This window comes from Aotus nancymaae, unplaced genomic scaffold (genome assembly GCF_030222135.1).
Source record: "Aotus nancymaae isolate 86718 unplaced genomic scaffold, 86718_ANA_hifiasm-v0.15.2.pri h1tg000012l, whole genome shotgun sequence".
Lineage (NCBI taxonomy): Eukaryota > Metazoa > Chordata > Mammalia > Primates > Aotidae > Aotus > Aotus nancymaae.
Genome location: NW_026988423.1, coordinates 883,316 through 1,140,470, shown reverse-complemented (window position 1 = coordinate 1,140,470; position 257,155 = coordinate 883,316). Strand labels below are relative to the sequence as shown.

The 257,155-nt window shown below is 37.4% G+C and overlaps 3 protein-coding genes and 1 long non-coding RNA gene across 14 annotated transcripts; 3 read left to right on the top strand and 1 right to left on the bottom strand.

Moving 5' to 3' along the window:
- Positions 1-34,048: 34,048 nt before the first annotated feature.
- Positions 34,049-119,327, top strand: MTMR2 (myotubularin related protein 2). Of its 7 annotated transcripts, none has more exons than XM_012454763.2 (16): positions 34,232-34,259; positions 44,037-44,107; positions 73,595-73,700; positions 89,735-89,810; positions 93,053-93,147; positions 93,317-93,427; positions 96,430-96,531; positions 97,740-97,823; positions 103,155-103,304; positions 104,044-104,232; positions 106,328-106,513; positions 109,077-109,283; positions 111,898-111,990; positions 115,391-115,504; positions 117,271-117,447; positions 118,136-119,327. In XM_012454763.2, the coding sequence occupies exons 4-16, from the start codon at positions 89,765-89,767 to the stop codon at positions 118,295-118,297; spliced, it is 1,716 nt and encodes a 571-aa protein (XP_012310186.1). In that variant the 5' UTR covers positions 34,232-34,259; positions 44,037-44,107; positions 73,595-73,700; positions 89,735-89,764; the 3' UTR covers positions 118,298-119,327. The 7 variants fall into 7 exon arrangements, with proteins under 7 accessions (XP_012310175.1, XP_012310186.1, XP_064231417.1 ...); XM_064375347.1 differs by lacking the exon at positions 34,232-34,259 and adding an exon at positions 40,975-40,990; XM_012454752.2 differs by lacking the exon at positions 44,037-44,107 and having other exon boundaries at positions 34,049-34,259.
- On the bottom strand, positions 116,534-163,292 carry CEP57 (centrosomal protein 57). Of its 4 annotated transcripts, XR_010342386.1 has the most exons (12): positions 163,049-163,292; positions 154,026-154,182; positions 146,829-147,008; positions 146,349-146,470; positions 136,827-136,943; positions 136,122-136,199; positions 132,753-132,860; positions 132,211-132,288; positions 126,535-126,776; positions 125,522-125,666; positions 120,582-122,503; positions 116,534-117,006 (listed from the first exon to the last, which is right to left on the bottom strand). XR_010342386.1 is itself a non-coding variant. In XM_012454799.3 (11 exons), the coding sequence occupies exons 1-11, from the start codon at positions 163,091-163,093 to the stop codon at positions 122,279-122,281; spliced, it is 1,497 nt and encodes a 498-aa protein (XP_012310222.1). In that variant the 5' UTR covers positions 163,094-163,292; the 3' UTR covers positions 118,252-122,278. The 4 variants fall into 4 exon arrangements, 3 of the variants coding, with proteins under 3 accessions (XP_012310235.1, XP_012310230.1, XP_012310222.1); XM_012454799.3 differs by lacking the exon at positions 116,534-117,006 and having other exon boundaries at positions 118,252-122,503; XM_012454807.3 differs by lacking the exons at positions 116,534-117,006; positions 132,753-132,860 and having other exon boundaries at positions 117,336-122,503.
- A 352-nt stretch (positions 163,293-163,644) lies between these two features.
- Positions 163,645-184,710, top strand: FAM76B (family with sequence similarity 76 member B). Of its 2 annotated transcripts, none has more exons than XM_012454729.3 (10): positions 163,645-164,386; positions 165,202-165,266; positions 166,131-166,185; positions 167,230-167,385; positions 169,922-170,118; positions 173,462-173,509; positions 173,703-173,783; positions 174,438-174,570; positions 177,410-177,511; positions 182,029-184,710. In XM_012454729.3, the coding sequence occupies exons 1-10, from the start codon at positions 163,880-163,882 to the stop codon at positions 182,116-182,118; spliced, it is 1,434 nt and encodes a 477-aa protein (XP_012310152.2). In that variant the 5' UTR covers positions 163,645-163,879; the 3' UTR covers positions 182,119-184,710. The 2 variants fall into 2 exon arrangements, with proteins under 2 accessions (XP_012310152.2, XP_012310144.2); XM_012454721.3 differs by having other exon boundaries at positions 163,646-164,386; positions 174,435-174,570.
- A 14,398-nt stretch (positions 184,711-199,108) lies between these two features.
- LOC105718912 (uncharacterized) lies at positions 199,109-218,257 on the top strand. Its single transcript, XR_001107861.3, has 3 exons — positions 199,109-200,042; positions 216,332-216,475; positions 217,823-218,257. It is a non-coding gene; the product is annotated as an uncharacterized LOC105718912 (long non-coding RNA).
- The last annotated feature ends 38,898 nt before the right edge of the window (positions 218,258-257,155 follow it).

Genomic DNA, 257,155 nt, shown 5'->3' with positions numbered 1-257,155 from the left:
CATCATAATAATACATCGTGAACTGAGATAATTATTCACAATGAAGTCCCATTTTAGATATTTACTTTTCTGGTTATCCATGGCTACATAACAAAATCACCCTAAAATTTAGTTGTGTAAAACAACTATTTATTATGCTTACATTTTTTTTTCTTTTGAGACAGAGTCTTGCTCTTTCCCCCAGGCTGGTGTACAGTGGTGCAATCATGGCTCACTGTGTCCTCAACCTCTCAGGCTCAAACAAGCCTCCCAGCTCAGCCTTCCAGGTAGCTGGGAACCATGGGCACACACCACCACACTTGGCTAATTTTTTAATTTTTATTTTTGTAGAGACAAAGTCTCCTGTGTTGCCCAGGTTGGTTTCAAACTTCTGAGCTCAAGAGATACTCCCATCTCAGCCTTCCAAAATGCTGGGATTACAGTCATGAGCTGCCATAGCCACACAGCCACTCACATATTCTGAATGAGACACAGATGGTATAATTTTTCTCTGCTGTAGGACATCTGGAGCCTCAGTTGGATAATTTAAGTTTGATGGAGACTTGACGGCTGAGGACCTGAAACGTGAATGCTAGCTCACTCACATGTCTGGTGGTTGAAAGTGGATATTGGCTAGGACTTCAGCTGATTGATGTTGGCTGTTAGCTGGAACGTCTACATATGACTTCTCCAAGTGACCTGATATTCTTCATGACACGGTCACTGTGTTCCGAGAGTGACTATTGCTGTGTCTAGAGAGAGAGAGACTGATAAAAGCCATATCTTTTATAACCTAACCTCAGAAAACACAAAATATCACTTCTTTTAGTCATGGGCCAACCTAGATTCAAGGGTAGAGAACATCAGTCCCATCTCTTGATGGAGATTTATCAACCTCATGTTGTAAGAAGTGGAATAACTTATATTTGTGTGGTGACTTTTTGAAAATATAATCTGTCATATTTACCACTGTAATCCAAATTTTTGTGATTGGTTTTTAAGTTTTATTTTATTTCTATAAATGTATAGGGAACCAGTATAATTCTGTTACATGAATATATTACATAGTGGCAAAGACAGGGCTTTTAGTGTATTCATCACTGGAATAATAACGTATGTTGTACTTGATATAATTTTGCTGTGTCCCCACTCAGATCTCATCATGTAGCTCCCATAATTTCCATGTGTTGTGAGAGGGACCCAGTGGGCAATGATTGAATCATGAGGGTGGGTCTTTCCCGTGCTATTCTCGTGATTGTGAATGGGTCTCAAAAGATAGATCTAATGAATTTCACAAAACGGAAGTTTCTGCTTTTTTTGCTGGTTTCTTCCCATCTTCATGAATTTATCTACCTCTGGTCTTTGAAGTTGGTAACTTTTGAATGGGGTCTCTGAGTGGATGTCATTTTTGTTGATGTTGAAGCTATTTCTTTCTGTTTTTTAGTTTTCCTTCTAACAGTCAGACCCCTCTGCTGCAGGACTGCTGGTGGTCCACTCCAGACCCTGCTTGCCTGGAATCACCCGCAGGGGCTGCAGAACAGCAAGGATTGCTGCCTGTTCCTTCCTCTGGTAGCTTTCTCCCAGAAGGGTACCCACCAGATGTTAGCCACAGCTCTCCTGTATGAGGTGTCTCTTAGGTTATATGGGGCTCAGTCTGTCCCTTTTCAGAGCTCAGGTGCTGTGCTGGGAGCTCTGTTGCTCCCTTCAGAGCTGCTTGGCAGAGACGTTTAAGTCTGCTGAAGTGGGACTTACATTCTCCCCTTTTCCCAGGTGCTCTGACCTGGGAAGGTGGGCTTTGTTTATAAGTCCCTGACAGGCTGCTGCCTTTTTTCAGAGGTGCCGCGCCCAGCAAGGAGGGAGTCTAGTCACAGTCTGTCTGCAGAGGCATTGCCAAGCTGCCTCAGCCTCTGCCTAGCTGCTGTGTAAACTTCCTTGTGATTTTGTTTACACAGGCAAGGTTAGAACTGCCTCGGTAATGGTGGATACCCCTCCATCCACCAAGCATAACCTTCCTGGGTCGAGATCAAACTGCTGTGCTGGCTGTGAAAACCAGAATGCCTCTTCTCCTCCAAGGGATCACAACTCCTTACCAGCAAGGGAACAAAACTGGATGGAGAATGAGTTCAATGAATTGACAGAAGCAGACTTCAGAAGGTGGGTAATAACAAACTCCTCTGAATTAAAGGAGCATGTTCTAACCCAAGGCAAAGAAAATAAGAACCTTGAAAAAAGGTTGGACAAAATGCTAATTACAATAACCAGCTTACAATAAATTACAATAACGACTTGATGGAACTGAAAAACACAGCACAGGAACTCTGTGAAGCATATACAAGTCTCAATAGGTGAATCAACCAAGCAGAAGAAAGGATATCAGAGATTGAAGATCAACTCAATGAAATAAATTGAGGAGGCAAGATTAGAGAAAGAAAGTGAAAAGAAATGAAGAAAGCCTCCAAGAAATATAGGATTATATGAAAAGACCAAATCTACATTTGATAGGTGTACATGAATGTGATGGAGAGAATGAATCCAAGCTGGAAAACACTCTTCAGGATATTATCCAGGAGAACTTCCCCAACCTAGCAAGGCAGGCCAACATTCAAGTCCAGGAAATACAGAGAACACTACGAAGATATTCCTCAAGAAGAGCAACTCCAAGGCACATAATTGTCAGATTCACCAGGGTTGAAATGAAGGAAAAAATGCTAAGGGCAGTCAGAAAGAAACGTTGGGTTACCCACAAAGGGAAGCCCACCAGACTCACAGCAGATCTCTCAGCAGAAACCCTACAAGCCAGAAGAGACTGGGGACCAATATTCAACGTCCTTAAAGAAAAGATCTTTCAACCTAGAATTTCATATCCAGCCAAACTAAGCTTCATAAGCGAAGGAGAAACAAAATCCTTTACAGACTAGCAATTGCTGAGAGAATTCATCACCACCAGGCCTGCCTTACAAAAGCTCCTGAAAGAAGCACTAAACATGGAAAGGATCAACGAGTACCAGCCACTGTAAAAACATACCAAATGGTAAACAGCATGGACACAATGAAGAAATTGCATCAACTAACAGGCAAAACAACCAGCTAGTAACAAAATGGCAGGATCAAATTCACACATAAAATATTAACCTTAAATGCAAATGAGCTAAATGCCCCAATCAAAAGACACAGACTGGCAAATTGGGTAAAGGGTCCAGATCCATCAGTGTGCTGTATTCAGGAGACCCATCTCATGTGCAAAGACACACATAGGCTCAAAATAAAGGAATGGGGAAAGATTTGCCAAGCAAATGGAGAACAAAAAAAAAGCAGGGGTTGCAATTCTAGTCTCTGATAAAATAGACTTTAAACCAACAAAGATCAAGAGAGACGAAGAGGAGCATTACATAATGGTAAAGGGATCAATGCAACAAGAAGAGCTAACGCTTCTAAATATATATGCACTCAATACAGGAGCACTCAAATTCATAAATTAAGTTCTTAATGACCCACAAAAAGACTTAGACTCCCACACAATAATAGTGGGAGACTTTAACACTCCACTGTCAATATTAGATTGATCAATGAGACAGAAAATTTAACAAGGATATCAAGGACTTGAATGCAGATCTGAACCAAGCAGACCTAACAGACATCTACGCACCTCTCCACCACAAATCCATAGAATATACTTTCTTCTCAGATCACACTTACTCTAAAATTGACCACATAATTCCAAGTAAATCACTCCTCAGCAAATGCAAAAGAATGGAAGTCATAACAACCAGTCTCAGACCACAGTACAATCAAATTAGAACTCAGGATGAAGAAACTCACTCAAAACTGCACTACTACATGGAAACTGAACAAGCTGCTCCTGAATGACTACTGGATAAATAATGAAATGAAGGTGGAAATAAAGATGCTCTTTGAAACCAATGAGAATGAAGACACGACATACAAGAATCTCTGGGACACATTTGAAGCAGTGGCTAGAGGGAAATTTATAGCACTAAATGCTCACATGAGAAGCGAGGAAATATCTAAAATTGACACCCTGTCATCACAATTAAAAGAACAAGAGGAACAAGATAAAGCAAATTCAAAAGCTAGCAGAAGACAAGAAATAACTAAGATCAGAGCAGAATTGAAGGAAAATAACTAAGATAAGAGCAGATCTGCAGGAGATAGAGACACAAAAAATCCTTCAAAAAAAAGTCAATGAATCCAGGAGCTGGTTTTTTGAAAAGATCAACAAAATAGATAGACCACTAGCCAGACTAATAAAAATGAAGAGAGAGAAGAATCGAATAGATGCAATTAAAAATGATAAAGGAGATATTACCACCAATTCCACAGAAATACAAACTATGATCAGAGATTACTACAAACACCTCTATGCACATAAACCAGTAAATCTAGAAGAAATGGATAAATTCCTGGACACTTACACCCTCCCAAGACTAAACCAGGAAGAAGTTGAATTCCTGAATAGACCAATAACAAGGTCTGAAGTTGAGGCAGCAATTATAGCCCACCAACCAAAAAAAGTCTAGGACCAGATGGGTTTACAGCCAAATTCTACCAGACATACAAAGAGGAGCTGGTACCATTCCTTCTGAAACTATTCCAAACAATACAAAAAGAGAGAATCCTCTCTAACTTATTTCATGAGACCAACATCTTCCTAATACCAAAACCTGGCAGAGACACAACTAAAAAAGAAAATTTCAGGCCAATATTTGTGATGAACATTGATGCAAAAACCTTCAATAAAATACTGGCAAATTGAATACAACAACATATCAAAAAGCTTATCCATCATGATCAAGTAGGCTTCATCCCACAGATGCAAGGCTGGTTTAATATACTTAAATCTTTAAAATGTAATCTATCACATAAACAGAGCCAAAGATAAAAACCACATGATTATCTCAATAGATGCAGAAAAAGCCTTCAACAAAATTCAACAGTCCTTTATGCTACAAACTCTCAATAAACTAGGTATCGATGGAACATATCTCAAAATAATAAAAGCTATTTATGACAAATCCACAGCCAATATCACACTGAGTGGGCAAAAACTGGAAGCATTCCTTTTGAAAACTGGCACTAGACAAGAGTGCCCTCTATCACCACTCCTATTCAACATAGTCTTGGAAGTTCTGGCCAGAGCAATCAGGCAAGAAAAAGAAATAAAGGGTATTCAAATAGGAAAAGAGGAAGTCAAATTGTTTGTATTTCTAGATGTATATTTAGAAGACCCCATTGTCTCCCCAAAATCTCCTTAAGATGATAAGCAACTTCAGCAAAGTCTCAGGATACAAAATCAATGTGTAAAAATCACAAGCATTCTTTTACACCAGTAACAGACAAACAGAGAGCCAAATCATGAGCAAACTCCCATTCACAATTACTACAAAGAGAATAAAATACCTAGGAATACAACTAACAAATGATGTAAAGGACCTCTTCAAGGAGAACTACAAATCACTACTCAAGGAAATAAGAGAGGACACAAACAGATGGAAAAAAATTCCATGCTCATGGATAGGAAGAATCAGTACCATGAAAATGGCCATACCATCCAAAGTAATTTATAGATTCAGTGCTATCCCCATGAAGCTACCATTGACCATCTTCACAGAACTGGGAAAAACCACCTTAAATTTCATATGGAACCCAAAAAGAGCCTGCATAGCCAAGACAGTCCTAAGCAAAAAAAAAAAAAAAAAAACCAACCAACCAAACAAACAAATAAACAAAAAAGCTGTAGGCATCATGCTACCTGACTTCAAACTATACTACAAAGCTACAGTAATCAAAACAACATGTACTGGTACCCAAACAGAGATACAGACCAATGGAACAGAACAGAGGCCTCGGAAGCAATGCCACACATCTACAACCATCTGATCTTTGACAAACCTGACAAAAACAAGCAATGGGCAAAGGAGTCTCTGTTTAATAAATAGTATTGGGAAAACTGGCTAGCCATATGCAGAAAGCTGAAACTGGATCCCTTCCTTACACCTTATATAAAAATTAACCCCAGTTGGATTAAAGATTTAAACATAAAACCTAATGCTATAAAATCCCTAGAAGAAAACCTAGGCAATACCATTCAGGACATAGGCATAGGCAAGGACTTCATGACCAAAACACCAAAAGCAATGGCAATGAAAGCCAAAATGGACAAATGGGATCTAATTAAACTTAAGAGCTTCTGCACAGCAAAAGAAACAATCATTAGAGTGAACCAGCAACCAACAGAATGGGAAAAAGTTTTTGCAATCTACCCATCTGACAAAGGGCTAATATCCAGAATCTATAAAGATCTTGAACAGATTTACAAGAAAAAAAAAACAACCCCATCAAAAAGCAGGCAAAGGACATGAACAGACACTTTTCAAAAAAAAGACATTTATGCAGCCAACAAGCATATGAAAAAATGCTCATCATCACTGGTCATTAGAGAAATGCAAATCAAAACCACATTGAGATATCATCTTACGCCAGTTTGAATGGCGATCATTAAAAAATCTGGAGACAACAGATGCTGGAGAGGATGTGGAAAAATAGGAAAACTTTTACACTGTTGGTGGGAGTGTAAATTAGTTCATCCATTGTGGAAGACAGTGTGGTGATTCCTCAAGGATCTAGAAATAGAAATACCATTTGACCCAGCAATCCCATTATTGGGTATATACCCAAAGGATTATAAATTATTCTATTATAAAGACACATGCACACACATGTTCATTGCAGCACTGCTTACAATAGCAAAGACTTGGAACCAACCCAAATGCCCATCAATGATAGACTGGATAAAGAAAATGTGGCACATATACACCATGGAATACTATGCAGCCATAAAAAACAATGAGTTCCTGTCCTTTGCAGGGACATGGATGAAGCTGAAAACCATAATTCTCAATAAACTGACACAAGAACAGAAAACCAGGCACCACGTTTTCACTCATAAGTGGATGTTGAACAATGAGAACACATGGACACAGGGAGCGGAACATCACACACCAGGGCCTGTTGGAGGGTGGGAGGTTTAGGGGAAGGATAGCAGGGGGTGAGGGCATTGGGGAGGGATAACATTAGGAGAAATACCTAATGTAGGTGATGGGGTGATGGATGCAGCAAACCACCATGGCATGTGTGTACCTATGTAACAATCCTGCACAATCTGCACATGGACCTCAGAACTTAAAGTATAATAATAACAAAAAAGATGATTGATCTAAAGATGGAAACAACAACAACAACAAAAACTGGGAGTTTCTCTGCACAAGCTTTTTTCTTTTTTCTTTTTTTGGCCTGCTGCCATCCGTATATGATGTGCTTTGCCCCTCCTTGCCTTCTGCCATGATCATGAGGCCTTTCCAGCCATGTGGAAGTGTAAGTCCAATTAAATATTTCTTTTGTAAACGGCCCAGACTCAGCTATGTCTTTATCGGCAACATGAAAATAGACTAATACAGTAAATTGGTACCAGTAGAGTAGGCACTGGCTGAAAAGATACCCAAAAATGTGGAAGCGACTTTGGAACTGGATAACAGGCAGAGATTGGAACAGTTTGGAGGGCTCAAAGGAAGACCAGAAAATATGAGAAGTTTGGAACTTCGTAGAGATTTGTCGAATGGCTTTGACAAAAATGTTGATAGTGAGATGAACAATAAGCTCTAGGCTGAAGTGGTCTGAGATGGAGATGAGGAACTTGTTGCGAACTGGAGTAAAGGTGACTGTTGTTATGTGTTTGCCCTAGGGATTTGTGAAACATTGAACTTGAGAGAGATGATTTAAGGTATCTGGAGGAAGAAATTTCTAAGCAGTAAAGCATTCAAGATGTGACTTGGGTGCTGTTAAAGGCGTTAAGTTTTATTAGAAAAGTAGAGCATAAAAGCTCAGAAAATGTGTAGCCTGACAACTGTCTACATAAGAAAATCACCTTCGCAAGAACCAAAAACCAGAAAGGAAACCTGGACCAAACTCAAATGATGCCTGCCCAGGAAGGGAGCATTTAAACAGCCCCAGCCAGAAGGGAATAGCCCACCCAGTGGTCAGAACTTGAGTCTCTGTAAAATCAGTGCTCCTTCTCCTCTCAAGGAAGTCTCTGCATTCACTTCTAAAAATTGAATCTCACAGACTTTTATAGTAGCCACATATATCTAGCCTTTCTGGGAACTGTCCTAGAGAATGGCAAATTCTCTTTCTGTTCTTTATTCTGGTAAAATGCCCTCCCCATCTCTTTTCCATAGGTCTTTAAAAAACAAAACTGCCTTCCTAAACCTTTGAATGAGTTTTAACTTTGTATCTTCCATTCACTCTGCACCTCACTGCCACCCAGTCTCTAATCAGGAGGGTTATCTTAAAATAAAGGTATGCGGAGATTTGAAACAGAGTTCTAGTTGATTACATGCTTTATTTTGTTCATCTTGAGGATGCTTGTCAAAGCAAAATTTGGGAAAAAATATTGTTTTTCAGAAGAAAAACGAAGCACTCTAAGTATACAAGTAACAAAAGTACTTTTGTATTTTACTTCTCTGCAATTGCCACATTTGAACATTATTATTGACTTTTTTCCTTTGAGGGAATGCTGCAATGAATTGAATGATCAAAAAACTTTTCAGTTGGAAAAAAAAATGTTTAGCCATTTATGGTGTTATTTTGAGCCTGACAATGTGATAGAAAAGAAAATCCCATTTTTCTTGGAGAAATTCAAGCTGGCTGCAGAAATTTGCATAAGTAACAAGGAGCCAAATGTTAATCACCAAGACAATGGTGAAAATGTCTCCAGGGTATGTCAGAGGTCTTCAAAGCAACCTCTTCCATCACAGGTACAGAGACCTAGGAGAAAAAAAGTGCTTCTGTGGCTGGGCTCAGGTTCCCCATGCTGTGTGCAGCCTAGGGACTTGGTGACCTGCATCCCAGCTGCTCCAGCTGTGGCTGAAAGGGACCAATACACAGCTCAGCCTGTGGCTTCAGAGGCTGCAAGCCTCAAGACTTAGAAATTTTCATGTGGTCTTGAGCCTGTGAGTGCACAGAAGTCAAGAATTGGGGTTTGGGAACATCCACCTAGATTTCAGAAGATGTATGGAAATGCCTGGATCCAGGCAGAAGTTTGCTGCAGAGGTGGAGTCCTCATGGAGAATGTCTGCTAGGACAGTGTGGAAGGGAAAGGTGGGGCAGAGTCCCCACAGAGTCCCTATTGGAGCACTGCCTAGAGGAACTGTGAGAAGAGGGGCCACCATTCTCCAGATGCCAGAATGGTAGATCCACTGACAGCTTACATCATGCATCTGGAAAAGCCCCAAACACTCAGTGCCAGCCTGTGAAGGCAGCCAGGAGGGAGGCTGTACCCTGCAAAGCCACAGGGGTGGAACTGCCCAAGACTATGGGAACCCACCTCTTGCACCAGCATGACCTGGGTGTGAGACATGAATCAAAGGAGACCATTTTGGAGCTTTAAGATTTGACTGCCCCGCTGGATTTCAGACTTGCATGGGGCCTGGAGCCCCTTTGTTTTAGCCAATTTCTCCCATTTGGAATGGCTGTATTTACCCAATGCCTGCACCCCTATTGTATCTATGACGTAATTAACTTGTTTTTGATTTTGAACTTGGACTTTTGAGTAATGCTGAAATGAGTTGAGACTTTGGGGGATTGTTGTGTTGGGAAGGCATGATTGGTTTTGAAATGCGATTATAGGACATTTAGGAGGGGCCAGGGGTGGAGTAATATCATTTGGCTCTGCGTCCCCACCCAAATCTCATCTTGTAGCTCCATAATTCCCACATGTTGTGGGAGGGACCTGGTGGGACATGATTGACTCATAGGGCAGGTCTTTCCCATGCTGTTCTCATGATAGTGAATGGGTCTCATGAAATCTGATGGTTTTAAAAAATGGGAGTTTCTTCTTCTTACAAGTTCTTTTCTTTTTTTTTTTTTTTTTTGCCTGCTGCCATCCACATAAGATGTGACTTGCTCATCTTGCCTTCCACCATGATTATGAGGCCTCCCTAGCCATGTGGAACTGTAAGTCCAATTAAGCTTCTTTCTTTTGTGAATTGCCCAGTCTCAGGTATATTTTTATCAGCAATGTAAGAATTAACCAATAGAGTACTCATTAAGTAATCTCTCATTTTGCATACCCCTCCCATTCTCTTGCCCTTCTGAGTTGCCATTATCTAGTATTCTACACTCTATGTCCATGTGTACACATTATTTAGCTGCTCCCACTTATAAGAGAGAACATGTAATTTATTTGGCTGATTTTGTAAAATATATTTACAGATTCACTGGCCCTTGAAATATACAGGTTCACGACTACATTTTTACTGCAGTTCTGTTTAGCCATTTATGGTGTTATTTTGAGCTATTCTATCATCTTTTACTTTGTACTCAAAATAATATTAAACAACATTCAGATGATACTTTAGTTTCTGCTCTGTGCTAGTGAGATCTATTTTGTTTTTCACTTTGCTTGTAAGGAGACATTACCTGAATTTCAGTTCTATACCAATTTATGGTCGGCGTCAGGCTGTTTGGTCAAATGTTGAAGTGAATAGAAGAAATATTATTGGAGGACTGGTGACAAGGAAGGTTGTAGATGGACATCTTGGAATGGACCCAGAGTGTGAGAAATTTGTGTTGTATGTGAATGCACACTTAGTTACCCATGAGAGAGGAGGCTCTCAATAATCTGACAACAATATGTCCTATTTTGTGGATGTTAGTGGGTCTCTTTTCTCAGCCACCCCAGTACTTGCTCAATGAGCTTATAAACAACCTGGCCATGGTGGCAAGAATTGAGCTAAAGATAGATGGAAAATTATGTCCTTTCTTTCAGCAAAGCTGAATCTTCATCTCTAAATGCCTAATCTGCCAGTAACAAAAGCTGATGCTGAGTTCAATATGGTAGCATACCTTGGAAGGAGCATCCAGTCACCTAGTAATAGATTGACTATATTAATCTCCACTATTATTAAGTGGGCAATGATTTGTCCTCACAGGAAAAGACACTTATCCAGACACTTATTTGACACTTATTCTTCTCTGCCTGCCACGCCTTGCCCAGCACCAACTTCTTTGGAATTACTAAATGTCTGTTCACTGCCATGGCATCCCACATAACACTGAATTTGAACAAGGAACTCATTTTACAGTTAAAGCGAGACAATGAAAAATGTCTACTGGATTCACTGGTTTTACCATGTGCCCTATTGCCCAGAAGAAACTGGTATTACAAGAATCATAAATATTATAATCAAGACTGAGTTATGACACTGGCCAGGGGACTATATGTTATGATGTTAATGTTTTTCCTTGTAGAATACAACACATCCCCTGAGACAGCTTCTAATATATGATGCTCTTTCTCCCATAGACATACGTGCATCTATAACTCAAGGAAGGTGTAGAAGTGAGAGTGGGTTCACTCACTATTATGCTGAATTACCTATTTGCAAATTGTTTGTTCCTTCTCTGCTGGATTACAGGTTTAATACCCAAGGAATGGAAAATTTCATTAGGGAAAACAACAGTAATCTCACAAAAGCAGAAGTTAAGAATTTCATCAGTTCATTTTGAGATCCCAGTATTGCTGAATTAATATGTAAAAAACAAGTTACTGAATCAATAAGTGATTGATCCTGATTATCAAAAAGATATGGGGTGCTGCTAAATAATGAAGACAAGAAAAAACATTTAAAATCTAGGGGCCCTTCCTGAAGTGCTTCTTTGAACTATTTATTAATCCTTTCTCACTCTGCTATAAAGAAATACCTGAGACTAGGCAATATATAAAGAAAAAGGGTTTAATTGACTCACACTTACTTCTCATGGCTGGGGAGGCTCAGGAAAATTACAATCATGGCAGAAGGCAAAGTGGAAGACACCTTCTTCACAGGGTGGCAGGAAGAAGTGAGTGCAAGCAGGGGAAATGCCATACACTTATAAAACCATCAGATCTTGTGAGAACCTACTCACTATCACAAGAACAGCATGGGGGAAACTATCTCCTTGATTCAATCACTTTCCACTGGGTCAATTTTGTGACATGTGGGGATTATGGGGATTATAATTTGAAATGAGATTTGGGTGGGGACAAAACCAACCCATATCATTCCACCCCTGGTCTTTCACAAATCTCATGTCTTCACATTTCAAAACACAATCATGTCTTCCCAACAGTCCCCCAAAGTCTTAACTCATTCCAGCATTGACCCAAAAGTCCAAGTCCAAAGTCTCATCTGAGACAAGGCAAGTCCCTTTTGCCTAGGAGCCAGTAAAATCAAAAGCAAGTTAGTTACTTCCAAGATACAATGGGGATACAAGTATTGGGTAAATGTGCCCATTTCAAAAGGAAGAAATTGGCCAAAACAAATGGGCTACAGACTCCATGCAGGTCCAAAATCCAACATGGCAATCATTAAATCTTAAAGCTCCTAAATAATCTCCTTTGACACCACATGTCACATCCAGGTCATGCTGATGCAAAGAGTGGGCTCCCATGGTCTTAGGCAGCTCTGCCCCTGTGGCTTTGCAGGATACAGACCCCCCTCCCAGCTGCTGTCATGGACTGGTGTTGAGTGCCTGTAGCTTTTCCAGGTTCATGGTGCAAGCTGTCAGTGGATCTACTATTCTGGGGTCTGGAGGACAGTGGCCCTCTTTTCACAGCTCTAGTAGGCAGCACCCCAGTGGGGACTCTGTATGGGGGCTCTGACCCCACATTTCCCCTCCACAATGCCCTACCAGAGGTTCTCCATAAGGGCAATGCCTCTGCAGAAAAATTCTGTGTGGACATCCAGGGCATTTCCATACATCTGAAATCTAGGCAGAAGTTCCCAAACCTCAATTATTGACTTCTGTGCATCCACAGGCTCAACACCACATGAAAGCCACCAAGGTTTGGAGCTTGCACCCTCTGAAGCAATGTTCTGAGCTGTACATTGACCCCTTTTAGTCATGGCTGGGAAGCAGGGCACCAAGTCCTGAGACTGCACAAAGCAGCAAGGCCCTGGGCCCAGCCCACGAAATCACTTTTTCCTCCTAGACCTCCAGGCCTGTGATAAAAGGGCCTTCCTTGAAGACCTCTGACATGCCCTGGAGACATTTTCACCATTGTCTTGGCAATTAACATTTGGCTTCTCATTCCTTATGCAAATTTCTGTAGCCAGCTTGAACTTCTCCTCAGAAAATGGTTTTTTTTTTTTCTGTCACATCATCAGACTGCAAATTTTTAAAACTTTTATGCTTTGCTTCTCATTTAAACATAAGTTCCAATTTCAAACTATCTCTTTGTGATTTCATAAAACTGAATGGTTTTAAGAACACCCAAGTCTTGAATGCTTTGCTGCTTAGAGATTTCTTCTGTGAGATATCCTAAATCATCTCTCTCAAGTTAAAGTTTCACAGAGCTCTAGGACAGGAGCAAAATGCTGCCAGTCACTTTGCTACAGCATAGCAAGAGTCACCTTTATTTCTGTTCCCAACAAGTTCCTTATCTCCATCTGAGACCACCACAGCCTGGACTTCATTCTCCATATCATGATCAGCATTTAATAAGCCACTGATTTGTTGAACAACGTGTTGAACAAAGTCATTCAACAAATCTCTAGGAAGTTTTAAGCTTTCCCACATATTCATGTCTCCTTCTGAACCCTCCAAACTGTTCCAACCTCTGCCTGACATTGGAATAATTTACTATTCTAAAGTTGCTTTTACATTTTTAGGTATCTTTATGGCAGCACCCCACATTCTGTGGTACCAATTTACTGTATTAGTCCATTCTCTCACTGCTATAAAGAAATATCTGAGACTGGGTAATTTATAAATAAAAGAGGTTTAATTAACTCACAGTTCTGCATGGGTGGGGAGGCCTCAGAAAACTTACAATCATGGCAGAAAGTGAAGCAAAAGCAGGGAACTTCTTCACAGGGCAGCAGGAAGGAGAAGTGAGTGCAAGCATGGAAAATGTCAGACACTTATAAAACCATCAGATTTCATGTGGACTCACTCACTATCATGAGAACACCATGGGGGAAACTGCCACCATGATCCACTCACTTCCCACCAGGTCCCTCCCATGACATGTGGGGATTATGAGATTACAATTAAAGATGAGATTTGGGTGGGGCCACAGCCAAAGCATATCAAACTGCTATGTCCAATGATAAAAGACAATGGAACATTACAGCAACACAATACAGGCAGGAATCCTAATATGTTCATATCTTTCAGCAACCAAAATTTAGATTATCCAAAAAGGCAAAGAGCAGCAACTAGCTGAGGTAATAAAGGAGGATAAAGTGGACAAGATAGGAGTTTTGGAAGAAAGAATTATAAGTAACAATCAATGTCTTGGTGATAAACTGCAAAAATAAGGCCTATATTTTCTTCTTTGTACTGTTATGTCTATGCTTTCCTCATTCATTTATCTCTCTTCTCTCTATTGTTTTATATAGTATGACTGATTGATTTTATTATTCAATCATATTAATATTAGTTTTCAATGCCATAGTATCCTTGGCCTACAGGATATTATGTTAGGGTTGTGATTTAATTAGAAAAGGAGTAAACATCATTCAGAGATAGATACAGACACTGATGACATTTTGGGTTTCTTCTTTTATAGAAACGTGTTTTTATCTCAATAATGACTAGTTTCATTATGACTGGAAGCATACATTGTTGTGATTATTACATAGAAGTTTAAGTATCAGTACAATGGTGTTTATGACAGTGAAATAGCCAGGCTGGGTGTGATGACTCATGCCTGTAATCCCAGCCCTTTGGGAGGCCAAGGCAGGCAGATTACAAGGTCAAGAGATCAAGACCATCCTGGCCAACACGAGGAAACCCTGTCTCTACTAAAAATACAAATAATTAGCTGGGCGTGGTGGCACACACCTGTAGTCCCAGCTACTCAGGAGGCTGAGGCAGGAGGATCACTTGAACCTGAGAGGTGGAGGTTGCAGTGAGCCAAGATTGTGCCACTGCATTCCAGCCTGGTGATAGAGTGAGGCTCTGTCTCAAAAAAAAAGAAAAAAGAAAGTGAAAAAGCCAAAGGGATGAATTGTAGTGGAGGGTTTCCTGAAACTGGAGAGGTGGGAAAGCTACAAAATACATTTTTCAGACATCCTTAGATATAAAATTGTGAATATAACATCAGTTCTATTAATTAGATGCATTGTAAAGGGAAGTGGTGGTCATGCTTTTAATTCTTGTGGATATATTCCCAGAAGTGAGATTGCTGGATCATATGGCAGATTCTATTTTTACTTGTTGTATTAATCAAATTTACCATCTTAACCATTTTAAAGTATACAGTACAGTAGTGTTAACTATGTGTGCCTGTGAAAGCTGTCAGAATCAAAATGGAGTCACCCTGAAAAACAGAGCTGAGGAAGGCCATGAATATATCCACAAGAATTAAAAGCATGGCCACCACTTCCCTGTACAATAATGATCCAGACATTGCTCACCTATATTCGGCTCCTCTCTAATTGACCAGGACTTTGTCATAGGCCACACCTACTGCAAGAGAAGCTTGAAATACAATGTGTAGGTAAGTTTCTATATTTGTTTTCTATTGTTGTATAATAAATGAACACAACCTTAGCAGCCTAACACACATTTATTATCTCATAATTGCTGTGGATCATGAGTCTTGGCAAGATTTGTATGCATGATAAAATTATCACAAAAGACTGTAAAAGCTACAAACATGCACAAAGGACATCCCAATCTTGCACAAAAAATACTTCTGTGAAAACATCTGCTCAGCAATTGCCTGTCCAAACTCAGAACGATGTTGTTGTTGATCTTTGTAGCCAAAGATGTTATCTCAAAATAATTATGTAATCTTCCTCATCTTTTCTTCTTCTTCTTCTTTTTTTTTTTTGAGACAGAGTCTTTCTCCATTACCTAGGCTAGAGTGCAGTGGTGAAATCTTGTCTCACTGCAACTTCTGCCTCTCTGGTTCAAATGATTCTCATGTCTCAGCCTTCCCAGTAGCTGGTATTATAGGCATGTGCCACTACGCCCAGCTATTTTTTGTATTTTTAGTAGAAATGGGTTTTCGCCACATTGGCCAGTCTGGTCTCAAACTCCTGGCCTCAAGTGATCCAACTGCCTCAGCCTCCCAAAGTGCTGGGATTACAGACAAGAGCCACTTCTCCTGGCCTCTCCATATTTTTTCTTTAAAAGGCTTTGTCTTTCTTTCCCTCCTTGAATATGTACATAGTTTACTGTGGCATGCTTAGTCTCATTGCACTGCCCTATTCCCAAGTAAATATTATTTCCGTTTAGAGAGTTTCTCTTTGTTATTTAGGCTGCCACATCTTATTGTGCAATGTCTCTAGAACTTTTTCATCTTGTAAAACTAAAACTCTATACCCATTGAACATCAACTCCCCTTTTGCCCTTCTCCCAGCCCCTGGTAAACACCATTCTATTTTCTGGGGTTTTGTTGTTTGTTTGTTTGAGACAGTCTTGCTCTGTCTCCAGGCTGGAGTGCACTGGCAAGGTCTAGGCTCACTGCAACCTCCGCCTCCTGGGTTCAAGCAATTCTTTTGCCTCAGCCTCCCTGGTAGCTGGGACTGCAGATGTGTGCTACCATGCCTGGCTAATTTTTGTATTTTTAGTAGAGACAGGGTTTTACCCTGTTGGCCAGGATGGTCTCAATCTCTTGACCTCATGATCTGCCTGCCTTAGCCTCCCAAAGTACTAGGATTACAGGTGTGAGCTACTAGGCCTGGCCTTTTTTTTTTTTTCTTCTTTTTCTATGAGACAGAGTCTTGCTCTGTCACCCAGGCTGGAGTGCAGTGGCAACATCTGTGTCACTGCAACCTCTGCCTCCCCAGTTCAAGGGATTCTCATGTCTCACTCTCCTGAGTAGCTGGGATTACAGGTGCACATCACCATGCCCGGCTAATTTTTGTATTTTTAGTAGTGACAGGGTTTCACCATGTTGGCCAGGCTGGTCACGATCTATTTTCTGTTTCTAAGAGTTTGATTATTTGAGATACTTATGTAAGTAGAATCACACAACATTGTTGTATGTGCGTGACTCGCTTATTTAACTTCGTATAATGTCATCCGGGTTGTCCCAAATGGCAGGATTACCTCCTTTATAAAGGCCGAATTAAATATTCCACTGTATGTATGTAGCACATTTTGTTTGCCATTCATCCGCCAGTGGCTGTGATGCTCTCCCCTCTGTCTATGGTGCACAGCGCTGCTATTAACATGGGCGTGCTGTCAGTTCTTTTGGATACATACCCAGAAGGGAGACTGCTTGATCATATAGTTGTTCTATTTTTAATTTTTTTAAGAAACTCCCTACTGTTTTCAATACCAGTTTCACTGTTTTACAATTCCACTAACAATGCACAAAGGGATTATAATTTTTTCCGTGTACTCACCAACACTTGTACTTTCTTGGACTTTTTTTTCTTTATAGTGGCCATCCTAATGGGTGTAAGATGATATCTCATTGCAGTTGTACTTTGTAATTCTATGATAATTAGCTATATTGAACATCTTTTCGTATGCTTCTTGGCCATTCATATATCATCTTTTTTTATTCTTGAGAAAGAGTCTCGCTGTATCGCCCCAGCTGGAGTGCAGTGGCATGATCTCAGCTCACTGCAACCTCTGCCTCTCAGGTTCAAGCAATTCTGTCTCAGACTCTCATGTAGCTGGGATAACAGGCTCCAGCCACCACACCCAGCTAATTTTTGTATTTTGGGTAGAGGTGGGGTTTCACTATGTTGACCAGGCTGGTCTTGAACTTCTGGCCTCAGGTGATCCACCTGCCTTGGCCTCTCAAAGTGCTGGGATTACAGGCATAAGCCATTGTGCCTGGCCCATTTGTATATCATCTTTGGAGAAATGTATAATCAAGCTGCCCATTTTTTAACTGGGTTGTTTGTTTTTTGGTTATTGAGTCATATGAATTCTTTATGTATTCTAAATATTAACTTCTTATCAGGTATATAATTTGCAAATATTTTCTTCTATTGGGTATGTTGATTTTTCACTCTGTTTTTTGTGTCCTTTGACGCACAAAAGGTTTTAAGTTTGATTTGTCTCTTTTTGCTTTTGTTGCCTGTGCTTTTGTTGTTATATGCGAGAAATCTTTGTCAAATATAATGTCATAATGCTTTTCCTCTGTTTTTTTTTTCCTAGTTAAGAGTCCAACTTCTTCTTCTTCTTTTTTTTTAATCTGGTTATCCAATTTTCCCAACACCATTTGTTCTTTCCCTGTTGAGTGGTCTCAGCACCCTTGTTGAAAATTATTTCACCATATACACAAGTTATTTCTGGACTGTCTATTCTATTCCATTAGTCTACATGTCTATCTTTTAACAGCACCGTTCTGTTTTGATTGCTGTAGCTATGTAATATGTTTTGAAAACAGGAAGTGTGGGTCTTCCAACTGTTTTTTTTTTTTAATTGTTATGGCTATTCTGGATCGCTTGAGATTTCATCAATATTATGGTGAATATTTCTATTCCTGTGAAAAATGCTCTTGGATTTTGATAGGCATTGCTCTGAATCTATAGGTCACTTTGGGTAATATGAACATCTTAATGATATTAAGTATTCCAAAGCATGATCACAAATGTCCTTCTCTTTATTTGTGTCTGCTTTAATATCTTTCAACATTGGTTTGTTTTCAGTATACAAATGTTTGATTTCCTTGGCTAATTAATTCCTAAATATTTTATTCTTTTTGGTAGTGTTGTAAAGGGAATTGTTTTCCTAATTTCCTTTTCAGATTGTTCATTGCCCATGTAGAGAAATGCAAAACGTTTTTGTCTGTTTCGTCATGCAGCTTTGCTAATTTCACTTATTAGTTCTAACAGTTCTTTGTTGTTTTGTTTTGTTTCCTTGGGTTGTTTTGTTTGTTTGTTTTCTTGAGATGGAGTTTTGCTCTTGTTGCCCAGGCTGGAGTGCAATGGTGTGATCTCGGCTCACCGCAACCTCTGCCTTCCGGGTTCAAGCAGTTCTCCTGCCTCAGCCTCCCAAGTAGCTGGGATTACAGGCATGCACCACCATGCCTAGCTAATTTTTTGTATTTTTAGTAAAGACGGGGTTTCTCCATGTTGGTCAGGCTGGTCTTGAACTACTGACTTAAGGTGATCCACCCACCTCAGCCTCCCAAAATGCTGGGATTACAGGCATGAGCCACCACACCCAGCCTGTTTGTTTGTCTTTTGAGATGGAGTGTCACTCCATTACTGAGGCTTGAGTGCAGTGGTGCAATATCAGCTTACTGCAGCCTCTGCCTCCCAGGTTCAAGCAATTTTCTTGCCTCATCCTCCCAAGTAGCTGGAATTATAGATGTGTACAACCACACCTGGCTAATTTTTGTATTTTTACTAGAGATGAGGTTTCACCATGTTGCCCAGGCTGGTCTCAAACTTCTGACTTTAAATGATCCACCCATGTAGGAAATAAGATAAAATAAAAGGTTCCTCTTCAAAGCTTTCTTATTAGTTCATTACAAATAGTTTCCTCAAAGGTTAATTTATTTGAAAGCTTTTGCTAATAATCTTAAAGTAGCTGTTAGTCATAATGAAGAAATAAGTGTATCCAGTGTTCTTAGTTTGTACACTTTAGCCTAGCTAGATATTTGCCCTGACATTCCTGGACAAGCCCAGGCATGGCTTATTTCCCTTCCTTATTTGGAAATGTTATTGCTTCTCTAAGCATTCCTCAAGTTACTTCCTCTTTCCTTTGTTCTCCTGTACCTTTACCTCTTTAGGAAAATTTTGTTAGCCAACTGGGTGCAGCCTGGACTGTGAAGTCCAGTTTCAGCCAGTGGAATCAGGAGACAGCAGTAGGGCAGATGCATTCGATATAAATGGCCCTGCCTCCTTTGTTCAGGGTCCTCTCATGGCAAGATGGCAAACAGGAGCACCCTTTCTGCAGAAAGCAAAGTTGCCTTGCTGAGAAAATTAAATTTATATTTGAGTGCTACTTCTTTTGTGGCACTGAAAATTCATATATAACAACTTGGGGCTTGTCCAGGATTGCCATTTCCCTCTGGGATGGTTTCTGGTCCTCTCTCATGAGTAGACATCACACTGCCTCTTTGCAGTGGCCTTGGGGGTAGAGAGCAGGGTCCCACTGGTGCGAGGAATAAACCCAGATTCTCAGCAACAAAGTGGAAAGAGATTACAAACCACAGCGATGAGGGGCCTCAGCCAGGCAACCTTGTGCCTGAGCCGAGGTAGGAAACGTTGCAAAGGGGCAACTGTTGCCCCTTCCTTGGTGGTCAGCTTCTGGAGGGTGGAGTGTGAATGCCAGTGAATGTGGTGTTGTTTGTGTGAATGGTGACAAGTCCTACTGCTGAGGAGCGACCAAGGAGGACAAATGAGAAGAGCGTAAGGGACCCTCAGAAGGGGGAAGGAAGGAAACAGGGCAACCTCCCAGGACAGCAAAGGCAAAAAATTCCTAACTTGAGTTCAGTCTTCTGTAACCTTGTTTTTACAATGCAATAGGCAAGGGATTCCCAGCTTGGGGTGTTGAGCCTTCCATAAACAGAATAGGCAAGAGATTCACAGCTTGGTGGGTGGGGAGGCGGTAGTGGTTGGGCCTTCTGAAAACAAACAAACAAAAAATGGAATAGGAGTGATATTTCCAGCTTGAGGTGTTGAGTCTTCCTTAACAAATGATAAAGTATTGCTGATTTATGTGGACTCAAAAACTGATCCTCAAGCCTGCAGTTGTCTGCCCAAAATTTGGGTCAGATGAGGATTAGGTCTGTCAACTCTTAACGTATGTCAACAACAAATGCCCTGTCTCATAAGAAGAAATAGACTGTGCTGTCTGTTGGTGGCAGGGGTCAGTTCTCCTCTACCCATTAAGAGGAGAAGGAAAACAATAAGAGTAGAATAAAGTCAGGAGCAGTCTCACTTAAAAAGGGTGGAGCTTTTACCTGTGAGCAATCTACATGAAAATGGGACCCATTAGACCATCTTCCCTCCTATCTGACTCCAGCTCCTGCTCCTTCCATCCTCAGGACACTGCCTCCTCCTCCCCAAGCCGCAGCTGCTGTCCCAAACCCAACCCAGAATTCCCTACTCCCCCGTATCACTGAGGCTTTTGGGAGCTAGCATCTCAAAGGCCTGATCACTGCCAGCTGGAGTCTTCTTCCTTGAAGAAAGGGCTCCGACGGGAGATAGAGTAATGCAAAAGATATATTCAAAGTTTTCCTTTCCCCTATTCTTCCAAGGAATCAGTTTCAGCTTCAAAGCTTTTTTTTTTTTTCCTCTAAAGCAGATACCTCGAGGAGGAGGCACAGTTAGTTTTGTGAAGTCTCAAGGAGGAGGTGCGGTTGGTTTGGGGAATGCTCCCTTAACTGCTTCTAAGGTCCGGAGTCTAAAGAGAGAAGTTAAGCCATTATTAGATGACCCTGATGGGGTAGCAGAACAGATTGATCAGTTTTTAGGCCCCCAGTTACATACTTAGACTGAGTTAATGTCCATTCTAAGTATTCTCTTTTCAAGGGAAGAAACAGTAGATGTAGAGAGCCAGAGAGAGACAGAGTCAGAAAGAGAGAGAAACAGAAAGTCAGAGAGAGAGAGAGAGAGAAAGACAAAGAGAGAGAAAGAGACAGAGTCAAAGAGAGAGAAAAAGAGGCAAAGAGAGAAGGAGGGACAAAGTAGATTAGGAGGAAGAGAAAGAAATATTAAGAAAGTTATAAGAATTCACCTTTAGTAAGGAAAGTTATAGAACAAAGTTAGAAAGTTAAGATTGTCTGTGATAGTTGTGAAAAATGTTATAAAAAGAAATTTATGCAAGAAATGTATAATTTTTGTTTTGAAAGTTTAAGCAAGTTTTGAAATGTTCATTGTAAAAGAAATTCTGTGTGTAAACATATTAGCTAAAGTTAAAGAGGTGTCCAGTTTTTCCATAACCTGGACATTCAAATCAAAGCACAACAGGTTTTTTTTTAAGCACTAACCTACTCTTTAACAAAGATTCTAAAAGGTCTCTTAGCACAGGCCCACTCCTAGAAATCCAGTACACCAGCACCAGCCCGGAGACCACTCTATCTTGTGCTGCTGACCACCAAGACTGCCATTCATACAGCAGAAAAGAGATGGCCACATCACATCCGAGTCAAGAAAACGCCATCACCGCTAGAATCACGGTCTACTGTTCCAGGATCTGACCCTACCAAGTTAAAGCTAAGAAAACTTATCTTTCTACCTTTTCTTTTTCTTTTCTTCCCTTTAACTACTCCTATCTTGTTATTAATATGATTAGATCTGGCTCACCTCAAGTTGTTGCTTTTGATATCTGTTTAGTTATGCCTTGTAAAGATTTGCATAAGCAAGGACAGCTTGCTGCTTCAGAAGGATGTCTCTGTCCCTCTTAGACTTCCTCAGATTAGGAAGACATAATGAGTCCCTCTAAGGATACTAGTAATCCAAGGAATACTAGCTGTATTAATTGGTAGGAATCAGACTTTTGTCCCTCTAAAACAGAATCTCTATGTTCTGCTTAGTCTAATGTCATATGGAACACTAATGGTTAAGGTAGACTGCTTCCACAAGTCTTTGTCAATCCTTAAAATTATATATCCATTTGACCAAAGGAATTACTCCTTTTAGCTGTCAATATAACCAGTGTAATCTTATAAAGCTTACTATTGTTATTGCAGCATCTGAAAACTCTTCTCTTTCATTAAGTCATGTTTATGGTATAAGAGTCGACATTTCAGGAAAGGATCCTAAAGAAATTATTGAAATATACTTTATTGCTCCTTCAACCTCCTAATAGCTTATTTCCCTTCCTTATTTGGAAATGTTCTTGCTTCTCTAAGCATTCCTCAAGTTACTTTCTCTTTTCCTTTGCTCTCCTCTGCCTTTACCTCTTTAGGACAGTTTTGTTAGCCAACTGGGGACAGCCTAGACTGTGAAGTCCAGTTCCAGCCAGTGGAATCAGGACAGAGCAGTATGGCAGATGTGTTAAGGTATAAATGGCCCTGCCTCCTTTGTTCAGGGTCCTCTCATGGCAAGATGGCAAACAGGAGCACCCTTTCTGCAGAAGTAAAGTTGCCTTGCTGAGAAAATTAAATTTATATTTGAGTGCTACTTCTTTTGTGGCACTGAAAATTCACATATGACAACCCAGCTTGGCCTCACAAAGTGCTGGGATTACAGCCATGAGCCACTGTGCCCAGCTGTTGTTGTTGTTTTGTTGTTTTTTGAGACGGGGTCTCTCACTCTGTTGCCCAGGTTGGAATGCAGTGGCACATAATAGCTCACTGCAGCTTCAACCTCCTTGGCTCAAGTGATCTTCCCATTTCAGCCTCCTGAGTAGCTGGAAGCACTAGTGTGCACCACCATGCCTGTTGAATTTTTGGATTTTTTGTAGAGATGGGGGTCTCACCTTGTTGCTCAGGCTATTCTTGAATTCTCATACTCAAGCAGTCTTCCCAACTCAATCTCACAAAGTGCTGAGATTACATGTGTGAGCCACCATGCTTGGCCCTAACAGTTTTATTGTGGAATTTTTAGTGTTTTTACATATAAAATAATGTCACATGGAAAAAGAATAATTTTGCTTCTTCCCTTCCAATTTTAATAACATTTATTTATTCTTCTTGCCTAATTGCTCTAGCTAGTACTTCTGATACTATATTAAATAGAAGTGACGAGAGCAGGCATCATTGCCTTGCTTCTGTTCTTAGAGGATAAGCTTCAAGTCTTTCACCACTAAGTATGATGCTAAATATGGGCTTTTCATAAATGGCCTTCATTATCTTGGTGTAGTTTCCTTCTATTCCTAGTTTGTGGGTGTTTTTTATAATGGAGGGCATTGACTCTTGCCACATGCTTTTTCTGCAATGTATTACATTGATTTTCTTTCTGTTTATTTTTTTATTTTTTTTTGGAGACAGAGTCTTATTCTGTCGCCCAGGTTGGGGTGTAGTGGCATGATCTCAGCTCACTGCAACCTTCACCTCCTGGGTTCAAGCAATTCTCCTGTCTCAGCCTCCCGAGTAGCTGGGATTACAAGCATGAGCCACCACGCCCAGCTGATTTTTTTTTTTTTTTTTTTTTTTTTTTTTTTGTATTTTTAGTAGGGAGAGAGTTTCACCATGTTGGCCAGACTGGTCTTGAACTCCTGACCTCGTGATCTGCCCATCTCTGCCTCCCAAAGTGCTGGGATTACAGGCGTGAGCCACCCTGCCCAGCCTACCTTGATTTTCATATGTTAAACCAGCCTTGCATTCAAGGAATAAACTCCCCTTGATTATGAAGTATAATAATCCTTTGAATGTGTTCTTGAATGTGGTTTGCTGGAATTTTGTTAAGATTTTTGCAACCACGTTTATCAGAAAATGTGGTTCACCAGGTCTGTAGTTTTTGTGTGGTGCCTTTGTCTGGCTTTGGTTTCAGGGTAACAATGCTGGCATCACAGAATGAGCTTGGAGGTGCTCTTCTCTTCAACTATTTTGGAAGCGTTTCAGACTTAGTGTTAATTTTTCTTGAAATGTTTGATAGAATTCACCAGTGAAGCCATCTGATTTTGTGCTTTTCTTTGTTGGAGGGGGGTCTTTGATTATTTATTCAGTCTCTTCACTCATCAATTATGTATTCAGATTTTCTATTTCTTCATGATTCACTCTTGGTAGGTTGGTGTTTCTAGGAACTTATTAATTTCTTCTAGGTTATCCAATTTTTTGGCTTAAAATTGTTCATAGTATTCTCTTATCCTTTTTATTTCTTTGGTATTACTTTTAATGTCTCCTCTTTCATCTCTGATTTTAGTTGAGTCTTCTATGTTCTTAATCCTTGTGCTATTGATTTCTAGTTTTATTCTCTTGTTATTGGAAAAGATACTTATTATTGGAAAATCATACAGATACTGTATGATTTCTATATTCTTTAATTTTTTAAGACTTGTACTGTGACCTAACATATGGTCTATCCTGGAGAACGCTCCATGTGCACTTGAGAAGAACACATTTTGCTGTCATTTAGTGGAGGGTTCTATGTCTGTCTGTTAGGTCATTTGATCTATACTGTTGTTCAAGTCTTACATTTCCTTATTGACCTTCTCTCTTGTTGTTCTATCCATTATTGAAAGGGAATTGTTAAAGTGCCCTACTATTATTGTGGTGCTGTCTATGTCTCCCTTCAATTCTGTCCAATTCTGCTTCAAATATTTAGGATCTCTGAGGCTTAGTATGTAAATATTTATAGTTGTTATATCTTCTTGCTGAATTGACCCTTTTATTATTGTGTAACAGGTCTCTTCATCTTTTATAACAGTTTTTGGTGTAGTCTATTTCACCTAGGACTAGTATAGGCACCCCGATCTCTTTTGATTACCATTTGCATGAAATATCTTTTTTGCATCCTTTCACTCTCAGACTATGAATGTAGTCTTAAAGTAAGTCTCTTCTAGATGATACATACTTGTATCTTGTTCTTTTAATCCATTCACCCAATCTATGTCTTTGATTGGCGAGTTTAATTCATTTACATTTAAAGTGATTACTGATCGGGAAGGACTTACCATTGCCATTTTGTTGTCTTCTGTGTTTTGTAGCCTTTTTTCCCTCCTTTCCTCTTTTAACGCCTACCTTTATGTTTCATTGATTTTTTTTTTTGTAGTTATATGCTTTGATGTCTTCTTCTCTTTTTCTGTATGTTCTATAGATATTTTATTTATGAAAACTATTACAATTACATAAAACGTATTTAAATGATAGCATTCTATTTTAAATGACAATAACCTCAATCATATACCAAAACTCTACTTCTTTCTAGCTCCACTCCACCCCCACTTTATGTTACTCATGTCACATTACATCTTTATATATTGTAAACCCATTAACATAGATTTATAGTTCTTAAAATGTCTTTGTTATTTAAATTCTATGCATCAAAAATATAGTGGGACAGGTTACTATATTTGTTCGTATATGTACCATTATGGAAAAAGTTATGTTTTCATATGGCTTTGTGTTGCTGTCTACAATCTTTTCATTTCAACTTGAAGGACTCTTGTTAGCATTTCTTGTAGATAAGTTTTAGAGGTAATGAATTCTCTCAGTGTTTATTTATCTGAGAAAGTCTAAATTTCTCCTTAATCTTTGAAGAATGGTGTGGCCAAACACAGTATTCTTCTTTGACAATATTTTTCCTCAGCACTTTGAACATATCATCTCATACATTTATGGCCTGTAAAGTTTCTGCTGGAAAATCTGATAATCTTATAGACGCTCCTTTATGTGACAAATTGTTTTCCCTTCCTGTTTTCAAGATTCTCTCTTTGTCTTTGATTTTAGACAATTTGAGTATACTGTGGTTGCGGTGATTCTTATTGAATTTATCCTAGTTGAAGTTCATTGAGTTTCTTGAATATTAATGTTCATTGTTTCTTTTGATGTGGGAAGTTTTCAGCCAATATTTCTTCAAATAAGCTCCTTGCCTCTTTCTCTCCCTTTTCACCTTCTTTAATTTCCATAATGCATATATTGATCTACTTGATAGGGTCCCGTAATTCCCTTAGGCTCTTGAGATAGTTTGGATACGTGCCCCCCGTCTAAAAATAATGGTGAAATTTAATTCACAGTGTCAGAGGTGGGGCCTGGTGGGAGGGGTTTGGGTCATGGGGGCAGATCCCTCATGGTTTGGTACTATCCTTGTGACAGTGAATAAGTTCTCATGAAATCTGATTGCTTGAAAGTGTAGGCACCTCCCCCTACTCTCCCTCTTGCTCCCATTTTTGTTATATGAGACCCCTGCTCCAGCTTCACCTTCTGCCACAAGCAAAAGCTCCCTGAGGTCTCCCCTGAAGCGAAGCAGATGTGGACAATATGATTCCTGCACAGCCTGCAGAACTGTGAGCCAATTAAACCTTTTTTCTTTATAAACTACCCAGTCTCAGATCTCTCTTTACAGGAACGCAACAACAGCCTGATGCAGCTTTCTTTACTTTTCTTCCTTTTTTTCTTTTAGTTTTTCTGACTCAATGGTTTCAAGTGACCTGTCTTCAAGTTCAATAATTATTTCTTCTGCCTGATCAAGCTTGCTGTTGAATTCCTCTAATGAATTTTCAGTTGTTTTTTCAGCTCAAGAATTTTTTTCCTTTTTAAAATAGCTTCTATCACTTTGTTGATATTCACATTTTGTTAATTCATTGTTTTTGTGATTCATCTATTGATATTCTGTATTAGCTCATTGAGCCCCTTTATTTTTTTCAATTTTATTTATTTATTTTTTTGAGATGGCGTTTCACTCTCATTGCCCAGTCTGAAGTGCAATGGTGCTATCTTGGCTCACTGCAACCTCTGCCTCCTGGGTTCAAGTGATTCTCCTGCTTCAGCCTCCCAAGTAGCTGGAATTACAGGCAGAGGCCACAACACCTGGCTAATTTTTTTGTATCTAGTAGAGACAGGGTTTTACCATGTTGGTCAGGCTGGTCTCAAACTCCTGACCTCAGGTGATCCACCTATCTTGGCCTCCCAAAGTGCTTGGATTACAGGTGTGAGCCACTGCACCCGGCCTCATTGAGCATCTTATAACAGTTATTGTAAATTCTTTTTCAGGCAGCTCATAAATCTGAATTTCTTTAGAGCTTGTTTCTGGAGTTGTATTTATTTCTTTGGTTGGGCTATGTTTTATACCTTCTTTTTATGATTTGTAACTTTTTTGATGGGATTTAGAAGAAACAACTGTCTCTTTCAGTCTTTGTATATTAGTTTTGTGCAAGAGAAGACCTTTACTAATCAGCTGGGCTGGAAGTTCTAGGACCTTTAACATCTTTTCTCATCTCCTGCTTCTTTTGGTGTCTGCCTGTAGAAATGCAGCTATAACATGCTGCTCACCTCTATTACAGGCTCCAAGCTCTGGCATCAATACCATCAGTGCTCAGAGTCAGGCAAGACCAAAACCAGCCCCAGAAAGGCCAAAACATTTTCTTTAAAAGTCCCCTTTTGTGCTTTCACCCACAGGAAGAAGCCCTAATAAAGGGTATGGAGTGTTCCCCCCACCCACTGCTCCACGATACGCCTTCTAGGGAAAGGATGATGAACAGGTATGCCAAATGCTATGAATTTTTCTACCCTTTCTCTGGAATCCTCTCTTGGTTTAACCTGCTTTAACTTCTCAACTGATCTCTAAAATTTTCACACAAGTTTTCTTGGCTGTACTTTTTTTTTTTTTTTTTTTTTGAGACAGGGTCTCATTCTGTCACCCAGGATGGAGTGCAGTGGCATAATCACAGCTCACTGCAGCCTTGACCTCCTGGGCTCAAGTAATCCTGCTTTCACAGCCTCCCAAGTAGCTGGAACTACAGGCCTATGCCACCACACCCAGCTAGTTTTTTGTATATTTTGTAGAGATGGGATTTTATCATGTTGCCCAGGCTGGACTCAAACTCTTGGGCTTAAGTGATCCACCCATCTTAGCCTCCCAAATGCTGGGATTACAGGAGTGAGCCATTGTGCCCAGTTTGTACATTGTTTTTAAGTCAACATCTGTGTGGGAAAAGAAGAGCCTGCATCTTCCAAGTCTGGCCTCTTGTTGACATCACCCTATTTTAAGTAATATTTCATTTAGAATTTCACTGGTGTTTATATATGTTCACAAAGGAAAGGCCTATGTGAAACAGACCTTATAAAACAGACTCAGCAGCTTTCTTTTTCTGTTTCCAAATAATTCATAATCTGCTAAGACTTGATCCATAAAAATATTTGAGGGAGACGTTTTTATTATTTTTTAAACTTTTTTTTTCTATTTATTATTTAGCAAATTTTGGCATGTTTCTCTTTCAAAACATTATTTATTTATTTAAGATTGTAAACGTTTGGTGTAAAGATGTCCATAAAATGATTCTATTTTAATTATTTCTTCTTAGTCATTCAATGTGTTTATCATTTTCATTTTATCTCTTTTTTTTCAAGTTGATACATAAGATTTGTACATATCTATAGGGCACATGTGATATTTTGCTGCATGCATAGAATGTGTAATGACCAAGTCAGAGTAGTTAGGGAATCCATCACCTTGAGTATTTACCATTTCTATGTGTTGAGAATATTTCAGGTCCTCTGCTCTATTTTTTGCTTTTTTGAGATGAAGTCTCATTCTGTCATCCAGGCTGGAGTGCAGTGGTACAATCTCAGCTCACTGCAACTGCCTCCTGGGTTCAAGCGATTCTCCTGCCTTAACCTCCCAAGTAGCTGGAATTACAGGTGCTTGCCACCACATCTGGAGACGGGGTTTCACTGTGTTGGCCAGGCTGGTCTCAAAGTCCTGACCTCAAGTGATCCACCTGCCCTTGCACTCCCAAAGTGCTGAAATTGTATGAGCCACTGCACCTGGTCTGTAAGTTATTTCTTCTCTCTAACTGTATGTTTGTACTCAGTAACCAACTTCTCTTTATCCTTCCTCTACACAGCCTTCCTAGCCCCTGGTGTCCATCATTCTACTCTCTACTTCCATGAGATTGACTTTTTGAGCTCCCGTATATGAGAGATGTTGAACATGTGATTTTTGTCTTTCTGGGCCTAGCTTATTTCACTTAACATAATGACCTGTAATTCTATTTATGTTGCTTCAAATGACATGATTTCATTCTTTTTTATGGCAGAATGGTATTTCATTGCATATATATATTTTCTTTATTCATTTGACCATTGATGGTCATGTAGGTTGGTTCCATATCTTTATTACTGTGAATAGTGCTGCAAAATAAACATGGGGTGCAGGTATCTTTTTGATAACTAATTTATTTTCCTTTGAATAAACACCCAGGAGTGGGTAATGGTGGATCATATGGTAGCTCTATTTTTAGTTTTTTTTTTTTTTTTTTTCAGAAATCTCCAGACTATTTTCCATACTGGCTGTACTAATCTACATTCCCACCAACAGAGTATAAGAATTCCCTTTTCTTCACATCCTCACCAGCATCTGTTTTTTATCTATTTGATAACAGTCATTCTGACTGGGGTAAGATGGTATCTCACTGTGGTTTTGACTTATAGTGTCCTGATGATTAGTGATATTGAGCATTTTTTCATATACCTTTTGGCTATTCTTGTGTCTTCCTTTGAGAAATGTCTGTTTATGTCCTTTGCCTCTTTTTTTTTTTTTTTTTTTTGAGAGGGAGTCTCACTGTCTCCCAGGCCAAAGTGCAGTGGGGCACTCTAGGCGCACTGTGACCGCAGCCTCCCAGGTTCAAGGATTCTCCTGCCTCAGCCTCCCGAAGCTGGGATTACAGGCACCTGTCACCATGCCCAGCTAATTTGTTTGTTTGTTTGTATTTTTGGTAGAGGTAGGATTTTGCCATGTTGGCCAGGCTGGTCTCGAACTCCTGGCCTTAGGTAATCCGCCCACCACTGCTTCCCAAAGTGCTGGGATTACAGTCATGAGCCCCTTTGCATTTTTTTTTTTTTTTTTGACAGAGTCTTACTCTGTTGTCCAGGCTGGAATGCAGTGTGCAATCTTGGGTCACTGCAACCTCTGCCTCCTGGGTGCAAGACATTCTCCTGCCTCAGCCTCCCAAGTAGCTGGAATTACAGGCACGTGCCACCACGCCCACCTAAGTTTTTTATTTTTTAGTTGAGATAGGGTTTTACCATTTTGGCCAGGCTGGTCTGAAACTCCTGACCTCAAGTGATCTGCCCACCTCAGCCTCCCAAAGTGCCAGGATTACAGGTATGAGCCACTGCGCCCAGCCTGCCTATTTTTTAATGGGATTGTTTGTTTTTATACTGTTCAGATTTTTTAGTTCATTATATATTCTAAGTATTATTCTTTTGTCAGATAGTTTGCAGATGTTCTCTGCCATTCAACAAGCGGTCTCTTCACTTGTTGTTTCCCTTACGGTGAAGAAGCTTTTTACTTTAATGTAGTCCCACTCATCTATTTGTGTTTTTGTTACCTGTGCTTTTGATGTTTTAGCTGTAAAACATTGCCTAATGCCCTGAAGTATTTCCCTAATATTTTATTGTAGTTATTTTACAGCTTTAGGTGTTACATTTTAGTCTTTAATCCATCTTAAGTTGATTTGTGTATGTGGTAAGATACAGGGGTCCAGTTTTATTCTTCTGAATGTGGATATGCAATATTCCTAGCACAATTTATTAAAGAGATTATCCTTCCCCCAGTGTAAGGATAATCTTGATGTCTCTCCAAAATCAGTTGGCTGTAAACGCATGTATTTATTTCTGGATGCTCTCTAATGTTCCTTTGGTATGTGTGTTTGTTTTTATACCAATACCCTGCTGTAGGTATAGCCTTATATTTATTTATATTTTGAAGTCAGATAGTCTGATGCCTCCAGCTTTGTTCTTCTTGCTCAGGATTGCTTTTGCTATTCAATTCAGGCTGTTTTTTAGTTTGATGTGAATTTTAGAATTTTTCTTCTTTTTTTGTGAAAAAGGACATTGATATTTTCATAGACATTGCATTGAATTTGTAGATTGCTTTGTGTAGAATGGTCATTTTAATAATGTTAATTGTTCTGTTCCATGACCATGAAATGTCTTTCCATTTGTTTGCATCTTGTTCAATTTCCTTCATCAGAGTTTTATAGTTTTCTTTGAGGAGGTCTTTCATTTCCTTGGTTAAACTTATTCTTGTGTGTGTTTTTTTTTTTTTTTTTTTTTTTTGTAGTATTTGTAAATGGGATTGCTTTCTTGATTTTTTTTTTTTTTTTTGGCCATTTCATTATTGATGTGTAGAAATGCAACTAAGTTTGGATGTTGATTTTGTATTCTGCAGCTTCATTATCAGATCTCAACAGTTTTTTGGTGTAGCATCCACACAGGAACTGTTATCAGTCTATGATGAGACAAAGGCAATATGAGAATAAATGTTTAGGAAGTTTTATGAAACGTTCATGGAGTAGTGTCTGTTAAATAAACAATTTGGCCTTGTATTTTGCATAACTTTTTCTTAAATTTAATTTTCCTAGTACAGTTATTTCTTAGTATCTTCAGGTTATTGGTTTCAGGACCCCCAACAATAGCAAAATCTAAGGATGCTCAAGTCCCTTATATAAAAAGGCACAGTATCCACAAAGAACCTATGTATATCCTCCTGTATACTTTAAATCGACTCTAGATTACTTATAACATCTAATACAATGTAAATGTTATATAGTTGTTACACCGTATTGTTTTCTATTTGTTTTATTTTTATTGTTGATTTTTACAATTTAAAAAAATTTTTCAATCTGTGGTTGGTTGAATCTGAGGACATGGAACCCATGGGTATAAAGGGCCGACTGTGATTAATTTTTCTTATATTTTAAAAAGGTATTTGTTGGTGATGGTTTAGAAATTAAAAACAAAACACTGTTCATTCCTGCAGATAGTTTGAGAAAAAACAGCCCAGATTACAAATTGAAAATTAATAACTTTTGGTAAGGTCTCGAGTTAATCATTTTTTTCATTTTTCTTTTCACTTAGAGTTCATTAATTAATTAGAGTTCACTAATTAATTTTCAGCTGATATTCTTTGCTTGTGTTTTCATTCTGAGAAGTTACCATTTTACCAGCCAGGTTAGAAGTAAAACAGTAAGTTCAGTGGAAAAATGACTAATAATAGATCTAATTACTGAGACCATACTGTGCAACCAACCCTGTACAGAAGAAAACAACCTATTATACAGGTATTTTTATTCCCATTTTAGAGATGAGAAACAACTTAACCACAAGCATACATCAAATGTAGTGAGAGAAGCAGGATTCCGACGCAGGTTTGTCTGGTTCCAAAGTCTCTACACTTTTAACTACACTGTTCTTTATTAATCACTAGGTAGAACCATACACACATTGTTACATCATGGAGGAGGTTCCGAGGGTTCTATTAACACAATGCTAGGAATGAACTGTGTAGAAGAAAGTACATGGGTCTCCCATTCAAGGGGTCATCAGTCTTCACCATACTCAGGAAATCTAAGTAGGTGACAGTGAGTCAGCATTTTGGAAGGCAGGTAGAGATGAAGAAATAAGGAAATTCTTCTATGAGTCATTACAGATATTTAAGTTTGTTAAAAAATGTTTCTGACTATCGACTCCCTTTGCCTACAGAGTACAGTTAACGTCTCTTAAAAATTATGGAAATAAAAACAATCAGTGGCTGTCAGTCCTTGCCAAACTGAAAAAGGGAACAGAACGGCTAAGCCTTTTGTGCTTAAACACATACTCATTCATCAGTAACTACTCTGGCTTACACTGAGCACGACTAAGCTAGCTTGTTCTTCTGGGGAATGTACTGGCAAGTTAACATTGCACTGCGACTATAAGGTTTCTTCAAAGACATCAGTTGTACACTGTAAATTAAATCTAACTTAAATTAATATAATTTTATTTATCCTAGCAAAGAAATTTTTTCTTTTAAGGATCATCTGATTTTTTTTTTAAAGGAATAAACTTTGCATAATTTTACACCCCATACATGAGATGATTGGGATTCAATTTCAGTCAGAAAAACTCCTTTAAGGTGTTCTTATGGCCTTCCTGTAACACAAAAATCCTAGCAGAAGGATTTCCCCTTTACCTAGTTCCTTTTCTCTTACCACAGTTCTATCCCTCCACACTCCCTTACTGCTGGGCAGGGAAAAATCGGTAAAAGTTTGCCTTCTACTTGGGTAGAATATCCAATGTCACCGCATCCTGTAGTGTATAATTCTTTTTGTCTGTTTATCAGTTTCCTCCCCATTCTCCTTCCATACCTCTTTCCCTCACTTTTCTCTCATTATCCCGTTCCCATGTTTTCCCTCATCTCCACATTCCTGTCTCAATCATCCTCCTGGCCTCAGGTCTTTATCTCTTCCATGCCTAATGTTCCCTCATTCCTCTTACACCTAGGATTTCTCCTCCTTCTCCAGCGGTCTGGTCCCCATCCCTCCCGCTTCGCCAGACGCTCTCACTCTGGAAGCCCCCGCCTCCCTTCCTCCAGGCCCAGAGGTCGCGCGGCCGGACCCCGCGAGCACTGCGCGTCGGGAAGGCGTCTGAGCCGCGCAGCGGGGTCTTCCCGCTCCCCCGCAGCCTCCAGGCGCGGTGCACTCTGGGGGAACATGGCCGCTTCCGGTCTCCTTCCCGGGCTGGCGCTGGCTTGACTGCGGACCCTGCCCGAAGCACTCCGCCCTCTGCTTCTCCCTCCCTGCAGCCGCGAAGACCGCTTCGGCCTTCTCCTCCGCTGTCCCTGCCGCGCCATGGAGAAGAGCTCGAGCTGCGAGAGTCTTGGCTCCCAGCCGGCGGCGGCTCGGCCGCCCAGCGTGGACTCCTTGTCCAGGTAACCGGGACGCCCAGGGCCCCGCCCAGCGGCCGAAGGGGATGGAGAGGGGCCGGGGACCCGCTGGACGTTGCCCCAACTCGCGGATTGTGGTTCCTGAAGGCTGCGCCGGAATTCCTTCCCCGGGCCTTGGGAACCACTTCTGCCTCCCTCTCTGGAGCGTGGAGGCTGAGGAAAAGGAGGTTAAACTCGCTGCTTCTCTATAGGTTCCTCTACCTTTCATATTCCGATCTCGTGTTCTCCCCGATGAAGGTGGCCTCTGTTAATTACTTTCTCCTCTCATTCCCTCTCAGTCTTTTTTTAGACAGCGCCCCCCGTTCTTTCCCCCTCATTTCCTGCCTTTCTGTATCACTTCTTCCAAAACTATCCTTCAATCTCTCTTCTTCCACCCTTTCTTATGTCTTTGGTTTTTGGGTTCTTGCTCAACCCTTTTCTCTCTTTCATGGCTTCACTTTCTTAATTTCTTTCACCCTTATCTCCACACTCTGATTTTCTTCTCGCCTCTCCTTTTGCTTAAATATGTAAATAAAAGTGTCTCCTGTGCTTCTCTTTTCTAGATCTTCCAGCTGAAAGTCAGTATCAAGGAATCTGAGTGGTTATCATCCCTAGTGATAGGTTTAAGAAAACAAAATAAGTGGTAGTTTTCTTCCTTCTTGGGCTACTGGTTCTCCAGGTTGTCATTTCTCTTGTAACAGATGGGAATTGTATTCTGGAATTTTGAGGAGGACTTTATGCAGCTTTGCAGAGAGCTTCCATGAATATTAACTAGACGTGTTTGGGATGCAGTCTTTTTCTTTGATTTTAAAATAATGATTTAAAATTTTACTAAGAAATAATGTAAGACCCGTGTTTTGCTTTTTATGCAGCCACGATGCAATCTGGTTCTTTTCCACTGAAAAATAGTCTAATTGTTATTAGAGTTAGTCGATAACTGCTGTGTGAAAACACAATTTTCATTTTCTCCTCGAATCAATTGAGGTGGCTCCACTATAATTCATTTTGGATTCTGCTAAATATGGGTAGTTATTGCCTTTTTTCCCCTATTGTTGTTCAGTACCTCACTGGGGAATCACTGTCTGATCCCATCATTCTAAATCTCTAACTGCATCCATAGGTTCCTGCCCAGTCCTTTTTCAGTCCTTAACAAGCACACTGTAACTGTTAGCTTAAAGTTTTTTTCCTCCCAGGCTATAAGCTATTATACTTGAGGGCAAGGGCCATATCTTAATCATCTTCATATCTCCAGCACTTAACATAGTCTCAGCATGTGATAGTTGTAAACTGAATTATCCAGGAGAGGAAGATTTCTCTTTGCAGTTTGATTATATATATTGCACGTGTGAATCAAGTATTTTTTGAATTCTATATTTATTGCTTTGAAATTTAGAAAGCTGAGGATTAACATGTTCAGTTGTAAAATTATTCATTCTGAAAACAGGTTGGAAAATTCTAATTTTATGGGAAAATTACAAATGACAGCTATGCCTCAGAATAGATAAGAGGCAACCAGTACCCTCATCCAAGGCAGAGGAGTTAGAACCACAAGAGGCAGCCTACTGTTAGAAGGAGGTACTGGAAGTTAGGAAGTTCCCATGCTGAAGTCTCTTGCTGAGCTAGCTCTTTGGCCTTTATCATTTAACCTTTTTAGTCTACAGTTTTCTCATCTTTTAAAACAAGAGGCTTGATTTAGAAAATCTGTAAGGTCCCTTTGAACTCTAAAATTGTTATTTTTTAATTTTAATGACAGCACTTATTAAGATAAATGCATTCTTATTAATTTTAAAGATAATTCCTTTGCAAATAACTTTGGTTTGGATTTTTGCAATTACACTAAATTATTATTACAAATGAATATACCTAAAGGTGCCACTTTCGCATACTTACTTCCTAAAAAAGAAAACCCAGCAAGTTTAAGGTTTATATATGTATATTAACTTCTTCATAAAAAATTATGTTACTCACATGAATTTGAGAAAATTAAGTATTCCTTGAAAGAATTGTGATTATAGTAGATTAGCTTCATCCTCTCTAGACAAAAATACAAGTGCGACTCCTATTTTCCATAACAGAATGCCAGCTTTCATTACTCTCCTCTGGAAGGTAGAAAATAACATTTACTTAATGTCAACTGTATGGAAGTTTCCCTGCTAAATTCTATATATCTCTTATTTCATTAATCATCATACCTGTTTGTGGCACTTTCTTTAATCAATATTATGTAATAGATACATTATAGACACTAGTTAGAAAGCTTAATTTTACACTTAATCCAAACTTCATTGCAGGTGATTTTAATGCATTGCCAGTGTGGACTACCATGGTCTCATAGCTATGTTAAGTGTCTGTCTAGTTGTTTAAGTTATTTTGTTTCATTAGCCTTCGACAAAGCAAAGTTATTGCAGTTTGGCCTATAGCGTCTCAGTCTTTGCAGAAATGATGCCCTTAAATTGTAGTTTATTTTTATGCTTGCTGTTTTTATACAGAGGCCTAATTGAGAAACTGCCTTGTGAATTTGTTTTGATGTCTCTGGCAAAATAATAGTTAATTATATTGCAAAATGTGTCACAGAATGTCTTTCACACATAGATTGACATAAATTTCTGCTGAGTTTAGCTACAAGGAAAATTGTTTATGGAAATAATTATGTATGCTCCTTGTTTGTTAGTAAATGGTAACTGCATAACTGCGTCTTTCTCTGTAACTTTCTCTGTAGCTTAGTAAAACATTTTAGTCAAATTTATATCTGAAGGTGGTAATACACTTATCTCTAATTTCTTTAAGTACTTTTATTATTACATGAACTCAAGTTAAATATTATGTGTTATGTTTAAATGTATTGATTAGATGTCTTAAGCCCTTCTAGGGAGTAGGAAGAATAATACAGTAATCCATGTGGTTGCCCATTGTTTTTTGAAAATGGCATAGTTGGCTGGGCACCGTGTCACATGCCTGTAATCTCAGCACTTTGGGAGTCCAGGGTGGGAGGATCATTTGAGCCCAGGAGTTTGAGACCAGCCTGGGCAACATAGTGAGACCCCATCTCTAAAAAAGAAAAAGTTTTTTAAATAAAAGTATTTAAAAAAATGAAGGCCTGGCGTGGTGGCTCACGCCTATAATCCCAGCACTTTGGGAGGCTGAGGCAGGTGGATCACGAGGTCAAGAGATCGAGACCATCCTCGTCAACATGGTGAAACCCCGTCTCTACTAAAAATACAAAAATTAGCTGGGCATGGAGGCGTGCACCTGTAGTCCCAGCTACTCGGGAGGCTGAGGCAGGAGAATTGGTTGAACCCAGGAGGCAGAGGTTGCGGTGAGCCGAGATTGTGCCATTGCACTCCAGCCTGAGTAACAAGAGCGAAACTCCGTCTCAAAAAAAAAAAAAAAAAATGAAAATGACATACTCATTGAAGTTGGATGAAAGGCCTGTTGTGCAATCTGTAGTTCACACTAAACATATGAGTCTTATTAAGTATCTGTAGTCGTTTCAGAGTTGCTCTTGTTTCCAGTTGCGCCTTCTAGGTCATCATAGGCCTAATGGCTTTGCCCACAAAAGAGCAATTTCATTCTTCATATGATATACAGAGAGTAACTTCCTAATCAGCTATAGTTACGTCATTCCTGCATCTTTAAAAAACAAAAAAGTAATTATTAACTGGGCGTGGTGTGCGCCTGTAATCCTAGCTACTCGGGAGGTACAGTAATCACTTGAACCTGGGAGGCAGAGGTTGTTGCAGTGAGCTGAGGTCACGCTACTGCACTCCAACCTGGGCAACAGAGTGAGGCTCTGTCTCAAAAATAGAGAAAAAGAATTGTCTTTGGTGAGTCCTGCTTAATATTGCCATACTTTAGTAAAGTGTTCGGCAACTCTTGTATATCTTGCTGTTGGCCATTCTTCATGCATGTCTATCCCCACAGAAAGAGGGCTTTATGGAAAAATTCACTTCAGCATCCTGATAATCTACCTATATTCTGTAATTTTATTCTTGTTGGGTGTGCTCTGATTCTTGATATAAGTGTGACTTTATAGAATATAGATAAAATAATACTGTAGGTCAGATGTGATAAGAGTAGGCCTGAGCCTCAGGACTGTAATGAGTTACACAGCAGAATTTGACATTATATTGGTAATAATTTGCCATCTTAGTCTGGTTTTCCATTTTTCAGTTTATACACTGTTATAAAGTGTACTGCTTTAGTGAGTTTCTTTGATTACTTTGTATTGTGCATAATCAAATGGTAAGATACCTAGTGCCAAATAGGTGCCCAGTGAACAACTAAATAAAAGAATGTTGACAAAACGTTCACCACTGGTCTTATTTGTTGTTCCCATTCAAAGGATTAAAAAGGATTTCTTCTGTTGAATTTGGCCTGAACACTTGGAATTTCAGGTCTAAGCTAAAGTTATTTTTATGGGAGACTCTGGACATCTTGAGCTGATTTTACTGGCTGCGTTATCTGTTCTGTGTCCAGTCCTAAACATAGTGAGATTATTACATCCTCTGCACCTACCTATTTATCCATCTGCTACTCTTGATTACTTTAGACCCTTTTGCTCTACCTTAGGTTATTGTTTTATTTAATGTGTATTCCTGTCATCCTTTATGTTCCCTCAGGCTTTAGTTATTCTGGGTACCATACTTGTTTATCCCAGATTATTTTGGTTTTATCAGTTTCTAGTATATAATTTCGTTAGCATTGATGAGCATTTTATAGTTACATTTAAATTCCATTAAAAAAAAATCAAAGGGGAGGTACACGTACTCAAAGTAGTTCTCAACTAATTGCATTTCTAAATTGCATGCCTGCCTTAAAATTATCATCATTTGAAAACAGCAATTCCTGGATTTCTGTTTCCATGGATTTTGATTATACTTACAGCCTGAAGAAGTAGAAGAGTTTTGTAGATTTCTAAAACATATTTTGTTGCAAGGTCTCATCTTGAGTTTTAGCCTCAAGGTCACTTAAGAGTCACGTGTTGGAGACCAGCTGCAGTGGCTAACTCCTGTAATTCTAGCACTTTGGGAGGCTGAGGCTGGAGGATCGCTTGAGCCCAGGAGTTCCAGACCAGCCTGGGTCACATGGCAGAACACTGTCTCTACAAAAAATAAAAAGTTAGCTGGGCATGGTAGTGCGTGCCTGTAGTCCCATAGTCCCAGCTACTTGGGAGGCTGGTATAAGAGGATCACCTGAACCTGGGAATGTTGAGGCTGCAGTGGGTCATGATGGTGCCACTGTACTATGGCCTGGGCAAGACAGTGAGACCCTGTTTCAAAAAAATAAAAAGTGATATGTTGTTTTTCTAGTAGTGGTGATGGATTTGTGTACAATCACACGTTTTTACCCATTCCCTTTGTCATTCTTGGCATGTCTTCTCAGACAGCTGGCAAGATTAGAGGTAGAAATTATAGCTGTAGAACAGAGTAAAGCTACCAGGTTGAACCTATAATCTTGGCATTATTAGTAGCACCTTGCATCAAACATTGAACATGTTAGACTAAAAATGACTTACTTTGGATTCCATTATTTAAAAACCCTCAAAGATCTAAGTTCTTTTAGATAAGAAACAATATTACTCTGAAATAATTAGTAATTGTCTAGCTTTTCAGAAAGGACATGTTTAAAGAATGCAAGTTGATACTGAACCTGAGATGGGGTCCTGTATATATTTTTCCTTATGCTATTATCAATAGTTTTCTATTAGTGTAGATCAGTAGTTCCCAAAGTTTTGTCTCCAGGCCAGTAGCATCAGTGTCTCTTCAGAATTCGTTAAAAATGCAAATTATTGGGCCCTACCTTGAACCTAATTGAATTAAAACTTTAGGAGTTGAGCCCAGCTGTTAATGTTTTAGGGATCTTTCCAGGTGATCCTGATGGACACTAAAATTTGAGAACCACTGCCTTGGATCTTTTGCTAATTGGTGCTTTTTATAATGCAATCGACATTAGTTAAAACTAAGTTAAGGTCTGCGTTAGAGCTACTGTAAAGCTATTACTTGAGAGCATTTTTGTAAAAATGTTAACTAAAGTAGTACAAGGTAAAAGTCATCTCCTGTAGATTTATTAGATTTGATTTGTAGGCCATTTCCTAAGGCATTTTTCTTTCTCAGCCATAGGTAATACAAAACAAGAATATGTGTTTTAGGCTTTTTCTTAAAAATAGATTGTTAGTGAGAAAGATTAGTGGAAACAAGCATTTAACAAAGGTACAGTTGACCCTCGAATCACATGGGTGTGAACTGTTTGGATCTACTTTTATGTGGATTTTCTTCTGCCTCTGCCACCCCTGACACAGCAAGACCAACCTCTCTCCTCTTCCTCCTCAGCCTGTGCAACACAATGAAGATAACAAACTTTATGATGACCCACTTCCACTTACAGGGTGGTAAATATATTTTCTCTTCCTTATGATTGTCTTAATAACATTTTTTTCATTGTTAGAATACAGTATATTGGCGTGCAGCCTGAAATATGTTTTGATAGACTATTTGTGTTATCAGGGAAGCTTCCAGTCAACAGTAGTCTATCAGTAGTTAACTTTGGGGAATAGTCTGGAGAGTCAAAATTACATGCGGATTTTCAACTGCAATGAAGGTCAGCACCCCAACTCCTGTGTTGTTCAAGGGTCAACTGTATTATAAAGAAGTAATTCCAGGAGGCCATCACCTGAACTGGTGAAGCTTGGGTTATGCCCAAGGGAAGGAGATAACCTGGATACAGATGACCAGAAAGCAGTAAGTTTATTTTGGAAAGCCACTAAGTTAATGCAGTTGTATTCAAAATCACCAGAGCCAAAGACTGCATGTGATTCAGGATTTGAGTAATGGAAATTCTCCAGATTTCAGTGTGAAATATTTTTCCTTTGTAAGGAAGATGGTTTTGTTTTTGTAATGTACTTGCTATCTTTGTGTCTACTGTATGATTTAGTTAAATCCGTGGATAATAATTAAACACTCTTAGCGGCAATAGTCAAGGATAGGAAATTATTTTATAAACCTGCTTTCCACAGGAAGTCAGGTTAAAAACGGAACTGTATAAAAAGATAAGGTTGGTAGAAGATTATTAAAAGGGACTGTGGAAGATGCCTTCTTGAAAATAATAATTTCAATTCCCTTTCCTGTAGCTTTATTACACAAAACTAATTGTGCCTGACCCTCCTAATATGTTTTTATATATGTACGAATGTTGTCATTAATATAAACTGTTCATAAGCTTTATAATTCTTCCCTTCCCCAAGTACGTAGGACCTATGGCAGTAATCACTGGTGAAGATTCATTCTTTCGAAGACTCTTACTTTGTATGAATAACTCTTGGGCTCTTTAAATATTTTTAGTCTTAAATAAGAGCAGATGCTATGTATTAAATCTATTAAAAATTAGCTGTAAAATATGTTTTACAATATATACTTAAAAATATAAACACTGTTGTTTGGAAAATTTTTTTTCATTACACTTTAGGTTTAACAGAGCATAACAGGAAATCCAAACTGACAGTGGCTTAATACAAGAGGTATTAATTTTTTTTTCCCACATAAAAGCCTGGAGATAGTTAATACATATCTGATATGGTGGATCTGAAATATCAAGAACCCAGATTCTCTTACATTCCAGGGTTATCTCATGAACCAAAATTGTTGTTGGAACTCTGGCTATTATATCTTCCGGAAGAAGGGAAGAAGAAAAGCATACTCTCTCTCTTTAAAGGATACTTTTTGGCAGTCACATGTCTTTTTTTTTTTTAAGTTTACATCCACTTGGCTAGAAGATGGTCCCATGGCCATACGTAGGTACAAGAAAGGCTGGGATAGGCAGTCTCTTCCGTGAGGCCTTTGTGATGAGCTAAATTTGGAGGTCTGTCACTAAGGTATAGGAGAGAATGGGTATTGGAGACATAGCGGCTTTTCCCATTGTACACACAAATGTATTGTTTAAAAGAAAGCTATTTTCCACTTAAAGTCTGCGATACTTCACTTATGCCAGAGACACTTCTTAGAGTTGCAAATGCAATGACCAAAATAGAAAACACTGAAAGAGAGGAGGTAATATATTATTGCAGACCCAGAAAGAGAACTATATCTTGGAGCACTCTGAACTCTTAAGTTTAGCTTTCTATTTTTTTGTGTCTTGTCTTGGATCAGATTTTTATAATCCTAATCTAGAACCGTAAAATCAAATGATACTTTTAATAATTGCAAGATCATTAAGTGATGGAGAAATAGAAATCAAATGAATTATTGCTCTGCTATTTCATATTTCACTTGAAGAGCTCAAGGAATTACATGGTAAAGTAGTAGTGGTGATGAGATTGATGGCCTACTCTGCTTACTTCCAGTTGGACGTTTAAGCCATGTATTCATCTATTTTATCCTCTTCTAGAATATTGCATCAGGTTCTACTTAGGTATTTTCTCTCATTTCAGTTGTAAGGATGTGGTTTCCATAAGGGAAATAAATAAAGCTGAACCATTTTAGTTTATGAATGCTTTTGCCAATATTCAGTTTGTTTTTTATATCCTTCACTGAAACATTTTATTAAAAATCCAGAGATATCTTACATATTCTTTTTTCATCTAACTTAAATATTAATATTTTAAGCATATAATTGCAAACATAAGGAGTTTAATAATTTGGAATTGAATAGAAGCGGGTATGTATATAAGTCTCCTCTGGATTGCTAAAACATTTTTTCATCAGGCTCAGAGGATTTAATAGGCAATAAGTCAGAAATATATCCATTTCACTTCTCGGCAGAATTGTTTTACTGACAGCAGCAAACGAGCAGTTGTTGAGGTAGGGAGGAGGCCTTGTCTAGAAGTTATTCATTAGCAAAAGGGAAAATAACTGGCTGATGGTGAGCTGGTGATTACAAGTCTTAATATTCTTCAGCTGAGCCAAGAAACCCGGTAAAGTTCAAAAATAAAATTTTGTATGGTACAGATGTTCTCTGTTACCAGTATAAGATAACATTCTTCTGTTATAACCCAAAGCATTGCCTCAAAATAGAAACACCTGAGACAAGCCTTGCTTTCCTGGTGGTAGACAAAGTAATAGATTAACAGTATTAATATTAAACACAATAATAATATAAATAGCACAACATTTGTTGCATGCTTACTATGTGCTGGGCATGGTGCTCCATTTCTTCTATGCATTTTCTCATATAATCCTCATAACTGTATAGAGAGTGTTAATGTTTTCATTTTACAGAGAAGGAAACTGAAGATTAAAGAGGGCACCTTGATATTTGAATTCAAATCTGTTTCACTTCAGGTTCTGTGTGCTATAAAGAACACACATGCCTGAAGATCTGGTGCCTCAGGTCCAGACTAAAGCTTTGTAGTTAGACGGCAGTCCCAGGGTAGATTGATTGGGTGGTAGTGATGAGGACATGAGTTTCCTCGACCTGCTGTTTTGCTAGAGAAGGATAAAAATACACTGTACATTCACCAAGTGAGAGTGTTTGTATTTGGAGAGAATTTTCTTTACCTTTGAATGTTTTTTTCCTTATGACAGAAAATAGGATTTTTTTTCTTTGCCTGATGTTTAAGAGGATAGTATCATTTCATTCATTGCCTGATGATTAAGAGGGTAGTATTGGTAGTATCATTTCATTCAAAAGAACAGTTTTACATTTTGAAGATCATATAAAATATGAATCAAGTAATTGCCAAAGCCTCCTCCCCACCACTCCCTTCCCTACAGGCTTTGCACAATGATTTAGAATACTTCAGGGTTCCTTCAATTTCTGAATTCCCCTAAGTTCCTTTGTGTTTGTTTACAGTTAATGTGTTAAGAGCCATTGACATTTGAAGATCATCAGAAGTGAAGATAAAACATCTCAAAAATTATAATGTAAGTGAATGGGAAAATGCAGATTAAAAAAATGGACAAAAGTTAATATTGCCAACAATATTTCTGGATTATATATTGTCACAAATGAAATTTGCATGTATGAGTAACCAGTCACTTCAGACTTCAGTTCCAATTCCAAGTCCCTGTCCTTAAAATTCTGTGTTATCTTCTACTTGGGGAAAATAGCCACTACGTTTTAGTCATCCAGTATCCAGTAATTTTCCATTAGAATTCTTTTGACATCCATATTCTGTTACCTTCCTTTTTCCTTCTTAGCACTTTGCAGTTTGACTTGAGAAGAGGATAAGTGTTCATGTTATATGCAAAATGTAATAGATACTGAGGTCTTTGCTTTCCAGCTGTTGATGTGTGTTGTGTATATTATTCAAGTATAATTTTACTACTGTTTTGTGTGTTTCTTGGCCAAAAATATGACCAGTTAGCTAGCTGCCTTCCTTCCCTTTCTCTCTTCTTTCTTTACTTGTTCCCTCCTCTTTTCCTTCCTTTTTCTTTCTTTCTATAAATAATTGTTTAACATCTATACCCTGCACACTGTGCTACATTCTCAATTCCTAAAAGCTTGGTGCTGAAAGAAATCATATCATCTTTTTATACTCTTAGAGGCATTAGGGATCATCCAATTAGTGTTTTTCAAGTGTTGCTGTGGACCACCTGTGTATTTCAGTTAACTGCGAACTTGGTGAACTTTTAACTTCCTAGTTTACAACATGGACATTCTGAATCACTAAGGGTGACGTTAGAAGTCTGCATTTAAAAATTGGAGAACCACCGATCCATATGCTTTTGGATTCTAGTCTAGTTCCAAAACTTTTCAGATGTGGAAATAGATCTAGAGAACTCTAATAATTTACCCAAAAGCACAGTAAATGTCAGAGGGCCAGGAAAGGTGGTGGTTTCCTCTAAGTTCACAGAGCTATTTAGTGTCAGAGATGATCTCCTAATTCCCAGTTCTAGACTTTACCATATAGTATCATGATTTATTTGCAGGGCCATATAGTTCCACTGTATTTCATGTCTATAGAACCCTCCGCTTATAGTATATATAAGATTATAACCAATCCTTCACTGTTCCTGAAAAAAAAAAACAACTAAGAGGGCATATGGGTTATGTAAATGAAAAACATACTGTTTCTTCATTTTTAGTCAGATATGTGACTGAGTCCAGTTTTGAAATCGTTGGATGATAGACTTGGTGAAGGAAAGAAAAAACTTTTTTTATATCCATGATATTATTCCTACCTGGATTTAAGTTTTATGCTTACAAAAAGGAGGATCTGATTTTTTTTTATAATGAAATAGTAGGTACAAGTTTTATAGTGTTTTGCAAATAGTAGGTGCTTGATAAGCTATACTATGAGCAGTTTACTGTTAAAAGTTTTATTTCTTTGGATTCTGTGTAGTACACTAGTTAGGAGTGATTTTATTTGCTTTGTACAGAATCTGATGCTTTATATACCAAGCCAGAAACTTTAAAAAATTGAAATAATTTTATTATATCTATAATACTATATAGTTGATATTCACAATATCTCTGAGGGACTGACATTTACAAAGTATTTTTGAACTATAAGAGTTTGAATTAATTTTAGTATTGTGTATATTTTATATTGTATTGTGTATAGTGTATTGATAGTTACTGATTTGTAACTTTATATTAGTAAATCTAGTTATCTTAATTTTGGAAATACTCCTTAATTCTCAAATTATTAGAAAGTTTAATGATGCAATGCCATCATTCTTTTTTTTTAATAATTTGAGATACATTTTAATTATACGATTTTTTTAAAAGTCATTTTAAAATAGCCCATTGATTTCTAATAAATTTATTGTATTCTACAATTATACATTTTCTTTCCATTAAAAAATTTTGTTCTTTTCATAACATGGAATCAAAATTGTATATATAAATAGCTCTAAAAAGGAACCTTATCTATTATATGGTTTTCTAGTTTATGATTTCTAACAACTGATCTGGTAAATAGGGAAGAGTATTCAAAATTAGGGACAGATGCCCTTGGCAGGCATGGATCACTGAGTAGTATCAACATTTTGATTTTTAGCTTAACCTTTCTGGACTACAAAGAGAAAGACGTTGAACGTTCTGCCTTTCCTACTGAGTGTTTAACTTAGTAACTGAAAAAAAAAACCCACCTGTGTTAACTTCACTTAGATGACTTTGAAGTTTGTGCAGAAAAATTGCATCCCATTACTTTGAAAGGGTACTGAAAGATTAAGTGTGTAATAATCAGTTTTGCTTGTCTTGGAAAAACAAAATATATCTATCTAGAGAGCAAAAATAATGGATTTATGACTTTCTAATTTTAATAATAAACTCAGGTTTGCAAGGTGGGGTGAGAAAATTACATGAGAAATCATTTTTCAAGTATAAATTTCCATGTTTTCTATACTGGTCCAAGTAAAAGTGTTTGTTGAGCAAGTATTTAGGGAATAAATACCTCCTCTCAGTGTTTCTGCTTATATACTTCAGTTTGGGATCAAAGAGTTTATTTCAGAGCTCTAATAATCTGAGAAGTTTTCAGTTTAGTTTGATTCTTCTCTCAGTTAAGTGATATTTAAAGAACTTTTTCCCTCTAGGCTACTTACAGATCTGTATGTTTTAATTTGAGCTATCATCTTAGTTTGAATCGGAGGTTTTTGAACAGATTCTGAAAAGCTCCTTAAACGGGATGCTTCGGCTCTGGGACTGGTGCTGGAACTCAAGGTCCTTGCTGCCCTCCAGTCCTCAACCCTGTCTCCCAGGGACACATTCCTTTTCAGCAGATTACTTTGGCTTTCACCTGTTTGTTTATTTAAATTTCCCAATAAGTTCTTTGAAGAAGCAGTACTCTGGAGAAAAATATATATGTAAACTATTTTCTATACAAACTGGTTGTTCATAGTTTCTGCTGCATTGTTAAATCATATGCCTGTGTTTTAGTTTGGGAAATGTAACTGATAGACCTGGAAATAAATTGATAACTGTTTCCAGGGTCACATGTACCTTAGAACCTTGGAATTTTCCAAACTAAGTGCCAACATGCACCAGTTGGAAGGCTGTCCCAGAGCTCAAATCCCCTTTGTTTCTCTGAAGAATACATGTCTCTCATTTCTGTCAATCAGATGCCGTGATGATCATTTATATTATCTTTTTTATCTTATGAATTGGTTAAGACGAATGCAGGGTTCTGGCATAACATTTTTAAACATAATTAAAAATTGTAAATTAATTTGTTTTGTGGGGGTTGTTTTTCTGTTTTGGGGATCCTGCAAATATTCTGACAGTAAATCTTTTGTGTCTCAAATGCTTTATACACACTGCAGGCATTTTATTTTATTTTTTTTAATAAAATCTTCAACAGAATGACTAATAGAGCATGAACAGTGCTTATGACACTGTAGTGCATTGTGTAAGTATTGAGAGCAAAATTTGCATTCCTAGAAAAGCTTGTTCACAGTCAGAATATAGAAGGCATTCTTTAACGTTCTTGGGCAAACATGCTGTGTATGTGCTCAGAACGTTACTTACAAGAAAATAACTTTTTAAAAAGAATCTTTTCTTTCTACGGAACATTGAAGAAAAGTTGAATTGGCAGTGACAGTGAAACAGTTTAAGGCAAGTGGTTTAGATCTTATTGTAATGGACTATGGTCAGTAGAAATGCAGCCTCTCCTAAATCGTCTAGAGGCATTTGTTTACTGGGATATATGAAAAGATAGATTATTTATAAATTTCTAGCTTGCTTTCACTTTAAAGTATATACTATTGGTATGTTTATCTGCATCTTTAATTTTCAGAAATACTTTTTCACTTTTACAAGAAATGTTTTTGTTGAATTATAAATATTAGATTCTGTTCATTATTGTGAAGTACCTTCAGGTGTTGGTGTGATTGACGATAAAGTAATGATAATTCCATTAACTGTCTAGCAAACCAGTGGAGCCAGAAAGGGTCAATACTTTTCTTTCTAACAGTTCCATTGAAAAATACTGGTGGTGAAATTGGTTTTGTGATTGAAGTTTTGTGTCTGGCTTCTGATTGAATATATAAAAAATCATGCAGGGTGTGTGTGTGTGTGTGTGTGTTTATATATATATATAAGAGTATAACCATAATATATAAATATATATATATATATATTTCTCCCCAATATTTGTGTTATGTGATTCATCACTTAACTAAAACTTTTAAGTTTAAAAGTGTGTATATTCAATTTTCCTAGTGCACATGAAAACATTTTACAATATAGAGCTGAATGAAAAGTACTTATAGGGCCTGATGGTTTGCTTAATTTTAATTTAATTAATGGATGCCTTCTTAAAAGTAGACCTCCTGTTCTGTTCTTGTATTTCCACAATGCTCAATTTATTGAACACTTTCTACCTGTTCAGTATTTAACACTAAGAACTTTCTATAGATCTTGCTTTTTGATCCTTATTACAATCTTGTATCATTATCAGTTTATAAATTAAGAGAGAACTCTATCCACAGTATTTAGTACATTGATAGTATCAGTAAATGTTTGTGGAATGGAGGGGAGGTTAAAAAAAATAATAATAAAGGTGATTTAGGAAGTTCCTGCTCTGGAGAGGGCAGGAGAGAAGATAGCTGAGGCCTTTAGTTGGAGGTGGAAGACCTCAGTCTCTGTCCTTCCAAGGAAGCTTGAGGTGTGGAATATTTGGATGTGATAATTGATCCCCTGCTATCTGGAGACAGATTTTTCTGCCTTTGTAGCATTAAAAGGGATTTTTGTAAGTCCAGAGTTTGGTCAAATTATACTTCCGTAGTAGGTACCAAAATTCATTTGTTTACACATAATCTTCTTTGTAACTAAAAACAAAATCTAAATGAAACAACAGCAAGAAAATAAACAAGAGTGCTTTGTCTTATTTATTGATTCTATGTTGAAAAGCATGTAGAGAGTAATTCCTTTTCCCCCACCAATAATTAGTTTGTATTACTCTGTTCACCTAAATGCTACACTTCTTTGAAATAGTAGAATTTTTGAGACCTAAAGAGTGAAACATTGTTTTTAAGCATAGGGTAACCAAGAAGAATAACCCTTTGTTATAATAACAGCAGAGAAGTAAATGTGTGGGAGTGACTAAGAATCAGATGATGGGATTACTGTTTTGATCTTGTGGTGGAAAGATACCTCTCTGGCTCAGATGGTGGCAGGGCTTTTAGAAAACCAAGGCAGACAGTGCTGCACTGTGTTATTCTGTTACTATAAACCTGAGTCTTATTATTTCATGTGCATGCATGAATGTATATATTTCAGAGCGCTGGTTATACTCTGATAAGTTTTGTTGTTTTTGAGAAAATATTTTCTTTATCACCACTTCATTAATTTCTAAGGATTGTGTTTTGTTTATACATATCTTTTGACATAGCATATACAACTTACTTAGATAAAGATGTTAATCTCTTGAGGGAAGGTATGATTGTTTTTGTTATAAGGTACATTTAATTCTCCATTATTTTTAATCTTATTAATTCAGGTTATCCTGAAAGTAATTAATATTTATTTATGGCTTAGATATTTGAGCCTTGTGCGTTTTTTTTTTTTTTTTTGGTACCTCTATTAAATAATTCACAGGAACAGAAGGGAATAGTGATTGTAATTTAATTTCTTAATGCTGGTTAATGGTTTGGGCAGAAGTGTTCTTGCTAATTGGGAATGAGGAAAAGATTTTTATTATGTGGCTGTGTGAGAGGCCTTTCTATGTGGAAAGTTTGTGCAGTATAATTAAATGATGTTGAAAGGCAAGACTCTTAATCACATTTTCAAATGGGACAGTAGTTTGTATGTATAAGTGTATGTATGTATGGGGTAAGGGAAGACTTGGGGGTATTTTGGCTATCAAGAGATAAAGCGACATTAAAAATGGTAAGCTATACTTTAGCAATTGTTTCTAGTATTTAGAACTGCGATTCTTCACTCATCTGGGATTGTAGAATTTTGTGTTTGTGCTCTGAGTCGTAGAATCTTAGATTTGAACTTTGAGACCATCTTGTATAGTTATTCCACCTCTCAAGTCTTCCTTATGGCCTTTGAATGTCGTCATTTCTTCTCTGCTCAAAACTTCCTGCTCCATTTTGGAGACCATTCTCATGATGACAGAGGTCTCATAGGACATAAGAAATGAATATGTATGTAGCCTATCAATTAAATGAAATATGGATACATAGCTGTGTTTCTTAGTTAAGCGTACATTGTGAAAAATCTGTATTTGGCAGGAGAGGGAGGTGGCCTTATAGTGATTTTAAAAGTATATTTGGACCATGAACCATGTATCTTTATATATCATCTTTTCATTTTTGTGAACAAATTCTATCCAATTAGGCTTTTGTCAAAAATAAAATTATGTGGGTTTTTTTGTTGACATTTTGTGATTTTTCCACAAGTCTTTAATTCTTTCTAGTGATTTAATATTTTAAAATATTTCTTTATTTAACATTTGTTCCCTATAAATCATTTATCTCCTTATTGTATTTATTTTTAAACTTTTAGTTTCAGGAGTACATGTGCAGGTGTGTTATGTAGGTACATTTTGTGTCATGGGTGTTTGGTGTACAGATTATTTCATCACACAGGTACTCGGTAGGTAGCTTGTTGATACCCTCTTTGTACCCTCAAGTAGGCTCCAGTGTCTGTTGTTTCCTTCTTTAAATATACGTTGAGTTCCATGTGTACTCAGTGTCTAGCTTCTACTTATAAGTAAGATCATGTGATATTTGGTTTTCTGTTCCTGCATTAGTTCGCTTAGGATAATGAACTCTCCAGCTCCATCCCTGTTGCTGCAAAGGACATGGTCTTGTTCTTTCTTATGTGTGGTATTCCATGGTGTGTATGTACCACATTTTCTTTATTCAGTCTACTGTTGGTAAGTATCTAGGTTGATTCCATGTCTTTTCTATTGTGAATAGTCCTGTGAAGACTATACATGTGCATGTGTCTTTATGGTAGAATGATTTATATTCCTTTGGGTATATACCCAGTATGGGATTGCTATGTCGAATGATAGTTCTGTTTAAAGTTCTTTGAGAAATTGACACATTGCTTTTACAGTGGCTGAACTAATTTACATTCCCACAAGCAGTGTATAAGCATTGCTATTTTTCCACAAGCTCACCAGCATTTGTTATATATTGACTAATAATAGCCATTCTGACTGGTACAGGATGGTGGTATCTCATTGTGGGTTTGATTTGCATTACCCTAGTGATGTTAAGCATTTCTTCATATGCGCTTGTTGGCTGTGTGTATATATATTTTTAAATGGTGTCTAATCATGTCCTTTGCCTACTTTTTTTTTTCTTTTTTGAGACAGAGTCTTGCTCTGTCATGCAGGCTGGAGTGCAGTGGCATGATCTCGGCTAACTGCAACCTCCGCCTCCCAGGTTCAAGCAATTCTCGTGCCTCAGCCTCCCTAGTTGCTGGGACTACTGGCAAGTGCCATCATGCCCAGCTAATTTTTGTATTTTTAGTAGAGACGGAGTTTCACCATGTTGGCCAGGCAGGTCTCGAACTCCTGACCTCAGGTGATCCACCTGCCTCCGCCTCCCAAAGTGCTGGGATTACAGGCATGATCCACTGTGTCTGGTCCTTTTCTTACTTTTTAATGGAGTTGTTGTTTTTTTGCTTAATTTGTTGAAGTTCCTTATACATGTTGGATACTGGACCTTTGTCAGATAGATAGTTTACAAGTATTTTCTCCCATTTTGTAGGTTGATATGTTTTGTGTGTGTGTGTGTGTGTGTGTGTGAGAGAGAGAGAGAGAGAGTGTGTGTGAGTGTGCTGTGCAGAAGCTCTTTAGTTTAAGTAGGCCCCATTTGTCAATTTTTGTTTATGTTGCAATTGCTTTTGATGTCTTCATCGTGAAATCTTTTCCAGGGCCTGTGACCAGAATAGTGTTTCCTAGGTTTTCTTGAAGCATTTTAATAGTTCTAGGTTTTACATTTAAGTCTTTAATTCATCTTGAGATGATTTTTATATGTGGTATAAGGAAGGGTTCCAGTTTCAATCTGCATATGGGTAGCCAATTATCCCAGCACCATTAATTGAATAGAATCTTTTCCTCATGCTAGCATTTGTCAACTTTGTTAAAGATCATATGATTGTATGTAGGAGGGCAGCATTATTTCTGGGCTCTCTATTTTGTACCATTGGTCTGTGTGTCTGTTTATGTATCAGTGCCATGCTGCTTTAGTTACTGTAGCCTTGTAGTATAGTTTGAAGTTGGGCAATGTGATATCTCCAGACTTGTTCTTTCTATTTAGAATTGCTGTGAGTATTTGGGTTTCTTTTTGGTTCCAGATGAATTTTAAAATAGTTTTTTTCTAATTTTGTGAAGAAAATCATTGGTAATTTGGTAGGAATAGCATTGAATCTGTAAATTGCTTAGGGCAGTATAGTCATTTTAACAATGTTGATTCTTCCTATCTGTGAACATAGAGTGTGTTTCAATTTGTTTGCAGCACCTTTGATTTCTTTCAGCAGTGTTTTGTAATTCTCATTGTAGAGATCTGTCACCTTCCTGGTTACCTGTATTCCTAGGTATTTTATTTTATTTTTGTATAGGTATTATGAATGGGATTGCACTCTTGATTTGGCACTCAGCTTGGATTTTGTTTGTGTATAGAAATACTACTGACATTTGTACATTGATTTTTGTATCCTGAAACTTTGCTGAAGTTGTTTATCAGATCTAGTAGCTTTTGGGCAGAGACTGTTGGGTTTGCTAAGTATAAAATACATCAACTGCAAACAGAGATGGTTTGACTTCCTCTCTTTTTATTTGGATGCTTTTTATTTCTTTCCCTTGCCTGTTTGCTCTTGCTAGGACTTACTGTGTTATGTTGAATACGAGTGGTGAGAGTGGGCATTCTTGTCTTTTTCTGTTTCTTAAGGGGAATATTTCTAGCTTTTACACATTCAATGTGATATCGGCTATAGCTTTTATTATTTTGAGGTATGTTCCTTCAATTCTTAGTTTGTTGAGGGTTTTTAACATGAAGGGATGTTGAATTTTATTGAAAGCCTTTTCTGCATCTATTGAGATGATCATATAGTTTTTATTTTCAGTTCTGTTTGTGTAATGTATCACAATGAACTGATTTGTGCACAGCCTTGCGTCCCAGGGAGAAAGCCTACTTGATCATTGTGGATTAGGTTTTTGTTGCACTGCTTGATTCGATTTGCTAGTATTTTGTTGAGGACTTTTGCAGCTGTGTTCATCAGGGATATTTGTCTGAAATTTTCTTTTTTTGTTGTCTTTCTGCCAGGTTTTTGTATCACAGTGATGCTGGCCTCAAAGTGAGTTAAGGATTGTTTCCTCTTCCTTTTCTGGTGGGGGATACTTTTCATAGGAATGGTACCAGCTCTTTTTTATGCATCTAGTAGAATTTGTCTGTTGCCTGTGAATCCATATGGTCCTGGGCTTTTTCTTGTTGGTAGGCTTTTTATTACTGATTCAATTTTGGAACTTGGAATTAGTCTCTTCAGGTTTTCAGTTTCTGGTTCAGTCTTGGGAGGTTGTATGTTTCCGGGAATTTTTGTTTGTGTCTAAGAGGAGGTATTCATAGTAGTCACTGAGGGTTTTTTGTATTTCTTTGGGGTTGGTGGTAATGTCCCCTTTGTCATTTCTGATTGTATTTGAAGCTTCTCTGTTTTTATTAGTCTAGCTAGTGGTCTATCTATATTAATTATTCTTTCAAAGAACCAACTTCTGCTTTCATTGATCTTTTGTATGTTTTTTGTGTGTCTCAGTGTCATTCAGTTCAGCCCTGATTTTGATTATTCTGCCAGCTTTGGGGTTGGTTTGCTCTTGGTTGTCTAGTTCCTCTGGGTGTGATGTTAGGTGGTCAATTTGAGTTCTTTCTCATTTTTCAATGTGGTGGTTTAGTGCTGTAAAAACTCTTAACAGTGCTTTAGCTGTCTCAGAAATTCTAGTATGTTGTTTCTTTGTTCTCATTAGCTTTAAAGAATTTCTTGATTTCTGTTTCAATTTCATTGTTTATTCAGGAGCAGGTTCTTAAATTACCATGTAATTGTATGATTTCGAGTGATTGTCTTACTATTGATTTCTATTTTTATTGCATTGTGATCCAAGAGTATGGTTGGTATGAATTTGGTTTCTTTGAATTTGTCGAGTATTGTTTTATGGCTGATTGTGTTGTAGATTTTAGAGTATGTGCCATGTGCATATGAGAAGAAAGTTTTTGGGTGGAGAGTTCTGTAGATGTATGCTAGGTCCATTTGATCAAGTGTTGAGTTAAGGTCTTGAATATCTTTGTCAGTTTCTTGCCTCAGTGATCTAATATTGCCAGTGAGGTATTGAAGTCTCTCACTATTACTGCGTGGTTATCTAAGTCTCTTTGTAGGTCTCTAAGAACTTGTTTTATGAACCTAGATGAGCTCCTGTGTTCGGTGCGTATATATTTAGAATAGTTAAGTCTTCTTGTTGATTTGAACCCTTTACCATAATATAATGCCCTTCTTTGTCTCTTTTGATCATTGTTGGTTTAAAGTTTGTTTTGTTTGTTAGTTTTTGAGACGGAGTCTCCCTCTGTTGCCTAGGCTGGAGTGCAGTGGCACCATCTCGGCTCACTGTAGCCTTCTCCTCCGCCTCCTGGGTTCAAGCAATTCTCGTGCCTCAGCCTCCTGAATAGTAAGATTACAGGCGTGCACCACCACACCTGGCTGACTTTTGTATTTTTAGTGGAGACAGTGTTTCATCATGTTGGCCAGGCTGGTGTCAAACTCCTGGCTTCAAGTGATCCACCTGCCTCAGCCTCTCATAGTGCTGATATTACAGGTGAAACCACTGTGCCTGGCCAAGTCTGTTTTGTCTGAAATTAGAATAGCAAGCCATAGTTTTGTTTTGTTTTTTAATTTTCCATTTGCTTGGTAGGTTTTTCTCTATCCCTTTACTTTAAGCCTATATATTATCCCCGTACATTAGTACGAATAGATCTGGCCTACTATTTTTATTGCTGTTGTTTTTAATATAGTGGATATGTTGTAAATGCTAATCTCTAAAAGAGTTCTGATTTTACTTTAGAAAGATTTCTGGGTAAACAAGTATTTGTTGAGTCTGTATATTTTACCAAACTAGAAAACATAAATTTGCTTGAAAACATTAGCAAAGAACCAGTTTTAAATAGCTATGAATTAAAGATGAACGTGCTGAGGGAGGTGTATATCCAAAAGGAGTTGGAATAATCTGGAAAGTTTTCCTGCAAAAATTACTGTTGTTTCTTAGCCCCATACATATTTTGTTTTTGCTCCAAATTTGCATCTTATGCATTTTAACAGTAACTTCATTTATTTCATTTTAGCACTATTGTCAATTACAGGATGCTGGTCCCCTTCATCCAACCTGCATTTTTGTTTTTAAGCAATGTTATGTGTTGTGGGGTGTGTGTGTGTGTGTGTGTGTGTGTGTGTGTGTGTGTAAGAATATTACAGTTTAGACAGCATTTTCACATCAGAGAACTATGAGGCTGGATGAGATTATTAAGGAGAGGAGGAGTACATAGAGAAGATAAGTTCACGGACTGAGAGAGTTTAGGGACTCTCTAGTGTTACCAGGTTGAAGAGGTGAGAAGGAATCATTACAGGAGACCTGAGAGGATTGGCTAGGGAATAGGAGAAAAACCATAAGAGTATAATGTTCTGGAAGTCAAGTGTAGAAAGTGTTTCAAGGAGGAAGATGTGATCAACTATGCTAAATGCTGCTGATAGACGAGGAGGAAGTATTAACAGGTTTAGCAAACTGGAGATTATTGATAACCTTGACAGTAGCATTTTTGTTGGTGTGATGGAGGCAAAGGCCTGACTGAAGTGGGTTTAGGAGAAAACGAGAAGTGAGGAATTGGAAGCACTGCATATATGTTACTAAAAAGGGGTCCTGATCCAGACCCAAAGAGAGCAGCCCTTATGGTTATTTCTTGATTATCTACTAAACAAGAGGTGGGGCGTTTGTAAACTGTCATGGTGCTGGTGGGAGTGTAGCAGTAAGGACAAGCAAAGGTCTTGTCTTATCTTGGTTTTGGTGGGATTTGGCCGGCTTCTTTACTGCATGCTGTTTTATCAGCAAGGTCTTTAAGACCTGTGTCTTGTGCTGACCTCCTATCTCATCCTGTGACTCAGAATGCTTTAACCTCCTGGGAATGCAGTCCAGCAGGTCTCAGCCTTATTTTACTTACCCTTATTCAAGATGGAGTTGCTCTGGTTCAAACATCTCTGACATATAATCATTTCTTTTTTTTGAGACGGAGTCTTGGTCTGTTGCTCAGGCTGGAGTGCAATGGCGCTATCACAGCTTACTGCAACCTCCACCTCCTGGGTTCAAGCAATTCTCCTGCCTCAGCCTCCCGAGTAGCTGGGATTATAGGAGCACGCTGCCATACCCGGCTAATTTTTTTATTTTTAGTAGAAATGAGGTTTCACCATGTTGGCCAGGGTGGTCTTGATCTCCTGACCTCGTGATCTGCCCCTCTTGGCCTCCTAAAGTGCTGGGATTACAGGCGTGAGCAACCGTGCCCAGCCATAGACATCTCTTTCAGTGAGTTTTGCTATAAAGAAGCTCAGAGAAATAAAGCACTATCTGGAGGGATTAAGATGAGAGAAATAATTTGTTTCTATGCTGATTAGAAAGATTGAGTAGAGAGGGAAAACTTTATGATGCAGTAACTGTAGGAAGAATTGCTGGAGAGATTTTCTTGTGTAAACAAGAGGAGATAGAGTTTAGTGAGGGGTTTTTAGTTGGCAGTATGGATGATTTCTCTGTAGTAAGAGAAAGCAAGGCAGAATATGTGTACACAGATGCACACAGGTTGTATTTGGAGAACTAGTGGAAAATCTGTATTTGCTTCTGTATTTTTGAGTGAAACAGGAAGTCAGATCATCTAGGAAATTCAGGGTGGAGACGGTGATAGAGGGTGAAGAAAGCAAAGAATATATGAAATAGTTATCTAGATAATGAGAGAGTGAATGAACTAGAGAAATGTGTGATATCCGGGCAGTATTAAGGGTCTAGTTGAGGTAAGTGGCCATGAATTCAAAGTGAGTCCATGCTCTGTAGTGGTGTGTTTTTCTCTAGACTCATTCAACTGTGTGGGTACAGGTCTGGAATAGCCAGAAAGTTGGCTTTAACCAGTTTCCGTGTTGCCATTTAAGTACTATAAAGTAAGCAAAAGCAAGGGAATGATTGTAATAACAGGCATGGAATTTTAAAAGCCGGGAAAAGCAAGAAGTGAGGACATGAAATAGATACAATGGAGGGTAGTAGAAACACTGGAGGTTTTGGTGAATTCAACAATTTTAGGTGTTGGTGGGGGTACTAGAGAAAATGAACTGGTGATCTGAGAGTAGAGTGTTTGAAATTTAAATTAGGGAATGATTGCAGTTAATTGGTAATTCCTGTCCTGAGGGTATGATCATTGAGGTGAATGACTGAGGTAGAATGGAAGATAAGATCATTGCAGAAGAGGAGTTCAAGGAACTGAATAGCCAAGGTGTTTAAATGCTCAGTTATGTGAAATTGGAATCAGTAAGAATTACAGCAGTTGGTAGTACTAGAAAGAATGATGGCGCGCCTGAAGCTAAAGCCTTAGGGAGTGAGAGGGAGTGACTTAGAGACAGATAAATGACCTCAGCAAGAGGGTGGTACATGCGGTACTGATGGCGTGAGGTTGAATACTTGGGGTTTTGAGAGACAGAGAGGTGGAAGAATCTGAAAGTGGCAGTGAGGGAAGAGGCCCAGTTTCCAGGCCTAGTGGTGGGAGAGGAGTGTAGGAGAGAAGGTAAAAAGGCTTATTTTTCTGTTTGAGAAGGCTGTTGGGGAAGTGTCCTCAGGTAAAAACTAGCCTTTAGTAAGCATAAAAGGTAAAAAGAACATTTCAGAAGAGCTAAAGGTCATTTTGCTGATGATTAACCTTAAAATCCGGAAACACAGGAATAGGGAGTGAATGGGAGGTAGAGGCAGAAGGGGGTTAGAATCTGGTAGTTCTGACTACTTGTGAGAACCGTTGAAAATAGAGATAAGGGGTATAATGATGTTAGCCCTTTCAGTTTTAAACATGGACTGTGGTAAGACTGTCCATGTTAAAACACAAATGATGTTGAAGGGAGGGAAGGGTAATATTGTACAAGGGACTCTCACAGTCTGGGGACTCCACTTCACTTTTGCTGAGGGTATTGGAGAGGCTAACAGAAATATGGAAGGATGGTCTTACTTCCTCAGAGCACATGGATTTCCAATACCCTGTTTAAACTCCTGCTGATGGAGGCTAGAGGATAGGGAAATGAGTTGGCCTGTCTGGAGCACAAGGAGCTAAATAAATAACCAATTATATGAGGTATATATTTCATTGACATTTTACATATAAAGAAACTGAGATTCAGAGTTGCAGAACACCCTGCCCGTGGTCTTACAGCTGCTAAGTAGTGGGGTAAAAGGCAAGCAGTCTTAACCAGGGGATGAGGAGTCAAGGAACAGTCAATTCTCCGAGATAATATCATATTGTCATGAACCCTTATCTCCATTTACTATCAGATCTTATTGTGTCACATGGAGAGTGAATTCTAAATGGGGGATTAAATTACTAATCCAGCTTTCTCATGTGGATTGCATTCCTTGTTTCTTGTTCAAAAACTGTAAAAATATTTATGGGAAATAGGCTTAAAGGTAGTTATTGTCTGGTGGTTCATTCTTCATCTGTTTCCAAATCCAGTTAAGCTTTATCTGCTCCAAGGAGCATTCTCTTATTGGTCTCAACTGAACTTCATCATCATGCAGTGAGTTTATATAATAAAAATAAATATTGGGGTGTATGTTTGTGTTCTGTCTCCTCAGTTAGATGATAAGGACTTTGAGGGCATTTCTCCTTTTAGTTCTGTACTCCATATTAGAAGCAATATGAGTTAGTCAAAAGGAGATCCAGTTCTGTATCTGCTTATCTGTCTGTGTCTCTCTCTCTCTCTCTCTCTGGCTGTGCCACTAATCTGATACTATATTCCAAACCATTTGCTTCACTTCTCCGGGCTATACTGTATTTGTAAGTAGGGGAGGGATGGAGTTTCACTAGCATGATCTCAGAGGTTCCTTACATTTTTAATATTCTATGATTTCTTGATTGGCTGTCAGCATAGTTGGCTACTAGTGAAAGGGACAGTTTTTCAAAATGTTTGGTATAATTCTAGGTATTGTACGGCTTAGTGTCATTGAAAGATGTGGGCAGTAGCCAGGCAGAATCAGAGTGAGAAGCAAGGCTGGAAAGAGAGTGTGGGGCCAGTCAGTTGAATGCTTTGACTAGTAGTGGGTATTTGTGAATGTGGGACTGAGAAGATTAAAGATAGAAGCTTGAAAATCATTTGCACAGATGTGATAACTGAAGCTGTGGGAATTCATGATATTTCAGAGAGAAATTAAAAAGAGAGAACAGAGGCAAGGTCAGAGCTTTCAAGAGCATCTATATTTAGGGAGCAACTGGAAGAAAAAAACCTAGAAAAGGAGAGAGTCAAAGCAAAGCTAGCACATCTAATGACAAGGGAAGCTTTTAGAGAGCAAAGAATTTCAAGGGGGAGGTGGTGATGATAGTATCAGATAATGCACAGAGGTTAAGGGAGGTGAGAACTGAGAGGAACAAGGCCCCTGGATTTGTTCCTGAGGTCATTAATGACATCTAGAAAACAGTCAATAGAGTAGTTGAGGGTAGAGTTCAATTTGAGTGTTATTAATAATTCTCACATAGATTCAGGTAATCACTATTGAGTTTCTACTAAATGTCCGGAATTGTGTAAAGTTTATGCATGTGGGTGTGCATGCGCGCGTGCACACACACACGCACACACCCCTCTTCCAAAGTAGAGTGGATGGGGCAGAATGGTGCACATGAGAGAAAGGACTGGCTTTGAACCTGAACAGGGAAATGTTATCTATAATAGGAAGGAGCGGTGCGTTTGGATAGAGTTAAGTGTATTGAAAAAAGGGCAAGAAGTTGAGGCGGTCCATGCCTCCATACCTTAACTTTTTCAATCATCAAATAAGTATTTCTAAAACATTATAGAGACTGTGTTGACATTGTAATTAATTTAACATTTTATTAATTAGTCCAATGGAGTTCTGTTATTTTCCTTGACTGCTTTGTAGTATTAGGTAGTGTTAACTACTTATTTTGAATAGTTCCATTTGCTAAATCTTAAATCTTGTTTTATATCCTGTCTCTGGGCTACATAATTCAATTTTATGGATTTGATTTAGCTGTCACCTAGCTGTAACCTCTCCATAGAATGTTAAAGCTGTATTTCTCCTTGCTTAATGAATAGATCTACTTTGATATTTTGCAGGAACCTCAAGTTCAATGATGTCAAAATATTTTGCACTATTTCCACATACCACATCCTCGTCAAACCCGCTCACTCTTCTATATTTTCTATCTTCGTCGTTATGTGGCCTCATTCTGTTGTCTGTTACAATAACTTATTAACTGACCCGAGTTCCTCTAGAATTTTTCTCCCAGTCGATGCTGCATAACTTTAGCAAAATGTTTCTGCCTATAGAACTGTTTGACACTTCTGCTCAGAAATGTCTGATGGCTTCCCATTGTCCTCAGAATATAATATGAACTTTTAGCATGGTATCTAGGTTTATTCACAGAACATAACTTGAACCTTTCTTGCCTCCACAAAGCCTAGTCACATAGGTTTCCCCAAATGATTTATTTAAGCTGTTCTCTGTCAGGAATGTTTTTACTCTTCTGCTTCACCATCAAATCCTACTAACAGGTCACTGGCCAGCAAATATGACATCTTTCAAGCTTGTATAGCTTTTCCCAGTCATATTTATTCCTTTTCTCCTCTATGCTCCTGCATTTTTTTTAAACCACTCTTATAGCATGCATCACAATCAGATTCCTAGACAGTTAAAAAGGAATCTGCCTCTCCCATGAGGCTATAATTTGGGAGCACATATAGCATTGTTGTATTACATATATATCTTGTTTTTTTTTTTGTTTTTTTTTTTGAGATGGAGTTGCCCAGGCTGGGGTGCAGTGGTGCCATCTCATCTCAGCGCAACCTCCGCCTCCTGGGTTCAAGTGATTCTCCTGCCTCAGCCTCCCAAGTACCTGGGATTACAGGCATGCACCACTACACCCAGCTAATTTTTTGTATTTTTAGTAGAGACAGGGTTTCTTCATGTTGGTCAGGCTGGACTCGAACTCTCGACCTCAGATGATCCGCCAGCCTCAGCCTCCCAAAGTGCTGGGATTACAGGCGAGAGCCATTGCACCCAGCCTTACATATATATTTTTATAGAGCACTCATATAACACTGATAAGCAGTAAATTAACATTGCCTAAAGGAATGAATGAACAAATATATGATCAAGTAAAATCTAAAATACTTTGACCTTGTACCACCTCAGTCTTGAAAAAAATTTCAAGACAGAAATCAGCAGCTCGTGAAATGACCTATTTTCTTCTTTACCGTCTAATAGAAGATCTTCTGATAGTCTTCTAACAGATTTTCCTTCTCTTGTAATCCATTCTTTGACTTATTGTTAAAAGTCTTCCTAGAATCAGGAATTTTCAGAGGTCTCTCAATGCTTACAGAAATATCAATTTATTATTCAACACTTTCTACACTGTAATCCAAACCTACCTTTTTAGGCTTGTCTCTAATTGTGCCTTATAAGTACTCTGTACTCCAACAAAAGTGGTCTGACTCCTCCAGTAACTTTAACATGCCTTGAATTTCCTGCTTTGTCCTTTTTCATGCTGTCCCTTTGGTTAGTGAAATTGTTGAGAGGTGTTGACCCTCTTTTATCTTCTGGCTAACATCAGATACTACCTCTTTCATAAAAGCCTTTCTTGAGCCTCTAAATTAAAACTTCATATGAACTTTTCATATACAGTATTGTTAGGTAGTCTCTCTCCTCGATATTATTGTGGATATATTTTGAAATGTAAGACATTTAAAATAGAATCAATACTTGGCTAAATAGGTATAGTTTCCGGTAAAATCACATAATATAAACAATGCCCAAGGGTCATGTTTATCTCTGTATCTCTAAGGGTTCCTAGATGAGTAGTATCTTGCATATTGTAGGCACTAAAAAAGGCATTGGTTAAACTGAGAAATGGGGGTAACGAAAATAATATGCTGCTGAGGGGAGATGAGCATTTATAGAATCAGAACTAAGAAAAAAACATTTTTAAAAAACCAATCAGTCTATTAGTAATTATAGCAAGATTGATTTCAGGGTATCACTTGATGGTGGCAGAAGCTAGATTCCAGGAGATTAAGCAGTGAGTAGGCATTGAGAAATGAAGCAGTGATGATAGACACTTTGCCGAAATGTGGAAGATGGCTAAACTCTAAGAATGGAATGTAGTCTACAGATTTGAGAAGAGACTTGTCAAGTAAAAACCATATGTGGTATTTGAAAGAAAAATGAGGTTGCTGTCAGAAATACAAGTACCAAGATTACTCCAAGTCAAGCGTTTCCATTTTTTCAAGTTGGAAGAAAAGTACTCCAGGTGAGTCAGGCAGGCCACTGAGCAAATAGCCAGCTCCAGTGTGCCGTGGTCACAGGGTTAGAGTAAGTGTGTGAGTCACAGAACATGAAGACTTGTAAACATAACCTTGCTGAACACCAGCAAGGGTCATATCCTGGAGTCAATTGAGTTTATGTTAGTCTGGTCCAGTTCAGTCTGGTTAAATTATTTATTTAGAAGAGTTACTGAGCTGACTGTGTATGTGTTGTTAGGGTATCTCTCCCCAGAATTATTGTGGATATACTTTGAAATGTAAGACATTTGAAATAGAATCACTACTTAGCTAAATAGGTATAGTTTCTGGTAAAATCACATAATATAAACAATGAAAATATTTAAAGGAATTGTGGCTAACATTTGTTGATGGATGTCATTTCTATTGTAAGTAAGGGTGTTGAATTTGCACAGTGATAGTCCAGAGCTCCTGAAATATATGTAGTTGTTGGATTTAGTTTCCCTTTGACTCTATTATACATAAATATTCTCTTAAAGACTTTATTGTAAGAAACACAACATTGAATTCTATTTAGTCTTTGTATCTTAACTTTATATTTAAGACTGATTACATACTTAAAATATTTAAAATGTTCAAATATGAAGCTATTTTAGCACACATGCATGTGTGCCTGTGTGTGTATATAAAAAGTTTATTTAGTTTATTTAATTTTTTTTTTAGCATTTATCTGCATATTGTATGGATGTTACAAAAGATAGAAGACTCATTTCAGAAGCTCTGGACCACCTTAGAACTAAAAGGGATCATCCGGGCCAAGATTCTTAACCTTTAAGTACCCAACATTATGAGCAATTCAGAAAATAGCTTCATGAGACTTTCAAAGAGGTCTGTGACTACCAAAAAAGTTAAGAACCACTAACAGTCTAATTGGCACTTTTCACAGAGTGACAGTGTATGGGCCAAGGATACCGCTGTTAGCTAGATAGGATTAATCCTAGTTTCTCAATTCCCAACTACGTATTTAACCACCCCAGTGGAAATAGCATAGTCAAAAACCAATTCTCACCAGTTTTTTTTTTTTTTTAAAGATTGTCATTCTTTTAAGCCGACCTCTTAAAATAAATGTTTGTCTCAATATCCTAGGAAGTCTTTTGATGGGAATGGGACATGATACATGGTATACAGAATAATATGTACACAATAACAACTCCAGAAGGAAAACTAGACTTTCCATCCTCCCCTACCCATGTTTCACCCCTTTCCCTTCTTTAACATATTTCTTTTTTTGTTTTGTCTTGTATGCTCTAGTGGTGGCCTCCAGTGAATTTGATTAGAATAAGTCAATCTTCTGATTATTCTCATGCAGTCTTTCATTTCTTAACAAATATTTCCTGAGTGTCTACTTTACACCAGGTGCTATGCTAGCTCCTAGGAATAGAATGTTGAGCAAAACCAATAGGATCCCTTCTCCTTGAAGTTTGATGCCTTAGGAAGCATGGTTGTTAATAAGATAGGCATGGTGTCTTGCATCTATAATTCCAGCTTCTTGGGAGGCTGAGTGGGGAGGATCACTTGAACCCAAGAGTTTGAGGCTGCACTGAGCTATGATTGCACTGTTGCACTCCAGCCTGGGTGACAGAGCAAGACCCTGCTTAAAAAAAAAAAAAAAAAAAAAGACATTAATCAAACATTTGCAAAGATATGTAAAGAAGAGACTGGTGCTAAGTAGAAAGAATGAAAAGCACAGAGTGCTACAAGAGTGGCTATGGGGACACTGGTTTTGTTTGGAACATCTGATTGGATTTTCCCAAGGAGGTGATATTTCAGTTGTGAGGAGTTTGGCAGAACCATGCTCCCTGCAGAGGGCCAGCTAATTTTAGAATCTCAGAGAAGGGTAGTGTGGTTGAACTCGGCAGAGCAAGGGGAGAGAGAGATACACAAGAGGAACTGGAGAAGGCAGCAAGGATTAGATTATGTAGCAACTTGAGGCTGTGGTAAGGTATTGATCTTTATCTTGGGAGCAGTAGGGAGCCATTGAAGGATTTTAAGTAGGGGAATGACATGGGTTGTTTCCACTTTTTGGCTATTGTGACTAATGCTGCTGTAAATATTCATGTACATATTCATGTACATTCATGTGTTTCATAATATATTTTGTTTTTCTCTGGTAAATAAGTACACGTTTGTGTGTGGAAAAATATTTTCATTTCTCTTGGGTTTATTTTTAGGAGTGAAATTGCTAGGTCATAGGGTAATTCTGTGTTTCACCTTTTAAGGAACTACCAGACTGTTTTCCAAAGTGGCTATACCATTTTACATTCCCACAAGCAGCCCATGAGTGTTCCAATTTTTCCACATCTTTGCCACCACCTGCTATTGTCTGTTTCTAAAAAAAGTTTATTATAGACAGTATAGTGTGTGTGAAGTAGTGTCTCATTTTATGCCCCTTGCCTTTTATTAGTCAGGCTTTTAAGCCTGGCATTTAGAATTCATCCTATTATAACCTTTTATCTGTTTAGTTTGCAGAAACTATTTATTTACAAAATATGCCTTGTAGTTTCTCAAGCTTTTATTTTTACTTTTTTTTCCCTTTGCATGTGTGTGATTTCCAAAGCCTTGATCTGATTCATTCATTAATTAAAGGCCCAACCTCAGTTTTTTCTGTTTCCTTCATTAGCACGTGGAACCATCTGAAACAGTTGATATTGGCCATCTGACCTATAAAAATAGCAATTTCAAATGGTTCAGCTTTTTACATTTCTTGACTTCCTCTAGTTGTAATTATTAACCATTTCCTTTGTTGTGTTCTCCCTCCTACTGGCCCTTGTTTGTACCTCTTGTGATATTATTGATACGTTTGTGCGGTATAATGTCTCTTATTGGGGAGAAATTTCAAGGGCAGAGATTATTTCATAATCCAGTGTTTTGTATATAGAAAGGAGTAGTAATTGTTAAAATTTTTTTCAAGGAATATATACACTGCTGTATAATAAATCAACATAAACATAGTGAATCAATGTAAACATCACTATGACTGAATACAAATGCATAGGTTCTTGAAATGACTAAATTCATTAGAAAGAATCAGTAGCATTAACTTGGGACTGGTTTCTTGTGGAAAAAGAAACCTTAATAGGTGTTTTAGGTGGCAAAACCACAGCTGGTCCGAAGGGAAGAGTGTTAGGGAGACTAAATTAAATGACTGTCAAAGTAGAAAGTAAGGGGTTTGATTCTCAGGGCCAGTAGTAAGGGACAGGTTTACCTAGTTGGAGTAAAATGTTAGCTAGAATTAGGAATGGGTGATCATTAGTAGAGATCCTTGTCACTCTGAAAGCTGCGGTTATCAGATTTCATTTGATTCAGAAGCAACTGCGTGCCAGTACAAGTATCTTCATCATGATCAGTACAAGTGCTTGAAAAAAGTTATTCTTGTATATTTTAATATAATTTGTTAGACCTGAGACTGAAATTCCTGAGCAAATCCAGGTAAGAGCTGATTTTGGCCATACTTAGTCAAGTCTCATTGAGCTAGAGAGAGAAGAATTAGACATGAAACTGGGAAAGCAGAGTGATATTCAGGTTTCAAAGAAAGGAAAGGAGGAAGAAAACAACATGAAAATGGTTTCTTGATGGAGATTATCTTATGTAATTGGAGTGTCTGTCAGTGGGAGTAAACAGTTTTGGGAAATGTAATGTAGAAAACAGTAACAGGCAAAAAGAACATTCAATTTCTATTCTTATTTTCTCAGAGAAAAATTATTGATGATATAATCATGTACCCTCTTCCATTGGTACTATCTTCTTTTTAGTCCTTTTCAGAACTTGAACTTTCTTTATATAGAAGAAAAGTAATTTTAAGCAATCAATTTCAAATTGGAGTTCTTTTTCCTCAAAATTTCAAGAGAAACTCTTTTGATAACTTTAATCTTCTATGATAGTTTCACTTTTAAACTGCATTTGCAGTGTCAAGACACATACTTCCATAGTGGGAATTTTTCTTTTCTTTTTTTTTCTTTTCTTTTTTTTGAGATGGAGTCTTGCTCTGTTGCCCGGGCTGGACTGTAGTGGCGCAATCTTGGCTCACTGCAATCTCCGCTTCTCGGATTCAAGTGATTCTCCTGCCTTAGCCTCCTGGGTAGCTGGGATTACAGGCACTGGTCACTACACCCAGCGAATTTTTTGTATTTTTAGTAGAGACGGGGTTTCACCATATTGGCCAGGCTAGTCTTGAACTCCTGACCTCATGATTCGCCCCCCTTGGCCTCCCAAAGTGCTGGGATTACACGGGTGAGTTATCACGTCTGGCCAGTATTTCTTTTTCTAATACTTCTGACATAATGCCATCTAAGAGACATAATTTTTTATTTTGTAAATGTTAGTCCACAAATTATAGTTCTTGCCTTCAAACTTTTGCCATTAAAATTTTATTTATGTAACTAATGTGACTTGAGGAAAATATGTGTGCAGTAACACTCAGTTGTCATAAATAATAATAGCTATATGTGCCACATTTTGTTTTTGAGATGGAGTCTTGCTCTATCACCAGGCTGGAGTGCAGTGGCTCGATCTAGCTTCACTGCAACCTCCACCTCCCAGGTTCAGGTGATTCTCCTGCCTCAGCCTCCCGAGTAGCTGGGACTACAGGCGCTCACAACCACGACCAGCTAATTTTTGTGTTTTTTAGTAGTGACAGGGTTTCACCATGTTGGTTGGGATGGTCTCAGTCTCTTGACCTTGTGATCCGTCCGTCTTGGCCTCCCAAAGTGCTGAGATTGCAGGCATGAGCCACTTCACCCGGCCCACTTATTCTTTTTCCAATGTTTTACATGTTTTGAGAAGGTTGTTTCCTCATAGAAGATTGTAGTAAAGAAAGAATCTTGAAGTAGTAAATAATAACAAAAATATGTTGGGAGAGGAGCTTTTAGGTGAGTAAATGCAGTAAAATGTTACAGGTATTATGATAGAAATATGTACAGTATACAGTAAAGGAAGCAGTAGTTATGTCTACAAGATAGATGGGACAAAGGGCATGGAAGATGATGAAGGACATTAGAGGCAGAGACAATAGGGTTGTCAAAGGCACAGAGGCATGAAATGGCTAGAGAACTTAAGAAATCTGCAAGCCATTCCTAGTGGCTCCAGATGAGTAAGAACTGCAGCTGGATATGTACAACAAGGGCCAGATCTTGGAAAACTGAGTGTTACACTGAGGAGTTTTGGCTTGATTCTGTAGGCAGTGAGGAATCAGTGAAGATTTAAGCAAGGGATTGATATGATCAGATTTGGGTTTTGGAAAGATCACTTTGGTTTCGGTTTGGGATGATACATTGGATGAGTAGGAGAAAAGATACAAGTAATTTGCAGTAGTCCAGAGAAGCGGTATTAGGACGGTAAAAACTAGGATAGAAGATGCACCCCAGGATTGGTAGGGAAGTAGACTGTACAGGACTTTGGATTGATTTGTTATGATAGCTGTGTGTGGGGAAAAGATGGTTATGTCTAAAAAGTCACTTGGGAAATGGGAGAATCATTGAGCACTGTGTTGGTCCTAGGTGATGTTTCTAATCGTAAGTCTTAAGTGGCCCCAGTTTGAAGATTAGATTTACTAGTAGCCAAGAAAGATGGTTATGTTGGTCCATATTTAGGGATTAGCAGGGCAGTTGCGACTAATGGATACGGATATAAGGACACTGATGCTTAAGAAGTGAAGTAGGCAAGGGAGGGCAATGAATCATGAAGGATAATAAAAAATGGAGGGGTTGAGTGTCTGGGTTTCTCAGGTTGAAGATGAGATGTAGGAGAAGTTAAGAAAGTTAAATATTTAGAAAGGGTCAGCATCTGGTCAAAGATTAATTCCTCAATTTTAAGATTATAGTGGCAGGGTAATTCCCAGAAACGAGCAAGTCCAAGCTGTGATGACAAGGTGCTCATTGCTGAAGTGGGCATGTGTATGAGGGATGTGAGAATTGAGGAACTTTGAGCTAGGTTGTTGATAGTTTATGGATAATAGAATTCCCGTAGTGATGGCAGCTTTGGAGTAGAAAGAAATGTTGGAGAAGAAAGTAAGCCAGCTGAAAAAACCCTTAGTGAGTGAGGAGGAACAATTAAAGGTGGGTGGGTGATAGTAACAATGAGGCTGTATATTGAGAAGCCATGAACCTTAGAGGAAGAAGTCTTTTATATGTGAAGATGCAAAAATAATACTCATGTAGAAGCCTGAGAGTTCAGCTGGGAAAATGCTTATTTCATCTTTGGGCTTTGTTAGATGTGGGAAAAGAAAAGAGTCTTTTATTAAAGGCTGCAGGGAAGTGAATTCCTGTGAGGGGAGGTCAGCTGAGGCAGAGGTGAAGAAGATAATCCTGTTGAAGATGTAGGAGAGTTTATTCACTGTGGACTAAAGAGTTCAGATAAAGATGAGGAAGAGAGTTAGTAGTTGAAGAAAGACTTAGAGAAAAGTGGGTATAGGAAACACACGTAATATGGTAATGAACATATGCGACAGAGTTGACTAGAAGTTTTAGCGTTTGGAAGAGAGGCCCAGTTTGACAAGGAATATTTGGATGGACTGGGGTGAAGTGTGTAGGCGTAGGAAATCTGAGGACAAAATGGTATTGGTTACTTACTGAGGTTAGGGACTGCATACTTTGCTCCAAGTTCGAATGCCTTGCCAATTACAAGATTCTTATTCTTTAGCAGTTTGTAATTTACCAAGGAGGTGGCCATGTAACCGAAGTTCTCTAGTCTAATGTGGAAGGTGTTAAGTGTGGTTATAGACAAAGTCTATGAAAGTGTAGAAGACTGAGAGTTCCAACTGGAAGACCTGGGGAAGACTTCTTGGAGAAGCTAGTTTTTTAAACCAGGTCTTAAAGGGTAGGTAGGATGTTATTAAATAGATTGGGGTAAAGGAACATTCAATTTTGGAAGGGCCTGAAGCAAAGCCATGAATTTGGGGAAACACAGAGCTTGTTTGTGGAACAGTTCATAAAAAATAAACAGAGAGAGCTTGACTTCAAGATGAGCAGGGAGAAATGGAAAAAAAGCAGTGGAAATTAGAGTGTGTTATACCAGTAGCTATGGTGACTACAAGCATGCACAGAGCCAGTATGACAAGAAAAAAAACAACTACAGAAAAGAGAACTATGCATCCTGGTGTGCCCATGGCCACCTTCAGTCTGAGTTGCCGCTAACGGCATCGTTTACATTTATACCAGAAGCTTTAACAGGTCTACTGCGTTCCTGTGTGCCTGTGTTCCTGTGTGCCTGTGTGCGTTCTCACTCACCGTCTTGCTCTTTCTCTTGCTCTCTCTCTTTCTCTGTCCCTCTCTCCTGTGCACTCTCTCTCCTTCCCTCCCTCTCTTCTCTCTCTCCTCTCTCTCTCTCTTTCCTGTCCCTCTCTCCTGTGTGCACTCTCTCCTTCCCTCCCTCTCCTCTCTCTCTGTTACTGCTGTAATCACAAGAATCGTACAATGATGTATTCCCACTGCTGTGCCCCTCAGCTCCTCAGTATTTGCCTGGAGAGTAAAACCGTTTGTTGACTGGTTATATAGAAATATACATTAGTGCTTATTCAACTATAACATTGTGGATCATAATATCTACTTATGTTTGTGTGTGTCTGAAAAGAGAAGTTAATAATTAAAGGTTATTTACCACACTTTTGCTTGAAAGACTGATTCTTTGAATCTGAGACTGCAAAGCTTAAGGTGCAGTACCTGGATTTGTTTATTTTATTTCTCTTAGATTTATTTACTTTATAATTTCATGCTAAAGAGCCATTTGGTTTCTTTCTTTCTTTCTTTTTTTTTTTTTTTTGGAGACAGAGTCCCACTCTCTTGCCCAGGCTAGAGTGCAGTGGTGCTATCTCAGCTCATTGCAACCTCTACCTGCCAGGTTCAAATGATTCTCATGCCTCATCCTGTCAAGTAGCTGGTACTACAGGCATGTAACACCACACCTGGCTAATTTTTGTATTTTTGGTAGAGAGGGGGTTTCCATGTTGCCCAGGCTGGTCTCGAACTCCTGAGCTCAAGCCATCCAACCTGTCCTCGGCCTCCCAAAGTGCTGGGATTACAGGCATGAGCTACCGCATCCAGCCAGGGAGCCATTTGGTTTCTTTGTGCTATGTGCTACAATATTCTTTCTGTCAATATTATTTTTCTAGAAAATACACTATTTATAATTTCAAATTATACTTGATTGCCTTTTTCTCTTCTCCCAGAAGGGCATATGCATATAAAATAGCATTATACATTTGAACTTGCCCCAGATAGACTTTATGAGATGTTGATTGCTGTATTGTGTTTGACTGTATGGAACAGACTCTACTGCAGTGATTTAAAAAATTTAAGTTTATTTATTTTAAAAATTTTAATTTTATTTAATATTATTAATTTTTTGAGATGGGCTCTTGCCATGTTGCCGAGGCTGGTCTCAAACTCCTGGGCTCAAGCAATCCTTGTCTCAGCCTTTCGAGCACCTTGGACTACAGGCACACACAGCTGTGCTTAGCCATTGATGTTACATAACAAGAATTCCAGAGGTAGACGATTGCTGGCCCGGTGATGCTACAAGAACGTATGCTCATCCTATGCTTTGGCTCCCTGTCCTCAGCAGGCCTGATGTTGCTAATGTTTGTAAGATGGCTCTTGTATTTCCAAACTTTATATTCTTGTTTCAAGCAAGAGAAATGGGAAAGGATAAAGACTGCCCTGCTGTTTCTGCCCTTACTTTATTAAGAAAATAAAAGGTTTCCATAACCACTAGCAGACTTTCCACTAAATCCCACTGACCAGAATTGACTCACATAGCGAATAGCAAGCCTCTTATCTTCATCAGGGCACAGACTACCCTGATCAAAGTCAGGGAGAAAGGGGAATCTGTTCCAAGTAGGGAGCTAACAATGTCTGTCAAAGTACTGTGCCTAAAGTTTAATTATTTTACCTGTTATTTTAATGCAAATGACATTCAATCAGAATTTAGCTACAAAGAAAAAGGAAAATATTCACGGCCTGTCACTTTTTCTTTCCTTACATCATAAAACTATATAATACAATTTCTTATGCCTGCTTTTTTGTATAATAGCATAGGTTGTTGGAAATACTATGTTGTATTTGCACTGGAGTACCATTTTCCATTCATTTAAATGAAGTGACAGTTTCTTTTTTGGGGAGGTGATTTTCATATTGTATAAGTAGTTTAGTTATTCTTGTTATAGACAGGTTTATAATGCATATATGGAGTTTATTTTAAAGGTAAATGTCACAAACTTAAATATCACAACTCTAATATAAAGTATTTCATCAAAATCTAGTGGAAAAATTTTGACTTCTGGCGTAAGAAAGACTAATATCTTTAGAAAAATCCGTTTTTAAAAATCTGAACTTTAAGACTCCATTCAAAATATTTGACCTTTTTCCACCCTTAATTAATTTTAACTTTCTTTTACTAAGAGGAAATTATATCAATTATTCAGTTGTGGCATACTGTCATAGTTTTTTAAAATTTAACAAACATAATACCTGTTAACAGTGTACACAGGTCCTGAAATAGATTTTGTGGAAAATAAAAAAGAAGTAGATTTGTGCGTGGTAGCCCATGTGTGAAATCTCGACGCTTTGGGAGGCTGAGTGAGAGGGTTGTTTGAGGCCAGGAGTTTGAGGAGAACAGCTTGGATAACATAGACCTCATTTCTTGCCCCCCTTCCCCACCAAAAAAAGGCATAATTTTTGTTCTTGGGACACTAGTTGATGAGACAAAATAAACAATAAAAGATAGTATGTGATCAGGTATAAAAGTTTGGTTGGGCGTGGTGGCTCATGCCTGTAATCAGCACTTTAGGAGGCCGAAGCAGGTAGATCACCTGAGGTCAGTAGTTTGAAACTTGCCTGGCCAACATGGTGAAACCCCGTCTCTACTAAAAATACCAAAAAAATTAAGCCAGATGTGGTGGTGGGCACCTGTAATCCCAGCTACTTGGGAGGCTGAGACAGGAGAATTGCTTGAACCTAGTAGGCGGAGGTTGCAGTGACCCAAGATTGCACCATTGCACGTTAGCCTGGGTGACAAGAGTAAAATTCTGTCTAAAAAAAAAGTTTTATAGGAATTTAAGAAAGTAAAACTGCGATTGATTACTTATAATGGAAGAAGTAGATATTCAACACAGGGTTGTTTGATGTGGTGGGAAGGTACAAAGAAGAGCCTTTCTTTCCATCCTCATCTGCTGTTTTATTCATTCACCCTTGTTCAACTATTTGTAGTGTCTGAGATGTTCTGTTGACTTTGATACTTCCATACTTGCCTTTTGTTTGTTTTTGAAATTTCCTTGTTTGTTGGCCTGATAATCTCCTATCTTTCAAGACTCAGTTTGAATATCATCTCCTCTGTGAAATCTTCCTGAACTTCCTGGCCAGAGTTGGCTGCTTCCTTTTCTTTTCTCCCAAAGATATCTGTATGTGTGTGGGGTGTTTGTGCGTGAGTATATGTGTGTGTATGTGGGTGTATTTAGAGTCATCACATTGCACTGCTTATTTACTTGTCTGTCACAAGCTTTGAGCTTCATGAACATGGGGAGGATATCATATTTATTTCCAAATCACAGTGCCTGGTGTAGTGGTTTTGTACGTTGGCCCACTCAATGAATGTTCTTTGGATGAATGGATAAAAAGAAGGAATGGGGTAGATGAATGGATAAAAAGAAGGAATTAGCGTGGTGTGTCTTCATGAGTATTGGGAGTCTGTCCAGAGGGAACTTAGATCATAAGAATACTTGACCCAGCAGGAATTGTTTATAATTTGTTAAGATTTAGAGATAAGATTGAATAGGCAAAGCAGAACTTAGGTGGTAGTGGAAATTATAATAAATAATGGAGTTATATTAAATACAATGTCTGAAATTGGTCTTTGATGCCCCCATTTTGCCAACATACTGTCCTTTTGTATTTTCGTAGTGCCTCCACTTCTCATTCAGAGAATTCAGTGCACACAAAATCAGCTTCTGTTGTATCATCAGATTCCATTTCAACTTCTGCCGAGAACTTTTCTCCTGATTTGAGGGTATGTATACTATTTTAAATTTCTGATGAAGTACTTTCTGTTAGATATTTGTGGCCAACACTATCAGTATAACTAATTTAGCAGGAGATATTGATGGAGTATTCTCATAGATCCCAGTCTACAAAATATCCCAGAATAGGCCAGCAAATTTGGAATGCTTACTTATTTGTAAAAGAAAAATGTGTAATTTATCTCTGAGGTTGATCACCTCTAAGTTCTTTGCCAAAAGATGATTAATGAATTTTTTTGTGGTATAAAAGATTTTTATGATTATTCATATAACAGCCAATAATAGCTAACATTTATTGAATACATACTGTGTGCCAAGCATTGTTCTAAGTGCTATACATGAATTATCTCCTGTAAAACTCTCACCAATTCTGTCAGCATTCTACAGATGATAATAACTTGTAGAGATTAAGTAATGTGTCCAAGATCTCATAGCTAATAAATTCTATTGCCAGTGTTCCAGCCCATGCAGTCCAGTTCGGGAGCTAAGTCACTTAAACACTGTGTGATAGTTCCACACATCATATTATAGTTTGTAAGTATTCCTCTATTTCTTAAAGGTCTCATTTCTATGAAATTAACCACATTAGAGATACCCTGTAGAACTCTGCATTTCTGGATTCATCTGCTTTTCTGTAACTGCTTGTCCATGAATGATTGAGAAAACAAATTATATATGTAGTGCTAACCCTTTACCCTTACTTCATAATCTTTATTTTTCTAAAAAACACAAAAAAATAAACATTTATATCTCATGGTTCTGGAAGGTGGGAAGTCCAAGATCAGGCATTGGCAAATCCATAATCTGATGAGGGTATGTCTTCTTGTATTCTCACATGATGGACAGCATGTCAGAATCTTTTTATTCCGAACAACTGGCTGCTTTCTCACTGGTTACACTTAGGCAGTTTTAGCTAAAACATTATGCAGTCATTTGCTGTTGAGCATATGTTGAGGATACTTATATCTTTTTCAACCATTTCATTGTCAAAACAACAAGAAGACAACATCTGTAAAATCTTCTGCATATTTCTTATTACCTTTTGTGAAATTTTGTAACATATTAGATGGGGAATATCATAGTTTAAAACATCACTAAAAATTAGAAGGGCTTATCTTCATAATCTGGATATGTATTGTGATAATTATGATGGCTTCATGATATCATTAGGCATTATCTTGAAGCACACAAAGAGCAGGGTTCATTGTTAACAAGAATGGTGATAAATCCACTGTTGCTTCTCAGGTCGTTACTGCTTTAAAATATATGTATGTATCTAATATTTCCTTATTCATTACATTAATAAAAATCCACCAAGGGCCGATGGGCTTCTTAATAATTTTGAAATGTCTTGGCCTAATTTTGGTCAGATTTTATTAGGTACAAGCATCATCAAACAATGACTAACCTCATACTGTGACTGAAAGAATTCATACTAGGAATAAAGGAATGTCGCTTTTGCTACTTGCTTATGCCTATTTGTTATTTTCCACCTGCTGTTTCTTGTCTGAAACATTTTAAACCATTTGTGTCTATTTGTGAATGTTAGTTTAAACTACTTAACTCAACATACATGTGAGGTACAGTACATTACAGGGTGCTGAAAATGGGCAGATGAAGGAGGATTCTCCACTATCAGCTTATCTCTGCATGTAGACCTCCATCATTTCCTCAGGACACCTGAGGAAATAAATAAATATTGAATGACTGGCTTACATTTGGACAAAATGAGGGCTATAGTGCATCTGTTAATCTGTATAGAAAATATTGTAAGGTTTTCTAACTTTTCTTAAACTTTTAATTCTAGAACAGTTTTGGATGCATAGAAAAATTGCAGAGATAATAGAGTTCTTATATACTTCACCTCCAGTTTCACCCATTATAACATCTTACATTAGTATACTACATTTGTTCCACATAATGAACTGATATTGCTAAAGTCCATACTTTATTCAGATATCCTTAGTTTTTACCTAATGTTCTTTTTCAGAATCCCACCCAGCAAGATGCCATATTACATTGAGTAGTTATGTCTCCTTAGGTTTCTCTTGACTGGGACAGTTTCTCAGACTTTTCTTGTTTTTGATGACGATATCAGACTGTATCTTGTTTTTGATGACTTGATGGTATTTTATAGACCATGTGACATTTTACTCATTCAAGTGGTGTTACGTGTTTTGGGTAGGAAGATCACAGAGGTAAAGTGCCATTTTATCACGTTTTATTAAGGGTACATATTATCAACATGATTATCACTGTTGATGTTAACCTTGATCTCTTGGTTGAGGTGATGTTAGTTTTTTTCACTGTAATTATTCCCTGTGCCTCTCACCCACCCAGATGCTGTACTTTTTGGAAAGAAGTTGCTATGTACAACCCACACTTAAGGAGTAGGGGTTATACTTCACCTCCTTGAAGGTGGAACATCTCATAACATTTTTTTTCAATTCTGCGTGGGAGATTTTTCTCCCATTTGTTGATTTGTTTAAGCTTTATTTTATTACGGACTCATGGATATTTGTTTTATACTTTTTGTTACAACCATAACTACTTTATTGATTCCAGCTTCAGATTGAGAGTTCTTTCAGTTAGGTCTTTTGTTCCTTTGCCATACTCTCATCATTGTGCTGTTTTTTGAGCATTTCCTTACTTTCTGGCACGACAAGATGTTCCAGACTCATAATATATGTTTCCTCCCTCAGTTCTAGAATCATCATCTAGTTTTCATAGGAGTCCTGGTTCCTTTTTTTGGAAACCAAGATCTAGCCACTAGGTGTGTTTAGTTATTACTTTTTTACAAAAGAAAAAGTAACAAAGCCTTTTCCTTCTGAAGCAAAAGATCATTTTGCACCTGTACCGTTTGGCGATAATACGATGGGTAGGGTGATTATAAATACATATTTGTTTGGAATAGACCTCTTTATGCCTGTCCCTTCAGGTTAAATGTCAGACATAAATGTCTTCAATTACATGACTATCTTAGCACCAGGTTACAAAAGGAGTCTGTCAAATCTATACATCAATTCTGTTTGCAGGAATTGTTTCAATATATCCCGTTAGTGCCTTACTAATTAGCATCTTTCACAATTTAGGAGGACCCTCAGAGAATTTTCATTTGCTGAATAAGCAGATAGCTATTAAATTAAGAAGATGGTTTTAGGCAACGAAGGTTAACTGTTCTTCCCTAGGACAATGCCTAAATGGGCCGAGAAAAAAAGAAAAGTAATATGGTGTTAAGCTACATGTTACCCAGTTTCCTCATTTTTAAAGGTATCTTTAATTGTTCGATATATCTTTACTTGAATTATAGTCTTCAGCTGCTGGAGGGAGATCAATGAGTAACATTAAATTAAGTGTTAGTATCATTTAAAAATGCAGCCTGATTTCAAATCTATATTGCTTTTAGAAAGAAGGTTGGATGGTAGAAGGCATGTGCTTCTAATAATTAAAAAAAAAAGTCTAGCCTGCTACTGTGATAGGTATTTGTACATGCCTCATCTCTTTTAGCTTTCTCAACAGTCCTGTGGTCGATTTTTTTTTTTTTTTTTTTGCGGGGTGGGGCGGGGCGGGGGTGGGGGGAAGGTTGAGGTGGGAGAAGTGATGTGTTTCTAATAATTAAAAAAAAAAAGTCTAGCCTGCTACTGTGGTAGATATTTGTACATGCCTCATCTCTTTTAGCTTTCTCAACAGTCCTGTGATCCAGTTGTTATTCCCATTTAACAAATGAGAATCCTGACAGTCAGAAAGGGTGAACTAAATCATGTATTTAGTGGCACAGTTGGCTGTTGCCCTTATTTTATCTCAGGTCATTCATACTCTTGTAAGGTACATTTACAAGGAGAGACCCCTCCGATGATTTTGCTGCTAAGCTTTTTAAAATACTAAGTGAGATTTTCTTAATTAATAAGGAATATCTTTTATACATTTTGGGAATGAAAATAGTAGGTTTCAGTATTACTTTCTTAATAAATATTTGAGAAGTGCTTTTCTAGTAACCAGAAAAGGAGAGTTTTATAATAAAATTTGATTTCCTCTCTCAATTTTGTTAATTGATGATGATGATTGCTTTCCATGTGTATACCTTTAGCAACCATAAAATGGTAGTGTTTTAATTATAGGCAAAACTAACTACAGACAGCTATGTGCTGCATTTTGACTATGCTTTGGCTGTTAGGTGTGGATGAAGGGTTTGAATGTAGTGTTTTTGAAAATTATCATTCACAGATGATTTGAAGCTGGTTAACCTCTAGGCTTCCAGTTCTTCACAAAGCCTCATTGCTTATTCATGTCCTGAGCCTTCACATTTTAGAAGCTCCTTTTTAGTAAGAGCTTTTACATAGAAAGTGTAGAGAACATAATACATTGAAACGCTAATCTAGTTTCATTTAAAATATTAAATTGTATAGGTTTTTTGCTATAGGTACTGTAAAATGGCACTTTCTAAATATGAAAGCTTTTTCTATAAGGAATTTGGTATTCAAACAAGATTTGTTGCCTCTGCATCAGTAAAGCAGAATGGAAAATGGGTTGGGGAGATAACTAGTCTAGATATATGTTGAGCTTTGATTTTTCAAGTGGAATTCTATTTGTTTTACTTTTTTGCCTTGTTATCCTTGTTTGTTATGGAAAAAGTCTTATACAGATGTAATCTCGGAAAAATTGGGCACAAATCCTGGCTTTGTAAATTGAATTGTGCTTTTCTAGTGACATAACTGTAGTGTTTTCTCTTTGCTTCATTTGTTCTCCCCCAGAAGTAAAACTTACTTAATTTCAGTTTTAAAATTTATCAAATTCTTTTATATAGAATTTTAAGTAATGCAATTTAAGGAAATAACTCATCTGCAGTTTTTAAAATTAGGCTTCTTTTTACTAGAACATATTTCTGAAGTTTGCCACTTAGTAGAATTAGAACTCAGGGAACTATGTCTGGTTGTTTATTTGCTCACTGGAGAATCAATCCCATAAAATGTAGAATTTTAAAATTCAGATGTACAGCTCTACTTATTTATTGGTTATAATTTGTATAGCACTGGGTTTTAATTAAAGTATGTGCCTCAAATGGTGGTGATTGAAAGATAAAAGTCAAACTGTGCAGTAGTTCCTTTCCTTTGTGAAGCCTGTGGTTTTATACTGTTTGTCCACAATTCAGAATTACATATTAAATAGAATTATGTCTTTTATGTCTTTGTTGTAGAAGTCTTATGTACATGTGTATGAGAAAGGATATATTTTGTTCTTAGCCATCTGTCTTGCCTTGAAATATTTAATAGGCTTAATTCAGGCAAATGTGCTTATCTCTTTAAAATTTGTGTTATGTTATGCATATTTTCTTTATGAATCAAACTTGGATTATTTTTTAGCTAGACTATGTTCATAAATGTGATATTGACATGTACTGAAAATATGCAGATCTATTCAGAACAAGTTAAGGAGTCTCACAGAGCATATGTTAGCAAGTGAGCAGTGTCTATCACATAGTAATTATTTTAATAGAGAAGAAATGATCGTTAGCATTTATTTATGATTAACACCTTCACCTCCATTACCAACAATATCAACTCTTAAGAACCTAGCAATTGAAAAAACCAATCTTAGCCAGATAAAGGATATCCATCAGAACTCTACAATAAGCCTCATCTTTAATGATGAAATACTAGAAATATTTTCATTAAGCTTAGCAACATGATGATTACTATCTCCACTTTTATCCAGCATTATGCTGGAAATCCTAGGCAGTAAAATAAGAAAGAAAAAATAATAAATGATACAAGAAATGAAAGGAATAAATAAAACTATCACCACTTTTATCCAGCATTATGCTGTAAATCCTAGCCAGTAAAATAAGAAAAGAAAAAATAATAAATGATACAAGAAGTGAAAAGAATAAATAAAACTTTCATTATTTGTAGATGATCGTCTGGGAAATCTGAGAAAAATCTATATACAAACTACCAGAACTAATTATATAGCTTGGCACTGTTGCTGGATACAAGATAACATAAAAAAGATCATGCTTCTGTACCTTAGCAAAAATGTTTCGAAAATGTGATTTAAAGAAGATTTCAGTTATAACAGTAACAAAAGTACCTTACTTAGGAATAAGTTAAAATGAGATGTAGAAGAACTTTATAGAAAACTTTATTAAAGAAGCTAAAAGAATATCTAAATAAATGGATGAGTAAATTCAATAGCCTGCAGATGTATAATATTTTCAAATATATCTTAATCGAATATAATTTCAGAAAAATTCAAAAGTTTGTTTTGCAGAACTTGGCACAATTTTAGCTGACTCTAAAAGTTATATGCAAGCGTAAAAGGTCAAGATTAACCAAGAGGAAAAATAAAGTGGGGAGATTCACCCAGTTAGACATAAAGCTAAAGTAAATCAGGATACAAATCAATCAGTCAAGTTTAGGAACTCTGTATATGACAGATGCAGTATAACAAATCAGTGTGAGAAAGAATGAATGAACTATTTGTTTAGCAATGCTAGGGTAGCCATGTTTAAATTTAAAAAAAGTAACAGGTTGGATTTTTAACTCACATAGACCAACTAAATTCATTAGATTGAAAACCTAAAACTGAAAATAAAAACTCCAAAATTTTAGAAGAAAATATATGACAATATTGTTATGATTTATGTTATCAGGAAGAATATTTAAAATAAGACTCTGAAGTATTACCTTTAAAGAGAAGATTATTATTTTTATTGTGCTAAAATGTACTAATTTTATGTGACAAATTCCATATGTGAAGACTGGAAAGACAAATCACATTTTGGGATAGAAGACTTGCAAAGAATATGTGTAATTGATAAAGATTAGTATCCAAATATGCAAAGAACATCTACAAATTAATAAGAGAAAATGCAACCCAATAGCAAGTTGAGAAAGTCTCTGAACAAGAAATTGAAGGAAAAATATATACATAATATTTAATAAATATATTTTAAAATGTTAAACTTCACTATAATCAGGGAATCAGGGATATGTCATTTTTAAAGCAACTGAGAAAAATTATTTCACATTTGTTAGATCAAAAAAATTAACAAGTATGATAATACCAAGTATTGCTGGAGAAGTTGGTCAGTGGGAATTCTCACACAGTGCTGAAACAGCCACAGTAGAGACAAATATAGCAATATCTACAAACGCTCGTTCCTTTTAGCAGTTCCAGTTTTACTCATGTGGAAAGTCCCACATTTATTCCAAGAGACTGGAATAAAGATATTAATTGCACATTATTATCGCTTCTCGGCCTTTTGGCTAAGATCAAGTGTAATTGCACATTATTTGTGAACATGAGAAGTATAAATCATTTGATAATTATTAATAAATTGTGGTATATTCTATGACAGAATGATATCTATCTAGCTAAGTGAGTTTCAATACACTAACTACTATATATTGATTATAGACATATATGCTGTTCGGAAAACACACGAGTAATGTATAGAATAGCTTACAGTTTCCCTCCTGCTTCACCACATCACCAAAGGCCTGTTTACCTCAGTTCTTTTTACATGTCTGATTTCCAACAAAAAATTACAAGGCAAAATTTATACATAAGAATTATAGCTTTCTATTATAAAAATACATAGAAAACATAAGAGAAAGAAAAATTATATTTATAATAATTAAAAATGTAAAATATCTAGGAATAAACTTAAATATGCAGAAAAATATGAAAAACTTTAAAACTCTGCTGAGTGATAAAGATGAATACTTAGACATACCTTGTATTTGAACAGAAAAGCTCAATATTTTTAAGATTTTAATTTTTGCTTATTTTATAAATAATATGGTAAAAATTTGACAATTCTCCAGTTTGTAATGACAAGTCTGGAAACAATACAAATGCCTTTCAGTGGGGAGGATGATTTTAAGAGTATATGTTTACTATTGAATATGTGCAGTATGAAATGAATGGTGGATCTCCATTTGTTTTTCAGGATAGATTCAAAATCCAAGGATAGAACATTGTGAATAATAAATTCCCATTTGTTGACAATAGTAGGTGGAGTGATAGAAGAGGCTGTGGGTACATAAACAGGTGATACTAGTTAAGAGCAGGTTGAATGGAAAGAATGAGACATGTTTGGAAGCTATTGGAATAATTCTAAGTAAAAGTTGCTAAAGGACATGTACTAGGATAATGGCATAATGCTTGGTAAAGAACGAATCTTAAATGTAATGTACACAAAGCTACCTGAACATTGCAGATTATAGGGAGAGAGGAGTCAAAGATGATCCCAGGTTTCAAATGTGGTGACAATACATGGTTCATTTCTCATCTGCCCTCCCTTTCTCTGTATCTTTGCTATTTCTTCTCTTATTAGTGGGGTAATGCTAAAGTTTTCTTCATCCCTTGCTTCCCCCACTCTCTTTCACATCCTCTTTCTTCTTCATGGTTTCAGCTGTCATCTCTTTTTGGATCACTCCCACATTTTTACCTCTGGTTCTGATCTCTTTCTCAGCCTCTGGTTCTTCATATCCCTTGCTTGCTTGGGATACTATCATGTCATGATCATGGTCTTAGTGTAATCAGACATCTGTTTGATTCCAGCTGCTGTTGGGAGATATATGTCACCTTGGAAAAGTACCCTAACTTCTGTAAGGATCAATTACCCCATTTACAAATGGGCATATGAATACTACTTATCTTTCAAGGGTGCTAAGAACACTGAATGAATAATGATCTTCTAAAAACAGTACATAAGCTGGTCTCATTCTCCTTGGTATGAGACAAAATGAAAGTAATTTAGATAATATTATATCTACCTATCTTCTGTTTTATTTGTTTTTGTCAGATAATCTATTATGAACCATCATTTATTGGAAAGGACTGCCTGTAGTATAGCTCAGAAGGACACATCAGAAGGTGTGGGGCTAGTCCTTATTGATGGAAAAGTGGGACTGTATTAGTGGTGTGGGGAATGAAAGGACAACATTTAGAAATAGATTAAATATGAGAGTCAAGGAAGCATTGAATTGTGACTTAGCTCATGTATAGAATAATGTGTTATCCTTTAGAGATACAGGATTTTTTGTAGACGTTTTAGCAGAAAAGTGAAGGAGTTGACATTTATTCCATTGAATGTACCTTGCGTGGTGGTGCATTTGTTACAATTGATGAAACAATATTGATACATTTTTATTTTAATACTAAAATACATAGTTTGCATTAGGGTTCATACTTTGAGGTACACATTCTGTGGGTTTTGACAAAAGTATGATGGTATATATTCATTGTTAATGTATCATGTGGAATAGTTTCAGTGTCCTAAAAATCCCCTTTGCCTCACCTCTTTCTTTTTCCCCTCTCCGTGAACAGACAATCACTGATCTTTTTCTTTGTCCACTTTGTTGCCTTTTCCAGAATGTCATGTAGTTGGAATCATGAAGTGTGCAGCCTTTTCAGATTGGCTCTTTCGCTTAGTAATATGCTTTCAAGATTCCTCAAGTCTTTCCATGGCTTGATAGCTAATTTATTTTTATCATTGAATGATATTCCTTTGTATAATGTACCACAGTTCATTTATCCATTCACCTACTAAAGGTCAGATTGCTTCTAAGTTTTCACAATTATGAAAACTTGGATTTTAAGATGAAAATCTGGAAGTTTTTATTGATATTAGGCACATTAGTTTCTTAGGGCTGCTATAAAAACAGAGTACCACAAACTAGGTGGATTAAAACAACAGAAATTTATTCTTTCATAGTTCTGGAGCCTAGACATTGGAAATCAAGGTGTTAGCAGGGTTGACTCCTGCCAACCAAGAGAGCTTTGAGGGAGAGTCTATTCCATATCTTTCTCACAGCTGCTCGTGAGGGTCAGTCATCTCTGATGTTCCTTGGATTGTAAATGCATCAGTCCAGTCTCTGCTTCCATCTTCATAGAGCATTCTTCCTGTTTCTTCACATTGCTCTCTTCTTGTGAGGATACCAGTCATATTGAATTAGGGGCCCACCCCATGCCAGTATGACCTCATCTTAACTAACTGTATCTGCAACAACCTGTTTCCAAATTAGGTCACATTCTAAGGCACTGGTGCTTAGACTTCAGCAACATTATTTGAGGGCACAGTTCAACCCGTAGCATGAAGTGATGTTTTCTAGACCATTCTTTAGATAGTCATCCTTTTTGTTGTCGTTGAATCATGGATGGTGTTGTAACATTGTCCAGCTTTTGCTAGTTGTGGTTTCAGCTGAAAAGCCAAAGTGTCCTTGAGTGTGTTATAAAAAGAAAGGGCTTCCCTGTGCTTGAACGTGGATGTACTTTCACACGTGTAACCAATGAGATCTATCCCAGATGCCAGTCTGTGGCTCTGCCTTGTTAGATTTTTTGTTTGCATGGTTTATTTGCCTACTTTGTGGTTTGTCAGTCAAGTTGTAGGAAAAAAAAGAATAAAGTATAATTGATATAAACAGTTTTCTTTAGAAGGATTATCCAACAAAAAATAAATTACTAAGAAAATCCTTTTTTTCCTCATCTGGGTTTTAGCACAGTACATAAAAAAAACTGGAGGATAGTTTATAACTATATAGACACATTTTTCCCTTCGGGTGATTATTATTTAGTGTTTTGCAGATTTCAGACAAATTCTTTCCTATTTTTCTACCATCTAACTGTTCCACATGAAAACTGACTCTTAAACTTGCCAACTTCCTGATCCAGTTTATAGTAATTTCCTAATTGTGTGTGTGAGAGAGTGCATTTTTGTGTTTATGTGCCTGTGTGTGTGAAAAAGAGAGAGAGAGAGAGAAGAGAAAGGGAGGGAGTGAAAGAGAAGTTAAAATGACATGGAAAATTACTGGGCAGTTTGAAAATCATTTGATGAAGCAGGCGTGGAAGAAAATCAGGGCTGGGAAGGGAGCAATACCAGACTGTTCAGTAGGAATAAAAAAAAGAATTATAAATTTGAATCTTGTGTTTTTTGTTTTCAAGTAAGATTTTTAATAAGATGATCAGGCTTTTCTTGATAATAAAATGATGAAATATTGTATTAAATGCTATCAAGGAGCACATTTATGGAATCTTACCAGCCAGAGCATCAGAGGCAGGCAGGGTTCTGATGCAGCTGATAGAAAACATGTTGGATAGCCAGTTAGTAACATTATTTTGATTCAGTAAGAGAAAGTGCTAAATGTATCCTTGAGGATTTCTCTAGGAGTGAGTTTTCCTCCCTCAAGTCTGAGGGTTATGTAACTTATTCTCCACTAAAGATATTTACATGTGAAGGCAGAAAAACCTAACGGACCAGACTGGCTTTGCTCTCTTGGTTCCCAACCCCCATTGTTTTTCTTTCTTTTTTAAAAAATGTCTTTAGGTTCTGGGGTACACGTGCAGATCATGCAGGATTGTTGCATAGGTACACACGTGGCAAGGTGGTTTGCTGCCTCCTTCCCCCGCATCATCTATATCTGGCATTTCTCCCCATGTTATCCCTCCCCAACCTCCCTACCCGCCACTGTCCCTCCCTAGTTCCCCTCTACAGACCCCAGTGTGTGACGCTCCCCTCCCTGTGTTCACGTGTTCTCACTGTTCAGCACCCGCCTATGAGTGAGAACATGCGGTGTCCTAACCCCCATTTTAAGAACATAGGTTCCTGGTGTTTTTGAGTTGCTGCTCTTGTTTTGACCTCACTTCATTTATTCATTGAAATCTACTTTTTCTCTTCTTCCATTGCTGACATACCTGAGATGCAATTCTTCTCAAGTAAAATCATCAAGTATTATTCATACAATTGCTTCTATATGTTTTATAAGCCTACGGTCAAAGTTATCACTTTTCCAGTGTATCATATTCCTCTTTATTTCTGCCACCATAGACTATCCAGGATTCTATTTCTTTCCTAGATTACCATCATTTCATCTTCATTCTTTTCAGTTCTGTACCCTCCTTAACCATGCCGTCTGCCCCTATCAAAGGCCTGCAGAGATTTTTTTTTTTTACATGACTGGTCAAATTTAAAATCCTTACCTTCTTCCCAGTACTTTATTATAAAAATCCGTGAACAGAAAGTTTACAAAGGACCCTGCTGTATCCACTATTAGAATTCTGTCATTAACATTTTACCCAACTTCCTTGTTTTTATCTCACATCCATCATCTGTGTATCCATCTATCTATTCATTAGCTTACATCTATCATCTGTGTATCCATCTATCTATTTATCTAGTTACTTTTTGATGCATTTCAAAGTAAATTGCAGACAGTACTTTTCCAGCTAAATATGTCAGCATGCAGATAAATATGATACCTAGTTTTTCTTTTGATGTAAAACTTATATCTATTGAGATACAGAAATCTTGTATACATTCTGTGAGTTTAGAAAACTGCATACAACTATAGAACCCTAATCCCTGTCAGGATAGAGAACTTGTCACCCCAGGTACTTTCATCATGCCCCTTCTCAGCCCACACTGTCATGCTCATCCCCATGGCAACAACTGTTTTGAATTTTTTCCTACTATAGTTTTGTCTGTTGCAGAATTCCATATAAATGGACCCATATGATAGGGACTCTTTTCTGAAGGTGTCTTTAATGTAATGTTTTAAAGTCCTTATTCTTTTTTTGAAACCCTTCACTAGGAAACCCTAAACTTTTACTCCATTTTTATTTCTCAAGCCGTCTCCTTTATTCTCTCAGGTAAACATTAATCTGTTAATTTTCCCAAGTTGTGTCAGACCTGTGGAGTATTGCTGCTTCTTCAGTCCTCATAGGAAATGAAAGAAAGGGAAAAGATTCGCTGCTTTCCTTAGAACAGTTAGATGCTTACTATTCTGTAGCTAAATCTAGGATATTGTAGTTAGGAGTCAGAGAGAGATTGATTTATAGTTCCCTATATAACATGCCTTCTGGAATATTCATCCCTTTGATGAGCATTAGAGAAAGTGTGTCATGTAGGGAATCTCTTGAGCAGAGAAGAAAAGCACCATGTGAATACGCCATTTTGGTAAAAGACAGTGAAAACTTCTGTTGACGCTTCTATTAAGTGAATAATAAGTACAGATGCCCCTTGACCTATGATGGGGTTATAGCCACATAAACCCATTGTAAGTTGAAAATACCATAAGTTGAACCATTGTAAGCCAGGGACTGTCTGTATTTTTTTTCTTCCCATTTTCACAGTATTTTCCAGATCTCTTTATGGTACAGTTACCTTGATTTCATAGTTGCTAACTTTTCAGGTGGGTATCAATATCATGTTAATAATACGAATTTGTTACTAACTCCATACAGATTTTGTTTCTGCTATTACATTTTTAAATGTCCTTGCAGTCATTCTCACTCATTTCTCTTGTCTCATTGTGTCTCTCTCCTTACGGTTTTCTGTTTCTACTCTCTCTCTCTCCCTTCCTCCTTCACTCCCTCCCTTTTTCCTTTTGTTCCTTTGTTTTTCCTTCCTTTCCTTCCTTCCCTCCCTCTTTCCTTTCTTTTACCCTTTCTCTCTCTCTGTCTGTCTGTCTTTCCCTTTCCTTTCTTGCAGGGTCCCACTCCCATTTCCCAGGCTGGAGTGCAGTGGAGTGCATCATGGCTCATTGAAGCCTTGACTTCTGGGGCTCAGAGTAATCCTCTCACCACAGCTTCCCTAGTAGCTGAGACTATAGACCCACGATGTCATGCCTGCCCAACTAATTTTTTGCGTTCTTATTAGAGACAGGGTTTTGCCATGTTGTCCAGACTGGTCTTGAATTGTTGATTTCAAGCAATCCACCTGCCTTGGCCTCCTAGAGTGCTGGGAGCACAGGCATGAGCCACTGCGCTGGGCCTTCTCTTTCTGTTTCTTAGAAAATACAGCTTACTTCCTTTTGATTGTGCCAAGTACCTTATACATGTTTGTACAAATGCCTAGAGAGAATTATTTTCAGAAGATTGCTTTTTTTGTTGTTTTTTAAAGCCTCAGGTTGATATTCTCTTGTCTTTGTAATTCTTTTTTTTTTTTTTTCCCTAGTCTCTTTTCTCTTCTGGTTGATTAAGAATAGATTTGTGTAGAATCTGTTTGTCAGCAAACACAGGATCTAGATTGCCCCTGTCCCTGTTCTGCTCACATGAGTTCTGGCTGGAGCTGCTTTTCCTATCTCCAGTGTAGAATTAGTTGTTTATATACAGCCTTTAGCATATCATCTAGAGCAGCGCTGCTGGACGAGAAAAGATCTCGTATCGCTTCTTTTCATCACCTTGCTCTTTGACAGTCTAGTCAGAGAGAAGATAAGAAAGCCTATGTGTGGTTCTCAAATGTGCTGCTCGCATGAGGTTTCCTGTCTCTTTTCTGACTTTATAAGGATCGCGTCTCCCGTGTTTCTGTGTGCCTTTGCCGGAACTACCCTCCTCTCTTCTATACAGAACATAAATATTTTCCAGGAGTTGCAGGTCCCTTCTGAATGGAGAAATGGAGAAGAAGAGGAAGTCATGTGGAGCAGTGCTGCAGCAGCCATGAGAAGGTGTACATATGCAATGTGGGAACTACTGCCCAGCCTTCTAAGTGACGCATACTTTGTATTTCTGAGTGAGGTGGTAGACTGGGGGAGAAACAAAGCATCTTCCTTTCTATAACCTTGCACATATTTGATTTTTTTCAGTATACACTGATATTTGTTTCGTATCTTTGGGTCTAATTTTGTTGCTTTCATAATTATTAGAATTATTGGCAGATTCTAGCAGACAATCACTTGTTAGTTTGAACTTTTATTATTAACAAGAGACAACACTTATTACATACATCTTATATGTTAACACTGATATAAGTGCCTTAAATGTATTAACCCATTTAATTTTCATAACTTATGTGTGGTACTATAATTGTCACCATTTTATAGATGGGGAAAATGAGGCACAGAGAAATTGAAAACCTTGCCTAAGAGTACCAGGTTAGTGTGTGGTGCAGTCAGCATTTGAACCCAAGAGGTCTGTATTTTTGTTGATGGCAGTTTTTTGCCTTTTTACCCCCGTCTTCATAGGCTGGTGCTCCTTTCCTCCTCTGTCTTCTTTTATGACTACATAAGACTATTTAGGGACTGGCAACTAGAGAGCATTTTTAAAAGATGACCTTTCTGAAGTTCAGATATGGTACATAAAAATATATGTGTGTTACATTATGAAACAAATTGTTAAACTTTCAAAAGAATGAATTTGTTTAGATTGCAAATTTATTGAAAATAAGTTAACTTGTTCTTTGTAGTTCTTAGTTATTGGTCACAGGTGAGCCAGATTGCGGAAGATGGCGGAATTAATGGGGTTGGAGACAGAAATTTACTGTTTGACAGTTAAAGATGTGGGAGGAGGTAAGGAAGGCTTTTGGTAGTTAATGGAGGATATATTTAGCGTGTAACAGTTTGGGTTATATGTGTATATCTTTGTATTCTCTGGGTTGAAACTCCTTTAGAGAACTGTGTTTCTATATCCACATTCTTGGAATACAGTGCAGCATCCTTCACAAGGTACTACCTGGTAACATTTGTTGATCATGATTTTATTTAAACTCTTTTTCAATAAGATTCTTTATCAACATCATTTCAAAATTGTCTAAACATTAAATCTACATAAGAACTTAATTTTGTCTGAGTTTAAATGTACTGTGGCCCTTCAACATGGCTTAATGGAAAGGGAATGGGCTTTGGAATCCATTCAACTGTAGTTCAGATCTACACACTGGCACTTTAACTATGTGATCTTGAACTAATTAGTTACCACTTTCAGCTGCTTTTTCATTATTGTAAAATGAGGATATAATACCTCCCTTAACTTTAGGCTGTCTTAGGATTCGATGCAAAAACATGTAAATTTTTTTGTACAACAAATGTAGACTGCTGTGATATTATTTAAGCACTCAGTAAATGTTTTCTAGAAAAACAGTAACTTCACATATTATACATGCCAACACTACAGTTTGAAAAATTTGATTTAAAATAGTGTCTATGATATGATGTTTTAACTTCAAGAGCAAGCATACTCAGCTGAAATATGAGGGAAAAAGTAGCCTTATGAATAAAAAGTTGTTTTTCTTGTCCTTCCTACCCAGGTCCTGAGGGAGTCTAACAAGTTAGCAGAAATGGAAGAACCACCCTTGCTTCCAGGAGAGAATATTAAAGACATGGGTCCGTAATGGTATTTTTTGCTTAACGTCCTTCTCTGTTCTGACTGTACAGACTGTTCGGTACTCTCAGCATGCAGAGAATAAACTGGCTGTCAGAGACACCTCCTGTCTGGCAGCGCTCTGCCTGCAGCCTTCCCAACATCTTAGTGTGTTTTACAGACCTAGGCCTATAGCCACTGCTAGTGTTTGTGTTTGGACTACTGGGAAACGTGCAAATTGAATTATACTTTGCCTCTTCTCTTGTTTTTTTTTTTTTTTTTTTTTTTTTTACTGTCTTTAAATGTAGGGGGCTTTTTGCTAAAACTGTTACTGAATTCTGTGAAAGAAAGTTCTAGCATTTTGAATTACTATATTCAGATACTGAATTGCCTACATAAAAACATTGACTTGTCACCTTACACAAGTAATTTTTCTTAAAACACATTCTCTTCTGTTTGCCTCCTTTATGTCTTCTCTGAATAAACTCAGGTTAATTTTTGGATGAAATATGTCATCTCCATTGCATCTCTTTGTATGTAGATGCCCTTCTCTGCCCAGCCTAATATTTATAATATGGACTGGAAACTGAAAATGAGCTTCCAAGCTGTTCTTTGTTCCTCACACTTTTGCTTTGTTTCATCCATGTGATAATCTGCAGATATCTGCTCATAAACTCTGAGAAATAAAGTAATATGTTAGAAGAATGAAGTAAATGATTTCTTAGTTAATATAGCTACCATCTTTCATTTTGGTACCAATCATAATTTTTAAAAAGGATTTTAAAAAATACTTAATTTTACTTGGCTAGATGTCATTTCTGTGTGTAAAAATAAATCAAAGCGAGGATCTATACTCTAGAAGGATTATTATTGACTGAATTTAGCTTCCCAGTCTTTAGCATGGTATCTGGCTTTTCTTGCTCTTGACTCTTAACTGAATAACCTCTCAGTCGTTTGCTTTTCCCCACTCAGCCTTATGCATACACTAAGCTCTTACATTTTTTCAGCACTGGCCATTATATAATGACAGTAATTATTATTATTGACTGCTTACTGTCTCAGTCATTCTCAAAGAGTATATTCTTGAGAATAGCATTAACCCCATTTTGTAGATGAGGAAACTAAGGCAGAGAGTGATAATCTAGCTAATAAGGTTATATCTAGCATTGTGACAATTTCTTTTTTCTTATTCTGAACTTAATGCTATAATTGCAGCTCCCATTATGAAATACGGCTTTATTAAAGACCTTCAAGTTACCACTCAGTCTCATTTGTGGGCTCCTCTTTCTTTAATAGCAGCACGCCCTAGGACTTCGTCCTTCACCCACTTCCCTTTTTCCTCCTATATACTATTTTTGGTTGACCATATCTAAATTAGTAACATCACTTGCCATATATTGGCTGACGACTCCAAAATTTGTATCTCCAGTGTGAACCTCTGTCCTAATATAAGTAAACAGATGCCTCTGTCTTAAACACACATCCTTTAATATCCTATAGGAACCTTATACCCAACATCTCCAAAATGGAAATCATCATGTTTAATGCCAAACTTACTCTTTTTTTTTGCTTTCTCTCAGTTGACCTCAATACCAGCTGTCCATTTACTCAAGTCGGAAATCTGGTTATCATACTAAACTGCTCTTTTTTTTTTTCTGGACTCCTAACATCCAGTCAGGTAACTGACCTAGGGGAGTCAGTCTCTAAGGATTTCTTGTATTTATCTTTTCTCCATTTTCATGATCTCTTGAGGAATGACAGATGGTACAGAACAAAGACTAATGATAGCAGTAACATAGGTATAAACCCTTGTATTTTTGTATTGTACTTAGAATTTTAGAAGCACTTTTATGTATATTATCTCATGATTTTAGAATAAAGGGGAAGGTGTTAGCAGAAAAGCACTGGCCTCAGAACAACATTCCTGTGGTGGGATATAGGATAATAAGGCTGATTTTTCTTACATGAGTAAGAAAACTGACTCTAGAAGGAATCCAGAAAATGTCTTTAGTAACCTTGAATAAAGCTTTCCTAGATGAGGTAAAAATTCATAAGGGAAAAAAAATATTTGTACAAAGCAAGTTTGTGTATTTTTATATAATGATAGGTTCATTTAATTCTAAAAGCTTTCCTCTAAATGAAATATGCATTGGAAACAATGATTTTAAAAAGTAGTTTATACTTAAATTGTTCCCAAGGGAACTATTTTGAAGGTTAGAAATGACTGTTAAAAGATCAGTCTCATTTCCGATTCCATACAAAGCAGCCAGTCCTTCAAAGTGTTGAATGAGAACCAAAGTCAGGAGGTTGTAGCACCTTATTAAATATGTTTCATGGCCCCAAGTTTTCCCAGAAGCCCCTTGAAAGGGTCTTAGAAAGCTGTTGCTCCGTGGAATTGCTCCTTACTTCCTTGGAATGATGAAGATACTCCTTTATCTGCTGATTTGCTATAATAATGACATGCTAGTAATTTATAGATATTTTAAGATATAAAAACCATGTACTGGACATTATGAACTGTGGTATTTTAAATAATATTTTGAGATACTGATTCCTAAGGCATCCTGCATAATCAGTTAATGCATACTTTACAAAACATAATGCCATGTAGATTCATTTATTATTTAATAAAACATTACTTGTGATTATTTCTTTACAGAGTCTGTCATTGGTTGGTCATCATTATAATATCCTCTTCTTATACTCTTATCTTTCTAAGAAATTATATTTTAAATGTGTGTCATTTCACATATAAGATTTTCCCATAAGTAATCAGATCAGGAGTTTGTGGAGTAACATATGTTTTGGATATTACATTTTTAGAAGAATGTTGACAAAGTGGACTGTGGGCAACAGGAAGATCAGGAGATTGGTGAGGCTGCATAGAAACTGTAATGAGATGATGGCGGCTGTGCCTTGACATGCGTATTGTTGATACCACCATTGCCAGCACTTTCACCCTTATCTGCTGCAGCTACCCACACCTGTTTTATCTAGCCAAGCTAGTAGCCCCTTTGTTTCCTTACATTCTGTCTCATGGGATGAGAAGTCCTCTACCTCCTCAGCCCATCCCATTTAATTCTGTGTTTCTTCCCCAGATTAGTGCAGGGATGGAAGCTTGGGTTTTAGGATTCTTGGGTCTCTGGAAATCACTGGTTCTGTGATTTTTCAGCATAAATTAGTCTAGGAATCATAACAATTTTATAAGATAGTAGGTTTTAAAGCACACAATGTATAGTGAACTGTGGACTTCTTGCCTTTTCAGCCAAAGATGTAACTTACATATGTCCATTCACTGGTGCTGTACGAGGAACTCTGACTGTCACGAATTATAGGTTATATTTCAAGAGCATGGAACGGGTAAGACTTGGATTAGATTTTTGTGTGTACATGAGTGTGCTGTTTGCAGCTAGTTTTGTTAATTTCTGATCATTTCTAGTTAAAGCATTTCTGATTCAGATTTTGATCAGCTATATGATCGTTCAGTATTAATTGCTCAGTGTTAATTATTTTTTCTTCCTTTCTTTAGGATCCTCCATTTGTTTTAGATGCTTCTCTTGGTGTGATAAGTAGAGTAGAAAAAATTGGTGGTGCTTCCAGTCGAGGTGAAAATTCTTACGGACTAGAAACTGTGTGCAAGGTAAATGTTATGTATGTGATTTTCTTTGGTTTGAAAAGCTTTGTATTAAATAAAACCCCTGTTTTGAAATTGCTTTCCAAAATATGAAGTGGATTTCCAATTAGAAATTTTATTCTAGTATGACATTGACAGAAGAAAACAAAATTTAGCAGTAACAGAAAAGGTGATTCATGAATTAGACTTAATTCTTTTGGGCCCAGTTCAGTCTACATATTTTGATATATTCACAAATTTCATAACATTTTTAATAATGACCATCTTGACTGGACTCAGTGACTCATGCCTGTAATCGTAGCACTTTTGGAGACTGAGGCAGGCAGATCACTGTCAAGAGTTTGAGACTAGTCTGGCCAACGTGATGAAACCCCATCTCTACTAAAAAATATAAAAATTAGCCAGGCATGGTGGCAGGCACTTGTAATCTCAGTTACTGGGGAGGCTAAGGCAGGAGAATTGCTTTAACCTGGGAGATGGAGGTTGTAGTGAGCCAAGATGGTGCCACTGTACTCCATCCTGGGCAACAGAGCAAGGCTCTGTGTTAAAAAATAATAATATTAATAATAATGACTATCTTTAATGCACATAGTACTTACAGGATACCAAATACTTCCACATTCGTTATTTCACTTTGAGCCTTATAAAAATCCTGTGAGGTAGGCACAGTAGACATTATTACTTTTAATTTACAAATTAGCAACATAAGACTCTGAGAAATTCTGCTCCTTTGTAGTGGAAAACTAAATATGATATATTCATCATTACCGATCTTTTCTTTTTCTAGTTCTCATAATTTTTCTACTTCTAAAACAATGGTGGGGAAAAATTGATACTGTAGAGTTTTCCTATGTTCTTATCTATTGGCATTCTTTAAATGCATTGATACTAGAATGAAACGTAGATTGTTACATTTTTACCATTAAGTTATAGATATTTACCACTTCTCCAGGTCACTGTTATTAAGGCCTATTCTATATCACATTGTTCCTTTCTTTTGCTTTTCTGACAGTGCTGAAAGAAACAGCATGTGTATAATTCAAGATACTTTCTTATGCTAATCTTAGAAGTTTTGTGACTCTGGTATTAAAGTTAATGACTTAGTAATTATTTTTGTAGTTTCCTCTTTGCTTTCCTTTTCCGTTTTCTTTTTTCTTTCTCACTCTGTCGCCCAGGCTGAGTGCAGTGGTGTGATCTCAGCTAACTGCAACCTCTGCCTCCTGGGTTCAGGTGATTCTCCTACCTCAGACTCTTGAGTAGCTGGGATTACAGGCACATGCTACCATGTCCGGCTAATTTTTGTGTTTTTGGTAGAGACTGGGTTTCACCATGTTGGCCAGACTGGTCTAGAACTCCTGGCCTCAAGTGATCTACCCACTTCAGCCTCTCAAAGTGCTGGGATTACAGGCGTGAGCCACTGTGCCTGGCCTGTGGTTTTCCATTATAGTTAGAAGGGATCTGTGAGTGTAATCACTGTCAACCATGGGTCAAGCACACTGTTTCTTGATTACTTTTCTATAGTCTAATAGTAAGTAGCACATAGAATGTAAGAGGATGTAAAAAGATAATTTCGAATCTTAATTATTTTAAATACTTTTTTTACAGGGAACAGGATCATTATCAATAAACACAAATATTTATAAGGCCCCTGACGTGGTCCTCTCAGAGAACTCTATGGTTAACAGAATGATTCTGAGTATCTCCTAGTTATAAAGATATTTACTGAGGGAAAACAAGATATCAGGTTAGGTTCCTGCACATGTTTATTTTAAAAGATAGTGAAGCTAGCATTATAGTTTTGGATCAGATTTATAGTGTACTGTTTTACTTATGCATTGTGGGTACATCATAGTGGAGTGGCTTTGTGTGCAGTTCTACAAAATGAGGCATAATAAAGCTATTTTGAATTCTGCCTAGGTTAAAACATTTAAATAAAATGAACAGTCTTAAAATTATTATTTTCTTATAAATTTATTTCTTAAATTTTTTGTAGAGACAAGCTCTTGCTGTATTGCCCAGGCTGGTCTTGAATTTGTAACGATTTAGGTTTCATTCAAGTTATCAATGCATTTAAAGAATGCCAGTAGATAAGAACATAGGAAAAGTCTGCAATATCAGTTTTTCCCCACCAGTTTTAGAAGTAGAAACGCCTCAAGCGTCACTCCTGCCTTGGCCACCCAAAGTGTTGAATTACAGGCATAAGCCACTATGTCTGACCCTTAATATTATCTTAATCCCCACTTTTTTTCTAAGCGCTTTTAGGATATCAGTAAATCGGAACATAAATATTTGCATTCAACCTGAGCATAGACAATTGCTTAGGGACAAATGGAAGGGAACCTTGGTCTTTAGACCTGACTGTAAAAGCCTGGATAATATAAAGCAAACTATTCAGAGTTTATGATCATCAGTAGCTGGTGGAAGAATGTGGTTATGGAGTAAAGGAAGACCTTTAGGCAGGGTTTAGTTCTATTAAGTCTAGTAGCAGGGGACTTAGGAAGAGAAGGTGCAGTGCAAATGAACCCTGGGGAGGGACAGTAGGAAAATAATCACCAGATATAACGGAAATGAAGACACATGTGAAATGTAACAACTACTAATCAGGTTTTATTAATAAGGAAATTTATGACAGAAAATGGGCTTTCACAGGGAAAACATATGCTGATAGTGTCTATCAGTCATGATATTAATCTTCAGATGTAATATGTTTAATCTCCAGTGCCTACATCAAATACTACCTTTACACTGGCCTATTTTGAGTCCATAAACATAGGTAAATTTCCCACCTTCTAAATTCTTCTTTGTAGTAGAGTACCTTGTGTTTCTTTTAATTATTCCCAATAAACCATTATAATTTCCCTGCATCCAGGAGCTGTTGTCTGATTTATTTTTGTATGCCATATTCACATATCTTAACATTTTACAAGATAGTTCCAAGGAACCTTGTTTATTCATTTAAGTAGGTGGTAAACAAACAATTATTAACTTGGATTCTAAATCTTTTCTAGGATATTAGGAATTTACGATTTGCTCATAAACCTGAGGGGCGGACAAGAAGATCCATATTTGAGAATCTAATGAAATATGCATTTCCTGTCTCTAATAACCTGGTAAAGTATTTCCTGCTTTTGGAAAATTTGTGCTATAATTATTGATGTGGTATAGAGAAAGTTGTCTAGGCTATCTAGAATCCCCACATTTACATCCTTGCTTTTATAGTTAATCAGATGTATAGTGTGGGTGTAACCTAGTCTCCTGGATCAATTTCTTTTTTTTTTTTTTTTTTTTTTTTTGAGACGGAGTTTCGCTCTTGATACCCAGGCTGGAGTGCAATGGCGCGATCTCGGCTCACCGCAACCTCCGCCTCCTGGGTTCAGGCAATTCTCCTGCCTCAGCCTCCTGAGTAGCTGGGATTACAGGCACGCACCACCGTGCCCAGCTAATTTTTTGTATTAGTAGAGACGGGGTTTCACCATGTTGACCGGGATGGTCTCGATCTCTTGACCTCGTGATCCACCCGCCTCGGCCTCCCAAAGTGCTGGGATTACAGGCTTGAGCCACCGTGCCCGGCGGATCAATTTCTTTAGGTGTGAAATAAGGAAGCTGGACTAGCTGATTTTCTGAGGTCCATTCCAGCACTAACATTTTATAATTATATGATCTTGCTATTCAGGGTGTTTCCATGATGAAAAGCTATCTGTTGTCTTCATTAGGATTTGAAATCTCCTTTTTAATTGGGAGCCAGTTAAGACTAGCAATTTGGGAGGTAAGAGTAGGCAAACCCTGAGTTCCCATTATGTGCTGTCAACAGTGTTAGACTCCCACGTTTATGTCACTTCACTTCTATGTAGCCTGTGATGATGGATATTATTTATCCCTGTTTTAGCAATGAAAGAAGCATCAGATAAGCAGTTATATCAAGGGCACAGTTAGTAGGAATACAATTGGGAATCAATGTTGGTCTTAAGTTCAATTTTTTTTTTTTTGGCATCATAGTTGTTTTTAAATGTAATGTGTTTCTTTATTTGAAAGTAAACCTACAAAAGCTACCAAAGGTAATATGAAGGAAATATAATGATATGTTAGTATTTGATAAGTTTTGTTGGCAAGTGTCTGTGCTTTTTTGTATGCTTGAAAAATACGTAAAAAAATAAATTTTCAAAATTATAAAACAAAAACCATAATACAAAAAAGGATGTTAATACAAACTATTCTTGCAGATAAATAAATGAAAACTTTGGATATATGGATACATTTCTGATTCATTACCTTTGTGAATATCTTTTTTTAGCTCTTACCTTTGTTTACTTTTTTGTAGCCTCTTTTTGCTTTTGAATATAAAGAAGTATTCCCTGAAAATGGGTGGAAGCTGTATGACCCTCTTTTAGAGTATAGAAGGCAGGTATGTACTTTCTTTTCTTTCAGTTTTAGTATTCTGTATTCTTTTTATTACAAAGAAAACTGGGTGGAACCATGTCTGAAAACTAGTATATCTTGTACCACAGTAATTCACCGCATCAAGAGATTAAAGCAGAATTCAATCTTGAAATCTGTGTTTTAGTGTATCATTCTTCCTATTCTTCCTTCAGTATACCACTTCTCAAAGAGTCTCTATACTGTATTACTTAAGCTCTGCCTAAAATCATCTTTTATTTTTAACTTTCCTCCTGTCCAGTGTGCTTTCTTGAGAATTTAAGACATACCGATTATTTCTTGGTAATCATTAGATTTATCATCTAGAGTATTTTAGAATTCAAATATGAAAATTCTTGAGCTTGTACACTTATATTTAGATTTCAAACATGGCATTTTAATTTTAACATTTCTAATTTATTGTGGTTTTGTTTCACAAAGCCAGATAGAGTAAAGAACCACCACCAGAGAGCTCAGGACACCTAAATGACTTACAGTGGAGTATGTTCCTACACTCGCATGTGGAAAGTGAAGTAGAAATTTCCTCATTCAGTTATACCGTTAATTGGCAAAATATGAGATAAAATACACAACAAATGGGAATCAACTCAAAGCCATAGTTGATAAAAAGAGTATATAAGAAACATGTTAGATTTGTGGTAATTCAAAAATCTAATGTCAGAAGAAGATGACTAAGCAACTAAAAAGTCTAGCAGGCGTCTTCAGAAATTCTAAAAATGAGGACTACTCTTCGGGAATCTGGGAAGACACTGCTATCCCAGGAGTGAGGTAACTGTCTAAAGAAAAGAAATAAATTATTATTGAAAAGAAAGAATAACTGTAACTGAACAATATGCCCATACAGAAAGAGAACTATGAGATTAGGAACTGTGGCAGTAAGAACAGAGCATTGGCTTCTACATTAAATGTTACGGATGCTTTACGGTCTTTGACTTACTAGATGAATTTGTTGGCTTCTTTTTTTTTGCAGAGTGAGAAACTGTCTCTGAGTCAAATAAAAGGTCTAACGTATTTGTAGTTAGAAGCAGTAGTTTTAAGATTTTTTTCTTGGATATATTTTATTACAGAAGAAAATGAAGATGATCTTTTAAAATTAAAGACTAATGATAAAGTATCAGAGTATTCATTTTCCTCCTTTAAAAAAACAGTATTCATTTTCTCCCTTAAAACAAAAAAGGAAGTGGTAATACTTGCATTCTGTACAAAATTCAGAACGTCCTGCAGGGTGTACTGAAAGGTAGGTTTTCCTTCCAGGACAATGCTGTGTACCCCCCAGCCATCCCAGTTCCCCTCCCTTTAGGAAATGATATTATTGGTTTCCTGAGTATTTTTTCAGAGGTTTCACGTCTACAAAGCTTATGTATGTATGTGTGTATATTGTTTATTGTTTATTTTTTTTTATTTTTGACTGGCTCCACTGAGGATTTGAACCAGCAACCTCGCAGTTGCAGGCCTTATACTTTAACTACTGTGCTAACAGGCCACTTTTATTTTTATTTTTTGAGATAGAGTCTCACATTGTTGCCTGGGCTGGAGTGCAATGGCGTGATCTCTACTCACTGCAACCTTTGCCTCCTGGGTTCACATGATTGTCCTGCCTGAGCCTCCTGAGTAGCTGGGATTACAGACACATACCACCACACCTGGCTAAATTTTTGTATTTTTAGTAGAGATAGGTTTCACTATGTTGACCAGACTGGTCTCGAACTTCTGACCTCATAATCTGCCCGCCTTGACCTCCCAAAGTGCTGGAATTACAGGCGTGAGCCACCGTGCCTGGCCCAAGTGTGTATTGTTTTTTTTAAGCATATGGTAGCATACCATGTACACTCTTCTGTGCCTTTCTATTTTCATTAATATACTTTGGTGATTGTACCATCTCTAAACATAGAGATCTTCCTATTTTTTTAAATTGAGATATAACTCACATACCGTAAAATTTACTATTTTAAAGTATACAGTCTGCTTTTTAACATATTCATGAAATTTTGGAATTACCACTACATTCTAATTCTAGGACATTTAGAAGACTTAGTTTTAAATTTTAGCTCTAGTTCTTACTGTCACACTTAGATGTAGGCTCTTGAATGAGTTATTAATGTCACAATGCCTTTATTTTTTACTTGGTGATAGATACTACTTTATGGGATGGTTGAAGGATTAATAACATATAGAAAGGTAGTTGGTAAACTGTAAAAATCTATCCTAATCATGATTATTATATTTGTTACATTGTAAGGCTCTGAAAACAGGTATCATGACTAGCTTTGTCATGTGCCGCCACTAAAAAAATGAAAGCCACATTCATTCAATAGATATATGTATAACAGTGCTGAAAAAGAATTAGACTGTATGTTTTCAAAAATGGGCAGAGGCTGGGCACAGTGGCTTACACCTGTAATTCCAGCACTTTGGGAGGCCGAGGCCAGCAGATTGCTTGAGCCCAAGAGTTTGAGACCAGCCTGGGCAACACAGTGAAACCCCATCTACAAAAATATACAAAAATTAGCCTGGCGTGGTGGTGCATGCCTGAAGTCCTAGCTACTCTGGAGGCTGAGGTGGGAGGTTTGCTTGAGCCCGGGAGGTTGAGGCTGCAGTGAGCTGTCTTCGCACGACAGCAGTCCAGCCTGGGTGAAGAGTGCAAAGACCCTATCTCAAGAAACGAACAAAAAAGATAAGGAGCATGGTCTCCTGCAGAAATACCCAACAAAAGGTACATACATTACTTAACAAACTTGGAAAACAGTCACTTCAGTCAAGGGAAACAGAATTTATCCTTAGAACTGGAATGTAAGTAACTAAGAAAGCCATAATCCTTTCAATTTGGTTGTTTAATAAATTGAACCTGACAAGTGGATACTTTAACTGAAGGGCAGTGATTTTGCTTGGAGAGTAGAAAAATATATACCAAAGATCAATAATTGTCAGTACATTTTTAGTACTGTCTACAAAGAGAGTGTCTGAGGGCTACCCAGTTCCAGTTTTCTGCATGAAAGGCAATTTTAGGTGTGTCAACTTATCTAAGAATGAGGACGACAGTAGCCATTAAGTCAGTGGTTCTTTTACCACCCCGCTACTTACCTGAAGAATGTGACATTCCCCATGGGAACAGTGGTACTCTTGGTAGTGATTTTTCAAGGATATGGAAAGTGGGGTGGGAGAGAGATGGGAGTACCTTTCTGGGTTGGGGGATGGTACATCAGGCTGTCAGATGTATGCTTCTCAAGTGATCTGACCCTCTTTGCTATATATAGACACACACACATAGTATGTGTGTGTATATATATATAATATATAAATAAAAATATATAATATGTAAAAATATATATTATATAATATATATAATGTATATATGTGAAATATATATAATGTATATTATATGTGAAATATATTATACATTATATATAATATGTTATATATATAATGTATATATTATATATTATATATATATTTCACATGCTATAATACATATATATGTTGTTTTATATATATATATTTTATATATATATATATATATATATATATATATATATATATATATATAATTTTTTTTTTTAAGATGGAGTCTTGCTCTGTCACCCAGGCTGGAGTGCAGTGGCTTGATCTTAGCTCATTGCAACCTTCACCTCCTGGGTTCAAAAAATTCTCCTGCCTTAGCCTCCCGAGTAGCTGGGATTACACGCATGTGCCAGCATTCCTGGCTAAGTTTTATATAGTACAAATGGGGTTTCATCCATGTTGACCAGGCTGGTCTTGAACTCCTGATCTCTAGTGACCCGCCTGTCTCAGCCTCCCAGAGTGGTGAGATTACAGGCATGAGCCACCACACCCGGCCAGCACGTGAATATATTTTTTTAAAACCTCTAATTAAGCCTTTTACTTCTGGAAATAAGAAAAAAAGAAAAATCAAGTCATGGGTAAAAATCTGTATAAAGATGAGCAGCCCGATGCAGGGTTTAACTTTCATTTTACGGTTGTCCAGAATATCTGAGGTTGAGGAAAGCAGGAGGGAGGGAGAGGTGTAGACCATAGGAAGCAAATTGGGACCAGGCTAATTATTTGGGGTAAACAGGATGTAAGGTGCCAATGAAGACACAGAACACAGTTAGAGATAAGTGGAAACGCTATTGAGAGTGTTTGCTGGAAGGGAATTTTCTTTCTTAATTTTAACATCCTTTTGGGTGTTTGGCAACAGCTTGAGAAATACTGCTTTAAAGGAGAGTATATTCTGCTCTTTGAGATTTTTACAATTTAGTGAACGAGGATAGTAAATTTTTCTTGAGGAATAATGTATTTTTATATAAAAAGGATAATTTGGAATGTTCATGGAATTTTCTACTACTTCCTAATGTGTAGCTTTGGCTAAATTACATGCTGTGCTATAGTTCCTCTATGTATGAAGTAAAGTTAATGAAACCTGAGTACAATAAAATAGATCTGTATGTTTGGATGTAAAGAGGCTGGCAAAGTGCCTACACACAGTAGATGGTCAATAAAGGTATTTTTCACTTTCAATTCTTTTTCTGTTTGATAAGAATTTTCAGAGATCATAAAATTTAAAACAGATTTTCTTAGGTCTCATCATTTAATATAATAGCTTTATTTTCTATACAGTGAAGGATGGAAAATTTCAGTTGTCTTATTAAGTAATCCTATATGTGGCGTAGTATACTACTTATAAAATAGCAGATATTGAAGAACCACGTGGGAGCTCAATAGTTGATATGTTTTTAAAAAGTTGTTTTAAGTATTTCTGTTACCTGTTGTCACTTTGCCTTCCATTACTCCCTTGCTTTTCTAATATATTTTAGATTAACAACATCCCATTAGTAATATAATGCCTGAGTGAAAAATGTCCTTAAGGTATGTAAGTGATAGCTGTGTATGTACCACTCTGGTGGATACTTGGTGCCTGACCTCTGATATTTCTTTGTATAGATGAATGGCAACAAAGTCAGTCATCCAGTCTAACTGAATGAGACCTTGTTCTCTTTTAATAGGAACATTTGCAGTCTTAACTGTTTCCTTCCTCCCCCTGAATATGATTAGCACAGGCCCACACTCAATTTAGTGAATTAATGTGTTATATTAACATCAAATTGAGTTCCACAAATGAATACATATCCCTACATTAGAATATCTAATCTTAAAAGCCTGGTACCACAGGCAGACAACAGCTGTCCTAACACTTTAAGGGTTGGACGGTAGAGGTCAGAGAGATTGAACAGGATGGCTTCTGTCTTGGTGTCTTTTAATATTTTAGTTAGATAATTTGTCTTATGTTTCATTTCACATGTAGGGAATTCCAAATGAAAGCTGGAGAATAACAAAGATAAATGAACGATATGAACTTTGTGATACATACCCTGCCCTCCTGGTTGTGCCAGCAAATATTCCTGATGAAGAATTAAAGAGAGTAGCATCCTTCAGATCAAGAGGCCGTATCCCAGTAAGAAGTTTTGATGAGCCCTTGCACGTGCTTTTTCACTCAGTGCTGAGATTAATGAGTAGGAGAATGGATTCGAGATACAAACAGCAAATAGCTACAGCAGCAGGTCTTTCATGGGGATATTGGAGATTGATTTATTTAGTAAAGTTAAAACTGGAGGAAAGACTTAAACAGGTTTCTGGAGAGTGTGACATGGGTACTAGATAAATGCACAGAATTGCATGATTCTTTACTGAGAAAGTTTGCTCTGTGTATTAGTCCCTATTTCTTTATCTTATTTGTACATTCTTTGGTCATGGTGATAAATGTTCTTTTATTTTTAAATCCTAGAAAGAACACCTTACAAATTTATGATGAATAATTGGATTTTAGAAAGATGAGCTTAAATAATTTTAGGTACAAAATTCGTATATTCTAAAGACTTTTAGAACTGAGCAGTTTTACTATTAAGTGGTGTTTAATTAGCCCTGTTTTAAAGTATGTTTTTCAGGAGATAACATTTCCCAATAATCAATGACTTTCCTAAATCAATATCTGACTAAAGAATTAGACCAAGTTTTCCACATGCCAGACTTGGCTTGAAAGAAAGGTGATGATTTTTCCTAGCAGCCACAGATATCCTTTCATGGCCAGGCTTTGGATCCAGTTAGAAAACAGAGCGTTATTGAGTACTGTTGTTGAGAATTATAAACAGAGAAGTATATAAAAGGTATGTTACCATTTTTTTTCCCACACTAAGGTTTTATCATGGATTCATCCTGAAAGTCAAGCCACAATCACTCGGTGCAGCCAGCCCATGGTTGGAGTGAGTGGAAAGCGAAGCAAAGAAGATGAAAAATACCTTCAAGCTATCATGGATTCTAATGCCCAGTCTCACAAAATCTTTATATTTGATGCTCGGCCAAGTGTTAATGCTGTTGCCAATAAGGTCAGATGGTCTTTTAGTAATGATGATTATGATTATGGTTTCATGGATTAGCTGAGTTTGGCAGGGCCGCAGTGTAGTAAAAAGAGCTCAGGCTCTACAGTGGTAAAGATGTAGGTTCTAGTCTTCGCTCTGCAACTTGATGGTATGAGTTTAAGTTATTTAATCTTTTAGACCTCAATTTGCTTACTGGTAAAAATGAGAATAATAATAGTTAACAGTGTTGTTTGGGAGCAAAAATCATTTAATAAAAAAATGCATAACTCCATGGCTACTTATGTAATAACTAGGTGTTCAGTTATTCTTAGTTTCCCACTTCTCCAAATTTGACAACTAAGTGAGCTTATGACTGACGGAAGTCCCTGTATAGTACTGCTCTAGGAATAGTGAACTAGTGTTCTCAGTGACTAGTGGTGCCCTCTTCTGACCGCCCTCCACCTGAACACGTTATTTAGACTGAAGAATTGGCAGTTAGCTATAGTTGATTGTTCCAGTAGAATAAATATTAACATTGTGGAAATTGAAATTTTGGTTCAGCCGACAAAATCTATAGAAAGAAGGAAGGAAGGAAGGAGAGAGAAGACATGACAACGTGACTACAGCAGCAGGAACTTACTGAAAAGTGCTCATCTTTTAAAATGTACATTTCAGTGCTTTTAGTATATTCACGAAGTCATACAACCATCACCTCTACCTGATTCTAGGGCATTTTCATTCTGTGTGTTTCTGTGATAGATTCTGTATAGTTGTTACCACTGCTATCTTTCTATAATGTTGCAACAAATTTGAATTGAAAGTCCCTGTCTTATTCCCACTCCTCAGAAGTAATCCTTGTTAACAGGCATCCATTGAAATACTGTTATTTCTATTATTGTGCCAAACGATTTCTCAGACTCTCAGTGTCAGAAAGGAAGCTGAACTTCTGTTCTTTTGGTAATCTGTTGCTGGTTATGAGTTGATAGGTTTTGTTGTTTTAAAAGATATGGGTCATATGATCACTTTATTATTATTTTTTGAGACAGAGTCTTGCTCTGTCACCAAGCTGGAATGCAGTGGCACAATCTTGGCTCACTGCAACCTCCGTCTCCCGGGTTCAAGCGATTCCCCGCTTCAGCCTCCTAAGTAGCTGGGACTACAGGCACATGCTGCCACGCCAGGCTAATTTTTTTTTATATTTTAGTAGAGATGGGGTTTCACCATGACCGGGATGGTCTCGATCTCCTGACCTTGTGATCTGCCCGCCTCAGCGTCCCAAAGTGCTGGGATTACCAGCGTGAGCCACCACGCCTAGCTGATCACTTAATTTTACATAATTACATTTGCCACTCCAGTATTTTTCTATTTTGTTTCTATTAGGGTTCTAAGAAGTATGATTTTATACATGAGTTAGGTTGGAGATAGAATATTTTATTCATGAAATATAAAAAGATTAAGTCCAGAAAAATGAGGTTCTTCTTTCTAGCCATAGCTTATTTTGAACACCAAATATTTCCTCATTTTATTCTGTAGATGTAGATTTAAGTCTTTGAGGACATTGATGATGATAGCATTCTGTGCTTTTATACCTGTTCCGTCTTTTTATTTAAAAAGAATTATGTGGTTAAAAAAGAAGTAGGTCATTTTGATTGCCAATAATTTATTTCTCAGATATGAAGACTAACATGAAGTGAAGAGGCAGGGAGGTGAAGAAGCATAGATGCAACAGACATGTGGGCCCAGCACATGAAACTTACAGTCTGGTAATTTTAACTATGAAGGAAGTCTTCTGTAAGAAATTATGCTTGGGTAGGACTTGAAGTATAGGCAGGGAAAATTTAGTGCTTTACAATGTTTAAATACCTTCATATGTGTTTCACATTTAATTTTAATAATGGCCACATGAGGAAGTCAGAGTTAAGCATATATTCATTTTGTAAAGAAGAAGATGAGATAGCGAGTGGTTGTGCTAAGTAAGTTGTCATGAACTACCCACATTTTCCTGTCGAGTTCTCCTGGTCTCCAGTAATATGTATTATCTTTTATGCTATTGGAAATTTTATGTCACTCGTTTACAGATGTGCCTTCATTTATGATTTCCATGATGTATGCTTTTTTCTAGGCAAAGGGTGGAGGTTATGAAAGTGAAGATGCCTATCAAAATGCTGAACTAGTTTTTCTGGATATCCACAATATTCATGTCATGAGAGAATCATTACGAAAACTTAAGGAGATTGTGTACCCCAACATTGAGGAAACTCACTGGTTGTCTAACTTGGAATCTACTCATTGGCTAGAACATATTAAGGTATGTGTGTGTTACTATATCCCAAAGACTTTCTCTACCCCTTTGTTTATATTAGCTTTTTACTTATAATTGAAATCAACATGAAGATACCGTTCTAAACAATGAAAAATGGGTAAATGCTTTGATAATTGGTACTAACGAATTTTGATGTTTGAATGAATTAGTTTTTGATACTGTGCATTTGCTTCTGTTGTACTTCTTTTGTTCCCTTTTTCCCATCCTATCTGAATTCTAACCATCCTTCAGATTCTACTTCATAGTTCATTTCTTCTATAAAGTCTTCCCAGATTGCATCCTTTTCCATTTTCTCTGAACTCTTTACTCTGACTTTCCATCTAATCAGGTACTAACCGGTACTTTGTTTGCTTTTGTGTTTCAACCAGTGTACTTTATGGAGACCGAGACTGGATAAATCCTATATATATTTTTTGTCCTGAGAGGGGCTAGGGTACTGTGTGAATCGGTACCCAATAAATACTAGTTGCATGATTTGTGAAGTTGAAACCATTCTGATCAGAGAAATGAGGTAGAGTAGTTGCATGAGCCACACTGAGTGCTAAATCTTGTGGAGAGCACGTTAGTGCTAATTTACCTAACATGCTCATTTAATGTTTGAAGCACCAAACTGTTATTTCTGTTAACATAGTTATCATATTTTCAGATACGGTCTATCAGTAACATAACTCACCAAATATATATACTTATGTAACCACATATATAAGTATTATGAGTTAATGGGAAATATAATTTCATGTTAAGAAGGAGGATATTTCTACTCACATTAAAATTTCTAAAGTTCAGACAGAATTGAAGAGAAAACCAAACTGAATAAGAATTTTAATTAGATGATTTTGACTGTTGATTCCCTTTGAAGCTTAGAAGCTTGAAAATCACGAAGTATAAACACTAGTTAATGGCCCATTTATTAAATTAATAAATGTTCATGTGGCCCATTTATTAAATTATGTGATATGTAAATATACAGCCTCGGGCTTGATTTGGAACTAACATAAATGGCTATGTTTGATTCTGAAAACTTCAAATACTTGATTTGCAGGTACAACATGCTCTCTAAAAGGTTGGCTATAACAGAATCAAATTTCCCTAGATGTATAAGACATATAGTTTGGCAAAACTACTTTCTTCTTCTCCAGTCCTTACCATACCAAGAAAGTTTATTCACTCATTCTGTTCTAGTCTCTGCTCAAATCACCTTTCTGAGAGAGGCCTTTCTCAGCTACTTTTTACAAAGTAACAGTTCTACCAGCACTCCCTGTAACTTCTATGGAAACTTTTCACTTATTGCCATCTGATATACTGTGTATTTCCTTGTTTATTTGTGACTGGTGGCCTCACCCAAATAGAAAGTAAACTTGATTAAGCAAGTACTTTGTTCACTGCTATATGGCCCATACCTAGAGCAGTGTCTGTCTAGTAAGGGACTCCATAAATGTTTAACGAATGAATGAACGATTCCTAATCAGGAAAACCCTTCGTGATCAGTCTTAACTAAGCTGATTCTTAACTCTGTATATGTACTTGAATTATAGGTGGAATTTATTTAAAATACTGAATTTAGGATCATTGGAGAATGTGGTGTAGGCAATTCGTGCTTACATGACTCTGATACATGTCAAGATCATCATATTACCCCATTTCCAGGATATGCTTATAACTATGATCAAGGGGAGATTGTCATGTTTCCAAGTGTAATCTGTTTTCTTTCATTCTCATCCATGTATGTAGAATTATACTGTTTTTTAAGTATTACACGATATGGCCATTGCAGAGAAGAATAGGGCTGTATTGTCCTTTTTTTTTTTTTTTATTAAAATACCATACTTTTGTGTGTATGTGTTTTTTGGTTATATCTAATTCTGTTTAGTTTTAACTCAAAATGGATTTCAGAAAAGATTAAGTTATTTTGCAAAGGATTTCTTCATATTTTAAAAAATAAGAGCTGAAGTTATTTTAAATAACAGATTGGCATTAATCTGTGAATTTTCATGCATAGCATTACAGAAAAGTAGCTCACTCTAAAGTTTATACTGTGCTTGCTTTATGCTCTGTGACATAAAAATCTTCAGTCAAAACAATACAATAAATTCTATTGAATATTTTAAAAGAGATCCAGTATTAATGCTTTCAGATACTTATACCAGTTTGGTTAAGTAAGCATTGTTTTAAATCATAAAAAGGCTTAAGTCGCCATATCATTTATTTTTATTTAAATAGATTATGGAATATTTGATGATTCTTAGATCTCTTTAGAATTTTATACTCTTCTAAGAAGAATCTTACACCATGATTTATTTAGCACCCAAAGGTACTTTTCATTTGGTTATTTCATTGGGCAAATTAATAGGAGTCAGCAATTATGAGGTTTTTTATTTTAAAAGCAAAATTTATGTATCTTCTACCATTTAGAAAAATTCTTAGGAAGGGACAAATGTTTTTCCTCATGTTATTGAAATAGTAATTCCTCATAAAACTGTATTAGTAAATTTTGAAAAAAGAAGTATTTAACTTTAAAAACCAATTTATTAAAAAATCTGTTTTCCAGCTTATTCTTGCAGGGGCTCTTAGGATTGCTGACAAAGTAGAGTCAGGGAAGACGTCTGTGGTAGTGCACTGCAGTGACGGCTGGGACCGCACAGCTCAGCTCACTGCCCTTGCCATGCTCATGTTGGATGGATACTATCGAACCATCCGAGGATTTGAAATCCTTGTGGAAAAAGAATGGCTAAGTTTTGGACATCGATTTCAACTAGTAAGTGAAGAACCTTGACTTTTGATGTATTACCTGCATCTCATGCCAAGGCATGTGAAAATAATGCATTTTTAAAAATGAGATCTTCATCTAAAGTTGATCATTTATCTAGCAGGGTAAACGTTTTTGCTTGTTTTGGAAAGCATTAGGATATCCTAACATGACTAGTCTGGAGCCAGAGCTGGCTATTTGCCAGGCATCTGACCAAGTCTTTCCTGTGATCTCTACTGGGAAACGTCAGTGACGACCATGGGTGTTTCTGGCCAGGTATTTTCCTAAATAATTGAAAGACTTTAAGAAGGTATTTACCCAGATGCTCTCTGTAATGTTAAGCTTTAATATACAGTAGTCACCAGAGTATACTAGCAGTGTTTATACAGTTGTCCCTCAGTATATGTGAGGGATTCATTCCCAGACCCCATGAACAGGCCAAAATTCACACATACTTCAGTTTTGAAGTTGGCTCTGAGGGACCATGTAAAGTCAGCCCTCTGTGTATGTGGGTTCTGCATCCTACATGTGGCTGAAACAAATCTGCATGTAAGTGGACCTGTGCAGTTCAAACCATGTTGTTCAAGGGTCAGCTTTAACTTGAAAGGAACAGACATTTAAAGTTAGTCTGCTCTTTTCAACTCGAACTGTTAAATAAAATTGGGCATCTGGGGAGATTATTCAGATGGCTCACATTTTGCACTTCTCTACAAAATGTCCTCGTCATGAAAAGGCCATTTAAAACAAACTCTTACTTCAGAGAATAACGTTCTAAATCATACTGGTTAATATCACCATTGATTTTGTCAGAAAAGCCTTCAAGTATTTTTAAGCTCACTGTGGTGGGCAAAGGTTTTCTAAACATTGAGTTTTCATTGAAAAGCTTGAAATTTTTCATTGACAGCAAATACTGTCAGTTGTTTTCAAGTGATAATTCACATTGTACATTTTCAAAAAAAAAGTCTAACCACAGTGCATGTATTAATTTGTCTTTCAAGTAAAAATGATGAAAAAGTGCTGTCTTCTACCACACTACATGCAGCAGAAGTGAGTTATATATATTTCCTGTTTCATCACACAGGCAATTTAAAAAAGTGTACTCAAGGGATGAGATTTAATAAAACTAGTAATTTTTACTGCCTTGTTAAGTATACTGGCAAAAGATAAATTGACTTTTTTCCTTTCTTTTATTTAACTGTGAGGATCTGGTAGGGTAGAATATGGTGGCTACAAGTGCAGGTTTTTTCTTTTTTCTTTTTTTGAGACGGGAGTCTCATTCCGTTACCCAGGCTGGAGTGCAGTGGCACGATCTTGGCTCAGTACAAGCTCCACCTCCCAGGTTCAAGTGATTCTCCTGCCTCAGCCTCCCGAGTAGCTGGGACTACAGGTGTGTGCCACCACACCTGGCTAATTTTTTGTATTTTTAGTAGAGATGGGGTTTCACTGTGTTAGCCAGGATGGTCTTGAACTCCTGACCTTGTGATCCAGCCACCTTGGCCTCCCAAAGTGTGGTGATTACAGGCGTGAGCCACCGCACCTGGCCAACTACAGTTTTAATAATAAGCACTGCCTTGCTTGATGCCTGCTAAGGCACCAGAATTTTTAACTTTCATAATTTCTGCATCATTCGTGCAAATGCCAACACACTGAAAAAGGTAAATAACGTCTTACTATGAAAATAGTTTTGACTTCACAGCCCTTGAATGTTTGTGGACCACACTTTTAGAATTCCTGCTTTGGGGTAAGGAGCAGGATTCTGTTTCAGTTATCTGAGTCAAAGGTCATCAGAGGAAATAACTGATAAACTAGGTAGATGACTGCCTGCTTGGACGGTCGATGTCAAGCATTTTTAACAGGTTTTCTAAGATGTGTGCTAATACGGTTCCTCCTGATGAAGACACATTAGTGCTCAGACAGGATGGGGTACCCTTCACTTACTGGTCAAGGTATTAACAGAAAATGGTGCCGAGTCCAGTGTACATGGAACTGTTACTTCTCGGAAAGAAATTACAATCTCCAGGACAAAAACCTGACCTTTGAGTTCTGACTGCTTCTGTCTTTCATTATCAACCTTTTAGGATCTGGGTTTCATTTATTAAGCAGAGTAATAATTCGTATTACAAGCACTCATGCAGAGAATATCTGAGCAGCATGCATGTCAAAATGTTAGTAACAGATTTCTGCTTGGCAGGATAACAGGTGATTTCTACTTCCTTTTCAATGCTCAAAAGACTCTCTGAAAATTTTTATGTGTATTAGACAGGGCCTCGCTTTGTCACCTAGGCTGGAGTGCACTGTAGCCTTGCACTTTTGGGCTCAAACCAGCCTCCCACCTTAGCCTTCTGAATAGCTAGGACTACAGATGCACACCACCATGCCTGGCTTTTAAAAATTTTTTGTAGAGATGGGGTCTTGCTATATTGCCCAGACCCATCTCGATTTCTTGGCTTCAAGTGATCCTTCCACCACAGCCTCTGAAAGTGTTGGGATTACAGGTATGAACCACAGCACCCTACTTTGAAATTTTTTAGAATACTGACCAACTGTAATTATTTAAGAAAATTATTTCCATCAAAAAATGAAAAATCCCCCTAAGTTCATATATTTCACCTTTTTGCTTCAGAGAGTTGGCCATGGAGATAAGAACCATGCAGATGCAGACAGATCGCCAGTTTTTCTTCAATTTATTGACTGTGTCTGGCAGATGACAAGACAGGTAACTTATCTGGGCTATCTATTCTTACACATCTCCTTTCAATTTTCCTGTCAGAGTTGGGAGATTTGGTCACTGATTATCCTATAGATCATTAAATGGAAATTCTTGTAAAGTCTCCATGTCCATGTGAGAACTATTATTTATTGTCATGTTATGAGTCAGGTTAAAGGTTGTTATTTGGGGGTATTATTAAACACTTGACAATTTGATTCTATTAGCATTTCATTGAGTAGCATTGATAATAACTCCTGAGAAGTTTCCTAGAAGCCATTTTTATATTGCTGAGTGGAGAAAAATAAGCTAGATAACGCAAGCAAAACAAAATCTTTTAAGTAACTTTAACTGTTGTTTTGTTTCATCTCAATCTGTTCCTTCTGAAAATTTTTAAGGGAAAAATACATAGAAAGTATAACAAGGTAACTACTATATTACATGTAGTTCTTAAAAATGTTTTTAGCATGGGAGAGAACTATTACGACTTTTAGAACTTGTAAAAAATTAACTTGATAATATAAATGAATTTAATATTTTGGAAACAACAGAGGGGACAGAAAACACCTCATTTATCATGGGATCACTTTATTAATGAGGCAAAGGGTCACTGACTTAAAAATATGATTTAATACTAACTCGAGAAAAATGATCTCAAAACCCAGTTGAGTGCAGCTTATTAGGAAGTAAGTTCATTATTTATCCAAGGGTTTATTAGACCCCAAAACAACTGGAAGTCTGAATTGTTTTTACTTAGAATGCCACATGAATTTAAATAAAGTAGAGCAAGTGCTGGTTCTGCTTGGCTTTGGATCATATTTATTTAGGAGCATACTTTTGGCTTCAATAAAATGCTATTTACTTAAATAAAAGAAAATTAATGGTAATCATCAGGGGAAATAATCGTCAATTCTATACTTAATAGTCCCCTGCCTCCATAAGCATTTCTACTTGGGTGAATTATTTAGAAACATGTTGGGTTAAATGAAGCATTTCGTAGATATGACTACAATATGAGACTAGTATTTCAGCATGTATACTGAAAAGGTGTATACAATTCAGTTTTGTTTTATAAATCAGACCTTTGGTGTGTTGTGCAGTAGGAGGAAGGAAAGGTGCTATATACTTAGTTTAACAATGTTTAATACTTTCGTGTATCGTATTTGACTTTTTCCTTTGGGACTGCCTTTGAGACAGTATTTCAGCTACCTAAGTCTCTACCAATCCTTTTTTGAATATATGACCCAAAATCCTAGGACCCCACTTTTGACTATTACCATATTCAGTTTTAAATAACCTTTGATTATTGGCAAAAATTAAATTCACCATCAAAGGAGTAGGAAAGCTCTTTGAAACCTGGTATTTTGTTGATGGTTGTGCGTACTGCTTTCCAAGGTGAGTACCTTGAAGGAAATAATGTGCTTGAATATATTAGTTCTGATATGTTAGGAAAAAACCACATTTACCAAAAAAACCCACATTTACCAGTTACCAGTTTACTCTTGCAAAGAAGAGTACATGATAATCCACAGCCAACCACCCTGAATGTGTCCATCTCATCTGATTTTGGAAGCAAAGCAAGGTTGGGCCCTGTTAGCACTTGGATGGGAGAATACATCCTAATACATTTCTTCCTTAGTAATTTTAATTTTGTTAACTTTTTATATACTCTATATCTAAAAGCAGTTTAACTCTAATTTTGAGCCTGGCACTAAATCAAAGAAAATCAGTTTAAATCTGTATTTTTGATAGAACCTAAAATACTTTATAGCCATCTGTATTTTATACACCTATGTTTTTCTGTATATTTAATTCCCGAACATAAAGCATATTAACTAGTCATAATGTGTGTTAATCATCAGTTTTATAAATACTTGAATACTAGTACAGAGACTTGAATAGCACATTTGTCAAAATAGAACCAATTATGTTATGATAGCCAGATTCTATACCTCTCTTCCTAGTTCCATCCTCATCTCTGTTACCTCAGTCCTGAAATGAGGAAGCAGTTGTTGAAGGGCCTTTTAGATTTTAAGCATGTAAACAAAATAGTTCTCTTCTGCTTATAATTTTAAAAGCAATAGCTGCAGTTAATGCCCTGTTATTTTAGTTTCTTTGTGAGGAAATGCCTACTGATTAAGCTGTCTTCTCATAACTGAGCTAACAGTTTTGCCAAGATGAAAAATTAATCGCAGGCTTAGATCCTTGAGATGCTATTTAATGATTCAGGATGCATTCATATTTGGCTAATAATAAGGCTGTTAAGAGTGTGAACAAATACAGGAGATGGGACTTATTTTTTAAAGGAATAAATGGGATTCGACAAAGTTTCTTACAGTTGGCTTTTTGTTGTGGCAATGCTTGATCATCTTCTGCTTGATCATCTGTTTCATTCAGCTTCACAGACACAAAAATTATTCAAGGCCAGTTAAGTGCCCTTTCTTGTTTAAGAAATCTGTCATGTTACCCTATGTATACTTGCTAAATTTTAGGAAACTTCAAGGCAAAGTTGTTTTCATCCTTACTCCATTTACATGCTGTTTATACTATTTTCCTCCACTATAAAAGAAGGGATCTTTCTAAGAAATGAAAATTTGGAAGCAATGTGTATTTTCACAGTCTGCAATCCAAGTATTTATAGAATTTATCACACACAGCCCTAGACTCTTACATGGAAGCTTCCAAATAATTCTGAAATATTAGATTAGATAAGATGGATTAAACTAAACGTTCTGACTTTCGGGGGTTTGTAATTTTTCATTTGATTAGTCCCCTAAAATTGTGTTACTTGTGTAAAACTAACATCTAGTCAAGTCCCTGGCTTGGGTAAGAGAGTGACTTTTCTTTTTGTTAGGTGCAGCCAAAATAGTAGCTTACAAGGAACTCTGGTTTGATGGGATGGATGGTCCTTGAAAAGTTTAGGTCGGTGCAAAAGTAATTGTCCTTTCAGTGGCAAAAGCTGCAATTACTTTTGCACCAACCTAAATCTGTACTAGGCTGGTTGACTTGTAAGTTATCTGCCTTACTTAAATGTTTACTTAGGGCATTGCTGACATTTTCTGGAGAACATTATTGGCATTTTTTTTTTTTGTAATCCTTAAAAAAGAAAATCAACTATGTTGTTGAAAATTTAGAGTCTTAATGTTTGTGGTCATTTTTGGCAGAGAATGCCTAGAATTGCCTAAGTCAAAATTCAGCCTGCAAGTGTAGGGTTAGCAGATACAGCATATACAGAAACATCATGGTCATAAAGTGATAAAGCAATTTTTGAAAAGAAAACCATACAGATAATGCCATAATGGTTTGGAATAATGTAGATTTGAATGTTTAACTTAAAGGATCTACCCATGACAGGAATGAATATGCTTAAAGAATGTCTTAATTTATGTTTGTGATGTTCAATTTGCAGTTTCCTACCGCGTTTGAATTCAATGAGTATTTTCTCATTACCATTTTGGATCACCTATACAGCTGCTTATTCGGAACATTCCTCTGTAATAGTGAACAACAGAGAGGAAAAGAGGTAAAATATGAAGCATGACTCTCCCCTTACTATCTCTACTATATACTTTTCCTTAAAAGAATGTACTCTGTGCTAGATTTCAACTGAAGTCATTCTTTTGGGTCACACTTTATCTTATGTGCTATAACTGACTGCTTCCTTCCAGATACCTGGACCTGATCTATTCTGAAGTATCTTTGTCACAAGGCTGAAGGTGCTAGTTAGCTGTCTGCTATGAGTTCATGGGTGGGAAGTAGTTTCTGCTAAAGAGAACTGAAGAATGTGAAATCTAAGGAGCACCAGTATACCAATTTTTCTGTGTAGAATGGAAATCCTTCAAAGCAGGTGCAGAAAAATTTAGCAGAAAATGTACATTTGAGTGAATAGGCAGTTCAAATTTCCAAGTATATTCTGAACTTATAAATGAGACATTTTAGGTTAAGCTTTTGAGTTTAACTTGTCAAGTAATACTGTAAAAAAATTCAAACAGTGAAAAGATACTATGTAGAAAGTTAAAAGTTTTTCATTATCCCTTTTTTCCCCATAGGTGTCACTGTTAAGTGGGGTTGGTATTAAGAAGAAATGTTCTAAGAGTTACATTTCAAGTTTGACTTCTCAAAACCCGTCTGTCCCATGTATCAACATCTTAATCATCTTGATTGATGTCTCCCTCTGCATCAACTTTTATTCTAAAAAGTGTGGTTATAAAGTAGTTTATGTTTTATTTTGTAAAGCACAGTAGGAATAAGTGCTTGCACTGAAGCCTAGCTGCTAGGTTCAAGTCTTGGAGCTGTCACTCACTCTGACAGTTCACTTGGGGAAGTCAATGTGTCATGAAGATTGTTAGATAAGCCACACAGAATACCACAAGCACTGCCATGTAGTGTTTCTAGACTTCCTTAAAGGCAGGTATGAAAATTTTAAATTCACCTTATGTCTTCAGTGTGTAGCATGCAATATTTCTATGCATAGCAGTCACTCAGTAACTTAAGGAATGTTCATTAGAAATAGCATAACTAAGTTCCAAAGATAGTTTTGTTTTTGAGAGCTTTGGATAGGAATCAGTGGTGATTTAAAAAAGAACTTTTTAAACTGATAATCTGCATACCATGAAATTTACTTTCATAGTAAATTTTATAGTTTACTGGTTTTTAGTGTACCTGAGTTGTATAGCCATTGCCACATTTTCATTTTAGAAAATTTCTTCACCTCAGAAAACCTGTTAATAGTCACTCCCCATTCATGCCTGCCAAACACTAATGTTTTTTGTCTCTGGATTTGCCTCTGGACATTTCATATAAATGGAATCATTTAATATGTAAACCTTGTGTAATCATTTAATGTGTAAACCTTGCTCCTTTAATGTTTCCAAGGTTCATACATTTTATAGCATGTATTGTTTCTTTTTATGGCTGAATAATATTCCATTGTGTAGATATATTCTACTTACCCCTTCATCAGTTGGATTGACTTTTGGGTTGCTCTCACTTGTTGGCTATTAAGACTGGTGCTGCTTTGAACATCTGTAACAAAGTTTTTATATAGACATATGTCTTCAGTTTTGTTGCACATGTACAGGAGTGGAATTGCTGGGTCACATGTTATGTCTTTGAGGAACTGGAGACTGTTTTCCAGTACCGTCTGATTTTATATAAGTTGGTTTATCACTGAAGTCTCCGTTCCTCTAAAGAGATTTTAATGACTACAAAATACTTCTTTACAAAGTTCATCTAAAGTGTAAATGACTTATGTGGTGGAGAATCTTTACCTATTTTTTCTGCCCACAGAATCTTCCTAAAAGGACTGTGTCACTGTGGTCTTACATAAATAGCCAGCTGGAAGACTTCACTAATCCTCTCTATGGGAGCTATTCCAATCATGTCCTTTATCCAGTAGCCAGCATGCGCCACCTAGAGCTCTGGGTGGGATATTACATAAGGTGGAATCCACGGATGAAACCACAGGTATGTGCTGTGCAATATACAATGGGAGTTTTCATCCATGCAATGCAACTTTGTTTTGTTAAAAGCAGCTAGAAAGATTATCTGTGCATATTTAAAACTTTACCCACCAGAAGGTACAATGGTGTAGTAGAAAATGTACTACACTGGGGCAGGATAATCAGTATACCTGGTTCTTAGGACTGCTTGTATGACATTGGACAAATCACTATCTGTTTCTTCGCATCTTCCCTCCTCTGTCAGGATAACCTCTAGGGGACTTGTTTTAATAAGCTGAAGAAAGTAGCTTTAGTGAAGTTAAAAGCTGAACAAAATTCTGGTGTACTCTAAATATGTTATGGAATATTAACTACTTAGAACTGTTCAAGGCTAAAAACCTACAACTAATTGATAGGGAATCTTCTGACTACTGTTTTTTAATTGTCTTAAATATTTGTTGTATTTGGTAAAGTACCAGTTTCAGGAGCATCTGCACAGTAGGTATTCTCTGGAAGTACTCAGGGGCACTGGGAAAGCCAATGAAAAGAGTAGTGGTGTCCGAAGTCTCTGTATTTAACTTCACTGATAGGTTGGAAAGGAGCCACTGGTTCCAACAGCTGAAAAAGCATACACTGCAACATTTAGGGAATGATTTGACCTTGGCTTTGGGCAGGATTGCCTAGTTGAATGATTCTATGTTTTGCTCTTACAGGAACCTATTCACAACAGATATAAAGAACTTCTTGCTAAACGAGCAGAGCTTCAGAAAAAAGTGGAGGAACTACAGAGAGAGATTTCCAACCGATCAACCTCATCCTCAGAGAGAGCCAGCTCTCCTGCACAGTGTGTCACTCCAGTCCAAACTGTCGTATAAAAGATTGTATAATCAGGGGCATCATTGCTACACACTCTTGATTACACTGGCAGCTCTGAGTAGAAAGTCTTCCAAATTTAGAACCCATCTATGAGAGAAAGTTCACTTTATTTATTTTAAATCTCTCTAGGATGAGTTTAGAACTATAACAGTGCAGGGGGCTTAAGTGAAATAACTCCATATGTAATTGCATGATTATGACACTAATCTTTTAAGTATCCAGAGAATATTAAAATACTTCAGTCCTGGATCCACACTGGGAACAAGTTTCTATTATTAAAAGGAAAATAGTTATAAATCTTGCCATCCGGTAATATTAAAATAAAACCATTTTAGAAATAATACACTCTGGTCACTATGCAGAGGAACAGTTTTCAAACCAATACTGAAATTCTGTGGCATCATATATATTGGGCCTTGATGCCATGACAGATCTGATACAAAATGGGAGGCCTTATAGATAGATAGATATACTTGGGGGAAGATAAAGGGGAGAAAGTAGCCATACAGGAGTTCAGAGAATTCCATGCCCTTCGTATTAGCCCAGTTACCAGAAACATCATGGAAGGTATTTTAAAAACTAATGATTTACTCCACTTTATTTCACTTGTTTGTTTTGTGTGTCTAAACACACAGAAGCAAACTGGCAAGTTTTTAAGAAGAAGTATTTAAAAATCTTACTAGGACTGACTTTTTTTCCTCGTCTGTATAAACAGCTTATGGTGAGAAGTACTATACTATGCTCAAATTTTACATTACATTTTTTCCTTTGCAAATTTTGTAATTCCACTGAATGATTCAGTCTACCAAAGAACATACTGCATGTAAAAGATGTATTACAATCTCAAAGCCAGTAAAAGAAATCTTGCTTCACTGTTCACCTGCTGTAAGTAAGAGTTCGGTGCTGGCAGAAGCATTTGACTCTGATGTCTATTTTACGCTACGTAAGAGCCATATGTAATGTACTGTAACAAAGGAGCTTCTTGTCCCTCGGTCTTTTAATTAAAAGAAATTCCAACTGACTTTTAAATTTTGTTCTTGTCCAAAGTTGCCTGTTCTTTTTTCCCCCAGAAACATTTGGAAATTACTGGAGGAATATGTACCCCAAATGAAAATGTTCAATTTGTACCCCTTTTTCCTTAACCAACACCCATTCAAACAATTAAAATAGACAGCGTTTTCTCACTCACTAATTCACTATACAGGGAGTCTGAACCTTAGCCGCCATGTTGGTCTTGCAATGAGGAACTAGTTTCTATCCGATTTAGCAAAATTGGTACCAGAATGATTTATTTGGTAATTGTGTGAAATAGAAGCTTTTTAACAAGGCATTTAAAGGTTAGCAAATCAGTATTAAAATTAAGTTTTCTACTCCAAACATTTCACAAACACATCTGCCATTTTCCTCATTAAACCCTTATTATCTTAGTCTGACACCACATAAAAGAATGTAGAATGGCTGAAGAGATCAAGAATTTAAAGATTGTAGTCTTAATATACTTGCATCCACTTCAAATTCCTATCAAAAGCCAGTACAACCCTACCACTTCTCTGTTGAGAACCTTCCAGTGGTTCCCCTCACCTTTTGCAGAAGTCCCCAATATGGAGTACATGCACTTGAGCCTTTAAGACATACCACTGGTGTGTGTGGAAAGGGGAATACTAGCACTTTTTTACATATTTACACAAACAAAACTTTAAATATTTGAATTGACAGTTACGTGTTTCATAACTTTAGATGTCTATTGGTTGTGCTGGTGTCTTTTTTTCCCTTTATCATTAGGGTTAAAAATTCAGAGACCAATATGATTAAATTGAAGCTCCTTAGCCGCCTTCGACCTAGTCTCTGCATACCTCAACTGTTACGTACCAATGCTATTCTGTTGTTCACAACGGCCTCATGTAATCTGCAGATTCCTACTTCCCCACTTTTGTTCAGTCTCTCTTGTGCACCTGGAACTGTTCTCCCTTGAGACTACTGCCTGTTTTCTAGAGTTTAGGCATTTCTTCCTCTGGGAAGTTACCTGATTCATGACTGCCTTCTCTGACATCCCCACCTTCCTCTGTGCCCTCACAGCATTGTGTATATGGCTACCACCACTGCAGTTCAACACATTGTATCGGAGTGACAAATTCACATCAACCCCAAGTCTGTAAACATACTTTTCTTATTTGAAATGAACTGCAATAAAGCTCTGTTATAACGTAAGTGGATGAATGACATTCCTCTACTGTAAATTTGCAGATAAGAAAACTGAAGCAGTATTTTGTTTTCACTTCTCACCTGAGAGTACAAAAAACTGGAGTAGTTACATCAGTTTGAATCCTAGTTGAGAAACAGGATGGCCTTTCGCATCATTCAGTCACCCTTCTAATGAGGACTCGGAGCCACTACAATTCAAATGATGGTTATACAGTTTAGTGACCTGAAATTCAAACAAGGAGACAACAGCAGTTTTTAATAGTTGAAGTGGTGGTTAATATATATACTTATCACGTCACCAGAGCACTGCTTCTCACTTTCCTTGTGGCTATGAGCTCATGGTTAATTCAATCAAGTTACAAACCTACTCATTAGAAAACTGGACAAACAAACCCAAGTTTACTGTTTCAGGAGAGTCACAAATAATACCCCAAAATCTATTTAAGGATCCTAAATTAAAACCTGTTACCATAGAAGAGCTTGACATGCCTGGTGCCCAGGAAGCCATGACAATTCATGCTGTATGTCTGGATATAATCTAAGAATTTTAACTCAGTTCTAGGGGAGGCATATAAAAGGAATTCCTCTAATATGCGGCTAACATGTTCATTCGCACTCTTGGATTACCTTATATCATGAGGAAATCTAATATTCTCCAGCTCTGTTTCTATGTAAGCATGAGATTGGCAACGTAAGTCCTAGTTTATTCTCATCATCAATACATTGATGTCCTATTTAGAAATGCATTTTTTCAGAGCTTATCACAAAGCCCTTATTAACAGGCTAAGGAAAGTTTCATTGTTTTCTTTAAAAAGGTGCTTTATTGACTTCAAATTTATAAAAGGTTAACATCTTGACCTAGTTGAAATTATATGAATAGGATAACAATTATGTGCACAGTTCATATTCCACTCATACTGTACTGTAAAAGCAAATAATTCAAAGGATTCTCTGAGTTTAGAGATTAAAAACCACTATGCTTTGAGTGAGTATCATGATTACAGAACAGGTATTATTTAAGAACTGTGAAGGTGATTGCTCACAGCATACCCCTTTCTCTCTCCCACTCTCACTTTATTCCAAAATCTCAATTATTTTGCTGATAATTTGTTTATACTTTCAAAAATCCTTTTATAATTTTTACAGATGTAACTTAAAATTGCTTTTTAAAAAATTAACAATAGATTAAAAAGCAAGTCCACTTAATACTGATAAAAGTCAAATGCCGAAAAGCAAAATTAAAATCCTCTTAAATATAAATTTCTAAATATAGCAAAACTCCACCAATAATAGAAACAAAAAGTATGTTTAATGGTTGCTTTGGAAAGGGGAAGTGGGCACTTCATGCCAGGTAAAGATTTAAAAATGAGACTTTTCAAGCAAGCACTGCCTATGGCATAGTCTCATATTTTGAAAATTTAAACCTAATTTTAATTATAAAGAAATAGTTTTAAAAAATCACACCCACAAGTAAAAAACTGGTAATCTGTTTACAAAGTGCAATATATCAGTACAGCAAACTCATCTCAACAAAACAAGATAATGTGTGGTTTCTCAGGCTTTCTCAACTCCCCTGGTTTCTGTTTAAATGCTTTAACATTGAGTCATGCTGCATACACAAAAAGCCTATGAAATGAAGCCTGGTTCCCTTAAACACTTGCTATAAATTAATTCCAACATAAGTTAGTATGAGACCTGGGAAGTAAAATGTCAGCATCTGATTGATGAGGTAAGGATTATCTGAATAAAATTTATGACCTGGTTATAAGTCAGTAATCTCAAGACAAACTACTGCTTTGTAATGAATTCTGTATGGTTTGCATGTCCTTCAATAACTGAAGGTTTTTTCTGCGTTTTTCTCCAGGTCTCAGTTTGGTAAAATCTTTCTTATTTGTGGTCCCTGTGATTCCAGAAGAACGGCTGCTGCTGTTTCCTTCTTCATCAAGAGTCTTTTTGGTAGCTTTTAACTCCTTCTTCTGCTTCTCTAACTTCTGTTTCTCCAGCTATATCAAATAACCAAGGCAGGAAGGAAAAGGAGAATTTAATGAACGTATTTTTTTTTTTCTGACAACAAAAAGGACAAAAGGGTACCTTCTTTTGGTAACTCTCATGCTAGGTGAAACTGAAATAATACATTCTAGGTTTTTAAGACTTCAAAATCTGCACTAGTCATTTAACACTTAAACATTAATATAAGTAACAAATATATGCTTAAATATATATATAACAATATACAAACATGAGTAAACAGATCAATTCTAGTTGTCCTAAATTAAGGCAATGTTGCCAAAGTACAGAGCAGGGTGACTGAGAAACAAGGAGAGCTAAAGGAAAGACTCATGGAGGAGGCAAAAAATCAGACATGGGAATGAAGAATGGGAAGGATTTTCACAAATTGGGGGAGAGGAGAAAGGCATTCTAGAAACTAGCCTGAGCAGGCAAAGAAGCAAGTTCTAGATGGATGAAGAGATGTAATGGTAATGTACTAATACTATGAAAAGAATTTTACTTTTGTTCCATTATTTTTAGAATAATTTAAAACAGGTGAGCTTTATTTTTACTTTAGCCAAACTGCTGCTGGCATGCTGGTGTTCCAAGCAAGAAAACTGCTTGAACCCAGGAGGCAGAGGTTGCAGTAAGCCAAGATCGTGCCACTGCACTCTAGCCTGGGCGACAGAGGAAGACTGTCTCAAAATAAATTAACAAATAAAGAAAATAAAAGGGATAGAATAGGATGAAATATATTTTGAAGTTAAATTACATTCTATATGTGTATATTCCCAAGCAAAAGCTGTTAATTTCCAGAGAGACCATTAGGAACAGATAGTATCTATTGTTCCTCCATTATTTCTAGAAACTCACAAAATGGATTGTATTTTTCTTTAAGAACAAAATATTAAGGTATAGATGACTGACCAAGGGCTTAATCAAATAAAATGACTAACAGTATCTATCATAAAGCCACACAAACCTTATATTCTCATCTCAAAAATGTTGTGACAGCTTTTTAGTGCTTTAACTATAAGAAAAGTGGCTGATTTTATTAGACTTTAAAACTTTCATCTATGCCGGGTGCAGTGGCTCACACCTGTTATCCCAGCACTTTGGGAGGCCTATGTGGGTGGATCCCAGCTACTTGGGAGGCTGAGGTGGAAGAATTGCTTGAACTCCAGAGATGGAGACTGCAGTAAGCCGAGACTGCACCACTGCACTCCTGACTGGGTGACAGAGCAAGACTTTGTCTCAAAAAAAAGAAGAAAAGAAAAAACTTTCATCTAATCCTTCTGTAGCAAACAGGCATTCAGAACCATTCCACTGATCTTCATAGTGCCGCTCTTTACTGTTTCTAGCCAAAATGAGGCTTCCAATCAAACCGTAAGATTTTATACTGCAGATTCAGATCAGGTATCCCACTTGATAGTTTCACTACCATTAAAACGAAGATAGGGCAGTGATGAAAGTCACTGATAGGCCATTAGCATTTTTATCTTTAAAATGTCTAGCCTAAACCATCTGCTGTGGACCCATAATAAGGCCTGTTGTATATGAAATTATCTAGAATCCAGGTGCAGGTCTTTGCCAGTTAAGTAAGGGAGCACCATGTAAAATGGAGGAGGAGTGGGGTACACTCATTTGCCTCCTCCTCTTTCCTGATTTAACCAGCATTTTTCAACCCTGGGAAAATTTGCAGAATCTAAGTTGATCGTAATGATTTTGAGCTGCAGCGGCTTTAACTCTTACCCTTTGTCTACACAGTTATGGTTTGTGAGTTGGAAAGAAACAACTGTGGGTAGCTCCATGTACATAATTATCTCTTTATTCACAAAATACTAAAATTGATTGTAAATAACACTGTGAATACTTTCTAAATGCTAACATGCAAAACTTGTGGATTAAAATGTATTTTTCAAAGTATATAAAAAAATAAAAACAAGGCCAATTAGTATAAGTAACAAATTAGACCGTTACTCCTTATTCTTACAGGAATAATTTGCTGGTATTTTTTTTTTCATACATTAACTTTGGAAAAAAAAAAAAGCCCAAGTTTTAGAGTTGAAAAGGCCCATTTCATCCCAGCTCTGCCCTTTCCCAGTAAGCTGGTACTTGAGCAGGTTATTTAATTTCACTGAGGATATAAGCATACTTCCCAGAAAATGTGGCCTAGCATCCTCATCTATAATGTGAGAATATACCCACTTCGTAAGCCTTTTGTGAAAATTAAATGAGATGATATACTCAAAGCACTTGGCACTGTGTCTATCATATGGCTACCAATCAACGCCAAACAAACCTGTTCTGCTCTCAGAACTTCTCAGCCTTCTCCATTTCAGTCAGTGAAATCACCATCCTGGCTAACTCCCTCTCCTTCTACATGATACCCAGCAGCAAGTAACCCCAATATTTTTTTTTACTTCCAAAACATACCTCAAATCTGTTTACCTCTGCCCAACTGCAACTACCATCTTGCTGACCACCTCTGATATGTCTATAGCTGGTCTCTGAGCCTATCTGCCTTGATCCCATCACCCTACTCCTAAGTCACCACAGTAATCTCTTAAATACATGAATCATGTTTCTCTCTGAATGAAAATCCTTCAGTGTGATGTTACCACTGCATCTAGTAGATACCACATTGTTGGCTAATATAAAATGATTAGTAACATAAATATATTTCACATATTTAATGTGTGACTTATTCCTTTGGAAATAGAATTTTCCAGGTGCTTTTTAAAAAGACATACTTGGATAAACTCAGAACTGGTGAAAGCTTATTCATAAAGAATACTAAATATAGTCAATATTTGAAAGATGTATCTTAGATGAATATGCTAAGTGACTAAAAGACAGCATCTTCTCTAATCCACTTACCAATTCCTAATGAACAAATGTCTTCAGTAAAGAAGTATCTCCTATAGATATCTATAATACACTTAGTGTCATCAGTTTTAATATTTGAATTAAAGGGTTTTTGTTTTTTTTTCTTAATCATTAGAAACTTGAGTGAAGGAAAACTGAGTTACCTGGGCTTGGTATTTTCGAACTTTAGTTATTTGGCTGGCTTTTGCTTCCATCCTTCCCACTAATGCCTCCAATTCACACTCTAAGTTCTCTTTCAGTTCAACAGTTGGTGACTCCTGGATAAGTTTTGTAAGCTGCTGGTGATCACTACATACAAAGCAGAAGTAGAACGTGGTTAAGTTTTCTGTTTCATGGTCAGGTCTATTACACCTTACTCATTATGGGGTTACTGCTCCATGTGTTTAAAAATGAATCCAGTTTTTGAATAGAGCAACAAATTTTTAATTGAAAATACGAAATAAAAAGTTCAAGAAAGGCACTGGAGGCAAATGCAAGAGTTCTTCATTTCAAAGATAATTCTTTAAATTCATATTTTCCCCAAGAGTACTGTATATGTAAAGCAAAGTCTAGAGATGAATCTTGTTGTTCAAATACTCACATCCTAACTTAGCAGTTAAGTTAAGCTAAAATGAATGTAATGCCAGGAACCCAATGATGAAGTCGTAGTAAACAATAGACCACATATACAACAGTGGTCCCATTAACTAGTATCATAGTTTTACTGTACCAAGATATGTTTATATACACGAATACTTACCATTGTGTTACAAGTGCTTAGAGTATTCAGCAGTAGAGTAACATGCTGTACAGGTTTATAGCCTAGGAGCAACAGGCCATAAGCTTAGTATACTCTTACGTTAGCACAGGGAGAAAATAAATCATCTATGTATTTCTCAGAACACATCTTTGTCATCAGTGATGAATAACTGTATATAAAGTTCTCAAAGAAATAAGACTTTAGTGTAAACACTGGTCTTCAAAACATTTAACAGTATTTAAAAAGAGAGAGATTTTACCCTTATTAGTTGTGTTTGTTAAAGTCTCAGTAACTTGACTGGTATAGGATTGTGCTCAACTATACTTGCTGAACAAAGGAAAGTAAGTTAATAAAGTCAACAAGTTTTAAAAAAATGAGGTTTTAGAGCTACGTTGAATTAAAAAACCAACAACTCACAAGGTCATTTGCCCAAATTCATCCTGTAAAGTCTGTAAGACTTCTGACAACTCCTCATTAATACCGCTGGAGGAGGGAGGTGTGACTGACAACTTCTTACTTTTACCACCTCGTGAAGATACTTGCTTTGCCAAAGGAATACTGCTTACGACTCGATCATTGCACAAAACTTTACTGTGTTGCTTCATTAGATGCAGGACAAGCTGAACGTTGGCTACCACAGCATGGCTAGGACTTGTGGACTAAAGGAAGAAAAATGATGAAAGAAATAATTGAAGCTATATTTTCTACACCACTTTTTATTGCCTAAGCCTAGGTAAAAAGAACTCTCCACCCCACAAAGTACAGTATATAAATCCTAAAAATATTATTCTGATCATGATGTTCTTCTATTTGAAATCCTTTGATATAAATCCACTAACTATGCTTCAGAATGGAAAGTAAGGCCCTACATACACATCGAGCTGCAACCTACATTTTCTAGCCACATGTCCTATCGTCCCCCACTTCTCTCCATTTTATGAACAAACCATATTTGCAGATGACCTTTTTTTTTTTGACATTTATATCATTCTTTAAAACCCAGTTCAAATATGTTATTTTTTAAAGGCTTCCTTAAAACTGACAGGTAATTAATCAGTCCATTCCAGATCACCTATAACACTTTTTACATATCTCTCACATAGCATTTATCATAATACACTGTAATTGCTTTCACATATCTATTTCACCTATGAAACAGTGTACATCCAGGTGGTAGAGACTATTATTCATTTCTCTATCTTGGAATAATAAGAAACACTAAATACATGTCTATCACATGTGTAAGAAAAACCTGATAAACTTCTCAAAAATATTTTTGTTTTAAACACTAAACCAACAATCTCAATGTGCTATTCCACTTTACAAATAGATGGCTGGGCTTACTCGGCTCCATACATATCATTAGACAGCATATTTAAAATGTAGGTTCCTAAGCAGCACACCAAACTTACTGCAGAGTTAGAGTTTGGAAATTTGTGTTTTTAAGTCCTCCAGTTGATTCTGACTAGCCAGATTTGGAACTAGCATTCTAAGCTAAACACATGCTTTCCTTCTAATCTTAGTTTCTATTGTTAGCTAGCAAATTGAATGCAGCAGTATTATATATTGCATCCAAGTGGGGTTTATTACAGCAATGCAAGGCTGGTCTACTATTCAAAAGTCAATGTAACTGCTATTTTGCCTGTAACTTGCAATATGTATTTATTATACTAATTGCCTACAAGTATAATTTCAATATGCAATAATTTAAAACATTCTCTTGTTCTTGTCCTGATTTTTATATATATATATATATTTTATTATTTTTTTTTTTTTGAGACGGAGTTTCGCTCTTGTTACCCAGGCTGGAGTGCAATGGCGCGATCTTGGCTCACCGCAACCTCCGCCTCCTGGGTTCAGGCAATTCTCCTGCCTCAGCCTCCTGAGTAGCTGGGATTACAGGCACGTGCCACCATGCCCAGCTAATTTTTTGTATCTTTAGTAGAGACGGGGTTTCACCATGTTGACCAGGATGGTCTCTATCTCTTGACCTCGTGATCCACCCGCCTCGGCCTCCCAAAGTGCTGGGATTACAGGCGTGAGCCACCGTGATTGTATTTATTAATATGCAGTTAACCCTTGAACAATGGAGGGGTTGGGGCACTGACCACCCATGCAGTCAAAACTCTGCTATAATAAAACTTTTGTTTTCCTTCAACTTTTAAGTTCTGGGGTACATGCACAGATTTGTTACATAGGTAAATGTGTGCTATGGTGGTTTGCTGCACAGATTAACCCATCATCTAGTTATTAACCTCAGCAACCATTAGTTACCCTTCCTGATGCTCTCTCTCCCTGCTGACCAACTCCCCCACCAAAAAGGCCCCAGTGCATGTTGTTCCCACTATTTGTCCATGTGTTCTGATCATTCAGCTCCCACTTACATAACTGAGAATTATAACAAAAGTTTTGAATGCCCTAAAATGTAACTAGTAGCCTGCTGACTAGAAGCATTTACATTATGTTTTATGTATTATAAACTATATTCTAAATATGTTAGAAGAAAATATTAAGAAAATCCTAATGAAGAGAAAGTATATTTACTATTCATCAACTAGATCACCATAAAGGCCTTCATCCCCATTATCTTAACTGTTGAGTAGGCAGAAGAGTAGGCTTGGTCTCACTGTCTCAGGAATGGCAGAGGCAGATGAGGTAGAGAGGGTGAAAGGAGAGGCAGGAGAGGCTGGCACACTCCGTGTAACTTTACAGAAGTACACCAGAATCTGACTTTTCTACCTTTTCATTTCTCTAAAAATGTTTCTGTATGACATCAATTCTTCTTCCACTATTTGCTTTAGTTTCACTGATGTATCATACAAGGGTCTATGTCATAAAAGTCAAAAGCAGGCCGGGTACAGCGCCTCGTGCCTATAATCCCAGCACTTTGGGAGGCCAGCGCGGGTGGATCACCTGAGGTCAGGATTTCGAGACCAGCCTGGCCAACATGGTGAAAGCCCGCCTCTATCAAAGAAATACAAAAATAAGCCAGGTGTGGTGGTGCACACCTATAGTCCCAGCTACTTGGCCGGCTGAGGTGGGAAAATTGCTTGAACCTGGAAGGTGGAGGTTGCAGTGAGCTGAGATCGTGCCATTGCACTCTAGCCTGGGTGACAGAGCGAGACTTCAGTCTCAAAACAAAACAAACAAGAAAACCTCAAAAGCAGTCCTGAATAATTAGAACCCTTCTGCCAGACTGTCTAATGTCAATTTGTTTTCTGACATTACTTCTTCGTTGTCTTCCACTGGTTTGAAAGCACTCATATCCATCCCAGTCGTCTTCTGTTAATTCCTCTGTTGTGGTTTCTATTAACTCTTGAATTTCTCCAAGATTCGTATCTTGAAATCCTTCACCTCCAACGTTTTTGCCGTATCTACAGTTTCTTTCATGATTTCCTTGATTGGCTCTGCCATAAATCCTATGAAATTATGCATATCATGATTTTCTTCAGCAGGAATTATTTCAGGCTTGATGGCTTCCATGGCTTTTTCTATAAAAATGATGGCATCTTCAACTGTGTAATCCCTCCTGACTTTCATAATGTTCTGAGGTTCTCTACCACAGCATTGAGAACCCTTTCTATAGTGTATGTAATGTTCCTTAGAGGCTCCTATGCTCCCTGATTTAGAAGCTGAATTAGAAACATAGTGTTTAGGGGCAAACAAGACTACTTCCATGCCTTTGGTGTTGAACTTCCATGCTCCTGGGTAGTTAGCGGCATTGCCTAGTATTAAAAAGATTTTAAAAGGCAGTCTCTTACCAGCAAATTACTTCCTGACTTCAGGGGCAAAGCATTGATGGATCCAGTTTAGAAAAAAGATTCTCAAAGGGGCATTCTTATTGTAAAACCAAAGACTGGCAGTTGGATATATTTCCCCTTGAAAGCTCAGGGATTAGCAGCTTTACAGATAAGGGCAGTCCTGATTGTAAATCCAACTGTGTTTTCACAAAATAGTAGATTTAGCCTATCTCCTCCTGCCTTAAATCCTGGTGCTTGCATCTCTTCCTTACTTACAAATATCCTTTGTGGCATCATGGTCTTCTAGAATAGGGCACTTCTGTCTGTATTAAAAGTCTGTTCAGGAAGATACCCTTTCTCCTCAATGATTTTCTTAATGGTATCTTGGGACTGATCTGCTGCTTTTTGATCAGCAGAAGGTACTTCTCCTATCTTGACATTTTTAAAGCCAACCCTCTAAAATTATCAAACGATCCTTTGCTGGAATTAAATTCTCCAGCTTTAGATACCTCACCTTCCTTTTAAGTTGTCATATATGAGTTTCCTTTTTCTCAAATCATATTAGCATCTATAAGTATGCCTTTCTTATAGCAATCCTGCGTTCACATCAAAGTAGCATTCTCAATGAGATAAAAAGGTATTTTGTAAAAAGCACAAGGTTTTGGTACCTGCTAGAGTATGTGCAGTTGGCAGTTTCACAAATTTCCTTTTTTTTTTTTTTAAAGAGACAAGATTTTACTCTGTTGCCTAGGCTGGAGTGCAGTGGTGCAATCATAGCTTACTACAGCCTCAAACTCCTGGGCTCAAGTGATCTTCTTCTCTCAGCCCCCTAAGTAGCCGGGACTACGGGTGCACCCTACCATGCCTGGCACTGCTTTTTTTTTTTTTAAACTATGATCCTTCAGCTGGATTCATTTATTTTGAAATGGTGGACAACCACAGCTGCAGACCTCAATCTGCATACAAGCAATGCAACTTTTTCTCGTCATGTCATGACTTTTCTCTGCTTCTTGGGAGCACTTCCACCATCATTCTATGGTATTAATCAAGGTTTACTGTTTTGCATTAAACATGATGGAAAATATACAACTGCCTAGAGAACATTGTTTTAATGCTTATTTAAATATCTACCTATATCTAATCATAAGATTAGCATCACATGGCATTTTAAGTAAATACTTTCAACCCTTGAACTCATCACAATGGCAACACAAGGTAGCTACAAAATTATCAGGGTTGTACAATATGTACTACAGTTAATTTTATACAGTTATGATTTAACAGTGCAACTTTATCTCTGTTTACATTTCTCTGGACTGTGAATGGTGCCATGTGGTCTGTGTCTGTATGCAAATTGTCTTGATAAATTGTAATTTAAAAATAAATTTGTGTATATTTTACGGTAGTAAATGATAAAATGCCCTAGTACTGACAATTTTATGTATCCATGACATACCAACTTTTTCTTAACTTCTGATATTTCTAAGCTACAGTTTGCAAATTTTTTCAAACTGCTGCAAATCTCCAAAAATTTTTCTGATATAATTATTGAAAAAAAGAAAATCAGCTTATAAGTAGACCCACACAGAGTTCAGACTCATGTTGTTCAAGGGTCAACTGTACTTTTTTCCAATGCCTGTCACTGCTAATGTATTCTATTCCCCATGATTTCACTGCAAATTTACTAGGGGCTTAAAAGAAATAAATATAAACAAATATAAAATGCAAAAGAACATTTACTTCCCAAGATGCTAGAATGACCATCTAGTTGGAATCTAAACATAAAACCACCAGCAACACAAATAGCTTATATAGTGTCAACTAACACAGTTTTAGGCATTTCATTCATTATTTGTTGATATATGACAATATATCTTTATACTCAAGTGCTAAAGAAACATAAGATTCAAGTGTATGTATGACTGCTTCTTGGAGAATTAGTCCTAGAAATGATGTGGATGTAAGGACAAGCAGAATGTGCTATATGCTTATTTAAATATCTATATCCAAATATAAATCATCAGGATTGATACTAAAATTCCAATGCTACAAACATGTTATTTCTTATTTCCTTGACCCCTATGTGAAGCGACACCTTCTTCAACTTAGGGTCTCCACTTTTATCACTTTCCTTCCACATAATACTTTATCTATTTTAAGGTACCCTCCCCATCTCTTCCTTGCTTCCTCCATCCCAAAAAAACTCCCTGCATCTCATTTTCACAAAACTACGATCCACACTGGTAAAGGGACAGAAAAATGTTCCTACCATTTACAGACAAACTTGCAGATGCAGGGGTTTAATTCAAGGATCAACACTGTCCAAGAAGGATTGAGAATTTAACCAACTCACCTTCCCAGCTACAAATGGCATATCACCCAAGCATAATCTATAATGTGGTTGTGCACCGAAATAGTTCTTAGAACTTTTCTGAATGAAAAGAAAAGGAAAACAATTTTATTTTATTCACATGATAATAAACACTGACTATACAAGAGTAACTTGAAACTTCAGTTAACTACTGGGCTACTACTTGCCTTATCTATAGCTGGCATTTTGGTCATGACCCAGCTGCTAACAGTACTTATCAAAGTATCCTAGCTAGGAAAGGCTGGGGTGGGGGGAAGCACTTGACAAAGCAACAGTTACACTCTAAGTAGAAAATCAGTACATGTATACATAAAACATTGTAACAGCACAAGATAATGCAATACTAATAATAATGCTACTCTTGTATGGACAGTCAGTATAACTTATCTCCACCTTCTGAATGAAGAAATTGAGAATGAAAGATTTACTCTCCCAAGGTTGTAGTATACCATAGTTTATGGGTGTTCTGACATAAACTATACCAAGTAATCAGCACTTTGCCTGATCTGGTTCTGTTTTCACACCTTTTCTGGTGGTTTTGACTTCTTTTTTTTAATTCTTCTTGCATTGGGAACACGTGGAGTTGCCTTATCTTCAAAGATAAGTCTATTTGTTTCTAGACCAGTCTGCAACTAGGAAAAATGAGAGCCTAAAGTTAATGCTGTAGAAATAAAAGCTATGACTCAAATTTGAGATGTGTCATGTAAAAAGCCTATAAAAATCAATGGTGGTATCTAACTGAAAAACATATTATAGCTGTGTAACTATGTCTTGAGCCAATCTATCAACGTTTGTCAAATATTTTAAATCAATACCAATCTCAACTACTTTGTTATAATTTGTCCTTTCTTCAGCGTGGAACACATTACCCACAGTATTTGTAGTTACTCCATAAATTCTATCAAACGAGTTAAATGCAATGTATCTAACTCCAAACCATTGCTTCAATATTTCCTCTTTTCAAAAATGACATCTACTACGTTGCCAGACACAAAACAGCCGAAGAGCAGAATATATTTCTTCCCTTTTTAAAAAGCCATGCACCTACTGTATAAGAAAAAGGAGGCCGGGCGCGGTGGCTCAAGCCTGTAATCCCAGCACTTTGGGAGGCCAAGGCGGGTGGATCACGAGGTCAAGAGCTCGAGACCATCCCGGTCAACATGGTGAAACCCCGTCTCTACTAAAAATACAAAAAATTAGCTGGGCATGGTGGTGTGTGCCTGTAATCCCAGCTACTCAGGAGGCTGAGGCAGGAGAATTGCCTGAACCCAGGAGGCGGAGGTTGCGGTGAGCCGAGATCGTGCCATTGCACTCCAGCCTGGGTAACAAGAGCGAAACTCCGTCTCAAAAAAAAAAAAAAGAAAAAAAAAAAAGAAAAAGGAACTGAAAACTTATATCCAAAACATCCCAAAACAAAAAACAACTGGAAGCTCTCAGGCAAATATTACGAAGCCCTTTTCTCTAGAAGCTTAGTAAGTATGCTAATTTTAAAATATCCTATCTTCATGGTACAAATTCCATGAGCACTTGCTAAGAATTTCAAAAAAGGACTGCTCTTTACACTAAGCCAACTTTCAACTTTCCTTTTTTTAAAAAACACCTGTCTAGAATGGTGGTTGTTTCAAATCTGCCTATATGTACCAAAACTGTCTGCAGTTGATGAGAACAATTTGGATTGCTAGGCGCCTGTCCAGACCTCATGACTTTGGGCCTTCCAGGCTGAGGAAATTCATATTTTAAAGTATTTTAAAAGTTCCGCAGGAAATTATAATGGAGCTGGAACAAATACTCAGAACCAGTGGATTCCGTAAAAACGAATGCTGAGATTATCACTAATACTTACATGACTGCACGATTTGGGGAAAAAAATCTATTCTGTGAAAAAGGAATATAGGAATCTCTACCCTCAGTAAGCAACTATACACTCCCAATACATCTAACATTGCTTTATACATAGTAAATTGACTAGACATAATTCAAGGAACAAGAAATTACTACTCTAGAAGACTTATGATGTGAATGAGTATAAACAGTATACAAGAATACTTTGAGTATTATCACTTCCAGTTTATTTAGCTCTTCTCAGCAGCTGCCTTATTGTGTGCTACAGTTTTAAAACATTTTAAAGTACTTTGATTATTTTTTACTCTCATGTGATCACCCCAACACCAAGAAGATGTAAAATGTGGAACATTCTTTTTTATATTTTTTTGATACAGAGTTTTCCTTTTGTTGTCCAGGCTGGAGTTTAATGGTGTGATCTCAACTCATTGCAACCTCCACCTTCCAGGTTCAAGTGATTCTCCTGCCTTAGCCTCCCAAGTAGCTAGGATTACAGGCATGCATCACCACACCTGGCTAATTTTGAATTTTTAGTAGAGACAGGGTTTCACCAGGTTGGTCAGGCTGGTCTTCAACTCCTGACCTCAGCAGATCACTCTTTATCAATGGTAAAAATCCAGGCTCTGAATAATTACATAACTTGTCCAACGCTAGAATTGGAACCACCTATCTATCCCTCAATGCTCTTTGAGTACAATAATATTCACCATCAGAACTCAAAATATTTCCTGGTAATATATTACCAGCGACAACTAATTTGGTCCCTATGTGTTGCCTGGTAAATGAAGGAGAAAAATAAATTATTTAAAAAATTCATTAAATAAGGAACTTATTAAATTTTGTATTTCATATATAATGTACTCAACACCACAATGCATACAAAGCACAACCCACGTTTGTTTGTTACAAGTATAGACATGAAGACAGTGAAGTGGCCAACTCTAAAGAGAAAATGGGCAAAGAAAATCTGTTGGTCAAAAATTAAGCCATGTGGCTATATAACTCAGAAAGCACACTGAGGAAAAACAGTAACAATAAATCTGCAAATTGATCAGAAGGTAAAAATATTTGAGAAGGAAATATATCAGGTTTAATAGACAGAAAATAAGTCAATAAATTTAGAGAAGCACTAGAAGAAATAGACAAGGTAACAAAGATGAGATAATGTTTATATTCCTGTAATCACATATACGAAGTGAGCCCAAGACACTGTAGGCCTTTGGTCACAGATTGAACTGCAGAGGCTCTACTTCTTTGGAATCAGGACCTGATTCTTGTGTTCATATGAAAAAAGATACATGCAAATGTCATAAAAATAAAAGACCCTGGAAGGGGCAGGGGAATATCTGGGAGGAATTTGAGCAATTAAGCTCATAAGGAGAGTGTCTTCAGTTAAAAACATGAAAATTTTATTTTACTGAGTCTGTAAGTCAGAGTTACTTCAGTGTCTTGCTATCTATCTCCTAGAAATGCAGTTCTGGTTGGTACACATAAATTCAATGCTTTTGTGAATCCAAACTGCCTCACCTATTCTATCTGATGGCCACTGCATGGGATAAAATCCAAAACAGGGAGAGAGTAGAGGTCATTTTCCTCATGCGATGGCTTCTGTGAACTGGTCTGGGTCACTAGCTACTGGGGCAGCCCACTACCTCAACTTCTGTCCTGCTGTCTTGAGGCCACCAAAGAAAAGAAGTACCTGTAAGTGAGATACTGAAAGGTAGCTTTTAAATATTTCTGAAAGTGGCCATGATAAGAAATTTTACATGATTACATACCTTCTTATGTGTATAGTCGCTGATACTTTTTTTAGTCTGCTATTTTTTAAAATGTTGGAACTCCACAATTACAAACATGCTAAAAAATTGTTCAAATTTTACTGTCTATAAAAATACTTGTACATAATTTTCTGCATTAGTCTACATCTGAAAATTTATATGCTGGACTATTCTAAAACATAAATAATGTAAGATACCCAAATGTAATTGTTTACTTGTACATAAAAAGTGATAAGAAACATGAAGAGCCCACTTTCTCACATTTTAACTTACCTCGGCTGCCTTAGCTTGCATGCGTTTCCTTTCCTGTTCTTCTTCATGGAGTTTTGCTTCTAACTCTTGCATTTTTTTCTAGTGATAAAAATATCAAAAGGAATAATAGTGAAAAATTTTAAGTGTCTGTAAAATTTTATTGTAGCAGCATAGGAACATGTAAATTTTATCCTAGTCAACATAAGGTGGTTAGATCACTGTAATAATGGGGGCTCTGAGCTCCTTTGTGTTCAATTATTTATCATCTCCTCCTTTGTGTTCAATTATTTTGTCCATTTAGCTGGACAAAATTATGAGTAAAATCTATGGCCAAAGAACACAGCACTGTATGAATGTAAATAGGGATATAAAGGCTAAATCTGGAACTTTGTTCTCAGTGGTATTAAATATTAAATATCTCCCAAGTGAAATAATTAAAACTAAAATTAGCTCAGAGAGCAATTTAACTTAAACCAAGTGATGCAAGCCTTAAAAATACTCAAAAACATTTAATTTTTTAACAAACATTTTCATAAAGAATTCCCTCATGCCCATCAAGATTGTAAAATGTGAACATTCTCTCCAAATATATATTTTCTTTTTAAAACTCCAATAGATTACATTTTAAGATCATTTTTAATGCTATAAATATCCAGTGATACAAAATAATTAACATTAAAAAACTACCCTGATACATGTTAACAATAAAAAGATATATGCACTGACTTCTGCAAGGGCCTGCATTGTGGTAAGTTTGTTATACTCCTGTTCAAGAAGATCCAATTTTTCAAGTTGGCTCTGAACATGTGTTTGACCATGTTGTCGTTCTCTTTCTAGGGAAACCTGAAAAACAATATTCAATACAACTTGATAATTTGACAATCAAAAAACAGAAAAACACTGACACATCAGACTATGCTGTTATTTGTCTGGCCTTTCACAGAACTACTTCTAGGAAAATAACATTAAGATGAAACCACAGGGGGCATCAATAAATGACTGATGTAAGTAGATACTACTCTTACCTCAGTTGCCTTAGATTGTAGCTATTTACCCAATATGTAGTTGTATATAGTGATATTATCTTTATGCTCTGGGATAGCAGGGATATATTGGACATCTAGACTGCACACACAGACAACACTTTTAATTTGGTCCTCTTAAGTAAGTGAATCTCTTACTTAGGGTAAAAATTATGGTTTTGAAATCTATTTTTTCATATTTCCTTTGAATTCTATGTAAAATATCCTTTTAGACTTTTTTTTTTCAAGTTTAGAGTCAAAGATTTGTAAAAACTGCCTCTTACATAGGTTATTTTTTTGAGATGGGGGCCTTGCTCTGTCACCCAGGCTGGAGTGCAGTGGCATGACCCTGGCTCACTGCAACTTTTCCATACTGGGTTCAAGCAATTCACCTGCCTCAGCCTCCCTAATAGCTGGGATCACAGGCATCTGCCACCACACCTCGCTAATTTTTGTATTTTTAGTAGAGAAGGGGTTTTACCACATTGGCCAGGATGCTCTGGAACTACTAACCTCAAGTAATCCACCTGTAAACCATTATACTAGGATAAGTTGAAACAGACTAACTCAAGGTCTATTATTGGTAGAAAGTGCCTAAACTTGTAAACTGTGTCATAAGGCTGTAATAATAGGTATCATATTAACAGGAATTTGAATATGACAAATTAATATGAAGCAATAATTTAATCAGGAATTTGTGTCAACTTATTCCATTCTATCTATATCCTAGTAGATATTAACAGCTCTTGACATCTATTATATATAACTAATAGTTGTCTCAGAGATATATATTAGTCAAAACATCTTAAAGTTGTCTTCTTAAACAGACCCCTTTCTCCAGCCCATCCATCACAGAAATGTTAGACAAACACAGCAGCAACAATAATAATATGATTACTGATGTGGTCTGGCTCTGTGTCTTCACCCAAATCTCATCTTGAATTGTAATCCAAATTGTGATCCCCATGTTTTGAGGGAGGGATCTCATGGGAGGTGATTAGATCATGTGGGTGGGTTCCCCCAAGCTGTTCTCGTGATAGAGTTCTCACAAGAGCTGATGGTTTTATAAGGGGTTTTTCTCCACTTTGTTCTGCACTTCTCTCTCTTGCCACCATGTGAAGAAGGACATGTGTGCTTGCCTTTCCACTGTAACTGGAAGTTTCCTGACAGAACTGTGAGTCAATTAAACCTCTTTCTTTTATAAATTACCCAGTCTTGGGTGCTCTTTATAGCAGCGTGAGAATGGACTAATACAATTACACAGCTATTTTGAAAGCAAGAAAGGAAAACCTTCAGATAAAAAAAAAAAGCAAATGAAGGGATACTGAAGTCAAATATCACATAAGGCAATACTGGAATCAGGGTATGTAAAATGTGCAGGAACACAATATAAAACTTTAGGTGATATAAAATCTACAATGATCAACAATATCAAGCCAATATAGTAACATAAATCTGGATCAGAACCAGTGATTTTATTTTATTGACTGATTGATTGATAGACTGTAGAGACCTGGACTCACTCTGTTGCCCTGACTGGTCTCAAACTCCTGTACTCAAGTGATCAGCCTGCCTTAGCCCCGCAAAGGTCTGGGATTACAGGTGTGAGCCACTCTGCCCAGCCAGAACCAGTGAAAACTATAAAGTCTAACCAAAGGGAAATTTACAACTGGCTCATAAGGCTGCTCACACAACTGAGGAATTTATTGTGGAATTTCCACAATATGAAAAATGAGATCACCATATAACTCTTCCTTATTAAAAAAAAGTTCCACTCTCTGGGCAGGGCATCTCTGCAAGAAAGGCAGCAACCCCAGTCAGGGGTTCATAAAACTCCCATCTCCCTAGGACAGAGTACCTGGGGGAAGGGGTGGCTATGGGCGGAGCTTCAGCAGACTTAAATAACACTACCTGCTGGCTCTGAAGAGAGCAGCAGATCTCCCAGCACAGTGCTCAAGCTCTGCTAAGGGACAGACTGCCTGCCTCCTCAAGTGGGTCCCTGACCACGGTGCCTCCTGATGGGAAGACACCTCCCAGCAGGGGTCGACAGACACCTCATTTGGGAGATCTCCAGCTGGCATCTCACGGTGCCTCTCTGAGACGAAGCCTCCAGAGAAGGAACGGGCAGCAAGCTTTGCTGTTCTGCAGCCTCCGCTGGTGATACCCACACAAACAGGGTCTGGAGTGGACCTCTAGCAGGGCTGCAATGAAGGAAAACTAACAAACAGAAAGGAATAGCATCAACATCAACGAAAAGGCCGTCCACTCAGAAACCCCATGCAAAGGTCACCAGCATCAGAGACCAAAGGTAGATAAACCCACGAAGATGAGGAAAATTCCAAAAGGCTGAAAATTCCAAAAACCAGAACCCCTCTTCTCCTCCAAAGGATCACAACTCCTTGCCAGCAAGGGAACAAAGCTGGACGGAGAATGAGTTTGACGAATTGACAGAAGTAGGCTTCAGACAGTAGGTAATAACAAACTCCTCTGAGCTAAAACAGCATGTTTTAATCCAGTGCAAAAAAGCTAAGAACTTGAAAAAAGATTAGAGGAATTGCTGACTAGAATAACCAGTTTAGAGAAGAACATAAATGACCTGACAGAGCTGAAAAATACAGCACAAGAAACTTCGTGAAGCATACACAAGTATCAATAGCTGAATCGATCAAGCAGAAAAAGGATATCGGAGACTGAAGATCAACTTAATGAAATAAAGTGTGAAGATAAGATTAGAGAAAAAAGAAAGAAAAGGAACAAACAGAGCCTCAAAGAAATATGGAACTATGTGAAAAGACCGAACCTCAGACTGGTGTACCTGAAAGTGACAGGGAGAGTGTGGAACCAAACTGGAAAACACTCTTCAAGATATTATCCGGGAGAACTTCCCCAACTTAGCAAGACAGGCCAACATTGAAATTCAGGAAATAAAGAGACCACCACAAAGATATTCCTCGAGAAGAGCAACCCCAAGACATATAATTGTCAGATTCACCAAGATTGAAATGAAGGGAAAAATGTTAAGAGCAGCCAGAAAGGAAGGTCAGGTTACCCACAAAGGGAAGCCCATCAGACTAACAGCAGACCTCTTGGCAGAAACCCTACAAGCCAGAAGAGAGTGGGGGCCAATATTCAACATTCTTAAAGAAAAGAATTTTCAACCCAGAATTTCATATCCAGCCAAACTAAGCTTCATAAGCTAAGGAGAAATAAAATCCTTTACAGACATGCAAATACTGAGAGAGTCTGTTAAGACCAGGCCTGCCTTCCAAGAACCCCTGAAGAAAGCACTAAACATGGAAAGGAACAACTGGTAACAGCCACTGCAAAAAACATACCAAACTGTAAAAACCATCGACACTATGAAGAAACTGCATGAACTAATGGGCAAAATAACCAGCTACCATCATGACAGGATCAAATTCACACACAAAAATATTAATCTTAAATGTAAATGGGCTAAATACCTCAATTAAAAGACACAGACTGGCAAACTGGATAGAGTCAAGACCCATCAGCGTGCTGTATTCAGGACACCCATCTCACATGTGAAGACACAAACAGGCTCAAAATAAAGGGATGGAGGAATATTTATCAAGCAAATGGAAAGCAAACAAAAGAAGGGGTTGCAATCCTAGTCTCTGATAAAACAGACTTTAAACCAACAAAGATCAAAAAAGTCAAAGGGCATTATACAATGGTAAAAGCATCAATGCAACAAGAAGAGCTAACTATCCTAAATGTATATGCACACAATGCAGGAATACCCAGATTCATAAAGCAAGTTCTGAGAGACCTACAAAGAGACTTAAACTCCAACAAAGTAATAGTGGGTGACTTTAACTCCCCATTGTCAATATTAGACCGATCAATGAGACAGAAAATTAACAAGGATATTCAGGACTTGAATTCAGCTCTGGACCAAGCAGACCTAACAGAGATCTACAGAACTCTCCACCCAAAATCAACAAAATATGCATTATTCTGAGCACCACATTGCACTTATTCTAAAATTGACTACATAATTGGAAGCAAAACACTCCTCAGCAAATGCAAAAGAACAGAAATCATAACAGTCTCTCAGACAACAGCACAATCAAACTAGAACTCAGGATTAAGAAATTCACTCAAAACCACACAACTACATAGAAACTGAACAACCTGCTCCTGAATGACTATTGGGCATATAAAGCAGAAATAAGTTTTTTGAAACCAATGAGAACAAATACACAACATACCAGTATCTCTGGGACATAGCCAAAGCAGTGCTTAAAGGAAAATTTATAGCACTAAATGCCCACAGGATAAAGCGGGAAAGATCTAAAATTGACACCCTAACATCACAATTAAAAGAACGAGAGAAGCAAGATTAAATACATTCAAAGGCTAGCAGAAGACAAGAAATACCTAAGATCAAAGCAGAACTGAAGGAGACAGAGACATGAAAAATCATTCAAAAAAGCAAAGAATCCAGGTGCTGGTTTTTTGAAAGATCAACAAAATAGATAGACTGCTAGCCAGAGTAATAATGAAGAAGAAATAATCAAATAGACACAATAAAAAAGATAAAAGGCAATATCACCACTGATCCCACAGAAATGCAAACTACCATCAGAGAATACTATAAACACGTCTATGCAAATAAACTAGAAAATCTAGAAGATATGGATAAATTCCTAGACACATACACCTGCCCAAGACTAAACCAGTTTGAAATCAAAACCTTGAATAGACCAGTAACAAGTTCTGAAATTGAGGCAGTAATCAGTAGCCTACCAACCAAAAAACGTCCAGGACCAGAAGGATTCACAGCCGAATTCTAACCAGAGGTATAAAAACGAGTTGGTACCATTTCTACTGAAACTATTCCACACAAAAGAAAAAGGAGGACTCCTCGCTAACTCATTTTATGAGGTCAGCATTATCCTGATACCAAAACCTTGCAGAGACACAATAAAAAAAGAAAATTTCAGGCCAATATCCCTGATGAACATCGATGCGAAAATCCTCAATAAAATACAGGCAAACCGAATCCAGCAGCACATCAAAAAGCTTATCCACCACCAAGTCAGCTTTATCCCTGGGATGCAAGGCTGGTTCAACATATGCAAATCAGTTAACGTAAACCATCACATAAACAGAACCAATGACAAAAACCACGAGTATCTCAACAGATGCAGAAAAGGCCTCTGATAAAATTCAACACCCCTTCATGCTAAAAACTCTCAATAAACTAGATATTGATGGAATGTATGTCAAAATAATAAGCGCTATTTTTGACAAGCAGCCAACATCATACTGAATGGGAAAATACTGGAAGCATTCCCTTTGAAAACCAGCACAAGACAAGGATGCCCTATCTCACCACTCTTATTCAACATAGTACTGGAAGCTCTGGCCAGGGCAATTAGGCAAGAGAAAGAAATAAAGGGTATTCAGACAGGAAGAAAGGAAGTCAAATTGTTTCTGTCTGCAGATGACACAAATGTATATTTAGAAAACCCCACTGTCTCAGCTCAAAATCTCCTTAAGCTGATAAGCAACTTTAGCAAAGTCTCAGGACACAAAATCAATGCGCAAAAATTACAAGCATTCCTATATACCAGTAATAGACAGAGAGCCAAATCATGAGTGAACTCCCATTCACAATTGCTACAAGGAGAATAAAATACCTAGGAATACAACTTACAAGTGATATAAAGGACCTCTTCAAGGAGAACTACGAACCACTGCTCAAAGAAATAAGAGAGGACACCAACAAATGGAACAACATTCCATGCTCATGGACAGGAAGAACCAATATTGTGAAAATGGTCATACTGCTCAAAGATAGATTCAATGCTATCCCCAGCAAGCTACAATTGACTGTCTTCACATAATTAGAAAAAACTACTTTAAATTTCAGATAGAACCAAAAAAGAGCCCATAAAGTCAACACAATCCTAAGCAAAAAGAACAAAGCTGGAGGCATCATGCCATCTGACTTCAAACTATACTACCAAGCTACAGTAACCAAAACAGCATGGTACTGGCACCAAAACAGATACATAGACCAATGAAACAAAATAGAGGCTTCGGAAAGAACACCACACATCTATAACCATCTGATCTTTGATGAACCTGACAAACAAAAACAAGCAATGGGGAAAGGATTCCCTATTTAATAAATGATGTTGGGAAAACTGGCTAGCCATATGCAGAAAACTGAAACTGGACCCCTTCTTTACACCTTATACACAAACTAACTGAAGATGGATTAAAGACTTAAATATAAGACCTAAAACCATAAAAACCCTAGAAGAAAACCTAGGCAATACCATTCAGGACATAGGCATGGGCAAACACTTCATGACTACAACACCAAAAGCAATGGCAACAAAAGCCAAAATTGACAAATAGGATCTAACTAAAGACCTTCTGCACAGCAAAAGAAACTATCATCACAGTGAATAGACAACCCACAGAATGGGAGAACATTCTTGCACTCTATCCATCTGACAAAGGGCTGATATCCACAATTTACAAGGAACGTAAACACATTCACAGGAAAACAAACAAAAAACCTCATCAAAAAGTAGGCAAAGTATATGAACAGACACTTTTCAAAAGAAGACATTTATGTGGTCAAAAAGATGAAAAAAGCTCATCATCACTGGTCATTAGAGAAATGAAAATCAAAACCACAATGACACACCATCTCACACCAGTTAGAATAGCAATCATTAAAAAGTCAGGAAACAACAGATGCTGGAGAGGACATGGAGAAATAGGAATGCCTTTACACTGTTGGTGGGAGTGTAAATTAGTTCAACCATTGTGGAAGAGAGTATGGCGATTCCTCAAGGATCTAGAACCAGAAATACTGTTTGACCTAGCAATCCCATTAATGGGTATATACCCAAAGAATTATAAATTATTCTACTATAAAGACACATGCACATGTATGTTTATTGAAACCAACCAGTGCCCATCAATGATAGACTAGATAAACAAAATGTGGCACATATACACCACAGAATTCTATGCAGCCATAAAAAAGGGTAAGTTCTTGTCCTTTGAAGGGACACGGATGAAGCTGGAAACCATCATTCTCAGCAAACTAACACAAGAACAGAAAACCAAACACCACATATTGTCACTCATAAATGGAAGCTGAACAATGAGAACATATGAACACAAGGAGGGAAACATCACATACCAGGACCTGTCAGGGGCTAGGGGAGGGATAGCTATAGGAGAAATACCTAATTTAGATGATGGGTTGATCAGCAGACCACCATGGCACATGTATACCTATTAACAAACCTGCACGTTCTGCACACATATCCCAGAACTTAAAGTACAATAATAATTTTTAAAAAAGGAAAAAAAAAGTTCCCATAAAAAACAAGATATCATAAGGGAGAATCAATAAAGACAAACAAATGAGGATTAACAATTTGAAAATATCAAATAATTTAAAAAAATGAAAATTGTTTATAGTGTTCAAAGAGATAAAGGGAAGGAATAAAAATCACAGAGTAACAGTACAATCTAAGAACAAAACTAAGTGGATGGAAAAAGACCCAAATAAAAATGAAAAAATATAATCACCAAAATAAACCCAATAACATAGTAAAGAGACCTATAACACACATAAGAATTACTGAGGCATTTTCTCAAATATTGTTGTATGATTGCTCAAATATTTAAGTCTAATTCTTTCCAACAAGGACTGAAAGCTGATTGAGGGTAGAAAACACATACAGTAAGCCCTCTGTATCTGTGTGTTTTGCATCCATGGATTGGATCAACCATAGTGGTTTGAAAATATGTGAGAAAAAAAAAAGCATGGTTGAGTCTGTACTAAACATACACAGATTTTTATTCTTAACATTATTCCCCAAATAATATAGTATAGCAACTATTTACATAGCATTTACATTGTATTAGGTATTATAAGTAACCTAAAGATAACTTATAGTATATGAGAGATTGGGTGTAGGTTATATGCAAATACCACACTATTTTATAAGACACTTGAGCATCCTTGGATTTTTTTTTGAGACACAGCCTCGCTCTGTCGCCAGGCTGGAGCGCAGTGGCGTGATCTCGGCTCACTGTAACCTCTGCCTCCTGGGTTTAAGCAATTCTCTTGCCTCAGTCTCCCGAGTAGCTGCGACTACATGTGGGAGACTACATCACCACGCCCAGCTAATTTTTATATTTTTTAGTAGAGACGGAGATCCACAGGGGTCTCAGAACCAATTCACTCATGAATACTGAGGGACAACTGCCTGGTATTTCTTTTTTTTAATACTGCAGAGCATCTAGCATAAACATTAAGCTTATAAACATTCAAATTTTGCATAATAGAGTTAAGATGTCCACAAGCTAGCATTGATAATGAATTCAAATTCTAGATTTGTAACAGAAAAAGGAGTAAGTTTTTAAAAATATATGCAAGGCTGGGCACAGTGGCTCATGCCTGTAATGCCAGCACTTTGGGAGGCCAAGGAGGCCTGATCACTAGACTCCAGGAGTTTGAGACCAGCCTGGCCAACATGGTGAAACCCCATCTATACTAAAAATACATACACATAAAAAAGCCAGGCTTCGTGGCAACCGCCTGTAATTCCAGCTACTAAGGAGGATGAGGCATGAGAATCACCTGAGACCAGGAGGTGGAGGTTGGAGTGAACTGAGATCATGCCACACACTCCAGCTTGGGTGACAGAGCGAGACTAATTTCTAATCAACCAATCAATCAATTTGAGACTGATGTTGCAGATATCTTCTCACAAACGTGCAGGTTACCTAAATACAAAGACCCCTGATGTAAGAAAGCACAAAAATGCTATGCTAAATAACAATTCTAAAGAGTTTTAGACAGTATAAAGAACTTTCAAATCTGCTATCTCCCTTGAGTCACTGAACAAATTTCAGCGGTACAGAGGTATATGGTTATTTACACTTTTTACAATGTAGACTCAAAGAAGCTGACATAACTGTAAAACACCTCACAACTAACTGTATTTTTCCAGTTTAAGTAAAACTCTATCAAACACAACAATTAACAACAAAAAAGCCAATCACATCTTTAGATTTCATAACTGATGCCAAGAAATTTCAGTCCTGGGCTGTAACAGCACCATTAGTCCTCACTGACAGAGAAAATAAGCCTTTATTCAATTAGTCTTCCCCATAACTAACTGTTCTTGAGTATCAGTCTATGAGGTGTTTTACTTACTTGTTTCTCTAAGACAGATGTCCTCTCCATTTCTGCATGCTTTATCATATTTCGCATGTATTCCAATTGTTTTTCTAATAGATTGCATTTATTTTCTGCAGCTAACAACTGAGATGTCAGTTCTAAGAAGAATACAAAAGAAAAGCAGAAGTCAATTCACGAATAAAATAGTTTTAACAAGCTGTTAACAGGAATTGAATCTACTGTGTACACAAAAACAGCTTCCACACACCTAAAAGCCTTTTCAGATTACCTAAATCATTCTCTTTCCACATGTTAGTCAAATCAGCCTTGCATTCAGTAAGTAAATACAATGTATGACAACAGCACTTGCTCCTCAAAATGCACCCAAATACAATGCAGTTTTGTAGTACTTGAAGATACCACTAGAAAACACTAATGTAGTATTTTTTTTAGAATACTTAATACTTCACAACACTTATTTTGACAGAATTTAATTTTCTTCATAATTAAACAAACCTTGATTGTGCTTTGATTCCTCATTCTTTGAATTCTCCCTTTCTTGTATCTGTTCATCCAGTACTTTCTTGTATTCAATCGTTTCTCTAGACAAGGTTTTCACACTTTCTTCTGCCTGAATCCTCTCAAGTTCCAAGCGATGAATCTTATCTTGAAGATTCTTAAGAGCAGAAAATATGGCTGCCAAATACAAACACAAACACGAATACTACAATAGCATATATGGACAAAGTATATTAAAAAAGAATAAACTCATCTAAATAAAAAATAAACTGATGGGTGAGTCCAGTGGAGGATTGACTCTTCGGGAACAATAAAATGTTAATTATCTCATTTTTTTTTTAAAAAATCAATTTAAAGACACTGAGTATTTGAAATGTTCTAGTTACTCAAGTAAAAAAACCCTTATTACGGTAAAAAAAATTTCAAAGACTTTTGTAAAGTGCCAAAAAATTTAGCCAATCATACAAAGTTCATGTAACAGTTCTGAAGTACATTACTATCTTAATCATTTTGTTTCATTAAGAGCACCTGTAGAATCCAACTGTTAAAAACAGTCAAGCACAAAAAAATACTATTTTCAAAATCTGCATTTTAAGTACATTCTAAACCCCCCCTCAAGTTTGATTATAAAATTATGTTAACTGCAGTACTGTAGAAGACAGAGAAAAACACACTGAAAAATAACCAATAATCCTATTATCCAGAGGTAATGACTGGTCGTTTGGTTCTTTAAATTTTTTTTATATGTGTAAAATAAATTGAGACAAAATACATGTAGGTTTTTTCACTTTAGCATTATTATATAGTGAGAATTCCCTCATGTTATCATCAATAATTAAAAACTAAAAAAATCAAGTTACTGGGTCAAAGAACATTCACAGCCATTCTAATGAGAAAAATATACTACTTCTGGTGATTTCCCATTTCCACTAAAGTATAGATCTTTTCGTATACATTACTGGCCAATTTTCTCCCTTACATGAATTTCCTTTGCCCATTTTTCTATGGGAAAAAGTTTTCTTCATTTTATTATCTGCCTTTAAGTCTAGTTTTGATGTACAGATGTTATGATTTTTTAAAGCGGTATACCTAACATTCTTTCCCATCATGTTTTCTTTCTTTATATACTTAGAAAGTTCTTCTCAAACTCAAGATCAGATAAATATTGTATTTTTTATTATACTTATCATTTCATGTTTACATTTAATTCGTTGTCATAGGAAAAGTATTTTTGAAGGAAATAAAAACTTGAAATGCCAAATTGATCATATACTAAAATCACAAACATATATATTAGATACTATAATTCTTTGTTACATATATACCCTCAGACAGTTTCAGATCTTTCTTCTATTCTGGATTCCTTAATAATATTAGGGAATTACTGCCAGTATTTCAATTATTAAAACTTCATAAACATTGATTCTGCCAGTCACCTATATCATATAAATCTTAAAATGTTTCCAAACTATTCTTGCCAACTAACTATTCAGAATCATTTTGCCTAAACACTAATTTAAACTATACACTAGATTGGGAGAGCTGTTATCTTCTAAGAACTGAGTCCTCTTACTCAACACAAAGTACTCTTGTCCATTTATTAACATAATTCATCCCTTTTCCAAATTTTTTAGTGCCTAGGATATGACAGGCCTCAAATAAGACACCATTTTATTGTAGTCAGCTTATTCTTGCTGGTATGCAATGAGACTACAATCTAATTGGAAAAATACAAACAAGAAACACACATACAAACAAGTAGAAACCTGAAAAATCAACTGAAAAGATACTGAGAACTAAAAGAGAAGTCTAGATATAAGATTAATGCTAAAGGGAACAATTCTTTTATATACCTGCAATCATCAGATAAATACAATAGAAAAATAAAATTTTAAATGTCCTTTAATGTCCATTGAGTTTTTTTAACCTCTTCTGAACCAGAGGCAAATTTACTAAACACTCTGAAATATCAAACACTTTTTGCATTCCTTCATTAAATTATACCCAAAAGTACACAATTTTGTTAATATTTTATTTCTGCATCTATATTTATTATTGAAACTGGCTGGAACATTTCATTTTTGTTCTTTATGTCAGCAACTGTAGTATCATAGGGAAATGCTAGGTTAACAAAAAGACCCAAGGTGGGGTGTGAGCTTTCCTCTTATGTATTCTTGAATGGCTTATATATCCCTATTTAAATGTGTAATGTTTTATTGTTTTCTTTTTCAAAAAATTATTGAATAAGTGCAGAGGATAATTTAGAAAACATGATTGAAAAGGAAAAAAAAATTACACCCATAATCTTACCATCTAGGTGTAGTAATTATAAACACTTTATTGAAATCCTTTAGATCTTAAAAATGCTTTCATATGTAAGATTTCCCTTTATTCACTATGTCATATATTTACGTATGAGCACACTTTAAATGCAATTTATAATATTAAGCATTTTCACTAACGTTGTAATAGCTCTCATTATGTATTCAAGTCTTCACGTATGCACCTCAATGAGCACATAAAATTGGGTTGGATTGACTTGTCAGAAGTGACTTTTTTTTTTAATCCACAGTCTCTTCCCAAGACCACGGGCTGCAGTGTTCCAGTTCTGCTTCAACAACTCTCATCATGCCCAGCTTTTCAAAGAAGTATTCCAGAAGTTGCCTCATGAGGGCCTAGCACTTTGTTCTCCAGTCCCTACCCACATTTAAAATTTCATAATCTCTGCGACTGTACCCCAACACTTAAGGCTTATACCTAATGCCAAGACTCCTAATACTGTCCCTAAAGTTTTCACCCTTAGTTCCATCCTTACTGTCCTAGCTTGAAACTTGTTTTATTTCTGTACTTAGGTGTTTTTCCTTCTCACTTTTAAACTAGGCATTATTTGCTTTTATTTACTATTACATGAAGCTGCTATTTGTCTGTTCTGTTTGACAGTACTGCTGTTTTCCATCCTTTTTATTTGTATGGTAGGAAGTATCTTTGTCAGCTATTTATTTTTTATGTTTCATTTTATTTCAGGTTTTACTTAAAAAGCATTTATTGGCTTTTGAGGTGACATAACCACATTTGTCATACCTGATACATCTCACATTTTTCATTATATATTTCCTAATTTTGTTTCCTTGAATTTTTCTTATATTTTGCTATATGAAGTATAGCATATATCTCTGGAACTGTTTGCCTGACTTATCTACCTCTTTTTCTTGGAGTTTCCCCTTACCTCAACATGGCTATACCTACCACTTTATTACCCTTTGACAAATCTGGCTAATTGATCCACAAGGGACAACACTGAGGCCTAGACAATGCTTGTCTTCTTGGGACTTTTGTCCAAAACATCAAATCCAGATCTGGTTCAACTTAAAATAAAAAACTGTTAATAATGTTTCCTGCTAGGCAGAAAAAGCTGGTCTGTAGCTAGAAAAAATGAAGTTAGTTACAAGCCGGGAAAAAAAAAAAAAAAAGATGGACAAAGTACCAGCCATGTTCGAGTCTCTAATGTCCTTCAAGTCCACCTAGGTCTATTTATTGCTTGGGACGTTTCTGCCATTAACATAAACACAGGTTAGTCGTAGATTAAGAGGGGGGAAAACCCAGATCCATAGTATGCATCTTTGGTATCTCCAATATTGATGTCTTGGTAGTTCTCCACCTTTCTGACTTTCTCTACTTTTTAGTTTACTGTTTAAATGGTGGTATTTTCCAAAGCTCTTTTCTCTCTCTGCTTTCTTTTTCTGGAGAAACCCCTCTATATTCATGGGCTTCATCCACTACTGTATCCTTGATGATGCCTGAGTTCATCAGTGCAGCATTCTCTATTACACTTCAGACTTTTCACTTGCTTATTATTCATCTCCATCTAACTTATAGGCATCTCAAATTTGATACAGCCAAAATTATATCATCAATTCCTAAGTATGCTTTTTTCTGTGATCTGTCTTAATCATACCACTAATCATCTACACTAGAAATCTCAGACTCAAAGATTTCTCTATCTTCCTCCTTCCCACAACAAAATATGCATAAATCTTATATTAGTCTCCTGTTCGGTCTTGCTGCTTCAATTTAGAGTTACTTCTGATGTAAACCTCAATCCAACAAACATACAGACCACATACGATGTGTGAAGCACTCTGCAAGGTGAAGGAGATAATATAATGATAATGAAGACAGTCTTTACCCTCAAGGAGCTATCATCTAGATTCTGGAACAGATGCTGCTATCTACATTTTTCTCATATCTGGAAAAAAAGTAGTTACATGAACAAAATACTATTCTGGGCATACTCATATCCTTAATTAGAGTGGTTCTCAAAATGTGGGGCATAGGCACATTGAGGGCAGGGCTCATGAGGCCTTTCCCAGGGTCTGTGAGGTCACCACTACTTTTATAATACTATTAATAGTAAGACTTTGCTTTTTCCTTGTGTTGAAGTTTGCCAGTGATGATGCAAAAGCATTGTTGGGTAAAATTCCTAATTTTAGCTCAAATCAAGGTAGTAATTATTAAACTATAATTTTTGGCACTGTATTCTTCACTTTAGGCATTGTCATAAATTCCCAGCAAGAAAAAACTAAGCCACAACTGTCCTTGTTGAAGCAATAAAAATCTATCAGGTTTATAAACCTTTCACATGCTGTACTCTTACTGAAATTTTCTTCTTATAGAACAGTACTCATTCTTTAAAGCTCAGATTATCTATTATTTCGTTCTTCCTGAGAGGTTTTCCTCTCCTCTAACCTCCCCAACACGCACTTATCCCGGTACCCCGCAAATGTCTTTTCAGAACCCTCTTGGTATTTGTTCATATCTCAAAGTCTTTACTTTTTTTCTGGGTGAAAAGGGGATGGTGACTTCTGTCTTCCCTTCCCATTTGGAAAGTAAGTATTGTTGGATTAAAACACACACTATAAAAGGATAGTGGATTGTAATGACTATCCTGGGACATTGTTAGATTGTAATGACCATCCTGGGACACTGCTTAAACAGTTCACACCACTATGTTCTAAAGACATAAAAGTTTATTTACTGTCTTGAAGGTTACTTTTTATCTTGTTTCTTTCTCCTCTCCATCTCCTCTTCTCCCACTTCTCTTTTATTTCTTAAGACCACCGATGTTGCACTCAGACAGAATTTAGCTGTATTAGTAACATGCTGTACTAAAAATTTTGACTCTGTGAATGTATCTGCCTTCTTAATTTTTCTTATTGATAGTAATTTGTCATTTTTTGAACTTTTTAAAAATTTCATGAGTGTAAAGATCAGAACTAGATACAACATTGTATCTAGCAGAAGGATTAATACCTAATTCTTAGATTTTGTGTTTCTGTTAGAACTTTGTTAAATGGCTATTTTGCTTTGTGCTTATTTTTTAATAAGAAACTTACTGAAACTGATTTTTGCTCTACTGTGGGCTTCAGTTATTTTATTATTATTTTTCGCTTTTTAAATCTATATTGCTTGAATGTCATGCAACTTAATTTTCTTAAATTGCCAACTTGCTATACTCCGATATATAGAACATTATCAATTGCTTTAATCATTAAATTAAAATTTTCATTATCATTGAGACACAGTATCCTATAATTAAGAGGCTTCTAGGTTAGTGATTATAGAGTACTGAAATTCTTAAAAGACATCACACTATTTAGTTACAGTTATTTCAACAAACACTTGTCAGCACCCATTATAGGTTAGGATTTAAACTGGTATTTGGATATCGTCACCTACTTGGTATTTTACTGTGCAATCAGTTCAGTTTACAAAACAGTTTCATTCTGAGATTTTTAGGATACTTACAATACATATCCCAGTTGAAACAAAAACTTTCCTCAACTAATTTACAACTGCCTGTTTAGCATATGATGCCAAAAATACAACATTTCTTTTACCTGGAGAATCATTAACACATATAATTGTTGCAATATTAGTGATTAAACACAACTTTTTAAAAAAGGAAATGCTGTAGCATCCCAAATAAAGCAAAGACATTTCATTTAAACTTCACACATACAAAGTATAAGGTACATATATTTTTAAAAATACAGATGAAGAAACATCTAAAAGATTAACAAATTCAATATAAGAACCATCTTTTCATTATCTGAGTGGGCCCAATCTGATAACATGACCAGAAAATTTTCTCCAGCTGTGGCTAGAGAAATATAACAGCAAAAGTCAGAGATTTGAAACACAAAGAGACTCTACCTACTGTTATTGTAGAAGACCATAGGAAAATGAAGGAACAAGGACAGTTTCCAGGAGCAAAGACTGTCCCCAAGTAAGAGTATGCAAGGCAACAGAATCTCAGTCCTGCAATGACAAGGAACTGAATTTCGCTAAGAATCTTAATGAGCTTGGAAGCAGATCTTCCCTGGAGCCTCTAGTAAGGAACAGAACCCCAGACAACACCTTGATTTCAGTCTTGTAATGGTCTAAACAGAGGACCCAGATGAGCCTAAACAGATTTCTGACCCATAAAAAACTGAGATGACAAATATGTGGTATTGAAAGCTAAGTTCATAGCAATTTGTTAAGGCAACAAGAAAATTAATACAGATGGCAGGTTCCAGAACAAATGTATTTCAAAGTAGCCAGAAAAAAAGGATGGGAAAGGTAAAAACAGAAGACATGTTAGGGATGAAGTTGGTGAGGCAGATGGGGTCTAGGTTATGAAAAATTAGTAATTTATTATGTAAGCCATGAAGAGATGCTAAAACTTTAATTCTGTGGAAGAGATGATGGATAATGACAAATAACAGAAATGCTGTTAACTGGGGATGAGAAGGAAAAAATGGGCAAGATTAATGAGGAATGTATTATGAATATCCGGGCTACAGATGATGAAAGCCTAAACCAAAGCAATGAGAACACAAAAAGGCAAAAGAACCAGTAGGTTTTTGGTATATTTCAGAAGCAAAAAAAAGATCTTTATTCCAGACTAATAGTGGAGATGACAGAGCAGTCATTGATGACTAAAAGTATTTTAGCATCAGTAATTTGGTGGATGATGATGTTTAACAGTCAATATAAGGAATATAAGAAGAGTATAATATTTTGTGGGGGCTAAAAACTGAAAGTAAAGGGGAAATACATTTTCCTTTAATTGCAAAATAATACAGGACAAAATTAAGAATTTTAAAGCAGCAAGTAAACACAAGTGACATCGATTTTGTTAGGCTCGATTACCTCTGCTGTTGCTTTCTGGATAGGCAAGTGTAGGCTTACTTGGGGAGCGACGTAGATCACTATTGAGGAAAGGCTTATCCGATGGATACACAACATATGGAGATGAAGAATGCCGAACCATACTTCCATTAGCCCTTGATGGTTCAGCTGAGATATTCTGAAAAATAAAGACACAAATTACCTTTCAAAAGTGTGAACCACAAATAGCAGATTTAAACCACAAATATTTATGACTGAGAACTAGACTGTCCATACAGACAACAGAAAAAAATCCACTGACTATAAACAACAGAGTTCAACCATTATTTATTTCAAAGAAATACAACTTTTAAAGTGTTTCATATTAGTCTAAATATGGCCATAAGGCAGACACTATAGAAAGGAAATAATGTTCACACAACTTGAATACAAATGCTGTGCAGAGATACTTAAATGATACAATGAACGTAAATGCGGTAGTTAAAAACATGTACTGTGAAATATACATTCAGAAAAATAAGTACATAATTTTACAGGACCAGAAACTGCTACAAATGACTGATTACTCTATTCCCCATCAACAAAATACTACTTGAATATTTATAGTATTCAAAACTCCAGAAAGAAAATAAGGCACTGCCCTTGCCTCAAATAATTTACATTTAATTAAGAAAAAAGAAAATAATTAGAAAACACTAAGGCCCATCAAACACTCAAATACAAAACTTTATTTCCACAGTACACCATTCTGTCATGAATGAGATTCTGTTAAATTTAGGATTCCACATAGTAATTTCAACCTAGGGAATGCTAACTGCAGAGTTTCAAGACCGGGGGAAGTATCTAAGCTGAGGGCTAAGGTGGAAGACAGTAACTGCCAGCTGTTCAAAATTTTCAGCATCCACTTTCCTTCCTCAAAAGGCCACAGCAAACTATGTTTTTCAATTCTTACCTCTGAAGACGTCTATTTATAAAGTACCAGAATAATCTGTGTTCATTAAAGTACAAGAGCACAAAACAATCTCCTTAAACAAAGGCTATCAAAATACCTGCACTGTATTTAAATCTTAGTAAAAATTAAAGCTTTTACTTCCACGTTAAAAATTACGCAAACTTCATTTATTTAAAAAAGCAAATGTAAAACATTTTCTATTTATGTAAATATAAAACACACTATGGCTATGAAAATCAAAAGTGGAGACAAAAAGCTTAGCAGAGTAGAGACAAGTCTTAAAAGTGGTGCTCAAATAAGTGTTAAGTCTACTATAGTGTGTTCATATACAACAAAGACTAATATTTGTCATTTTCCAAACTTAATGACAAATTGGCATCTGGTTTTAGAGGTAACTGGAAAATAGGATGAGTTTTCAATTCTTTATAATATGGTCAAAGGTCTTGCAAAGCATCCTGAATTACTGCATAGCTTAATTTAAATATGTCACAGAGAACCTCAGGTCTTCATTGGTTATTTACAACCCACCAGAATCCTATCTAACATTCAAAAATATCAAGTGACTTGCTGACCATCCTCTGCCCAGTCAGGAATAACATTAACTATGTGATTAGCTGAATAATAAACTAGCTTCAAAACGGAACTACCTCTGTTCTACATTTTGTATGTTAGTGCACTTGCCCTTTACTCACTATTTTATATCACCCGTCATGACGTATACATGTTTTATTATCTGTATGTCCTGCAGTGTAACAAAAAATGTATTTTATCTTTTGTCCTTGGTTTCAGATACAGATTCAAAAACTCCTAGAATTTCTTAAGTGATAGGGGTGTCCTTGTTAGGCTGATGAGGGGACTCAAGGTAGGGCCCCTAGGATAGCTTCAGGTTTGAAGGTATCTTCTGGGAGGTGGCTGCCAGAGAAAACAACCACTAGATTATAATGAGCTACAAATTTCATCCAGGAGTGGTGGCTCTTGCCTGTAATCCCAGCACCCTGTGAGTGTGAGGTGGACGGATCACTTGAGGTTGGTCTGCAGTTCGAGACCAGCCTGGCCAACACGGTGAAACTCTATCTCTACCTAAAATACAAAAAAATCGGGTGAGTGTGGTGGTGTGCCCTGTAATCCCAGCTACTCAGGAAGCCAAGGCAGGAGAATCGCTTGAACCCAGGTGGTGGAGCGAGACTGCACCACTGCACTACAGCCAAGGGGACAGTGACACTCTGCCTGGCGAGGTGGGGTGAGGGGGAGGAAGGAAGAGTTACAAATTCCAGTCCTACACCCTGACCTCAGAGGAGGTAAGAAGCTGAGATTGAGCCCAATGACCAGTGGATAATTTACTCAATTATGTATATATGTAATGAAATCTCAATAAACACTCTTGAATAATGAGTTTTTGGGAGCTGCTTCTGAATTGTTGAACATACTGATATGCTGGAAAGGTGCTGCCCCACAGAGGGTATAGAAACCCTTTCACACCTTGCCCTATGTCTCCTCCTCCATCTGGCTGTTTCTGAGTTGTGTCCTTTATAAAATTGAAATTGCTTAAGTATAGTCTTTCCTAAGTACTGTAAACTGTTCTTAGAAAGTTGCAGAAATCCCTTAATTTTTAGTTAGCTTGGCAAAAATGCAGATGCTCTGGGAACACTCAGGACTTTGACTGACTTGGGGGTGGGCAGTCGTGTGAAATTGAGCCCCTTAATGTATGGGTGTCTGAGCTTTCTTTATCTGGGTAGAGTCAGAATTTAAATAATTGTAGGATACCCAGTTGGTGTAGGATTTTTGCAGGAGAAACTAAGTTCTAACAAACGAACTTTATTCTACTCAATAAATCTGATGAATATTAATTATACATTTCCTCCCCAAAACAGGAAACTGAATATTATTTATAAAATATTGTTATTTTCAACCAAGTTACTATAATGCCTTAAGAGATCACCAAAAGCTTTTAGGTTTCTTTATGTTTAACAAATAGCACAAATATCATAGGAAGGCTGTGTACAAAGGAGCCCAAGTCTAACTCCCAATTCACTACTCTTTCCATGACTCTAAGCACTCAGTAAAAATTATTCCAACCAAAATATGATTGTAGGAGAAACTCTCAGGATTAAAGGAAAAAACGTTTAACCTGATCACTATCTTTCCTGCAGCCTTTAGTTGTTAGGGCAAGTATCTCATTTAGGAACACATAATTCAAATATTTATTTAACATCTTTTTATGACACTGTGTGAAGTATGAAGCGTAATTTAAAAATGCATATAATTTGCTGTCTATACAAGCGGAACATGCAACATGGCTGCAAGGTATTAGGTAGATTAAATTCAAATACAAAAGAGTAGGTGGGAACTGCTAAACTGGATGTAATAGAGACTAAGCATAAATTAAATTCAGATGCATTCAACAGAACATTGCTTCATATCAGTGTGGTAAATGAAGCTCTTTATTAGTGTTGAAATCGATACTGGGTCTTATAGATTGATATGTATTCTGATAGGCAAACTAGAAATGGGTATGAAAAGCAATTGTTTCCATGTTAATGAATACATTAGTTTAGTGGAAAAAAGAGTTTGTGTACACAAGTGGAATGAAATAAAATCGGAGAAGTCAAGGTCTAGTGACGGAAGAATGTGATGTAGAGCTCCGAGCAGTGCAATCAATGCAATAGTTTCCAAGTTTCATATTTGAAACTAAACAAAGTTTCATATTTCATAGTTTCAATATCCTAAACATATCAGTTAAACCCAAAGTAAAAATCAATATGATCAACAAATGTAAAAAAGCATTCAATAAAATTCAACATCCAGCCATTATTAAAAAAAAAAAAAAGAAAAACTATTTCCTTATGATAATACGAAGTTTTACAAAAAAACATGGCCAACATACTTAATAGTGCAAAACTTTGAAATATTCCTTTTAAAATAAGGAACAAGACAAAGATATCTACATCAATTCTAGTCAACACTGTACTTCATTTCCTAGTCTGCACACTAAGAATAAGATATTAAGATTGAAAAGGAAGAATCTCAATTTTAGATTATGACCATCTAAACAGAAAAAAAAATTCTCAATTATGAGAATTAAGATTGCTGAATAAAATAGATATATATAAGAATCAGTAATTTTATATATTAGAAAATGCAACTTATGAAAATATATATCACACAATTAAAAACTAGAAATAAAATGAACAAACAATATACAAGACATGAAAGTATACACATACTGAAAAATGTTAAAATTCTAAATAAATGGAGTAACATAACATTCAGACAGAAGGGTCAATATCCTAAACATATCAGTTATACCCAAATTAAGCTAGAAATTCAATAAAATATCAATCAAAATTCCAATAGCAGGTTCTAGAATTTCTGCTGAAGAAAAGCAAAGGACTGATTAATAGCTAATATTTATCTTGAGCAACAAGGAAGGTGACTGACCCTCCCACCCCGGAGTGATTCTTAGGAGAATCACTAAGACAGTGGGTATCTAAGTAGGAGAGACAAATACAACAAAGAAACAAACAGTCGGCTAACACACCCATACACATACGAAAATGGATATATTGGAAATCACTGGGGAAAGGATGAGCTTCCAACAAGTAGTGTGGGGACAATTATGTATTTTATGTAAAACCATTAAACTGAATCCCTATCTCACAGCATACAAATTAATTTCAAGTAAATTAAGAACATAAAAGGCTCCGACTTTAAAATATATAGGGAAAAAATACAGAGTACAACCAAGGCCTTGGAGAAAAGAATTTCTTAAACAGAAATCACTAACCATAAAAAGACTAACACATTTTACATCAAAAGTAACAACAACTAATAATCAAAAGGTATCAAAGACAAGCCAGAAGTCTTAACAGACTGATAATTAACATCACAGTATGTTAAAAAAAAAAGCCTATAAATCAATAATAATAGGCAACTCAATTGAAAAACAGGCAAAAGACATGAACAAGTATTTCACAGAAGAAAACACAAAAACAAGACTAGTAAAGGTGTGGAAAAAACAAGGTTCATCTTCACCAATGATTAGAGGAGCACAAATTAGAAAAAGGATACCATTTCACAGACACAGCAAAAACTTACAAGTGGGACAATACCATCCATTTAAGAAGACATAGAATAAAGAGGACTGCTGGTATAATCACTTGGTAACAACAATTTAGTATGACCGAGTAAAGCTGAAGACGCACATACTCTGTGAACCGGATAATTCATTCAGCTGTATATGCTCAACTGTTTTCTCTCTCTCCTTTCTTGAAAATGATATGGATTGATCCACAGTACATATACCATGACCCACTGCTGAGTTGTAATCCAGAGTCCAGCCTATGGTTTGGAAAAAAAAACAAACAAACAAAAAAACACTGCTCTACAGTTGCCCCTTGCAAACTTTTTTCCTCAGGACCCTTTTATACTCTAAAAAAATTTAGTGAAAAGAATGGCGCTATTTTACATTTCTGCCAATTTCTTCAATGTTTGGCTTAAAATAAGGATGCTGGATTCTCTTATCTAGTTCTATATTTGCTCTGTTGGATATATTATTTTGCTTGATGTATTAAAGAAAATCTAGTCTACCACAAACATGGTCATTACAGAAGGATCTCATAGACTGAGAGGGTCTTGGAGATTTCCAAGGATTGTGAGACCATACTTTGAGAACTGCACTCTAGAGAAACATTTGCCATGTACAGCATATTAAGAATGAGAACAAGATTGTTTACAGTATCTGGCAAAAAAATAAACAACAAAACCCATTAACTCCAAAGCCCATCAAGATACTGTCTTTTACTAGCTAGACAACTTCGACTCAACCTCTCTCTGCCTTGTTTTGCTCATAAGAAAAAGGAAATATTAATGCCAATCTCAGAAGGTTATTGTGAGGATTAAATGAGTTAATGTATGATAAGTGCTTAAAGTGCCTTTAAGGACTATGCCTACCAGATAGTCCTATATAAATACCATATATTATAATCTTAAAATGTGTAGTGGGGGCCGGGCATGGTGGCTCACGCCTGTAATTCCAGCACTTTGGGAGGCTAAGGCGGCCGGATCACAAGGTCAGGAGTTCAAGACCAGCCTGACAACAGGGTGAAACCCCGTCTCTACTAAATATACAAAAATTAGCCAGGCATGGTGGCACGTGCCTGTAATCCCAGCTACTCAGGAGACTGAGGCAGAAGAATCACTTAAACCCGGGAGGTGGAGATCACGCCACTGCACTCCAGCCTGTGCGACAGAACGAGACTGTCTCAAAAAAAAAAAAAAATATGTAGTGGGTGGGTGTGGGTAGGAAAAAGAAGAAAACACAAAAAGGAACATTGAGGTATTTACTTTATTATTCTCAAAAAGTAAATCTTATATTTAATATTATAAAATGTATAAGACAGCCATAAAACATTTTTAAGGGAAATTAATATGGAGCTACTGTACAGCTTGGTTGAAGGACCTAACCAGAAAGTCAGAGAGACAAATGAAGAGATTAGCTCATTAAGTCCAAAGTGACAGGGCGTTTTCACCAGGGTTGTGAAAACATTACAAGGCTGACATGAAAGACACTCTTGTGTGTTTCAACACTTTGCTGCCCATACTTCTATATGGAATTAATTTCATTATGCCCAATAATCGTAGCTTTCCTGCCTTTTCCATGAGTCGAGTTTATCAACTCAAGAGCAATCACTCAATGTTACCTAGACCTAACTGAAACCTATTGCCCTACTTCCACGTCATTCATTTGAGATTTACACAGTCCCTACTTCCTAAAGATGGTTATTTATGAATCTACTTGTTAAAAAATCCTTGCCTATAAAGCATCTCGATGTACTTATAACTAGCTCCTTATGGGTTTATCAATGTCAAAAACAGTTGAATATAACAGTTGTTAATTTTCACAACCCTGAAATCTGAATATAAGTTGCCTTCTCAGTTCATGGTACAGTTTTAACAAGTTTTCCTTTCTTTTTTTTTTTAATGCTGCCTTATGTTAAGATCAGCTGTTTGTTAAGCTAAGTGCTTTTCCAATGCTGTTGGAAATGGCAGCCTTATTTCTGACGGGACATCTAAGCAGAACCTTTTATTATGCACTAAGAAAACAACTAAAGTTAGTCATTTTTGTTTTGAGACATTTTGATGTAGCAGATTGACTTATGGTTGTTATACTTGGATTTGTAGAGGATCCCAGATATTCTTAGTGTACCCCTGATACTTAGAATGCAATTAAAGCTGAGCTTAGCACAAAAAATGTATTTGCTTTCCTACTAAACAGTTTTGGGGATTTCTGTCAATGCTACAGTAAGTACTAAGAGCTGACTATATCCCAGTGCCAATGCTCAGTTAGGAGGCCGTGGCATAATGCAGCTCGATTAAACATTTATTTAATATTTTGTCTTATAGAGACAGGGTCACTCTGTCACCCAGGCTGGAGAGCAGTGGCACTATCATAGCTCACTGCAGCCTCAAACTCCCTGGGCTCAAGTGATCCTCCCGCCTTAGCCTCCCTAGTAGCTGGTATTACAGACATGAGCCACGGCGCCCAGACTCAATTCAACATTTATGAGTATTCCTTATTCAGTCTCCAAGTGCTTAACTTTTGAGAGCAGTAAAAAGCCCTGTTTTCCCAAGTTTAATCACATGTCCTATAAAATCTCATCCCTCTTCCACCTGCTGACACTTCTCATAGTTTATCTTACTTTTTTCTTTTACTGATCTAATCCTGAATAACCTTCAATTGTTGCTTTCATTACTTCTCCTTAACTTCTCCAGACCTCTCTGCAAACTTCTAATTCCCATTCTGCTCAAACACTGTAATACTTCTGGTCCCATTATTACAAATTCTAACAAGTCTCTGAAAGCTGAAACTGACTTCTCCAAGGTGGCAAGGCTTTCTTAGCGTTCCCCACTCTTTCCCCTTTAGATTCTACAAAATATCTTTGTCCTGATATTCTATCAGTTCCTTCCCTCACCATCCCTTTTTTTTTCCACTTTTTTCCCTGTTTCCAATTCATCTCAACCAACTCTACCTCCGTATTACTCCTGCTCATTCCAAATGATCTCAAGTTTCCTGAAAGGACCTACTGTCCTGGAACATACTCCAAAATTCCTGCAGTGTCTTTTTCTCCTTCCTCTCCTCTTGGCAATTACAATTCCTTCGACACGCATTTAGCTTCATCTTCCCTTCTAGGAAACCTCTAACCTACCCAAGCACTGCTAATCACTCCCCTCTAGATTACTTTAGTACTACCGTATGGCGCAGTAATCACCTAATTACGTGCAGTTGCTCTTCAGTGTTTTGCGCCTTCAAAGCAGGGTTTCTACTCTATTCATTTAGACCCTCAGCCCAGGCAAGGGCTCCAACTTTGGCTTTGTCACATTTACTTCCTCTTTCTTACGCCGCGGTTTTTAAAAACCTAAGCGTTAGACACTCCAATATGACAAATGCCAGTGACTAAACTGGCTAGTGACCTTTCAGGAGGCAAAACTACTATTTAAATTCAATTCCCCTGTCGCCTCTCCAAAACCGCATCTCCACATTTGTCCTAGTAATTCTGGGTGGTGGGAAGAGCGAGCTCCGGCTACGAGGATCACACAACGACGTTAATGAGAGGATGAGAGTGGAGGCACTGCAGGCATAGGAAACAGCGTAAGCAATGGCTAATAAGCGCTCCAGAGACGGCGGACCACTACTCAGTAGCTGTCTCTTAAACACATCGGCGCGCCTACCTGATCTGGCCAGTTTCCTAGAGGGGCTGCTGAAGCCACGTGACCAAATAACTACCATTTCGCAAGCCAGGGACTGGGCAGTTGTCCCAGCCAAGCCTTGGGGATGTTAGGCAACCAAAGCTGCTACGCCGAAAGGTGAATGAGGGAACAGACATGAGCCAGCCCCGTTTCACTGGAAGCCAGAGGGTGCAGCCTCGACAGAGGAACAGAGAATGGAAACTTGGGGAGCACGGGGCAATCTAGGCGCCCCCGCCGTCCTCCCGAATGGGGTCAGAAGCTGGACTGACAGCGCCCTAAAACGTGAGGAAACTCAAAAAGGCGCTTAGGGCCGACGTGGGGCCCACTCGCGCCAACTCCTTCTTACCGAGAACTGAGAACCAGAAGCCGCAGAGACCGACGCCGCCGCCATCTTTCAGCCTGCCCAGGGGTTCTCGTGGTCTTCTTCAAGACTCGGGAGCAGCCCACCAGGGGCGACCCTAAGCTAAACTCCTGATGGAAAAGGGCAAGGGTGCCGGTGCTGGTTTTGGAAACCTCTGCCGCACACACCCTCAGAGACGCCTTCGCTCACAGAGCACACAGAACGGGCAACACGTCCTAACGGACGTCTTCCCTAGCCAATCAAAACAGCAGACGTCTTCCGGTAGTAGGAGAGATTCCGCCTTTTCCCCGGTGACGTCACAAGGTAGCGCGCAGCGGAGCCCGCTGGGGGCCGACAACGCTGCGGGCTACTGGCCGGCTCTGCGGGGATTCTATGGAGGGGCGGGCCTCCTCCAGTAACAAGCGTGGGTGAGTAGTGTTGTCGCCAGTGGCAACCGAACGGAATAACGGAGATAGAACAAAAGCGAAGGCGAAGTTCAAGCACTCCCCGAGTTCCCTCGGATTACACGCTGGAGAGAGCGTGAGTTTGCCTCGGGGACGCCTCTCCAGGTGAAGTACTTACCTTCTGGCCAATAACAAATAGGATTAGGAGGGACTTAATGACTTAGTCCAATAGAAGGCAAGGGAAAAAAGAGTTGCGGCAAAGAGCGAGCCTTTCGCGAGCATTTGCCCAATTGGATTGAGACGCTTTCACTCAAACCTGGGACTGGCTGTTAATAGCCGTGACCGCAGACCTTTGGGCGGGGCAGGTTCAAAGCGGATTTCGCGCGTTGAGAGCGACCGGCTGTCATTGGCCAGCGACTTCCTCCCTTTGTGGATGCTCCAAGCATCGCGGAAGTTGGGAGTTGGGAGGAGCCACCGAGTGACGCGGTGGCCTCCACAGCCAATTAGGCATGAGGAAGGGAGGCCGAGAAGGAAGCGGATCCGCGGCCGCGCAGCTAAACAGCAACCAGCTACCCGCTTCGTCTCCCTCCGCCGCTATCGGGGCCTAAGCGGGAGCGGCTGGCACGGCGTCACTGGGTGGGCTGGGGCGGAAGTGGAGGCGGAGGGAGACGGTGGCGTCGTCCGCGGAGCTCTGGGCTCTCACGGCGAGGCTCTGGTGGGCGCGAGGCGGGGGGGGGGAGGAGGAGGAGGAGGAGCCGGAGCCCGCGGCCCGGGCGGCGGCAGCGGCTCTCGAGTTCTCCGTAGGGCCCCGCCTCGGAGCGGGCGGCGGCGGAGGAGGAGACTGAGGAGCAGGATGGCGGCCTCGGCCCTGTACGCTTGCACCAAGTGTACCCAGCGCTATCCCTTCGAGGAGCTCTCCCAGGGCCAGCAGCTCTGCAAGGTCCGTGGGCTCCGGGAGGCGGGCGGGATGGGTATCCTCGGCTGTAGTCCGATGGGGGCCGGGTGGCCGCTGCGCTGCGGCGCCTCAGGGGTTTGGGAGTCTGGAGCCCTCGCCTCCCCACTGGGGGACCCCTTTTTCCGGGGGCTTGAGCATCAGTTGGGAACGGTCCCTGAGAGGGAGGCAGAATCGTGCCCTCTTCCAGGCGGCCCAGGACGGTGCCGGGCCCCGTCAGCGTCCGGGGGTCTCGGGTGGGGTTGAGTGAGGCAGCCACCTGTCTATGCCGCAGAGACCCTGGGGTGGAGATGTTTTCATCTCGGTTTTCTGCCTGGTCTGTCCTCTTCTTCCACCAGGAGGCAGGGGACGGTTTTTGCACTTTCTTGCTAGGAACCCGAAGCCGCAAAGCTGATGGCATCCTTCTTCCCTGTCCAGGAAAGCGAAGCGACTGGTTTGGGAACAGAATGCTCTATGATTTGGAGCTCCTCCCATCCCATTAAAGCCAGGATGCTGTCTGTGAGCAACGGCGCAAAATAATAAGTAGTTTCACATTTAACCAATCCCTGGAATCGGCCCTGACAGCTTTCTTAATTTGTCTGTAATATGCCCCCATGTCTACTAAAGACAAAGACACCTATGCCTTCCTAAGGAAATATACTGTGATTGGCCACTTATATGATAAAACATCCAGTTCTTTACGTTGGGGCCACGTTTTATCAATGTTTTAGACATTTCACTAGGTTGGGTAAACAATTTTCTACTAGAAAAGTGAGATTTGGGACTTTCAGATAGATACTGACTGATGTATTGTCTTATTACAGGAATGTCGGATTGCACATCCTATTGTAAAATGTACTTACTGCAGATCAGAATTTCAACAAGAGAGGTTTGTATATTAAACAGTTTTTGACTGTTAAAGAGAAGTGTTGTCTGTATAGAATACCTGGGGGTTGTAATGCCATATATTTATGAAAGTATTTTAAAAAAATTGTTTAGCCCCAGAAATTTTAAGTTGTAAACCTTTTATACGTGGTGGAAGAATGTTGCCAAAAAACTGGTGGTGGTTAATTTACAGTTAGATTTTATGTGAGAGAAAGAATAAATTACTACATGATAGATTTTATGTGAGAGAAAGAATAAATTACTACATGGAAAATGTATAGCCTTGCTAATGAAAATGCAAATGTAAACAGTTACTGTTAAACTAAAAAAAAATATGGTAAAGCAATTACAGACCTGAGGAAAGGTCTGGTGTTACCAATTGCCTTCCAAGGGTGAAATCTAGTAATTTGTTACATGGAAGAGTAATATATAAGTTTTTTAACAGTGAGTTCCACTCTGACAGTATATACAGAAAGTAGCCTCAGAGAAGAACAAATAATTTCTTCATAAGTAGGTGTGGGCATTATAATGTTGGACAATAGCCAACTGGAAGGCTAGGTGTGCATTGGTATTGTAGTGCTGTGCGTTAATAGTGGCAAGTGTGAAGATTTTGGAGCTACGTAGGAAACATTAAGATGTTTTCTTTACAAAAAGAAATATGCAGTAAAAATGTATTAAAACATTTGTCTTAATTCGGGTGAAACAACCCTGAAAAGATTCTTGTATTTTTGAAAAAATCCGTGGTCCATATTAGAGTAAATTTTAAGCCCTACAAACCTTTGACTCACTCATTTTATTTTGACATTGTGCTAATTACTTTAGAAAGCTACATAAAAACATGATCATTTATATACAATTTCTTTTTCAGCAAAACTAACACAATTTGTAAGAAGTGTGCTCAAAATGTGAAGCAATTTGGGACGGTAAGTATGTCTTAGATTTTCATTTCATGTCATTGTTACTAGTCAGTTAATATTTTTCACGAAGCTGGACCTTTTGGAAACTATGTATTGTTATGCTCTTAAATATTTCAACATATATTTTATGAAAGAAATTTTCTGTAGACATTTTGATGGAAAGGTGACAGTATTTAAAAATAGTTAAATTATATGCATATTTTTCATGTATTCAATATCAGTGTGAAATTTGTGAAGCTATTCTTTAAAGATTCAAATAGAGCAAATTCTTATCCATAAAATTTGTGTGATCAGACTTTAGCCCACTTCAGAACAACCTCCTCAGAACTATTTTTATAAAACAGCACAATTAAGATATTTATTCACAGACGTTATGACACAATCCTAGTACAAACTGTCTTAGATGTATACTACAATCATTGTAGGTATGTTATACCAATATTATTTATTATTGGTCAAAAATGCTAACTTTAATGTTCTAAACTGTCCTGAATCATCTTTTGAATATCAAAGAAAATCAAGGTATGTTTTTATGGTTTATGTTGAATATACTGGTCCCCATTTTTTTAAAGTTGAAAACTTGCCTATAGTATATATTCCTTGTATTATTTATACCTATATGTGATGAAGAGTTAATATTTTTTGAGTAAACGATATGGTCTCTAAGCTAACTAGGATATTAGTAGAAGGACTTTTCCTCAAATTCTTTATTTATGAGATTTCTATACATGTATACCTTTATTTTCATTCTTTGAAACTGTTTTTATGTTAAGTAGGTTTTGTATTATCTAACAGACTGTGCAAATCAGAAATCTATTTCTCATAATCTTAGAGTGATAGTTTTATGACTAGAAGTAAATACTAGTTGAATGCATGGAAATATAATATAAAAGTTGTTTCATATGACAGGACAACAGACTTGACAGAGAACATGTTTTTTACCTATGGGTTTTCTTAATTCCAGAAATATGCCTATAATGCTGGGTATATGCCATGCAACAAATATTTAATGTTTTTAAAAGTCTCATATAAAATGTATATGTTTTTCAGCCCAAGCCTTGTCAGTACTGTAACATAATTGCAGCATTTATTGGTACCAAGTGTCAGCGTTGCACAAATTCAGAAAAAAAATATGGACCACCTCAGACCTGTGAACAGTGCAAACAACAATGTGCTTTTGATCGGAAGGAGGAAGGAAGAAGAAAGGTATGCTTTATTATGTTATGACATTTTCTAGAAATTAAATAAAATGCCAAACAAGGTGGAAATTATAATTAATACACTACTGAGACATGATCTATTTGGATCCGTGAAAGCAAGTAGTTAGATGAAAGTGCAGGAATAGTGAGTGTCCTCCTTGTGTGATTTATGTCCTATAAAAAATACTCCGTGGTGGCTATTCTGTACTATTTGGCTATCCCACATTTGGTTCAAGAGATTTAACTAATTACTGTTAAGTAGCTTCTTTCACTTTACCGCCTTGCTGGTTACTCGACATTGCTTGTGTGAAAAAAATCCCTGAGGGCACATTGGCACCTAAAATTCAGTTACTCTTGTGCCTTTTGATATAGGCTCATATTTGAAACCACTGTTTGTTTTTGTTTACCTACAGTGACTTAATATAATAAGTATATGTGTTCATGTGATATTCCTCTGCCGATCAGCATTCACACAGGCCTTCTGTTGCCTATCAATTTTAGCTGATTTGGAGAAGTCCTCTTTGAGGGACTTCCTCAGGTCTCCCCACAGCAATGTATATTCCCCATTATAAGACTTGTCTCTCCAGCACGTCTGGTACATACATACCTTGGAATACTCTGGATGGAATAGATGCGAACAAACAGATAAAAATTTGATTTTATTTTTAAAGGTTTAGTCAGTACCTTTGGAACAGACACTCTCTTCTCTGAGACAGGTACAGTTGATTCTCATTATTTGCAGTAGTTCTTTAAACTTCCCACAAAACAGTGAATACAGTAGTACCCTCCCTTATCCATGGAGGATACCTTCTAAAACCACCTGGATGGAATAGATGCCTGAAACTGGGGATAATAACGAACTCTACCATGTTTTCTCCTGTACATACATGCCTAGGATAAAGTCTAGTTTTTAAATTAGGTATAATAAGAGATTAACAAAAATAATAGCAAAATAGAACAATTATAATAACATACTCTAGTTACAGTTATGTGAATATGGTCTTTCTCCCTCAGAATATCATATCGTATGTAACATTTTTAGACGAAGGTTGACCATGGGTAACTAAAACTGTTGGTCAGGGGGACTACTGTACTGAAGCATTGCCCAAGAGAAATACAGGATTAAGTTCACGTCTCCAGTAATAACACGTTGGTCAGTTGATCAATATATAACCTTTTTTTGTTTGTGTTACTGTTTGAAGACAACTTATTTAATATACACTGTCGATAAATTTAATTGAACTCATGGCCAACAGCACTAAGGGTGCCTGAACATAGCTTATGTAACACACATATTTTCTCTATAAGGCACATCACAGCCTTCTTAACTTCCCTTTTTTATTTTTAATGTTTTTTTTTTTAAGTTCAGTGGTACATGTGCATGTTTGTTATGTAGGTAAACTTGTATCACGGAGGTTTGTTGTACAGATTATTTCATCAACCAGGTATTAAGCCTAATACCCATTAGTTATTTTTCCTGATTCTTTCCCTCTTCTGCCCTCTACCCACTGATAGACTCTAGTGTTTGTTGTTTCCCTCATTGTGTTCATGTGTTCTCGTCGTTTAGCTCCTACTTATAAGTAAGAACATGCAGTATTTGGTTTTCTGTTCTTTTGTCAGTTTGCTAAGGATAGTGGCCTCCAGCTCCATCCATATTCCTGGAAAGGACATGATCTTGTTCTTTTCTATAGCTGCATAGTATTCCATGGTGTATATGTACTGTCTTTTCTTTAACCAGTCTACCATTGATTGGCATATGGGTTGATTCCATGTCTTTGCTATTGCACATTATAACCTTCTTGAGCCTAGAAACAGTATATAGCACTTTGGCAGTACTCTTTGGGACTATAAAAACTTGAAAAACATGGCACTAAATAGACTGTGAAAAGGATACCTGTCTGAGAGGTAAAACAAGGCAGAGCATCACCTTGTTACATCTCAACTAGGAACATGTGCAATTGGGTGACAGAGATTTTTCACCACTCTATGTATGCAGTGGCCACAAAAATGCTACAAATCTTGAGTTTTGGGATCACAGATAAATTTTACTGAGTAGGCAAATACGCAAATAGGAAATGAAGAACAATGAGAGGCAACTGTGTGTATCATTAAGGCTTTTCTGTTTTTTTGTAAATTTGCAATACTTACTGTAGTGGGAAATACTTTATCAGTAATTGTGCAGTGATTTAAGAATTCAGGCTGTATTTCTTGGAAGTATATCAGTCAATTTATACTTATTCTCCTGGAATAAGAAAAAAGGTAACGTGTTTTTTTTTTTCAAATTAAAAATGCCTCAAAACTAATGGAAATCTGTATGTCATCCTCATTAATTTTATAATTTTCCAACCAAGTATTTTCCCAAGTTTCAGAAAAGTCCAGTTTTACTTCTGTTTTGCAAAACGATTTGTGAATATGTGCATACATGCATTTGTGCATGTTATGTGTGGAATATAGGTGAAAGTTGAGTGATTTATCTTACCTGGTTTCATTCACAGCCAATTTATATGGGTACATTTAATTTAATACACTTATTTTCTTAAAAGGTTGACGGAAAGTTATTATGCTGGCTCTGTACTTTATCATACAAAAGAGTTTTACAGAAGACGAAAGAACAAAGGAAGAGCCTGGGATCATCACATTCAAATTCATCTTCTTCATCTCTTACTGAGAAAGACCAGCATTCAAAACATCATCACCACCATCATCACCATCACCATCGTCACAGCAGTAGCCATCACAAGTAAGTACTTTGAAGTCATATTTTCTAAAATTCTTCCTGGCATTTTAATGCCATTTATTGATGTTTACTTCATGCAAATATTTACTATGTGCTAGTCTAGTTTCTGTTGTACACAGTAGGCTTCTTGTGTGTCTAAGCCCATGTCTCCATTTTATTCAGTGTATAATGTTACACACATGGAATATGTTTAGCTATTTACCATAATACAGGTAAGACATTTAGGAAATTATAAAACTATAATCATGTGAAGTCAAAATACAAGTACATCAGTTAACACTTAAATAGCTTATCAAAAGCCTCAGTTTTCTTTTTTGTTTAAATAATTGTTAAGGTTTTATTTGAAAAATTATATTTAGCTCAGTGGTCTATTTGTTTTATTAAAAACAAACCAAAACAAACCAATGACTGGGTTTGGAGAATGTATTTTAATACTATAATTTGTTACTACGATTGAAGCATTTCTAATCTTTGTGGTCCCCAAAATGTGAGAAATATTTTTAACTACTGATACTTTGCTGTTTTTTTAATCCTACTTAAAAACAGACAACTGTAGTTTTCCCTCAGTATGCTTGAGGGATTTGATATGGAACCCCCTCGTAGACCAAAATTTGCATATACTGCAGTTGGCCCTGTGGAACCTGCCTATAGGAAAAGTTGGCCTTCTATACGTGCAGGTTTCACATCCTCTAAATACTGTATTTTTGATCCGTATTTGCTTGGAAAAAAAAAGTTCTTGTATAGGTGGTCCCATGCAATTCAAACCTGGGTTGTTCAAGAGTCAACTGTACTTGATTTTTAGAGTGACCTGTGGGGGAGGAGTTATGTAGTAGTACCTTAACCCTTGATGTGTGTAGTATAAAGGCTTTTTAAATTGCAGTTTTAGTCTTCATGGAACAAACAAGAACATTAAAATACAAATTAAACTCATGTAAACACAAATTAAAATGGAAAAAACAGGGACATATTGCATGCCCATTTTCAGAAGAATTTATAGTTTGTTTACGAGTCTTTAAAGTTTCAGATAATTTAAAACTGAATTTACAAAAAACTGATGCCCACCACATTTTGGAACAAATGCAGTATTTGGGAATGTCATATAGCTCTATCTAATTAGTAAGATTTGTTCTAAACCTTATTCAGTCACCTTTTAGATGATGAGGTTACGTTGAGGTTAGTCATGTTTAATTTCTACCATTGGGCAGACTACAATGCAATACCTTGTCTTCTGATTGTTTTGAAGAAATCTTGTGATCTTTATATCAGAGTATCTCAAGAAGCAAAGGAATATAAATCTACCTTGATTTTGCTTCTTGCTTTAAGAAATAATGTGACAACTATATACTATAATAGCAATGTCAGACATACTCCTAAGACTGCCAAAATGTCTCCTTTCTCTATTCTTTACAGATAAATTTGTCTTAGCATGATGTAAAAGGACACAATCAGATTATTTTTGTGAAGATCGAAGTATGTGACAGCAACCAAATTTTTGAAAAAATGACAGGTTTCAAAAATAAAGGGAAAGAAGACAGTATTGAAATTGAAAGGTTACGTAAGAAATACAAACACTATTTTCTTTTTTTTTTTTTCCGAGACAGAGTCTCGCTGTGTTGCCAATTTGGAGTGCAGTGGCACGATCTTGGCTCACTGCAACCTCCGCCTCCTGGGTTCAAGCGATTCTTTTGCCTCAGCCTCCCGAGTAGCTGGGACTACAGGCACATGCCACCACGCCTGGCCAGTTTTTTGTATTTTAGTAGAGACGAGGTTTCACCATGTTAGCCAGGATGGTCTCGATCTGACTTCGTGATCCACCCGCCTCTCACAGTGCTGGGATTATAGATGTGAGCAACTGTGCCCGGCCACAAACACTATTTTCTATTTGATGGCTATTGACCATTTGATAACAGTTAGTTTATAGGGTCCTATCTTAAGTTCAATAGATTAGACTGAAAATGAGGAGCATACATATTGTGATAGATGGTGATTGGCTAGAGTAGGGGATGTGGTTGCGTGAGTAGTACTAAGGTGGATCTGAATCTAGGAATGGACAACCCTCAGAAAGCTAAGATGGGAATTCCAGATGTTTCTATCAGTCATATTAATGTGATTATTCTTTGAGATATGGTTAGTGCTGTTAATTCATTCATGGCTTGTTACGCTTATAATGAAATTTGTTAAAAAAAAAAAAAAAAAAAAGACAACTGCATCCCTCAATAGGATTTCCATTCACAAATAAGAACTCAGGTTGATGGAATTATCTCTGTTTTTCCCCAACTTGGTATTGGTTTACAGCTGAGTCTTAAGGTCTATTTTTTTCTTTTGCTTAAAAAACTTCTACAGCTGAACCCAATAGTAAATTTTAGACACATGTATGCATATGTCTATTTTGTATATGCCAGCATTATACTAAGTGCTTTTACATATATAACTCATTTAATGCTCGTATCAGTATAAGGTATGTGTTACATGCATTTTACATATGAGAGAACCAAGGCTCGGGGATGTTAAGTAATTTGCATGAGGTCACAGCTTAAGTCTTCCAATATCTTCTAAATTGTATAAATACATGGCATCTGGTTCATAGGGGATACTCTATATGTGGAGTGAATAAACTAGGGGTTAGTGAAGGATTGACTGATGTGCCAAGTATAGGAGGAAAAAAATGTAGGATTCATAGAGAATTGCAAAGTGATTATTAGTATTATGCTAAAATAGAAAAGGAGTATTACAGTACTAATTATGAGTAAAAGTAAAATCATTTGTTACTATGATATTTCCCAATAGCTTCAGCGTAACTTCTCCAGAGTACTAAAGAGAGATCTAGGGACTTTGAAGAGGATTTTTAAGAAAACTGCAAAAGAATCAAATAAATCAATATATTTCCCCATTTAAATAGGCATACTATTATGAGCAACTTGAGTTACTCCAAAGGAAGAGTCTCTACTTTAAATTACTGGGAAAGCCTTAGCTTTAAAGATACAAATTTTGGGTATGAATTAGTAAGGGCAGCCAAAGTACAGTGATACCTAGACTATAATTTTAGAATCTTCTTGTGGTAGTTTTTGTGCTTGTATACTCCACCCTTTGTATGATATTAAATTGAACTGCGGAGACGCTGATTAAAAACAATTCTTAAAGAACCTAAGATGGCCAGTAGTCATTTGATTAAAATTTATCTCATCAGAATGTGATTTATTGAATATTAGCTTAGTCTGAAAACTTAAATATGCCTTTCTCTGAACTAAAGATTGTAAACATATAATTTGTAACCATTGAGAAAGAATGTTAAATTTAAATGTATTAAATGAATGTCGTTATTAGATGTCATTTATATATTTTTCAGAATCAGCAATCTAAGTCCAGAACAAGAGCAGGGACTGTGGAAACAGAGGTAAATACGTTGCTGTATTTTCTGAAGTATTTTGAAATGTGTTTTTATAAGTGTATGATACTCCTTTAACTTTGTTACTTAAGCCTTACAAAAATCAGTATTTTCAGTAATATTTTAGGGGAAGATGAATAACTTATCATTTGGTTCCTCTGTCCTTTTTACTCTAACTGTTCTTATTAATGTTTGGTTTCAGCCATAAATCCTCTGCAGCAATTCAGAATGAAACTCCAAAGAAAAAGCCCAAATTGGAATCTAAGCCATCTAATGGAGATAGGTAAAAATGAATTCTTTCAGTGTTGTGAAAATTCAGCTTAGTTGCATAGTTATGGTTGATTGCCAGTTATTACTAAATAAAAAACTATAAACATGTATTTTCTACATTGACTTGAGTCACCTAGAAGAGTAAACATAAATCAGTTTAAAATTTTTAACTTAATTTTGGCAATAAGAAAGTGGCACTGAACTATGTTGTTCTATTTGGGAAATAAATTTGGGTTTTGAAAAAGAAAACAAATCTGAATGGAGAACATTATTTTTATCTTTATTCTTCAGTGAAACACAAATCTAATTGTGATATTTTAAATTGACCTGCTTAGAAAATGTTTTTAGATTAAAAATATGAGCGTGACTTTGTATTTAGTTCATTAGCCAAAAGTTTGCTGATGTTACTGTACAAATTGGCTGCCTTTTGCTTTACACTAGAAGTATTGACCCCCTAAAAGCTAATACTGAATTATATTTCTGCAGGTGTATGTAATGTGTGCCATTAGTAAGGTAATTTGCCAGTTGCATCCATTTCTGTCAGGTACATATTTTTTTGCATTAGCCTTAAGGATGTTTGTGGAATTGTCTAATTTATGCAATTTGAACACCTGCTAATTTTCCTTCTACTTCATTTAACTGTGTTTTACTTTTTTCTTTTTAGTAGCTCTATAAATCAGTCAGCAGATAGTGGGGGAACAGACAATTTTGTCCTTATAAGTCAACTGAAAGAAGAAGTGATGTCACTTAAGCGTCTCTTACAGCAGAGAGACCAGACCATTTTAGAAAAAGATAAAAAGGTAAGAACATGGTTCATTGAAGCCTGATAAGAATTATGTCTTGACTGTTGCTTAATAATCACAAATTTTATTAGTCTTTTTTTAAAATAATCTGGTAATGTTTGTTACGTATGATTTTTATAAGACAAATTACAAAAGCCCTCCCGCCCTCCAAGCCATCTCATGAAGATAGGTAAAAAATGGTCTTTCAGAATTTTAGTTCTAAGAATTAACTGAGAGCTTAATTAGGATATAATTTCTAAACTTTAATTTTCAGTAAACGTGTAATTTAAAAATAGGTCTACTAATACTTTAAAAATGAGATATAAATGGAATATTTTGTAAACTTTTGTGATTTAGGAAAGTAGTTTGAACGTCGTATTTGATATTCCCATCGTGTATTTATATGAATTCAGATCAAATAACTGCTGAAAAGTAATGGTATGGGAATTTCCTGTGGTAATCAGTAATTTGCAGTAGATGTCTAAAAGGTCATTGTGTACAAAGTAAGTGTATTTATTGGGACTTTATCAGTTAAATCAAGAGGAATATCAAATGTGTTATCCATTTAGCAAAAACAGGAATATTAACAGAATTATAGACAGATTTAAGGTCTTGTGCTATGAAATCAGGATGGCATAATAGTGGTCAGGCATGGAACAGTATAAAGTTTTGAAGTTAATGTAGACATACTTAGATTCAAATCCCAGTTCTAAGAGTTTCTCTGTAACCAGGAACAGAATGTGTACTTCTTTGGGCCTCAGTTTTCTCATTTAAATGAGAGCATAATACTATTTCAAGTGACAGCTGTGATGGTTAAGGAAAATGCAATTATTTATTATAGCTCTTGGCATGTGAAAGCGCTCATAGGGGTTATTACTGATGTTTGATCTTCTTTGTACTTGTTTATGGTCCCAGACAGTGTAGTTTGACCTGTATCAAATTTATTATGCATTAGAACACTAAAATCATTTATTTTTAAAAGAATAAGACCTTATTATGGATACATATATGAATCATATCCATCTCTGAGTACCTATAGCAGCAGACTTGAATCTGAGCTGGCTTTTACTTCTGGCATTCAATAACTTTTGTTACATCTTCCCACACCTTGATGGTTAGTGGACTTAATTTTTAATACATTTGTACCTTGTTTTAAGCAAATTCAGTATATGAAAATTAGGAGTGACATACAAGATAAAAGTAGGATGGTTACGGGTGTCTTTGTCTTATGCTTCTTTTTAATTGACAGCATTTTTTAAATTAATGAGCTTTTATGGGAATTTGTTCTATGTACAGAGTTAGAGACAAGCCAGGTATATCTGCATTAACCTTGAGAAAAGTTAAATAAAATGCCAAGTTTACTGCAAAATTGCAATGATTTCTAAACCAAGTAGTAATCAGTTATAGAATATTGACTGTTAGATTTTTCTTTCCTATCTAGCATAAGAGGTATTATACTAGATTTTTCTTTCCTCTCTAGCATAAAAGGTATTATCTTTGTATTGTGCAGTTGAAGTTTTCTGCTTTTGTTAGTATTTGTCTTTAAAAAAACCAAAATACTAATGGAGATTGAAATTAGCATTGTTGTAAGAAAAATTCTAATGGTAAACCTAAAATAGCTACACATTTGCAGCTTTTTCTTATAAATCTAAGACAACCAAGTTATTTTCCTGAATTGATTTTACAAAATTATTCAGTGACTTCTAGAGCTAGACACTGAGCTAGTTCATGAGGATACAAAGATGAATAATTAAGACATAATTCTGATTTTCCAGAAGTTCATAGTTGGGGGCAACTCACAGTATAGTGAATAGAGTAATTGTCTTAGCTGCTCTGGTGTGAATTGGCATTTCAGAACAGAAAATCTTTTGTGAATATAGAAAGTTGAGAGAGAGAGAACTTAGTTATACATTGAATTTGACAAAAGCAAGGGCTTTTTTTGTGTGTGTGGAAAAATAAGTATATAAGACTCCATGATTTTCTGTTTTTGCTGTTGTGTGTCTTTCAGTTTACTAGCTACTGGGTAATTACAAAAGAATGTGTAAACCTTTAAAGCTGACATAATGAAAAACATTAAAAAATAACTTGAAGCTGCTTCTGCATGGTTCTGATAGTGAAATTATATAGTAACTTACTCTTTGGTTTGAAGTGATGAGATGTTATGCTTTTACGTGTATCATTTATGTTTATGAAAAAATTATGTAGCCTTCTTTCTCAGAGCACTGATTTTTTTCTTACATTAGCCCAAATTTTATAGTTACCCTCTTTCCTTTCTCATTCTATTTAGTTGTATTTCTGTGCTTTGTTTTCTATTTTTACCTCAAGTGTTAGGTGGTTATGTACATAATCCTGGACATAAATTTAAAAATAAAAACAGTGTAGCTTTTGGCTGAAAAGACCATCCCTTTTTATATTGCCCAGTGTGAAATTTCTTTCTTTAAGCATTGAAAGATTATTTTACCCTTAAACTAGTTTTAATGTTTGTTTTACTGTTACAAATGTTATTGAAGTACCTTTTTGAATGAGGCATTTTCGAAGTTATTAGCCGTTAAGCTTTTTTTGTGTGGCATACCAGTTGCTAAACTCTATTCCCAGTCAAGCTACGTTTAGAAAAAAAAGAAAACTCAAAAATTTCACTGATGGTCGGGTATTAGCATTAAAATCACACTATTGTAAAGCAGATAGAATTCATCATTTCACAAAACAAATTTTAGACATTGTATAATTCAGGAAACTGCAAAGAACATCTTCCACTTTTATAATGAATTGTGAGTTTATTGTGAAAGTTACATATAATGGTGTGTGTTTGTGTGTGTGCAAATACATACATATGTATCTTTTTTCTTTAATCTCTCAGTTAACTGAACTAAAGGCAGACTTTCAGTACCAAGAGTCAAATTTGAGAACAAAAATGAACAGTATGGAAAAAGCTCACAAAGAAACTGTGGAACAACTTCAGGTAACTACCATCATTTACATAAAGTGTTAGGCAAGGAGGGATGAATTTGAGTAACAGCATTCATTGACTTAGATTGTTATTGGTAGCCCTGGTTTTGCATAGTTGGTGCATTTCAGTTTTGATTTTGACTTTATACTCATTTTTAATCTTGATCCCATTAGAAGTTGTTGTTTGAAATTACTTGAAAGATGATTTAATACATTAGTCCTGAAAACTTTTGCCTAAACTTCAATTGGGGTTTTTAGAGGAGGATATTATTGGTGCATGTTCAATTGATTATTGGGCTTAGAGCAAAAGATTAAAAATCAGACTCATGAAACTAAGGTGAAAAGCAGGTCTTCAGTAGCAGTCATTCTTCGTATTAATATTTCCTTCCAGATAATGGGAAGGGAGGTGGGTGTATAAAACCAGTTCTTAGGACGTTAAGTGGCAAAAATGTTTACAAAGCAAAAGAGTTTACTTAACCTACGTACAGTGGTTTGCCAAGTGCCAAATAGGGTTCTACTAAAGGCTAACAGGTAGTGATCCACCTGAACCTCAGAGTACTGCACAGTAGCATTTTAAGTATACAGAACAACTGAATGGTGAGGTTAAGTGTCAACACAGTAACAATCTGATTGATGTCTGTCATACAGAGATGGTGAACATCCAACTTGAGTACAGATTGCTACCATATTAAGCTTGTTCTCAGCTAGGTTTTATGAATTTAGAAATCAGACCACACTAAATTAATTACATGTTCTCTTTGATTTATATAGTCTCACATTTGTAAAATTAATCTTTATAGTGTTTAAGGTTAAGAAGTTTTAAATCATGAAAGAATAGAAGATGAATGCATACAGACTTCAGACTTAGGAAAGTACAGCTTCAGAAGGAAGGAATTAATACTGCTCTGTTTCATTTTGTATTTTTCACATTGTAACATCAAGGGATATTTGCTGTTACTTTCTTTTGGTTTTGTATTAATATGTCTTTGCAAGTAGCTTAAATTAGTAGAATTTAGGAACTTGCTGAAATTCAAGGTACAGATTGGTCTTAATCATGATCATACTATTACAAAGATAGGTGAAAAGGAACCTCATGTAGAACCTGGGACATAGTAGGCATTCAAATGATTTGTTGAATAAGTGGTGATTTATGGAAATCCCCATCTGCCCTCCATTCTGAGAGATTGCTCATATCATACATCAGATTCTTATGTATTAGTTAATGTTTTTTATCTACCAGCAAGTATTATTTTTAGTTTTATGTTATTTCTATTTTTCTTATTCAGTTATTAATGCTGAATGATTGTCTTGAACAGAATCTTTCACCTGATGGTCTTTGATTTAATGTGATGTAACCAAAGCTCTGAAGTAAATCCAGAATGAGATAACAGAATAACTGCAAGAGGTACTTAGATATGTTTCAACTTAGTACTTCCCACTGTTCGAAAGAGCAATTTGTGTTTTGATTTTTATTTTTTAAAATAGTTGCAAAGACATGGAGTCTTCTTTGACTTAGCCTGATTGATATCTTAAGCCTACCTCCTCTTGGTTGGTAACTGATGTTTCACATAATATAAAAGTAACTACTATTTATATGAAAATATAGGACATTTTGACATGATTTTACATATGCTCTTTTGTTACAAAAACTGAGTTATGTGATATGCCCATTTTATAGAGGAAACTGATCACACAGTAAGCGGTGACATAGAAGGTTCTGTCTTCTGACTCCAGTTTAACCACTTTTCCCTGTTATACACCGGTTCCCACCACTTCAGGTCACTCAGATTTTCTATTTCATCCTTCCTATCAGACGACTTACCTGATTTTTTTGTGTGTGTTATGGCTACAGGCACTCTGTCATAGCTGAGTGCCATCTTTTTACATTGCATCCTTTAGCAACCAGTGGTACTAGTAGGATTCTATACTGAGGTGAGGAAATATAGGTAATTTTTTTCTTATCTTTATGTAATAAGGAATTGAATCCTGTGACACAAGATTGATCTTAGAGCTAGTTAAACATTTTTAACTACCAAACTACGACAAAGCACTGAACATCACAAGAAAAAATTGTCCAAAATGTAACCCCAAAATACCCCAAATGTTGAAAATACTAAGAATATGAAGTAAAAACTCTATAATTCACTTAGGTAAGTGGTTAAAAGGGAAAGGGATATAACATTTGAGTGCCTTCTATGTACCAGTAACTGTGTTAGACTAAGTGTTTTATATATTTGATAAGTTCTTTCAACTCATTTTGAGTTTGGATGGTGGGGTTACTGTGTTACAAATGAGAAAATATTCTCCAGGTTATGTAGCAGGTGAGTAAGCCAGGATTTAAAGCAGGATCTATGTAATTCTTAATCCTGATACTCTTTCCTTTAGACCAACATGTCTAAACTTTTAAACTTACCTTTCTTAAGAGTCTGTAAGGAATATCATTGATTTTTAAATATTTTTGCTGGGTGCAAAAGGAAGTAATTTTAGGATAAAAAAATTTAAATGTACATATATTGAAATACTGCATTATAAAATTCATTTTTAAGGTATTCAAATTAGAATAAGATAAATTTGGACTTGTACTTAACAATTGTATTATTTATTTATCTTAAAAGATTTATGTAATTTATCAAGAAATAACTGTGTTAGTGATACAAATATATTAAATGCAAACTGGAAATTAGCTACTAAAGCATTAAAAGGAAAAATTGCTTTAAAGACCTAGTGTTCAAATTATTATATTTTGTACTTAAAATATGAAAATTATAAACACTTTTTTTGTTTACTTATTGATGATTGAGGAAATAATTTGGAGATTCACATTTTAACTAGTATATCAGTATAAACATTTTTACATAAATATAACTTACAGACCTGGTGAAGATCTTTTTGAGTCAAATTTGCATACATATATGTTCCTCAAATTTTTTATTTTTAGCTAGTGTGTTTATTATAGTTATAAATTAAATAACATGTAGCTAAAAGTAAAGAAAAAATTTAAACTACTGTATTGACAGGAACTGGTTAGCTGAGTAATGAACCAATTGAAAATAAATGTGCTTCTTTATTTCCCCTACCTCCCAGATATTCTCACTTAATTTTTCCTGTGAATTTCTCAAGCTGTTTAGTTTTAAAGGAAAGTAAAAATCCTTTTCAGTTCTTGATGCTTTTCTAAATTTGAAATAGATATTGAAGTTTTTCATTACCACCTTAGTTATTAATAATGACTGAATAGGAAAGTCCTATTAATCATGCATCTGAACATAAAAAATGATTTGATTTGCACACATAAGATAGTACTGAGAATGTTTGCATTTTGGAGGTCATGGGTGTTAATTAGCAAGAGTGATTGGAGAATGGTGAGGGGATGGAAGTACAAAGTTTGAAAAAGGTTATTTCATGAAACCTCTATAAAATGGCATACAGAGAAGGCAGGTTGTTATGTGGCCATAGAAAGCTAAAATTAGAGTAAAAGATGAAGTACTGAGGTTAAAAAGACTGTCGAGATAATAAAAATTCCTCAAACCTGTGAAGGAAAATGGTGTTGAAATGTAAGTCAGAGAGTATCTTTTTAAAACCTGTTAATTTTAGGATAGTACTCAGGTTTCAAACTGTTTTCATCACTTTCACCATTTCGGCTCAGACTACAAAAATGCTTGATCATTAATGTATTTGTATATATAGGAATCCTTACTATCTAAATTTCCACATTTAAGAGACTGAATAAGGTGGCAAAGGCAGTCAAAATGTGAAAATATTCACTGTACTTACACATTCCTCCTCAGTAAACTAGTGATGGATGGACATTTAATAATGAAATTCAAGTCAGATGATGAAATTAATTTTGAATCTTTGCAAAAATTCAAGCTTTCATGAAATAAGAAATGATGATGTGGAACTGCTCAAGTCACACTAAAACCAGTGTCAAATGACTATATGGTAATTAAAGGAACGACAATAAGATAAGAATGAGTGATTCTGATGGGTGCTTTAAAAAATTGTCACTGAGTGCCTTTGGCAAAGTGACACATTCTGTGTTTTTTGCAAAAATGACTTGTTACACTTTTTATACAAGCGAGTAAACATAGAAAAAAGACCTCATACAGCTTGCCAGGAAATATTCCTCCCAAATCTTCATTCATTCTTTGATTTTGTTGATTGTAAATAACAACTTATTTTCATAGTTTTCATGTTTTTAAGATAAAGGTCCAAACATTTTTTCCCTATTAAAATTTAGACCTTCTTTTAAGTGGATTCACTTTGTCTCCTTTTTTATAACCCATTGTGTATCTTTAGACAACAATTTTATTTATAATATCATTTACAAAGGAGGCTGATGAGACAATCTAGAATTTTCCTTCTGCATATTCATTCTTAAAGAGATGAATGTAAATGTATCAACTCTTTGATTTAATGTAATGCTTCAGTGACATAATTATAGAAATGAAAACCGTATTAAATAAGTAGTATTCTCCAGCATGACTTAATATTTCAAACATTTTTAATCTTGAATGTTTTTGTCTCCTACAGGCCAAAAACAGAGAACTACTCAAACAGGTTGCAGCATTGTCAAAGGGTAAAAAATTTGACAAAAGTGGAAGCATACTAACATCTCCTTGAGAAAGTAATTTGCTTAGCATTTCTTCTTACAATGTAAATTTGGGGAAAAAAATTCTGTGAAGCCCTAAATTCTGTGTAGTAGAAAAATATTTTTGCACACCAAATGAATTGGTGTGTTTCCTATTCACTTTTGTAATTGATATACAGCATTTTTTAAGTTGTAAAACATTCAAATAAAACTTCAACTGGTTTGAAGTAACTTTTTAATTATTTGATATCCAGGAACTTTTTTGCCAGCAATAGTATTAAACAGTTGTAAAGGAGTGCATGAGTAGTGCTCTTTATAAAACGAAACATGCAATAATAGAGTAGGTATGGTTTAAGAAGTCAGAGCAGCAGGGTTTTTTGTTCTGTTTTTTGTTTTACACCATGCTAATTTCAGACAAACAGTTTTCAATTTAGAAATACAAAAACTTTTAAACTCGAAAAATGGTGAACACTGTTTTTTTTTGGGAATTGTGTTTTTACTTCGCATCAACATGAATTTAGGAGAAAATCATGGTGCTTTTATTAAATGAACTTCAAATATATGTAAATTTGTTTTCTAAAATTGTATCATTAACGTTAGTAACCTAGCATTTTCATTATTGGTATAGGAATTAATGTTTATTGTACAGTATCTAAGGTAAAATGTGTTTTTGTTTTGTAAAAACTACTGTAGATTTTTACTTACAAGTGCCTTTTTGCCACCTAATGTTTTTATTTATAGGAATGCTGATCTTTTGTACATACAGTTTGTTTTAAAATCATGTTTAATAAATGTTTGTATATAAATGCATATGTACAGAAGCCTATTTCAAAAGGAAATCAAAATTGCTAGTCAAATGTTTGAGATTGCATTAAGAACTAACTGATAATGCATATAGACTTTAGAAAATTTTGTGATTTGTTTCTGTGTGATAAGGGAAGCAGTTGGTCTTTGAATTCATTCATGTCAAAATAGTTCCTCAAAGATTTAATTTTCAATTGCTTCTTAAAGAGTAATTTTATTTTTTATGTCATATGGCTTCATATTCATATTTTGTGAGTTACATGTTTTGCTTTATTATTTTTTGTAAAATTTCTTTACAATGTTAATGTTTCTACAATGATCCATATATCTTCTTTCCCTGTGTGTGGTTATCTAAGTTAATATTTATGTACACCATACTTAATTTAAAGCAAATCTGAAAAAAATTAAATAACCGTTTAATCCAATCTGTGATAATCTTTGAATAAATTGGAATCTACTATGAGATTCAGGAACTGTAAGTAAATCGTCTCAAAGTCTTTAAAATTGTCTATAAAAGGTTAAGGTAGGGTGGGATAGGTTATGTGAAGTTATTGACTAATTATATTCTGATCCAGTGGTTTTCAGCCTGAAATGGAATTTATCTCCTAGTTATTATCAGTTCAGCATTTTAGTTTGATTTTAGTATTGCTGGATACACTGTGTAGAGTGAAAGAGTTGCTTCTTTTCGGAATTTATGGACAAAGATAAATTTGCTTCATGTAGACTGTTACTTATATCAGTTTTAAAGATTTTTATACAAGCATTGATTATGAATATCATATCAAAGATTGGCTTTCTTAACACGATTGTAACAGTTTTTTTTAACATGACGTGTTTCAGTAGACTATTCTTATAGTTCATTATAAAGTGATACCAAGTAATTCTTTGTCCATTTTGAAAGCATAATATAGGGTAATTTTCAAGTGGTAGTAAAAGATTCAGTCAGAATCTTGTAAACTAAACAGTTTATTTTTATGGGATCTTCATGTAATAATAATCTTAAATTTAGTACTCTCAACCATGATAGACAATGCCTTAACATGGATTTTAACGTTTGCAGGATTTGCTAAATTCATAAAATAGTTACTACCTTTCTTTGAAGTTTGTAATGTGTTATATTCCTGTTTCATAGCCATTTGTCAATCCATAGTGGTCATTATGGTTTTATGGTCATATGGTTTTGTGATAGTTCTTATACCTTGTTGGAGAAACTACAAAAGAAAGTTGTCCTTGTCCTTCTCCTTAGCTAACATTAAAATTAAAAATAGTTTAATGTGAGGTAATATTAAAATTGAAGGCAATTGAGTTTTAATGTTAGCTAACATTAACATTCTAATAATTTAGCTTTGTAAATTCCAAGGCTAAAACCTTTCATGGGCTTCACAGTATTTAGTCCTAATTAAATACCCTCTCTTATTCCATGACCTTATAACTTAAATTTTTTGCAATTGTATAAACTAGTAAATCAGTCCCAGTCCTGGATCTGTAGTGTTTTGACATAAGAAACTCATATTCTTTAAATGTGGACCTGTAAGAGATAATACAGTGTGGTGTATTGTGCTTTTAGCCTGTTTTCCACTATTAATTAGCATTAACCAGTGAGGGTCATTTTGGCTCAAGTTATTTATGTATTAATAGCCTGTGAATATTACAGTCCTTTTTAGATTATATTGGTCTAAATAAGCATTCTGCAGTGAACCTGTTAAGCTGTTCACATGTATAGACTATTGAAATACTGTGCTTGTACACATCTGACTGTTGACATTTTGTACTTTTTTCTAGATCCAGTATTTCACAATAAAAACTTGTCAAAGGCTTTGTATTAGTTTCCAGTGGCTGCCATAACAAATTTCCACAAACTTAGTATCTTAATACAACAAAAATTAATTATGAAGTCCAAAATCAGGTTCACTGGGCTAAAGTGAAGGTGTTGGTAGGGTTTATTCTTTCTGGAGGCTCTAGGGGAAAATCTGTTTCCTTGCCTTTCCCAGCTTCTAGAGCTGCATTCCTTGCATTCTGGGAGCTCATTGACCCTTTTCCTCAAAGCCCAAATTGTAGCATCTGAAATCTGTCTCTGCTGCTGTCATCATAACTTCTCTCTCAGAGTATCTCCCTCTTGTTCCCTCTTATAAGGACCTTATGAGAAAAGTATTGGCTCCACCTGCATAAACAAGATAGATTTTACGTTTCAAGTTCTTAACCTAGTCACATCTTCAAGGTCCTGTAGTCATAGAAGGTAATGTATTCACAGGTTCCAAGGATTAGGGCATGGACATCTTGGGGGACCATTATTGAACTAACCGTAGCTTCATCGACATTTGGCCTCCTTTTCCCAGTATGAAGTCTTAAACAACAGATAACATGAAACTAGGGGTTTAGGCCAAACATTAGAAACGATTTTCCTATCTTTTCATTTAGACCACTTCAGTGCAATGGTTATTTTCCTGGAAGAAAGAAATTTGCATTTAATTGAGCAAGTATTTCAAGCTATATGTAGTTAAATTTTTGAAAACTTTGGAATGTGACTAGTACCATGCTGTGTTGTTTGATACTTTAAAAGTTGAAGGTGTAACTCTTTCATTTATAGACTAGTTGGGCAGATAATATACTTGGGAAAAAATCCAGAACCTAACTTTGGTTTTATAAAGTATAGTAAAAGCTAATAGCGTTTAGCAAGAGCATTCCAAGACTTTTGGGAAAGGTGTAGTCTCTTGTTTGCCAAACTTTAGTATACATCAGAGTTACCTTGAGGACATGATAAACACATGTTGCTGGACCTTATCCCCAGTTTCTGATTCAGTAGGTCTGGGATAGAGCCTAAGAATTTTCTAAGTTCTCAGGTAATGCTGCTTCTGGCCCAGGGCTCACATTTTGAGAACTATCATTTTAATATTTCCTGCATTTCCCATACAAGCTATACCATTGGGTAGGTAAGTAGTAGATGGAGGGTAGTTTCTCTGTAAAACATTCTATTCTAATGAAAAAGGAAGGATGGAATTGCAGCACTGCTATTTTGCAACCCCTCATGGAGATAAGGATTGGTCAGCAGCTACTGAGAATACACAAATAAACACGTTCTTAAGTGCTTTCTATTGGAGGAACACGCTGCTCCCTATGAAGTTTTGCCAAAAAGAATCAAACGTAATTCTGAAAAAGCATCCACCAATTCACCTAAAATAGGATGGAAGATCATGTTGAATGATACCAAAAGGATGCAGTTGGCACAATTGTTCAATAAGTTGCAAGCAGGGGAAACCTATAGCGTAAGAGGTACTTAGATATCAACCAGTCAGAATATGTGAGCCTGATATGGATCTTAAATTAAAAATTTTTACCATACATGAGAACTGGAAATTTGAACACTGGTTAATGATTTTAAGGAATTACTGTTAACCTTTCAGATGTGATCATGGTATTGGAGCTATCTTTTTAGAGTCCTGGAGACACCTACTAAAATATTTACAATGAAATGGTGATGATTGGTATTCGCTTGAAAATAATATAAGGAGGGAGGTGGATGAGAATAGAAATGAAATAGGATTGGGTGTGAGTTGTTAATTTTTGAAACTGGGTGATATGTATATGGTGGTTAATTATACTATATTAAACTTTTGTATAAATTTTTTTCATAACAATACCACCATCACCCCTGCCAAGTTACACTCAAACAATACATGCTCATTGAAAAGAAATATGCACAGTACAAAAAACCAGAAATAAGGGGAAATAAAAGACCACTCACAGTTCTCCCAGGGGACATACTTGTTTCTGTTTTCGTTTTCTTGCAACATTGTGAGTAATGGCTATGATCATGTCACAGTATAATTCTGGTTACTGTTTCCATCCTTCCTTTCTCTCCACTTAACAAAAGCAATTTCCACAGTAAAACAGCATTTGTTGTCATTTCATGGCTGTACATGTGAGGCATTTTAATCAATTAAAAAATAACACATAAGGGTAATATAAAGGCTAATTGTCTTTTCAACTTTCGAGCATGTCCCTTGATGCAGTGAATGAAAATAGAATATTAGAGTTGATTAATGGCATCATAGTTTTCAGCCACGGAAACTTTTTATTTTTAATAAAATCAGGAGTCCCAATATATAAAACAAAAGTTGAGACACTGGTTGAAGTTGACGCAAGGATTGGTATCCCTTTCACAGTAGGATCAAACATGAGAGATGCTGGTGACTGTGTCCTTCATATGTGCCACATAATCTAAATGTCACAGTTAATTGAATTATATATGAGTTTTTGCTAATTTTTAATTGAGAATCTCAATGAGTGATATCTTACTGTCGGACATTTTTATTTCAGGGAGGTGAATTTTTTCAGTTGAACATATATTATGTGCTATGTACCGGTCAATATGCTAATTGCTACAGAGATGCAAAGATAAATCTTATTCCCGGGAGCTCACAATCTAGTAGAGACAGCCAGGTAAATAAATTATTGTAGAAAGTGTAGTACAGATATTCACAAATGTTTACATTAGGGAGGGACTTACTAAGATGAAACCATTTTGTGTAAAGAGAAAAAATGTGTGCAAAGGTTCATGACTTCTAGAACATCACATTTGCCTGGTTTTTGTTTTGTGTTGTGGTGTTTTTTTTTTTTACCCCCTACCTTTCTTGATGCTTTTCAGTTTCTTTCGTTGGTTCCTTCTCATATCCCTTACATGGAATGGTTGGAGTTGCTCAGGGCTCTATTTTTTCTTTAATTTTAAACATATTTGCTTCCTAGGTAAACTCATTAATATTACCTGTAAGCCTAATGACTCCCAAACTTAAAATAACAGCCTAGACCCCTCCCCCAATTTCCAGACTTTATATTCAGTGAAACTTGATATCTCTATCTGGGTGTCTTGCAAAGGCTTTCAATTAACACGTTTAAAATTATGTGATTCATATTTGCACTCTCCAGTCCAAACGCTACCAAGACAGCCACTTTGCTGTCTTCCCATCTCTGTTAATGGTAACTCAATTTTAGTTGTTCAGGCCAAAATCTTTGATGTTATTACCTTGTACCCTTTTTCTCTCACTTCATACCTGTTCTTTGAAATTTTCTGCCAGCTCTAACAAGGATTTGACCTTTTTATTTTTATTTTTATTTTTTTGGTCATCTCCATTCCTGAATGGTATCTCTGTTGCCTGCAGTCTGTTCTCAACGAGTGATCCTATTAAAAGATGTCCTATCATGTTATCCCTCCATTCCAGTCGTTCTCGACTGAGGGTGATTTTGCTCCCCGGGGAACATTTTGCAATGTCTGGAGACATTTTTTTATTATTACACTGGTGGGGTTGGGGAGGGGTTGCTACTAGCATCAAGTGAGTGGAGGCCAGTGATGCTGCTTAACACTCTACAATGCACGAAACAGCCTATGCAATAAAGAATTGGTTAACTGAAAATGTCAGTAGACTCAGCTGGCAGATTCTGTGTGTGGTGAGGGCCCATTCCTCATCAACAGGGCCTTCTCGTTGTGTCTTTACATGCTGGAAAGGGCAACACAGCTCCCTGGGGCCTCTTTTATAAGAGCATTAATCTCATTCATTGGAGTAGATTTCTCATGACATAATCATCTCCAAAAGGCCTCTCTTTCTAACACCATCACCTTGGTGATGAAAATACAACATACAAATTTGGGAGGGAACACAGACCAACTGCTCTATCAAAACTCTCAAATTGTTTTACTTCTCAGCTCATATGATGGCCTAAAGTTCCTTTAAGCAAAGTCTTTATGCCACACTGCAGCTATTCCCCACCTCTTTTATTCTGTAAATATTAAGAGGAAATAAAACGTATGTAAAAGATTTTACCCTTTTTCTTAAAATTCCTACCTATGTCCACTAGGGGGAGGGCTTCACTGCTAAATAATACAGTATTTTCTTTCGCCTGTTGTTCTAGAAGTCACTGTAATAAGAGCAAGCATTCTCCTACTCTTTGTAACAGAATGTTTTCTTATATATGGTAACCCATTTTCAGATGCAATTAGTTTTTTACAATTCCAGTGTACATTTTTCAATTCGATAAAAGTGAGTTTTAAAATGTAATTTTGTATTTGGATGGATTGTTTTTGAATTTGCAAATACTATTTTAAGGAGTTGCTTTAAAGATTTCCATATTGGATTTTTTGTGCATGTTTCTTTCTCTCTAAAGCCAGTCCTACCGATATACCAGGTGCAACATTTATTTGGTCTCTCCTTCACCTATCTGTGAGGAAGTTCCTGCACACAGTATACCCAGGGGCAACATAATAGGTCAGGAAATCGTCAATTCTAAGTCAGAAGCCCACTATCTCCAACTAAGCCATTGTCTCCTGGAGAGACAAAAAATGGGCACTGCATTATTAAGCTTTTCATTGTCAGTGCACCCCTGGAGGCCTAGAATTGTACAGTACACAACCTGTGCAGCCATGAATGATATAACCTGAGGCTTCAATTGCCCACTGGGCTAGAAATGGTATACCTTGAATCAAGCCATTGCATGTATTAAATGCCTCCTAAATGATCATTCTTTGTAGATTTTGCTCATTTTTGCACATTCGATGTGACATTAGTTTTTTTTCGAGAGGGTTATTAGGCTTCCCCTATTATTCATGGGACAGTGTCTACTGAGACATGAAGGGTTAATAAGGGCTGGGCCATTCACCTGTTGTGACCCCCTCTTTTAACTTTATCAATGCAGCTAGAAAAATTGTACAGTTTAGAAGATATCTTAAAAGTAATGAGTGAAACTAAAAACAATGATGGGGTGATACAGCAGTGAGGAGGTAACCTGAGAAACTTGGAAAGTAGCTGAAAGGAAGGGAGGGCTTTGGGGAAAGTAGAGTTCACCCAAAAACGAAGCACCAAGACAGCACCCAACTTTCGTTTAGATTAAAATGACTTTATACAAGCGTGACTTAGTCTGGGGCTTTGGCATCACCATTCTTTAGCTACGTGCTTTTATAGTCAAACTAATAGTCAAAACTCATAACCAGTAAATAGATATATAATATGTGTGTATGTGTGTGTATATATATATGTAAAATGAAATCTGCATTCCTTTCAAATTAAGTTCTTTTTGCAACATACATTTTATTAATTCAAACTGAAGGTATTAAAATGGCTGCAGGAATTCAGAGACTTTTAGAAATCATTTCCAAGTGCCTTTCAAAAGGAGTGAAAAGTATTTAATAGAGTGTTTTCCTTACGTCACCCTCTGATTTCCTTCAGCATAGCAGCTCTGAGCACACAGAAACCGCAATGCAGGCCTCTGATGTCATCAGCTGCCTGCTCCTATGGTTACCAAGATGGACTCACAATTTCTGATCATCTCTGTCAATGAAGTGGCCCGTTTCCTAGGCTGTAAGTATGTGAGTAGTTGTGTAGAGTGGAGGGATAAAAGGACATTTGTCAGTATTTAATCTTTCCTTTGGGTAAAGAAGTAGGAGGATTTTGTAGAGTGACTTATTTTAAAAACAAAATGCACATTTTCTATGTTACCTCAATAGCGAGGCTCTCCATGTGGCTTTCTCAAAGTACTAGGATAAGAAAACCTTTAGGAGCATTTGAAAAGGAACGAAAAACAATCATTTTATTTGGAAATAGGGCTGTGAATTCAGCTTGGGCATACAGATCACTTACCACAGGATATGAGATGGAGATTTATGATTGAGACACCAAGGTACCAATAGATACCAAAGTGAGGTGGGCCACCCTCAGGCACTTGTAAAAAGGAGGTAGCTGAAAACTCAGGACACAATTCTTATTTCCTCACCAGAACTGAGGGGCTAAAGAGGTTGAGAGTGGTATCTAGGAAAAGATTTTGAGAGAAGTGAGATGTAAGCCCTTCCTGTCTGTCTATGGAGATAGGCTTGCAGTGTTTTCCCTATCAGAAGTGAAGATTTTCAATGAATTCACTTAAAGAACGTGGTACGTTCCCTCCCTTTAGTGGAGGACAACATGGACTGGTATCCAACTGCCCCTGAAAAACTTAAAATCTGGCAGAGCTGGCCAGCTTTTCTGATGGTACCAACAAAGAAAATGCTACCACATTGAGATCGTCGTCCATCCTCAGAGATTGTTGAGTCAAGGATAAATAGGTATAGCTGGCTTGGAGTTACTCTAAATTTTGTTGAGATTCACTCAGGGTGGCTGGCAAAATATTATGGAAAATATCAGGGAAAGTTATAGATTATTCTCAAATGTTTTGGAAGGCTGAAAGGTTTTATTGGGGCAGGCTGAAGGCAGCTGGTCCATCACTAGGGAAGAGATAGGGTGATAAAAGGCTTTCCCAGTTTAAGTCTATTTACCCCACATTCCTTTGTCTCTACTCTTTACTCATGTAAACTTTGTGCTGGATGGTCCTCTCAGGTGGGGATGAAAGGGGGATTACTCATTAATAGTGTTTACTCTGGGCCCAGAACCTACAGCTTTTATAACTTGTAAAACCACTCTTTTAACCATGTTAGTTATCCATAACCATGTTGACTTAGAAACTCTGTTATGAAATATTTTACTGAATAAATGTGTGGATGTACTATTGTCTCTACTTCCCAAAGTGCTGAGATTACAGGTGTGAGCTACTACCAAGGAAATGCACCTATCCAGTGGGGCCTGGCATTTAGACAGAGGAAGATCAGCAGAACAAGTAACACAAGCACAATCACCTAAAAATGCTGATGAAGAGAAATGAGCACTTGAACAGGAAACAATAAAAACCACTCGAAGAACTACACACATACAGGGGAAAAGAGATTTTCTATACCTAAAAAGGAGGAATTTTCCACCAAACATTTAGTAAATAGAATAGTCATTGCTGAAATTGGAATAGTGGCCTGGAAAAATAATAACAAGAAGTATATCCCAAATGCAAAGTAGATGTGATGAGAAAAGAATTTTTTTTTTTTTTGCTAGATAGATCAAGGAGTCCAGACATGCAAAGTAATAATAATCTAAAAGAAAACATTAAAAATGAATGGAAGGAGTGGAGGCATTAATTATAGCAGAAAACATCCTAGAACTGATGAAAGGCTTGTCTGCATATTAGATGGAATCAATGTTTCTAATAGGATTTATTTTTTAAGAAAAAGATAGATCCTGTATTCTAAGGCTTATGATAAAATTCTGATAAGCTCTGACACAAAAAAATAGGTTTCCTGTAAAGGAAAATGAATCAGACTTCTCATCTGTAACACCAAAAGTGACAGTGAACTAATATCCCACAAACTGCTTAGAGAAAAAGACCTGCCACGTCAGAATCCTACACCAGTCAAGTATCATTCTCCTGACAAGATGAAAGAACGTGAATTTTTGATATGGGTATCATCAGAGAATATATCACCCAAGTTGTCTATATGAAAAAAGTAATCTAGAAAGGACACCAAGCAAGGGAACTAGAAAAGAAAACTTCAATGTAGAGATGTAGTGGACAGGAAAAGTGATGAACGACGAAGCTTGCAGGATATGTTTATCCTTAAATCTAAAGATTATCAGACTAGGATTTTTTAAGATCAGGAAGGTTAAATGTGGATTCTTCGAAAAGGAGGGACCTAGCAAAGGTTTTTAACCATCTCAGCCAAATCTGTTAGAGATAAGAGAGTGGACTAGATTAGTGCAAAAACAGGGCATATCTGTGTGGGCAAGGCAGCCCCCCACAAAACCATATTTAAGGGTTTAAACAGACTGGAATGAGGAGGAAATAAAAGACTAGAACCCCTGGGGTGGGAGAAATAGATGGCATTATTTTTTCAAATAAAATAAGAAAACATGAACATGATCATGAGGGCAGGAAAAGATAGGCAGTCATTAATGAAAAAGGGCTAGAACATTCAAAATGTCAGTGGAAAGCTGGACTGGAAGCAGTTTGATCTTCAGAACAGCAGCAAAAATCAGAAAGAGTAAACAATATTGAGAAATAACGACAGGAAGGGAGAAGTGGCAGGTAATGTAGACTGGTTGGAGAGAAATGGAAGACAAAAACAAAGACCAAAGATGCTGTATAAGAATCTAGCAGGAGGCCAGGTGCACTGGCTCATGCCTGTAATCCCAGGACTTTGGGAAGCTGAGGCAGGTGGATCACCTGAGGTCAGGAGTTCGAGACCACCCTGACCAACATGGAGAAACCTCGTCTCTACTAAAAATACAAAATTAGCTGGGTGTGATGGCTCATGCCTGTAATCCCAGCTACTCTGGAGGCTGTGGCAGGAGAATCACTTGAACCTGGGAGCTGAGATCGTGCCATTGCACTCCAACCTGAGCAACGAGCAAAACTCCATCTCAAAATAATATAAAAATATTTTTTTCCTCTGGGAAAAAGAAAAGACCACAACAATGCATGACTCCCTGACAGATCAAGGAGCAACTATTTACATGACAGAATAGTTGCCGCTAGCACTGGTCAGTGATGGGGGCTTTGCATGGCTAGAATTTATTATGAGCTCCAAGCAGTGGGAGATGTGGTGAGCTAACCCCAGGACGAAGGAAAAGGAAGGCAGAAGTGCAAAAGTCTGTCACGTGGAAACTAATGTTCTTGGTCAGACGACACTTCTATAGGTTGCAGAGAAATCTGAGGAGAGAGAAAGTCCAGACAAATATATGCTATTCCTTGTCAGGCTTTTAGCCCCTCATGCTGCATTTACACTGTGAGAAGTGAGTTTTAAAAGATACAAAAAGGGAACAATGTATTAAGAAACAACAATTTACATGGGAGCAAGAGTTCGTGAACGCCTTAGTGTTCTGCTCTCAACCTTTCAACCTTAAATAGCCCAGGCTTAGATGGTGTTCATTGTGTTCTACACATCTCTTTCAGATTTTATATATATATATACACACACACATATATATAAATATGTATGTGCCATTTATTTAGACACATGCTGTATACAGATATTTGTGTGTGTGCACACATGTATATATTTTACATATATAGTTGTGCATTATTTAATGATAGAAATGTCCTCTGAGAAATGGATTATTAGGCCCATCTGTCATTGTGTGACTATCGCAGAGTGTACTTACACAAACCTAGATAGTAGGTTATATGATGGTCTAGCCTATTGTTGCTGTGAGGCTACAAACCTGTACAGTATGTTGCTAAGCTGAATACTGTAGGCAATTGTCACATAATGGCAAGTATTTGTGTATCTAGACGTATCTAAACATTGAAAAAATACAGTAAAAATACAACACAAGAGAGATAAAAAAAAATAGTACACCTATATAGCACAGTTTCATTATAATCTTATGACCATAATTGTATATGCAGTCTATTGTTGGCAGAAACATTATGTGGTGTGTAGCTGTATATAATTTATTTATATCTCATGACAACCTTGATTATCACTCTTATCTGACAGTTCAGTCATTAAGGCACAGAAAGACTAGCTAGCCTGCCCAAAGTCACACATCTACTAAGAGACAGAGCTAAGTTTTAAAGCTGTAGAGTATGGTGCTTTCCATAGTTCTGCCAGTTGAGCTCTGAAGGTATCAGCACTTCAGAACTACTCCCCTCACAGGTAGAATCAAGCGAAGAGTGCCTTCACCTCCCCCTTCAGACTGAGAAATGTAAAAAGGAAGCCCATCCTTTATGTATGTACATATGAATGTGTGTATTTGCTGACAGCAACTGCCTACTATCACTTACTTGATTTTTCATTTAACAAATATTTGTTAAATGTGTGACTTCCATGTATCTGATATTATGCCAATCATTAAGGATTCAGAAATAAATACATTGTAATTCCCACTTTCAAAGGACTGGAAATTCTTCCAGGATGACTTTGTGAAAGGCACATAGTGCAGATGAGAGTTTAGAACACTGACCACACTAGCTGTAAGCTGGCTATTTAGGCCGTACAACATCCATGTATGTTACCAGAAGACTGTCTGCACTTGACTCACTGAAGGTCACACCTGGGCATCCCTGGGGGTCCTCTTATCTTTACCATTAAGCAATGTGAAGCCATAAAATGATTAAAGATGGCAATGCTTTTACAGGACTAATGTTCTAACAAATTGGGTGATTTTACTCAGCTTAGCTATTGAGGATAACATATTGTGAATTTACTGAGCTCATCTGTGACCAGATTCCTCTGCAGGCTAATTGAAAGTGAGTGGAAATGGCTATTTATGTATTCTCAGCCATTAGATGTTGCTTTCATCTCTGATTTCTTTGGCTGATAACTCAAAATATACACTGAGATCATTGCCTGTGGGTGCCACTTTGCATGTTCAATTAACTAAGGCCTGTGCTTAGTACTGGACATTAAAAGACAGATGGTGAAGAGAAGCTGGACCCAGACTTCAGAAGTGACCCACCAACCAAATGGGGGCATATTTCTGAATTGCATCTTCCTTTAGGGCTTGATGGGCACTAGGTGTGTGTGTTGCCCTCGGCTAAACTCACAGACTTGTGGCAGTGTTGTCCAAAGTGTTTGTCTTGATGTTAAAAATAATTAAAAACCCAGAGGTGCTGCATTGAACAAGGCCGAATGCATTTCTTTAGTGCAGGATTTTTCAGCGTCCTAGGTAGCCTTACATGTATTGGTACTCTCTGAGAGAGGAAGGGAATAAATTATCAAGCTTATGTAAGGGAACCAGCACTTATCGAGCACCTATATATTATTTATTACATTAAATACTTTATATAGATTGCTTTATATAATGTGCGTAACTGTTCTAAGACCTGTCTTTACTTTTGGGAATGATGGCACTGAGGGCTGGAGTGCTTATATAGCTTTGCCAAGGTCACAACGAGCAAGTGACTTTGCTGAGATTTGAAGCTAAGCATTTTGGTTATAGAACCCATACTCTTGAACACAATGCCCTATTTCTTCTTCTTTTTTTTCTTTGTTTTTTCCTGAGATGATCTTGTTCCAGTGGAGACCCGCAGATTACACTTTCGGAAGAAATTCCTAGGATAAAGATATCCTAGGATAAAGATTCCTAGGATAAAGTATTGTTGGGATGTGCCCCAGCTCAGGTTACACACCTGAATGGTATAGTGGAGGCGGGAACAAAGAGCGAGTGGTAGACATTTTCACCTCACCCTCGCCTGATTCTGTTCTCTAAAGTATCCAATAAATTAATGACTCCTGGAGTTTTGGGATGAGAGCTGGTTCTACATTTTTTCAAGCATGGGAGTGACCTTGTTGTGATCTAGCTCATTCTTCGCTTTTTCATTCAAGCATCAAAAGGACTCTGATAATACCATTTCACTAAAGTCACCCATTTTTTAATGCATATAATGAGCCAGGCCGGCCCTGTGGTAGTGTTGCATTCAAGAGTAGATGCAGGAATCTGACAGAGATGTAAAACTGATTAGAGTGTGAAAACAATTAAAACAAAACCAAAAAAAAAAAAAAAAAAGAGGAAGAAGAAATAGGGTATTGTGTTCAAGAGTTTTATAACCAAAGTGCTTAGGTTCAAATCTCAGCAAAGCCAGTTGGTCATTGTGACCTTGGCAAAGCTATGTAAGCACTCCAGGCCTCAGTGCCATCATTCCAAAAATGGCATCCTCAATGGGCCACCTAAGACTTTACCACTGGATTAGGCAGACTCATCTACCCACCCACCTCTTCTAGGCTCTAGAAGAGCAGTAGAACTCCTTCACTCTCCAGCACCCTCCATACATTTACCCCATCATAGTTGCAGAGAATATGGGTGTCCTGCAGGCAGGCCTGGTCCAAAACGAGAGGTGGATGTAACAGAGGTGAGTATGATGGTTTCTTGTCCCACATTTTCCAATGAAGTAAGCCATTGGAGAGCAGTGAGGCAGCACCTAGAGAGACATCACAAGCTCCTCTCATGCTTTTTTCTCTTCTGAAGAGGAGATTAGAAATTCCTGATCCTGTGTAGCTGGAAACAAGTAGTGGGGAAATAAGTGTTCTCCCACCCCAAATATTAGTGACAGGAGATAAAACTGCTAAACATATCTGACATCTCAAGGATTTCAGAGTCCAGTGGCAGAGACAGGCAGACAAAACGCCAAACAGCATACTGTGAAAGAAAAGGGTGATGAAGAGGGGATAGAGCAGAAAGTCCTAGGAGAAATATGGTCCCAATACTATTTTAACCAATTAAATACAAAATAGATATTGTTTGTTCACTTCCCTCTGTCAGGATTACATTTTCATATATTAATATTTCTCTTCCATTCATTCATCCAGCAAATGTATATGAGTACTAACATGTATTAAGCCCTGGAGATAAAAAGCTAGCTAAGATGAAGCCAGAAACTCCCTTCGCTAATAGAAATTTAAAGATTTCTCTTGTATTAATTGTGTGTGAACTAATTACGATGAGACACTTTTTTTTTTTGGTTATATGGAAATTCCTCAAGGTATTGCCACATATGGTGTAAGCTTTGAGTAGGGGAGACACACAGTGCAGGTCAGGGAACTACTTGAGCACTATCAACTGGAAACAAAGAGAAAGAAATTCCTGTAATAAATGAATTAAGAGCCTGAGAAATGAATTGTGGAGCAGCTCCCACCCCATTTTCACCTGCTTTGCAATTTCTCCCAGAGTCAGTATGTGTTTTATTAAAATAGGATTGTACCCATGGAAGTTCAAATGAGGTCCAGGGAATCAAATGAAAGTCTTAGAATTGAATTGCTAAAATGCAGAAAGTGGTTGCACTGTTCTGACGTCAAAAGACATGAGCTGGTAATTATTCTATTTGTGAAGGGAAGATGGAAAGATCGAGGACTTGGAGATAGAAAAGCTAAATTAGCCCTAATGGAATTTAATGCATATAGAAACCAGGGTATCCTAATATGTAGCTCCACACAATCAGATATGGAAATTAAAAGAGTAAAAATTGCTATGTATAATTTCATTACTTGTTTGAATAGGAAAGAAACAAAGCTATTCCTTGCTAGTGTGAAACCTTGTTTCAGGAAAAGGGCTGTGTGCCTTCGCAGAAATCTAACTCTGGTGTGCTGACAGTTGGGAGGACACGAAGAACTTTTTACTTCTCTTGCGCTGCCGCCGACTCAGCACTCCTGGAACTGCTCCATAGTTTGTTGTTTTAAGCCGTAATACGTATCACTTCCTAGCACCCTGTATCATCTACTTCTTGTCTCTGTTTCTCCTTCATTGTCTGTCTCCCCACTAGAATAAAAGCTCCGTGAGTACAGAGATCTTCCTCTGTTTTTTGGTGTGCCCAGAGTGCCAGAAGAGAGCATGCGTGGCATGCTGTAGGCCTTCAGCAAATATCTGTTGGAAGATAAATTCTTGGCTAAATTCCTCCAAAGGACTAACATGGAGGTACTTTCATGGAAAAAAGAAAAAGTGGTTTTATGAATAAAAGGATTCTCTGGGAAGAAGAGTGGGTGGGTTTGCAATAGGTCATTTTCAGGGTCTGACTTAGACAGGAAAGCAAAGTAACTCAACTAAAACCAGAACTGGGTGGAAAAACTGCCTCCCCAGAGGCATTTGAATGAGCAAACTGCAGCAAGAAACTACTTATAAAACTTATCTTTCTCCACCCCTTCTGTCAATTATTTTAAGGCAAAACTGTCCAGTAATTTTCATTTCTTCTGATTATTTAGTCCACTGTTTTGTAGGAAATCGTTGGTTAGCTTGTTTGAGCGCTTCCTAGACTCAGGTGAACCCCATACAACCGGAATCCTTAGGGCTGTAAAGATGCAGTCATGCAGCTGGGTGCCATAAGTGAGTTTGATGGGTCTTCTTTCAGCTGTTGCGTTTGAGAAGGCGTAGAAAATTGCCTGTGTTTTTCCTTCTCTAATCCCGAAATTGTTTTCTCTTCTCAAGACTCGGGTAATTATATAGTAGCTATTTTCAGGTTGCTTCTGACTACATAATGTTTGTGTTTGGTGTTTCTTCATCGGCTAGAAGGAGGGCTTATTCTTGGGTCCCCAAAATAAAAATGAAAACAACAGAAGCCAAACGTTTGTGCTGTAGCGCCACCAAATGTTACTTCATTAAATCATCACAATGGCTTTGTGGAGTGCTACCATGACTGTAGTTGTTTTATTTCAAATCACTGGAGGCTTAGAGTCATCAAGTTGTTTGTCCAAAGATACACAGCCAGAGAAGTACTCCAGGTAGTACTTAGACTCATAGAACTAAAACCCTGGGCACTCTCTACTGCCCATTAAGTTATCACAGTGCTTATGCAACAATGATCTAATTGTTAGTCTTGTCATGACATTGTGTCTAGTAAATTATAGACTTAAGTATATGAACACTTGAATTTAAGAGCACAACCTTTTTTTAGGCTGAATTTTCTTTTTGTTAAAATAACATCATGATATCAAATAGAAGAAAAAGAAACTTCACCTCCCAATTATGTTTACTGGTTTCATGTCTCTAAAAATACACAAATCATCAAGATTAGCATCAAGATAAGATCTGAACTATTACTATTCATCTTTTTTTTTTTCTATGCTGCAACTGAAATAGCCAGAAATAACATGGAAACTTCTAACCTCTTTCTCCACTTCACTACCGTTAATCTCTGTGCCATAGGAGGCCAAGAGAACAGGATTGTGGTGGGATGGAATAAAACAAGACTCCCTTTTTCAAGCTTTGCCTGAGTATTGATCTATTTTATTAATGTTTACCATTAAGTAAATTATTCATTCTTTTTCTTTCTTTCTTTCTCTTTTCTTTCTTTCTCTTTTCTTTCTTTCTTCCTTTCTTTCTTTCCTTCCTTCCTTCTTTCTTTCTCTCTTTCTTACTTTCCCTCTCTCTCTCCCTCCCTCCCTTTCTTCTTTCTTCCTCCCTCCCTCCTTCCCTCCCTCCCTCTCTCCCCTCTCTCCCTCCCTCCCTCCACTCTATCCCTCCCTCCCTCCTTCCTTCCTCTTTCTCTGTCTCTCTTTCTTTCTTTTTCTGAACCTAATAGATCATAAGCCATTAACCCTTCCTTATGCTAATACATATATTTTGAAATGTTCTGAAATAGCACCATACAGAAAATCATCTACTCTGATAGAAATTTTTGAAGGTTTTTCAAATTCTGCTCTGTGTGTTTATTCTAGCCTTGCCACAGTTGCTGATTGCTGCCCTCAGATCTATTCCTTGCTGTTGGCCTGCTTGAAGGGCCGATCCCTGCAGGCTGATTCCCAGGCTCGTGTCAGTGGGCTTCGGACTGTGTGTGGAGAGTGGGAAGACCTGCAGGAGACTGAGCGGTGACAGAAATGAAGGTACCAGAGAATTTCTCTTCAATTATACATTTTTGGGGTTATCTCCAGCTAGGTTATATATTTTCCATGGCACAACTCCTGTCTGACAGACCTGCCTTGAAACTGGCTTCTGTTGAGTAACCCTGACACCTGGACTTTGGTAACTTTGTCATCTCCCTTTGTCTAGTCAGCACAGGGAGAGGAGTGATTCCCTGATGTTGCTAAGGGTTTCCTCTCACAATTTCATTTGGCTTCTCTGCTCCTTTATCATCTGTAGAACCAACTTTCTGTATTATGCATCCTCTGTTGTAAATACTTAAAGTGAATTACATTTTCCTGGCTATACCCTGACCGAAATAGGCACTGATATAATCACTTTAAGATTGCTGAGACAAGCAGCACTGTTAAACTGTAATAAACATTGACTTAGTTGATGAGAGAATTGGCTTACACTCTGAATGAGTTCACATTCACTTTAGTGGACCAGTAAGAAAATGAACGGGCAGTGATTTTTATTTACATGAACTCACAGTTATCTTTAAGGCAGAGCTATCACTACTTTTTTTTTTAAGTTAATAAACATCTTTTTTTAGAGCAGATATAGGGTCACAGAAAAACTGAATGGAAAGAATAGTGAGTTCTCAAATAGCTCCTGCCCCCACAGGTGCCCATTACCTCTTTCTAATTTTCTCAAAAGTTGAGGACTTAATAAGTAAATAGCAATCCTAGTTTTGCCATTTTATTCGTAAGGTCTTGTATTAGAGGGCAAAAGAAATGTAGCTTTCTAGAATTTTCTGCCAGATTATGTAGCAAATAATAGCTAATCTACATAGTAAATGCTTTGAAAAAAAATCACAAGCCATTAGTCTATTCAGCTGGGGGAATTCTGGAAGTGGAGCATATGAATGCCTTCAAGGTCTGAGGAAATGGAGAAGGGCTGGGGTTTGAGTTTCTGTGCTACTTATGGGACATGGAAAGAAGCTTGAAATTTCCTTCACAATTGGGTGGTGTGTGTTTGGAGGAGGAAAAAAGAGAGACCATATAGACACATCTGGACACACTAAATCAGGATCCAAGCAGATTAACTGCTGATGGATGAGACATATTTGTGACTCTATGTCAAAGTCAAAATACAGAGGCTTTTTACACAAGAGAACACCTTGTATGTGCTGAAGAGGAACAGGTTGGAAAGCACACAGATAGCACACATGGGACAAGAGTGAGCACTAGAATTTACTAGGAACAACTGGGTACTACGTCTGCAGCTACGGAGACATGAGAAGTCCCATAGAGCATCTATGGCCTGGCATTCTGAGAGACCACAGACATTGCCCCCTTGCTTCTCCTTCCTTCTTTCCCTCCCTCCCTCCTTCCTTTCCTTCCTTCCTTCCCTCCTTCCTTCTTTCCTTCCTTCCTCCCTCCCTTCCTTCCTTCTTCTCCTTTTCTTCCTTTCCTTCTATTTAACAATTATTTATGACTGTCTACTTAAATGTCAGGCACTGTTCTAGGCAATGTTAACACATTAATAAACAACAGAGATTTTTTAAAAGCCCTTTTCATTCTGGTGGGAGAAAAAAATCAATAAATAATAATTTATTATTATATAGCACGATAAAGGGTGAAGATTGCTACGGGAAATAGAGTGCTAGGGTTGAGATGGAGGAAAGAGTTGGATTGCATAGGGTAGAGCTCATTTAAAAGGTGACTTTTGGCAAAGACAAGGAAGCCAAGGAGTTATCCATGAGATCCTAGAGGAAGAACATTCCAGGTAAGGGGAACAGCAAATGCAAAGGCCAGAAGGCAAAATTTCTTTATAAAGTTAAACACATTTAGCCTATGGCCCAATAATCTCAATCCTTGGTATTTACCCAAGAGAAATAAAAACATGTGTGTACACAAAGACTTGTACACTATGTTCATAGCATCTTTGTTCATATTAGCCCCAAATGGAAAACATTCCTAATATTTATCAAGAGAAGAATGTAAAAATGAAGTGTAATATATTCATACAATGAAATACTAGTCATTAATTGAAAGAAGAAAGCTATGAATACATACTATGACATGAATGAATCTCAAGAAGATTGTTAAGTAAAAAAAAGCTAGACATAAAACAATACATACCATTTGATTCCATTTATATTAAGTCTAAAAACAGGCAATGCAAATCTATGATAACAGAAATTAAAATTGTAGTTGTGTATAAGTATGTACTGGAATTGACTGGAAAAGAACCTGAGGTGACACAATATTGTTCTCTATCTTGATACGGATCGTGGTTACATGGGCCTATAGAACTGTCAAAACTACGAACTTAGCACTTAAGATTTACCCATTTTATGTAAATTATAACTGAATTATAAACAAACAAACATGTGACTGTAGTGTTTATTGAGGAAATCGGGGTACTTGGTGGTACTTGGTGTGGAGTGAGCAAGGAGGGATGTAGCATATGATGCAACCAAAGAGAACAGGGAATGAAGTGCGTCGCGTGAGGCATGTCGGCTATCACAGGGCACGAATTGGTCTGATACGTGTTTCAGTAAGATCACTCTGGTTGCTGTGCTGAGAAAGACTATGGGCAGATCCGTTGGAAGACCACTGGAATAATCTGGGCTAGAGCTAGTGATGGTTGTCACGAGGGTGACAGCAGTAGAGACAGCAAGAAGAGGATACATGTCTGAATAGAATTGATGGGACTTGTAGAAAGATGGAACATGGGTTAAGAGAGGAAGAGAGGAATAAAAAGTGACTTTAAATTTTGGTCTGAGCAACTAGAAAGACGGAATTGTCATTAGCTGAGAGGGGAAAATGGCAGGTGGAGAAGGCTTTCTGTGCATAGTAAGTTTGAGAAGCCTGTTGGGCATGCAAGTAAAGATGGTGATTAGGCAATTGGGTATTGGGAATTTTTAGTATATATATATGTTTTTAAAGGCCACCAGATTGGGTTATATCAACAATGAATTGAGTGTAAATAGAAAACAAGAGGAATTCCACAGATATTTGGATATTATTCACACTGAAGGGATTGCAGGCCCGCCCATGTTAAGCAGGAAAGGAGAGGACGCCAATAGAAAAGAGATGAAAACCTCAGCATGGGCAGGTACAGGAGAGGAGATGTAGGCTCTTCTGCTTTTTCTGCCTCGAGGCTAGAGGAGGATGGGAAGCAGGGTGGAGAAGGGTAAAGAAGAGAGACACGACCTTGTTTTCTCTCTTTACTCTCCTCTCAAATTTTTAGAGTCATGTGTTTGGCTTGTGCTAGAATGAAAAGAAAGAGGCTTTGGATCAAATTTGAGATTACAGCTAAATGAACACCACTGACTTTTAAAGATCCAAAATGTGACTATTTTTACAACTGAAAGTGACTACAAAGTCGTGGAGCCAGAACGATACCTTAAGAGATCCTGTTTCTAAGCCTGGAAAACAATAAAGACTGAAGAATGACATTGAGGGGCTGTGTGTTCAACAGAGTATAGGGGTACCCGTCATTGGAAAAAAACCCCAAAGCTTTTACTGTTTATTTCCCTGTGAGTTGAGATAGCTCACAAAACTGGGCATGTCGGTATTTGATGCTGTGAGACATATGAGAGTGATAGCTTTTGGCTTTAAATTGCTCATATTAAAATAAGTAGGTTGGGCAGTATGATAGTCTGTGAGGTCATTTCTAAATCTCAAATTCTGTTATTTGATTTGATGCACTTGAGATGAGTGGTGACACGTTGGCTGGTGCTACGTCAAAATTTTGGTAAAGTTTGATTTTTTTTTTCTATGAAACTACATTTGGAAGAACAGGATGGGACTATGTAAGTTGTAGTGAAACTAACAAGCTTTTTAAAATCAAATTATTTAAATACTTGTAAGATTCTGCTTTTAAGGAAAGCATTACAATAATAAGGAGCAATATAATTTCAATCTATATGCAGAACAAGCATATCAATGAAATTTCAGTTTACGCAGACGCCTGCGTTACTGGATTTAATGAGAATCTAAAAATAAGAACTAATGTCCTATGTGGTAATAAACACTCTGACAGATTTGTTTGACACAAAGAGTTCCCAACATTGAGGAACATATCATTCCAACTCATGTTTCAGCCCCTTAAGCTTTTAAACAATCTTTTAGCAAACTTAATGACAGTTGTGTTCCAGAAATGATTCCTTATAGTTCTTCCACATGAATGTAGAAATTAGCTAAGGTCACAGAATGCAAATCAGTGATTTTGCCATACAAAATTTATTCTAATTTCCTCTTTGGAAAAACTTAGCAATTGACATGCATTGGTTTTGAATAGATTTGGGGCTCATTTATCAATTGCAAATATATCAATATTAAACCTTAAACAGAAACTAATGGTGATATCATCTATGTAACTACATATGTTATAAAAGAGGAAACGCCATCTGAAATTGACTCTGGGAATTCATTGCTATTTTGAGCAAACTCGTTTTCAAAATTTAAAACATTAATGCAATTATAAAAAATAGGATTTTTAAGGAAGCTGGAATTATTACATAATTCCAATGAAAGAAAAAGCCCTCAATAAAATCTTATCTGATATGTTCAGTACAGTCTATAACCTTGGTGGTTATTAACTGTGCATTTCATTGGTGTATTAGTTTGTTTTCACACTGCTATAAAAAACTTCCCCAAGACTGGGTAATGTATAAAGGAGAGAGGTTTAATTGACTCACATTTCCATCTGGCTGGGGAGTCCTCAGGAAACTTACAATCATGGCGGGAGCTGAAGGGGAAGCAAGTCACATCTTACATGGCAGCAGGCAAGAGGGAAAGAGAGCAAAAAGCGGGAAGAGCCCCATTCTTATCAAACAACTGGATCTCGTGAGAATTTACTCACTGTCTCAAGAACGGCATGAGGGAAACCACACACAGGATCCAAAAACCTCTCACCAGGACCCTCCCTCAGCAGGCACCTGGGGATTACAAGTCAAATTACAGTTCAAGATGAGATTTGGATGAGGGCACAGAGCCAGACCATGTAGGGTTTTCATGGGGATGAAAGTGCTGAATATAAAAAGGTTGCATCTCATTCATTTATTCATTTAGAACTGAAGTGAAGCTGTGAGCCTTGAGCAGTAATAAAATCGTATCTAAGATGCTCATTTCAGTAAAATTTGAAAATGGCTAAAAGTATACATTTAATAGTTCTTATCCAGAATATTAGAATTTTTGGTGGTTGGCTTGACTGTGTTGCATATTTTCTTTAACTTTTATTTCTGTATACATACTTAAAAAATTCTAGAAATGTCATTCTCTATGGAAACAAAGAAACATGGTACTGTATATATATATATGTATATATATACATAAAGATGGCTAGATATAGTTGAAGGGGCATATGTATACACACACACACACACATATATATATATATATATACACACACACATAAAGATGGCTAGATATAGTTGTAGGGACATATGTATACACACACACATATACATATGTGTCTCCTATGTTGCAGATAGCAGGGACTTTATAGCTAAGACACCTGCAGTTTGATCTTGGGTCAATCAGTTTTCATTGTATAACTTAAATCAGACTTTAGTATCTCTGAAATTATTTCATCACCTATAAAGCAGACAATGATATAATTTTATGAAAAGGCATTAAAATATAGTCTGTAAAATATAAAGTATTAGTAATAAAAATGGCAAACAAAAGAGCATTGAGAGTTTTGTCCCAGTATCTCTCTATATATTTACATAGGGAGAGAACTATATATATATATATAATATATATAAAACATGTCATCTATATCTATATCTAGCTATATGTATCTACTATGTACAAGTTCTTTACATGATTCCTCACAACAGTAACTTGTGAGATCAGTAATAACCCTAGATGAGAAAACTGAGCTCAAAAATTTAAGAAATGTGTTCAAGCTCACAACGCTAGTTAATTATAGATAAAGATCTATTGGTCTATTTGGCTTGAAACCCATGTTCGTTTCACTCTGCTATGTTCTGCCCTTTTCTGTAGACCTACTATGGAGGCAATACAAATCTACGAAGAAAATTAATGAGAAGTGATTATTTCATTTCAAATGAATCCGCTACAGATTTTTTTTTTAAGATCAGTGTTTAAATACCATCTGCCTTTATATACATTTCATTGCAACATATCAACTTTTCAGGAATCTAAGTATTACATAACATGAGACATGTCTTTTAAAATGAGTGCCAATCAATGTGTTCTGGGCTTCAAAAGATATTTGTTGCTCTCTTCCATATGTTTAACTTCCTGACATCTTGACTAGTGTCATGGGTAGAATCCTTTAGTGAAAGTAAAAATGACATGGAAGGGATCACATGTTTGTGAGGCATCAGGAGTGTCATAGATAGATTTAATTTGAATTCCTGCATTGTGTCAGAAGGCATTCTGGAAAGGGCAGACAAATGCACAAAACGACCTCCCTACCATTAAGTACCATGACATAGTATAGTAAAGAGGCAATACTCAGAGAGCTCCATGGATAGAGAGATAGAAAGCTATTCACATGTATCTAGTGATGTATACAGCATGTCTCCTAAGCCAACAGCATCAGAATGGCAGTACAAATATGGAATTCCTTTGGCTTTGCCTCGTTCACACCAGACTCCTTTAAAATCTTTACTGATTACTTCTGAGTTATTCTCAGAATATTTCACCAGAACATCCCCACCCCCAGACACTATCATTTTACTTCTTTCCAGCTCAGCTTTGCTTCCTAGGGTAGGGTCTGCTGCCAAATATCCCAGTGCCAAAGAAGCAGATGCTGCTGCCCAGGGCTCTTGCCTTGGCTCCCTCCTGCCTCCTGCCCCCTGCTTTCCCCAGTATTAAAGCGATCTCAATCATGCCAAAACCACTGATGCGGGCGGCTTTCTACAGAAATCTCGTGTTGTGTTCTTTCCACTGGTGTGTGGAAAATTCCCTCTCTCTTTTGTATCACACCCCTGGTATCTGTGTAACCCATGTCCTCAGGCCTCAGCACTCTGTTGGTAGAAATGGAGTCACGTCAGCATAATGCCCAAGATTGGCTGGCTCCTTTCCTCTCCTTTACAAAGCAGGAGTGATTTACCAATTCCCATCCTTGCCCAAGACTCCGCACTTAAGTGGGAATCCTTAGAGAGCATCTCTGTGCATTCAGAAACACATCTGTTAGCTGTTTCTACCCACTGAGTCCTCCTTTGAGCTGTTTCTTCTTTCCTCCAGCATCTTCCCTCTCTTAGATTCCTGCAAAGAATGCTTAAAAATAGCCTTTAGCATCATGAGCCCCAGACATACGATCCTTGTAATACATTTCCATGTTTTGCTTAAGCAGGCTTAAGATAGTGTCTGTTACTTCCAAGGAAAAGAAATCTCAACTGATACAAGTGTAGCAGGAAGGGGTGGTCTATTTGTCTCTGAATATAGTCACTTTTTTATGTTCTGAATCATTTCGTTTCTTCCAAATACCCAAGATTGTCCCCAAACACTTCATTTCTAGTTCTGTTCTACACAATGAAGCTCTTTCAGATTAGTTAATGTTGAGAGCTCTACTCATTTCTCTGATGTGATTTGTTGTCCACATTGATTAAGTGAACAGATTGGTAATTTTATTTTCCTCTGATATTTCAAAGTTTAACATTCTTAATCTCATGATTTGTTTTATATTTTATAAATACATAAATTTAAAAATGTCATTTAGATAAATTACTCTCTTTGCAGCTGTGCTGTTATGTTGCAGACAGCACAAACTTCACAACCAGACCTGCAGTCTGGTCGTGGGTTCATCACTTTTTGCTGTATGACTTCAATTCAGACTCTAAGTGTTTCTGAAATTATATTATCATCTATAAAACAGATCAATGATGTGGTGTTATGAAAAAGGCATTGAAAAGGCATATGAAGTCTATAAAATGTAGTGTATTAATAGCAAAAATAGTAAACAAAAGAGCATCATGAGTTTTGTCTGTTTTTCTATAGGAGTTAGCTTTGCAACATTTTAAAATTTAAATTCTTTCCATAGTAATTTTGGAAGTACTCTAAGAAAGAATTTCAAATTGCATTTAAGCTAAAATTGATATAGAAAAAAATGATTATGTAATTGAATACAAATTTATAGTAGAATAAAAGATATATTTATTCATTTATGAATGTGATAAAATGTGTATTTCCATCAGAGTCTTCTTTGTAGTCTTTTTAGCATTTGTTACGGATGCTTTTTTTTTCTGGGTATACTACCACTATAGAAAGCTGATTTCTAGACTCATATGATGGATAAATATCCAAATTTATCAGTGTCAAACCTAGATAAATAGTCCTTAACTCAGCCAAATTTCAGAAAGGAGAAAGGAGTGACAGAGGTAACGTTTGTTTCTTCCTTTGCCAAGGGCTGGGGAAGTTGTTAAAACATCCATTTCTTCAACAGGTGCTAGACAGCATCAACTGAATTAGGCTAAAATTAAGATTAGACAGGCAATGCTGGATTCCTGACCACTAAACAGTGTTTGGATTTTGGACTTAAATACATTTTTATGACTTGCTGATGATTGCTCACACAAGAACATCCTCTTATTTGGAGTTCTAAGCACTGCTTTCTCCTTTCATTTCTATTCTAATGACATTGTTTTTAGCATTATTTTATACATAGTTATTTGTGGCAGGCTTGGTAATACTAATACAATATAACATCATGTATCCAGAGAGACTGTGTCTAAATTAGCCAGTATTGTATTTTTTAATGTATTTTTTTAATTTTTTTATGTATTTTTATATTTTTTATGTATTTTTTTAATACATAAAAAAATCTTTAAAAGTATGCTTTTATATATTAAATATAATTTAACATAGGCTTGTTTCTATCAAGTTAATTAATATAATTAGAATATACCACTAAATATATTGCATTGGAGTTGTTAGGTTTTATTTTTATTCAATAGAACCATAGGGAATTCTCTCTGAATTGTCAAAAATTCTGAATTACTGGCGTACAAATTGAGATAGCATCTTGTAGATTTTAAATTTAAATGTTCTCTCTAGTTTTTTTCTCTTTCTCCACAGCATATTCCCTGCTTCCAGAAATAAATTGGATGAAACTTCCTTTCACCCTCCACAAGATAAATTGAGTTTCCTTGTGTGAAAGCAAAGCAGCTAGAAACATAATTTTTCCTGTCTTGGGAAGATCTGTTGAGTTATAGCATCATTGTACACAAGGCTTTTACTGATAAGGAAGTGAGGTGTAGCGAGACAAGACCTCTCAAGGAGAGAGAGGGGAGACCACACAAAACAGACATAGTTTGTGATCTTTCTGAGAAAGGAGAACACAGCATGTTGGAGTAGAACATGTTCTGGAATAAATAAAAAGATGTGTGTGAGGTCCTGGCTAAGCCACTGAATGTGGACATTCATGTGCTTGGCAGTTTGTACAATCACATTTAATCTTCATACCAATTCTGCAGGGTGGCTATTGTTAGCTAAATTTTACTGGTGAAGAAATTGTGGCTTAAAGAACTGGTATGACAAATAGGAGACAGAACGTGAATTTGATCTTGAGTCTTCTGATTCTAATGTGTTGATTCAGTCTTATGAGCACCACCTTCCACAGTCTCTTTTGTCATCAGCAGACAGTGTTTGCTGGCTGAGTTCAAAGGCAGCCTGTGGCTCTGAGGCCTAGAGTCAAGGATTTGGAATCAGTCTTAGGAAACCACTTCAGCCTTTACAGCCATTAGACTTCATGAACTCCTCAACATGGGTTCAGTCCTTCTATCTTATTTAGTTGCTCAATGTCACTGCTTCAAATTAGACTATAAGCTCCCTGAAGGCATGGATCAGGTTTGTTTTACTCATTGCTTTATGTGAAGTGCAGCCCAGCATAATGCAAAACCCTAACAGCATTTGTTCAATGTAGAAATAATAACTTTTAAAATACACTTTTTATTTTAGAAGTTTTAGATCTGTAGAATTATTGTGAAAATAGGTCCATCTTCCCACTTACCCCACACTCGATTTCCCCTATGTTCTTTTTTTCTTTTGTTCCAGGATGCAATCTAGCATATCATATTAAATTTAGTAGTCATATCTTCTCTTAGCTATGACAGTTTCTCAGATTTCCCCTGTTTTGAGGACTCTCATAGTTTTGAGGAGCACTAGTTAGATATTGCTACCACTGAAATGTCCCTTTTAAAACTCATGTTGAAATCTAATTGCCATTGTAGCAGTATTAGGAGGTGGGACCTTTTAGAGGTGATTAGGCTATGAGGGCTCCCTGTCATGGGTGGGATTGGTGCCATTATAAAAGGGTGAACTTCACCCCCTCTTGCCCTCTCTTGACCTTCAGTGTTCCACCAGGGGAAGATGTAGCCAGAAGACCCTGGCCAGATGCCAGCCCCTCAATCTTGGACTTCCTAGCCTCCAGAACTGTGAGCCAATAAATTTCTGTTCATTATAAATTACCCAGTCTCTGTTCAGGCATTCTGTTGCAGCAGCAAAAACAAATAAGTCAGGTATTTTGCTGAATATCCCACAATTAAGATTTGTCTGTTTTTTTCCCCATTGTTACACTGGGTAATGTGTTTTGGAAAGGATGACCACAGAGGTAAAATGCCATTGTCATTGTATCGTATCAAGGGTACACAGTATCAGTATGATTTATCACTGTTGATGTTAACCTTGATCTGGCTTGGTGGTATCTGTCAGGTTTCTCCACTGGGAATTTGTTTGTTTACGTCCTTTTCCTTGTTGTATTCTTGAGAGAAAGTCACTGTGTGCAGCCCACATTAGTACCTGTGTACTGTGCTCCCCTCCTTTAGGGTGGAATATCTGAAAATCATTTGGAATTCTTCTGCATAGGACATTTATTTCTTCTCTTTCACTTATTTATCAGTCATTTATATGAGTGTGTAGTCATAAATATTTATTTTATACTTTGATTTAGAATCTAATCCTACTTTATTAATTTTGTTGCACATATGATTCCAGCTTTGGCCATTGGGAGATATTTCGGTTGCCTCTTGTATTGTTTTGACATATCCCCATCACTGCGGGGTTCTGTTTTGCTTTGAGAACTTTTTTACTTTCTATAATTGCAAGGTGTTCTGGGCCCATCATGCATATTTTCTGCTAAAGTTCTGGAACCAGCCATTTTGCCAGGGGGCCCTAGTTCCTTTTGTTGGAGAATGGTATTAGAAACCAAGATCTGGGAACTAGCTGTGCTTGTTGCAACTGGGGTGTAATGGCTTCTAGGCCATCTCAGAAGACAAAGCAAGGAGAGACGTGTGTATACTCAGTGGCCTATATGCACATATCTACAAACATTTCTATATGTAACCATCTGTATCTATATTAATCAAACATGAGTTTATATTGATATTTCCAACTCTAACTGATCACACATGGATCGTTCCAGGCTCCTCCCTTTGCTTATCTGTACCCTCTAACTCCAACAGTAAGGAACCTGGCACCTACCATGCACCATCCATTTGCTTAATTGCTCAATTCCAATATTCATGTGTATTAGTTTCAGAATTACTGGCCCACATTCTTGAGGGAAAATACTTCGTTAACTAGAGTACACAGAATCTCTTTTGTCTTTAGACTTAACGGACTGTACTCATTTTCAAAGTTATTTCAGTCACACCTAACCCCCCACCCCATTTACTGAGGTTGTTTCATGCATTTAAAATATTACAGGCCTTTGTTATATCTGTATTCAATTCTGAGATCCTCTGACTTCCTAAATGATTTTTTAAACATTTGCATAATTTATAGTGACACTTTGAGCTGTAATGGTCTATAGGCTTTGAGGAATACATGGTGTCATGTACACATCATTACAGTATCATACAAGATAGGTTCATACCCCCCAAAATCCCACATACTTCAACTGTTCAACCCTACTCACCCCATCTTCTGCTGGAACATATGGCACCCACGGAACTATTTACCATCTCCATAATTTTACCTTTTCCAGAATGTTACATACTTGAGATTATCCATTGTATAGCATTTTTAGACTTGCTGTTTTTACTTAGCAATATACACTTAGGAGTCATGCCTGTTTTTGTGGCTTGATAACTCATTCCCTTTATCATTGAATAGTATTCCATTGCATGGATATAGCAAGGCTTGTTTATCCATTCATTTATTGAAGGACATCTTGATTACTTCCACTTTTTGGCAACTGTTAATATTAATTGACTTGCTATAAACCTTCATGCACAGGTTTTTGTGTGTACATATGTTTTCAAATCAGTTGGGAAATAGCTAGGAGCATAATTACTTTTAAGACTGTATTAGTTGCATAAGAAACTGCCGAACTGTTTTCAAAAGTGGCTATACCATTTTTAATTCCCACCAGCAATGAATGAGAATTTCTACTGCTCTGAATACTTGATAACAGTTAGTATTAACAGTGTTTTAGATTTTAGCCATTCTAATAGGTGGTAGTGGTCTATGTCTCCCTTGTTAAATGGATAAATTTTTCACAGACAAAGGTGTAATTCACTCATGCTCCCTTGGAAATGTATACAGATCATCTTTTGGACTAAACTCTTGTTTTACAAGTAAGTAAATTGAGGATCGGAGAAGAATAGTAACTTCGCCAAGTCCCAATAGAATTTGGTAGAACGAGAAATCACACTGAGGCCATCAGTGTGACAGTTGTTCCTTTTTCTTACCATTGTTATTTCACAATAATGGAGCAAACTTTATTGGGTAGAGTTGGAGAAACTTACATTGGCAAGAGGTGTTTTTAAAAAAGTTAGGAGTCTTCAGAACCAAAGGCAGGTAATGTGCGCATGAGCAGGTCTTTGGGGGTCCAGGCACTGTGGGACTCATGAGCTCAGGTGATACAGGGCCATGTTTATAAGGCTGGGGTGCAAGTCATTCTATGTCCAGCTCTGATACCTTTATATTAAAAGCAACTCTACTTCCTGACCATGAGATTACAAGATTACATCTTTTAAATGCTTACAATAATTAGAGCAAATCTATGGATCACTGGAAGAGAAAATATACCTTTTTATTTATTACAGTTGCTGTTTGCAAAACACAGAGCTGAGAGAAGAACATCCGCTGCTCATTGATCCTATTTGTCTAGATACCAGAATCTTGACTGCAAAATTTAGTGAAGTTTCATCTCAGTCCAGAAATCTTTTCAAATACCTGGAGGAATTCTTTAACTTTGATTTTAGTAATAACATAAAAGAATTAATGAATGGTTAGCAAATCTATATTATAAAATGAAAAGCGTATAAGCTTTACTATGTAGGTAGCATCAATAAGATCACAATAATATGTAACAAACCTAAAATCCTATATTCTTGTATCTATTTTGATTCCCCCATCCCAAGGAACTGGCAAAATCCTCTGCCAGATGTGACCAAGGGAAATATTTCTGTTTTGGTTCTTTATGCAGGGCTTGACTTGTATACTCTGCTGTACCTCACAGTGAGTCCCAGACTCACTGTGCAGATAGATTACTTTCTTCATGGGGTTTCATCTAGTTGTATAGAATGTTCTGTATTTCTTCTGCTAGTTCCTAAACTTCAGATGCAATATTTTGAGTTCGAAGATGTTTATTATCTCTAGCCATCTTTTTTATATATATTTTCAGCTACAATCAAAGCTCTGCAGAATACTGTATTCAGCTTTCTGTATCTCTGTGCACCATGCATGCAGTTATCTATGCTGCAGTGATGGGTAGGATATAAATGTTTGCCTAGTAGAGGGAAGGGAGTGGTTGCCCAGCTAGGTATCACCTAAAAATGTTCCCCAAAGGCACAGAATTGGTGGGTTCTCTAGACTGATAGAGTAGACATTTGTGGTTTCCTGATGTGGCATTTGAAATGGGTGCTCCCACTGTCACCTTTTTTCCTGTCCAGAATTGGCCAAAGGTAGCTCTGGGCCCCAGACTCCTCTTAAGGGCAACACTGTCAATTTTAGTAGATGTTCTACTGAGGAGCGCACGGGGCAACACTTTCTAATGGCAAAGTATGCCAGACCTGCTGGATCGCATTGCCATCTGTTATTTCTATGTGCTTGTCTGTGTACATGAGATAGATCTCAGAAGTTTAGCTACAAGATTTTCTGATTTTGTCCTATTCCCTTTCAACAAATTGGGAACTGGGGTGGTAGTTGTCCCAAGAGTGTTTTCTCCAAAGATTTATCTCTGCTTCAGGGTTCTCAGGTCTCTTCTGTTCGGCTCCCCATTCCCCTTTATTCCCCTAAAGATCCCTCAGAGTCAGGCAAATATTCCGCTGTTACTGTCACTCACCAGCTGTCGCATGAGAGCTGTCAGTAAGGTCAGCAGAGTGTGCCATGAACAATACTCCTGGAGGATGAGGAAGCCCTTACCTATAAGGCATGGTTAAAGAGGTTCTAAAAACCTGTTTGACTTCCTAACTCAAGTATTCCCCTTCCTGATTCTGCCAAAGTGCTTGGAATTTCCCACAGTTCCTTATCCCTTGGATTTAGGCACTAAGGTCTTGTGGAAAGTATAGGTGCTGTTTAAGTACAGGAAACATACAAATTTTAACTCAGATTACTTCATTGGTTGAGCTGCAGTAATTTAGCAGAGGAATAGGATTTTCCTGAGAAAGTAAAACGTGAGACATATGAGATTTGATATGAGAAGAGGAGTTGTTCTTATCTTTGGTGGTTATAGGCTCCTTAGAGAGTATTCAAATGCTATAACCTGCTTTTGAGAAAAATGTATTATAGTAGAGGTGACTTTTTGCAGGTGGGCATGTTTGAAAGTCAAAACTAGAGGAAAATTTTGTAGAGCCAAAATTTTGCAGAGATGAAAATTTTGCTTAAAAACCCTTAAATCATTAGTAGGGCTTGGTAGTGCAGGCCTGTAATCCCAGCTACTTGGGAGGCTGAGGCATGAGAATTGCTAGAGCCCAGGAGGTGGATGTTGCAGTGAGGTGAGATTGCATCCACTGCACTGCAGCCTGGGTGACAGAGTGAGACCTTGTTTCATAAAAAAAAAGAAAAGACCTTAAATTACCTGTGAATTATAGTGTAAATGATTTTGTGACATCTGCTATTCAGTAATATTAAGCATATTGAAACTTGATTACCATTGATCTAGACCAAAGGCAGAATAAAAAAAAAAGTGTATATACTGGTGTCTGGTCCTTTGCAGCACTCCGCCTTTGCAGTAAGTATTAATTCTCTGGAAGAGAATGGGAAATAGTGTCCACTCTCAAGTTTGCCTGCCGGTTATAATCAGTCTGGTTTCTACGATAGTCTCAATACATGTTAATAGATTTGTTTGTGGTTGAGGATAAAGAAAATTAGTGGTAAGACTAGGTTCTAAAATCGAATATGAGTTATATTTGTGCAAAATGAGGCTCTATTGTAAACACAAAACTAACTCTTGGTCTGGAGCATTTGTTGTTTCAGGTGGATGGGAGGATGGAAATTAGAGGAGCTGGGGAGGGGTAGGAGCTGAGGGTGATGAAGACTGTAGAGAATAGAGAGGGGGATGGAGACGGTTATGATAAAGCCTCTCTGCTGGCCTTCAGTTTTTTCCTTGGACCAGCCCTGTCCAGAGACCTTTCCTCTTTTTAAAATTCCCTTTGCTCCCATTTCTGTTCTGTCCTTCCCACCATCCTATCTCTCTCCTCTGTGCCCTAGTGCTCCTCCCTGGCCTCTTAGCATTTAGCAAGTGGGGCCTAAAGGAAGTTCCCAGTTCGGTTAAAGGAAAGCATAAAGCAACCATATCATCACTTCCCTGATTCCTCTGGGGTTTATTGTTATTAATTTTTTTATGCAGTGTTTCTGTGAGAAACTGTATTTTCAGCTGGAGAAAGACCTTAAGGACAGGAAAAAAAAAAAAAAAGAGGGATGCTCTTAAGAGAGTGGAGAATTTTAAAAGCCAGGATTTCTTTATATAGTATCAACTGTAGCCAGTTCCCATTTTTACTGCAAAATCTTCCCTGGTTGAATTAGAAGGCCATTCTCTTTGGTCTAATGATTTCCCATTTCTTTTTTGGCACAGGTTATGAACAACAAAATTCCTCGGTATCTAGTGAGACCATTTATTCACTTGTTATGTCAGCCTATAAATTTGCTAGAGAGTTAATTAGTGATTTAGGTGCTCTGACCACTGCAAAAGCCATAAATTTCTCTATAGATACATAAAGCTGCATCTCTACCTCTTATCCTATTTCCTCATTTGGTAGATAATAAAAGGGGGGCACATAATGTACTTTGTTGTTGTTTATTGCAAAGATTTAAAAAGACAATGCCTGTGAAAACGCCAATCATTACTTAGTACACCAAACAGTTCAATGCATGTTATTTTCACTTTTCTTCTTTAGATGAACACTCCTACACTCCAGATGTTTCTTTCTTATTAGAACCTGGTGCCTACTCCTTCAGGATCCTGAGAGGTGGCAACAAACAATAGGACATGTGAATTTATGCTAAAGCTATTGGAGAGCTTGTAATGTCAGACAAGAAAGGTGGGTATGGAGTGAAACACAGCTAGCTTTTGTATCTATTACAGCAGATTTATATCTCTTTAAGTTGCACTTCAATTAATTTAATTGAGAGGTAAAATTCTTCTGGTTTTATGGGGACAATCCCCACCTGATTAAGATAGAAGAAAATTTGTGAGATCCTTAGCAATATCTTTTAATTTTAGTTAATTAACTAATTTATTTACATATTTGAATTTTTTTGAGATGGAGTCTTGCTTTGTTACCCAGGCTAGAGTGCAGTGGCAGATCTTGGCTCACTGCAACTTCTGCCTCCTGGATTCAAGCAATTCTCCTGCCTCAGCCTCCCAAGTAGCTGGGATTGCAAGCATGTGCCACCACTCCTGGCTAATTTTTTTTTTTTTTTTTTTGTATTTTTTTTTAGTAAAGATGGGGTTTCATTACATGTTGATCAGGCTGGTCTTGAACTCTTGATCTCAGGTAATCCTCCCATCTCAGCCTCCCAAAGTGCTAGGATTACAGGCATGAGCCACTGTGCCTGGTTGTTTTTTAATTTTTAATTTTATTTTTATTCTATAGACCCAGGAGCTTGAGTTATCAGTGTTATGTTATCTGCAAAGAAAATGATTTTTGTAGTCAAAGTACTTGGGTTCTTTTCAATTTCTTTTTAAAATATAGTGATGCTAACATGCAAACCCCATGAGGATAGGAATTTTCTTTTTCTTTACATTATAGCCTCCTGGTCATTTAGAGCAGTGACTGACATATAATATAAACCCCAAATTTTGGTTGAATAAATGAAGGAATGAACAATCTTGTTCAAATAGCCTAATGAAGACAATCTACGCTCTGCCTCTCTGGTATATCTGAGAATGTCTTGCAGGTATTCTCAGGAGTGCTGAGAAAAGATGTTTTTGGGAGTTCTGTGTCTTGCATTGTTTGGACTCTTGGGATTTTGTGGTTAACAAGTTAGTCATGCTCCCTGCCATGAAATGAGCATATAGTTTAGTTGGGGAAGAGAAAGATTTAAAAAGTGAATTTAAGATAGATGGCTTTTATGGGGGGAAAAAAAGGTGCAGAGAGCACTGTAGGGGACCCAGCATGTGAATAAGGCAGCGTTCTGAAAGCAAGACTCAGAGAACATGAGAACAGCTGAAAAACTAAAACATAAAACAATAAATTTCAAATGAAAATTTTTGTGATGAATTCACTGCTGTATTGCTTTCCTGGGATACAAAGTGGGGAGGACAATTGTCTCAGTAGTTCTGATGTGTGTAGGACCGTGAGATGCAGTTAAGGAATCAAGCCTGAATAGGTCAGCAAGCCACTTGTTCTAACATTCTTCTTGGAGGAAACATCTGTCTCTTTCAGGATGCCAGCCATCACGCGGGTCCTTCAACACGAGCATGTTCCTCAGCCGTCTGCAGTGGCTGCCTCGCTCCCGCACAAGCTCAGTCACTGCACACAAACATACACCTTTGTCCAAACTACAGTACCAGGCTTTACAACGACAGACTCTGTGGTATCTCCGTGGAACCACATTTCCCAACAGCGCTGCATAGCTATGTCACTTGCAATGCATTTATCACTTTTTATCTCATTTGAATTCATGGGAAAACACAGAAGACTGTTGTCACAGGTGGTGGTGTTTTCTGGTTGCCATTGTTTTTCCTTAAAGTCATAGGATAGAAGAAAGCTTGAAATGTCATTTGGTTTCATTTCTTACTAGGCAATCAGGTAGATCCACTCTTAAATAAAACCTCTAATTCAATATTCTCTCATTTTCAACCCATCTATGGTGATAAAATTCTACAGGTTCCCTATGTTAAATTATTCTTGAGTTTATAAACCTTGTTTTTGGAAATTTCTTTTCCTTTTAGCTAAAGTATCTTCTTCATTGTCTCTGGAAATAAGTGTTCAGTTTCAGTTGTAGAACTACATCAGCTTATGATGTAGTTAAGAGCAAAGGCCTTGGAATCAGGCAAATGTAAGTTCAAATTTGACCTCTGCTTCTGATGAATTGTGTGATTTGAGGCAATTACATGACATTTTGTATGCCAGTTTCTTTTTCTTCATCTGAAGAAACTAACACTCATATCAAGAGGATAATGTCTGCGACCATAACATTGACCCAGTTTTCCCCATGTGATGAGTATTTGATATATAGCCATGATCATTATTACAGTGTTTAAAGTATCTAATAATAATATTGGGAGCAGGAACCATGAATTTTTTGGATTTTACCTTTTACAGCCCTTAGTGCCATAGATATGGTAGGTACTCAGGATTTATGCATAAATGATTAACAAAAAAGTAAGATAGAGTAAGAACAACATGTTTTTCTACTAACTAGCTTCATGCCAGGGTAAATCATTTACACTTCCTGAATCTTAGTTTCCTCATCTGTAAACCAGCAGTTTTATAAATGACCCTTTGCACTTGGATACTTATGAGGAGTATTTAATTTGTTATTTTAGGACTCCAGAGAAGGAAGTTCTTTGGGCAAAATTTCTGGGTTTAAGAATTATTTCTTAATGATAATCTGATTTTTGAAAGCTTTAGGTGTTCTCAGCAAACTAACACAGGGACAGAAAATCAAACACTGGATCTTCTCATTCTTAAGTAGGAATTGAACAGTGAGAACATATGGACACAGGGAGGGGAACATCACACACTGGGGCCTGTCATGAGGTTGGGGGCAAGGGGAGGGAGAGCATTGAACAAACACCTAATGCATACAGGGCTTAAAACCTAGATGACAGGTTGACAGGTGCGGCAAACCACCATGGCACATGTGTACCTATGAAACAAAGCTGCACATTCTGTATGGGTATCCCAGAACTTAAAAAAAAAAATCTTCTAGAAGAGATATCAGAAACATTGTCATATTTTCTTGATTAGAGTCAAGATTAAAAAAGTAAATGTTGAGTTTCTGCTCCCTTTGGTATTACCTTTTAGACCAATTAAGACCAGAATTGAATCCCGAAGACCACAGGGAAAGGAGAGGTGGAAAATGAAGTGAAGGAGCCAAATTCTAGAACAATTCCATTTCATTTGTTATTCTAGTGATTAATGTCTTCAGCTTTCTCCCTGGAGTGTTTCCAAAGCTTTTTACTGGATGTTCATCTTGACTCTGCCCAATATTCTGAAGCTTAGCTAAATAAAATTGTAGTTTTTGGCAGCTAAAGAAATGGAACTTATAAAACCTGGGCATAATTCTACTTAAAGAGACAATGATAAACTCATACTTATATTCACTTAACTGTATTGATTTTTTTTTCTCAGAATTTAACTGGGTTGAGACAAAAACTTATATAATAGGGAGGAAGGGGAAAATCTTTTGGATGTGTTATATACTCTTTAGAGTTTCTTTCTATACCTAACTCTTCTCTGTGGTTCTAAAGGTTCCAAAATGAATATAATTACATTGCAAAATTCTAAGAAGGTGAATTTTTTTTTTTTGGTCAATGTCACCAATGGCCACCTTGGATTCCCAAAGAACACAGTAAACTTTAGTTAGGTGAATAAATCTTTAGGTGAAAAAGGAGTATTTCAGTATTAGAATAATCTTGTCTTCTGATCCACAAACAAGTGATATGGAATCAACATACCAAGGTTGACTATGATACATATTAGTCAGAATATATAAATTGAAAGGGGTAAATAAGTCTATATCCCTAGATGTGTAGGTGGACTTACAGAATCCTAGTTATAAGGTGATATTATACAGTGAAATAATGTCACATTTATTTATTTTTGATGGGCAGGTGGCTTTCCTTAGGCATTTGGATAGACTAAATTGTAATATGTGAAAATTCTTTGTCCAACTTCATTAATTGATAGCACCAATGAGAATAAAATTCAGGTTGGTTGGTACAGTTTAACAACTGCTCTATTAATACTGGAATCATATCTTCATATTCAGTAGTTTTACTCTGAGCCAATGACATCAGCAAAAAGTTTGCTCTAAAGGAAATTTCCATGTTGAATTAAATAATTGTAAGAATGTTATTTCTTCTTAACTTCCTAAATTTTATGCCAATGATTTCATTGGATATAGAGGAAAGAGTCTTTCCTTTGAGAGCATTCTTTCCACAAACATTAAAAACATACAGTCCAGGATATCCTTTTAGTACAAACCAGGGGAAGGTGATATAAATAAAAATAGGATGAAATAAAATAAAAACAATGGGTAGAATCTGACATACTTGTTTGCTAAAATAACATAGATAGTTGTGAATGACACGGTATTGTTCAGATTTTACTAACATTTAATACCAGTATCACATAAATAATCCTATTAATGTTTAAACTTGGGAATTAGCTCTCACTGTCCCCCCTTTCCTTGAAGACAAGGAAATGGAGCAGAGAGTTTAGACAACTGTCTGAAAGAAAGAGCTAGTATGAGTGAGAACCCAAATTCAATTCCAGTTCCATTGGACTGTAGCCCAGTGGTTTTTCCCATTTTGCTGATAGTTCTAAAATTTTTTCCTCACTCAGTGCACCTGATAGTTTGAGTTTATCAGTAGCACTGTGTCTCTGGAGGGGTGGGAAAGTGGGAGGTTTCCCTTAAGGACCCATCAGAATCTATGTGTGGGTGGGTGTGTGTAGTTTGGGAAAGACGCCAGAGATAATTCCATTTTCCCACCACCCACCTGGATTGACATCCTTTGCATTATCCCACACTCTGTACCATTTTGGTTTGATTTTATTCTGTTGACTTTAGCACAGAACTTCTCCCAGCTTTCCTGTTTAATATCTCTGTGTTATGTGTTTTTGCACACATTTATCAAGCAATTAGTTTTATGGAATATTTCTCAGCACATTTCCTTTGTTCAGAAGTATATATCAGAATATATGGGGCAAGAAACTCTTACCACAGAGTTATATTAAGCTTTAATTAGGATAAAACATCATTCCAGGGGTTGCTATGTGAAACTGGAAATCTCTGTCACATCTCTGTATTTCTCCTCTTGTGAGAGCCTTTGACCTTGGTTGCCTATAATGGCTAAATATAACAGGCTCATTCTGATACCCGTGGCTCGACTGCTCCCTAATATGCTTTAGGAGAAGGGTTTAATGGCTTTCCCTACCTCCTACCCACGGTCTTTTTGTTTTCTGGCCACAGTCATCTCTGGTCTCCCGTGAGGGTCTCTACCCAGCCATTTTCAGCACTCACCACAACTCCACCCCCTTGCCTATGATACTCTGCTGTCTCAGCCAGGTGACATCCACACTTAATACTCTGTTGTGCTTTTTACTGGTTGCCTTAGTTTTCCTTCATGGTCCCCTCTAAGTCATAACTCATTTTTTCTCATTAGCAAAATGAGCTGGTGCATTTTGTGATATTGAATTGGGCATGAGAAATACACAATATTATACTATTAGGACCATGGAGCTTACTGAACTTGAGTGCCTTTAGCCCCCTGGAAATAATAAGTATGCTGAATTATATACCTTTATGTCCAGTATTTATGTGCCATATTGCTGCCAGAAGGGACATTTCTGCTTTCTCTCTGTGTTGGTGGTTTCAGTATCAATATTCTTTCAAAATCATTGGCCAATTTGGATTTTACAGAGAGCACAGGCTTTTCAGGTTTTAGCTAAGGAAAAGGAGCTGTTACTTTTCACAGAAAAACTGCTGTCTGTTGGAAGCCAAACCATTAGAGGATTTTGCACAGCTGGCCTTGATTGTTCTAAAACTTTCTTGGAGCAGCTGGGAGCCAATGACTCTGCTTCTAACCTCAGAGGTCATGTGAAAGAAGAGAGCTACATATTTTACATACTCACTTCGATCATTCTGTTTCTTACTGTCTGCTTTGTCTGGACTCTAACATTCATGGAGGATGGAGTAAGTGAACCACAAATGATGTAATTTCAGAGACAGATGTAATTTTCAACTTTTTCAAGATATCTGAAATCTTACCCTGAGAGAGTCATTCTTTGGGGGCTTTCTTTCAATAGTCTCATATAAAAGTGTAAATACCATCAGGAGGTATTGTATTTTAAGCCTTAGACTTTTTTTTGCACTTAAAACACCTGAAGGCAATGTCAGTCCACACCTGAGGGATATTCATTGACACCTGGCCGAAAGCAGAATAATAGGGAAAGCAATGAATCTCAGAAACAGTTTGCTAGGGAATGGTGTCAAAAGAAACCAAGGACGAGCTTCAATAAGTTCACACCTTTTTGGTCCTGAATATGTGTGTAATAATCATTCCGTTGCAAGAGGTTTTGGTATATCATGTCTGTAGGATGTGTATTATGGGTTGCATTCAAGATTTAACAGTAGTGAACATTAGTCTCTAACAGTGGACAGGCGAATGTACAAGATTAAAATGTGGAATACTTTATTTTTTAGCAACCAGTAAAAATATGATTACAAAATTGAATATGTATTTATCTCTTAAATCAGTGACTGATATTTTTGCTTTTCTCAGCTAGTTAACTCATTTGGATGAGTGTGGCCCATCTCTCTCTCTCTTGGTGAGATCAGAAGGGCTTCCCTGGACAGAATGGGAACAACCTTCACCCAGAGTCAAGAGTGTGTGGACCCAGGATATGACTGACTGTTCCACTGGGTCTAGGAGCACAAGTGTCAAACCAGAGGGAGATGTTCCCCTGTTTAATTAAAGCAGAAGAGCCCAGGAGTGGAAACTGGGGGAAGAGTTTAGAAAAAGTGAGAGAGGTGAGAACAGGAAAAGCAGGTTATTGTAAGTGGATAAATGCTGGACATCAAAGACTGAGGCCTAAGATGAATGTTTACATCTTCCTGACATCCACTGCTTAGTCAGACTAGGTCTGTTTGTGGGGTCTGGGATGGGATGGAGCTGTTCTCGTCTCTTCTATTTTCTTTCAACACGTGTTTACATATTGAGCCCTTCCTGTGGGTTAGCTCCCTGCTAGGCCTTGTGAATCTAAATGCTACTACTAATTACCCTTACTACTGGGCACTGGGATAAGTGTTTTACACATGTTACTCACTTAATCCTCACAAAAATCCCATTAGGTGAATGTTATCTTGATTTTGCTGTTGAAGAAACAGGTTCAATAATACCAGGAGGCATGATTAAGGTTACATGAGATATAAATGGTGGAGTGGGAACTGAACTCCGTTCTCTCTTTCTATAAAATATATGATCTTAAAATTTTATATATGTTTTGTATCTGGCTATATTCATTAATTTGTTGCTAAACATTAATGAAAACAAGAAATTCAAGAATTTCCATAATATATCTGGGTAATTGAAATTAAGCTCAGGGTTATTAATGGTGAAGAGCCTCTAGAAACAAACAAGACAGTTCTTCACGTGCATCAGCTCTTCCCACTTCCGCCTCCACTCACTCCATCAGGCCAGGTGCTGCATAAGGCATGGGAGGATACAGCGGTGAACAATTGGATATGATTCCTGCCCTGAAGGAGCTCGCAATGGATTAAGGAGAGAAGCAATAACCAAATTAACAAATACACAAACATGATAATTTTGGATTGTGATCATTTGTATGAAGGAAATAAAGAGGGTGATATGGTAGAAAGGAGACATCAAGAAGAGTCTTGGGTGAGGTCTTATTTGAGCTGTGAGAAGGAACCCGCCATTTGGAGAGCAAACGTCCACTGTTTAGTGAGGCTAAAAGAAGACAGGATACATGATTAGCAAGCAAATTAAGAGCTCTCTTATAGAGATAAGTTCCTCTGAGGAATTACGCAAAATGCAATGAAAGAAGTCATGGAGTAGAAATGATCAGACCAAGAGAAAGGCCTATTAGATCCAAGGCCATGTTCTTGGTGCTGTATGATATGAATAAATATCAGCTGTCACTGCTTGCCCTCCAGGAGCTTAAAAATCTGCTGGGGCTGTTACCCTCAAAGCATGTGACTACTTAGAGAACCAGCCATGAATGAAATAATAAAACTTATAAGAGAAATAAATAAATAAGTGAACTTACAATTAAACCACTAGGTAGTTTAATTGATGAGTTATTGGTATTGACCATGAATAATATGAAGCATTGTGAAGACTCAAAAGAAAGCATGCCAGAAGAGAGAAAAACATTCTTAACTAGTCCCTTAAAAATACATGACTTCTGGGTAAGTCATGAAGCCAAGCCAGTGGAAATGGAATGAGAAAACTCTGAGAAACAATATAGGAGATGATGAGGAGTCCAACTTGGTGCAGACTTTGTACAGAGGATCAGTGGGAGAGAAAGCCCAGAAAGTGAGACGGGGTAGAGCGTGCTGGGCTCCAAAAGTCATGGCAAAGAATTTGAATTGCTAGGAATTGTGAAGCCATTGCAGCTTCTTAAAAGAAAAGATATTCTTAAAGGACATTTTAGGAAGATAAAGCAGCGGGCGTGTAATAGGCATTGAAAGAGAGCATGGAAGAGGAGGAGTGGCTCCAGTCACATGCTAAGCTCTTCCCTGCCTGTGGCTTTTCATCCTGCAGTTCTCTGGCTGGAACATGCTTCTCCTCGCTCTTCAAAGGGCTGATTCCTTCTCACAGCTCAAGTAAGACCTCACCTAAGAGATTCTCCTTGATGCCTCCTTTCTACCATATCATCTTTATTTCCTTCATATAAACGACCACAATCCAAAATTATCCTGTGTATTTATTTGTTGATTTGGTTACTGCTTCTCTCACTTAACACAATGTGAGCTCCTTCAGGGCAGTAATCATATCCAACTGTTTACCACTGGACACCCCCCAACCCCCACTCCCCCATGTCTTAAGCAGTGCCTGGCTGGTGTTAGACAGAAAAATAAAATAAAATAAAATAACTTATGAACAAAACTGTAATCTGGACATTATTTTTGATGGCTTTAATATTCCAAGCAGGAGGTAATAAAATCTTAAATGTGATTTATTAGGAATAGAGCCAGAATGGAAAAGATAATCATGTGCATTTTGAAAAAGTAGACACGAAAAGTAAAAGAAAGATTGATTCATTCTGTCATATGTCTAGTTAACTCATTGCTTTTTTTCTCTCTCTGAATAGGACTGTATGTCTCAGTGTCTACCAGAATTAAGAAGCCCTTATTTTTTCTAAGTAAGACCTTTATAATTTTTTTAAATCATAAGAACATTAATTATAAGATACTGAAGAACATATATTCATAAAGTGTTTTATTCTTCTTTATTCCAAACGATTCAGTGCCAGGTAGATCCAGCTATTGTATGGTTCCCTGATCTCTACCTAAGGGTGAAACTTTTCTCCTGTCTAAAAATCTTGGTTGAAAAGCTGCCGTGGCTTTTTCTGCAACACCGGGAGGTGGCAGGGAGGTTGCCCATGGAATAGCTGAGCATCTGAGCCTGAAGAGGCAAGTATTCTTAGGGATTGAAAGTACTCCCATCACTCTCACTGACTTGCTCAGTACTGAAACTGTGAAGTCCACAGTGATAGTCATTCTTATTCTTCTTGTACTTTATTTGAGGTATTGCCAAGATGATCTTTAGTAGGGTATTATACACCTAAACATATAAAACACAACAATAGGTAATATGTATTAAACTCTTGGTGTCCAGAATGGTTATATGCACTATTCATTCATCAGTTCATTTAATTCTTGCAACAACTTTATAAATACTATTACTGTCCTCATTTTATATATGAGTGCAACACAGAATATTTAAAAATTTGCCCAAGTTCTCAGTTAGTAATGGCAAAGCTGGGCTTTGAAACCTACATGCAGTTGGGCTCCAGAATGACACTCTTCACCCTATCCTGCTTGTCATGGTACTTGTTACAGGCTCTATTCCTTGATGCACATGTGCAGTCTAATTCTAGTGATGGGTGAACAGACCTCAGTGCTGTTGTATGCTGGAGCCAGCTTGTGTGGGCTCACAAGAGCTAACTAAGTACAATTTTCCCCGATTCTGCATTCAGTGATGTCATATTGGTAGCTTATATTTTGCCATAGTGGAAATATTTACACCACAGAAACCAGCAAACGCTACATAGGGCTCCCATATTCCCAACAGGGAGCTGCCTTATCAGCACCTCACCAGCACTCTACTGCCTTAGTGCGCTTTGCATAAAAAATGACGTCATCTCCTTCCCAGGAGAATCAAAAATGTCTATTTTCATATGATTTCAGAATTTTTGTAGGCTGGTTTCCAAAGGATCACTCACAACACTTACATGGTAGTTATGGTTACACGGTAGTTTCACTCCGTCTATATTTACCTTATGCAATTTTGGGTGCATGTACCTATTAAAAGGGAAACCCAGAGACATAATAATTTCAGTAGTGTGAACAGTTCTACCAATTCTTGCAAGTGGGGAATATTTCTCTTGGAGTGAGCCTAGATTGGCAGGGCTACAAGAGCTCTGGGGCAGTGTAATGTAGGGAAAAGACTCAGCTTTGGGATCCACGGTTCAAATCCTGTTACTTACTAGCTGTTTGACTCTGGACAATACTTTAGCCCCTCTCAAATCCATATTTTATTAGGTATATTAAATAAGAAAACCTATGATGGTTCTGTTCCCCAGTGCCCTCAATAGTTTTTTGTTACCTGCCCCTTTCAAGAATTACTTGGAGGGACCAGACTTCACCACCTCACAGTGCTTCTTTAGAGGGAGGGAAAGCTGTTTAGGTCCTGGTCCTGACATGTAGTCTTGGAAAGATGTCAGTGAGGCAGTGTGAGCAGTGACATGGATCCAGAAGCTGAGGACAGACAGCAGCAGAGCTGCTTTGCAACAAAACACAAGCTGATGGGGCAAATAAACAACAAAACGCCTCCACGATGACATGCAGATAGCAGCGCAAAATCACAGAAATGAACACTGACAGTGAGCCTCAGCTCCCCTGACACCCAGCCCACAAAAGTGCTTAATTCCGAAAATTGTAGCAAAGGTAGACAAGTGTGCTCAGAAAATTTTTAATGAAACTATGTACTCATTAGAAACATTGTTTTAGAAAGAGGAGGGAGTGAAAAGGAAATAAAGGCTATTCCATTGTTTTCTGCCCGACTCCTTTTCTGTTCTTCTCTCCACTTCTTTTCCTTTCTGATTCTTTCTCTTGGTGTCTCCTTTGCTCTATATCTCTGGCTTGCTCTTTCCTTCCTTCTGACTGTCTCTTGTTCTTACTTTTATGTGTGATCGGGGTAAAGAAATTCTGGTGCTAGATTCTTCTGCTCTTGATCGAGCCATGTCTGATCTTCCTGGAAGGCATCCTAGGACCAGGGGTCTGGGTGGTGAGGAGAAATTCGAAATCCTCCTTCCAAACCTCCAATATGATCCTCTTTGCCCAGCTCCAAGGCTGGCTCCTTCTTCCTCTCAATTTATTTGACAGTCCAGGACACACTTGTCCAATTGGTGCTTTGTAACTGTGAGTCGGCCTGGGTATTGGCATGCTCGGAGCTGACAAAGAGGAGGAACAGTAGGGGGCGCTCTCTAACCAGGGCGGGAGCTGCCAGTGATGACTAGGCAAGGTCAGACTGCGGCTCTTCCCTTAAATTCGAAATCAGGAGCTTCCCAGCCCTTTAAAAGAATTGCCATATCTCAGTTCCTGTATCACTTGCCACTTTTACTTTGCTTAGCTCTTTCATGATGTTTCGAGGAGTGACAGCTGGGAAATTTAGGTCCTCAACATGTTATGTAAGCTGATCTTGCCAATGAAATTGAAAATTTGATTAAGAGCTCTTGATACTCTGCTCAGATGTCAGGTAGATGTTTGTCTTTCAAACAAAAACACCTGGCATGCCGATGAAGGTCTATTTTCTTTCCTAGCACTTAGGTTTTGCATAATATTGCTAAATAAATATGGTAATAAATAAATAAATAAATAAATAAATAGAGTCCTTTCTTAGAAGTGTGAAGAAAAATCTATTTCTGCTTGAGAGGAGCCTTGGGAATATTTAGAAGACTCAGTGTAAGTGGGGCCTGAGGTGTTCTCAGTAGTGTGTTGCTATGGTAACACGTGCCCAATAGCCTGGTCCTTGGCCCAGTGCAGGGATAGCACCTGGCACAGGGGTTGACACAGAGTAGAAACTCAGGAAGTGTCGGATTGAACATCAACTCTTTCCTTATTTTAAGTTCAAGGGCGTAGGGTGTTTTATCTTTGTTTACTTTTCCTTTACTGTTTTTCCCCCTGAAGAATGCGGTAAAAATATTCAGGGCTAAATGGAAACATTAGGGTCACCTAGGGCAGCCCTGTGACATTTTGTTTTTCAGAGGCAGCTGTTTCCCTGTCCTTTCCTATCTTCCCATTCCTCTGTGAATTCCTTGATGCTCTCTTGCAATGATGGCCTGAAGTATTCCATTCCACCTGCATCCACTCCTGTCCTCCCTCTCCTCTCCATTAGAATACTTGTCCATGCCTATGGGAACTTCATATATCAGTTCTTCTGGTACTGTTATGAGTTCAAAAATTTTAAAAGTTCATAATTACATTTTTACTTGTCCAACCCCTTGGCCCAGTTTATCCAAGATCCCCTGGTACCTAATCTGAAGAAATGTTCTCTTCAGTGTTGAAGTAGAAGCTAATGGCTAAATTCTTAATCACCCCTTTTCCCTCTAATTGCATTTTAACACAATGCTTGCTTTAACAAAGGGAGCGAAGAATCTCAGGCACATGGCAGCCTGATGAAGGAGGTGATTTGAGGATGGGGAGGCCATTTAGTTCTGTCAAATTACACCCTCTATGAGGAGAGTTACATACTGCAGCAAAATCTCCTGGGACCCTTCTTCTGCAGCCCGGTGGCTTCTAGTATATAGTATGGCATATTCACATAGGAATAACCCTGCTAAAGCAACATTCCGGAAGGGCTGTTGCTAGTGTGGTTTGCTTACTCTGATCACCAGAACCTTGGTTGTGATTTTCCACTGGGCAGATCCAGTCCAGATAATTATTCATCAAGATATTTTCTTGGCAGGGGGTTTGGACGAGATGTTACACAAATGAAGGAGAATAATTAAACCCATGCCAGGAATGTACTAGGTTCAACTAAATAGTTGACAAGCAAATACAAACACACACACATACACCACCACCCACCTACAAATAATGTATAATCAAGCAATTGCAGTATTTCCTATCTTAAGTTATTAGAACTGACAGAAGATTTATCCAGGGATACCTAAAGGAAATATCTCTGCCTGGCCCATGTATAGATCTTCACTTCCCATCCCCTGTTCATCTAATTCTAGTATGTGATTTTATTATTTTTTATGTGACACTATTGACGTTCCCCATAGGTCTCTATTGGAATGGTTACTTATTTTTTTGAGACAGAGTCTTGCCCTGTTGCCAGGCTGTGCAGTGGCACGATCTCTGCTCATTGCAACCTCTGACTCCCTAGTTCAAACGATTCTCCTGCCTCAGCCTCCTGAGTAGCTGGGATTACAGGCAAGCGCCACCACGCCCAGCTAATTTTTGTGTTTTTAGTAGAGAAAGGTTTTCACCATGTTGGCCAGGATGGTCTCAATCTCCTGACCTTGTGATCCACCTGCCTCAGCCTCCTAAAGTGCTGGGATTACAGGCATAAGCCACTGTGCCCGACCCAGAATGGTTATTTCTTGAATCAGAGCTCTTAAACTACTTGAGAAGTCTGAGGCTTTCCGTCTGCAATTGCTTCGAGTTTACACCTTGAGTTTCTATCAGCTGTATCTCTTTAGTTCTAATTACTCTTCTTCCTAAGTACAACTGCCTGGATCTGTGAAATGCTAGAACTTTTAGAGATTTTCTTTTTCTCAGTCAGCTCACAGCACTGGTCACCTGGGAATGACTTAATTCTTCCCTGTGCTTCACTTCATTTTTTTCAGCTCTCATTCAGTGGAGGCACGGTGAGTAGTTATAGAAATAACTCCAGCTTTTAATCGAGACGAGAACACATTCCAAGTCAATAACTACCTAAAAGTCTTTCTGTTGTGAAAATGCTATCAGCTTAGGCATCTTCCTCCATCTCTTTGGTGTGCATAGAATAACCTTTTTTTCCCCCTTAAAAATGCAGTTGTGCAGTTATGCAAACCTAGGACAAGATCTTTTCTCATATTAGGGTGGGAAAGAGGCCAAGACGGCAGGCAGTGGGGCTCGCGTTGTTCTCTATCTGCTGAGTGTTTGTAGCCCTTCCTCTAAAGAGAAACCAACACAGAGAAAACAGGCAGTATTGCTAAAAAACAGTCTGAATGGTGCGGTAGGTCACAGGAAACAGAACAGCTTTTGGGGCTCCCCACCCCCACAGAAAGAATGAAAGACTTGGGACTATTCTATAAACCCTTCAGCGCCTTAATGGGTGGCTGCAGCATACCCTGGGAATATAATCCAGTAAGTTTTCTCACTTAGCCCCTCCCCACCAGATAAACAAGTTGCACTGATTTTCCTAAATCTCTCTCTGAAGACTTGGTTGAAATTGAAGTGGTCAGGATTATGTTGGGTCAGAGGTTAAATTCTGGACTAAACTGGGGAACACAGAGACTTAGCAGGATTGAAGACAAGTGAAAAAGTTTTTGTTAAACTGCAAAATGCATTTAGCATTTAAGCACCATTGCTTAGAAAATGCCATGATTCAAGTTGACATGAAAATGTGTGTGTGTGTGTGTGTGTGTGTGTGTATTCATATGGCTCCTTTCCCATATCTTAAAGCCTCCCCATGACTCACTGCTCTCTTTCTCCCAATAAATAATCATCATCATGAATTGAATTAACTGGAAATGACAGATAGTAATGTTTTATTTTATTATTACTATAAATCAGTAGTAGCAAAAGGATGTTGGCTTGGTAGGTCTGGACTCTCTAGTCTTTGAGTTTCCTGAAGGTCAGAGGTTTTAAAAATCAGAAGGGTATGAAGTGTGGGTTCTGAGGTTCTCTTTCTGTTTGCAAGAGAGATAGACTAGAGATAATACTTCCAAAATACTTCTTCTTTTTTTTTTTGGAGACGGAGTCTCACTCTGTCGCCCAGGCTGGAGTGCAGTAGTGCAGTCCTGGCTCACTGCAACCTCTGCCTCCCGGGTTCGAGCGATTCTCCTGCCTCAGCCTCCCGAGTAGCTGGGATTATAGGCTCATGCCACTGCACTCAGCTAATTTTGTATTTTTAGTAAAGACGGGGTTTTGCCATGTTAGCCAGGCTGGTCTAAAACTCCTGACCTCAGGTGATCCATCTGCCTCGGCCTCCCAAAGTTCTGGGATTACAGGTGTGAGCCACCATGCACGGCCTAAAAGACTTCTTATGACCCAGGAGAATTTAAAACATTTTTTTTTTTTTAAGTAAAGAACTTCTTATAAAAAGTGTAACCATCGTTTCACCATGTTGATCAGATTGGCCTCAAACTCCTGACCTCAGGTGATCCACCCACCTCGTGGTGGTGGGCACCTGTAATCCCAGCTACTTGGGAGGCTGAGACATGAGAATAGCTTGAACCCAGGAGGCGGAGGTTGCAGTGAGGTGAGATTGTGCCGTTGCACTCCAGCCTGGGCGACAGAGCCAGATTCCATCTCAAAAAAAAAAAAAAGTTTCTTTTGGTTACTTTCAGAATGAATGGCTTGAGCATTTAGGTTCTTTCTGACAGGGAAAGTTTTCTTTATTGCAGTGAATGAAGTTAAGATGCTTCAATAACTGAGGCTGCTTTATGTAGCACTTAACACAGTAGTAAGAAAGTACTCAGCATGCATTTGTTGATTAAATGATTGAAAAGTCAGCTGCTCGACTCCTATCTCTATTAATAAAAACAAATGTAATCCTGGCATGCAAACTGTAATCTGAAAATGGGTTTTAGGAATCCACTCTATTGAATAAATGGGCCATTAGAGCCCTTTATTATTGAGGTTAAGAAGGTACATTAGACTAGATGGAGGTGGGAGTGAGGAGGGGGAGGTATGCTGAACTATTTCTAAATGTTGATGGAGAAGAAATTTTAGCTCCCAAGTTTTCATCTTCCTAATATTCCTACTGACAGTCTGAAAAATCATAATGTCTGAAAATTATCAGGAACTGTGAAGGGTTGAGATTTTATCCTACTCGTAAGTTAATGCATTAGCCCGCTACAGTTTCATAGATGCTGACATAAGACTCCTGAGTTGGAAACAAAGAATTTTATTACTCAGAGCGACAGCAATAGGCACAGTATCGATTTTCTTATGGCAGTTCCCTGAGCCCCCGTTTCCACAGGGTGATGTGAAGAAGGCCAGGTGACAGCTGCACATGGGCCGCATGACAAGAGAGGGACTCTGAAACCAGGGAACGCAAATCCATTACAATGCAGCGAGCAGTAAGCACACCTGCCCTTTGCGCTGGAGGTAAATTCTGTATCTTGTGAGTCTACTTTCCACAGAATCCTTGCAAAGATATTCCAGAACAAAAGAATTCAGTGCCTCAAAGGAGGTACATTCTGTATATTTCAAGGCTACTTTCTATGTAGAATTCTTGAAAACATATTCTAGAACAAAAGAAGTCAGTGTCTCTGATTATAAGATTTTCAGAAAGTGAGGGTCCTACAGAGAAACTCTTCCAACAAAGTTCTTGGAAGAACATGTTATCTGTGGCCAAAGCTTGCTGTTTCCTTTTCACTGCGTTCGTTACGCCACCATCTTAAATGTAGCCGTTTTCTCTGTCTTCAGTTCCTGCTTTCAAATCTGGCTCGAAATTACCCTGGGTATCTTTATTTTTCTTGAGTCTTACCCTTAAGGATTCCCAGGAATCTTTGCAATCAAGGAAGGTGACAACTCAGCTAGGTCTCAGGAAGAAGGAAGTACCTTTTTCTGGGGCCAACAGTGACCCTTGATTGATGTAGGGAAGAATGAAGAGGAGGGGAGCACATGCAGTGTGGGTTAGCATGGGCAAATAAAGGAGAAGAGAGAAGAGGGGACAAGGACCAAATACGACTCCTCTTCCTCCTCCCAGTGACGAGGCTGTACAGTGCACTGTGGGGGACGAGAAACGAAGAGAACAGAGTTATGGGACAGAGCTTGACAACCACTGTTTATGACAAGCAGCTTGGTGAGCAGAAAACACAAAAGAAAGAGAAGGAGGGAAAAAAGGAGACATGAGAAATTGATGGAGATTTGCACAGTTCAAATCTAACTGCATTAGTTAAAATTTTTCCTTGAGTATTTTTATCTGCCATTTCCAGTAGAATCAGGGATGGTATTTAGCATCTATTTATGAAAAGTAACACAGTGAGTCATAGAATACTGGTAAGGCTAAAGCCCCAGAGGAAACTGTGTGGGTAGCAGAGAAATCAAGCTTTCATACATTGAAGTAGCTGCAAAAGATAAAGATTCCTTTTTCTATTTTTTTGAAGTCCCTCTATTTAGTATAGTGCACAATTTAAAGGAAACTTGAAGAAAACATGTTATGTAAGTAAAGAGTGAGCGTTTGATTTCTACAACTTACAGAGAAAGTTAAATGGACGCAGACTTTTCCATAGGTGTTAAGTGGAACTCCGCTAGCACCACCAGACTTTGTGAATGCTGTCTGTGTCCAGAAGACACCATCTTGCAATCAAGCTCTTCAATCTTCTCAACATCCATAAAGACTTCACCAAATCTCTTTAACAGCAAAGCAAACAACTGGCCCATCGATGGGACAGAAACATGAACCAGATTGCCTCACTGCAAGCCCAGATTTGGACCCACAGTGTTAAACTACAATGGAAATTAATAATGTGGAAAATCAAGAGAGAGAAAACATGCCATTTCTTCCTCTCTCTGTTAGATCAAAGTTGACCCTCCTCTCTGAGATAGTGGGAGGTGATATGACAGGTAATTCTTTTCACATTGACTCACAGAACTGCTCTGTGTAAGAAACAACTCCCTCTTTGTGAAATCCAGGAACATTATGGCTGAGACAAACAGAAATGTGTGAGTAAAGGGATGTGTTTTCAAATGGGCAGAGATGAGCAGCCTACCATGTGATCTTTCATACAGAAGGACTTCTGTTTGTGAGGGCAGGGAAGGAGAGCTTGCTGAAGAAGCTGCCCTCAACAACAATGTTTTGGATTCTTACATGCCGATCTTTTAAAAAGTAGCTGAATTTCTTCATGAAACACTGCGTTGTTTCTCATCTTCAAGTGACTCAATCTGGTGTGCTGAAAATTTCAGTCCATGGCCCCGCTTTCCTGCACAGTAGCTACGTGGGCTTGCACAAGGCTTGCAATCCAAGGAGACGATAAGATAATGGGTATAAAGCGCTAAGTCCTGAATGAATCAAAGTAATAATTATTATGTAAAGAGTTTCCCAAATCCGTTTTCCTTCATAAGGAGATGACTTAAATTAGTCCTGTCCAAAAAAGAAATTCTTGCTAATTTTCTTCTTATCGCCAAGCACCAGTATCCTGACCACAGGCCTTCACCCAGCACAGTCCTTCCTTCTTCTTTGTTTCTTCCTGTAGAGTGTGGACACTACTTTTAATCTTATGTAGGTATTATTCAATGATTACTATTCTATTGTTTCTGTTCTCTATGTATTGATCCTGCACATATTGGCTGTTACAGAGTGGAAATCTCTCAAGGGCATGGAATCTGTGTCTACGAAAGTGACAAACACGTCGACTAATACTTTTTATTAACTAGAAGACAAGGTTGTAGATGATAATGATGATCTTCACAGCTTACTAAAAGTAAGGGAAGTGGTAAATTTATTTCCAAAAATCCCTCAGAGAAAGAGCCTAAGGTGTATGCAAAAATCATGGAGAGAGGAGAAAAATAATGAAAAAAAGGAAGAATGACCTAGTCTTGCCCTTTTACATGTATAGAGAGCATTTCCACTTCACAATTATTCATCATTATGTGAAATCCAACGTGTCTTGAACCAAACTCTCTCTTTCTCCCTCAAAGCAGCTCTCCTGATTAGCATCCCCATTTCGGATTTATTCTCATAGCTTCCTAAGCTCAAAACCCCGGAGTCATTTATTACTGCTGCCTCTTCCATGCACTCATATCCAATCAGTAATCAAGTTCGTTGTTTCTGCCTTCAAAATAATTTTCACATTTTTCCCCTTCGGTTGCCATGGATACCATAAAATTTCCCTTTTCGCCTCATGCCCGGACAACCGTGGTAACTTCCCGAGTCTCTCAGCTCCGATCTGCCTTGCATGCAGTTGCTGCTGGAATCATTTCTTTCGCCGTGTCATACCCCTGCCCAGAACCCTGCGGTGGCTCCTCACTGTTCTTACTTCAGATCCAAATCCTTTAAAGTAACTTGCATGGCCGTCCATAATCTGACCACGTTTAAAGGATCTCTGCTAATGTGCATGATGCCTTAGTGCAAAATCGAGAAGGCACCCCTCCAGGCAGAGGAGGCCTTGTGACTTAAGGCTCAGCTAAAGCATCAAGCCTTGCATTCTAGAGGGCGGTCTCATCCTCAGGGTGTACCCTGTTCTGCTGTAGAGTACACAAGGCCCTGAGAGAGCAGGGCAAAGGCTGTTTTTCATCCTCCAACAACTCAGAGGCCCTAGCAGTAACCCTCCCGGCTTAGGCAGGCCCTGCAGCCTTCTTGTTCAACCTGATTTCTCTCTGCATAGAAACTCAGTCCTTCCTCAGACAACTTTGCTTTCCCTGGACAAGCTGTACCTGTTTACCAGGTCCCTTGACTCATGTTTTTTGCATTTCCTGAAACACACTTCAGCTTCTTCATAGCTGGATAATTCCTGCTTGCCCTTCAAAATTCACCTCCAATGTTACTCCTGTGGGAAGCCTTTTCTAACTCCGTAGTCTGAAAACAAATGACCTTCTTAGTTCCTATAGCAGTGTGCATACTCAGTTGTAGCACAGAGGAGTCAAATTTGATAACCTGTGATGCAGATGAGCCAGAGCATGCACTTTTCCGTGTTTGGGTGGCTGATTTTATGTGGCTCTGCAATTTCTGGCAACGTTGGAAAGCCATAAGCGTGTGTATTTTAAGGTAACTCAGTCTCTTTTGGATAACAAATGTTCTAACTCCCTTCTCTAAGGAGTAGATGGAGTCTGGAAGAAAGGGAAGGTTTGTGTGAATTAATGCTATCCAGGAAGCAGGGGAGAGGCGGGCAATTTATGTGCTGTCCTTCTTTGCTTGCTTCTGAGGTTCTAGTTAAGCTCATCTCACCTGGTCTTTGGGAATCAGCCTCTCTTCACATTAAAGCTGCTGCTGAGAAGTGTCTGGCTGCGTAACACCACTCAGGCTGCATTCCTCCAGGATGGGTGAGGCATGATGATGGCTCCTGTGATATGAATGCACACACACACGCACACACACACACAGGTTTTCATCCACGGTTCCCTAGCTCACAGGCCTCATAATCCTTGTTGCAGTCTTTTGTCACAACGTGGGGGTGCTTCAGGCCTCAGGAGCAAAATGGAATTCTCTCTCTCTCTGACCTTCTCCTGTCCTTTTTCACCTGCCCAAGGCAAGTGTCTCATCTGATTGTGGGTCATAAGAACCTCATTCCAGACTGGGTTCTACCCCATACTCTGCAGGGAGGAATGCTGCACAGAGAGGTCCAGAAGACCCTGAGCAGGCAGGCCTTGCTGGGTTTATTCAGGTCATGTCCTTTCTGTACAATCACATTTCGACACAGTTCGCCATGCTTCCAGACCTTCCCTATGTTTCGCTTCATTTGGCTGTTTATTTGTATCTTTTAAAATATCTTTCATAACATGCCAGTAAATATGTTTCTCTGAGTTCTGTGAGCTACTCTAACAAATTAATCAAACTCACAAATAGGGTCATGAAGCTGATTGGTCAGAAGTTCTGGAGGCCTGGACTTGAGGCTGGTGGGAAAAGGGGGCAGTCTTGTGGGACTGAGCCCTCAATCTGTGGTATGTGGTGCTATTTCCAGGTACATAATGTCAGAACTGATTAGAGGACACGCAGCTGGTGTCCCCTGCTTGGCATGTGGGGAAAACCCCACACTTTGCTCCCAGAAGCCTTCCTCTGTGTTGATGATTGCTGCTGTGGTGACAGAGCAGAGGAAAACATGGTTTGTGAGTTTCTCTGAAATAGCTCCTAAAGTGTTTGGCCATCATCTCCTGTTGATCAGGCCCCACACTGGCTCTTGCTGTACTTCAGATTCCTAGTGACTCCATTCCATCCCCAGCTTGTCCTGTCATTGCCTTGAGTAAGTTCACCAGCCAGCACTAATGGTCCGCATTCCCTGAGGCATCCCGGAGCTTCTGGACTCCTTCCGCATCATATAAGCAGCACAAGCGTCAGTTGTCCCATAGCAGGCCTGTCTCTGCGGACACCTCCCTTTGTGGTTCTCCCACTCCAAGGCCAGCTTGGATAGCCTGGGAAAGCAGGGCGCTAGCATGGAAAAAATGCTTGTGGCTTCCGTCTCAATGTGCCTGGGGTTTTGTGGCAATTTCTGTTGCTGTAAAATCCTCCATTCTCTATCTCCTTGGCCCCTGCGCTGGGGATAAACTCAGGGACCCATGACCAGCTTCTCCCTCGTCTAGTCTTTTTTGTTCTCCCTGTCTGATTTCTATCAGTCAAGTCAGAAATCCTTACCACTTTATTTTTACTCTTTGGATAGATGGCAACTTCCCTTAAATCAGAATCCTTAAATTTCTCCAAAGAAAAATGTTACTATCTAAGCTTTACTTGAAACTCAGACAATTAGCAGTTTTATATTTCCTGTCTAAGATTTACAATATGGTAATATAATACGATACAATATAATACAAGCTTTACTATCCAAAGCTTTTAGTAAAATCACAGGTTTCAAATTTCAAGCTTTGCTCCTGATATGGAAAGGGAAGCTGTTCCCCTTTAGAAATACCTCGATTTCTGAGCAAACCCTGGCTTTCATGACCACAGCTTTGCCATGAACTTCACGATTCTCTGATGCAAATCAAATGCTGAATGGCAACCTTTTCTCTGCATTCTAGTTATAACAAAATCTTTCAAGAGGTAACAGTGTATCTGGTTTAGAAGAGGACAGCCTTATGCAAGGAAGACTGAAAAAAATCATTAATAGATTTTTAAAAATTATTCACTGCCATACCGACTCAAACTTTTGTTGTAACCACAGGTTCACTGTGCTGGCATTCCTTCTTAACTGAAAGTCTCCCAGGGGCACTGCCTTACTCAGCTTTGTGTCCTAATATAAGAAAAACAAAAGCAAGGTTTCTTTCCTCCTTTGGCCCAATGGAGAAGACAAGAGAGAATCCCAAAGAAAAATAAGGTATTTACACCCCTAGGCAGGGAATAGCACATACAAAGTAGAGAGGATGGATGAGCATCATTCTGGAAGTTTCTGAGTTCCTAAACAATTGAGTTCTACAGTGATCGATGAGGCAAGAGTGTCCAGTCTTGCCAGTGGATCTCCGTAAAGGCAAGGACTGGGTGTATGCTGTATTGCTTTAGGCTGCTAAGAAGAGAAAACCATACAGCTCTTATTTTTATGGAGCTGCCTAGGAATAGTGCTGGCCCTTATGGATAATATCCATACATTCAAGGATTGGGATGTCCATGCGTAAGTAATAATAATAGTACAACAACTATCAACACTATATACCAAGTGCTCTTCAGAAAGCTTCACATATATTAATTCATTTAATCCTTACCACAGCAGTATAAAATAGCTTCTGTTATTAACTTCATTTTACAGATATGGAACTAGAGGTACACAGAAGGGAACTGAGTTTTCTAACGTCATACAACTAGAAAGCAGCAGCGCTAGGATGTAAACACAGGGAGTATAACTTCAGAGCCAGTTTTCTGTAGCTCCAACCCATCTAACAATCCTTCTGAGGCAATTCAAACATTAGTTGTGCCTAAATTCAAAGAATTGCATTTTAATAAAATTATCAAGCTATTTTCTGTTTCAGGCTTATAGTCCTCAACGAGTCTCAGAAAGAATCTGGTGACCAAAATAACAACTTGTTTTAACTAACAGATGCACAAGGAGGGTTCACAAGGAAATTTCTCAAAAGGACAATAGTTCATACAAGGATCATAGAAAATTCACTTTTATAAATAGATTTCAAACTTTATTTAAAGTAAAACTTTTTTTTCCCAAATAACATATTCCAAGGCAGTAAGATAGATCAAAGTGATGCTGCAAAGCTTGAAATGGGGATGAGAGCTCAGTCTTAAATGCTCAACCAGCTGCACCCTATGAAGCATTTGATAAATTCACTGTACTTCTTCTAGTGCCCTTTTTATGTATCATTCTGACACCAATTTTAAAATTTATGATTAAAAGAAAGAGCTGCTTTTCAAAATAGAGTCTGAAACTAGCTTTATGGTACTTCATTTGAACATTCACATGTGTAAGCATCAGACTTGCTGGGAAGATAACTGTTTGCTTCCTTGACCAGGTATGCACATCAATTCTTGGGAGAAAGAGAAAAAAAATTGACTTAATTTTTTAAAGAAATTTCAACTTTTATTTTTAGACACAAGAGGGTACATGTGTAGGTTTGTTACATGGAAATACGGCATGATAAAGTTTGGAGTATGGATCCCATCGTCCAAGGTAGTGAGCATAGTACTCAGCAGGTAGTTTTTCAACTCCCCCTTCTAACAGTTCCCAGTGTCTTTTGTTCATCTATTGTTTCCATATTCATGTCTGTGTGCTCAATGTTCAGCTCCCACTTAGAAGTAAGAATATGCAGTATTTGGTTTTCTGTTCCTGCATTAATTCTCTTACTATTAAGGCTTCTAACTGCATCCATGTTGTTGCACAGGACATGAATTTATTCTTTTTTATGGCTGCATAGTATTCCATGGTGTATATGTACCACATTTTCTTTATCCAGTCTACCATTGATGGGCACCTAGGTTGATTCCCTGTCTTTTCTATTGTGAATAGTGCAGCAATAAACATATGAGTGAATGCATCTTTTTGGTGGAATGATTTATTTTCCTTTGAGTGTATACCCAGCAGTGGGGTTGTTGAGTCAAATAGTAGCTCTGTTTTAAGTTCTTTGAGAAATCTCCAGACTGCCTTCCACAGTGACTGGACTAATTTGCATTCCCACCAACGGTGTTCCCTTTCCTCTGCAGCCTCACTAGCATCTGTTGTTTTTTGACTTTTTAATAATAGGCATGTTGACTGGTGTGAGATGGTATCTCATTGCGGTTTTGATTTGCATTTCTCTGATAATTGGTGATGCTGAGCGTTTGTTCATGTTTGCTGGCTGCTTGTATATGTCTTCTTTTGACACTGTCTGTTCATGTCCTTTGCCTTTTTTTTTTTTTAGTAGAGTGGGGTTTCACCATGTTGGCCAGGCTGGTTTCGAACTCCCAACCTCAAGTGATCCACCTGCCTCGGCCTCCCAGAGTGCTGAGATTATAGGAGTGAGCCACTGTGACCAGACCCTTTGCCTATTTTTAATTGAGTTATTTGTTTTTTGCTTGTGGAATTGTTTAAATAGAATATTTCAAGAGAGTGATAACTAAGCTGAAATTTGAAGAATGAGTTGGTAATTATGGATAAGTGAAACATGTCCAAAGGAATGGAGATAAGAAACACTAACTTGGTAAGAATTTAGTATGTTCCAAGTAGGTACAAAGACAGAGAGATAGTTTGTGAATGAGACAAGTGCCATATCTTGTAAGGCATTAAATACTAAGAAAAGAATTTGAGCTTTATCCTGAACAAATGCAGAGCTAATAAGGAATTTAATGAAGAAAATTGTATTTTAGAAAGATTGCTCCAGGGTGGAGAATGAATTGCAGTGGGGCAAACTGAAAATATGGTGACAATTTAGGAAATAAGAATACAGGAAGTAATTGCCATAATCAAGTGTGAAGTGATTAGATCATGAACTAAGAAAATAACAGTAGATATAGAAGGGTGGAATGGGGATAGATTCAAGAGACAGTTTGGAGGTAGAATCTATCAGAATTGTGTAAGTAGATTGTGGCAGAGATTTTGAGGGGCAAAGAGGAGTACAGACAACACCTCTTTTCTTCTAGTTTGAGTGGTTAAGTTTGAAGATTAATATTCATCAAGATGGCAAAATGCAAGAAAAGGTGCCCACGCTTTGGTAAGGAAAGAATGATTTAGACACGTTAATTTTAAGATCTTTGGAGTTTCTAGGTGAAGATGCCCCATACATAGTTGGATACACAGATCTGGAGTTTAGCTAAGAGGTACAAGCCAGAGAAATATGTTTGGAGTCAATAATAACATACATAGGCAAGAGTTGAAGTTGCGAATGAGAATAAAAATCTCCAGGAAGAATATATGAAGGAGAGAAGCTAGGATAAATAAAAGAGCCCAGGAGGACAACAAATTTGAGACTTAGAGACAGTGGAACGTACAAAGGAGATCAGCAGGAAACAGCAAAAGAAGGTAGAGAAACCAGAAGAATGAGTTAAAGAATCCAAAGGAGAAAAGGTTTCATAAAGGACAAATTAGGAGCATTAAGTATCACGAAGGTCAAGTAATAGAAAATGTTTAGAATGCCCATTGTAACTGGGAACTAAAGAAAGTCACTAATATTTTGGGGGAAAGTATAGTCAATAAAAGATGAAGTTGACATTGAATGTCAAATAGTATGTCCGTGAAGGAGAAATGAGATGGTAGCTCATGGAAGGGGATAGCTTTCAGTTAAAACACGGGGTCTTTTAGTTGGGTGTGGTGGCTCACGCCTGTAATCCCAGCACTGTGGGAGGCCAAGGTGGGCAAATCATGAGGTCAGGAGTTCAAGACCAGTCTGGCCAACATGGTGAAACTCCATCTCTACTAAAAATACAAAAAATCAGCTAGGCATAGTGGCGGGCACCTGTAGTCCCAGTTCCTTGGGAGGCTGAGGCAGGAGAATCCCTTGAACCTGGGAGGTGGAGGTTGCAGTGAGCTGAGATAGCATCACTGTACTCCAGCCCTGGGTACAGAGTGAGACTCTGTTTCAGAACAACAACAAGGGATCTTTTTTTTTCATGGTGTAAAATGTCCGTTTATCTTCTCACAGATTCGTGTATTACTCAACTGTGTTTTCTGCTGGGGGTCTCTCAAGGCTGACATCAGGGTGTCAGGCTGGCTCTCGTACGCAGGATCCGGGGAAGGCTACATTTCCTAGTTCTTTCAGGTTGCCACAGTTCAGTTCCTTATAGTTTCTCGTGTTTATAGGACTGAGGTTCCTATTTGCTGGCTGAACCCATCCTATAGAGGCCATGTGATTTCTTCATTCTGCAAACTCCTCCGTCTTCAAGGCTGGAGTGTGTTGAATCTCTTTTATGCTTCACTTCTCTCTGACTTGTTCTTTTAGCTTTAATAATTAAAAAAATTCTAAATTGTGATTTCACATATTTGCCATCTTAATCACTTTTGAGTGTACAGTTCAGAAGTGTTAATTATATTCACATTCTTATGCAACCAATCTCCAGAACTTTCTCATGTCGCAAAACTGAAACTCTATTATTTTAAATAACAATTCCTCATTTCTCTCTCCTCCCAGCCCCTGACAACCATCATTCTACTTTCTGTTTCTAGGAGTTTGACTACTCTAGGTATCTCATCTAAGTGGAATCATAGAACATTTGTCTTTTTGTGATTTATTTATTTCACTTAATATGATCTCCTCCTGGTTCATCCGTGTAGCATATGTCATTCCTGGGGAAGGGAATTTTTAAGATGGAAAATATGAAAAAGCAATGGACAGAGCAGGCCACAGGAAAGGAACTAGCCCATGTGTTGAGATTAGAGAGGTCCTACTTAAAATTCTACCAGCTGACAGTCATTTATTTGATCTTCAATATCTTTTGCCTCTTCAGTCTCTCAGGGATAAAGCAAGTGTACCTAGAGATGAGTAAACTTTTAGACATCCAAGGGTTGACTGACTAGGTGGCTGTTGGTTGAAATCAAGACAGATAGGTTCCTCAGAAAGGAAAATAAAGAGTGCCAGTGGGGGATGAAGAAGAGATGAAGACTGGCGAGAGTCAGTAGGTCAGACTGTTCCTGGAAACCGTCCTTCTCAAGAATTCCGTGGAGGTCGTCTAGCTTGTCTTCGAATGTGTTATGATCTCACTTAAGAACATTCGCAACTTCATGCAGTTTGGTGGAGGTGCCTACTCTGTTTGCATTTAAGAAGACACTGGCAACAAAGGAAGACAGCTTGTAAAAACCCCATTTAGAGGGAAATGAGATGGAAACTGAGTACTTTCATGGATAATTAATACTAAGAATAGATCAGCTCAACCCCAGATTTCAAACGCAATCTTTCCCAATTTTCCATTCCAGTTTCCCATTGGGAAACCGGGAAAGACTGTGTTTGAAATCTGGGGTTGAGCTTTGCAAGAGGTGTGCCCTCAGGGGTCTTATGAGATACTCCCCATATCTTTAGCTATGAACCCCTGTTTTGACCTATTGTACACTCAGCTGCTTGACATCTCTGTTTAGATGACTAATCTAATCTCCAAGTCAACAATTCCAATACTTCACTCGATTTCCCATCTCTCTCCCAAATCTGGTCTCTCCTAGTCTTCCTGAGTTCAGAAAATGTCTCTAGCATAACAATCCAATTCCATTTTTTCTCGTGCAGTTTTTGAGCACATTCTGGTTGTTCTATCAGGAAAGACACTTACTTCCTCCCATCTCCGTGGACTACCTAGTCCAGGCATTGTAATTTCTCACCTGAACTACTGCAGTTGCACCTAACTGGTCTTTCTGCTCCATTTTGCCAACCTGTAATCAACACTCCAAACAGTAGCCTCAAAATTCTTCAATGTTTTTTCACCGTAGTTGGGATAAAATTAAAATTCTCTACAACAGGTGCTGGGCCCTAGTAGCATCTCTGAGCCCATCAACTGTTTTCTCTTCCCTTACCTCTTCCAGCTGCGTCTGCCTCCTTTCCACTCGTCATCCTCACTCTCACCCCACCACTTCTGATCTCATCTTAAGGCCCTTCTGGGATTCTCTTCCTCCATATCCTGTCATTGCTCTCTCATGATGATTCTAGTCTCAGCTCAAATGTTTCCTTCTTAGAAAGCTGTCCCTGACCACCCAATCTAAATAAATCTCTCACCTGACTCACTCTATGCTATGTCACCCTTTTCAATTTTTCTTCATGAGTCTTTTCCCTATCTAGAATGATTTTTTTTATTTGTATGTTTATCATTATATCCCTCTCATTAAAGTGAAAACTCCAAGGAGAAAATATTGCATCTATCTCATTTCTGTATTCTCAGAATATAAGATCGTGTCTGGTACAAAGTAGATGCTCAATAAATGTGTCACTTGCATAAGTGAATTCTTTCCAGACAGGTTGGATGAAAATTGCTGGCGAATGAAGCAGATGGTAAGCAGGGAGCCTATTCTGAGAATGGATTTCTACTCTTGTGAAAAGATGAAACATGAACACTTTATTCAACGAATTAACAAAAACAGTTCTGGACTCTTCCGGTTACAGGGCAAGTGTGTTTGAAGGTGAAAACAATGTGGTCTTGATCTCTTTTCCTGGCTTTGCAAAGAACAAGGAAGATGAAATCAGTGATTTCAAAATGAGTCACTGGAAACAAGTGTTTTTCAAAGAACACACCTTGAAGTTTAAACCAGGTGACAGTGAAAGAGGAAGAAAAACATGATGGTATTTTAGACCTTGTGAACTTTTCGGCAGTTCAGAGGAGATTTGTCATTTAAAATCGGTACACTAAATCACGGGCTATGGCACCCTCAAGGAACGAGTGATTCTGGGTACCTGCGTATGACTCTTTTCCTGATAACTCATGGTTAACTTGCAATTGCTGTAACCGATTTTTTTTAAATGGAAAACATTCTAAAATTTTTCCCTTGATTAAGGGAGACAGTGGAATAAACATGGACTTTAGGGCAGGATAGACCTGGGCTATGTCCAAGTTCTGCAACTAAAAAATTCTATGACGTTGGCACTTACTCACACTGAGATGCCGGTTCTTTATCTGTAAGATGGGACTAATGATAGCTCGTTGAAGGGCTGTGTGATGAAATAAAACAGTGATTGTAAAAATGTCATTATACAAAACAGAAATTTTAGACATGGTAAATATTATCGAAGCTGCTAGAAAAGTATGCTCTTTAAAGATACTGATCAACATATATATATCTTTTTCTAATGCCTCATTGTCAACTTTATGAACAGATAAATTCTGCAATGTCTTGTTAAAATAGCTGTAGATCCATGTGGAAATATGAGCTCAAATGTGTGCCAACACCACTAGCAGCATTAAAATTGTGCATTTCTGAAAACAGTGCTGATGTCAGATTGTTTTCATCCATTTGCTGTTCTCTCATGACAGGTAAGTGAGACATGGTAAAATTCATGACTTCCAGGTCAGCTTTACATGGCCACTTTCGTGCAGAATCAATTCGTCAATTAAAGACTGCTCTTTCAGAAGTAGATTTCTGATCCTCCAAAAAGCCTCTCTTGTCTGTGTTGATGTACTCCTTGACGGGGTTGTGTTTTCTAAGTTTCTTCCATGGACCCAAGAGATATTCCAGTGGAAAAGGATTCTGTGATAAAACACTCTTGGGAGTTAGATTCACAGTGCACAGTGACAACTTCAAGACTCTGAACTGTCATAAAGCAAGACAAAACATTTAATTTAGAACTAGTATTTCTTAAACAATTAGACTATAATTTTTCTTTAACAAAACACCTGTTAACAGGAAATTCACTTGTTACAGAACACATTTGAAGTAACACTGCTGCAAGAAAATGTTCCATTTCTTAAGAAAACAAAACCAAGCACTCTAAGGTTGTCTCTGGAAGGAGAAGCTCTTGTAGAAGGAAGAGACATCGCTCTGATCCTGAAATTCTGTCACTTCCCAAGGTAGGAAAGCGCCATATCATGTAGGGCATTGCATACTGTACATTCCCTGGGGAACATTTTGAAAATGTGGAGGCACTTTTGTCTTCTAGCATGATCATACTTGAGCATTTACTTATCAAAGATCATTATCATCAACTACTTTCCTTTGATAATATGGTTTAATACTTAGACTGATTTCTTCATATGTGCAGATAGGTTATATTATCTTTGAATTTTATTTTAGTATAGCAAAGGGAGGATCACAAAATACTTGTTCTAAGAAGGTGTTCTTCCTGTAGTGGGGGTGGGAATCACTCATTTAGGGATTTCTTGTTTTTTTTCTACTGTCAGCTTCACACAGGTATGCAAGTGTCAGGAAGCTCTTGCCCTCCTTTTAATTTTGTCCCTAGCAAAACAAAACAAAACAAAATTTTGCTAACTGCTCAAGGAGAAAAGCAGGGAAATAAATATGCAGAGTTGGAAGAAATCACCCTAGGAAGAATCTAAAGTCCGGCCCAGAAGGTGTGACTTGCTGCAGCATCTTACAGAATCTGTGCCAGCCCCTGTGTGTTCCAGAGATAAAGAAATGACTTATTTGAATCTCTAACTTTCTAGTACTTGACTTATTTCCATGAGTTGGTTATTAATTTTTAAATGCATCATCCAAAAAAAAAAAAACTTTCCTAGATATTGACATCCTCCAAAGCCCAGGTCAGGAACATGAGACAGTCTTACTTTTCCCTTGTATTTATTATAATTGGGTTCAGTGTCTTGTGGAAGAAAACCCAAATATGGCAGCTTAAGTCAGAACGTTTTGTTGTCTCATGTAAAAACTGGAGGTGACCATCCAGGAGCGGTATGAACAAACTGCCTCCGGTCTCCTTCTCTGCCATCCCTTGAGGGCGCTGTGTGTGGTCCCAGAGGTTTGTTGACACTCCAGTTGTTGTCCATATCAGCTACAAGAAGGAAGAAAAGGAGAAGATCATGCCTTTTCCCTTTTTGGACACTTTCCAAAGATGTACAACCACCTCTTTGACCAGAACTTGGTCGTATGGTTGCACCTATCTGCAAAGATGACTAGGAAATGTAATCTTCATTTTAGGAGCCCACAAACCCAGCTGACATTAGTGGGTTCCATAATAGTTGGGATATAATGTCACCCCCATTTTCCAAAGTAGCCTCATTTATCCTGGATTGCAAATTTCCAGATTTCCCTCTTACTTATATGACTGACTTTAGAATGGACTTTAGACACTCAGGTGTGACCAGTCCCTTTTATAGGTGTACAAGTTATGCAATAACTTATTTTAATATAATAGGAGCATTTATATGATAGAAAATGTTTCTGTACTTTAATGGTTTATGAAATGTATTGTCATGTGAGTACAACTTACTCTTCCTCTGATTTCTCCACTACTGACAGTGAAAACGTCTTCCAAATGTTCATCTTCTGCCTGCAGCTTTTCTTATGAGATGTGAATTAATAATTCTCTTTCCAACTATATTTAGCCTTTTGATGCCATACCTTTGTATGAAACATCAAAATTAGCCCTGATAAAAATGTACATGATTCAGTCAGCTTCAATTATTCATAAAACATTGTAATTTTCCATTGAGCATTGAACCAGAAATGGAATAATTATGATTTATATGACTGAAAACATAAAAAGGTAGTGTAAATTTCTGTTTGTGGAAGATGCATCTTTACTATATGTCTGCGTGCTCAGAAAAACTGTTGTGGCTTCCTCTTCTGGGCATCAGTGTCATCGAGGGTAGATAAGCAACACTTCTGGATTGACTTGCATGTGTCAGTGTTCCTCTGGCTTCTCAGTGTAAACTTTATGTCCTCAAGTTCTCCAGCCTTTAAGGCCACACTTAATCTGAATAATGCTACTAATGATAGTAATAATAATGTGGGAATCCTTTCCACATGCACAGAAAATGTAGTATCTTCTCATAACCCATCCCCACACTTTTCTGAGAATCCCCAAGGAATGCTCGCGTGCCCCACAAATCTATCCTGGTTGTGGTGTCTCCCTTCAACGGGTCATTTTGTTCCAGATGACTTCTCTGTGCCTCGGCAGCCTTTGCTGTTTTGTAACCAACTTCTCATGGCTTCTGCTGATTTCCTTGCACTGATTTGTCTCGTCATAGAAACAGGCCCCTCTCTTAATTCCCAGAAGGCGTTGGCTGGGCTGGAATAGTTAACAAAAGTGATCAATGATTTGGGAAATACAAAGAAAAGAGAGGGAGGGAAGGCTTACGCTTTTCCGCATGCATTGCTACTCCTGGAGCACCTAGCTTATTGCTTGCCAGAAGGAAGTGCCCTCCCCTCACTTTCTCTGCCGGCCTTTGGGAGGTCCTTCTTCCTCACAACACTGCCTTTGCCCATGCTCCCCTCTACCCTGCCCCTCCCCCAGGACAAACAAACAAGCAGAAACACAGCAGTCAGGTTCAAGATAGAGCAACTGGGTACATATAATCTGTTTTCTCTTTTAAAATTTTTAAATACATTTTAGATTTTTACACTTTAGCTTCCATTTAAAAAATGCAATTTCAGTCGAGGAGTGGCTTCGCTAAGATGCCAAGCTTTTTTCCCCCCCCCCCAATATGGTGCCAACAAAGTTACTGTTATGGCTCAGTTTTGTCATTTACTTTTGACTTGATGCAGTGAACAGGGAACACGTCCACAGACTGCTAAGTTCTGTACCAGGTGTTGTGGCTTTGATGAGACCCCACGGATATTTCAAGGAGAGTGGGGTACAGGCTTCTCCTCTTTTCCCACCACATGTGGGCACACATCTGCTGCGTCCTGCTGGCGCTCTCCTTGGGCTCCCATGGCCTTGGCCACATTTCCTAGCTCATTCCCCGGCAAGTCTTTTACACAGGGCGGAGGTGTCTGCTGCTCACCACGCCGGCACCACATCCACACTCCGTCTTTACCACTGCATCCACATTTACTCACATTTGTCATTCCCGCTCTCTTTTTTTCTACTGTCTGTCTTTCTAGCCTCTCGCATTTCCTGTCATTTTACTCATGTTTCTTGGATAATGAAATGTGTAGGTATTGCCATCCAATGAGAGTTTTTCTTCCATTTCATAGCCACGGGATGAGTTAGATCCTAAGCATTTCTTTTCTTTTTTTTTTTTTTTTTGAGACGGAGTTTCGCTCTTGTTACCCAGGCTGGAGTGCAATGGCACGATCTCGGCTCACCACAACCTCCGCCTCCTGGGTTCAGGCAATTCTCCTGCCTCAGCCTCCCGAGTAGCTGGGATTACAGGCACACGCCACCATGCCCAGCTAATTTTTTGTATTTTTAGTAGAGACGGGGTTTCACCATGTTGACCAGGATGGTCTCGATCTCTTGGCCTCGTGATCCACCTGCCTCGGTCTCCCAAAGTGCTGGGATTAGAGGCATGAGCCACCGCTCCCAGCCAATTAATATTCTTCTTCTTTTTTTTTTGAGACAGATTCTCACTCTGTTGCCCAGTCTGAAGTGCAATGGTGCCATCTCAGCTCATTGCAACCTCTGCCTACTGAGTTCAAGTGATGCTCCCTGCCTCAGCCTCCCAAGTAGCTGGGATTACAGGCCCACGCCACCATGCCCACCTAATTTTTTGTATTAGTAGAGACGGGGGTTTCACCATGTTGACTAGGATGGTCTTGATCTCTTGACCTCGTGATCCACCCTCCTCGGCCTCCCAAAGTGCTGGGATCCTAAGCATTTCTGACTCTCATTTGATGTTGGCTGTTCTCAGAAATTGCTTCTCTACAACTGAGAGATTTTTGCTTTGTTTTGTTCAGATAGTTCAGTCATTTTTGAACCTGGAGCTGTTCCCGAAGTCTAATGGATCCAGAGTGCTCCACTTAGCCAGGGTTTTGCTGTTTATCAATTATTATAATGGTGCTTGGTATTCAACATGTGCTGCGTACCAGAATGTACAGACCTGAATTAGGGGTGATGTTTTCCAGGAAGGTCTAATTCAGTCATGGGAAAAGTATGTCTTTGGGTTGTTAATTCTCCAGAAGAATGCATTTCTGTTTCTCCATTATAAATTGGTGGGGGTGGTGAGAGGGATTCTGAATTGGTTAAAAGTGATTTAGGATTTAAAATTAGCATGAAAAAAATATAAAATTGTTATGAAACATTCTAGGTATAAAAGGTGAAAACAGTGAGGACTGGGAAAAAGCTGGCATTAGTTGGGTTTTTTTTTTTAATTGTAAGTAACAAAAATACAAGTAAAATCGACTGAAGGAAATAGGAGATTATTTGCTTCATGCAACTAGAAAGCGTGAAGTGTGGTTGGCCTCGCAGTTAGCTGGGGACCGGGATTCTCTCTGCATCTCTCCTGTCTCTGCTCCCCTTTGCCTGATGGCGCCCTTTTCTTCTGTGGCAGATAGATTTTCTCTGTGCAACACGGCCAAGGTAGCTCATGTGACTTCTTCATTGCTCCATACTCTTGACTTAATAAAAATCTTCCCAGCTCAGTGACCATGGAGAAATAAGCGGTGAACTTTTCTCCTCCTGTTTCAATCCATACAAATTGCAGCAAAAGGTTCTGTTGGCACACCTAAGGTCCTGAGCCTGTCACAGGCTATATCCACATTATAGCTGCCCCGGCTCTGGTCACTGGCCCAGCCCTGTGGTGGGTGGTGTTAGTATATGCATGTGTGTGTATGTGACGGGTGGGGGTGGGCTCTGGTAAGTCGGTCACCATAACTGGCAGTTTCCACAGAAGTGGATTTTCTTCTGAGTGGGTAGAAGCAGTTATCTGGAACAGGAAAAAGAGATTTTAGGCAGGCCAAACAACTACATTCACTGCAAGGATGAGGAAAGTAACTAAATTGTTAAACTTTGGAAAGAACGTAAATAGGAAGTAGGATAATGATACAAAAATATAGGAGGAAAAGAACAAATTTGTGGGAGGATATGAAATAATGATTATGCCAATGATAAAATATTTCAAGATTATCCTGAATGTTTGAGGTTTTTAGGCATTGTAGAATATAGTTAATATTAAGATGTATTATTAAAAGTAGGATGAGCTTGGCATGGTGGTGCACACTTGTAGTCCCAGCTACTTGGGAGGCTGAAGCAGGAGGCTCCCTTGAGCCCAGGAATTTGAAGTTATCGTGAGCAAGCTATGATTGTACCACTGCACTCCAGCCTGAGTGACAAAGTGAGGCCCTGTCTTTAAAAAGAAAATTCAGATAAACGAAAGTAAAAATGGTTCGTGGACTAAAGTAATGTGTATTGATCAAAACATAAATTGTCTCAAATACTTGATTTAAATTTTATCTACTCGCTGGCTTAGAATGACACTAGGTGGATATCCTGGAAGACTCAATCTTCTATGTGGATTTTCAGTGGATTTTTAGTAGAAGGGTATTCCATGAGAAATAAAGAAGAACCAGAGATGGGAGTTTGATCTGACAAGATATGGCTTCTAAAAGCTGGCAAGCATGATGGTGAACTAAACCAGAATGACTATCTGTGATCCACATGGCCGACGACAGGCAGCCTGAGCACCAAAGGAAATTTCCAGAGAAGACACAAAACAGTCTCATTTGGACTGAGGTTTATGCTAATGTCAGGAATTACACAAGCAACACAATACAGGGAAGTGTGGCCTACATTTGGCACTGTAAGGTCCAAAAGTTCATGGATTATTCTTTCCTGAGGAAATAAACAGTAGGAAATCAAATGAGGTAAAAGGAAAGTTACTCGGTGAGAGCAAAGCTTAACTTCTTGAGGGCTCCTCGTTAAGTAAATCCATATATATACCCTCTGGAGATGGTAACACTGTTACAAATATCCACTCCATCCCACCCTCTCGACTGATAGAAGATGCTAACATCAGTTCTCATCCTGAATCAGGATCTTCACCTACCTTCATGATACAGTAAAACAGCACCACCTGTCTATGCTGATGAATGAGTGTACTAAAATGGAAACAGAGTGGGCTCCAAATCCTAACATTACCACTTGGACATGACACAGTCATTTAAATGCTCCAGCTTGGTTTTCCCACTTGGAGAATGGGGAACCCAGGATTAAGAACCTAGATCTTCTATTTTTAATCCAGTGCACTTTCCCCTGAATAACAATACTTTTCTCTCAGCATGGTAGTTGTGCACACTGAATGAAGCATACACAAAATTGCTGCATAAAGTGTAGAGAGAAAGGGAGCTAGCATTCATTGAGCAGCTACTATGATGCAGGCATTTGAGGTGCAAGAATGACTAAGACATGGTCCTGCCCCTGAGGATTATGTTAGACAGACTGACAGCCTTCTCCACTATCAAATGTCCACATGCTAATCTCCCAAACCTGTGAATATGTTAACTTATATGCAAAAGGAACTTTGTAGGTATAGTTGTTATGATTTTGAGATTGGAAAATTATCTTGGATTAAATCTTGATGGGTTCCGTGTCATCACAAGGGTCCATAGGAGGGAAGGAGTCAGGAGAAGCAGAGGCACAGAGAAGGAGGTATGACGATGGAAACAGGTCAGAGTGAAGTAAGAGGCCAAGAGCCAAGCAATGTAGGCAGCCTATAGGAGCTAGAAAAGGCAAGGAAATGGATTTTCTTCTAGAGCCTCCAGAAAGAATGCAATCTTGTCAACACCTTGATCTTAGCTATTAGACCCATTTTGGACTCTATCCCCATGCCCCCAAATAGTAAAATGAATTTTCGTTGTTTTAAGCCACTAAGTTTGTGGTAATTTGTAACAGCGGCAATGGGAAGCTCATAGACTGGCTTGCAGTGTACGGGGTGAAGGGATCCATAAACGGGGAATCTCAATTCAGTATTGTAGATGCTATGACGGGGGTGTACACAGGGCGTATGGGAGGACAGGGGTAGTGCTCCTCACCCAGCCCGTGTGTGTGTTAGAGTTCAAGGAAGGCTTTCAGGCTTAGATGAGCTTGGTCATGAAGAAATTTTTCTCTTGCCTGTGCCTTCAGTATCTCCCTCGCCATTGTTTTTTCCTATCAACCTATCCATAGGATCCCAAATATATAGTCTTTCGTTCTAAAAAGTCTTTCTCTACTTTGGCTCTCCTTTTAGCTGTCTCTGTAAGGAGTTATGACTAAGGAGGATGGGGAGGTAGTTAGGCCTTACATGCTGTGATAATGTGCTTGGTTTTTTTAGATAAGCAATGGGGAGCCATCAAAGGGTTTTGAGTAAGGGATAGACATTTAGTTTTAGAAATATCACTCTGACAGTATGTGGAGGAGGATTTGAAAGCAATTCCGTGTCTGGGAAGCCTGCTAGTAGAAGCATTACTCACCTGTAAAAGGTGCGTGATAAATATTGCTGTCTCTCAAGAGTTGTGTGAATTAAGCAGAAATTGGAAGAAATACCTTCAAAGACTATGTATACAGGACTGTACAAATATGGTTTCTTTTGTTTTACCAAGAAGTGCTTTGTTACTTCTCAGGAAATATCATATATTTCTATTCACTTTGTCGTGGAGAATCATAGAATATTGGAGCTGGGCAGAATGTGAGCTGGAAAGAATCTGAGAGCTCTCAGATGATACAATCATTTTATTTACACATTGGAATTGGAGGCTAAAAGAATTAAAAGCAACCTGCCAAAAGCATTCAGTGGCAGGGTGGAGCTGCAACTCAGAACTCCCGATGTCTAGTCTAGGACTTTTCTCAGTACACCAATACTTCTCAAGCTGTTTTTCTCATCCCATGAGACGATCCTGGAGTGGAAGGAGAATCTATTATTAAAGAATTTTGAGGTAATAGGAAAAGAGAATGAAAAATCCCAGAAAATGCAAATGGTTGCATCTTTTACTTCACTACGTATATTAACATCTTAAGTTTCTAAGAACACCTGTGCTAAAGAAACTTGTTTAACTTATATTTCTCCATTTCTCAACCTTAGTTGACTATAGAAACCCCCCTTTTTGTTTTCGTTTTTGCATACAGCCTATTGGGAGCTGAAGGTGTCACTCTTTAGGGAACCCCTTCCTTCCCTCCCTGCATAATTTCTCCCTTTCATTTTCTTTCTTTTTCATTATTTGTTCACAAAATTCCCAGCAAAAGTTGAGGCAGCTTATATAATGTGTTTTTCAAAAGACTTAAGTGGGGGGATGAGCATTTATTTACAGTGTTTACTAATCTGATTTTATTAATGCAAATTCTGACTTTCATTTTATTTAAAAAAATCAGTGTTTACTATTTTCTCTCCTGCCTCTGTATGCACATGCACGATTCTCTGCACTGATCACTCAGCTAGAATAACATTGACTCCAGTTAGAAATTAGTGTGCTTTAACTCAATCTGATAAATAGAATGCATTTTTGGTGGGGGAATATTTACTTATTGTATATGTTTACAAGTTATAGTAAATATAATAATAAGGCATACCTTACTGCCATTGCTTAATCATATCATTTATACAGTCCATCCACGTTTTTTTCATGCTCCTAGTGCCAATCTCCTAAAATCAGCAGAATAGCTACTTTATATGCTCATGTTACAAGTGGGAGTCTGTGACTCGGAAGGGTTAGTGACCAGTGCTAGTGCCCAGAGTATGGCAGATGAGGGGAAGATGTGTCTTGTCCGTACTGATCCAACGGTATTGATTTAAATGCCTACAGAATGGTTCATAAAGGAGTTTAAAAATTTAACTTCCTAAAGACTTGGCTCACACAAATGTGGAGACTTGGAAGTCCAAAATCTGCAGGGCAGGCCCTCCAGCTGGCGACCCCGGGAAGAGCTGATGTTGCAGCTCAGGTCTGAAGGCCATCTGGGGCACAATGCCCTCTTCCTTTGGGGACCTCTGTCTGTTTATTCTTAAGGCCATCAACTGATTGGATGAGGCCCACTCATGTTATGGAGGGTAATCTGCCTTATTCAAAGTTTACTGATTTAAATGCTTAATTGACTTAAATCTCATCAAAAAGTACCCTAACAAAAAGCATTTAGACTGTGTTTGACCAAATGTCTGAGTACAATGGCCTAGGCAAGTTGACACGTAAAATTAACCATCACATCAAGTAACAGATGTTCATAAGTGACATAACTCCCTCAAACTAGACTGAGTGAGTGTTGTGTCTCTTGAGGGCCAAAGTCCTCTTTGCTGTTTCACAGTCAAGAACCAAGAATGGTGAAGAAATAATGCCAACAGTGAACAGGATAGAGAGAGGCTTATCATTCTAAAAGCTTGGATCAGAGTGGTCAAGAATGAGATATTTTATTTTAAGGAGGTCAGATCTTTTCTAGTAAGATGATGGTTACTACTCAGCCTCAAAAACTATCAGAGCTGGGGTGGACCCTAGAGTTTTCTAGTTCAGCCCTTTCAACAGAAAGATTAAGTGAAGGGACTGAGGCCTGAGCCAAAGGCTTTCTTTAAAGAAAAGACTGAGAGAAGTCAAGTCCTTGAGTCCTTGTCTAGTGTCACTGATTTTAAAATACTGAATTCCATGGGACTCTTAAATGGCATTCTGGGGCTGGGCATTCACTGGCGATACATCACAGTCAGGCAGATCTTAATGGAAAAGGAGTCATTAGAGGATTTGGCTAATTGAGTTTTTGAATGAACAATGTCTTCAGTTGGAAAACTAATGAGAAACAAGGGGTGTTGGAAAAGGGTCTAGCTGAGCTTGATTTTGGGTACAGACTAAAATAAGGTTTTCCCTCAATGACTTTGTCTTTACCAGAATCACTGTTCACATGCAATTTAAAAGCCCTTAAATATTAGCTAAACTAGTATGTTGATAGTTAAGAAATTAGAAAAAGTGTGATAAAAGCCTATATATAATTTTCAGGGATGAGAAAATTCTCTAAACACCACTATAAGCAAGTGTTTCTGAGTCTGTATCTGAGATTACTGAGTTCTTCAACTCTATTTCATGCCAGTTAGCAACACTGGTCTTTTTTTTCCATAGGTTTATTGATCATTTATGTTTCTTTCATGTGAATTTCTTGCTTACAGCTTTTTAAAAAAACTGAGAAGTAAAAATTGAATATTTTCATGACATACAATATGATGTATGTGTGGGTGTATACACACACCTCTACATACATTGTGGAAAGATTAGATCAGTTTTTTATCAGATGCATCATACCTCACATACTTACCTTTTTAGTGTGATGAAAGCACTTAAAATCTACTCTCCTAGCAATTTTCAAGTATACTATATATTGCCACTAACTACAGTCATCATGATGTACAATATAGCTCTTGAATTTATTCTTCCAAACTGAAATTTTGTGTTCTTTGACCAACATCTCCCCAGCTTCCCACCGTATGGACTCTGGTAACCACAATTTCTCTCTGTTTCCAAGAGAGTGACTTTTTAAGGTTCCACATATAAGTGAGATCATGCAGCATTTTTGTCTTTTTGTGTCTGATTCATTTCACTTTATAATGTCCACCAGGTTCATCCATGTTGTCGTAAGTGACAGATTTTCATTCCTTTTTTAAGGCTATTATTCCATTGTGTACACATACCACATTTTCGTTATCCATTCATCTGTTGATGGACACTTAGGTTGATTCCATGTCTTGGCTATTGTGAATAGTGCTGCAGTGAACATGGGAGTGCAGCTAGGACTTCAAGACATTGATTTCATATCCTTTGAATATATACCCAGAAGTGGGATTGCTGGATCATATGGTAGTTGTATTTTTAGTTTTTTGAGAAATCTCCATATCATTTTCTATAACAATTGTACTGATTTACATTCCCACCAACAGCGTACAAGGGGTTCTTTCTCTCTACATGCTCGTCAACAGTTGTTATCTTTTGTCTTTTTGACAATAGCCGTTATAGTAGGTATGAAATCATATATCTCTGTGGTTTCAATTTGCATTTCCCTGATGATTAGGATGTTGAACATTTTTTCACATACCTGCTGGCCATTTGCATGTCTTCTTTTGAGAAATGTCTGTTCAGGTCCTTTGCCCATTTTTAATTGAGCTTTTTTTTTTTTTTTTTTTTTTAACTATTGAGTTGTAAGATATATTTCTTACATATTTTGAATATTAACCCCTTTTCAGCTGTATGGTTTGCAAATAAATTTTTCTGTTTTGT

Bases quoted from the DNA above. Each gene is read 5' to 3' on its own strand.
- MTMR2 (XM_012454752.2), top strand. From the start codon at position 34,180: ATGGAGAAGAGCTCGAGCTGCGAGAGTCTTGGCTCCCAGCCGGCGGCG. The intron at 93,428-96,429 runs GTAAATGTTATG...AATCTTTTCTAG, and splicing joins GACTAGAAACTGTGTGCAAG to GATATTAGGAATTTACGATT. The intron at 103,305-104,043 runs GTAAGAAGTTTT...TCCCACACTAAG, and splicing joins GATCAAGAGGCCGTATCCCA to GTTTTATCATGGATTCATCC.
- CEP57 (XM_012454799.3), bottom strand. From the start codon at position 163,093: ATGGCGGCGGCGTCGGTCTCTGCGGCTTCTGGTTCTCAGTTCTCG. The intron at 146,471-146,828 runs GTTTGTTTAATT...TATTCTTCTTAG, and splicing joins GGAATCAAAGCACAATCAAG to AACTGACATCTCAGTTGTTA. The intron at 136,200-136,826 runs GTCAGTGCATAT...TTTTATCACTAG, and splicing joins CAATGCAGGCCCTTGCAGAA to AAAAAAATGCAAGAGTTAGA.
- FAM76B (XM_012454721.3), top strand. From the start codon at position 163,880: ATGCTCCAAGCATCGCGGAAGTTGGGAGTTGGGAGGAGCCACCGAGTG. The intron at 167,386-169,921 runs GTATGCTTTATT...TTTTCTTAAAAG, and splicing joins AGGAGGAAGGAAGAAGAAAG to GTTGACGGAAAGTTATTATG. The intron at 170,119-173,461 runs GTAAGTACTTTG...TATATTTTTCAG, and splicing joins CACAGCAGTAGCCATCACAA to AATCAGCAATCTAAGTCCAG.